At 41.5% G+C, this 275,410-nt stretch overlaps 3 protein-coding genes across 8 annotated transcripts; 1 reads left to right on the forward strand and 2 right to left on the reverse strand.

Moving 5' to 3' along the window:
- Nucleotides 1-6,854: 6,854 nt before the first annotated feature.
- ABL2 (ABL proto-oncogene 2, non-receptor tyrosine kinase) lies at nucleotides 6,855-112,933 on the forward strand. 4 transcript variants are annotated; one of them, XM_082857134.1, is made up of 13 exons: nucleotides 6,855-7,202; nucleotides 88,338-88,400; nucleotides 89,636-89,806; nucleotides 93,262-93,557; nucleotides 96,605-96,877; nucleotides 97,962-98,046; nucleotides 99,124-99,301; nucleotides 99,918-100,102; nucleotides 101,089-101,241; nucleotides 102,125-102,214; nucleotides 104,926-105,099; nucleotides 105,643-105,876; nucleotides 106,186-112,933. In XM_082857134.1, the coding sequence occupies exons 1-13, from the start codon at nucleotides 7,046-7,048 to the stop codon at nucleotides 107,340-107,342; spliced, it is 3,216 nt and encodes a 1,071-aa protein (XP_082713260.1). In that variant the 5' UTR covers nucleotides 6,855-7,045; the 3' UTR covers nucleotides 107,343-112,933. The 4 variants fall into 4 exon arrangements, with proteins under 4 accessions (XP_082713260.1, XP_082713258.1, XP_082713261.1 ...); XM_082857132.1 differs by having other exon boundaries at nucleotides 105,643-112,933; XM_082857135.1 differs by lacking the exon at nucleotides 88,338-88,400.
- A 4,700-nt stretch (nucleotides 112,934-117,633) lies between these two features.
- Nucleotides 117,634-156,191, reverse strand: TOR3A (torsin family 3 member A). The gene is made up of 6 exons (XM_082832699.1): nucleotides 155,900-156,191; nucleotides 154,654-154,767; nucleotides 153,818-154,083; nucleotides 152,037-152,215; nucleotides 119,624-119,748; nucleotides 117,634-119,035 (listed from the first exon to the last, which is right to left on the reverse strand). The coding sequence occupies exons 1-6, from the start codon at nucleotides 156,165-156,167 to the stop codon at nucleotides 118,785-118,787; spliced, it is 1,203 nt and encodes a 400-aa protein (XP_082688825.1). The 5' UTR covers nucleotides 156,168-156,191; the 3' UTR covers nucleotides 117,634-118,784.
- A 3,914-nt stretch (nucleotides 156,192-160,105) lies between these two features.
- Nucleotides 160,106-201,716, reverse strand: FAM20B (FAM20B glycosaminoglycan xylosylkinase). Of its 3 annotated transcripts, none has more exons than XR_014326017.1 (8): nucleotides 188,311-189,686; nucleotides 183,021-183,107; nucleotides 179,360-179,469; nucleotides 169,453-169,624; nucleotides 169,044-169,235; nucleotides 166,804-166,863; nucleotides 163,811-164,291; nucleotides 160,106-160,566 (listed from the first exon to the last, which is right to left on the reverse strand). XR_014326017.1 is itself a non-coding variant. In XM_082834045.1 (8 exons), the coding sequence occupies exons 2-8, from the start codon at nucleotides 188,685-188,687 to the stop codon at nucleotides 164,060-164,062; spliced, it is 1,230 nt and encodes a 409-aa protein (XP_082690171.1). In that variant the 5' UTR covers nucleotides 188,688-188,819; nucleotides 201,622-201,716; the 3' UTR covers nucleotides 162,221-164,059. The 3 variants fall into 3 exon arrangements, 2 of the variants coding, with proteins under 2 accessions (XP_082690171.1, XP_082690172.1); XM_082834045.1 differs by lacking the exon at nucleotides 160,106-160,566 and adding an exon at nucleotides 201,622-201,716 and having other exon boundaries at nucleotides 162,221-164,291; nucleotides 188,311-188,819; XM_082834046.1 differs by lacking the exon at nucleotides 160,106-160,566 and adding an exon at nucleotides 198,473-198,733 and having other exon boundaries at nucleotides 162,221-164,291; nucleotides 188,311-188,819.
- Nucleotides 201,717-275,410: the final 73,694 nt, after the last annotated feature.

Here is a 275,410-nt window from a genome sequence, read left to right on the forward strand (position 1 = left end):
CCTGGTACTAATTTATTAATTTAAAATGAATAGATATTATTGCTACTAGTAACATTTATATAGCACTTTGCCAATTGTTTGAAATAGTCTCTTAATAATTTATAAAGTTTTTTAATCCAAGAAGTATTGAATCATAGACCCTTGGGGCTAAAAGGAACAAGAGGTCATTTAATCCATCTCCTTATCTTCAAAGAGAATGACTTATTCTATGCCAGCCAGATAAAAATCCTCCTTCTCACTGTCATTCAAAAAAACTTTAAAAATATCGATCTGTAAATGGAACTGTATTTGGCACTCTATAGGCCTTTAAAGATTTAATACAACAACAGTTCAAAGACAAACCATATATAAAACCCAAAGTACTGCATGTGCAAACAGCTTAAAAAGAATGGCTAAAAAGGATATGGTATGTACAGGCAATACTCGGACATACTATGGCTTCATTTCCATACCATTGCAATAAAGCAAATATTACAATAAAGTGAGCCAAACAAATTTTTTGGTTTCCCAGTCTATGTGAAAAGTTATGTTTATACTCTACTGGAGTCTATTAACTGTGCAATAGCATTGTGTCTAAAAAAACGCCACAATGTACAGACTTCAATTAAAAAATACTTTATTACTAAAAATGCTAATCATCATCTAAGCTTTCAGCGAGTCAGAGAAGTAACATCAAAGATCACTAACCACAATGGCTCAGTGGTTAAGAATCCACCTGCAGGGGACACAGGTTCAAGCCCTGGTCAGGAAAGATCCCACATGCCGCGGAGCAACTAGGCCCGAGCGCCACAACTACTGAGCCCACGTGCCACAACTCATGAAGACTGTGCATCTAGAGCCTGTGCTCTGCAACAAGAGAAGCCACAACAGAGAAGCCCGTGCACTGCAATGATGAGTAGCCCCTGCTCGCCGCAACTAGAGAAAGACTGCATGCAGCAGCGAAGACCCAAAGCAGCCAAAAATAATAAAATAGATAAAATAAATAAATTTATTAAAAAAAAGATCACTAACTGGAGATCACCATAACAAATATAATAATAATGAAAATAATAGTGAAAAAGATTGAAATGTTGCCAGAATTACCAAAATGTGCTACAGAGACACAAAGTAAGCAAACACTGTTGGAAAAATGGTGCCAACTGACTTGTGTGATGTAGGGTTGCCACAAACCTTCAATTTGTTAAAAAATGCAAAATCTGTGAAGCTCAATAAAGCAAAGTGCAATAAAATGCGATTTGCCTGTATATACAACAGAATTTTATTCATGAGAAAGAAGGGAATCTTGCCATTTGTAACAACATTTGTGTTAAGTGAAATAAATCAGACAGAGAAAGAAGACTACTTGTAGGATTTCGTTTATATGTGGAATCTTAAAAAGCTGAACTCATAAAAACGTAGACTAGAAAGATGGTTAGTAGGGGCTGAGGGGGAGGAGGGGGAAGAGGATTGGTATTGGTCAAATGATACAAACTTCCAGTTACAAGATGAATAAATTCTGGGGCTCTAATGTACAGCATAGTGATTATAGTTAATAATACTGTATTACATACTTGAAAGCTGCTAAGAGAGTAGATCTTAAACGTTCTTACCATAAAAAGAAATGGTAATTATGCGCCTGCTAGAGGTATTCGCTAACTCTATGGCAGTAATAATTTTGCAGTATATAAGTGTATCAAATCAAGGCACTGTACACCTTAAACAATGTTATATGTCAGTTAAATCTCAATAAAACTAAAAAAAGGGTTGGTTGGCCTGGGGTGACCCAGCACTGGAGCCTACAGGCCCTTTGGTGGGGTTGATGGCAGACTCTGGGAGGGCTCACGCCAGGGAGTGCCTCCCAGGGTTTCTGCAGCCAGTGTCCTTGTCCCCGCGGTGAGCCACGGCCACCCCGCTTCTGCGGGAGACCCTCCAACACTAGCAGAATAGCACACATGATTGCAAAATGTGGTAAGCTTCATGACATTGGTCTTGGCAACGATTTCATGGGTATGACACCAAAAGCACAGGCAACAAGAACAAAAATAAACAAGTGCAACTACATCAAACTAAAAAGCTTCCGCACAGCAAAGGAAACAATCATCACAGTGAAAAGGGAATGAGTGTCGCTATACTGGGACCCACATTTCAAGATTTGGCAACAAATGTGAATCGCAATATCAGCAGTCTTTCTCTGATTTTTGTGGGCCGTGACTCTGGATATTTGGGTGGCTCTGTGATTGGTGGAGTTCTTTTTGACAATATGAATCATTTTCTTCTTTTGGGGGTGTCAATGTTCGCTACCACAATTGGTCTTTATCTTGTTCCATTTTGTAAGACTGCGGTGTTACTGATGTCCATCTTTGGTGTTTCAATTGGCATTCTGGATACAGGTAATCCTATTGCTGGGAATAAACCTAACAAGGAGAAGACAAGCATACAAAGCCCAGGGACATTACTGGATATGTGCTGGCCCATAAAATGGTATAAGTTTTGTGAAAACTGTGAAACCACAAAGCAGTCTCAATAACTGATGATTAGTTTAAAAGTTTCTCTGTTTTATATAAATATATAAAATAGAAAGGATAATAAGAACAAAATAAAGATTAACAGGTATAAAGTTCAATGCATTCCTCCCTCAGTAAAAAATTTCTGGGGCTTCCCTGGTGGCGTAGTGGTTAAGAGTCTGCCTGCCGATGATGCAGGGGATGCGGGTTTGTGCCCCGGTCCGGGAGAATCCCACATGCCGCGGAGCGGCTGGGCCTGTGAGCCATGGCTGCTGAGCCTGCGCGTCCGGACCCTGTGCTCCGCAACGGGAGAGGCCACAGCAGTGAGAGGCCCGCGTACTGCAAAAAATTCTGTACTTGTACCATAGAATAAAACGTTGAGTTAAAATAAATAAATAAATAAATAAAGCTAAAAAAAGAAGAAAAATGCTACATATGAAATTACATTTTTCTTCCAATTTATCTACACAAATATTTTGAGCCCATGTAGATAATATAGACAGAGATTAACATAACTATACAAACATATGCATTATATAGGTAAAAGAAAAGATTTTGAGAAACATGACAGCTCCCAAATATTTGAAGGGCTGTTGTGTAGAAGAAAAGTGAAATTTATTCTGTGTAGCTACTGGGTGGAACTAGGACCAGGGGTGAAACAGATGGAAGTTTCAGGGTGGCATGTGTCAGTTTACCTTTAAGAAGAACTTTCTGACAATTAGAACTCTTCAAAATAAATGGGCTCCCTCACTGGAGTTATTGTACAGGGAATTCCAGAAGATTATCCTAGATGACCTCTAAGGTTCTTTCTAACCCTATGACATTGAGCCGTATGTCAAAATTAAACACATTTGGGGGATGTAGAGGGAGGTAATTGACTTTTATAGGCAAATAATTGTTAACCAGCTGTGGTTATTTTAGGTAGGGGCCAAGTAGAGTACAGGGAAACTATTATGTCTCTATGGATAAGTCTGAGATTTTCCTAAGAGGGAGGCAGGATCTGAGTAGAACCCTGAATACTGTAAAGGGAGTCATTTGGGCACCATATTGGGGAGAATCTGAGTATTGCAAAAGTCAGAGTTAAAAGGAAGACATCCTAGAAATAGGCCTATTGGATAAAACATATATGCCTGCTATAGAAGGGGTGGGTATTTGAGGAACAGGAGCTGATGAACATTAGGCAATTATAATCCAGTGTATCCTGGAAAATAATTTTGAAACATCAGGTGAAAAATTTAGACATTGTACATGATGAAGGGGAGGGGAAGCACAATCAAAGCAATGAGAGGAAGAAGTATTTTTCTTTTAGTGAATTGCTTGGTGAGGAACCTAGAAAGAAAAGGGTAGCCGCAGGAGAATCCAGCAGAGAGACGATCTGAGTCTAAATGAACACTGTATCCATATAGACAGAGAGAAAGAAATATTGACTAATATGGGAGAAAGTGTAAGGATGTGGCAATAGCCTGGAAATCCAGATGGGTAAAGACAGGGACCAGTGAAGCATTGCTTACCAGTTCCCTGCTTCTGGAAATAGTGGTATTACTCCGATTATAGGGAAGGTAAAGATGATGAGCATCTATGTCTTCATTGTGCCTTGTTGGTGTTGATGATGGGTTTGATTTTTGGGGCCGTCCCCTGGCCACTGCTCGGGTGAGGCTGTCCCTGTGCAACTGTGCACCATCCCTGCTCCTGTTTTTCATCTGGTTTCTGCACCTGCCTGGAGTTCACAGCTGCCCTCATTTCAGCTTGAGCTAATACTACTTGCGATTGTTTTAAATGTTTTAATCGTTTTAAATGTTTAATTGTAATTCTCAGGTGAGTCACTTGGGCTTGGTTACATTGAGATGAAATAGTGTCCTGCACCTAAGTAAGTAGGTTTCTCCCTGGTCTTTCAACACGCCCCCCCCCCCCCCCCAATTCTGAAAATTCCCATTTCACTTTGAAAAACATCTCCACTTACAAGATATTTGCTTCAGTCTAGGCAGGATCTTAAGACTCTCTGGTAGAGGAATATTCATATGCTAAACAAAGGTAATATTTCACATGCAATAGTTCACATATGCAGGTAACTGGTGATGACCAGGTAGGAATGACTAATAAAGTGATATATGATTCCACCTGTTTTTATTGGTTGATTGGTGTTTTTGTTTTTAGTTAAATAAAGGTGGCAGGTGGTGGATAGGGGCTCACATGAATAAATACTGTAGACTTCGTTCTATTATCTAAGCATATACCACTTGAAAAAAATTAGGCCTGGAAAAGTTGATGGATTTCTGAAAACATTACATTTTTTGTATTAATAGTAAGTGCTTGTATGACGCTTTTTATATGCCAAATACTGGTTTTTTTTTTTTTTTTTTTTGCGGTACGCAAGCATGTGGGATCTTCCTGGACCGGGGCACGAACCCGTGTCCCCCGCATCGGCAGGCGGACTCTCAATCAGGGAAGCACCCAAATACTGTTTTAAGTGCTTTATGTATATTAACCAATTTAATTCTCGCAACAGCCCTGTGAGGTAGGTACTGTTGCTATCATCATCACTTCACAGATGAAGAACTGATGCACAAAGAGGTTAAATATTTGTCTAAGAGCAAACGAATATTGAGCCCAGTTTTGACCTCAAGCACTTAAGTGCCTCCCTTAACCACCGCACTATACTACACTTACCCATTACATACTATGAAAGAAAGAGAAGCCAGACCATTATCCCCCAAATTAAATTCTCTCAGATAATAAAAACCAAACAACAAACCAAATCATGGCTCTATGACCACCTTTATCCCTTGTCAATGATTTTTTTTTTCAGTAGTTGCAACACTTCAGGAATTAAAAGGAAAAGACAAAGTATTTAAACACAGGAAAACTTTGACCAAATGGAAAATTCATATTGTATCCAGTGCTAAAGCATAGTGTTTCTGTTCCCATCTGGTGGGCAATTTCAGTTATTTCTGGTCATACCCTAGATGGCAACGGAATAATTTCAGAGGACTTTTATAGCAGTGAGTATTAATGGTTCATCTAAGGTCAGCCCGGTTCTATGAAAGACATGTAAAGGAGAGCTGTATCCACCTTTTTCCCTGAAATTTATCTTCCCAATGGTTGTTTCGTTGCTTCTTTGCAATGGCTCCCACATCCTCTGCTTTAAAGCAAATTTTCAGTGTGGTACCTCCAATAGTTGATGCTTTTTATAAAGGAAATAGGGAAGCTAAATGAATAGCTAAAGAATAATTATCAAGTTCTTTGAGAATGTAAAAAACTGGATCAATATTAACATGCAAGAATGCTCAGTAGGGGGGAGATGATAAGTGAATATTTATACATGTATATGTATGTGTGCGCGCATTAAAAACATTTCTGCCTGAGTCACTGTCTTTAGACAACATAAGTTAAAGATAAGTTCTCATTCAGAAACAGGGTCAAAGGTAGTTTTATTTTTCTCCTTTGTCATCAAAGGAGACCTGACCACGTGCACTATATATAAAGCATGCCGGTAGGAAGATTAGCTTTACTGTCAAGCAATGTAAGGGTAACAGAAACACACGTGGTTACACGGTAAAGGAGTTCAAGAGGAATTCATGGTAATACGATAGGAGGAACCGGGTCATAACTGCTTCTCCAATGAGACTGTAGAGTGCAGACAACCGAGGCGAGTGCAACTTAACATTATGAAATAGTTTCAAAAAATTACAATGAAATAATGTACCTTTTTATTATCTTCATGTAAATTTTATATCATTTACTTTTGACTGTAGGTCGGCTTGGTGACGAGGGTATTTAAAGGAATTCTCCCGGGCATTTTAGGGAGCCTCACCTGGATGGCAAGCACCAAACGCCTTGTGCTTTTCTGTCCCAACTGTGCCTGCTAAAGAGGGAGCTGTGCACCTGGGACGCTCAGCGCGACTGATTGATTTGACAGGTGGAGGTGGGACAGGGAAGGCTCTAGACCGACCAACCCTAAAAAAGGCGGTAGCATGTAGAAACGAACGTGGGAGGAGGTGGCTAAGGCGGATTCGGATGTGGGAGGCCGAGGTGCCGCGAATGAACCGAAGGGCCGAAAGACCTGAAGCAGCGGTAGGCGTGCCAGTGAGGTAGGTACGGGGGCTGCGGGGGACGGGGGCCAACCCACCCTCCGAGGAGGAGGGAGCGCGCGGACGAGCCGGAGCCGGGGCCGGGGCCGGGGCGGGGCGGGGCGGGGCGGGGCGGGGCGGGGCCGCCGGGAAGCCTTCCCTCCGAGTAGCGGAGGTGACTGGTCGGGTGGGGGGCGGGAGACGCTCTGTCCCACGCTCTCCTAGTGCTCGGTGGTTTAAAGATGGCGGCGGCGGCATCGTTGAGGGCGCGGAGCCGCGGAATGGGGAGGGAAAAGGAGAATCTGTGAGGCGTCGAGAGGCAGCGCGGCGGCTGCTGTGAGGAGTCGGGTGGGGAGACGCCGGTGGCCGGACCGCTCAGGGCCGGGGCCTCGACTGGGAAGGAGAGGCCGGAGCAAGCGCCTGGAGCCCGAGGCCGGAGCCGAGGAGGAATGTGACCACGGGTCGGCGGGGGCGCGGGAGTACGCAAGTGCAGGGATGGGGCAGCAGGTGGGCCGCGTCGGGGAGGCTCCGGGGCTTCAGCAGTCGCAACCCCGCGGGATCCGGGGCAGCAGCGCAGCCAGGCCCTCCAGCCGCAGGCGGGACCTGGCGGGGCGCACCGCAGAGGCCGGCTTCAATATCTTCACCCAGCACGGTGAGTGTGTCCGGGAGCCGGCGTGAGGGCGTGGGGAAGGCCGGAGGTGGGGTTGAGGCGGGGTGGGAGGCAGACGGGCAGCTCTAGGGGGTCGAGGGGTGCCCAAGAGTGGGGGCGGAATCTGCTGCCATCTGGGCCAGTCACGGGAGGCGAGTCACACCCCTCCCCCCCTCCCGTCTCCAGCCTGGCTGGCAGCTCCCGGGGGCGGAGGAAAGAGAAGTGGTCTTAGGGACCTTGGATGGACTGTCTTCTGCACTGGGACGCGACTGTGGGGCTCGGGGAAGACGGTGGATAGTGTCCTCAGGGGAGAGAAGGATGAAGGGAGGTGTGAGCTCAGTCCAGGTGTTAGTAGAAATCGGTCGTTAGCGAAGGGAGCTGGAGTTGTGCCTCGAGGGATTGGGAAATAGGAACTGAATCTCAGCAGGTAGTGGCCTTTGAAGTATATACGTATAAATCAGGCAATGAGCAGTGTCAGGATAGTGAACAGTGTCCTGAAATACCCTTCTACGGGAAAGATAAGTGTAGTATCTTAGCACTTTGAATTTCTTTTTTTTTTTTTTTTCCAAACTGGAAATGAAGGGCTTTGCCAAACCATCCTCTGTTCTGCTCTTTTGAGTAAGACACATTTCTGAGATGGCTGGCAGGGGTTAGAGGTTGGTGGGCATCGTTAGGACTTTGGATACAAACAAGTTTTTCTTCCTACCAGGTGTGCATATATATATATATATATATATATATACACACACACACACATACATATTTATATCCTCTATATGGTCTGGAACCTATTACTTTGTCCTCATTATCAAGGTATTTTTAAAACAGTTGTCTCCAGACTTGTGATCACGTACTCCAAGAATTTATGTATCTTTATTACTGTACTAATGGGTAACTTAGAAATGTACACAGAAACAGAATTTAAGAAAGGATGAGATGAAAAAATAAATATAACAAGAGTTCTAATAAATTTTTTCCAGCAGCCCAGTGAATCCTTTTGCACTTCCTCTGAGCTGCACCCACACCACTTTTGAGGCCACTTGTCTAGAGGAAGGAAGAATGGAGAAGGGGGAAAAAAACCAAAATTAACCTTCATGGAGTTGAGATACCCTAAGACCTGAGAGAGGCTGAAGAGATAGATGTGACTTCTGTATAAAGGACTGGCTAGTTGAGGTTGGATGAGAGGTAGCAAACTGGACTTTCACTGAAGAGGCATATGGAAAATAATAAAAGATAAAAGAGGGTATTCTATACTGTGTAGTGTAGGGAAGATGAGGAAGGAAAAGAATTGTGAACTATTCCTCAGAAATGGAGTTTTGGAGGAAGTTAAGACAAATGATAGTATACAGAGAAAGAGATGAACCTTAGAAGCTGTGGCTGCTAGGTGAGTTGTATCAGAGTTCTGGGTTTGGACTTTGTGAACAACCTGAGTTTCCTAATGGAAGAGGTATAGGTGATTTGGGCCATTCAGGAGTTACGTGTCTACTCTAAAAGATGTGAGTGAGCTTCTCTTCCAGGTATATAAACATTTTATGAAGGTGCCATATAAGTTAGTCTGTATCGAAATCACTTCCAGAAACATAGCAAAGAATGGGTAAATAGTTTTCAGGGAAGAAATGATCCAAGTAGCTTTGCTTTGTGGGACGTGTTAGTTATGTATTAAACTTGGCCCAGTAATGGTGATCCTCTTCCTCTAGCATCTATTCAGGATGTAAGATTTTCTGAGAAGGAGGAGGTCATGAAGAATGGAATAGGAGGAGATTTTGAAGGATGAATAGGATTTGGATCTATGGAGCAAGAAAAAGAGGGCAGGCTGTGCAGGAGAAACAAGTGTGAACAATTGAAATGAATGTAATTTGTTGATGGACTAGTGAGGAGACACATCTGTCATGAGTTAAGCAAATCCTCTAGGAGTGAATCCTAGAGCAGAAATTGCAAGAATCAAGTTCTGGTCTTGGCTCCACCTGGCTGGGTGATTTAGTCACTTAACATCTTTGGGTTTCTTTATCTGTTAAATGTTGGATTGGATGATCTCTAAGGTACCATCTGACTCTTAAGATGTTATGATTCTACTGATAATTGAGAAGCAGTGGGAAGAAAACTTTGAATACGTTGGGTTATGGGCTGGGTTATTGAAAATGTGGCAGAGGAGTATATATCCATTTACCTGATTGGTTAGTTTATAGGCTATGTAAAGAAAGCCAAGTGTGAGGTGCTGAAAGCCTTGGCCTTGAGTGGAGGCAATGGAAACAGGTGGGGTGAGTTTGAGGGATATTTCATGCATTCAACAAAGAAAAGTTTTTTGAGCACCTATTATGTACTGGGCCCTGGGGATGTTGCTGTGAGTATAACAAGGTCCCTGTCCTTGTGGAACTTAATGATTTTATGATTTGGTTTAGAGGATGAAAGAAGAAAGGACGACTTTGGAATACTTAGGCATTCTGCCTGGATTTGAAACCTGGCTTGACTGCTTATTATCTTTGTGACCCTGGACAAGTTATTTAACCTTTTTGTGCCTTGGATTCTTTATTTGTAAAATGGGGATAATAAGAATACCCGGTAATAATAGTACCTAGATTAATGAGTTAATATGTACAAGGCACTTAGGATAGTGCCTGGCATGTAGTAAGGGCTAAATATGTGTTGGCCCCGGCCATTACTACTACAACAACTACTACAATTAAAAATAGGGATGAGTCAAAGATAATAGGTTTTGAAATTGGCTGTATTGACAAGTTTGGAAGTTAGAAGCTGATTGAAAGGATGGGAATAGGGTAAGTTTGTTGCCAAAGACTAGTATGTAAAGAATAGAATTGGCAAATAATATAGGAAACAAAGGTTAAGTGATTACTGTTTTTAGACAGATGGGTGTTTATAAACTTTTATAGCTCAGAGTTTCTCAACCTTGGCAGTTATTGCCATTTTGGGGTGGGTCGTTCTTTGTCGTGGGGGTCTGTCCTATACTTTGTAAGATGTTTAGCAGCATCCTTGGCCTCTGCTCACTAGATGCCAGTAGCACCCCTTTCTGGCAAACTACCTCACCGCCCCCCCCCCCCAGTTGTAACAACCATAAATGTTTTCAGACGTTGCTAGATTGCCCCTAGATGAGAACCACTGCTTAGAAACACATGATAAATTCTGGTTTGAATGAATAAATTCAATTAGATTCAAAAGCTTCTCAGTGGACCTGTTGTTTGACATTTACACAAAAAACCTGGCAACTAGTGTACAAGTCACTGTCTTGAGTTTCAGTATTGAGGTATTAGCACATAATTTCATATACGAAAGTTAGGTTTGACTGTTGAGTTTACATGTAGGTTTAAATATAGATTAAATATTGTATGTAGTCAGTAAAAATGTATGTACGTTACAGAAATGGGTTTATCCGAGTCCATGATTTTTCTTCTGTAGATAAAAGAAATGGTGTTTTCTCATTGAAAATGAGAATGATATTTTTTTATTAATATGTAAGTTGTTATAATAATTTGCTTTGCCAAAAATGCCTTTTGTGAATGTAATTTAGAAGGAATAAAAATAATTGGGCTGTTTTTTTGGTATGAAAGAGGTGAGTGCTGTGTGATTTTTCTGAAATCTGCTATTGAACCTTTTTGGTGAGCTGATGTTTTGTGACTAGTAATCTAGGGTTGAATACCTCCTTGTCTTTTTAATATCTGACATACATTACAACAGTTGAGTGATTTCACTTCAACTTTACTTCTTTCTCTCACTCATTTGCTGTAAATGCTATTAAAAATTAACCTTAAATTGTGAATTTTTGAGTAATAAAACTTTTCCCTTAAACTCATCAGTTTAAGTGGCCTGATTTCTTTATTTAGGATTTGTAGTTCATGTTTTAGTCTTTGCAGAATGAAAGATGTCGGCACCACAGGTTGAAAATGATACTGTAGAAAAGAACAGGAAGGCCGTTGCAAGGGAATTTTAATTATGGTGACCTAGTATAGTGGCTACTGATTCTTATGAGAACCAGACTTTTAAAAAGAAATCAGCTATTAGGTTTTTGCTAACCTCCAAATCTGTGTAAGTTACAGGTATCTGGGTGTGTCTGTATTTTTAGAAAAGTGACAAAATAATTTGTGGTACAGATTCTTTTATCACAGCCCAATTGACAGTAAGGTCTCAGGTAAATTTTGAAGTCTGAAGTTTCTCCTTAAGGGTCTTCAACTTGCTTTAAAAAGAAAAACCAGCATCTTTTCCCCTTGCAATTACTATACTATATCATTTTTTTTCTCTTTACTCTCTCTGTCAAAATCAGTAATGATGACATTTGTGTAGTTTTTTTTTGAGTTTATGAACACCTTTTATGTCCTTTATCTTATTTGATCTTTACAATTACAGTTGGCCCTTGAACAACATGGGTTTGAACTTTCAGGGTCCACTTACAGGCAGATTTTTTTCAATAAATATGTACTATAGTTTTATCGCAGTTGGTTGAATCCAGGGATGCCAAACCTGGATATGGAGGACCACCTGTAAAGTTATAAGAGGATTTTTGACTTCGTGGAGCATTGGTGCCCCAACCTCCTAGTTGTTCAAGGGTCAGCTGTACTCTGAAATAGGTGGGGACAGATACTAATCTTCCCATCTTATAGATGAAGAGTTAAGAGAATTAAGTGACTTCCCAAGGGCATACAGCTGTTAAGTTATGGGCCTGAAAACTCAAGCCTTTGTCTCCAAATCTTGCCATAGTGTAGAGATTTAGAGAACATGGGTTTTATTTTATTTTATTTTTTAAAATGCATTAAAAATATTTTTATTTGGTTGCATTGGGTCTTAGTTGCGGCAGGCAGGCTCCTTAGTTGTGGCATGTGAACTCTCAGTTGTGGCATGCATGTGGGATCTAGTTCCCTGATCAAGGAGCGAACCCAGGGCCCCTGCACTGGGAGCGTGGAGTCTTAACCACTGTGCCACCAGGGAAGTCCCAAGAAGATGGGTTTTAAAATTAGATACAATTGGGTTCAGATCCTGCCTTGTGTCTGACATTAGTAAGTGGTTTACAACTCCAACCTCAGCAGGTTGTTGAATTAAATGATAAAATTTTGTAAGGCTCTAAGTGCTCAGTAAATGTAGTTTTGTTGTTGTCATTGTTATTTACCTCAAGATGGTTGTCAAGATTACATGAGTCTAATGTGAAAATGTTTTGTAAACTAACTCAAACGCTGCTATTGTCATCACGATAGCATGCTAAAGTGTAGAATTGTCTTAGTATTTATATATATATATTAAATTAATTAATTTATTTTTGGCTGCGTTGGGTCTTCCTTTCTGTGCATGGGCTTTCTCTAGTTGCGGTGAGCGGGGGCTACTCTTCATTGCGGTGTGCAGGCTTTTCACTGCGGTGGCTTCTCTTGTTGTGGAGCACAGGCTCTAGGCGCGTGGGCTTCAGTAGTTGTGGCACACGGGTTCAGTAGTTGTGGCTCGTGGGCTCTCGAGCACAGGCTCAGTAGTTGTGGCACACGGGCTTAGTTGCTCCGCGGCATGTGGGATCTTCCTGGATCAGGGATCACACCCGTGTTCACTGCATCGGCAGGCAGATTCTTAACCCCTGCGCCACCCGGGAAGTCCAGCATTTATATTTTAAGTCTCTGTTTTGTCTAAGTCTCTATTTTTCTCTCAAGTGACTCTTGATTATTAAAGGACTTTCAGAAAGCAGCAAAAAGGTAGGGAAATTTTGGGGATCTGAAATCACCTTAGACCTGCCTTCCTTGAGGGTAAATGTTATCTTCTTAGGATTATTTGTCTTATGGGTCTTTCTTACTCTTTTCATACTGTTGTTTTTCTTCCTTCACAGAAGTTGAACTAGAAACACAGGCCAAGGCATATGTAAAGTTTAGGTTGAGACCTCATTCTAAGCTGGCACGTTTGTTTGCTAGTTAATATTTAATGATTTTTTATATTGTAATCTCCTTCATCTGACATCCTTTAAGAACTTTTTGTGCCTCCTTGTATTATTTTTACCTCTGGTTATAAAGTTTCTTGTTAAAAGCATTTTTTTTTTTTCCGCAGTACGCGGGCCTCTCACTGTTGCGGCCTCTCCCGTTGCGAAGCACAGGCTCAGCGGCCATGGCTCACGGGCCCAGCCGCTCTGCGGCATGTGGGATCTTCCCGGACTGGGGCACGAATCCGTGTCCCCTGCATCGGCAGGCGGACTCAACCACTGTGCCACCAGGGAAGCTAAAAGCATGTTTTAGTAGAACTTTTATATTCTTAATTTTGTGAGTCAATTTGGGCTTTTTCTCATATACTATGTGTATAAGATTTCAAAATACGTAATGTTAACCTCATCAATCTTAACAGATTTCTTCTGGAATAGATAAATTTGGAGTGTCACTGTTGATACTTCACCAGATCATATAGAACGATTCTCAAATTTTAGTGTGGAGACCCAGATTGTTGGGTCCCATCCCCAGAGTTTATTATTTAGGTCTGAGGTGGGATCTGAGAATTTGCATTTTTGATAAGTTTTCAGGTGTTGCTGAAGGCTGCTGGTTGGGGCCACACTTTGAGAACTGTTGGTAATGTGAGATTAAGAAGAGTGGTGGATCGAAAGTAATTCAAAGATTGTCAGTTGTCAGAAAACATAATGTATTAACTCTTCTACTTAAAACTGGTTCAGAAGTCCATTTGTTGCAAGTCTAGTGTCCACATGCAGGTGTACACTGTCTTATGCCACTTTTTTTGCGGCAGGAAGAGATGCTTTGGCCTCAACTTTTTTTCTTAAATCTCTAAAAGTTCATATGTAGAAGGTCTGTTGAGAGGTGCACTTTTGAAAGAATCTTGTGTCAGGAAAAGGGAGTTAAGACACACAGAGTTCTGCTGACAGACTTAGAGTGGGCCTTAGTCCCTGGAAGAAGCTGTGAAGAAATAATTGCCACTTATTGAGTGCTGTGTGCCAGGCATGTTCTGAGTACTTAATTGCAGGGTTTTTTTCACTTAAACCCCATGAAACCTTGCTTGCTCAAATTGAAAAAGATAAGAGACCAAAGAAATTGGGATACCTATTTGTGATTCTGTAGTTATGTGTGATGATGCCTAGTTTCCTTTTGGAGCTTGTGTATATGTACATATGTATATGTATGTGTGTGTATATAGGAAGATTTTTAGTCTTTTTTTTTTTACCCTATCTCTCTTGAGACCAATGATGAGGGTTTCAGAATGGTAGACCAGGGTTAGATCTATATACTTACTCTGTGGCTATGGATTGAGACTTAGATGTTATGGCCTAACAAATGGAGCAGTAGGCGCTCACAGTGCAATTTGAAATCTCATGGTAATGTTGAACTATTGGCTTAACCTCTAGACTTAGTATTACTAATGTTTCTTATTTAAAGACTTTATATCCCCCACTCCCTCTTGATAGATTACAACTCTCCTTTTCTCCTTGTATTGGAATCTATGTAGCCACTTAAAGTGATCTATTTAGTTTATTAATATGCAACTTATAAAGACATTTCTTTTTCCTTTTTAGGTAGTATGATAGAATTAAAAAAAAACTAGTTTAACACTCGAGTATTTTCTATGTTTCTTTATTCAGTTATTTTACAGTAATTGCCTGTGTTAATATCTCAGAATTTTTAGGTATAATTTAGAATTGCTGTCCAAAAGAATGATGTTGCTTAAGTAGATATTGATGAACACTCTCATGAAAGAGTTAATAAACTAGTCTTGTGTGTCGGTGAGTGGGGAAGTGTGGTATTTTGTATAATAACTGTTGGTTACTAATCTCTGCCTTTTTGGGTTGAGGGCATAATTTCAGTATGTAAATTTGTGATCATTGTACTAATTAGAATGATTTCTCAGTTCTTTTCTTTTTTTTAAATAAATAAATTTATTATTATTATTTTTTATTTATTTATTTTTGGCTGCATTGCGTCTTCGTTGCTGTGCACGGGCTTTCTCTCATTGCAGCGAGCGGGGGTTACTCTTCGTTGCTGTGCGCGGGCTTCTCATTGCGGTGGCTTCTGTTGTTGTGGAGCACGGGTTGTAGCGCACGAGCTTCGGTAGTTGTGGCTCGCGGGCTGTAGGGCACAGCCTCAGTGGTTGTGGTGCACGGGCTTAGTTGCTCCGCGGCCTGTGGGATCTTCCCGGACCAGGGATCAAACCGTGTCCCCTGCACTGGCAGGCGGATTCTTAACCACTGTGCCACCAGGGAAGTCCCAGGTCAATTATTTTCAATTGAACTCTCACTCAAATAAATGCACAGATAAATGCACGTTAACTATAATACTGTGACAAATTTTATTTTGGTCGCTTAAAAAAATGAGACCTATATTGAGCTTCTTCTCTGTCTTTGCTTTGTTCTGTAAATGTGCTGAGTCTATGGTGGTGGTACTGCGGGCTCCTCTGTAGTGAACTCTGCCAGTATTGGCTTTTGATCCAGCAGAACACAAAGCTCAGCAGGCCCAGGCAATTTATATTCCCTGGTTTGCTTTTCCAAGGAGAGGGAGGATTTAGAAAACCTTTCACTTGATGAGGTCAAGGTCAAAGAAAATTTTCTGTGGCTTAATATAATATACAATATGTACATATACAGTTTTGTTAACATGTTCCTTTCTATGTGCTATTTCCAGCAAGTTAAAATAACAATACTGAGTTAGTACTAAAGATTGCCACTTAGCATTTTGTGGTTCCAGATAATTATTAAGAAAACTTGGTAATTTTCTTAGGGAAACTTAAAAATTTTCCTAAGACTAGCAGTACTAACAGGCATAATTCATATCACCGATCTTTTTCTTATAGGAAAGAAGCGTTGACACTTGAAGGTTTTTGTTATAGTAACTTTCTTTTATTAATGTTGAAATTTGCAGTTTTTAATTGTGTGAAAATATATAAAGGTATCTCAATGTAAAAAAAAAATAAATCAGTACCGAAGCATGTAGATTAGACATGAAAGTCCTCTTTGATGTTCCGACCCATGATCCATATTCTCTTGTTAGAGGAAACTACTGTTCATGGTTTGATATGTTATTTTCCCAGAACTTTTTATGTATTTATATTTATGTGAGTGCACATATTAATACTTCTCTTGCCATTTCATAAATGCAAGTAAATGCATTATACAGTATGAATTTTTTTCTCTCAGATTTGTTTTTTGCATTTAATATGTCTGGAAGACCTTTCTATGCCAGGATGTGTACATTTCTCATTCTTTTCAATAGCTTTATAGTGTTCTGTGCTTTTGATATATATTTTAACCATTTTGTTTAGATGTTAACCATTTTCTTATTGACGAATATTTGTTTACAAGATTGTTAAAGATCTCCTGTTTTCCTCATATTTTTCTTATTAGCAGCTTGAACCTTTCTGAAATTTATATATACATATTTGAGATTGGAACCAACTTAATGTTTTTCCATTGTACTAATAATTGAATAGTTCATCAATTTCCACTGCTTTGAAGAGCTGTATTTCTTATATATTTAATTCTCAAATGTCCACATATCTTTTTAAAACTCTTTCCATTGTTCCATTCATCTTTATTTCTTCCTGCACATTGTTAACATTTTAGTTATGGTAACTATATTATAAGCTTAAAGTATATATGTTTACCTGGGTAGCTCCCTGTTATTGTGTTACTTTTCAGAGTTTATTTAGATGTTATTGCATATCATATCTTCCAAAGATTCTTAGGACCAGATTGTTAAGATTCAGAAATCTTGATGGGATTTTGATAGTGATTGTACTGAATTATAGGTTAATTTGAGGGTGAATTGACATTGCTGCATTATTGTGTCCTTACATCTAAGAATATGGTGTCCCTTTGCCAGTCTAGGTCATCTTTGTGTCCTTAAGTAAAAGATTTTCCATTGATTTCCCATTGTTTTTGGACATTTCTTGTTAAGCTTATTGGTGGGCTTCTTAAAATTTTTGTTGTGATCATAAGTGTAATTCTTCTGCATTACATTTCCTAATTGCTAGTATATGAGTAGTGATTTTTGTTTGTCAGTCTTGGGTCTGGTCGCCTTACTGTATTCGTATTGCATCTAATCATTTTCCCTTTAATTCTCTTTCTAGGAAGGCAACCAGATTTTCTGTAGTAGTAACTTTCTACCAACACTTTTATTTTCTTAAAACTTATATTCCTAGAGGCCTTTTTTTAAAAATAAGGAAGAGTTTTAAGCTGTTATTACTATTCATTCTTTATCACACTTCTGTACTGTAAGGCGTTTGGTTGGAGGAGGCATGGTGGAAGTAGGAGTGGGTTGCAGGGAGAGAGACCATCTATCCTTTTTCTTAATGAATTCTGGTTACTATTATTGGTGGTAACAATACATGTTTCATCCATTTATTTTCTACAAAATAGCTAAGGTATATATAGTACATATATCTAAAGTATATATATGATAAATGTATATATACACATAAATATCATATATATATTATTAAGTGTACCTTCAGAGAAATTGCCTGGTGTGTGTGTGTGTGTGTGTGTGTGTGTGTATATATATATATTTTTTTTTTTCTGTACGTGGGTCTCTCACTGTTGTGGCCTCTCCTGTTGTGGAGCACAGGCTCCGGACGCGCAGGCTCAGCGGCCATGGCTCAGCGGCCATGGCTCACGGGCCCAGCCACTCTGCGGCATGTGGGATCCTCCCATACCCGGGCACGAACTCACATCCCCTGCATCGGCAGGCGGACTCTCAACCACTGCGCCACCAGGGAAGCCCTGCCTGGTATATTTTAATACAGCAACTAGAGAAATTGTTTCTCTACATTTTGCATTAAGAAGTGTCATTATTGGTGACTAGCGTCTAGACTAAAGCATACAATTTATGTTTTTGCACCGAGGGGAATATTAAGTTTGGTAAATACATTCCTAATGTTGACAATTCATAGTCACAGTGCTACATCAGTAGTTGAGACCTCTGAACATTGATTTTTGGTAAATGTAAACCTTTTAGCTATGAAAAAGATGTATTCTGTGGATACCATAGAGGAGTTCCGGATTCTCTCCAGTTAGCATCTGGACTTGTGTTTAGCTTCTGAATCAATATATATATTTTTAACTATGCCAATAATCCATTAGCTAACTCGAAGACCAGATTCGGTGTGGAATGATTAATTCTGTGAAACTGAGAATTAACTTTAAGGAGGTATGAAGAAAGAATATTTTCTTTTATAAAAATGTATATTTATCAGAAGTTAAGTTTCTGATCCCAGTAAACTCTTGTCTATTCTTCAGAAATAGAAATAAAATGTGAAGAAAGCATTTTTTTAAAAAAGTATTTCAAACATACAGAAAAGTAGAGCACATAACAGAATGTCCAAGTACCCGCCACTCAGATTTAACAAATGTTAATGTTATGTCACATTTTTTTTTTTAATAAATTTATTTATTTATTTATTTTTGGCTGTGTTGGGTCTTCGTTTCTGTGTGAGGGCTTTCTCCAGTTGCGGAGAGCGGGGGCCATTCTTCATCGCCATGCACAGGCCTCTTACTGTCGTGGCCTCTCTTGTTGCAGACCACAGACTCCAGACACGCAGGCTCAGTAGTTGTGGCTCACGGGCCTAGTTGCTCCGCGGCATGTGGGATCTTCCCAGACCAGGCTCGAACCCGTGTCCCCTGCATTAGCAGGCGGATTCTCAACCACTGTGCCACCAGGGAAGCCCGTGTGTCACATTTTTTAAAAAAGAAAAGATTATAGAGACAGTTGAATACCCTTTGCAGACCTTCTCAAACCCATTCTTCTCCCTTCCTATCCTGAGTTTTATACTACCCTGATGGTGTTTATCCTTCCCTTCTACATAGTTGCATTTTATATTCCACTTGTAATTATCTGTAGAGGGTGTGTGTGGGGCAGGCGCCAGTTTGTAGCTTTGTATGTTTGAAAGATTTACATAAATTCTATGCCAGATGTATCATCTTGCAACTTTCTGTTTCTATCCTGTGTGTTTCTGAGATATATCCATTTGAAATATTATAGCAGTATTCCACTGTGTAACTATACCACAGTTTATTCAGAATTTTTCATATTGATGGTGGGTTGTTTCCAGTTTTGCATAAAATAGGTGCTTGGAGTTGCTATTTGCTCTGACCAGAAAACTCTTTATAGTTATTTTTATCAGAGATATATGTGGAGAGTTTATAAATAGTCAAAGAATATGACAAGATTTGAAATGGAAAAAAAAGAAAGCAGGGCTTCCCTGGTGGCGCAGTGGTTGAGAGTCCTCCTGCCGATGCAGGGGACACGGGTTCGTGGCCCGGTCTGGGAAGATCCCACATGCCGCGGAGCGGCTGGGCCCGTGAGCCATGGCCGCTGAGCCTGCACGTCCGGAGCCTGTGCTCTGCACCGGGAGAGGCCACAACAGTGAGAGGCCTGCGTACAGCAAAAAAAAAAAAAAAAAAAGGAAAGCAGCCCCGTCCCTCTTCCTAGGTTGACACTGTCCAGTATAGTAGCTAAAATGTCCTTTGTCCTCATTGAGAAGAGCTGTATTAAAATACACACTACATTTCAAAAACTCAGTATGAAAAAAGAGTGTAAAATATCACATTAATGTTTTATGTTGATTACATGTTGACACGATAATGTTTTAGATATGTCAGATTAAATAGATTTTTAAAAAAATAAATGTATTTATTTCTGGCTGCGTTGGGTCTTTGCTGCGCACGGGCTTTATCTAGTTGCGGCGAGCAGGGGCTACTCTTTGTTGCTGTGCACGGGCTTCTCATTGCGGTGGCTTCTCTTGTTGCGGAGTACGGGCTCTAGACGTGCGGGCTTCAGTAGTTGTGGCTCCCGGGCTCTAGAGTGCACGCTCAGTAGTTGTGGCGCACGGGGTTAGTTGCCCCATGGCATGTGGGATCTTCCCGGACCAGGGATCGAACCCATGTCCCTTGTACTGGCAGGCAATTCTTAACCACTGCACCACGAGGAACTCCCTAGAATAGATTGTTAAAATTAATTTTATGGATTAAAAAATTTAACCTAGCATCCAGAATATGTAAAATGACATATTTTTGCTCACATTTGTGGCTTGCATTTCTGTTGGACAGTTCTGCTTTAAATGGTAAGCTCTATGAGAGCAGGAACTTGATCTTGTTCACCACCGGAGTTCCTGTACCTTTAACAGTGACAGGCACAAAGTTGACCCTCAATAAATTTAAATGAATTGATACATTCAACAAGAGAAGTTATTTTTTGCATTGTTCACTTAGGAATATTATACCTGGCATGTTACAGTGCAGAGTTTATTCCATAGAGGTGCTTTGAGTTTTCTTTGCAGTTACTGATTGGAAAAAAGTTACTTTAAATTTGGCTTTATTATCCAGTGTGTGTTTTTCCTTTTACTACCGTATTTTTAACTTAATTGCACTTTTAAGTCTTAGGATTTCATAATGTTTTCATTCTGTCTTTATCATTATATTTTTCATTTTCTATTTTATTCTGTTATTAATCCTGCTGTTTGGGAAAATTCTAATGGATTTGTAAGTTCTTTGATCTAATTATTTCAAGTTATTTGTTCCTTGAAATTACTAGCTGTCTTCAAAGAGAAAAGTCATCTTGGCCATGGGCTGTATCAGGATGGCTTTAGCTCTGGCAAATTTTCTACCACGCTGTTACTTTTTCAAGTCTGAGGTCATGCTTATCCTTTTATGTTTATCTGTTTATTCTTTTTTCTTGGCAACATATAAAATCTTTTTATTTTAAAAATTCTTCCTCTTTTTTTTCTTCCAGTTTATTGGGATATAATTAACATATAACCTTATCTAAGTTTAAGGTATACAGCTGTTGATTTGATACATTTATGAATTGCAGTGTGATTACCATCATAGCAATTAACTGACACTTGCATCAAATCACATAATTACCATTTCTTTTTTGTGGTAAAAACATGTAATATCTACTCTTTCAGCTACTTTCAAATATATAGTATTGGTATTATTAGGTATAATCACCATGCACTATATTAGATCTTCAAAACTTGTTAATCTTATAACTGGAAGTTTGTACCCTTTGACCAGTGTCTCCCCATTTCCCCCGCTTCTTAGGCCCTGTTAACCACCACTCTCCTCTCTTGCTTCTCTGAGTTTAGCTTTTTTAAATTCCACATATAAGTGATATACAGTATTTGCCTTTTTTCTGTCAGACTTACTTCACTTAGCATAATGCTCTCAAGGTCCATCCAAGTTGTTGCAAATGGCAGGATTTCTTCTTTCTCATGGCTGAATAATATTCCATTTTGTGTGTGTGTTTGTGTGTGTGTATCTCCCATCTTCTTTATCCATTCATCTCTTGATGGACACTTAGGTTGTGTCCTATCTTGGCTGTTGTGAATAATGCTTAGTGAACATGGGAATGCAGATATTCCTTCAAGATGCTGTTTTCATTTCCTTTGAGTATAAACCCAGAAGTCGGATCACTGTTCATATGGTAGTTCTATTTTTAGGGTTTTTTAAATTATTATTATTATTTTTTTGTGGTACGCGGGCCTCTCACTGCTGTGGCCTCTCCTGTTGCGGAGCACAGGCTCTGGACGCACAGGCTTAGTGGCCATGGCTCACGGGCCCAGCCGCTCCGCGGCATGTGGGATCTTCCCGGACCAGGGCATGAACCCGTGTCCCCTGCATCGGCAGGCGGACTCTCAACCACTGCGCCACCAGGGAAGCCCTATTTTTAGTTTTTTGAAGAACGTCCATACTGTTTTCTGTGGTGGCTGCACCAATTTACATTCCCACCTACAGTCAGAAGGGCTCCCTTTTCTCCACACCCTTGCCTGCCAACCCTATCTTTTTTTTTTTTTAAATGATAGTCATTATAACCAGCATGGGGTGATACCTCTTTGTAGTTTTGATTTTATTTCCCTTGTGGTTAGTGATGTTGAGCACCTTTTCATGTACCTGTTGGTCATTTGTATGTCTTCTTTGGAAAAATGTCTATTCAGATTCTCTGCCCATTTTAAACTTAGTTTTCTTTGTGTCTTTCTTTAATTTTTGGCCACACCGCGCGGCTTGCGGGATCTTAGTTCCCTGACCAGGGATTGAACTGGCACCCTCAGCGGTGAAAGCATGAAGTTCTAACCAGTGGACTGCCAGGGAATTCCCTGCCCATGTGTTATTTATTTATTTATTTTTTTGCGGTACGCGGGTCTCTCATTGTTGTGCCCTCTCCCGTTGCGGAGCACAGGCTCCGGACGCACAGGCTCAGCGGCCATGGCTCACGGGCCCAGCCGCTCCGCGGCATGTGGGATCTTCCCGGACCGGGCCACGAACCCGTGTCCCCTGCATCGGCAGGAGGACTCTCAACCACTGTGCCACCAGGGAAGCCCCCTGCCCATGTTTTAACTGAATTGTTTTTGTGTTATTGAGTTGTATAAAATTCTTCCTCTTAAAGCTTAAGAGCTTGGTAGGTAGATGTTTGAGGAGTCTGTCTTAAATGATTATTTCTCAGTCTTTATATCATATACCAACTGTCTTTGGTTGTCCTTCTAGTTCAGGAAATTTTGACTCTTTCCCTGGTTTCCACATTATTTACCTTTTCTATTTCCTCTGTTGTCCTTATATTTATAGATTAGTTCTCATTGATCTTTTTTCTGTACCTCACCATTGGTTTCTTACTATTATAAAGTTTCATCAAATTTATTTTTGATTTACTTGTGTTAAACTATTACTCTGCTGTAGTCGATTCTTCTATCTTAGCAGTTTTCTGTGGGTAATGTGTGTGAGTAGGACTCTTAGTTACAAGTAGGAGAGACCGACTCCATATTATGTAATACCTAGAAATTTATATGGAGATAGTGGAGGCTCAAGAACAGGAATGCAGCCAGGCTGGCCCAGAAACAGGACGTGGAAGGCTGCTAAAAACTCAGGAAATATTTATTTTCTGTCTCTTGTTTTGACTTCTGTTTGCTCACTTTATTCTCTCTTAGACATTCAATTCATACCATACTTGCCTTCTTTTTTTTTTTGGTAGTCTCTTCTCTGACCAAAAGGATGGTCTATATTAAACTTGAATTTCTTAGTCTCGGTTCCAGATTCCCAGGAGAGTAGCTGTGATTGGTGGTCAGATCACCTCCATAATATTGACATTTTGGGTTGAATGGTTCTTTGTGTGGGTTATCCTGTACATTGTAGGGTGTTTAGCAGGATTGTTGGCCCCTGTCAACTAAATGCCAGTAGCGCTCACCTTCTAAGTGTAACAACCAAAAAATGTCTCTAGATATTGCCAAAATCCCCTTGGAGATAAAATCACCCCTGGTTGAGGACCACTGATCTAGAATGTATTTAGCTGCTCTGGGCCTACCACTGTGTGAGACTGATGTTTCAGGAGAGTCTTTGCGAGCTAGGCAGGTACTCAAAATGCTGTAATTATTTTCTGTTTTTTGTAGCAACTATAAATTAGCACTGTTTTTCATTATTTTTAGGTATTCCTTTTAAAAATAATTTTTTCTTATTTAAAGTATTTGACATTAACATGTTTCTTATTAAAATATTCAACTAGAGGGACTTCCCTGGTGGCACAGTGGTTAAGAATCTGCCTGCCAGTGCAGGGGACATGGGTTTGATGCCTGGTCCGGGACGATCCCACATGCCGCGGAGCAACTAAGCCCATGCGCCACAACTACTGAGCCTGCGCTCTAGAGCCCGAGAGCCACAGCTACTGAGCCCATGCTCCACAACTACTGAAGCCCGTGCACCTAGAGCCCATGCTCTGCAGCAAGAGAAGCCACTGCAATGAGAAGCCCGTGCACCACAATGAATATTAGCCCCCGCTCGACGCAACTAGAGAAAGCCCGCGCGCAGCAATGAAGACCCAATGCAGCCAAAAATAAATAAATAAATAAATAAAACCTTCAACTGGAGTTGTAGTGCTTACCATTTTTGGCCATTTCCCTGAATCTCTAAATTTTTCAATCTGCTACAGGTTTATATTTTTTTTCCTTGAGGGTGAGTGTATGTATATATGACGGTGTTGGTTGTTTTAAGATAAAATTTATGACTTTGGTAGCCAGCCAGACAGAGGTATAAAAATTTAGAACTGGAGTAGACCTTAGAAATTATGTATTCTGGGACTTCACTGGTGGGCCACTGGTTAAGACTTCACCTTCCAATGCAGGGGGTGCTGGTTGCATCCCTGGTCGGGGAGCTGAGATCCCACATGCCTCGTGGCCAAAAAACCAAAACATGAAACAGAACCAATATTATAACAAATTCAATAAAGATTTTAAAAATGGTCCACATCAAAAAAGAAATTATGTATTCTGATACACTTTTTTTCTTTTTTTTTTGGCTGTGCTGCGCAGCTTGCCGGATCTTAGTTCCCTGACCAGGGACTGAACCCCAAGTGCTTGGCAGTGAAAGCGCAGAGTCCTAAGCACTGGACTGCCAGGGAATTCCCAGTATTCTGGTACCCTTGATTTACAGATGAATAAACTAATGCTTAGGCAGATGAAACAAGTTGATCATGGACCCATAGCTTAGTAGTAGAGCACAGAAAGATTAGAGTCTAACTTTTATTATTTTTCTAGGTTTAGTTTCTAGTTACCTTTGGCGCCCATTTTTTGTTTTTGGTAGTATTACTTATGTAGTAATACTTATTCAGCATTTATATGTTAGTCTACTTCAGGTGTTATCTCATTTAGTCCTTGGCAAATAAATGATGAAAACGGTCTCACAATAAGACATGTCTAACTCTAAACGTTTTGCTCTTAACCATTGTGCTTTAGCAGTATAATAGCATTGGGAAAGGATTGGTTGCTGTGTCCTGGACACTTTATTCTACCCTATCACTTAATCCTCAACACAACCCCAGAAGCTATATATATTTCCTGGTTTTACAGATGAAGATGTTTAGCTAAGAGAGAGTAAGTCTCCTACCTTAAGGCCACATAACTAGTAGGAAGCAGAGCTTGACTCAAGTTTTGTGGTTTTCCCAAGTTTGTGCTGCACCTAGGGGGAGATGTTCTGCACTGATGCTCCACTGTCTTCCCAAAGCTTTCATGGTAATAAAATAGAAGGAAAAATACAATATAACATATACAATTCACTTTATTAAGGATTAATAAATATTACCATTTTATTTTGAGACTAGCCTTCATGTACTTGTTTTGTGCCTTCTTAGATATTTTTTATTTTATTTATTCTTTTTGCCACGCCGTGTGGCATGTGGGATCTTAGTTCCCTGACCAGGGATCAAACCCCCACCCCCTGCATTGGGAGTATGGGGGTCTTAGTCACTGGACCACCAGGGAAATCTCCTTAGATATTTTTTAGAATTGAATTTAAAAGAAATACTAATAAAAGATAGCTAGATAATTACTATTAACAGGAAAATATTTCCTTAAAAAACTATATTTAAGAGATTACTGATCTACCAGGAATGACTTTGTGTTTGTTACCTAATCTTGATGTAAACAGATTTTTCACACTTGCAGTTCTTGAAGCTTTTGGGTTTTCTAGTTGAGTGCTTTCAATTATAACATCAGTCAGTGCCATTTATAAGCATGCTGTTAATAGCTATGGACTCTGGTGTTAGACTATGTGGGTTTAGATCCTGGATTAAATTTATGATTTAGCATAGCAATATCTTGACATAGGTAGAAAATAAATAACTTGCATGGGAATACATAATTTCGAAGGTCTCTTAGGGTTCTGAATTTTTTATATGTGTCTGTTTCCTCATCTGTAAAATAGTCATGCTAATAGTACCTGCCTCATACAGCTGTGAGAATTAAATAAATATTACATGTAAAATTCCCAGAGTGTGCGTGCTGAATGGTAAGTACTCAAAAAGTGATAGCTATTAATGTTTTTTTAAAGTTGCCTTTCTAACATGTTTATTGGTTAATGTACTTAACAATTACGGTAGCATTAAGGCTGAGATGATCTTGAGACCTTAATACAAGATAGTATGTTGTATTTAAGCTTCTGTCCCTTGGTTTAATTCCCAGATTTCAGTGCTTCTGGATATATAGTTAAGTATAATGTATAGTTTTATTTTGGTACAGTTAACAGCATTCTGATTGGATATTTCTAGCACTTCACTTAGGTAGATCACAGTCTTTCTCTATCACAAAGGGTACTTTTCTCTCTCACAAAGGTATCATCCTGAAATACCTTTCCACTCATATGAATAGAAAAATTAGTTGTAGGGGCCTTAAGAAAAAGGTGGGGAGGGGAATGGTGAACCAGTGGAGCTAACTCCAGTGGAAGCGTGTGTTGTATGTGTGTACACTGGAGATCATGACACTCCATCGGTAGGAGTTGTGGTATGTCTGGGCCTCATGGAAACTGGAGCTAGTAAGCCATTAGAAATTAAGACTGCATACTCCATCTTTCTCTTTTAGGGGCTGCAAGGTTTTGGCATCGTTTTTGCTCTCTATATCTGTTCAGTTTTCCTTTCTTCCAGCTGGCTTTCTCCGTTTCAGCTTGTAGTACATGGAGTGTAATGGCTGCTCAGCTTCTTTATCATGATAACTCTCAATGTATTCTTTTGGCATTTATTCCTGCTGCTAAATGGCTCAGTCTTTTTCTCTTGTAAAATTTAAATCATTTATTTATTTATTGAATGCTCAGTACCTTTGCATAGTTCAAAAATCAAATGGTATAGGGACTTCCCTGGTGGCACAGTGGTTAAGAATCCACCTTGCCGATGCAGGGGACACAGGTTTGATCCCTGGTCCAGGAAGATCCTACATGCTGTGGAGCAGCAAAGCCCGTGCACCACAACTGCTGAGCCTGTGCTCTAGAGCCTGCAAGCCACAACTACTGAGCCTGCGTGCCACAACTACTGAAGCCTGCACACCTAGAGCCCGTGCTCTGCAACAAGAGAAGCCACCGCAACGAGAAGTCCACGCACCACAACAAAGAGTAGCCCCCAATCGCCACAACTAGAGAAAGCCTGCGTGCACAACGAAGACCCAGTGCAGCCAAAAATAAATAAGTTAATTAAAAAAGAAAAATTTCTTAAAAAAAAAAAAAAATCATATGGTACAGAAGTGTTTCTGCCATCCCCTTTCCCTGGCCACTCAAATTTTGGCAATCCAAATCACCACTTTCTTATGTATACTTCCAGATAGGGGTGTGTGTGTATATATACACACACATATATACATATATATATACACATAACATACATATATGCATGTGTATATGCATGTGTATCCCCCCAGGCTTTTTTTAAATTTTTTTTGAGAACAATGGAAGCATATATACTGTTTTGCACCTCACTTTTTAAATTTTCACTTAATTTATCTTGGAGATTCTTTCATGTTAATAAGTAAAGAACTTGCTTTTCTTTTTGTTAATGCATGACATTTCATTGTATGGATGAATTCTATAATTTGGTTGTTTCAAACAGTGCTGTAGTGAAAAATCTTATGTATCATTTGAAACATGTGCTAGGTATAGCTGTAGAATAAATGCCTTGAATTGGAATTGCTGACAGAAAGGATATAGGGATTTCAAAATAGCCACTTATTGAATAAACTATGTTTATTCACCTTTTTGTATAGTAAAATCCTGTGTGCATTTGATTCTGTTTCTGGATTTTCTGTTCTTTCTGTTGATTTGCCTAATTATGTGCCAGTATCACACTGTTTTAGTGTATTTTTATATTGTGTGGTATAAATAAGAATATATAGACTTTTGTGCTAAAGAATGGTGGTTAAGAATATATAGACTTTTGTGCTAAACTGCCTTGCTTTAAATCTTTACTTCCTTAGCTGTGTGATCTTGGGCAAGTTACTTAACATCCCTATAATTCAGTGTCCTTATTTGTAAAATAGAGATGATAATACCTAATAAGGTTGTTATTAGGAGTAAATGAGTAAATTTATATAAAGTGCTTAGAAATAGTGTTTGACATGTAATTAGTGCTTTATAGGTATAAGCTCTTTGTTGTTGCTGCCATCCAGTAGGACTAGTTCATCTCTCTTTATTTTCAGAATATTCCTGGCTATGCCTGCTTGCTTATTTTTTTATATTAACTTTAGATTCAGTTGGTTTGTCTAGTTAGATTAGGTTATAGGTTGGTAACAACAGCTCCCCACTCCAATCTTAGTGCATTAACACATCAAAAGTTTGTCACTCACACTACCTGTTCAGTGTAGATCAGTGTGTGTTGGAGGAGGGGGTCTTGGCAGAGGTGGGAGAGGGATTCTGCCTATCTTTTCTCACCCAGAAACCCAGGCTGTTAGTCTTACACCGTCATTCTATGCTGGCGGTTGCGTTGTGGAGGGAAAGAGAGAATGGTGAATCAAGTACTAGTGGAAACTTTAAAAACCAGAAGAGATGCTTGGCATCACCTCATGTCAAGGGGATGGGGAAGGTGCCGTTTTGTTATGAGCCTGGGAGGGCAGCTAGAAATATTTGATGGAGAGCAGTAATGACTACCTTAAGTTTGTTCTGCTGGTTGCTAAATATTGGGTCATTCTTTGTGTTGTATGCAACACACTAACCCCCTGCCTTAGAGAGAAGACCCAAATTTCTATCTAGTAACTATGTTGAGCTCAAACTCTAGAACCTCTGAGTCTGTCAGATTCAGAGGAGGTTCCGTTAGACCCAGAGAGCTGTGAATGAAACAGATGTTATCAGCTGGACTATTAGAAGAGCATCCTATTAGTCTCAGCCTCCTTGGTGGTGTGGGAGGAGAGATACGAAAGGAACTTCCACTTTCAACTCTACATATGTCTATATTATTTGAAAAACAATTTTTTTGTTTTACAGTTAGCAGGTGTCGTGTAAAGAGAAATATCTTAAGACAACCTACCACAAAAGAATCCTCTTATCTCCTATTTACACTAAATTAAATAATGTATAATAAGTGGCACAGTCAGAGCTGGACTGTAATGTAAGACTTACTTCAGCCCACTGTGCTTCCCATTATACCAAGCTGCCTCTCTTAATGCATGAGCTTCTGTGTTATAGCTTTCTTTTTTTAAAGACTATTTTAATGTTTTATTTATTTATTTTCTTATATTTTTTGGCTGCATCGGGTCTTAGTTGCAGCATGCGGGATCTTCGTTGAGGCGTGCAGGATCTTCCGTTGCGTGCAGGTTTCTCTCTAGTTGTGGCCTGCGGGTTTTCTCTCTTTAGTTGTGGTGCGTGGGCTCCAGGGCGTGTGGGCTCTGTAGTTTTGCGGCATGTGGGCTCTCTCGTTGAGGCGCGGGAGCTCAGTAGTTGTGGCGCGGCATGTGGGATTTTAGTTCCCCGACTAGGGATCGAACCCGTGTCCTCTGCATTGGAAGGCAGATTCTCAACCACTGCACCACCAGAGAAGTCCCTAGCTTTCTAACAATAATATAAATGTAGTTTTTTTGTTATTTGCAATGAATATAGAAAGAGAAAAAGCAGTTTACTTTGAGGAGGTTAATTTTGGGGAAAATAATGGAAGTGAAGAATGATCTAAGGTCTAAGGAGGACCTCAATGAGAGGACAGTCTGTACTAATAGGGAGGGTGATGGTGCATGTTAACTGACTTCTAACTTGAAGATCTTTCCTGGAGTATTTTGTTTTATTTATTTTTGATCACTGAGTTTTGAGGGGACAGCTTACAAAGCTAACAGAGGAATGGCCGGCCAAGTGTGAAATGTTTGTTTTTTGTATTATTTGTACAAGTATAAAATGTTTATTACACAGATCTTGCTTCATCTTTAGAAAAAGGGGGAAAAAGCCATATATTTACTACTCGTTTCTTTCATTTCTTTAAGGGGAAAGGAAAAGAATTAATTTTTTCTTAATACAAAAGTGGTATATTTCATTATAAAAAAAAAGAACATAAGCAAAAAGTAAAACAAACCCCAAACCCATCTTCCTGTTTGGGGACAACAATCATTAAAGTTCTCGTGTGTAATCTTTTAAACCCTCTTTTCATAGTTTGTGTTGTTAATCAAAAAGTATATAAAACATACATGCAATTTTTGTTAACTGTCTTTTTTTCACTTCATGTATTTTGAAACTTTGTAAATCTTAAAGGAGAAAGGGGTTTTTTCTTTTTGGTCCTCTTAGAACTTCTTTTGCATTTATTCTTCCTCACATTATTTAACACCCATACTTTTGTCTTACACTTTTGTTATTCCTGTTTCCTTAGGTAAGTTCTTCATTGAAGGCTTCTGTATTCTTCATTCTTCTGAGCTCATTATTAAGTTTATTTAAGGACAGGATACATTAATGGGAGAGATTGTAGGGGAAAAAAGCAGAAGACATTTCAGCAATTATTTCACGGTACACATCAGTCACTAATTCAGTCCAGCATTGTTTAATTTGCTGATATAACCCCAAAACTAAGAAAGTACGACCTTGTATATGTATATTTAAAAACCTTTCTTTTTTTTTTTTTTTTTGCGGTACGCGGGCCTCTCACTGTTGTGGCCTCTCCCGTTGCGGAGCACAGTCTCTGGACACGCAGGCTCAGCGGCCATGGCTCACGGGCCCAGCCGCTCTGCGGCATGTGGGATCTTCCTGGACTGGGGCACGAACCCGTGTCCCCTGCATCGGCAGGCAGACTCTCAACCACTGCGCCACCAGGGAAGCCCAAAACCTTTCCTTTTTTTAAGTTGAAGTAACATATTCCTATGATGTTAATTTTTTAACATGACCCTTTGAACAGAGCATACTTAGTCTGAGGCATTAACTCAGAAATGTGGAGGAGGACAGCAGGGTTGTGTTCTATTCCTTTTAAAATGTCATGAGTTGTTTAACTTCTTTCAAGAAGAAGGAAGTGTGGGTTAACTGTCTAGTTTTTTTTTTTTAAATAAATTTATTTATTTATTTTTGGCTGCATTGGGTCTTCGTTGCTGTGCACAGGCTTTCTCTAGTTGTGGCAAGCAGGGCTTACTCTTCGTTGTGGTGCGTGGGCTTCTCATTGCAGTGGCCTCTCGTGTTGTGGAGCATGGGCTCTAGGTGCGTGGACTTCTGTAGTTGTGGCAGGCGGGCTCAGTAGTTGTGGCTCACAGGCTGTAGAGTGCAGGCTCAGTAGTTGTGGCGCACAGACTTAGTTGCTCTGCGGCATGTGGGATCTTCCTGGACCAGGGTTTGAACTCATGTCCCCTGCATTGGTAGGCGGATTCTTAACCACTGCGCCATCAGGGAAGTCCTACTGTCTAGTTTTTAGGTGGTGATTTATAAAAGGATAGCGCTCCAACAATGTTAACAGCTAATTTGTAAATGTACATATTAACTAGAAATGTGTAGAAATGTAATGGAAGTGAGGTCTCCTTTTTTCCTTTTCCTTAGAGAAGCATTATAGTTATTGAGTCTGTTGCAGTATAAATGATCAATAATATCTATTAAATTGCATCAAATTATTTTATCCCAGTGTGCTAAGATTAATTTTTTACTGTCTTTAAATCTTAAAAGGATTTTTTTCTCACAGGTATTCTCCTTAAGGTTAGATACAGAATTTAATCATAACATTGTGTATCTAGTGTATTTGTGGCTTGTAAAAGAGTTTTAAAAGTTGGGCATAAGCAGCTGATAAGTTATAAAAAAACATATAAATCTCAGGAAAGGAAACTTTAGTTAAAATGACAGGAAATGGAGACACTTTTTTTTTTTTTTAATGTTTGGCTGTGTTGGGTCTTTGCTGCGCGCGGGCTTTCTCTAATTGTGGCAAGCGGGGACTACTCTTCGTTGCGGTGTATGGGTTTCTCATTGTGGTGGCTTCTCTTGTTGCGGAGCACGGGCTCTAGGTGCACGGGCTTCAGTAGTTGTGGCATGCGGGCTCAGTAGTTGTGGTGCACGGGCTTACTTGCTCCGCGGCATGTGGGATCTTCCTGGACCAGGGCTTGAACCCGTGTCCCCTGCATTGGCAGGCGGATTTTTAACCACTGCGCCACCAGTGAAGTCCCTGGAGACACATTTTGGATAGAAAACAGGGATCACCAAAAACAAAACAGCAGCAGTATGTTGTTTCCAAAGAGAACATCTCAGCGGTGCAGAAAAGACCGAACATAAGCAGGCTTGAGACCGATAATCCTTAGAACCCCCTGCTTACAAGGTTGGCCCTTGGCTGGTGTCTAGGAACTTTGATTTTGGGAGGGTTTCCACCATTCCCAGAACTGTGAAGAGTGGCTCACTGTGTCTAAACTGTTAGTACAAACAATGTGGTTTATGCTCAGCACCTACTTTCCTTCTGGGAGTCTGGAATTTTGCTACGTGGTAGGTAGAGGGTGCCTACGTGACCAGCCCCTAAGAAAAATCTTGGGTACCGAACCTCTAAGGAGCTTACCCTGTAAACAGCATTTTACACATGTTGCTAAAACTCATTGCTGGAGGAGTTAAGTGTGTCTTTTGTGACTCGCCTGGGAGAAGTCTCTTGGAAGCTTGTACCTGATTTCCTGCAGACTTTTCCCTTTGCTGATTTTGCTTTGTATCTTTTAGCTTCAGTAAATCATTACTTAAGTACAACTGTGTGCTCAGTCGTCGTAGTGAATCATTGAACCTGGGAGTGATCTTGGGGAAGCCCCCCAACACAACAGTGGATCAGATAAAATTATAACTGGAATCTACCATGCTCATGGAAAAAGCCTCTACATGGAAGTATTCAATAGGTAGATGTCATTTTTTTGGTTTGAGTTATGTCTAAATAGGGTAGTAGATAGAATAAATGAAACTAAAAGTAGTTTTGGGGTCTATAGGAGAGGGAAGAAAGCTCTTAATCTGTGACTGAGAAACTTCTGTTCAAGGTTCTATTTTTGTGAAGGTGGATCTTGGTGTCAGGCTATCTGCTAAGGTTCTGTACTTTATAAAAATGTTATTCTAAAAGGAGAACTTGAGGCAACAAATGTGACTCAAAGCACTATGATGTAGAAAGTATCAGGGGTTTTGGAGCTAGACAGATTTGGGTTAGAATTGTGGTTTATTAACTATGTGAATTGTTTGAACTTATTTCCTCATTATAAAATGAGGATAATACCTGCTGTATGGCTGGCTTGATTATTAAACAAGATAATGTATATAAAGCTTCTCCCACTGTCTTGCACAGAATTGTCTTAAAAATTGTTAGTATACTTTTTCTGCTCTTCAAGATATGGAGAGATTGGAGAAATTGAAAGGGGAAAAAGGAGAGAACGTGAAGCTTGTGTTTCTCTTCTCCTTATTGGTTTGATGTGAGGTTGGGTGTGAAGGTTAGTGAGGAGAGAAGAATCATTAAGTTTTAGAAAATGGAGTTTTAAGTTTATCTCCAAAATCACCCAGGGGAACTTTTCATAGTTTAAGAGCTAAGAATATCATTAAATACAAAGGCAAGAAGGGGCTAGGGAAGGCATAGAAATTGATGAATGTTTTTCTGTACCTTTATGGTGAGGTTGTCATGAATTAGTTGACACCTGTGTGTTACCAGGTTTCAGTAACTGATTAAATACATCCAACCTCTATTCTCCCATGATGAATACTCCCAGGTAATAATGGGACAATTTGGACTAATTTATAGGCATGATTTCCTATTAGAATTTTTAGAATCAGTGTTTAGAAATAGTGGCATCTTAAAACAGAATTTTATAATTCTGATGTTATGTATGTGTTTTTTTTCTTTTTATAACTTTATTTTTTAAATTTATTTATTTTTGGCTGTGTTGGGTCTTCGTTGCTGTGTGCGGGCTTTCTCTGGTTGTGGCGAGCAGGGGCTACTCTTAGTTGTGGTGCGCAGGCTTCTTATTGTGGTGACTTCTCTTGTTGCGGAGCATGGGCTCTAGGCGCCCGGGCTTCAGTAGTTGTGGCACGTGGGCTCAGTAGTTGTGGCTCACGGGCTCTAGAGCGCAGGCTCAGTAGTTGTGGCGCACGGGCTTAGTTGCTCTGCGGCATGTGGGATCTTCCTGGACCAGGGCTCAAACCCTTGTCCCCTGTATTGGCAGGCGGATTCTTAACCACTGCGCCACCAGGGAAGCCCTATAACTTTATTTTGAAAGTTAACATTATAGAACAGTTGCAATAAAAAATTAAGAACTCTTTTACTCTTTGCCTTGTTTTCCTAATTGTTAACATTTTGTTTTGTTTATTATGTTCCCTCCCTCTCTTTCTACCTTTTCCTCCTTTGCCTCCTCTGCTTAACCAGGAGTATGTATCAACATCACCTGTAGAATATTAAAAAGAAAAAAGTGTGTTCCTACTGAACCAAGCAGGTGCATTTACTAGGCTAAATCCCACAGCCTTGAAGTATATCTGCTTTAGTGTTCACTTTTCTCAGTATATTATTTTATTATCCCCTGGGTTCCATTATTGCTATTGAGAAGTTAGCTGTCATTATAATTATTCTTCCTGGAGACAGTCTATCATTTCTTTTTGGTGGTTTTGTAAATCTTTTTGTCTTTAGTATTTAGCATTTTCACTACACAGTAACTACTAGGTATAGATTTCTTATTATTTATCCTGCTGGTAATTCTTTGTGCTTTTTTTTTTTTTTTGGCCTTGCTCCATAGGTTGAAGGATCTTAGTGCCCCAACCAGGGATTGAATCCTTGAGCCCTTGGCAGTCAAAGTGCCGAGTCCCAACCATCGGACAGCCAGGGAATTCCCTCTCTACTCTTTTCTTTTTCAACATTGTTTAGACATATGTTGGACCTTTTGTTCTATTCTCATGTTGCTTAACATGTGTTCTGTATTTTCAGTTGTTGTATCACTGTGCTACATTTTGTGTATTTCTTCAGAGTGCTCTTTACCTGATCTAATCAGCTATTTAATCCATCAAACTTCTAATTTCAGTGATTATATTTTCCATTTCTGCAAGTTCTATTTGATCCTCTTTAAATTGTCTTTCTAAAAACTGTGGTAAAATACACATAATATAAAATTTACAGTTTAAGTGTACAGTTCAGTGGCATGAATTACATTCGCATTGTGTAACCATCGCCACTATCCATCTTCAGAGTTCTTTTCATCCTGCAAAACTGAAACTCTGTACCTGTGAAACAATAACTCCTCATTTACCCTTCCTCCAGTCCCTGGCAACCACCATTCTACATTTTCTCTATGACTTTGGCTACTCTAAGTACTATAAGTGGAATCATACAATATTTGTCCTTTTGTGGTTAGCTTATTTCATTTAACATAATGTCCTTAAGGTTCATCCATGTTGTAGCATGTGTCAGATGATATTTCATTGTATGCATGTTCCACATTTTGTTTATCCGTTCATCTGTTAATGGACCACTTGGGTTGCCTCCACCTTTTGACTACTGTGAGTGATACTGCTATGAACATCGGTGTACAAATATGTCTTCGAGACCCTGCTTTAATTTCTTGGGGGTATATATCCAGAAGTGGAATTGTTGGATTATATGGTAAATCTATATTTGAGGAAGTGCCATACTGTTTTCCGTAGTGGCTGCATCACTTTATGTTCCCCACAGTGCTACACAGGGGTTCCAGTATTACCACATAGTCATCAACATTTATTATTATTATTGTTTTTTTTGGTGGTAACCATCCTAATGGGTATGAGCTGGTATATCATTGTAGTTTCAGTTTGCACTTACCTAGTGATTAGTTGAGCATCTAATTAGTTGAGCAAAGATGTTGAGCATCTTTGCATGTGCTTATTGGCCATTTATATATCTTCTTTGGAGAAATGTCTATTCAAGTCTTTTGCCCAAAAATAAATCAGGTTTATTTTTTTGTTGTTGAGTTGTTGGTCTTTTTTTTTTTTTTTTTTGCGGTACGCGGGCCTCTCACTGTTGTGGCCTCTCCCGTTGCGGAGCACAGGCTCCGGACACGCAGACTCAGCGGCCATGGCTCAAGGGCCTAGCCGCTCCGCGGCATGTGGGATCTTTCCGGACCGGGGCACGAATCCGTGTCCCCTGCATTGGCAGGTGGACTCTCAACCACTGCGCCACCAGGGAAGCCTATTTTTTGATAGTGTCTTTTATTTCTTCATTTACTATCATCATCCTCTTTTTCTTTAAACATATACAGTACTTTATATATATTGCAGAGTAACCAGTTATTCCAGAGTTTAGCAGCTTAAAACTACCAATATTTATGATCTCACATAATTTCTCAGTGTCAGATATCCAGAAGTTTCTTAGCTCGGTGGTTCTGGCTCAGGGTGTCTTGTGAAGTTTCAGTCAAGCTGCCAGCTGGAGCTGCAATCATCTGAAGGCTTGTATGGGGCTGGAGGATCTGTTTCCAAGATGGCTTATGCATGTGGCTGCTGGTGGGAGGCTTCAGTTCCTTGCCCCATGGGCCCCTCTGCATGGCTGTCTGAATGTCCTCATAGTATGGCAGCTGGCTTTCCCCAGAGCAAGTAATCTTCGACCAGAATGTCATAATTCCTTTTATGACCTAGTCCCCAAGTCACACGACTTTACATCCATCTTACTCTATTTGTTAGAAGTGAGTCCCTAATTCTACTCCAAGGGTAGGGAATTAAGCTCTGCCTCTTGAGGAGAGGACTATCAGTTTGACAAGGAATAGATGAGAACAACTCTAGTACTGTGTTAATGCTAGTAATGAAGTAGTTTTTAACAACAAAGTAAAACTCTAGAGAATAATCTTAGATGACAGAAGCAAAGTTTACCTCATACAGGTTTAATGGGGCCAATACTAATAGTATTTACATGTGGCTGGCATTGTTCTAGGTGGTTTACACATGTATTCCTTAATTTTCACAGCAACCTAATAATAGAACTAATGATAGAACTCTCTAAGTAACCTAATAAAATGAGCAGCCATTATTTAAATAAGTCAATAAAAGGTGAGATACATAGTGCTATGAGAAGCAATAATAGTGAAATTTTACCTAGTCAGGGAGGTTAGTGCTGATTTAGTTGAGATCTGAAGGATGGAGAGTTATTAAATATATTAGTAGATAGGAGTGGGGAAGAGTGTTTCAGATAGACGGAACAGAATGTATAAAGACCATGTGGATGGAGAAAGCATGGTAGCATTATTTTCAATGTGTTAAGTATAATTGAAAAGGCTTTGTATACTTGTATTCTTCATTAGATTTTGCTCGATTACTTGGCATAAATATGAAATAGTGTATTAGTTTTATGTATATAGAGTGTCTTAAAAATTTGTTTTTAAGTTATTCTTCTACATATTCTCAGAAATTACGTGGTATGTAAAAACATTATTTTCAAGCCTTTGTCAGTAGTTTCTCAAATTCAATTTTTGTAACCACTAGCTCTTTAAAAGTATTCTGCTTAATATTCATAATTCGATTGTTCACGTTTAGATCAGTGAGGTAATTTGAGTAATTTTCTTTTAATATTCTCCCTTTATCTTTAAATTTTTGTCATTTTGATTATAGTGTGTCTTGATGTGTTCCTCTGCAGGTTAATCCTGTATGGGACTCTCTGTGCTTCCTGGACTTGTGACTGTTTCCTTTCCCAGGTTAGGGATGTTTTCAGCTATTATCTCTTCACGTATTTTCTCAGGCCCTTTCTCTCTCTCTCCTCCTTCTGGGACCCCTATAATGTGAATATTAGTGCACTTGATGTTATCGCAGAGGTCTCTTAAACTGTCCTCATTTCTTTTCATTCTTTTTTTTGTGGTGGTGATTTCAACTACTCTGTCTTCTAGTTCACTGATCCATCTTGGCTGCTCTCCTTTTTATGGTATTTTGAGTTACATTTGTCATATGTTGAAATGCCCCAGGAACACTTTGGCCATATCCTGGGTTACTCCCATGGAACCACTGCAACACCTCCAGACACAAAGCCTGAGGCATCGGGCACCGTGGAGATTGTCACGGGCTTGGCAATCTCCTTCTTCCACCTAATTTTCCTAGTAAACTTCCTTTGCTTTAAATTATATTTTTAGGAAACTGTTAAAGAAGATTGATTTTACATTTCTAAATTCATGCTCAGTTTATATAACAATTCTTGGAAGAGATTATATTTAAAACATTGGAAACAGTATTTTTTCAAGAAACAGATTTGGTTCTGTCTTGCAGGGCCCCTACTGACTTCAAAATTATGAAATTAAAAAAAAAATGTTAACATTGCTTTGACCATGGAAAAAATCTGCTTTTCAGGTAAGAGTTTTAGTGAATTTGTCATGCTCAAATACTTAAAAGTTCAGTTTAATAACCAAAATGTTCCTCACTAGTCCACTAGGGGAGACTCCAGTACTTAGGAAGAAAATACAGTTGCTACTATAGTTTATCTCTTGCTTAATAAAATTATTACTTTTCTGCTTGCTTACATTAAAAAAAAAAGTATACTTTTTAGGACTGGTTTGGGTTATTAATTTGACAATATTCATCTGTGGAAGAATTTACAGCATTTTTTTCAGCTTTATTAAGGTATAATTGACAAATGGTAATTGTGCATATTTAATTAAGGCATCAAGTTGTATGTTTGTTATGTTTTGATATATGTTGATGATACAACAGGAATGATGTTTTGATGTGTATACATTGTGAAATGAACACCACAGTCAAGTGAATTAACATATCCATCACCTCACAAAGTTACCATTTTCTTTTTTTTTAACTGTCTCAGCATTTCAAGTATACAAATACATTATTATTATTTTTTTTAGCTTTGAGGCATTTTATTATAAAAAGCTGGTACTCATATACATAAATGAGTAAGAACTTAAATGCTGCTTCCCGTTTTGTCATTTTGGGCTCAAACCCACCTCTGTAATAGCCACCACTGAAGGAGATTTTGGTAGACTTTGAAAAACTTGTTTTACTTGAGGCTCCATATGCTTCATCCTTGCAAAGCGTAATGGCCTGCAAATCCTGCAGCAGCATATGGTTCCCGCTCGGCTCCTCTGCTTCCACTGGGAGCATGGTTCCTCCCACCCCACCAACTCTATGCCTCTACCACAAAGCGATGCTGCCACCACTAGCATGTGCAAAACATTATTTTTAACTCCAGTCACCATGCTGTACATTAGACCTCCAGAATTTATTCACCTTGCATCACTGAAACTTTGTACCCTTTGACCAACATCTCCCAGATTCAAGAAAGCAATTTAGGCTCTTGTGCTTACTAGGAAAAAGTTATCACACTTAATGTTTCAGAAAATACTTCAGTTAGCCAAAAATATATTCTTTATTTATTTTTCCTAAGCCCTTTTTTGATTTTGTCTATGATATGATTGAATGAATTTTCTATATATTATGGATTTCATTCCTGTATGCCTTGAACATAGATTCTTAAAGTGACTTTGTCAGATTTAACTCATCAATTCATCTGATTTCTGCTATTTGTAAGTACAACAGATGGGTGAAATCATGTGCCATCATGATAGCATGCTTTGAAAAATGTTTCCATTTTTCAGACAGTCTGGGATAAGAGCAAGTATATATATTTGTCCATTGAAAATAAAGGTGGTATAGGAATTACTGAGAGTTTGTTTTAATTTGAGCTTGGGTGATGATTTTATAGGATAGTATGGTGATAACAGTGTTGGGTAGAAGGGCTGTGTTTGACTTTTTCATATTGTGTTTTTTTTTTTTTTAATCTCTATCTCCCTAGCAAAATGGGGAAAGAGCTAGAGAGTGTTGGGATAATCAGGCCTTTTAGTTATGCATCTGGTTAGATTGACTAGCATGACCTAGATACCAGCTATGTATACCTATGGTAGAACGAGAGCCAGGGTATTCCTGTGAACCATTTTTCGTAACTAGTTCTGTAACTGCTGAGTATGGTTAAGTTCCCTGCTATGTACAATGATTAATCAATAAATGAAATGTGACTGGTTCATGTTTTGTTGTATTTTGACTAGAGGAAAGGCAAAATGTCACAGTGTCACTGTTAGACTCTCTTGCTTTTAATACTTTTTTGTTTGTTTGCAATGTGTTTTTTTTTTAAAGTAAACAAAACAAAAGAAAGACCATTGATAGTGTTTTTGCTTAGGTCCAAACTTAATTTTTATATGACAGGTTCCAACTGATTGTCATTTTTTTCTCTGACTTCAATTGAGGGAGTAATTAATTCTTCCATCTTTCATATAACACTATATAAACTGTTTCTTGGTAGTTTTGGGAAAACTCTTGGGTTTTAAAAAAATTTTTATTAAGTAGAGATTACTTAAATGTTGTGGGAATATGTGTATATAGTTAAAATGGTTTCATACAGGAAGATTGTCATATCACGTAACTCCTAATATTTTAATATACAAGAGTTGGAAAAGTATTCAGCATTATCTGAATTTGAAAATTAAGTGCAGTGGTCTCTTATGTTATAGCTGGCAGAAATCAGTGTTTATTCTTTCAAGTATGGTTTTATAATTCTGATCCTTCGTGATATAATACAAGTATAAAGTCCTGGGAAGGTCGTTAGGTCTAGTGTTGATCTGTGAAGGATTTCATTACTATTGTCATGCTGGGTTTTCTCTTCTGAAGATGACCTACTTCACATGGCCTTCATGTCAGTTGAGAGGAGCAATGTTTTCAGGAGAACTGGGAGTAACTTCCTGTCTAACTTGGGGATTAGCTGTGGTTAGCGTAGATAACAGGAAGTGACTGAACAGCTGCTTCCACTTTTCCCTTCCCAACCTTCTCACCAACCCCATTACCAGGGCTAGGACTTTAAATTCTGGCTATACTGAAGCATATCTTAGAATATTCTTTGTAATTGCTGTCTTTGGTGACAAAATTTCTGATAACAATGTCCTTGGCAAACAACCTCATAATTAGTTAGTAAAGGTATTACCACACTTGGCTGTTTTACCCTACCTGAATGAACTAGTGAATGTAGCTAACAACTTGTTAGTGACTCTTACAAGAGTAAGAGAACTAGTTAATATGATTCAACAGTAAGGGAACATTTAAGAAGGGAACGTAAAAGTTCTTGTGCTCTGAGAAATTCCTGAAAAACCTTATTAAACTATCCCAGGACATGAATAATGTCATATTTTTACCAGTAATGTTCCACATCTTGAAAATGCAGAATTGAACTGGGAAGTTTATGTAATTCCAGCATCAATATTACTATCAAATTTTAAAATGTTATTAAAATTAATAGAAAGTTGACACAATATAATTCAAGATTGAAGTTAGCACATTAATATAATAAATGAAAAGTTAACACACTAATATAGTGTTAACACATTAACTAGTTCAAGATTTAAGAGGTACGCATTTAATTATCCCGTATCTCTCTCCCTTTAGCCATCCGATTCTCTTCTCCAGAGGCAATATTTCCAGTTTAAATACACTTTGAACATTTATTATTTAAAGGACTTCTTTGGTATGTGTGAATAATTAAAGTTGATAGCATGGATTTTAGAGTCAGATGTTTAAACTTTTAATTTACAGTTGTTCCTCAGTATCTGCAGGATATTGATTCTAGGGCCCTCTGCGGATGCCAAAATCTGATGATGTTCAAGTCTCCTTTAAAATGGTGTAATATTTGCATATAACCTACACATGTCCTCTGTATACTTTAAATCATCTTGTGATTACTTATAATGCCTAATACAATGTAGATGCTATGTAAATAGTTGTAAATACTGTGTACAGTATTTTCGCCCTAAGAATCTTTGCTGCAAAGAATTATGCTGGAAGCAGTTTCACTGCACAACTACTTGACCATAAGACAATTTTGCCTTAAAAGATAAAATAACAAAAGTAAAAGACTTTAAAAAGGACCTGATGAAACATGAAAAATTGAAAACAAAAATTTAAAAAGATCCTATTGGGGCTTCCCTGGTGGCGCAGTGGTTGAGAGTCCGCCTGCTGATGCAGGGGACATGGGTTCGTGCCCCGGTCTGGAAAGATCCCATATGCCATGGAGCGGCTGGGCCCGTGAGCCGTGGCCGCTGAACCTGCCCGTCTGGAGCCTGTGCTCCGCAACGGGAGAGGCCACGACAGTGAGAGGCCCGCATACCGCAAAAAAAAAAAAAAAAAAAAAAAAAAAAAGATCCTATTGTGAAAAATGAAAGTAAAAAATATACTTGAATATATTTAAAGTGTTTGGAGATTCATGGTTATAGTTGTATTCGGCTGTATTGGGAATAAAGCGATACTTCTTTCTCAAAGTCGAACACTGAGGGTTCAGGATCTAATGCTGGATGTCAGTTCTTTACAGTATAAAAAAAATTGCTGTTAAGTGTCTTCAGCTCTCCCTAGAAGTAAAATGGAAAAGGGATGCTGCTATTTCTTATCAATATATGTAATGTATATAACTGGTAGTACACATCTCGACTACATTTAAGTGTTCCATCACGTGCCCAGTCCTTATATTTCATCATATCATCTAAGCCAGATTCAGTGCTAAATGTCAAAATTCTGTCTACATCATGTTCTTCACTATTGAATAGCAAAAAATGTTCACCATTTTTAAGAAACTTATACTCATCAAGAATCACGTGGCCTTCCCTGGTGGTGCAGTGGTTAAGAATCTGCCTGCCAATGTGGGGGACACGGGTTCGATCCCTGGTCCGGGAAGATCCCACATGCCGCAGAGCAACTAAGCCCATGTGCCACAACTCCTGAGCTCATGTGCCACAACTACTGAAGCCTGAGCGCCTAGAGCCCTTGCTCCACAACAAGAGAGGCCACTGCAATGAGAAGCCTGCTCACCGCAACAAAGAGTAACCCCTGCTTGCTGCAGCTAGAGAAAGCCCGCATGCAGCAATGAAGACCCAATGCAGCCAAAAAAAAAAAAAAATCATGTAACCATTTCTTTTTGGGGGGATAGGAGGAGCTTGAGTCTTCTTTTGCCTCCAGCTTCTTATGTCGAGTGATAAAATTGGTAAAAGATGGCATTAGAGAACAAGCTGTTGTATCTGAATTAGCTAAAGAATCAATAATTAATGCTCTTGAAGGCTTGTGAATTATTAACTGCCTCTTTTGTGTTTGCTATAGCTTGGTAAACTTTTGGTTTTGTTGGGTGGGAAGGATGACTGTGCCCCCCAAAAGATTTGCAAAAACTGATAGGTTATAGGCTTCCCTGGTGACGCAGTGGTTGAGAGTCTGCCTGCCGATGCAGGGGACACGGGTTCGTGCCCTGGTCTGGGAGGATCCCACATGCCGCGGAACGGCTGGGCCCGTGGGCCATGGCCGCTGAGCCTGCACTTCCGGAGCCTGTGCTCCGCAACGGGAGAGGGGAGAGGCCGCAGCAGTGAGAGGCCCGTGTACTGCAAAAACAAAACAGAATAAAGAAAAACTGATAGGTTATCATTTTCTAGTGTAATGAAACCTAAACTGTTGATCAGTTATTTTATCTTTTATGCAAAACGGTCTTATGGCCAATCCGTTGTTTGGCAAAACTGCTTGTGGCTAAGTGTCTCATGGTGAAAATACCTAGATCCTGTAAATACAGTATAAATGCTATGTAGATAGATGCTGGCGTGCTGCTAATTGAAGTTTTGCTTTTTGGAACTGTCTGGGTTTTTTTTTCTTCCCCTGATTATTTTCCATCTGTGGTTGGTTGAATCTGCCAGTGTGGAACCCACGGATATGGTGGGCCAACTACATTTAATAGTTGTGCTTTCTTGGTACTGGGAATATGGCATTGAACAAATGAAACCACCTACCTTCATGGAGATTATTTTGTAGTGGGTAGAGACAGGCTCTTTTTTTTAAATTTACTGTATCTTGTGATGAGTTCTGAGAGTAATATAAAGCTGGGTAAATTAGAGTGATAGGGGAAATGCTGTTTTGGATTGGGTGGTCAGAGAAAGCCTCTGGTAGGGTGACATTTCATTTGAGAATTGAATGATCTGAAGGAGTGAGACTTACGACTTTCAGGAGAAAAAAATATTCCAGGAAGAGGACCATCAAAGGCAAAATTCTGGAGAATATTTGTAAAGCAGAGGTTTTTATCCTTCCAGAATGGCAGAGGAGGCTGGACTGGATAGAGAGGACTGGTTCAGGAGGTGAATGCTAGGAGATAATACATACAGGGAGAAAGAAGGTAAAAGTTGTGTGTAGGATGGGGATCTATTGGTGTAGGGGGGTTATATTTTAAAAGGTTCAGTCTGTCCACTTTGTGGAGAATAAACTCTTGGGGGCCAGAGGTGAAAGCAGAGAAACTAGTTATGAGTCTAAAATAGCCATAGGGTATGCAGCAGTGTACTGGATACAAAGAGCTTTATCAAATTTAGTTTGGTGTCGGGCTTCCCTGGTGGCGCAGTGGTTGAGAGTCCGCCTGCCGATGCGGGAGACACGGGTTCGTGCCCTGGTCCGGGAAGATCCCACGTGCCGCGGAGCCTGCGCGTCCGGAGCCTATGCTCCGCAACAGGAGAGGCCACAACAGTGAGAGGTCCGCGTACCGCAAAAAAAAAAAAAAAAAAAAGTGTCACCAGTCAGCTTGATTGTGTGTGTGTGTTTTTTCTCCATCCATATTGATTTTAGGAGTAGGAGAATAGAGAATTTAATTTAATCAAGCTTGTGATTTTGCAAAGTGAGTGTATCTAAGTGAGAGGGGAGCGAGTGATTATGTTTATGGATCATGGAACTTAAACTGGGTAAAGAGAGAAGAGGGGACTTCAAGGGGTGATGGACAATGAAAAAATAGTTGAGTCGGTAGGTTTGAGGTCCTGATGGGATCAAATTATGATAAGAGTTCATGTACTGGAAGGAATGAGTTAGTAAGATAGAATATATATTCAAAATGGGTTGCGTGAAATTTAGATTATTGAGAAGGGTGCATTGCAGTGTGTGGCTGAGGTAAGGTTAAATTTAGTCCTCTGATCTTCACAGCAACCCTATAATGTAGGTAGTGTAAGCATCATTGTTCATGTTTTATAGATGAACAGACTGTAGCTCAGAGAGGTTGGACAATTTCCCCAAGGTCACAAAGCTAGTAAGATGGCTACCTAGGACTCAAACTCCATTACTCTCTCAGTACTCACTCCTCTACTATACTGTATCAAGTTTCTGAAAGATGGTGACTTGTTATCTTCTCTTTGAACCTAAATGGCAGTCTCAAGTCAAGACTTTGAGAAATACACATGAAAAAAATTGTTTTCCTCTTCAGGAATCTTCAGAGACTAACATAGTGATGAGGGTGATGTTAGAGGGGTTCATTGCTACTGTTATTACCTAACTGATCTTACTTGAACACACACACACACGCCCACACACACACACACACACACACACACATACATTAGATGCTTAAATAAGACAGTTTTTTGTTTAAACTTCCTTTTGTAAGGAGGCTTAGGGTGGGTGGGGGACAGGACAAGTAGGAATGTACTATTGTTTCAGCAGCATGCCTGGACAGACAGCTGTGCTGTTAGAATGTGTCTGCCCAAATTCATGTGCATTCTTTATGGTGGCAGTTTGCACTATGGCAAGTCTCTAGGAAAGGATAGTGGGCTACTGGATGGTGTCCATTTGGGATATGATTCTCCTCTCTCCCCCAGTAAGATAGTAATTATCATACTTTTTCTTTGTGGTTTTAAACATTTTGCTTTGTGATAGGAGGCAGACTTTGAAGAGTTCTTTAATTGTGAAGGAAGAATGAGTGAATTATAATTAAGTATAGTATGAACTAATGTGTTTACATTTTTGTAAAATGTTTGCCAGAGTAGAAAAAATAGGGTGCCTAAATTGCAGTTGTTTTTTCTTCTCTTTTTTTAAAATTGTTTTTAATTGTGGTAAAATACATACAACATAGAATTTACCATCTTATCAGGTAATGTTTTAATATGCTCTAGTTTTATTTTGTTAATATAATATTCTGTTTAAAATTAGTAGTTCCTTGTGGATGGCTGTTATGAATTTTGGTCAGAGGAATTCCTCTACATTACCAGTCTTCTATCTTCTACCTGCTACTGGTATGGAAACTGTACCCCATTAGAGTGGAGTCTGGTGACAGAATAAGAGAAGTAGTAGACTTTAGCTGCTGATGTTCATACAGTATCTTTGAAACATGGGTCATATCAGCTCCTTCCTTCTTTTCCCTTTGAAGCCGTCATGCCAGCTCCTCAGAGAGATTGTATAGGAAAGCCTGAATCACAATGTATTGATCTTGATCAGAGTGTATCTGATCTTGTCATTTTCTTAATAGCTTTCATTGATTTCTTACCATCTTCAGGATGAGGTCTAAACTCCTTAGCAGAGCATCCAAGGCTTTCATAATCTGGTGCCTGCCTAGTCTCAGACATGCTCTCTAGGCTTCAGCCATACTAAATAAAATACATGTTGTTCTCTAAACATGGTCTGTGCCTGGCAAGTAGTAGGTAGTCTAGAAATATTTCTTGAAAGAATGAAAAAAAATACATATATGTATATATATGTATGTATCACAGTTGTACTTTTTTACATGCTACCATGCTGACTTTTATTCCCCAGCTAACTCTTGGCTTTCCTTTAAGACTCAGGCCAAGAATCCTCTTTTAAGAGGCCTTCTCTGCTTTTGGCTATACTAGTTGGCACTCTTGCTCTATGATACCAAAACATTCAGGCCACATCTCTGTATGTAACCATGATAATTACTTTTTTATTTCTCCCACTAGTATGTGAGGTTCTTGAGGGCCAGGGATCATGTCTTATTTACCTCGGTACTCCCTAGCTCTTGGCCTATTCTTCAAAGATACTTTCTATTACAGAAAACTTTTAAGATAGCTGTTCCTCTTGTTTCCTAATATTTACATTATGTAGCATTATATATTGAATATTCCTGGCTTTTAAATTTCACTTCTTCGCCTTCCCAAAGTGAAAATTGCTTCGACACTTGACTTGTGAAATAATCAGTATTCCAGTGAGTATGTTTCATAAATCAAAATCAGTATAATATGATTGCTTATTATGGAATTGGGATGTTAGGTAGGAAGATTAGAATTGTAGACTTCATCTTCATGTGGAGGAATTATCTGAGCTCTTTAAATAATTGAACAAGATTATGTAAGTCTTACCCTTCTAGATCAGTACATCTGAGTTTGCACATTTTAAATTGGTGATTCATTAAATTGTTCCTACTTAAGATGTAACTATTGTTAATGCATTTGTGTTTCCTAATTTCCACTCTCTTTTTGTCAGTCTTGCTTTCCTTCCTATTCTTGACGTCAAAAGTTGTGTCATCTGGGTATTCCTTAGAATTAATGACTTAGTCAGTGGGTGATACATGTTCTTACAAGAAGGCTTTATGATAGATGTTCTTCCTTTTTAGAGTCCAGAATCTTAATCATTTTACTTTAAGTTTTTACTCTCTCTGTTACTAAATCTAGTTGTGAAATTATTAGGTGAAACAATATTCAAGGAGAGTATAAGCATACTAAAAATGTCTTGAATTTTTTGGCATGAATCTAGGTACCATAAATACTTATTATATAAACAGCAACTGTGTGAAAACCTGAATTTATTTAGATTTACTTAAATTTATTTATTTATTTTTGGCTGCATTGGGTCTTCGTTGCTGCACGCAGGTTTTCTCTAGTTGCGGTGAGCGGGGGCTAATCTTCGTTGTGATGCACAGGCTTCTCATTGTGGTGGCTTCTCTTGTTGTGCAGCATGGGCTCGAGGCGCACGGGCTTCAGTAGTTGTGGTTCGCGGGCTCAGTAGTTGTGGCTCGCGGGCTCTAGAGCTCAGGCTCAGTAGTTGTGGTACACAGGCTTAGTTGCTCCATGGCATGTGGGATCTTCCCGGACCAGGGCTCAAACCCGTGTCCCCTACATTGGCAGGCAGATTTTTAACCACTGCGCCACCAAGGAAGTCCCTAGATTTATTTAAAATAATTTTAAAAAATTAAAGTGTGGGATTGAAGACATCTCTGTTGTGTTTTTTCCTGGGGTAGACCAGCTTTTCCGTGCCAGAACTACGTGACTCCAGCTCAGCTTTTATGGGATTTACTCTTAAAATTTTTTTGTAGTGCTATAAAATATATATAGCAAAGTTTGCCGTTATAACCACTTTGAGTGTACAGCTCAGTGGCATTTATTACATTCACAATGTTTTGCAGCTATCACCACTATTCCCAAACCTTTTCTAACAACCCAAGCAGAAAATATCACCAATAAGCAATAACTCCATTCTTCCCTCCTCACAGCCCCTAGTAACCTCTAATCTACATTCTGTCTCCATGAATTTGCCTAGTCTAGATATTTCATGTAAGTTGAATCATACAATATTTGTCTTTTTGATTCTAGTTTATTTCAATTAGCATAATGTTTTCAAAGTTCACTGTGTTGTATCAGAACTTCATTCCTTTTTATGGCTGAATAATCTACTGTATGTATATACTACTTTTGTTTATCCATTCATTTTTTCTTTCTTTTTAAAATATTTATTTATTTATTTTGGCTCTGCTGGGTCTTAGTTGCGGCATGTGGATTCTCAGTTGCGGCATGTGGATTCTTAGTAGAGGCATGCATCCGGGATCTAGTTCCCCGACCAGGGATTGAACCTGGGTCCCCTGCATTGGGAACGAGGAGTCTTACCCACTGGACCACCAGGGAAGTCCCTCCATTCATTTCTTGTTAGGCACTTGGGTTTTTTTCTACCTTTTGACTATTGGGAATAATGCTGCAATGAACATTGGCGTGTTAAGTATCTGTTTGAATCCTTATTTTCAGTTCGTTTGAGTATATACCTGGGAGGGGAATTGCTGGGACATGTGATAATTCATGGGAGGGGAATTGCTGGGACATGTGATAATTCATGGGAGGGGAATTGCTGGGACATGTGATAATTCATGGGAGGGGAATTGCTGGGACATGTGATAATTCAATGTTAAGCTTTTTGAGGAGCAACCAAAATGTTTTCCGTGGAAGCTGACCATTTTACATCCTTACCTGCAATGTACTGGGATTCATTCTTAGGAGATAATTCTACGTATAAGGCCTTTAACTAGTTATATATTACCTTGGATGAGTCTGTTAATTTCTCTTTCTATTTCAGTTACTTCATCCTTAAAAATGGGGCTTGAATTAGATAATCTGTAAAGTTTCTTCTGTCTCTTAAATTCCATGGCTGACATTACGATGAATTTCCATGATGTTTACATTCCCAGTTCTTTTGTCCTTTCCTCCCCTTTTTAAAAAAAAAAGAGCAGTTTGTACAGTGGGAGACAGAACCTCTATATGCCTGGTTGTACAAGTATATTCAAGTCTCCAAATACTTTCTAATTCTTATTTGTTAGATATGTTCATAGTTCAAAGTTAGTTTATTGAAGACTTTTCAAGCACATCTACATTGAAACATCATAAACTTTTATTAAATTGTATTCTGTGGCTATGAAAATCATAACTTGGGCAGAACTTTACTTTTTGCACAATTTATGTCAAAAAAGGTTTTGCTACACACCATTCTACATTAGTGATATATATATTGTATTTACATATTATATGTTGTATATATTGTATATTGAATCACATAGTAAAATACTTATCACTTATAAGAAAGTAGGTTATTTTTAAGAGTGTAGCACCATTTGCATATAGATAATTATCTCTAGATACTTAATGAAAACTTGAAATAAAGGGGAGAAAGCCATCAAGGATAACTGCAAACTTAAAACACACACACACAAAAAAAAAAAAAAAAAAAAAACACACACAAGTATATTTACACATAGCACTTCAATTACATACCAAAATGTATTACACATATAATGAGTAGAGAGACCAGAAGTCTTGGATCTTGTGTTATGGGCATTCTGTTAGAAGGCCATGACACTCCAATAGGCCATAATGTGTAAAGGTAAAGAAGTTTTAGTAAGAATTTTTTCCTTGGCTACTGATGACTGAACAGGGAGAACAGTATGAGTAGCTCTTATTCCCGGACCAAAAACTCACTTTTAAACTGGTTATGTAACTTGTTAATATACAGTTGACCTCAGCTTTGCAGGAAAAGGGCCATCTTTTATTCTTAAGTATTTAAAAAGTTGATTTTAGCACCTATTGTTTTCCAGGTAGCCCCAGAAAACAAGATTTGTGAAAGAGGTAACAGTTTTAGTCTATTCTTGCTGTCCTCAATGAATTACATGAAGTAATTCCCATTCAATTAAATGAATTGGGAATTCCCTGGCAGTTCGGTGGTTAGGACTCCGCGCTTTCATTGCAGTGGGCATGGGTTCAATCCCTGGTCGGGGAACTCAGATCCTGCAAGCTGTGCAGTGTGGCCATAAAAGTAAATAAATAAATAAAATTAAATGAATTAATTGCTATTAAATCCAAGGTTCCTTATTTTCTTATTTGGGTTTCAGTGGCTAAAGAAGGAAGCAGCGATAACAGCTCATTGACCTTCTGATAGTGCCTTTAGACCCAGGGCAAGATACTCCCAAAGACCGACAGTCTTCCTGAGGATGACTGTAGTTGGAAGGGGATGGTATGTCATGACTATTCTTGGAACTTGACTTGGCTGTTTCTATGCTTCTTTGGCGGAAGCCAGAAGGGTTGGGTTGGATCTCAGGGCATCTTTGGAATAATCAAGATGCTTAGTGTAGCAGCCCAGCTTGCAACCAGTTTTTGTTTTATTTTGTTTTACAGTGTTTTTGTTTGTTTGTTTTTTAATCTCTTACAGTGTTTTTAATCCTTGTTCTTCTTGCCAGTAACAGACACCTGTGCCTCACTAGTCCCTCCCTTTCCCCTAGGCTAAGGTGTTAAGTTAAAGTTGATTTTTTTCTATTGATAAACTCCCTCCTAAGTTTGGCTCATCAAAATCTAGAGTTTTACTTTGAAAAAATGATCAACTACTTGTATTTTTTTTACCATAGGAAAATGTAACAACATTAAAAACTAGTTGCTGTTACTGCATAGCACAGGGAGATCAGCTCAGTGCTTTGTGACCACCTAGAGGGGTGGGATAGGGAGGATGGGAGGGAGACGCAAGAGAGAGGAGATATGGGGATATATGTATATGTATAGCTGTTTCACTTTGTTATAAAGCAGAAACTAACACACCATTGTAAAGCAATTATACTCCAATAAAGATGTTAAAAAAAAAAGGCTGACAGCACCAACAGTATATCAACTGAACGTGGAAAAATGGAACTCACAAATGTTGCTGATTGTAGGGCAAATGGTATAACCACTTTGAGAAACTGTTTAGCACTTATGCTTTTACTGTTAAGAATACACCTATCCCATGACCACCATTTCATTTCTAAGTATTTACTGAAAAGAAATGAAAGTGAGAATAAAAAAGCAAAAAAAAATGGATGTTCATAGCAGTTTTATTCTTTTTTTTTTTTTTTTTCCTGGTATGCGGGCCTCTCACACTGTTGTGACCTCTCCCGTTGCGGAGCACAGGCTCCGGACGCGCAGGCTCAGCGGCCGTGGCTCACGGGCCCAGCCGCTCCGTGGCATGTGGGATCCTCCCGGACCGGGGCACGAACCCGTGTCCCCTGCATCGGCAGGCGGACTCTCAACTACTGTGCCACCAGGGAAGCCCCCAGTTTTATTCTTAATAGCGAGATACTGAAAACAGCAAAATTGCCAATCAGGTTAATGTATAAGCAATCTGTGGTATATTCATATAATGGAATATTAGTAACAATAAAAACATTTCTGATATACAAAAAAAACCCCAAAACTAGCTGCTGTTAATAACGGCCTAATAAGGCTTTTGTTTTCTTGAATAGCACTTGACTATCCCAGATATTTGCCTTCATCTCCCAAAGTGAGAGGCTTTTAGAACTTTCAGAACTCTTTTACGCGTATAGTTAAAAAGGAGTGATAATTGATTTCTGTCAATTTCTTACAACCTCTTTTGATTGTGGAGAGAGTGGTAAGAATTTTTCTAACCAGTAGTCTCCTTTATTAATTTGCTTCATATTCCCTTTCATCAGCCTTAATGTCTTACTGGCTAGGGCATGAGCTCACATTCTCATTTATTAGACTTACAAGACAGCATGCCAGACAGTAGTAAAACTTCCTAGGATATTTGTCTGCTGAGAGATTAAAATTAAGAGCTAGATGTTTATTCCTTTTTTAAAAATAAATTTATTTAATTTTGGCTGCATTGGGTCTTTGTTGCTGTGTGCGGGCTTTTCTCTAGTTGCAGCGGGTGGGAGCTACTCTTCATTGCGGTGCGAGGGCTTCTCATTGCAGTGGCTTCTCTTGTTGAGGAGCACGGGCTCTGGGTTCATGGGCTTCAGTAGTTGTGGCACGCGGGCTCAGTACTTGTGGCTCACGGGCTATAGAGCGCAGGCTCAGTAGTTGTGGCGCACAGGCTTAGTCGCTCTGCGGCCTGTGGGATCTTCCCGGGCCAGAGCTAAAACCTGTGTCCCCTGTACTGGCAGGCGGATTCTCAACCACTGCGTCACGAGGGGAGCCCTAGATGATTATTCCTTAAGGGCATCTATTTAAGGAGAGTAGCTTTCCCCTCCCATCCTACTCCTCAGATAGCTAATTTATTTCCTTTAGGTAGCTTCAGACTTGTCTGTTCTAATATTCTAAATGCGCCACCAAATATTTGGTAAACTTTTACTATTGTGAAGTATTCTTGGCTGTGGAAGTCTAGTCTTTACCAGCTCCAAGTGACTGGTGGTGGCTTTTCTTTTTTGAGGCTGGCCAGGGAACAGAAGGCCAATTCAAGTGGTAAAGGGAATAGAGTAAAGGAGCTAGCTCAACCTCCAATATCAGCCTGGTCTTAATATTCTGCCCCTCTTTATTTTCTTTCTGGTTTTGGCATCCCTAATTTCCTATTCCTTCTCTGCCCATGTACATTTTCCACCTTGCCTATTTGTGCCCAAACCCAAAAACAAACAAAAACCCCAAGAACCCCCTATCTTATATATTTTCTCCTGTTTTTGAAATAAAAAGTGCTCTGAGAAATTTCACAGGGAGTAGCAAAAGGTAAAGGCACTAAGAGGAGGTCAGGGGATAATCTCTCTTTTATCTTTCTCTACCTTCTCTTTTTTCGCTTAGAATCAATAGAAAAGTTGAGGGATATTAAAAAAAAGTTGTAGAAGGTTTTAAGACTATACTGTGGACTGAATAAAGTGTAATCATATATATTTCAAAATATTTCAAACTAATTCTCAGGTGTATGTACTGGTAGAGGGGATTTCAGCAAAGAATATCAAAGAAGAATGAACTATAGTACTGGAACGGCTTTGGGTGTCTGCAAGTAGTAGGGATGGGGTAAGCTTCTTATTCCTTGATCCGAGGTGAGGAGGTAGGAGTAGGGGAGTAATATGTTCCCAGGGCATGCAGAGGAGGGGGGGAAGGTCAGAGACAAAGGAAGAGAACATGTTATGAGTGAAGAGATGCTCCACAGCTGCTTTTAAGGCATATACATACATAGGTCAGAATACAAAAAAGTGGAATTTTTTTCTTCTTTACCTGAAATTTGATATGAATACACACATGCACACACACAAATAGTTAATAAGGGGAAACCGTAATAAAAATGGTGGTTTACCAATATATTTGAAGCTTTTTTTTTCCCCTTGCAAGCATGAAGTGTCATGCTTCAGGGTTTTTTTGAGTGTTATTGTAATTTATTCTTTTAAAAAACATTTGTTTTGCTTCTGTATAGTCATATATCCACTTAGGTTCAAAAGTCATTCTCTTCTGAATTAGTATCCAGATAAGACCTATTTATCACAATGACATTTTAAATAGCTGATATAACATTTGATATCATATCTAATGGAATTGATATGTATCTTTTTTTTGATATGTATCTTAAATCTTCATCTTTAGGTTCTCTCCCTTCACTCTTTTTTTTTTTTTTTTTAATTTGGCTGCGTTGGGTCTTCGCTGCTGTGCGTGGGCTTTCTCTAGTTGCGGCGAGCGGGAAGCGGGAGCTACTCTTCGTTGCGGTGTGCGGGTTTCTCATCGCGGTGGCTTCTTTTGTTGTGGAGCACAGGCTCTAGGCGCATGGGCTTCAGTATTTGTGGCTCGCGGGCTCTAGAGCGCAGGCTCAGAAGTTGTGGCGCACGGGCTTAGTTGCTCTGCGGCACGTGGAATCTTCCCAGATCAGGGCTCGAGAGAACCCACGTCCCCTGCATTGGCAGGTGGATTCTTAACCACTGAGCCACTAGGGGAGTCCCTCCCTTCACTCTTAATATTGTTTTGTGCAAAGGAAAAGGTTATTATTTCTAAAAAGGCAGTGAAGGCCTTTGTAGCTTTAAAATTTGTTACCGTGTTACTCTAATTATATCAGCTATTTCCTAGAAAATGCTTCAGAATATATCTTGATGGTTTTGGAAGAATGTATGGAAGTTTTTTTTTTAACTAAAACTTTTCTTTATACTTTAGGATTTTTTAAAAAGTTTATTTATTTATTTATTTGGTTGTGCTGGGTCTTAGCTGCAGCAGGCCGGCTCCTTAGTTGGGGCTTGCGGGCTCCTTTAGTTGTGGCTTGCGGGATCCTTTAGCTGCGGCTTGTGGGCTCCTTTAGTTGCGGCTCGTGGGCTCCTTAGTTGTGGCACGTGAACTCTTTGTGGCATGCATGTGGGATCTAGTTCCCTAACCAGGGATCGAACCCAGGCCCCCTGCATTGGGAGTGTGGAATGTTAACCACTGCACACCAGGGATACATCTTGAAGTCCCTAATTTATGATGTTTAATACAAGTTTCTAAATGTCCAAATAAGGTTTGTTATATATGTATTTTACAGTGCAGAGTTCCCCATAATATTCTGGGTAGACATTTGTCTGACCATTTTAATTTAGTATTTTCAGAAGACATTTGCTTGCTTTTTGGCCAGGGTTAAAACAGAGCTAGTCCATGTGTATTTTTTAATAGGGATAGAAGAATAGGCTTTATAACATGATTTTAGGAACACCAGCATTATCTCTGTGTCTGCTAGTTAATGGCTAAAATTCTTTTTTGGGGGCAATTTCTTTCATTTTTCACTGTGTAACCTATTAAGATGTGGATATCATTATAGTTAGGGAGGTGGTGGGATTCAGTGCCATTATATGTGCATTAACATCTTAGTAGGGACTTCCATGGCGGTCCAGTGGTTAAGAAGCTGTGCTTCCAATGTAGGGGGCACAGGTTCGAACCCTGGTCTGGGAACTAAAATGCCACATGGCCAAAAACAACAACAACGACAACAACAACAGAAATCTTAGTAGAAGTTACTTATTATATTATCCTTAAATTCTAAGGCTCTAAAGCACAGTTTTTCTGGAGACCTTGCCTGGAGGAGTAACACCTTAGCTCTTGTGTAGTGAAAATAAATGGAGTCCATTCTCCTCCCCCTAATACCACTCTCCAATCAAAGATAAAATTACTTCAGTCCTTCAGATAGAAAGAGATTGACCTGGGACAGTGTGTATGTGCATTCATGTATGTGTGCATATAGAGGGTAGTAGGAGTATCGTGAGGGGTGAAAGTCCTTGGGAAGTAAGGAGACAAATTCATAAGAGAGGTCAGGAACGGAGTGCCTGTCCATCAAGACCTACTTTATGATCTTCCTTAGAACAAGACCTGATTAAGGAGTTACTTTTTCTTGAAGTGCAGCATATACCAACTTTTAATTCTAGTGTTTGCTATTTGAAAATGCTGATAACCTCTTATTATTTTTAGGATGATTTAATTTGCTTTTTACTTTGCCATGAATTATTTTAAGCTCTTGCTTTGTGATCAGTTTTAGTGAGGAGAAAGGTAGTTATAGGTGGTCTCTATTGGGATTTCCCCCACTGTGGGAGTGTCTCATAGCATCAGTAAGGAACATTTGTGACCAGTAGTTAGGTTTGATGATTTTATTGTTCTTTTTCTGGGTACATGAAAACTCATTCTGTGAAGTCTGACAGAGTTCCTTACAGAATTTTATGTCCATTTCCTTGTATTTAGGTGTAGCATTATTAAGTACATGTTGTACTTTTATTTCATAGCAGTGTAAAATGAACCTATTCTAACCAAATCTCTAACTTAGATGTTAAGCTCTGAGAGCAGTCTCTATATCTTTCATCTTTGTATCCCCCTTAGTATCTTGCTAACGGTAAAACCCTGCTGTAAGTGGGTTCACAACGTGGTGTGTTATGAAGAGGTTAGTAGAATTATCAACGAGCTTCTGCACAAATGGCCCATCACCAGTCATGTTATATCACAATTATAGTCCCTTGAACAGAGTAGTAGTTCAAAATTTTTGAGTGAATGAGGATTTCTGTGTGTATTAATTAATGCTAACACAGATTACTGAAGCTTACACTTTCCATTTATTTCTTTTATTCTCAGATACAACTGTGTTGGGGATTTGTATTGTGTATTTTTTTTTAGAGAGAGGTATTATTTCATGTTTGGTCTTAATGACTAAAATAACCTACCCTGTTAGCAGGTTTTTCTAGAGTTGGATAGAATGAAAACATTGTTCTTAATTCAGCAAGAGCTACTTTAGGTTATTTCCTGTATTTGACTCTCGCTGCTTATAGTTTATATAATTGTTTAAAGTCCCTTGGTTTTGACTTTCAATGCTTCTCCTGGTATGCTTGGTGTTTTGAGAGACTGGTTAGATTCCTTTTGTGTGCAAAAGGGTTTATTCTTGTTTGTATTATACTTTGATGATTTTCATCTGGAATTGCTCTTTAGAAGTGATATTTATCTAAATCTCAACTTTCTGAAAAATTAAGGCAAGCAGAAAATGGGAGGAAATTCTAACTCAGAGGTCTTTTAATACTTAACCAGTATAACCAAGCAAACCTGTTTTAAAGATAAGAATAGTTTCCAGATTAAGTTCATCTATATCATCCTCTGTGAGTATTGTGGAGAAACTTAAGTTTTGACTGTAATGAACTCTGAGTCAGTAAGTATATTAACCAACTCAGTTTTGACTGACTTGAATATATTATTTGGCCCCCAGAGTAAATTTTACCATTACTTATTGGATATTTTTGGCATTATTAATATTACTAAATGAACTAGAATTTGGCTGAAAATTTGAAGCCTCAGTAACTGGACAAGTAAGTCATGCTAGTTAGTGTCATACAGCAGTGGTTTTCATACTTTTTTGTTCACATATTTCCTAAAAGGACTTCTGGAAGATCTAGGTTAGAAGAGGATGTAACTGTAAAGGTGTAGCATGAGGGAGATGTACGTATCTATTTTGTATCTTGTACAAACAGGTGGTGATTACATGAATCTATACATGTATTAAATTCACAGGACTGTATACACCAAAAGAAAGAAAATAGATGTGTACTCTCTTGCACATGTTTTTGGTGACATCTAAAAACTTTTTATCATAAGTTTAAATAATTGCAAATTATGTAATTTTTTTAAAAAATATTTTTATTTATGTATTTATTTGGCTGCGCCGGGTCTTAGCTGTGGCATGCGAACTCTTAGTTGCAGCATGTGGGATCTAGTTCCCTGACCAGGGATCGAACCCAGAGCCCCCTGCATTGGGAGCGTGGAGTCTTAGCCACTGGACCACCAGGGAAGTCCCAAATTATGTAATTTTTGGTGTGTTATAAATAATGATATTTTAAAATAAAGCTCTTATATCATTTTAAAAGAAAAAGTATCCAGGAATCTAAATAACGCAGTGATTTATCACTTATCATTACCATTTAACAGCTGAAAGTTGTAAATTATTCTTGTTTTCTTCGGATTTGTATTTCTGCCCTACTTCCCTCATAGAATTTTATCCTAATGCTGCATTATAGTGACTCCCCAAATACCATATCATAGTTCTCTGCACCTAAGATACGTAGATAAATTGAAATTGTATATTTTTTAGTTTCTCTGTGTTTAAAAATTTTATGATTGATTTAGGATTTAAACCTGTTAGTACATAATCAAAACAATATGAATATATTTTTGATAATTAAAAGTAAGATTTTATCGGAAATGAATTATATCAGCTATTGCTGCAAAAATGCTATGTAGTAAATAATCTGAAATTTGCAGTGGTTTAAAACAATGTTTTTTGCCTCTCATGAGTCTCTGGGTCAGCTGGGTTTTGGTTAATCTCAGCTGAGTTTGACTGGGTTCAGCTGGATTTGACTCCAAGCTCATAGGTCTGCTCTGCATGTCTCATAATCTTCCTGTGGAGAAAGTGGAAACACAAGAAGGGTGAGAAACAAACACACATGAAAGATCTTAAGGCTCTAATTCAAAATTTGGGGACTTTCCTGGTGGTCCAGTGGGTAGTACTCTGCGTTCCCAATGAAGGGGGCCTGGGTTCGATCCCTGGTCGGGGAACTAGATCCTGCATGCATGCCACAACTAAGAGTTCACATGGCTCAACTAAGAAGTCTGCCTGCCACAAGATCCCGTGTGCCACAACAAAGATCCCGTGTGCCACAACTAAGACCCGGCGCAACCAAAATAAATAAATAAATATTAAAAAACAAAACCAAACCAAAATTGGGCAGAGAAAGTCATATGACCACGCCCAACATCATTGAGGCCAGGAAACATACTTTCTCTATTCTAGTGGTAGGTAACTGCAGCGTCTTTTGGCCAAGGATTTGGATGTATAATTCTATAACAGGGAGGAACTGAAAAACTGGGAACAAGAGTCCAACCTATTTTGTGCATCTTTTAATGAGTTGCTTTCTCTCATGTCCATGGATATTATTTACTAGAATGAGATACCTAAATTGAGATCTGAAGCAGTAGGAGTTAGCCAGGAAAAATCTGGGTAGGGGCAGTGGGGCACAAAGTATTTGGGGGTGAGGGAAAAATATTTGCCAAAAAAAAAAGAGGGTTTGGGGAATTATTGAGTATGTGCAAAGCATAAGATGAGAGGCCAGGTGTTTACCAAAAGGAGAATGGGTAGGAGAGTAAGGCCAAGGTCCCTGCAAAAGAACGTTTTATGCCATGTGAGGGAGATTAGACTTTAACTTGAATGCAGTGGGGAAATCATTGGAAGGTTTTAAACAGAGTAGTGATGTAATCAGATTTTCCTGTGAGCTAGAAGAAAAAAATCATCTTTGGCTGTTTATGCATATTAGATTGATGTTAGATAAGACCAGAGGCTGAGAGACCAGTGAGGAGACCACTGCAAAAACCCAGGTGAAGAATGAAGGTGGCCTAAACTAAGGTTGTGGAATTAGGGCCAGAAAGAGGTATTGTTGAGCTACAGAGAACTAATTTGATCTTTTCTTAGCCAGCGAGTACATTGGTCACATTCTCCCATTTATATGTAATTTGAATGTTAGAACAAGGGCAGTTTTTCAATTAACATATGTCCTCAATCTTTAATTTTATTAAATGGTGTGAATGTTAGCAATATCTGTTAAAAATGATTTTACTATTTATTTACTATTTGTAAATAGTAAAGTTTAATACAAATGTCAATTATTAATATTATGCAGGATGTTCTTCATTTGAATTCCTTGGGAAAATAGTTAAGTGAATATGTTGTTCTGTTGAGGCAAAGAGAAATGCTATTTAACTATTAGCTCAGTGACGTAGTGTGTATTGTGTGTATTTTCTATTTCCTTGGTTTAACTATTTGTCCCTTCCTCCATAATCCAGAATATTCAAAATACGTATTTGAAAGAAAAACTCTTGAAATTGTTACTGCTATTAATGGCTTCTAATTGCCAACAAGGTAAATCTGAAATTCTTGGTGTGGCATTCAAGGTTCTCCAAGATTTGGTCCTTGCTTACCTCTCCTACTTTAATTTTCTTAGCACTTCATTTCATGCACATACGTGCCTCCGCACAAAGAACAAACAGAAATCCTGGGGCCATACTAAGTTTTTTTCCGTTTCCATCATGTGCTATGCAGTTTGCTGTCATTGATCTCACTTTACTTCAGATGGTTGATATAAAAATAACTTGTATGTCTTTAAATTGGAGGTGATGGATGAGGGCCAGATTTCATCTTTCCAGTTTACAGATATATCCCAAGTGCTTGTTATAGTGTTTGGTACAAAGTGGATGTTTGATAAATATTTGAATAAGTAATAAATTGATGAATTAATACTGAGAGTTAGGCATTTTAGAATTTCCTATGGATTGAGTTATATTGTTTCTTTATGTGGGCACAGACACATCATATACATTCCATGCAGAAATGTGTGTGTGAATGTGTATGTGAGTATATGTAAGCAGTTGTTGCATGCTTCCCTAGTCTCAGTGAAACAGCTGACTGCTTGGATTACAGAGGATTGTATTGTAGATCTTTAGGAATGATCTAGGTTTATTTGTGAGTCCATCCCTAGGAATGTCAGCTCTGAGCTTGCATTGAGGTCATAGTACCAGGTGCTAGTTACATTGCCTTTGAGAATTCCATGAGGGAAAGAGGATTGGCACATTCCTTTCATCCCTTAGATATTTCATTATCTTTTGCCTAAACAACATAGGCAATGATGTGTTTCTGCTAAGATGCAAAGATCTTGGAGTGCTGAATTCCACACATTTTATGTGTTTAGGAAGGCTATTACTTTCCTCTAAACTTTTGTCACAATTCTGAACAGAAGGGTATTTATATCTAAAATAAGTGTGGAAATTTTAGATTGTCAGGTGAAGCTGTAAATTCTCATCTGTAGGTATTACTAAAATTTAGTGTTCTGTGATATGATATTTACGGCATGACTTTTTATTATTTTCATGTAACTGATGTGAAAATGTGCTTCAGCCCCATTTTTTGCCTTTTTTCTCTTTATTTTTAAAATTATCATACAGTAAAATTGATTTTTGTTTGTTTTACAGTTCTTTGGACTTTAACCCCTGCAGATCTGTGTAATCCCATAATCAGAGCAGTTACATCATTCCAAAAAACTTTCATGTGCAATCCCTTTGTAGTCACATCTTTCTTCTACCCCTAACCCCTGGCAACCACTGGTCTGTTCTCTGTCACTACACAATTGACCCTTGAATAACGTGGGGGTTAGGGGTGTCAGCCCTGTGAGCAGTAGAAAATCTGGATATAACTTCACAGTTGGCCCTGGTGTCTACGGTTCCACATTCATGGATTCAACCAACCACAGTTTGTTGTAGCACTGTAGTATGTATTTAGGGAAAACTTATGTATAAGTGAACTTGCACAGTTCAAACCCATGTTGTTCAAGGGTCAACTGTAGTTGTGTCTCTTTAAGAATGGCATATAAGTAGAAGCATGCAATATGCCTGTGAGACTGGCTTCTATTGTAAATTTAGCAAAATGCCTTTGAGATTCAAGTTGTTGTGTATATCAATAGGTCATTCCTTTTTAATTGCTGAGTAGTATTCCATTGTATGGATGTACCACAATTTATTTGTAAATCTGTTGAAGGACATTTAGGTTATTTCCTGTTTGGGGCAGTTATGACTAGAGCTGCCATAAATGTTTCTGTATGGGTTTTTGTGAATACAAGTTTTCATTTCACTAGGATAAATACCTGTGAGTGGAATTGCTGAGTCATATTGTAAGTGTTTGTTTTACTTTATAAGAAACAGCCAGGCTGTTTTCGAGAGTGGTTGTATCACTTTGCATTCTCCCTAGCAGAGAGTTCCACTTGGTCAGCATCCTCAGCACTTGGTATTGTCAGTGTTTTTCATATTAGCCATTCTAATAGGCATGAAGTGGTATCATTGTGGTTTTAATTTGCATTTTCTTAGTGGCTGCTGATGTTCAACATCTTTTCATGTGCTTATTCACCATTTATATAACCTCTTTGGTGAAGTGTCTGTTCAAGTCATTTGCCTGTTTTTTTTAATGGGTTGTTTTCTTAGTGTCTTAACCCATTTTTGTTTGGCCTTTGTATATCCTAAGTAATGTTTCTTGTTCTTATCACTTTTCTTATTAAAAGACAGTGTCACAGGACTTCAGAGAAAGACTAGCAGCCAGGTTTTAGAAGTGGGTTACTCTAGCGACTTCCCTTGTGGTCCAGTGGTTAAGAATCCACCTTCCAATGCAGGGGACGTGGGTTCGAGCCCTGGTCAGGGAACTAAGATCCCACATGCAGCGGGGCAGCTAAGCCCATGCGCCATAACTAGAGAGCCCACGTGCCACAACTGCTGAGCCCACACACTCTGGAGCCCATGTGCCACAACTAGAGAATTGCCTGTGTGCTGCAACGAAGAGCCCGCTTGCCACAACAAAAGATCCCGTGTGCCGCAACAAAGATCCTGCATGCTGAAACTAAGACCGGATGCAGCCAAATAAATAAATAAATAAATAAATTTTAAAAAAAGTGGGTTACTCTGTAAGTCATCCTGTGATTTTGGCTACATTATTTACCTGATAAGATTATTATAAAAATTAGATAATTTTAATTCATGTGTATGAAGTGCTTGACATAAAGGTGTGTTCAAACCTTTCTCATCCCTCTCAGTTCATATTTCAGAGTGCCTTCCCTGGAATACTAGTTGTTTGTTTGTTTGTTTGTTTTTTAATATCTTTATTGGAGTATAATTGCTTTACAATGTTGTGTTACTTTCTGCTGTACAACAGAATACTAGTTTTTTGAGATGCTTAAAAATAGCAGACTGAGGGCTTCCCTGGTGGCGCAGTGGTTGAGAGTCCGCCTGCTGATGCAGGGGACACGGGTTTGTGCCCCGGTCTGGGAGGATCCCATGTGCCATGGAGCGGCTAGGCCCGTGAGCCATGGCTGCTGAGCCTGCACATCCAGAGCCTGTGCTCCACAACGGGAGAGGCCACAACAGTGAGAGGCCCGCGTACCACAAAAAAAAAAAAAAAATTGCAGACTGAGAAAAGAAATCTGAGATATGCTACGTGCTGTAGCTGCCTTTTGTATGGCTGCTATAAACATGAGTATATTAATGACTCTAATAAGTTAGATATTTCTTTGTGGTAAGACTTGTTTTATTCAGTATTGTGTGACATCTACTCAATCTACTTTCATGGAACATACTTTGGGAAATACTGACTTATTAGTATGTTACCCCAAATAGTGTGGCACATGATAAACACTCATTATTTGTTAAATATATAGATACATGATTTCATTTAGTTTTAAGTCTTGAAACAAGCATTTAAAAAATCATATGCTTTTAAAAAGAAATCTCTTTTTATGACTCATTTGTTCCATTTCTAAGGCAGTTCTAGTCAGTAGTTTGAACATTTGATTCCTATACCAGTACCATCAATTTCACCTCTGGGTGATAGTAGAAATGCAGATTCTCAGGTCCCACCCTAGGCCAACTGAATCAGAAACTCAAGAGTGTTTTCTCAGAGGAAAACCTGTGTTTTCCAACAGGTTCTTCAGGTAATTCTTGTGTGCACTAAGGCTGAAGAACCCACTCTGGGGAATCACTCAGTTTGGGGTTTTGTTAGCAGAGGAGCAACAACTGAGAAGAGAAGATTCAGATCATCTAGGTCTGACTAGGATTAACCAGAATATCTTTTTGTACTATCTACTGATGTTGAAAAACTTTATAAAACACATTAGAAAACTCATACAACAGATTGACTCGTTTTATTGCCTTAGACAGTAGTTTTCCAATTATGGGTTGTGAAATCAGTCCAGTGGGGAGCCACCCTAGCAGTTGAGATGGTAGAGAGGAAAAGAAAAGGGAACATAAGAATGCGTCACATGTAGTAAAAATGTTTTATGACCGTTTCATTTGTACATGTTTGTAAGCAAGGTCACACTATCACATATTTTCCTTGGATTACGGGTTGGGAGCATATAAGGTAGAGCAGAAGTGCTGTAGAGGGAGGAGCACTAGATTCAAAGTCTGAAAATGGGCTTGAGTACCACTCAGGATTTTTGTCAAAGCCCTATATATTGTAGGATTGTTGTAAAGATTAACAGTGGGGCAATTTGCCATCCAAGGGACATTTGGCAACCTTTTGAGGCATTTTTGGTTTTCACAGCTGGGGATGGGGTGCTATTGGCATTTAGTGGGTAGAAGCTAGGGATGCTGCTAAACATCCTACAATGCACAGGACACCTCCCCAAAACAACGAATTATCTGGCCCAAATGTCAGAAGTGTCATGGCTGAGAAACTCTCAATTAGATGATTCCATTAAAAAAATTGTGAATTGTCATAAAAGGTACGTACTATTTTATTAAAAATTTAAGTATTTTAGGAACACTTACGTTTCAGTATTATCTTTCAAAGGTGAATTTTTATTATAAAGTATAACATGTAAGGAAGATGAAGGAAATTGGAGCAAATCTGTATGATCTTGGATAAGTTATTTACCTGACAGGATTATTATTAGAATTAGATAGTTAGATGTGCACTAATTAGATACATACTAATATGATAATTATATATATATTTATACATGTTCCAAAAGGTTGGTATTCAATTTAAATAGTGTTTTTTAAGTTGAATTTTGTTTTATTTTTTTTGTGTCTAGAAAGACAGTAAACAAAGCAATATTTCATTTTTAAACCATATGACCTCTTTATTTTATTTTAAAAAATACATTTATTTATTTATTTTGGCTGTTCCGGGTCTTAGTTGCAGCACGTGGGATCTTTAGTTGCTGTATGTGGACTTCTTAGTTGTGGCATGTGGGCTTTTAATTGCAGCATGCATGCAGGATCTAGTTGCCTGACTAGGGATCGAACCCTGGCCCCCTGCATTGGGAATGTGGAGTCTTACCCACTGGACCACCAGGGATATCCCTTAAACAGTGTTTTTTTAAAAATTTTTTTAAACTTCTTTATTAGAGTATAATTGCTTTACAGTGGTGTGTTAGTTTCTGCTTTATAACAAGTGAATCAGCTATACATATACATATATCCCCACATCTCCTCCCTCTTGAGTCTCCCTCCCACCCTCCCTATCTCACCCCTCTAGGTGGTCACAAAGCACCGAGTTGATCTCCCTGTGCTATGCGGCTGCTTCCCACTAGCTATCTATTTTGGTAGTATATATAAGTCCATGCCACTCTCTCATTTCGGCCCAGTTTACCCTTCCCCCTCCCTGTGTCCTCAAATCCATTCTCTACATCTGCATCTTTATTCCTGTCCTGCTTCTAGGTTCTTCAGAACCTTTTTTTTTCTTTAGATTCCATATATATGTGTTAGCATACGGTATTTGTTTTTCTCTTTCTGACTTACTTCACTCTGTATGATAGTCTCTAGGTCCATCCACCTCACTACAAATAAGTCAATTTCATTTCTTTTTATGGCTGAGTAATATTCCACTGTATATATGTGCTACATCTTCTTTATCCATTCATCTGTCAGTGGACACTTAGGTTGCTTCCATGTCCTAGCTATTGTAAATAGAGCTGCAGTGAACATTGTGGTACATGACTCTTTTTGAATTATGGCTTTCTCAGGGTATATGCCCAGTAGTGGGATTGCTGGGTTGAATGGTAGTTCTATTTTTAGTTTTTTAAGGAACCTCCATACTGTTCTACATAGTGGCTGTATTAATTTACATTCCCACCAACAGTGCAAGAGGGTTCCCTTTTCTCCACACCCTCTCCAGCATTTATTGTTTATAGATTTTTTGATGATGACCATTCTGACTGGTGTGAGGTGATACCTCATTGTAGTTGTGATTTGCATTTCTCTAATGATTAATGATGTTGAGCATTCTTGCATGTGTTTGTTGGCAATCTGTATATCTTCTTAGGAGAAATGTCTGTTTAGGTCTTCTGCCCATTTTTGGATTGGGTTGTTTGTTTTTTGGATACTGAGCTGAATGAGCTGCTTGTAAATTTTGGAGATTGGTCCTTTGTCAGTTGCTTCATTTGCGAATATTTTCTCCCATTCTGAGGGTTGTCTTTTCATCTTGTTTATGGTTTCCTTTGCTGTGCAAAAGCTTTTAAGTTTCATTAGGTCCCATTTGTTTATTTTTGTTTTTATTTCCATTTCTCCAGGAGGTGGGTCAAAAAGGATCTTGCTGTGATTTATGTCATAGAGTGTTCTGCCTATGTTTTTCTCTAAGAGTTTTAATAGTGTCCAGTCTTACATTTAGGTCTTTAATCCATTTGGAGTTTATTTATTTTTTAATTAATTTTTTTTTTTTTTGCAGTACGCAGGCCTCTCACTGTTGTGGCCTCTCCCGTTGGGGAGCACAGGCTCCAGACGCACAGGCTCAGCGGCCATGGCTCACGGGCCTAGCCGCTCTGGGGCATGTGGGATCTTCCCGGACCGCGGCATGAACCTGTGTTCCGTGCATCGGCAGGCGGACACTCAACCACTGCGCCACCAGGGAAGCCCTGGAGTTTATTTTTATGTATGGTGTTAGGGAGTGTTCTAATTTCATTCTTTTATCTGTAGCTGTCCAGTTTTCCCAGCACCATTGAAGAGGCTGTCTTTTCTCCAGTGTATATTCTTGCCTCCTTTATCAAAAATAAGGTGACCATAGGTGCGTGGGTTTCTCTCTGGGCTTTCCATCCTGTACTGTTGATCTATATTTCTGTTTTTGTGCCAGTACCATACTGTCTTGATTACTGTAGCTTTGTAGTGTAGTCCGAAGTCAGGGAGCCTGATTCCTCCAGCTCTGTTAAACAGTGTTTTGATAGGTAGGAGTGGTGCAGAAAATAGAGTAGTTGTATAAAAAAATGATTCTGTATCAATACAAGCAGCTTCAGAGAAGCTTATATTTAAACACATTACATCAATCCAGTTCAGGTTATTTGAGAGATTAATATAATTCTATGTTAGCCAAGTATAAGAAAGTGTAGCTACCTATGGCTTTTAATCAGAATTCCAGGAAGGCTGCAAGGTAATGATATTCAGCAAAACAACCCAAAATGGCAAATTTTGAAGGGATAGGCAGAGGTTCCACCATATTCTCTAGCCTCTTTCTTTTTTATTGAAGTATAGTTGATTTACAATGTTGTGTTAATTTCTGGTGTACGTCAAAGTGATTCTGTTTTTTGTATATATATGTACAGACACATGTGTGTGTATATATATATATATATTCGTATATATTCTTTTCAGATTCTTTTCCATTATAGGTTATTACAAGATACTGAATATAGTTTCGTATGCTATACAGTAGAACTTTGTTGTTTATCTGTTTTATATTATAGTATTGTGTATCTGTTAATCCCATGCTCATAATGTATCTTCCCCTGCTTTCCCTGTTGGTAACTATAACTTAGTTTTCTAAATCTTTTTCTATTTTGTAAATAAGTTCATGTGTATCATTTTTTTAGATTCCACATGTGATATCATACGGTATTTGTTTTTCTCTGTCTGATTTCACTTAGTATGATAATCTCTAGGTCCATCCATATTGCTGCAAATGGCATTATTTCACTGTTTTTTATGGCTAATATTCCATTGTGTGTATATATATATATATATATATATATATATATATATATATACACACACACCATGTCTTCTTTATCCATTCATCTGTTGATGGACAGTTAGGTTGCTTCCATGTCTTTGCGGTTGTAAATATTGCTGCTGTGAACATTGGGGTGCCTGCATCTTTTGGAATTAGAGTTTTCTTCAGATATATGCCCAGGAGTGGCATTGCTAGGTCATATGTTAGCTCAATTTTTAGTTTTTTAAGGAACTTCCGTACTGTTCTCCATAGTGGCTACACCACTTTACATTCCCACCACCATTGTAGGGGGATTCCTTTTTCTCCACACCCTCTCCAGCATTTATTATTTGTAGACTTTTAATGATGGCCATTCTGATTGGTGTGAGTTGATACCTCATTGTAGTTTTCATTTGCATTTCTCTAGTAATTAGCAATGTTGAGCATCTTTTTATGTGCCTGTTGGCCATCAGGTATGTCTTCTTTGGAGAAATATCTATTTAGATCTTTTGCCCATCTTTTGATTGTTTTTTTTTAATATTTATTTATTCTTTTAACTTATTTGGCTGCATTGGGTCTTAGTTGTGGCATGTGGGATCCCTCGTTGTGCCAGGCGGGCTCTTTGTTGAGGCGCATGGGCTTCTCCTTAGTTGTGACGCATGGGCCCCAGAGTGCACAGGCTCAGTAGTTGTGGCACACGGGCTCTCTTGTTGTGGCACGCTGACTCTAGAGCACTCAAGCTCAGTAGTTGTGGTGTGCAGGCTTAGTTGCCCGGCGGCATTGGTATCTTAGTTACCTGACCAGGGATTGAACCCGTGTCCCCTGCATTGGAAGGTAGATTCTTAACCACTGGACCACCGGGGAAGTACCGGGTTGTTTGTTTATTGATACTGAGCTATATAAGCTGTTTATATATTTTGGAAATTAATCCCTTGTCGGTTGCATTGTTTGCAAATATTTTCTCCCAGTGCATACGTTGTCTTTTTGTTTTGTTTATGGTTTCCTTTTGCTGTGCAAAAGCTTGTAAGTTTGATTAGGTCCCATTGGTTTATTTTTGCTTTTACTTCTTTTGCCTTGGGAGACTGACCTATGAAACATTACTACGATTTATGTCAGATAATGTTTACCTATGTTCTAGGAGTTTTATGGTGTCATGTCTTATATTTAAGTCTTCAAGCCATTTTGAGTTTATTTTTGTGTGTGGTGTGAGCAAGAGTTCTAGCTTCACTGATTTACATGCGCCTGTTCAGTTTTCCTAACACCACTTGCTGAAGAGAACATCTTCTCTCCATTGTATATTCTTGCCTCCTTTGTCAAAGATTAATTGACCATAGGTGTGTGGGTTTATTTCTGGGCTCTCTATTCTGTTCCGTTGATCCATGTGTCTGTTTTTGTGCCAGTATCATGCTGTTTTGATTACTGTAGCTTTGTAGTATTGTCTGAAGTCTGGGAGGGTTATGCCTTCAGGTTTGTTCTTTTTCCTCAGGATTGCTTTGGCAATTCTGGGTCTTTTGTGGTTCCATGTAAATTTTAGTATTATTTGTCCTAGTTCTGTGAAAAATGTCATGGGCAACTTGATAGGGATCGCATTAAATCTATAGATTGCTTTGGATAGTATGGCCATTTTAACAATATTAATTCTTCCAATCTAAGAGCATGGGATATCTTTCCATTTCTTTGAATCATCTTCATTTTCCTTTATCAGTGTTTTATATTTCTCAACATGTAAGTCTTTCACCACCTTGGTCGGGTTTATTCCTGGGTATTTATTTTTTTTGATGTGATTTTAAAAGGAATTGTGTTTTTACTTTTTCTTTCTGATATTGCACTGTCAGTGTAAGGAAATGCAACTGATTTCCATATGTTAATCTTGTACCCTGCTACCTTGCTGAATTCGTTTATCAGTTCTAGTAGTTTTTAAAAATTTTTTAATTTATTTTTAATTTTTTTTAGTTCTAGTAGTTTTTGTGTGGAGTCTTTAGGGTTTTCTATAGATAGTATCATGTCATCTGCATATAGTGACAGTTCTACCTCTTTCCTTCCAATCTGGATACTTTTTATTTCTTGTCTGATTGCTGTGGCTAGGACTACCAATACTACATTGAATAGAAGTGGTGAGAGTGGGCATCCTTGCCTTCTTCCAGATGTTAGCAGGAAGTCTAGCCTTTTTCTTAAATAGATTAATCTCTTAAATTCATAGGCAGAAAATCAAGAAATCACCTGAACCAGAAATCCCATCATAAACAGCTGTTGCTGATAATTTATGAAACAGTTTGTCAGTACATTTGAGGCAGTGTCTTGTCTAGGACTACTTACCACTCCTTCACCAGCAAGATGTGATAATCTTCATGTGCTCTGTGACTATTACACTGTCTGTTACCTTAGTTGTGAGAAGAAAAGTGTTAGCATAGATCCCCTCTGTGAACTGGAAAATTAATTGATCTTGGACATCATGTTCTAAGGATTCCAGATTAAAGAGATTATCTGTTCTTAGAGTATGCATCTTACCCACATTAAAGTTGGATGAAACCAGCTTTCATCTGATCATCCAGTACAGTCTGATAGAAAAGGCAGAAACTTCATTGCTAAGGTCTGAAGATAGGGCTTGGTGTACATTCCTTCTAATTAGCCTTTTCATCTTCACCAACCAAATAACTAACTTTTTATACAGCTCTTATTTTGTATCAGACACTGTTTTAACATCTTTACATACAATAACATTTAATTCTTATGCCTCTTCTATAACAGTAGGTACTATCATACTGTCCATTTTTGGTTGTGGAAACTGAGGCACAGAAATGTTAACTTGATGAAGGTCACACAGTTACTAAGTGTAGAACTAGGATTCAGACACAGGGAATCTGGCTTCAGAGTCTATGCTCTTAACTACTATGCTCTACTGCCTATTTATACTCATAACAGCTGTCTTGAAGGGCAGTTTTAATTAAATCAAATTTCATGTGCCTAACACTTCACATGTGTAAGGTATTCATTAAATCAGTCATATTATATATTCTTGTTAAACACAACTAGAAAGAATTCTGCAAAGCATGCCTTCAAAACACCTCTTTTTATTTTTTTTAATAGCAGTTGTCTTTTTTTTTTGGCTGCTCTGGGTCTTCGGTGTGTTGCTTGCAGCGCATGGGCTCTTTGTTGCGGTGCACAGGCTTCTCTGGTTGTGGTGCATGGGCTTCTCTAGTTGTGGCGCGTGGGCTTAGTTGCCCCGTGGCACGTGGGATCTTAGTTCCCCGACCAGGGATCAAACCTGTGTCCCCTGCCTTGAAAGGCGGATTCTTAACCACTGGACCACCAGGGAAGTCCCTAAAACATCTCTTTTTAAAAGCTAGAAATTATATATCTAAATAGGAATGCTTTAGAAAAATTTCCCCACATAATAAGGAGTTATTTTGAGATGATCATGTGTTTTTTTTCCTTTAGTCTATTAACTTGGTGTATTGCATTGATTGAATTTTTAAATATTTATTTATTTATTTATATTTGGCTGCGTAGGGTCTTTGTTGCTGTGTGCGGGCCGTCTCTAATTGCGCGAGTGGGGGCTACTCTTCATTGCAGTGTGCGGGCTTCTCATTGCGGTGGCTTCTCTTGTTGTGGAGCGTGGGCTCTAGGCACGCGTGCTTCAGTAGTTGTGGCTCGTGGGCTCTAGAGTGCAGGCTCAGTAGCTGTGGCACACGGGCTTAGTTGCTCCATGGCATGTGGGATCTTCCTGGACCAGGGCTCCCTGCATTGGCAGGTGGATTCTTAAACACTGTGCCACTAGGGAAGTCCCGCATTGTTTGATTTTTGTATGTCGAATCAACCTTACATTCCTGGGATAATTCCCACTTGGTATGGTGTATAGTCCTTTTAATATGCTCCTGCATTTGGTTGGCTAGTAATTTATTGGGGATTTCTGCATCTGTATTTATAAGATGTATTGATCTGTAGTATTCTTGTGGTATCTTTTTCTGGCTTTATCTTTTCTTTTCTCCTCCTTCATCATGGAAAAGACCTTGTTTTACTCAGCCATTTCCACCTTAGGTCAGAGGTCAGTTTTACTGCATAAGTACAGAAAGCCAAACAATCAGGTGATTGTGGAGGTCCATAAAACATTCTGGTTTAGGCAGTTCAGGGCACATGATCCTTGGCATAGGAGGATATTTAATAAAATGCATATGACTTTGTAATACTATCATGGTTCTGTTGTGCCATGCTGTAAATAGGGTGGCTTTATTTGTTTTCAGAGTTATTTATTTATTTTTATTGTCTTATTTATTTATTTATGTTTTCAGAGTTATTAATTGCCCACAATTTCAAGGCTTATAAATGTTAGAGGCAGAATTTCAAATCTTACTCCAAAATTGTCTCTGGTTATAGTCATAAATTAAAATAAAAAATACATATAGTTTGCATTATGTGGTCTGTTTATCTGAGAAAAGGGATAATATTATATTTTTATCATTGTTAAGATGAGGATTAGTGGTAATAGATATAAGTGCTTGGTAATAGATGTAAGTGCTTGGCTTGATACAAGTACTCAGCAACTGTTAGATGTTAATTTTCTCCCATTCTCTGTCTTCTAAATTGCTCCTAAATGATATGGTGCTCAAAAGTCCAGAATTTAAGTTTTGCTCCTGTGGGGTTAATATAACATTGCTTTTTTTCAGCCTCTTAACTTATTCTTCCCTGTCCCTTATTTCTTTTCCTCACAGTCTGGCTTAGCATTTAGGAAGAGTTTTGATATCTGATTTACATTCTTCCTCAGTCTGTCCTGTAAATGTTACTAGTGAGCACAGTATTCTGCCCTTCCATCATCAAGATATAATCAGTGGAAATGTAGCAAAACTGAAAGGGGAAATTGAAATTTGTAACACTTTAAATGCACAAAGCCACTGCTCTCTTGATCTGGGCCTCTCAGATATCCTGGTGAAGAAATTCTACTAGCTCCTGCTCTTAAGGATTCCGTATTTTTATCTTTTGGATACCTCTAAAGTATTCTTTTTTCCTCCTTTCCTCCCTCCTCCCTTTTCCTCCCCTTTCTTCCCTTTTCACCTACAACTCCCACCTGGATATTTGAACTAGTGATCTGGAAAGACATTATTGACAGTGGTGGTGGTGTTAAAGCAGAGTTTTTTTTGCTGCCCTGTATGATTTTACCCCACATCATAAATTAAGCCAGTGATAACAGTGAACTTTGAGTCATAGTACACAGTTACATAATACATAGTATTTATGTAGTACTTATAGTACTGTGTATTCTCAGACAGATCATTTAGTAAAATAACTCTGAGAGCTTTATTAACTAAGATGTATCTTTAAAATTTTTCAGTAATTTCGTAATTTCACTGGTAGTCTTGTTTTAAGCTGGAGAGAAGTACAGAGTTTAGCAATGAAATTATACGGATTGAATCCTGAGCATGTTTTTATAGATTATTTGAACAAATATATATATATATATTATTTTGAGCCCTAGACCAAAAGAATTTTGTAATTTGAAGTATGTTTTCTTTCCTTCTTACCTCTAACACTCGTGCTGTAGGGAAGGTTCTATTGCTTTGGACAGCCATTGCTGCTGAAATAAGGGTAATGAATCAGGTCTTTGTTTCTTTTAGTTAAGTCCATTGGAAATATCTGAATTCAGCCAGCAGGAAATAGCTTGCAGCCAGGACCCAAGTATAGAGAGTGTAGTATATACACATACACATGCCTCTTCATAGACATTGGAAAACTAGCTCCACCAGTCGGAAACAGGAAAGACCAGCTTTTTTGACTTTTAGCATCACATGAAAGGATTATGTTACTAAGTTATCTGCAAGGCAGTGACAGGTGTCCTAGAGGGTAAGGTTAGAGGACCTTCAGAACTATAAGAAATATTTCCTAATGAATGCCCACATATACAGTATTTTTTTGTTTGAGATGTTTGTGAGATGAGCCGTACATTAAGGGAAGCCTTTTGTTCAGCTCATTGTTTCATATTTGAGGACAAATCAAAAGTAAAGACACAGTGTTTTGTTTTAGTCTAAATAAGATTCTTCAAAGAAGAGATGAAAGTTGTCAGTTAAAGAAAGGTTATATTTTTGGATGCATTCTGAGTTCGGGCATGACCTACACAAATTTTTAAAAGTCCTCTGAGTCATTGTGCCTTAACTCTGGAAAAATTTGTAATTACTCTGCTGCTGGGAGTAAATTCCAGCAGTTTCCAGTTTCCTTTGATGGAATCCATTGGTTGGTGAGCACATGTATATCATTCTGATTAGTCTCTTAGGTTTGACTCTTAAATGTCATCCTATGTATGGACAGATGAATCAAGTTCATTCCACTTGGGGAGTCTGGCTGTCTTAAAATTCTTCTCTAGAAGGTAAGAAGAAAACATTTCCCAGTAGTTGTTTTTGTACCGCTCTCTATTGAGGCAGCCTTGAATAGCGAAAGGAGCATGGGCTTTGGAGTTATACATGACCTATGGTTTTGAATCCTGGCTTCACCAACTAGCTCTGGAGCTTGAATAAAATACTTAGCATTTCTGAGCATTTGTACATTGGTGATAATAAAGCCTGTCCTTCAGGGCTCTAGTTAATAATATTATAATTTGTAATATATCAATTAAAGTGTGTAAAGTGCCTGGTTTATATATGCTCCATAAGTGGTAGCTATTATTATAATCAAAGTGTAGAGAGAGCTAAAATCGCTTTGAGTCATTTTTAATTTGCATGGAAAACTCATGCTGGCAGAGTTTTGTGAACACTAATTAAAAAATACTGAGTGCCTACTATGTGCAAGGTACAGTGATTAGTATAGAGGAAAATTAGTGATCACGTTGTTGAAGGCAAACAGCTATCTGTTTAAATAATCTTATCTGCAAATGGCTGGGTGACTCTTTCCCAAATGCAAATATTTTAATACTATCTTACGACAACTATACCTTCAAAAAGAGGGCAAATGATAGTGTGAGAAATCATGAGAAGGGGGTGCTATTAGAGGATGATACTAAATAATTCTCTTAGAGACAGCACAATCCCTAAGTTCCCCTTACATCACTCCTTTAAACAGGATTCTCTTTCAAGAATGACATCTGCACATGGAACTAATAAGCAAGGCAGGATACACTTTGTTATTAGAAGGAGTTTTTGCTTCAAGCCTATTGAAGAAATACAGTTAGCTAGGACCAAGTTATAGATCTTACCTCTTTTGTTTCATGAAAAGACCATACCTTCTAAAAAGAAGCAGGAGAAAAACACAGTAGACAGAGAAAATGTGGCCCAGTCAACATCTCTGAATATAATAAATTATAGCAAGTTCTCCATTTCCTTGAGGGTGGAGTTGAAAGTCAAGATTCTAATTCAGTTTTGTGAGGAGAATAAAGATATGCGAATGGTGAGGAGACATCAACTTCTCTTTTCATGGAGACCAATACATAATTAAGTATGGCATTTGAAAATAATCAAAATTATAAGCTCATTACAATAAATTTCTGAAATATTCAGACTTTGAAAACTTTGCTATTTGATTTTGGGAACATGTGAGGACTATTTTTACTTTTGGGCAGTTGATATTTTGGCCACAAAAAGGGTAAAATACTTTAGGAATAGATTATAACATGTTTCATTTTAAATTTTGTTCATCCTTGAAAATTAAAATTGTTTATGCTTTATAAAGATATAAAAACTACTTACCTATTGATAAAGTTGCTTTGAATTTCTTTCTAAAAAGCATATTGCTTTTATAAATTTTGGATCTTAGGAATCTGAATATGTAGAACAAAAATCTAAATGAAATAAATAAAATTTGCACATGTCCCAAACAAATCTATGAACTAAATTCTTTCTATTGCCAAGTTCCAAATCTTAAGTTATAGGAATTGGTAGATTATATATTAATTTTAATCTCAAGGCTAAAAATTGATGTAAGAGTATGTGTTAGATAACATATTTAAGAACAAGATAAGAAAGAGACTGGTTATAAATGTATGAAAAATATTATCAGTAGTTATTTCTGAGTGATGGGATCCTGATTGCTTTTAATTGTCTTCCTTCCTGTGTGTTTTGGATTCTAGAAAATGAGCAAGTATTGCTTCTATAATTAGGAAAAAATGATATGTTAACAGATACTAAATACATATTTTAGGAAAATTAATGAATAAGGCATATAATTTGCAAATATTTTCTCCCATTTATAGCTTATCTTTTCATGCTCCTAACAGTATCTTTCAGAGAACAAAAGTCTGGTTTTGCTTGTTTTTTTTTCACCTTTTATGCCTTATTAAAAACTTTATTGGGACTTCCCTGGTGGTGCAGTGGTTAAGAATCCGCCTGTCAATGCAGGGGACATGGGTTTGATACCTGGTCTGAGAAGATCCCACATGCTGTGGAGCAACTAAGCCCGTGTGCCACAACTACTGAGCCTGTGCTCTAGAGCCCGTGAGCCACAACTACTGAAGCCTGCTCACCTAGAGCCAGAGCTCCGCAACAAGAGAGGTCACCGCAGTGAGAAGCCTGCACGCCGCAATGAAGAGTAGCCCCCGCTCTCTGCAACTAGAGAAAGCCAATGGGCAGCAGCAAAGACCCAATGCAGCCAAAAATAAATAAATTTATTTTTAAAAAAAGAACAACTTTATTGACTTCTTTCTTTTTCTTTCCTTTGTGTAAATGAGAGTTTATTGACGAAGACAAAGTCAAGCTTCCCCAACTGCCACCCTACCCAAGAACAGATCCCAACAATAAAAGAACAGTAAGCATTCTTAGGGCAATACTTGCGCCCCCCTCCCCAACTCCAGAGTTCCAAGGTTCACAACACAGGCACACGAAACTCAGGCAAGGACAGACACTTAGGGAATCTCTGACCAGCAAGAGTTCTGGGTGTGTGTGGGCTTCCCTTTCCCTTTGTAAGACACCAGCTGATGTTATAAAGACATATTGAGGCAGAGGAAAGGGGAATGCAGGGCAGTCTCCACTCTGTTCCCCAGTTCGTTCCCCAGTTCGGCCAAGCTTGAAATGAGCCCAAAGGGAAGCTGTGAAGGAGGCAACAGACTGTGTCTCTTTAGGAGAGAGGTCCTTTTCCATGGAGCAGAATCCCTCCCTAACTGCTCAGGGGCAAACTGGAATGCAGCCTCTTCAAGGAGTGAAGAGTTCACAATTGGCTCAAAAACTTTATTGACTTATGATTTACATTCTATAAAACTTATATTTTAAAAGATGTACAATTCAGTGATTTTTAAAAAATGTACGTAGTTATGCAGCCGTCACTACAATATAGTTGTTAGAACATTTCCATCACCCATAACGTCCCTTGTACTAGTTTGTAGTCAGTCAGCATTCCTAACCCAGTCCCAGGTAACCACTAATCTCCTTTTCTCTACATATGCTCTTTTTGGAGATTTCATATGAATGGAGTCATGCAATATGTACACTTTTAATCTGGCTTCTTTCATATAGCATGTTTTTAATGTTCTATGGAGATATAGATCCACATATCATAAAATTCACCGATTTAAAGTGTATAATTCAGTGGTTTTTAGTATATCCACAGAGTTCATCAACCATCAGTACAATCTAAGAACATTTTTATAAGGCCCCCAAAGAAACCTTGTAGCCATTAGCAGTCATTCCATATTCCTCCCCACACCCCCAGTCCTAGGTTACCACTAATCTACTTTCTGTCTCTATGGATTTACCAATTCTAGACATCTGAATGGAATCACAGAATATATGTTCATTTTGACTGGCTTCTCTCACTTGGCTTAATGTTTTCAAGGTTCATCTATGTTATAGCATGTATCAGTACTTCATTCCTCTTTATTGCTGAGTAACTTTATCCATTCATTAATTGATGGACATTTTGTTGTTTCCACTTTTGGGTGTTATGAATAATGCTGTGAATGTTCATGTACAGGTTTTTGTGTGGACATACGTTTTCATCCTTTTATTTTTAACCTACTTATGTGATTATATTTGGTTTTTGTTTTGTTTTGCGGTACACGGGCCTCTCACTGCTGTGGCCGTCTCCTGTTGCGGAGCACAGGCTCCGGATGTGCAGACTCAGTGGCCATGGCTCACGGGCCCAGCCACTCCGTGGCACGTGGGATCCTCCCAGACCGGGGCACGAACCCGTGTCCCCTGCATCAGCAGGCAGACCCCCAACCACTGTACCACCAGGGAAGCCCCTGTGATTATATTTGAAATGTGTTTCTATTAGATAGCCTATAGTTGGATCATATATCTGCCATATGTCTGTGTTTAGGCTATTGTCCTTTAATGTAATTATAAATATGTGGATTTAGGTCTACCATTTTATTTTTTTTTTATTTTTTTAACATCTTTATTTATTTATTTTTCCTTTGATTTCCATTTGCATGGAATAACTTTTTCCATCCCCTCACTTTCAGTCTGTATGTATCCCTAGGTCTGAAGTGGGTCTCTTGTAGACAGTATATATATATATATATATATATATATATATATGTCTTTTTTTTTCATTTTAACATCTTTATTGGGGTATAATTGCTTTACAATGGTGTATTAGTTTCTGCTCTATAACAAAGTGAATCAGTTATACATATACATATGTTCCCATATCTCTTCCCTCTTGCGTCTCCCTCCCTCCCACCCTCCCTATCCCACCCCTCCAGGCGGTCACAAAGCACTGAACTGATATCCCTGTGCTATGCGGCTGCTTCCCACTAGCTATCTACCTTACGTTTGTTAGTGTGTATATGTCCATGCCTCTCTCTCGCTTTGTCACAGCTCACCCTTCCCCCTCCCCATATCCTCAAGTCCGTTCTCCAGTAGGTCTGTGTCTTTATTCCTGTCTTACCCCTAGGTTCTTCATCACATTTTTTTCCCTTAAATTCCATATATATGTCTTAGCATACGGTATTTGTCTTTCTCTTCCTGACTTACTTCACTCTGTATGACAGACTCTAGGTCTATCCACCTCATTACAAATAGCTCAATTTCGTTTCTTTTTATGGCTGAGTAATATTCCATTGTATATATGTGCCACATCTTCTTTATCCATTCATCCGATGATGGACACTTAGGTTGTTTCCATCTCTGGGCTCTTGTAAATAGAGCTGCAATGAACATTTTGGTACATAACTCTTTTTGAATTTTGGTTTTCTCAGGGTATATGCCCAGTAGTGGAATTGCTGGGTCATATGGTAGTTCTATTTGTAGTTTTTTAAGGAACCTCCATACTGTTCTCCATAGTGGCTGTACCAATTCACATTCCCACCAGCAGTGTAAGAGTGTTCCCTTTTCTCCACACCCTCTCCAGCATTTATTGTTTCTAGATTTTTTGATGATGGCCATTCTGACTGGTGTGAGATGATATCTCATTGTAGTTTTGATTTCCATTTCTCTAATGATTAATGATGTTGCGCATTCTTTCATGTGTTTGTTGGCAGTCTGTATATCTTCTTTGGAGAAATGTCTATTTAGGTCTTCTGCCCATTTTTGGATTGGGTTGTTTGTTTTTTTGTTATTGAGCTGCATGAGCTGCTTGTAAATTTTGGAAATTAATCCTTTGTCAGTTGCTTCATTTGCAAATATTTTCTTCCATTCTGAGGGTTGTCTTTTGGTCTTGTTTATGGTTTCCTTTGCTGTACAAAAGCTTTGAAGTTTCATTAGGTCCCATTTGTTTATTTTTGTTTTTATTTCCATTTCTCTAGGAGGTGGGTCAAAAAGGAGCTTGCTGTGATTTATGTCATAGAGTGTTCTGCCTATGTTTTCCTCTAAGGGTTTGATAGTTTCTGGCCTTACATTTAGGTCTTTAATCCATTTTGAGCTTATTTTTGTGTAAGGTGTTAGGGAGTGATCTAATCTCATACTTTTACATGTACCTGTCCAGTTTTCCCAGCACCACTTATTGAAGAGGCTGTCCTTTCTCTACTGTACATTTCTGCCTCCTTTATCAAAGATAAGGTGACCATATGTGCGTGGGTTGATCTCTGGGCTTTCTATCCTGTTCCATTGATCTATCTTTCTGTTTTTGTGCCAGTGCCATACTGTCTTGATTACTGTAGCTTTGTAGTATAGTCTGAAGTCAGGAAGCCTGATTCCTCCAGCTCCGTTTTTCGTTCTCAAGATTGCTTTGGCTATTCGGGGTCTTTTGTGTTTCCATACAAATTGTGAAATTTTTTGTTCTAGTTCTGTGAAAAATGCCAGTGGTAGTTTGATAGGGATTGCATTGAATCCGTAGATTGCTTTGGGTAGTAGAGTCATTTTCACAATGTTGATTCTTCCAATCCAAGAACATGGTATATCTCTCCATCTATTTGTATCATCTTTAATTTCTTTCATCAGTGTCTTATAATTTTCTGCATACAGGTCTTTTGTCTCCTTAGGTAGGTTTATTTGTAGATATTTTATTCTTTTTGTTGCAGTGGTAAATGGGAGTGTTTTCTTGATTTCACTTTCAGATTTTTCATCATTAGTGTATAGGAATGCCAGAGATTTCTGTGCATTAATTTTGTATCCTGCTACTTTACCAAATTCATTGATTAGCTCTAGTAGTTTTCTGGTAGCATCTTTAGGACTCTCTATGTATATAGTATCATGTCATCTGCAAACAGTGACAGTTTTACTTCTTCTTTTCTGATTTGGATTCCTTTTATTTCCTTTTCTTCTCTGATTGCTGTGGCTAAAACTTCCAAAACTATGTTGAATAAGAGTGGTGAGAGTGGGCAACCTTGTCTCGTTCCTGATCTTAGTGGAAATGCTTTCAGTTTTTCACCATTGAGGACGATGTTGGCTGTGGGTTTGTCATATATGGCCTTTATTATGTTGAGGACATGCTGCTATATTTAAAATGGATAACCAACAAGGCCCTACTTACTGTATAGCACAGGGAACTCTGCTCAGTGTTACGTAGCAGCCTGGATTGGAGGGGAGTCTGGGGGAAAATGGATACATGTATATGTATGGCTGAGTTGTTCTGCTGTGCACCTGCAACTATCACAACATTGTTAATCGACTATACTCCAGTATAAAATAAAAAGTCTAACAAAACAGTTTTACTTAAGAATTTCCTTGATTAAGCAGTAAAAATGATTAATTTTATAAAAATCTTGATTCTCGGGTACATGTCTTTTTAGTATTCTGTGTGACAAAATGGAAAGTATGCATAAAGTACTTCTGCTGCTTGCCAAAATATTGTGGCTGTTTTTAGAGAGAGCCATGTGCAATTTTTGTGTGTTTTAAGCTGAACTGGCTGTTTTTTTCATGGAACACTATTTGCACTTGAAAGATTGAACGAGAAACTATTCAGATTTGGGATTTGGTAGACATTTTCTCAAAAATGAATGTAGTGAGTTTGCTCTTTCAAAGAAGACAGGTATTAATTGTTGGAAATGGTAGAATTTGAGCTTTTAAGCAAAAATTAGAATTCAATAAAATTAGTAACCATCATTCTGATCATGACAACTTCTTAAAACTTTTGTGATGAGGTTGATGGTGATAGTAATGAATAGGATGTTTCAATGTTATATAACGAAGTATGTCAACATTTAGTGAAGCATGATTTCCAGATGATCAATGCCTGATGTTAAAAAATGCAAAGTACAGAATAGACCCATTCCAAGTACAAGATAAACCAACAATGTTTTTTTTTTTTTTTTTGTGGTACATGGGCCTCTCACTGTTGTGGCCTCTCCCGCTGCGGAGCACAGGCTCCGGATGCGCAGGCCCAGCGGCCATGGCTCACGGGCCCAGCCGCTCCGTGGCACGTGGGATCCTCCCAGACCGGGGCATGAACCCATGTCCCCTGCAACGGCAGGCAGACTCTCAACCACTGCGCCACCAGGGAAGCCCTCCAACAAATTTTAATTTGACAGATTGTGAAAATTTTGTCTGTGTGGTTTCAGATTTCAATTTACAGTTAACCCTTGTTGAGTTTTGGTGTGGTATCAAAGAAGAATATCCATAATAATCTGAAAGAATGTTAAAATATACCTTCCTCTTATACCTCCATATCTGTGTGCAATAAGATTTTCATATATTTAAACAAAAATAACATCACAGCAGATCAAATGCAGAATGAAGATTCTACTATCTTGTTTTAAGCTAGATATTAAGAGATTTGCAAAAAATGACAATGTTACTCTTAATTATCTTTTCAAGGGTAGTTATTTTTAATAAAATATGTTAACATGAGTTTATTGTTATTTTAAAATTAATATTATAGTTTCTCAGTTTTAATTTCAAATATGATAAATAATGATAGTTGTAACCCACATAACAGAGGTTTTTGGAGACGTCAGTAGTTCTTTTTAAGTAAAAATTTTTAATTATAAAATATACATAACATAAAACTTACCTTTTAAACTATTTTAAGGTGTACAGTTTAGTAGCCTTAAGTACAGTCACCCATTTCCAGAACTAGAACAACTTCTAGGTATTTCACATAAGTGGAATCATACAATATTTGTCCTTCTGTGCCTGACTTATTTCACTTAGCATAATGTTTTCAAGGCCCATCTATGTTGTAGCATATATTAAAATTTTATTCGTTTTTATGGTTGAATAATATTCTGTTGTATGTATCACATTTTGTTTATTTGTTCATTCTCTCTGTACTCCTGGTAACAATATAGGAGCCTTAAAAATGTAACTATTAATTATTGGTAATTTAAATAGCAGATTTACTGATTAAATAGTAAATCATATGGTATAGAATATAGATATGTATAAAATATGAATTATGGAGCTCCTTTGCCTTTTATTTTGTGTAATTTAGGGAAGGAGAAATTCAACCCAGTATTTGAAATTCTGAGTCATTAATTTGAGGTAACCCATTAGTCATTTAACTCTTGCTTTCCCCATGATGTTAACAGTACTGGCTTCATAAAAGTTAATTTCTTTGAGTGCATAAGGTTTTTTTAACACTGTTAATAATTACCTACATCAAAGTCATTCTTTCTTTAAGTTTACATTATAATTTTGTAACATCTTTATTGAAGGCTATTTCAGTTTTGCTATCTATAATTTTACCATTACCTTTATTGACCTGGAACCAAGCACAGTGGCTGGTACATAGTAGGTACTTAACAAATATTTCTTGAATCAATGAGTATTCTTAGGTGTATAGTAACACATTCTTGTATTATTTTTGTAGTTTATACCACTAAAGTCATCCAGTATTTGTAGATTTTACTAATTTCCTATAAGGTTCTTAAGTCTTATTTAACTTTGTTCCTATGTATTAACAAAGATTAGGCTTTCACTTTTAAAAGTTTTAATACTCAAAAGTTTTCAGCACTATCATGCCATGTTTTTAACCTTTATTAAGCTATAATAGAGCCAAAATTTTACTGAAGGCCATCATTTCCTGGCTTCTGTGCTTATGAATCAGACTGTAACTATTTCTTTGACTTTGGGTTTGTGGTTTCATGAACTAATTTAAGTGATGCAAAAGATGAGTCTTGTTAGGGGTTTCCTCTCTTAAAAGTGTAAACACTTATTGTAAATGCGTTTTCTTCAAGGAAACTTTTCTCTACAGTCTCACTTCATTATCACTTAGGAATGAAATCCCATCTATATGTACTAATCCCTACGTGTTTTATTATTTGTTACTCGTGTGTCGGTTTTTACTTATTTTTTCAAAATGTTCCAGAGGTTTTGAAGTATCTCCATTCTGACTCAGTGTTTTGCTAATTACTAGACATTTTCCTTTATGTAACTCTTCACCCACTTTGGACTTGTAAACGCTTACCCTTCCATTGGTTCCTTCTGGCTACTGAGAACATGAATGAGTGTCACATGCTTATGGTATTGCTTGTCAGAGAGTGGAATTCCAAGACTTCCTCTGTACATAGATCAGTTAAACTTTTGTGCTTCTGGGCTGAGGAATGGTCTTTGGGACAGCTCTGCTTCAACCTAATTGTTATGGCAGAGATCAGGACACATCGCTTTGCTGCCTGTGCAGTGAGGCCTCAGAAACTGCTCTACCCAACTTGACAGGTATGATATAAGAGTGATAGTTTGGGGAGGGTACATAATCACAGTAGACAAGCATGAATGGAGATTTCAAAAAATTAATATTATCTACTATTATCATCTTTATTCTTGGCCAGTGAAGCTTCATGTGTTTTTTTTTCCTGGTATTTCATAGTAGGGCCTTAGTAAGTACCTACTGAATGAAAGAAATGAATGACATATGATATTTTGTAGTATTAAGATACATATGGCTTGATATTGAGAGCAATTGATTTATCTAACCACCTTACACAGTTTTTAAAAGAGGTGTTAAAAAGTATTAGTTTCTTAGGGACTTCTCAGGTGGTTCAGGGGTTAGGACTCTGCGCTTTCACTGCCATGGGCCTGGGTTTGACCCCTGGTTGGGGAACTGAAATCCTGCAAGCTGTGCGGTGCAACCAAAAAGAAAAAAAAAAAAAGTATTAGCTTCTTAGAGAATATGCAGTCAGACAAAGTAGAATTCTAGCAAGATAAGTGTTCGTAAAAATGCTTGGAAATGCCTAAGCTGAAATTTTTGAATATTAATTTCTCCAATTACTACCTGACAAATTTCTACCTAGAAATTTCTTAAACTTAGAAATTTCTGCTAAAAGTTATTGAATGACTAATTGGTAAAAAGTGTTTTTAATAAAATTAAACATTAATTTTAATTAAACATTAGACATTATTTAAACAGTAATTAAACATTAAACGTTAAATTTAGGAATTATCTCTGAATTTGAGTTTTATTCTGGATTTTAACTTGTTTAATCCTGATAATTTACTTTGTACAAGCTGCTACTTCTATGTTTTACCTTATTTTTATTGTTTTCCTACAAGTGTATTAGTAGAAAAAAGTAATAAAATTACCTTTTCTTAATAGTCACAATGTATTTCTGCTACCTGGGTCCTATATTCCATAAGTAAAAATTAGAGTCTTCTGTTGTGTCATCTTAAGTCCATGATATATACCTCAACAATAGTGAGTAATGAAAGATAACTCACTAAGTTACCTCATGTATAGTAGTCACTTGACATTGTTCAAAAATAAAACATTCCCAGCCTACACACTTGTATTCTGAATCATCCAGATTTGACTGTCTTAAGCCCATGAGGAAAGTAGCATAGACTAGACCTACTGGATAACACGGTGGCATTTACTTCCTATAGGTCCTCCCCCCTCTTTTTGTCTTCATTCCTTAGCTTGCTCTCCCCCATTTAGTTCTTTAACTCTTTATGATTTAAAACATGTTCATTCCTGGCCTCAGGAAAATGTTAGGATGTTTCTTGTCTTTGGAAAATTTCCCCTTTTGTTTGGTGCTAGTGGGTAGGATGGTGTTTAAGTGGATATCCTGTGCAGGCGGATTGTACAGGAAATAGAGCCTTAGTACTGTGAGAACAAAAGAGTGGGAAGAAAGAAGAAACGAAGGAAATAAGATCTTTTTTTTTTTTTTGCGGTACGCGGGCCTCTCATTGTTGTGGCCTCTCCCGTTGCGGAGCACAGGCTCCGGACGCGCAGGCCCAGCGGCCATGGCTCATGGGCCCAGCCGCTCTGCGGCATGTGGGATCTTCCCGGACCAGGCACGAACCTGCATCCCCTGCATCGGCAGGTGGACTCTCAACCACTGTGCCACCAGGGAAGCCCGGAAATAAGATCTTTTGACTTGACCAAAAAGACTGTAAAACCAGAGATGGGAAGAAGGGGATTGGGGGATAAAAAGGATTGTTTTCCAAGTTGTGGTTCTTTTAGTACTTTGGTCTCAGAATTGACTGTTTTCCTGTATTTATTATTTTTTATATATTACAGAAATGTACGGTATTTTTTAGCCTGTATATATGTTTTAAGTTTTCATAAAATTGTGCCACAGGTCTCATTCTCTTTTCTCCTTTTGTCAAATAACATGGTTTTAAGAAGCTGACTTGCCTTTAAAAATCCTCCTTTGAGCTTGATGGAGTTCCTCTCCAGTACAGATGAATCACATGTCATAGACATATTCTTGCACTTTGACAGTCTGTCATTCTACTATCATCAGAGCAGAATTCCTGCTCATCCAATTTAAAGGCTTTCTCTTCTCTGAAACCTTTTCTGACTGCAGAGTTTTTTTTCTTATTCTGTCCTCTCATAGCATCCTCTGTGAGTATAGCAGTATGCATGGTTCATTTATTCAACAAATTGTTTTCAAGAGCCTCTTATATGCATTCACTGTTTGGGGTGCTTGGAATTTATTAGTGAACAAAGCAGGCAAGAATATCTGTCCTCCTGAAACTAATATTCTAGTGGGGTGAGGTAATAGTTGATGTGAATGTGATGATAAATAAATTACATATTTTGTGGTAATAAGAGTGATGGAGGGACTTCCCTGGTGGCACAGTGGTTAAGAATCCACCTGCCAATGCAGGGAACATGGGTTCGAGCTCTGGTCCAGGAAGATCCCACATGCTGCGGAGCAACTAAGCCCATGTGCCACAACTACTGAGCCCACTCGCCGCAACTAGAGAAAACCCGCGCACAGCAACGAAGACCCAACACAGCCAAAAAAAAAATAATAAACTTATATTAAAAAAAAGTGATGGAGAGAAATACATTAGGAAAGGAGGCGTGGGGGATGTGGAAGTGTTGTCAGGAGTAGATGCATTTTAAAATAGGATGGTCAGAGAATGCCATACCAAGAGGGTAACATTTGAGTGAAGTGTCATGTGGATGTCTTGGGGAAGAATGTTTTAGGTGGATGGAAAAGCCAGTACAAAGGCCCTGAGGTAGGAGTGTGCCTGTCTTGTTCAAGCAACAGCAGGGATGCCAGTAGTCAGAATGAGGTAAAATGGGAGAGGAATAGTAAGAAGATGAATTGGGCAAGGTAAGTTGCAAAGGGCCTTGCAGGCCCCTTGTAAGGACTTTAGCTTTTATTCCAAGATAAGGAGCCATCAAAGAGTTTTGAGCAGAGGAGTAAAGCAATCTGACTTATGCTTTAAAAGCTGGTTGGTGTGTTAATAGTCAGTAGAGAGCTAGGATAAGAAGCATGGAGATCAGTTAAAAGTCTAGTGAAATAATCTAGCTGAGAGATGATGCTGGTGACAGGGCAGTAGTAGTGGAGGGGGTGAGAAATGGATAAATTCCAGATATATTCTTGGAGGCAGTGCCAATAGGATTTCCTGATGGATTGGATGTCATCGTATTGGAGAGCAAAAAAGGAGTCATGAATGATTCCAAGGTTTTTTGTTTTTCTTTCCCCACCTTTATTGATATAATTGACATGTAACATTGTGTAAGTTTAAGGTATAATAATACATAAGTGTTGATTTGGTACACTTTGGTAATGCAAGATGATTACCATCATAGCATTAGCTAATACCTGCATCATGTCACATAATTACCATTTCTTTTTTTTGTGGTAAGAACAATTTCAGTCTAGTCTCTTAGCAATTTTAAAATTTATAATACAGTATTATTAGCTATAATTACTGTGTTATACACTAGATCCCCAGAGCTTATTTATCTTACAGTTTGTACTCAAACTTCCAAGGTTTTTGGCCTGAGGAACTGAAAAGATGGACTTGCCATTAACTGAGGTGGAAAATTCTGTGAGAGCAGCACATTTGGGGGAAAGAATGGATGCTAGTTTTTTATAGTAAGTCCAAATAATGTTATTTGTGATTTTTAATCTTTATATTCTGAGGCCCAGCATGGTGCGTACTTTATAGTAGATGTTCACTAAAATCATTAGTTTTGTAAATCTTAGATTTTAAATATACTGGTTTTCACAAAGTAAGGTATAAATATACAGTATTTGTTGTTTGGGGCCTGATAGGATTTAAGAGTTGGCTTCAGTGTCTACTTGATTACTGTTTCTGACTTGGTAGTACAGAAGTTCTTGTTGCCCTTGATTTTTGTTCCTCTTATAATGTCAAACAAGGGGCACTTTCTTTTATCTAAAAAGAAGGAAATATACTTGAACTGTTTGACAATCATTAAACCAAATAATAATCATAAAACATTGTAATGTGTTACCACTATCACTGGCAAGAAACATTTATCATTGTGGATGGAACATGTGATATTCAGTATAGAACCTAAAAAATATTAGAGTATTCTCTGTACTTCTTTTTGGCAATTGTTTTCATTTTAATAAAGTAGCCCAATGGAAATTCCATTAGAGTAGATAATATTTCATTAGAATGGAGAAAAACATAGTACCTGAGACCAGTTTGAAGCATGTTTTATATGATATAGTATTTTGTTTGTTTGGTAATCCTAATTTGTTATCTTAGTATATATAATACAGCTGTTCCTATTCACTATAATTCTGCATTTAAACAAGAAGCAAGGTAATCTATTTCAAATTAACTTTTCAGGACATATGGACATATCTTCAGGTTTGTTGTAACATTCTTAATGTAAAGCAATTTAATTAACTGTGAAATTTTTAAAATATACTCTTTTTAAGAGGAGGAAGGAATGTGAAGAAGTGAAATAAACTGTTAGAAGAACATCCAACCTATAAGAGGAATTTCTGCCTATATGATACAGATGGTTATGAAGTCATTTTAAAAACATTGGTTAATGCTATTTTAAGTTTAAAAGGCATCTCACTGTTTCCTGTCACTTATATTTTTGTGTAATTTGGTTATTCATTCAGTCAACAGTTACTGAACACATATTATGTGACTCTTGCTAGAAAAGAGATACAGTTCTTATGCCAGGGAGCACATTGTGAAGTTGGGGAGACGAACATAAATTGAGGATAAAGATAGGAGGTGTTACTGCAGCAAGTGTAAGGCTTTTGTGAGCACAGGGAGGAGGAGCATGTGAGGCTTCCAAGCGGAGATTATATTGGAGTTGAGTGTCATATCAATAAAATGAATAGGACTTCCCTGGTGGCTCAGTGGTTGAGAGTCCGCCTGCCAATGCAGGGGACACGGGTTCGTGCCCCAGTCCGGGAAGATCCCACATGCTGCGGAGCGGCTGGGCCCGTGAGCCATGGCCGCTGAGCCTGCGCGTCCAGAGCCTGTGCTCTGCAACGGGAGAGGCCGCAGCAGTGAGAGGCCCGCGTACGGCAAAAAAAAAAAAAAAAAAAAGAAGTCAGCCAGTCAAAAAAAAAAAGGGTGGAATTAGTTCACATTCTAGGTAGATAGGACTATGTGAACAAAGGCAAAAAGGTAGGAAGCATCGTGGTGTATGTTCAGATGTAAAATTTGAGATGTGGAATGGGGGAGAGGTGAAGCTGGAGGAATAGGTAGAGATCTGATAATAAGAGACCTTGTAGGCCATGTTAAAGAGATTTTAGCTTGATGGTGAACTATTAAAGAATTTTAAGAGTGACATGGTCAAATTTTTGTTTTAAATAGATCACTTTGCCAGCTGTGTGGAGGATGAATTTGAGGGAGACAAGACTGGAGGCAGTAGTCCAGGTGAGAGATGATGGGAATCTGAACTAAGACATTGGCAGTACAGAAGGAGAGGAGGGAATGGATTGGAAAAGAAATAAAATCACAGATTCAAGGGTTTTTCTTCTTCATGTATGATAAAACCAAGTTTAAATTAAAAATGAGTGGAAGGAGAGGGAGAGAGAGACATACTAGAAAAGTGTTGTTTTTATGACAGAGGCAGTTGGATAGTGGCAGATTGCCACAAAAACCAGTTTTTAGTGATTAAGAACATTGCTACTGAAAGATGAGTGTATTTTTTGTATAATCATCCTGAACTGTGAGAAGCAGGTGATCTTTAACTAAGATGGTATAGGGATCACCTGTTTGTGTAGTATAACTAAATCTAAGAACCACAATGCCTTGAGGAAGAAACCAGGTGTTACAAGGCTTCAACCAGTACACATGATAGAAACTCAATAAATCATGTCCACTGCTGGCAGTATTTTCTAGAGCCCTAAGTTAGTTATTTTATAAAAATGTACCACTTAGGAAAAGAAAATAGGGTAAAAAATTTTTTTCATTAAAACAGTTAACAGTTGAAAGCTGTTACATTATAGACAGTGCATGGTAACACAAAGGTATTTTGGGATGCCAAAAATATTTTGTATTAAACCAAAATATTTTTCTGTTATTTAATAGATAATTTTAGGATTTTTTTCTAAAAGCACTATTTCTGTAATTTTCTATATGTAAATGGAAGGTCTGGATTAATACAATCTGTACATATTTCTTAAAATCTCTGTTATCTTTTCCACAATTTGTTTTATATGGAGAGAGTAAGGGGAGAAAGGTACTTTGGGAGGACTTATAAAACATAACTATTCCTTCTTAAAACCACTGTCACCTAGACAAAATATCTTGTGTGTTTTATAAAATGAACTGCCATTTCTTTTTGAGATTTCTTTTTTTATTTTGAGGAAACTGTGCCTTTCCTATTCATTTATTTCTGATTTTGGTTAATGCAGATAACAGCTAAATGCTCGTTTTGTGTTCTTTTCTCTATCTTGTTGTATTTTCAACAAGTAGACTTCTCTCCTGCTTAGGAGATGGTGCTATTTTGCTCTTTCTTTATGACTCCACAACTATGTGAACAGTTTTGTTCCACCCTAGAGCCATCAGTATAATGCCAGCAGCTAAAATATTGTGTATGTACTGAATTCAAATGAATTTCCATCTCCTGGACTTCCTGTGAACTCCTTTCTCTTTATGTCTTTCAGAAGCCTTGCACCGCCCCTATGGTTGCGATGTTGAACCCCAGGCCCTGAATGAAGCCATCAGGTGGAGCTCCAAGGAGAACTTGCTTGGAGCCACTGAGAGTGACCCTAATCTCTTTGTTGCACTTTATGATTTCGTAGCAAGTGGTGATAACACACTGAGTATCACTAAAGGTGAGCGTCTATGTAACATCCTCTCACTTTTCAGTTTTTATTAGTGGTTAAGAAATAAAGGGGTGTATTCTAGATTCTGCCTCTGACTAAAAATTAGCTAGGCAATTTGGGCCCAGATACCTTTGGTTCATTCTTTTTTTTTAAACCTGTGTAGGGGATAATGCCACTTTATTTACTTTATAGGATTTTTATTAAGGCTAAAATGAGAGGAAGTACTTTAGAAAAAACACCACACGATATATACATAGACTTTACTCATTCTCAGAATTCTGTACTATACGTAATATGCCAGCATTCACCTGCCACAAAGGTAAGGTTTACCGTACACCTCTTCTCACTGGACTGTGGCTAAGATGACATGTTGCCAGACCCCAGTGCTACTCTAAGTGTTGTTCGTGGACTGACTGCCTACTTGAGAACCATTCGTTACCAGTCTGCACTGAGATTAAGAACTTTCACTCAAAATGTAAAACAACTACATTGCTAAGTACACTATTTATTATTTAGTTCAGCTGACATTTTCCTTTTTTGGAACAAGACTTTCAGCAGGAAGAAAGTAATCCAGTGATTCACATTCTGGCACAAGCATCTTGTTGTGGACCTGCTTTGAGTAGCACTGGCCTAGACAACTTACCTCTCATTTGTGTTTATATGGGTTAGTGAAAGGACTAGTAGGAAGGGTTTCTATAGTAGTAACACTCTCAACAGAGTAGTAGTTTATTTTCAGTAGTAAATTCTTATCAAAGGGAACATCGAGAACATGTCCAGGTAAAACCAACCATTATTGGTGTTTTGAACAAGGACAGAAAAAGTGAAACTTTCTTGAGAAGGAAATAGTATAGGACATTCTCATTGTGTACGTGAGTTGGATTGCTAATCTGCTTAATCTTTTCTTGTCTTTTCATTTATGAAAGCTTCCTACTGGGAAAAAATAAGATTCAGGATAATTTTTAGCTAAATGAAAATGTAACTTCAGTGATTATTTGTCGAACATATTCTTTTTATTTGTAAGGGTTCAGAATGAGGTATTAAATGGGAGTGCATATACCAAATTAAGAAGACAGGTCTTCACTCAAGGAATGTTACCGTTAAAATAAAATTTTTATATACATCAATTTTTAAAATCCAGCCATATTCTTCAAAAGCAGAAATCCTTAAATCTGAGTTTCTCAAACTGGGGTATAGGTATCTCCCAGAGGTACATGTGCAAGGAGGTTTCAAAAGTACAGGAAAAGTAAAGCGCATTATTATCTCCTAACATCAATTTACTTAAAGATTTTGGGTAGTTTTGGGGGCAGCAGGTTGGTGATGGTATTTGTACATGTGTGGGGGGCTGTGTTTTATGATGGGAGGAAAATTTTACACAGAGGTTTAGGATAAAACAAAGGACTTCAAAAGCATTTTATACTGCGTGGTAGGTAGTTCTTTGGGCTACAACACACTCTTTTACCTTAAGATGCTTCAGTGGAGAAGTTGGTGAAGTGAAGACTCAGAACATTCTTTCCTAAATATAATTTTCATGTCAGTTATTTTCCAAGATAGCTTAGTCACCAAGGAAACATTGATAAAGAAAGCCTGTTGATTCATCAGTTACCAGTAATGGCAACTACTAGTGTGCAGCCCAAGAAGTGTGATTCCCGTTATCTTATGACCAACAGTGATTTCTTTTAAAACCTACGAAATGCCAGGTTTTTATCCAGGTTCTTATTAATATAAAACAATGTCATGCTAAAGCTAATTTATGATTTTAAAAGATAAGAAAAATATTTTAAAAATAAAATAGCAACACTTGTTTTAGTTCCTCTTCAAAGATGATATTTTGCTTGAATTAAAAAACAAAGTTCTCCCAGGATTCCTCTGGCAATAGGGCCAATGTTTATATCCATTGTCAATTTCCATGGTATTCAAAACTTCCAGAGTGGAAAATTCTCCTCCTAACTGCTAAAAAGAGAAAAACAAACAACCAAAAACCTAGGGAGTTTGACTGTATCCTGATTATGATGACATGTCATTATCATTTCTTTGTAAGGAAGCAACAGTAATGTACTTGGTAAAGAACTTAGTCTGTAATTCTCATTCTCTTAGAGTAGTGGAGAAAAACTACAGACTGACAAGTCTTATTTAGCTTTTCTGGCAGCAGTAAGATTTTTTTTCCTCTGCAGATATGGTTGGGGAATATTTATCAGTACACATGCATTTCCACCACCACATGCCCGTACACTACTATATACCTATATGTATATATATTTTTTGTATGTGTGTGTGTGCATGTGCACATGCATATACTCATGTTTTTTCTCATTGAAATGTCTCACATCCCAGGGTCTTGGGTGAGGTGGTAGGGGCTAATAGAAAGTTATCCTATGACAAACATTTCTGTAGACTGCTGAAAAAAGTTAGATGGCTGCCAGAATAGTAATTTTGAGTTGTTCCTCAACAGCCTTTGCCTGATAATTACTGAGCCATATGCTTTTGATTGCTCTGGAACTCTATAGGAAAGCTTGCATCTCTCAGATACGGGAGCCTAAGGCCTTATAAGGATTCTTTAAGTTATTTATCACTAATGATACCTCTTTCACCTTCCCTGTTTTGCCTGTGCTGCAAGTACAGGGGCAGGGTGTATGTTTGGGGAGTCTAAAGTTGATGTTCACAGCTTTATTAGATCAAGGACATTGAAGTTGATAGCAAAGATAACTCCGAGTAACTTGTGTCTTGGGTTCCAACTTCAGACTCAGCTTCCCTTTGCTGCACACTAATTTGAGAGGAGCAGATAGGGGTGATTAATTCATCATAGGGAATGGGAGGGAAATTGGGAAATTCTGTTTTAAAACTTGAGTCCTGGAAAAGATTGTGCTTCGGGAGTCCTCACTGCCCACCTCCACCTCCAAGTACTTTTCTTTCTGAAAATGTTGCTGAAAGCTCTGTGGTCGGTTCCTTTTTGTTCTTTGTTTTTTTTACATTGATGGTTTTTGTAGCCTTTGTGCCAACTGAAATTTAGAAGTAACTTTGTATTTTACATGTCTTATCCCTAATCCTTGATTGTGGTTAACACTGAACCATATATAAGATACATTCCCTGACAGACTGTTTTGAGGAAAAAATTAATTTCATTTTTTTGAAGAGTGAGACTGTGTCATTTTCCAGACATTTGAATAACCCTTTTATCTTTGTATGCTACCTTAGTTGCATACATGGAGTTTCTGGTTAAAAACCTTTAAAACTCTGTAGGTAATGTCAGAAAACCATCTCTTAACTATGCTGCTTTTGTTTAAGCTACGAGCTAAAGATATCAATCAGGCTATGGTGACAGCCAAGTTTTCATTATTTTTAAAAATTTTGTTGGCTTAAAAGTTCTTGATTCATTTTTCAGTGAGTTTTAAGTTTGACAGTAGACTGCTTCCATTTGAGGTAGTCTTAACATCTTTTCTTTCATTCTGTGATGACCTCCTGGCTAGGTGAAAAGCTACGAGTCCTTGGTTACAACCAGAATGGTGAGTGGAGTGAAGTTCGCTCTAAGAATGGCCAAGGCTGGGTGCCAAGCAACTACATCACCCCAGTGAACAGCCTGGAGAAACACTCCTGGTACCATGGACCTGTGTCTCGCAGTGCAGCAGAGTATCTACTCAGCAGTCTAATCAATGGCAGCTTCCTGGTGCGAGAAAGTGAGAGCAGCCCTGGGCAGCTGTCAATCTCGCTCAGGTATGAGGGGCGTGTGTATCACTACAGGATCAATACCACCACAGATGGCAAGGTAAGACTGGCTGGCAGCCACCTCTAGGTGTGGACTGGCTGCTCTTTAGAAACAGTATTCAGAACGACTAAAGAATATAGGTTTTATGTCTGATATGAAATAAACTAATCACTGACGTGAGTTTGAGCTATTTGGCATGTGAGAGAGAGCTTACTCTTTTCAAAAGAATATGGTAATGGAAATTAAAAACAGTATTATGTTAATAGTTTAATGATGAGCTAGATTTGAAGGTGAAGAATGAAGAAAACAGCTGTATAAGTTAACTGTTCTCATCATCATCAGTGTATAAGTATGCATATATGCATCCAGTACATTATGTAGAATTTATAAATTAAACCTTGTATCTATGAAAATTATAATGATCTCTACCAGAACGTTTACCGAGTAAGAATTTAGGCTTCTGAGACTGATGTTGATCATTAATGTATGTTAATATAAATATTTCAGTCAGTCATTTAGCAGTTTATATGTTAGAAAGACCAACCATATAGAAATGGCCATATTAGAATGGAACTGTTTTACTTTATAAATGGTAAAGTATAGGCTTATGTCAGTTCTTCTGTTGAACAGTAAATTTAGATTGAATTGTTTCTTCCACTCTTTCTCTCTTTGTGATATGCATAGTAGGGGAAAAGCACACAGGCTTTAAAGCAAGCAGATCTGGTTTGCTGGGTAACTCCATCATTTATTAACGTTGTGACCTTACTTAAGCCTCAGTTTCCCATCCCATATTATTGGATTCTTGTGAGGATTCAGTAAGATAATTTCCATAAAACATAATGGCTGGTAAAAAGTAGGAGATAGTAAGTTATTAATTTTCTTTCTCTTTTGCATCACCTTACAGACGTATTTTTTCTTGATGAAACCAAATAGAATCAGATAAGTGATGATATAAGAGAGACTCAACAGATCTACTTCTGGTTGTATACCCAATAGAAATGAGTGCATATGTGTACAGAAGACATGTACAAGAATGTTCACAGCAGCATTATTTATAGTAGTCAGAAACTAGAAACACCCAACTGTCTAACCACAGTAGAATGAATTAATACATTGTGGTATATTCATAAAATGGAATCTCGTACAACAACAAAATTAACATAGTACTGCTACACACTCAGGAAAAACTGTGACCCACCAGCTGCCTACTTTTGTAAATAAAATTTTATTGGAATACAGATACACCCATTTGTTTATGTATTGTCTATGGCTGCTTTCTCAATATTACGGCAGATTTGAGTAATGACAGAGACGCTATGGCCACAAGCCTAAAATATTTACTATCTGGTCCTCTAGAAAAGTTTGCTGACCCCTGTCATAGATGAATCTCATACACATAAAGCTGAGCGGAAGGGGTTAGTGATTGCCAAGGGATGGGGATGAGGGGTGTGGGAATGACTGCTACTGGGTATGGGGTTCTTTTGTAGGGTGATGAAAATGTCCAGGAATTGGATAGTGGTAGTGGTTGGACAACCAGTGAATATATTGAAAAACGCTGTATTGTACACTTGAAATCATGAATTTTATGGTGTTATATATGAATTATATCACAAAAAAAAAGTTGAGTGAAAGAAAGCAGGCACAAAACAGTACTTATTGTGTGATTCCACTTGTATAGGTATAGTTCACAAGCAGGCAAAGCTAATCTAAGGTGTTAGAAGTCAGCAGAGTGGTTACATTTGCAGGGGTAAATAGCTGGGAGGGCACGAGGGAGGCTTCTGGGTGCTGGTAATATTATAATGCTCCATGTGGGAGATGTTTACATGGGTGAGTTCACTTTATAGAAATCATCAATTCTCCATTTATTAATTGTATACTCTTCTGTATACACTAGAAATTTCTTTTTTTAAAAATAAGCAAGCTCCCTTGGGAGATAAGGCCCAAAGAGTGCTATCTTACTTTATACTTCTTACTGCTTATCACAAATTAACTACTATTTTGTTAACAACTCTGAAATAAAATTGTGGCTTTTTGTAAAACGGCCTAGACACTCAAAAGCACATCTTAATGAAATAAAAATTATAAGATATTTGAATACCCTCTCCCTACCAAAAAAACTGAAATCAGTGTTTTTCAAATTATGTTCTGTGCAAGATTCTGAGGTGGTATTTCATAAATTTTTACAGGAAGCCAGTCCCCTCTTACCTACTTTAATCGGCGTTTCTCTTCCTTTATCTTATATGTTTGGGTTCCGTAGTCTTTTTGCATAAAAATATTTGAAGACCAGTGATCTTGATGATCCAGAGAGAGATTTTGGAAGCTTTTCCCCCTCAAGACTAGAGCTACTTTAGGAACCATAGGAAGAGTGGTTTAAATGAGATTAAACTGAAGTTCTGTTTCTCCCTGCCATCATGGTTTAATTCTTCCATTTACCTCAATAAGATAATTCCTTATTTTCATATTTTATTAATCAGTATTTTTAAAACTGAAGTATAATTGGTATATAATGTTGTGTTAATTTCTGCTGTACAGCAAAGTGATTCAGTTATATATATATCGACATTCTTTTTTTATATTCTTTTCCATTATGTTTTATCATAAGATATTGAATATAGTTCCCTGTGATATACAATAGGACCTTGTTGTTTATTCATTCTATATATAAATCTTACATCTGCTAACCTCAACCTCCCACTCCATCCCTCCCCCAGTCCCCTCCACTTGGCAACCACCAGTCTGTTCTCTATGTCTGTGATTCTGTTGCTATTTCAGAAATAAGTTCATTTATGTCATATTTTAGATTCCACATATAAGTGATATCATACGGTATTTGTCTTTCTCTTTCTGACTTACTTCACTTAGTATGATAATCTCTAGTCGCATCCATGTTGCTAGAAATGGCATTATTGTGTTCTTTTCTATGGCCAAATAGTATTCCATTGTATATAGGTACCACATTTTCTTTATGCATTCATCTGTCAATGGACATTTAGGTTGTTTCCATGTCTTGGCTATTGTGAATAGTGCTGCTTATTTTCATATCTTAAGACCAGTGAAATAATGACCTCTTTTAGGTTGGTTTAGCTTTTCTCCACTCTCCTCACCAGGTTTATGTAACTGCTGAGAGCCGCTTTAGCACCTTGGCCGAGCTTGTTCACCATCACTCCACAGTGGCTGATGGACTGGTAACAACACTACACTACCCAGCACCCAAGTGTAATAAGCCTACAGTCTACGGTGTGTCCCCTATCCATGACAAATGGGAAATGGAACGAACAGATATTACCATGAAGCACAAACTTGGGGGTGGTCAGTATGGAGAGGTTTACGTTGGCGTCTGGAAGAAATATAGCCTTACGGTTGCTGTGAAAACATTGAAGGTGGGTTGCTGAGAATTACAGTTTTCAGGCATCTTTTTCTTTTGTGCTGAATCACTTGGAAATATCAGCTTGCCCTTCTTTAGCTTTGGAATGCTTTCCACCCACTGGTGCCAAGCACATCAGCAAATTGTGATGATTAACCCTGGTGCTGTTGCTGACAATGCAGGGGCAGATTATTCACTGAAATGCAGTGAAATCCACATGTGGGGAAGGTTTGTCTCTGGAGGCTGTTGATGTAGATCTTGGTGGGAGGTTAGAAGCACATTATTACTTATAAAAGCAAAGCAAGCTGCTTTCCTTCCTCAGGACAACCCCTGCTGGACAGAATTCTTCATGCATTGTTGGAGAATCATGGGCACTGTCTTTTCTTGTTCTGTCCTTTATCTCCCTGCTGCTTGTTCCTCCCATCTCCATGAGATTAGATCACTTTTTCTTGTTCTTCATATTCACAGAAATCTTTTTCCTGCTGCCACCCTCTTTCTCCTTTAAGCATCCTGGTATCGAATTACAAGTTTTGTCACTCATTCCATTCTCTGAAGATTTCTCATATGCCTCAGTAGCTCTGGCATGTCACTCGAAAGGACTGCTCTTCACCTATGAGTAGTAGTCAGTTCTTTTGCAAGCACTTATTAAGTGCTTGTTCTGAGTGTGAAACAGTATGTACAGCCTTGCAGATATGCTTTGCTCCTTAAGGAATTTGTCAGGAAGATAAATGTGTAAACAGCTAACTGTTGTCTCCTCTTTCAGAGGCTTGGGGTATCTAGGGAAGTAAACTAGCAGAGAACTGAGTTATCTATCCAAGTCTTTTGTGTTTCACTTATGATAGGACATGATTGCTGAATTTTACTCACCCTACTAAATTTTACTCCAGTTTCAAATACTGCATAAATTCAAGGAGACATTTTCTTAATTGGACTTGTATAGAGCATATTATTTTGTGATAAAATTTCTTGAAGTAAGTGCTAAAATATTCAAAAGATACCACCTTTTAAAGCTGAAGTTTTAGGATTGTGAGTTGACTCAAATGATTAAGATGGGGCTTGTCCCTTTCCTCTTTTTCTTTCTTATCTTCCCCCCTTTCCAGGAAGATACTATGGAGGTGGAGGAATTCCTAAAAGAAGCTGCAGTGATGAAGGAAATCAAGCATCCTAATCTGGTACAACTACTAGGTGAGGACGCTTGCCTGAACCATAGGTTTCTTCAAAGATACTTGTCCCCCAATACCCTGTTATCTCCAAATCCTTCTTTTGAATCACCATGGTGGAAGCTCCTAGTACAAATCTATTTCAATAAATGGTTGTTGTTTTAATCAGCAGTCTCTGTGTTTAAAAATTACCCAACAAACAGTGACCTGGATTGATTGCAATGTATAAAATTGCCCAGCTTATGGTAATTGCCCCAGACTAAAGTTCAGAATCATTCAAAATGATACTAAACCAAAAACTGTCCCAAAGGTTTTTGCAAAATAAACAGGCATTAAGCAAAGGTTTTTGCAAAATAAACAGGCATTAAGCAAAGGTCTATGATTAAAGTCCTTCCTTTATCATAGTCATAAAGAGGCATTAAGCAAAGGACTAAGATGAAAAATTGTGACCGCCCATCAGTTTACCTTTACAAGCAGAAAGTGCTGTGCTGTGATAGATTGGCTTCTCGCCTATTCAGATCACAGAGAAACCTTTGACTGAAACCATTGCCTTTTAAAAATAGGGCCACTTTCTTCGGGTGTTCATTGCACCAAACTATCCCAAAGGAAGTAGTTTCTTTTGGTTTTTTGCAAGGAGTCCTCCATGTATTAGTGAAATCCTTAACTATGGAAACAGTTATAATCTTTTTAAAAAGCATTATTACAGTCTGGGCTCACACAGCCTTCAACATATGCACAATTGCTATTACTTTTAGATAAACATTGTTTGCATGCAGTTGAGGATGGGAATTGTGGGCATGTACAGAACTCTAGAAGTATCAGTAGTCCTGACCCCTTATGGAATTAATACAAGTAACTGCTTTTGCTCAAACAGGCATATACTCAAAATGCATGTGAATTTCCAGAGTGTGATATCAATGGAAGCAGAGACTTCCAATCAGCCAGCTTCTTAACTTCGCTGCTTTATTTTTAGAGAATGACATGGCAAGAAAGGAAAAGATTATGGCTGAACTAGACTTTAAAAATTGTCCATTTTTCTTGCCAAAGTGGTTTGGAGTGTTTGAATATATACTAATAAAGCAAGCTCTATTTGAACTATCAGGTGTATGTACTTTGGAGCCACCATTTTACATTGTGACTGAATACATGCCTTATGGGAACTTGCTTGATTATCTCCGAGAATGCAACCGAGAAGAGGTGACTGCAGTTGTACTGCTTTACATGGCCACTCAGATCTCTTCTGCAATGGAGTATTTAGAGAAGAAGAATTTCATCCATAGGTGTGTAAAACCTGATTATCGCCTATGATTAACCATGAAGCTGCCTTGCCTGACATGCAAATAAAGGAAAGAATATGAGAACCTTCCCAGAAATTTTCAGATAACTCAGGAAAGTAATTTTCTCTTTCACAGGGACCATTGTAATGTCATTTCCTATAAACCTACTGTGTATTCTGATTAAAGTATTAATGCGGGGCCTTTGCTGTTCTCAGAACAGAAAGCTGTTTATTTTGCCCAAGGCTATATCCAAGATCTTTTTGCTCCATCTAGCGGCTTAAGTTTAAAAATAGCTTTCTGTCTTAGTAACGAACTTGAAACCTTGTAGAAGAGCATCTGTTACTCACCTCTGAAACCTATCCCACTGTACTTACAAATAGGAACCCGTTTTCTGAAGCCTGCTTTATTGTGGCATCACATAACTGCCTCTTGATGAGTACTCTACAAGTGATGTATAATTAGTGGCTTTCTACCATGTCAGCAATTTTCATAAAACACTGTATCTGTCAACAGTTACTTATCAACTCTGCTTGTAGCACAAAGAACCGATAACAGAGCATTCATGACCATTTTCCAGAACCATCTGATTGGAATCACATTTGGCTTCTCTTTCCCACAGAGATCTTGCAGCTCGTAACTGCCTGGTGGGAGAAAACCATGTGGTAAAAGTGGCTGACTTTGGCTTGAGTAGATTGATGACTGGAGACACCTATACTGCTCATGCTGGAGCCAAATTTCCTATTAAATGGACAGCACCAGAGAGTCTTGCCTACAATACCTTCTCAATTAAATCTGACGTCTGGGGTAAGGTTGGAAGGGACGTTTTTCTGTGTTTTGTCATTTTCTTTATAAGTAAATGCTTAATTCTTTAGAGGTTCTCTTTTATATGATCAGTATCCTTTGCCTTTACACCCGTCCTTCTTCAGTCATTCAGCAAGCATTTATTAAATATGTACTATCTGCGAGGCACTTACCGTAGAAAGAAGTTGTAAAGAAAAAAGTTTAAAAAGTCCCTGGCTTCAGAGCACTCACAGTCTAGGTATTATATTGCACTGAAGTTCTAATGATCCTCTCTGTGAAGCTCCCTGTTTTCCACATTAGGCTTTATTGCTTGTTTCTAGAGCACTGTGACACAGAGTAGCAACCTCTTTTCAAGGAAGGCATGAAGTTTCATCTAGAATTTGTCCTTGTAACTGATCTTGTTTCTACTGCCCTGAAAAGAAATATGATTTAGTAGAGACTCGGGGGAAAGAACAAGTCTAGAAGTTTGGATTGTGGGCCAGTGGAAATAGTTGAGGATTCTAGGTCATATTTTACCAGAAATCTCAAACTCAGGAATAACCTGTGAGAAAATCAAGCAAATTCTTTTTTCACATGTGAATTTTATCTGATTTTAAATGAGTCCATTTTTATATTATTCCTCTAGTATTAGCTGACTTAAAAATTGTGAAATTCATTAAATAGATCATAAATTGCTCTAAGAATAGTTTGCTTATGCCCCAGACTTCTTATATGGTCATGGTTTATTTTCCCTCATTGAAGTAAAGGAAATCCAAATAAAAATTGGGAAATTTAAAGAAAACTGTCTTTAAAGTGAAGTGTTCCTTCAGTGAAGTGTTCCTGTGGAAGATATCTTCGAAGAACAAGTCATGTTGTAAGAATTATAAGAGTATACTAATGTTGTAATAGTGTGAATGTTACCCACAGTTTGAAAGAGAAGTTACCTAATGGTATAAAATAAATAATAAATCAGAAGAAATATAAAGCTCTTTTTTTCATCCCTTTTGCAGCTTTTGGGGTGCTCCTGTGGGAAATTGCTACATATGGAATGTCACCATATCCAGGTATTGACCTGTCTCAGGTCTATGATCTGCTGGAAAAAGGATATCGAATGGAACAGCCTGAAGGATGTCCCCCTAAGGTGTATGAACTTATGAGAGCATGTGAGTATTTTTGCATATTTTAATTTTGAAGGTTTAAGTGAGCAATTCAGGATGATTAACAAAATTGAAAACATTTTTTCCTCTCAGTGTTGTAAGATTGTGTCCAGCCTCATGACATAGAGTTAGTCAGTGATCAGCCTGTTGGGATATCGTATGCTCTACCAGTGAGTCTTATTGGAATCCGAAGAGTCATTCTCTGTGGCCCAAATATTCACCCAATTTTCCACAAACATTTGCATATATAATAGGATAATAAGAAATTGGGTTTGGAGATTAGGTAGGGGAGGGCTGCTTTCAGCTACATAAAATGATTGTTAAAGACTATGGAGAATGCATGAAATTGACTTCTGTGATGAATAAAAGCATCTGACTTCTTAAAGATGAGAAAGTAGGAAGGTGAGTAGTGAATTAAACTGCAGTGTGTTTGAATATGTCTTGTTATTTTCCCATTGAGCATTGTTGTTGCCTACTGCCCTGTCTTTGTCAACTGTGAATTCCAAGCTCCGCCTTTGATATACTGTTATGTTTCTGAATGTGTACAACTGATTATTTATAAGAGTGAGTTTAAAGACAGGTTTTACTACTTTTCATTTTTCCAGTGGAAGAAAACTTGTCATTTTCTAAACCATCTCCCCACCCTTCTGCATCCGTATAGTAGAGGGAATAGGAGCTGAGGCTACATAGAAGGATTGGCCCTAGGAAGTGGGTTCATCACACCTCTGAGTCTGGAACTAAGAAACAGCTGCCTCACTATCATTGTGAACTTGCTGTAACTCTGCTTTAACAAGCATGTGTCCTAATGCATGGAACTCACCATCAGGGTGCCCCTGAATATTTAATTCCTGCAAGAAGCTTTTAATACTGTTCTTCTTTTGTTACATAGGCTGGAAGTGGAGCCCTGCCGACAGGCCCTCTTTTGCTGAAACACATCAAGCTTTTGAAACCATGTTCCATGACTCCAGCATTTCTGAAGGTGAGAATCTGGTGATTTACTGTCAGTGGTGGCTAGTTCTGAGTGCTGGGGATGATAAAAACATTTCAAAAATTATAGATTCTTATAATTTGGGACTCCATTTCAAGATACTGAATTCTTGGCCTTTATTATTCTTGTTTTGCTTTTTTTTTTTCTATTTTAAGATGTATATTTGTGTCTCTAGCTCATATTAATTAGAAATTAATTCAGTCTTTTCAGGAAGAGTATAAGTTCAAGTTCAGCGGTTAAGCATTAACACAATGCAAGAAAGAGAAGAGGAAAAAATGAGAATGAAAAATATTTCAACTCTCTAAACCACACCTATAAAGACAGAACCAAGTCATAAAAGCAATATCCAGAAATTCCATTTCTGGAAATAGATCTTAAGGAAATAAGAGTATGAACAAAGATTTAGCTGTAAGGATGTTACATCAGAGTCTAGTTTATAATATTGAAAAATTAAGAACAATCTAAATAGTGTGCCAATTATTATATCCATGTAATTGAGTAGTTAAAATGATATTCTTAAATATATTGACACAGAAAGTTTAGAATGAGAATGTTAAGCTATGAATAGTGAGAATCTTTTTCTTACCTAAAAAACAAACAAGTATATGGACACATACAGGAAGTTTTCTACTTCTGTGTATAATGTCTCTTTAAAATTATCTGCAAAAGTGAAACAATAAACTTGTTATAAACAGAGGGAGACTATTCCTAGAGAGCTAAAAACAAACAATTCTTAGTTATACTTGCCTGTTAGACATTTTGATGTAGTTCCAGAATTGTATACATACTTTTCAAATTTTTCTTTTCCTTCATAATTGAACAGAGAACTTACTGTTTAAGTTCAAGTTAAAAATGTTAGAAGAGGAAATCAGCTAAGCTGATTTTTGTCTGCTTCCTTAGTGATTTATCATGTCTAGGTAAGAAGAAAGGAGGAAGTACACCACCAAAGTTTAATGAAAAGTATTTTCATCCTCGTCCTTTAATGTATGGAACTTCCGCAGCTTGGGGAGGGCACAGCTTGCCCTTTGGGCCAGATTGAGCAGCTGCCTATCACAGCAGTCTTCTTTCCTCTGTTGCTTTATATCCTATGCAGTCAAAGTGGTAGAAGTCGTAAATATTGGTCAAAGAATTGGGTGCTTCTGTGTAAACGTTTAACTTCTGTTGAATCCTTAGCTAAATATTTCTGCTTCTCTTGAAAATGTTATATTCTTTTAGAAAAGCAACCGTATCAGTTTTCAAAGCTAATTTCAATTAAAAATTGCTAAGCAAAAAATTTAACATTATTTAACACACATTTTATTAAGTATTTAATCTGTGGTAAGCACTATACTAGGTCTGAGAACATAGAGATAAGACACAGTTCTTACCTTAAAAGGATGTATATTAGTTGTAAGTGAAAGAAACTTAGCTCAAACTTTTCTTAAGCAACAAGAGGAGGATTTATTGCCTCATAACCAAACCATGGAAAAGCAGGGATGGCGCTAACCTCAGGGTCACTTGAAGCCATGGACTCAAATAGCTTCAGGTCTCCTTCCCTCTTCTCTTTCCTTCCCACACCTTCACCCACCCAATATCTCTTTACGTTTGTTTCTACGTTAATCTCATCCTCCAGGTGGCATAGAACACAGTTGTCAGCATCCTCATGTCTGTCTCGCAGCTGCTCTGTAAGAAAGGAATCTCATTGGCATGGCTTGGGTTATGTGCCATGTACCCACGCTTGTGGGGGGTCAGTTTTGAAAAATAATTACCAAAAAAATTGTAAATTAATTACAAAAATTCACAATTTAATTGATCCATACTTCATTTTTGTTCAGGAATGAATAGCAATGTCTGCCTTATTAGTAAAAGCTGCAAAACCCATGACTGCTTTTAATCAGCTGAGGCTTACTAATGGGGTGAACACATTTTCAGGAGCCTCATTTGCTTCACTGGCATGAAATGGAATGGATTGTATCTACCTTCCTTTTTATGCAAGGCGCAACCTGAAAATAAAAATATGTGCAAACATCCGTTTGCTTTGTTCAACCTCTGAACAAGCGCTTAGTAAACAAGGATATCCAGATGACCAATGAGCACACAAAATCACCCATCATCAGAGAAGTACAAAATAAAACAGTGAGATGGCCATTACACATCTATCCCAGAATGGCTAAAATTAAAATCAAACAAAAAAAACTAACATCAAACTTTGGTAAGCATGCACGGTAACCAGAACCTTCATACAAGTTAGTGGGGATGTAGATTGGTCCAGCCAGTTTGGGGAGGTTTGGCAAGACCCAACAAAGCTGAATTTATGTGCTCCCTGTGACCTACCTGCTCCTATACCCAGCAGACGTGCATAACACTGAAGCCAAAGACACATAGTACAATAGGATGTCCCTAGCACTATATTCATAATAGCCAAAAACTAGAAACAAATATTCATGAAGAAGAGAATGGATGAATTTTGGTGTATTCATGCATTTGAACAATACACAGCAACAAGAAAAACCCTTGCCACATGCAGTAACAGGGATGAGTCTACAGATAGAATGCTGAGCAAAAGAAGCCAGACACAAAAAGTGCATAGTGTGTGATTCCACTTACATATTTTATACTCCATTCTTCAGTTCTTCTCAGTTGTATGCCTTTCGGAAAAGAGAAACTCCCATTTTTTGGTCATGAAATTGTTCTTTTTATCATTCCCCTTGCCTTCCTCACAGAGGTAGCCGAGGAGCTTGGGAGAGCTGCCTCCTCCTCATCTGTTGTTCCATATCTGCCCCGATTACCTATACTTCCTTCTAAGACCCGGACGCTGAAGAAACAGGGGGAGAACAAGGAGAATATTGAAGGGCCACAAGATGCCACAGAAAATTCTGCTTCCAGTTCAGCACCAGGTATGAATGAGTCCGTAGGCAGGTAGAGTCAAACTGCCTTTTTTAAAGAGCCTTGGGGTATGATGCCTTTATTTCCACTTTCCTGCCCATTTTCCCTGAGGAAAGTGTGGCTGGCTTCTGTTTTATTTACCACTCTAGTCCTCGGCTCTGCATTGCCAGTGTTAGTAGTCCTGATCTGTCCGTCCAGCATACAACTCTGCCTCCTACTCCATCTCCTAAACTCCTGATTCCCAAATAGTTACTGTCTTTACAGTTCCGGCAAAAATTTCTTCATTGAGTCTGATAGATGAAGCCAGGTTGTACTGTAGTTTCTAGAGAAAAGTTGAATGCCGAGGTAAAAACCAGCGGATTATTTCTTTCCGTTTATATCCCATATTGCATTTGGAACAATAGCGTGAAATGATAATGTATTTATTAGTTTCCTCTGAGTCCTCCTAACACTTGACATTTAATAGATGCCAACAGCACTCTTACAGTTCAGCCTTAGTAACTCAATGAGTCACTTCTTATTTTTCACATTACTGATTGGCCGTTTTTTATCAGGCTTCATTAGAAGTGCACAGGCCCCCAGTGGGTCCCCAGCACTGCCTCGAAAGCAAAGAGACAAGTCCCCCAGCAGCCTCTTGGAAGATGCCAAAGAGACATGCTTCACCAGAGATAGGAAGGGAGGCTTCTTCAGTTCCTTCATGAAAAAGAGAAATGCTCCCACACCCCCCAAACGCAGCAGCTCCTTCCGAGAAATGGAGAATCAGCCCCACAAGAAATATGAACTCACGGGTAACTTCTCATCTGTTGCTTCTCTACAGCATGCTGATGGGTTCTCTTTTACTGCTGCCCAGCAAGAGGCGAATCTGGTGCCACCCAAGTGCTATGGGGGTAGCTTTGCACAGAGGAACCTCTGTAATGACGACAGTGGCGGGGGTGGGGGCAGTGGCGCTACTGGGGGTGGGTGGTCTGGCATCACAGGCTTCTTCACACCACGCTTAATCAAAAAGACACTGGGCTTACGAGCAGGTAAACCCACAGCCAGTGATGACACTTCCAAGCCTTTTCCAAGGTCAAACTCTACATCTTCCATGTCCTCAGGGCTTCCAGAGCAGGATAGGATGGCAATGACCCTTCCCAGGAACTGCCAGAGGTCCAAACTCCAGCTGGAAAGGACAGTGTCCACCTCTTCTCAGCCAGAAGAGAATGTGGATAGGGCCAGTGACATGCTTCCCAAAAAATCAGAGGAAGGTGCCGCTCCAACCAGGGAGAGACCAAAAGCCAAACTTTTGCCCAGAGGAGCCACCGCTCTTCCTCTCAGAACCCCCTCTGGGGATCCAGCCATTACAGAGAAGGACTCTCCGGGGCTGGGGGTGGCTGGAGTGGCAGCTGCCCCCAAGAGCAGAGAGAGGAATGGTGGGGCACGACTTGGCATGGCTGGAGTCCCAGAGGATGGCGAGCAGACAGGCTGGGCTGCCCCGGCCAAGGCTGCGGCGGTCCTCCCGACCACTCACAACCACAAAGTGCCAGTCCTTATCTCACCCACTCTGAAGCACACTCCAGCTGACGTGCAGCTCATCGGCACAGACTCTCAGGGGAATAAGTTCAAGCTCTTGTCTGAGCATCAGGTCACTTCCTCTGGAGACAAGGACCGACCCCGCCGGGTAAAACCAAAGTGTGCCCCACCCCCGCCGCCAGGGGTGAGACTACTGCAGCATCCGGCCGTGTGCTCAGACTCCACGGAAGAGCCCACGTCAGAAACACAGGAGGGAGGGAAGAAGGCGGCTCCAGGGGCAGTGCCCATCAGTGGGAAAGCTGGGAGGCCTGTAATGCCTCCACCTCAAGTGCCTCTGCCCACATCTTCCATCTCGCCAGCGAAAATGGCCAATGGCACAGCAGGTACTAAAGTGGCTCTGAGAAAAACCAGACAGGTGGCTGAGAAAATCTCAGCTGACAAAATCAGTAAGGAGGCCCTGCTGGAATGTGCTGACCTACTGTCCAGTGCAATCACGGAACCTGTGCCCAACAGCCAGCTGGTGGACACTGGACACCAGCTGCTCGACTACTGCTCAGGCTATGTGGACTGCATCCCCCAAACTCGCAACAAATTTGCCTTCCGCGAGGCTGTGAGCAAACTGGAACTCAGCCTGCAGGAGCTGCAGGTGTCTTCTGCAGCTGCTGGTGTGCCCGGGGCAAACCCTGTCCTTAACAACTTACTGTCATGTGTACAGGAAATCAGTGATGTGGTGCAGAGGTAGCCACCGTTAGCCGGGTGGGAAGATGCACACATTTCTGAGGGGAGAGGAAAAGGGACTTGTTTTCCTGTGTTCTCGTTTCAAAAAGTGGAAGACTGATACTTGAGTGTGTTTCTGTGAAGTACCTCAGATCTCTGAGTTCTCACGTTTACAGGTTCATCTCAAAAATAACAAAAAGCAAAACCCATAGGAGAGGGAAAATAGATGGGGGCAGGGCAGTTGTGGACCGGATTGGAAGCTGCACTGGGACATCAGGGAACATGCATATGTCGTGCCATGAAGAACCAAATCCAGCCCGTTCTTACCTGGAGTGATGTGAGCTGGTTAGGGCTGCTCCAGCAGGGCCGCAGGGACTGTGCCCAGACAGTGCGTTGGCTGTGGCACTCATTCTGCACCACACAGAAGGGAATTGACTTGGGGCCCCAGTAGGTACTAATGGTGATTATGCTCCAACTCATCTAAATTATTGGGTGGGACAGAAGAAAGCTGGGAATGTGCCAAGAGAAGTTTTGTTCAAGGCTGTTGGAAGCTACTGTTAGCCTCGCTTCCACAGGTCACTGCTGCAGTAAGAACTGCAGATCAGATGGCTAGATGCAAAACTGGGAAATGTGGTTCTGTCAGTATGCTTCTGTCCTGTTTTCCATAGGTGTATTAATTGGTACAGGAGGTAAAGAATGCTAGGAAGTATATTTAGGGAGATTGAAGCCTTCTCCTAAAATCTTACATTACTTAGCAGAAGCCACTTCTCCCAGGCTAGTATATTGTTTCCAAATGGATCAGGATTGGCTTTCTGCTTGTTGGTGCCTATCTTGTAAACCATAGGCATAGGAGTCTCTCTGGTAATTCTTTTCTCCCCCTTGCTGGGCAGGCTGTCTTCCTTTATTCCTGGCAGCATTCAGGGCATTAACCAACACTGAACATTATTGAAAACAATGGTCATGTACGGTCTCACAGGGGAATCCTTTTCTGTTACAGTGCCCCTGCATACTGACATACCGGCAAAGGACTTGAGCAGCTATATGTTTCTTTATCAACTAAAATGCCAGGGAAAGGGTGTCTTCTTGAAATCCAGTGGTCAGCCTAGAGGTCTGTGACTGAGTGGAGAAGCTGGCTTGGTCCTAATGGCTTTTTCCCCTCCCTCCCTTATCACCTTAGACCCAATCTAGGTGGAGAATAGGGAGAAGCATTCTCTCACTCTACAGTTTCAAATGAATCACCCTAAATTATTCTCACATGCTTTTCTCCTCTCACATACTCCCCCTGCCAATTGTTGTGCTTGTTTGTAAAGATCATATTGGGAATATTCTTCGATATTTATTTTATCATTTCACCTCTATTTTAAGAATGCATAGTTGAAGGAGCAAGTTATTTTCGGGGGACACCAATTAGATCCCAGAAACCTAATGATTCCTTTTCCTTCCCTATTCAGTTGTTGTTATGGAAGTTAATTAGGATCGCTTCTTAATTTAGAACCAAGTCTAATTGGTTAGATATTATTAATACTTTCGACATCAGGTCTAATTCCAGTGACCACTTCATTCTCTTCTTAAAACTTTATGCCCTCTCCATTCCTGCCTCCAAGGAGAACGCAATATAAAAAAAATACATTATTTTTTACTCCCAAAGGAATATTAACTTAGGAAGATAGGAATTCAACATTGATGAACAGTGAGTTTTCTTCCTGGCTCTGTCATCGATCCACTGTCAGGCCATAGCCCCATCTCTTAATCTATTAAATGGAGGTAATGATACATGTTATCAAGGGTGTTTTGCAAATAAGTGTATAGTTATCCCTTTGAGAGCCTCTCTGGAAAGCTCTTCAGTGCAGTATTGTTATATATGAATACAAGTTTTTCATTCTCTTCTTTGCTCAGCAGCAGCAGCAGATAATGAAATTTAAAACTGCTGAGATTATACTAATTGGGCTAGAATACTAAGGGGGGAAAAGCGTTTTGGATGGAGTTTGGCATCTTTGACCAAGGAGGAAATTTAGTTTTCATTAGAAAGAAAGGAACTGATTCTTACTGTGGGTGTTCCAGAGGAGTCCCAGGCCAAGAGAAGGATAAGAAGGGAGGAGACAATACCGGGCATTCCTTTCAGGGGTTGGGTGATCCCTGTCTGTCTGTTACCTACTGGTGGAGCACAGGCAACTAGTGATCTGGCTAATCTCCTTATAATGGTTGGAAGAGTTCCCTTTAACTTGGATTTAAAAACCAACAGTCCTCCTACCTTCTTCTTCGCCACTCTCCTTCATCATATATTTCCATAAACTTGAAATCGTTTTAGCAATTAGCCTTTTAAGGGTGGGGCAGGGAAAGCTAAAACTTTGGAATATTGTTATGCTGCTTTTTAAGTTTATCCCTGTCATTGTGGATGCAACTTAAGGGATTCTAATAGTTTTTCAGGGGATTTTTTTTTTTTTTTTTAAAGCAAGGGATCTTCCCTTGAGTGCTCTGAAAATAAGCCTTGGAGGAACACTACTGAGTGTATTTAAGCTCCCTGGTTTTCTCATCGAAGAACAGTCTTTGAGGGTGGGGGCTGGGTCTTTCTCAGGTGCCGCACCTGGCTCTGCCTCGTCCGCAGTAGGTGCTCAGTAAGTTCATGAACAGAATGGATTTTTTTCTCATCACTGTCAAGAGTAGCATTGACTGTTGTAGCACACCCAGCCACGTGATGCTTTAACTGTGTAACTTCAGGAGTTGAGGGCTCAGGGTTCAGGTTAAAGAGGCACTGTCAACTTACTATAAAAGTGTAACGTAGGTTTTTTTCCATTATCTACTTGAAAAGGACCAGATTTTTTAAATAACCATAGGTAAATTTAAAAGTTTGAATTCAAAGCAGAGAAAACTGCTTTTAGAAACTAAAAATGTAGTTTAATTCTTATCTAGTTTGAAAACAAAGCAGATAGCAAAAGCCCTTCTACAAGGTGTTGAAAACTTTCTAAAGTGGTTATACGTATTGTATACCTTTGGGGTTACCACACCTTCAGTCTTTTCAGGCACAGATAATATGATTTCAGTTTAGATTTACTACCTTAAAATGCAGTGTTTAGAATACATCTTGATTGTGCTTTACGTGAAGTATTTTCTTAAAAGGCTTTGTGTAAAAATGTGTATATTTTCCTACAGATCTCCATCATGATTTTCAGAGATATAGCCTTAAAAAAAAATTGGCCCTGAGAAATTTATTCAGTGTTTCTCCAGATGACATTGAGGTTCTTATAGTGGAGACCCTTTCTCAGCTGAATTATGGGGTTTAAGTTAGAATTTTCTTACAATTCAGTTGCAAGTTAGCTAGTAAAATAGTGCCCAGTTAATAAAATGCTGACTTTCCTAAGGCACCACCCATATTTATTTAACAAAATCATGGAGATTTTGAGCTTCAAGGATACAGTTTAGATAATGGTTAAGAGTTTAGACTCTAAAGCCAGTCTAGAAGGCAAGTCACTTAACCTTCCTGGGCCTTAGTTTCCTCATTGGAAAACAGGGATAATAATAGTAACTACCTCAGGGTTGTTGTAAGGATTAAATGAGATAATGTGTGTAGGATAGTTAGCTTGAGTGCCTGGCATGTAATGAGTACTCCATAAATGTTAACTACTACTACTATTATTATTAACGCTTATTCCAGTGAGCCTTAGCCAAGGATGTGCAACAAAATTTCCTGGGGTTTAAAAAAAGAAAAACAACAAAAAACCTGATGCGTCGGCCTCACCCCAGATCAAGAATTCCCCGTGGGGTTGGGTCTCAGCCAGTGTGTTTTCCAAGAATCTCTCCAGGTGTTTCAGACACCCAGCACTGTGTGAACACTAGCAATACCCCAACTCTTTTTTTTTTTTACGGCTTAAGAAATTGGAAGAGAGGATGGTTAAGTTACTTGCCCATATTCTCAGAGCAGTTAATTAGTGGCAGAGCCAAGGCTAGAGTTGGGTCTTATTCACTTTCTCATTGTGGGGACTTTCCACCATTCCTGTTGCCTTGTGAGACACTGCAAAAAAAAAAAAAAAAAAAAAAAAGGCTCAGACAATCAGTCTGCACAGTGCTGCACACTTTCTAAAGCACAAGTTCTTGGCATTCCCTGACCTTAAGGGACTTGAATGTTGAGTAATGGCAACACTAGCAAAGCAGGCATTCAGTAGAACTCAGTAATTTAAAAAATTATATGGGGTCATTCTTTTGGACAGACCTCAGCGACACAGCAATCTGCACTTTGTAATAAAGAAATAACAACTTAAGTTTTAAAAAACCTAGTCCTACATTCCTTTTTCTTAAAAAAAAAGCAAACTTTATTGTTCCATATCATTTTGATAGCTATGAGGTAATGTATATGAAAGCACTTTGAGAAAAGTATCAAGTGTAATATAACTATAAAGTTGTATTATTAATGTCTATTGAGAAGTTAAAACAGTTAATTAGATGTTGATTGACTTACAAGCTTTTGCCTGTGGGGGACCTGAAAATGCAGCTATATGAACAATCAGCTCTGTAATTTATCACATTTTTAAATATGAAACTGCTAAATGAATATGTGCAGGTATAGTAAGTGTTTTGCTAAAATTGTAGCTCAGTGCTGAATAACTTCAGAAAACTAGGGACCAACTTTCTGGTTTAATCTTTAAAAAATAGTAACATGCACTCACTCCAGAACAAAGAAGCTCTTCTAGGGACCTTGATTCAAGAAGAGTGAGGCCCTCTCATCCTTGAACGTTTGTCCAGCACATGCTCAGCCATTTAGTACCCTAAATGTGGGAGCAGACTCGTTACCTGTTCATGTTGACAGTGTCTTTCTTAACCTATGTCCTGCATAGTTTTGTTGGGTTTTTTGGGGGTGGGGTGGGGTGGGGGCAGAGATGGGATGGCTGTAGAACCAGTGCACTTTGGGAATTACTTTTCTGGGATTTCCTACCAGATGTAGATGAGCTTGATGTTCATCATCCCTGTTGAGTTTTTTTTTTTTCCCCCTAAGAGGAGTAGCTGAACATAGCTCACCTATTAAATTATTTAGAAAAAGAGTAAATTGCTTTGGTGGCCACATCTGAGTTTGTAGCTCTACTGCATTCTGACCTCTCCCACTCCCTTCCATTTTTGCTACCGATGTCATCGTTACTATCAGGCTATGCTCCCACAGGAGTCCATGTTGAGCTGACAGGGTTGTCTACATTTTTATTCTTGATGATTTTGGGGTTTCATCATCTTGCTTACATTAACTTGTTGTACCTGGATTTGGGGGCCATCTCTGTGCTCCAAGCATCTGTTATGACCAGTCATCTTTAGGTAAGTTTCTCTGGATATAAGTTTCTTCGTATGTATTGATGGACTTCAGCTATCTATATCTCTGTCTTAGCTTCTGTCAAGCCAGTAGCTCAGTTCTTTTGTAAATTCCTGCTTCAGTCTGGGATATGTGGGAGCAGGGGAGAAATAGGGAAAGGCAGCCCTAAGGTTGCCTGTACCTTCCACGTGACAACACAGGGAAATTGCTGTAGGCCTCACTGGTCAGAGAGGAGAGGCCTTGGGCTGGTTCTGAAACTTGTCCCACTCTTGACAGTCAGGATAGAGTTCCAGTTTTCCAGCTATCAGACTTTTAAAAATATAATACAAGGCTAGCTTTTTTTGGCAAGCTAACAGTGCCTGGAGTAACAATTACTGTTACCTGCTTTGTTGCAGCTCTGTTACAGCCAGAACTTCACTGCCATCCTCTGCCCTCCTGTATTACTTGGCGGGGGCGGGGGGTAGATTTCAGGGCTGCGGAATGAGCTGCACCCTGCTCCAGAGCATCTACCCAAGTGACTTGTCTTAGCTCCAGCCTGTCTTTTGTGAAGTTTACTGCAATGTCCCAAAAGATGAGTTTCTGCTCTGGGGCTGCTGGTTTTCATGCCACCCACCTGAGGTGTATATGTTCTGTTGTATCTTGAGATAACAAGTGTGCAAGATGATATTTCCTTCACTTCTGACTCAATATCCTAGATCCAAAGGACAGGAAATTAGGGAAGATTCCACCCTGTGATAATCAGGGTAAGAAGATCTAATGTTTCTCTCCGGGTCAGAAGGCCTGGGCAGGTCATCTTGATTCTGGGCCGACTTGGAGTGGTAGAGATCATTCCTAGAGGATTGTGCCTTCAAAGATGGGTTTCATGTGTTTTGCAGAAGAAAAGATTGTCAGCTAGGTTGATGTTGCACAAATATCAGACTAAAACTGGTGGAAATGAACTTTTTGGTAGCAGTGGCTCAAAGCCCCCGTCAGTGAGATGTTCTCTCCACATGGGGTGCTGATTTGGTAAATTGCTGCACTTTTCTCCATCCCCTTGGTGAGCTGGGGGGAGGACGCTCTAACTGGACCCTTCCCACCCTCCAAGTGCACTATGTACAATTATGAGTTTCAAATTGTTTACCTCTCCTAGAAAAATTATATCCTTTACCCTCTCCATTGCTCTGTGACCTGAACACAGTAGCAAGGCCCTGTTACCTCAGCCTGAGGTCACAGATGGCGTGTGAGCAGATCTTCAAACCTGCAGACCATCTAAGGGAAGGGACATCTCCTTGTAAGTTGAAAGGCCAGGCCCCACACATGTGCACACCGACTGTCCGTTCTTTGAGATTCTTTGTTCATCATTGTACTCGAAGCAGCAAGTTTCCGGATCCTGCATGTCATTCCAAACTGCTGAGCTATGCGCACAGGGCTTGAGGTCTTGGATCATTCTACTTAACTCTAAAACACGGTGGAGGTGGACTGTCAAATGCCAGCAGGCTTTAAGAAAGGAAATACCAAGGGTGTGTATGGTTGGAGCTCGCTTAGATTTGCTTCTGAGCCTCAGGAGCTTTAAATCATGTCATAAACTTTAGTTACAGAATGGGACTTTTGGTTAGTAAAATTTTCACATATAAAGGCAATTAGTCTTCAGCAGTTCTAACAACAATAACACAGATATGCCACATAAATTTATTTTTGATTCGGAAGGTACTGCAGGATCCTGCAGTGCTTTAGGGTCATTGGTGGAGAATCCAAATTCTGTACAATTCTGAAGTACCGTACCGTGTGTTGTAAGTGGCAAGAATGCCAAGAGGCAGATGTTTCCGGTAGATGAGGGCCAGATAACCAGCCTTCCTCCATTTTGACAAACCCAGTTTTCACTGTGACCACTCTTCTTGGGACTTCATCATGAGGGAAATTTGCTGAGGTCTTGAGAAATCACCCTGATTAGGCTGATTGTCCTTCAGAGAAATGAGTATTCAGCAGCTAGAAGGAACAATGAGGTACTCATCTTAACAGTTCTCTAGGGCGTATGTTTGAAAACCCTCATATCTCAGATCTGTGTAGAGGGTACATGCGATTGAGTCCACATTACGTACATACACTGTTGTTGTGCTCACTAAGAAAGGAGGGGAGTGAGAGAGGAGTTAATCAGATCTTTCCCTGTGGTGAATGGAAGCTGTGCCCTGGTTAGTGTGTTTGCCATGAACAGGCCAACTGAGCTGTTAATGCATGCTCAGAACCCCCTGTCTCCTGGGTAGACCCCACGCTTTTCCTTCTTTGCAGTCTGATTCTGTCATGACTATCAGTGGAGAAACCCCGGTTTTGTGCTTGCTTGGCAAAAATAAGTTTGAACATTTCAAGGTGGTTGATGGAAGTTTGTCCTTAAAACGTATGATTCAGATTCTTTAAAACTTGTTTAATATTTATACCAAAGGTCACGCTCTGCAGGTGTATGTGTGGTGGGTGCACAGAGGGGGAAGTCTGGAGGGCCTACCCCTGTGTGCATTGCTAAGGGGACACAGTGAGACAATATGGGATTTAATTGAAAACACATCAATCATGGGTCACACTACCAGTGTTGTCAGGTATTTGTTCTTAATTGTTATTGTAATATATTTTCAGGTGTTTTGTTTTTCTAATTTAATACTTTCACCCTGTTGTCTGACTGTGAACTGCTAACAGTGTTAAACTTGATGTAAATAATGAGGCCCTTGAAAGGGGAATGCTGTCTGCCTGTTGTCTCACAAGGCTTGCCAACTTGTGTTTTATTTTAAATAAAGGTTGCAATATTTTATTGGCAATGTGGGCTTGTGATTGGAGTGTTTCTCCTATAATTTTAACTGATGGGTAATCTAAGCATAATTTCTCTCTCTCTCTACATAAAATAGATATCTGTAAGGTAAAGAAGCTGATTTTAGCAAGCATCCCTCTGGCATATTCTTTAGAATGGTCCTCTATGGGGGTGGCTACTCACCCTTTGATGGATTACAGTTTTGGAAATGGCCAAAGGCATCATCTGGAGCCCAGCTGATACATAAGGTGGGTGATGTGTGTGTGGGTCTGTCCATCCATCCAACATGAGGTGACTGTAAAATGAGGCTTAATTCTCTCAAAGTTCATTCTGAGGACAGTTTCAAATAAGTTGTAAAAATGTTTTGAGCCAAAGCAGCATTAATGGAGTAAGTGTAGAACCTCACAGGGAACATTCTAGTCTTGTTTGACTTGGTCTTCAATTTTAAAAAAAAAGAATGACTCATTGCTTTTAGAAGTAACATTTTAATTCAGGATGAGTAGGATATACTCAAGCGATGCACACATACGGTCCAATCAGAATGGCTGTTGCAGGGGAGCAGAATTTGCCACCCCAAAATATGCCTCTTTGGCATAAGGGTTATTTTAAGCTGGTTATCTTTAAGAAACTGCAGACACAGGCGAAACCTGAGTAACTAAGTTACCCTTTTGTAAGAGATTTACAGTTGTGAGGGAAATCTCCATTTGTAAGGGTGTCTCCCTTGCTCTACCAAGAAGAGGAGGATGAAACTCTAGAAACTTATCAGTGGAGGAGGTGAGGACGTAAATTTGCATAACAACCTCACAATTGTTTACTGTGCTTTTCCTGGTAACCGTCCATAACTGACCTACCAGCCCCAATATCTGCTTTTGTCTTTAGCTGAAAATAGTAGTTAAGGTGATAGTTTCTGCCATTTTGGAGTTAGTTTTCCTGGGTCTCTCTCATGTGTACATTTTACTAAACTTTTGTTTTTCTCCTGTTAATCTTATGTCAATTTAATTATTAGGCCAGCCAAAGATGCTAGAAGGGGAAAAGGAAAAACTGTCCTGCCTGACCCTGTAAGCATCAGTTTATACACCTCCTTAACACGCCACTTTCAGTCCTTTTCTCCCATGCATTTCTGGTTTAGTTTAGGAAGGCTTGTTTCAGACTCATTCAAGGAGAACCTCCCATTGTTTCCACCCACTTTCCAACCTCCCATTGTTCCACACACTTTCCACACCCGACGCTATGGCATTTGCCAAGAAAATCATTTTAGAAACATTGTCATTAATGCATAGGAATTGGAGTTGGACTGCCAGGGTTGAATCCCACTCCTTCATTGACTAGCTCTGTGACTTAACCCAAGTTATTTAACCTCTCAGAGCCCCAATTTTCTCAGTCATTAAATGGTGATTAAATTGGTCCCTAAGTGTTAAGTATTACATGAGGTATCGACTAGGCTATAGAGCGCTTAGCACGTAGTATGACACATGGTATGTTTGCAAATGTTAGTTACCTAAAACAAAACTTGCAGGGTTCCAAGAATTAGAATGGAGGGAAAGGCCCAGCCTGGGCTTTGAGTATGGTGCCAAAACTGACAGCAGTTTTACTAGGTTTTATTATTCTTAAAACACCTAAAGTTCTGTGTGCTGAGTACTTGATAAATATTAATTCATTTAATTCTCACAGCCCTGTGAGGTGGGTACAGTTATGCTCACTTTTACAGAAGTGGAAACCAAAGTTAAACTGAAGCCAGTAGCTTTCTCCGTGGTCTCAACAGCAAGCAGCAAGTGGCGGAGCCGCTGAGCAGAGGAGTCTGGCTCCAGAGGAGTGTTCGGAACCACTGCAGCCTGCTGCTTGTTTTGGTTCCCGAGGTATGAGATTCAGATCCAATGTTTATGACATCAAACATGGCTGGCCAGTGCTAAAAGCATGTCAGCTGCTCTGTGGCTCTGAGACCTAAAGCTATAGAACATATCTTTTAAAGTGTGTATTTACAGAGTTTAGATCTGAGTATGTTACAGGATTGGGTGGCTGCATGCTGTTCCTGAAATGCTCTAGAGTGAGACAAGGAGCCCGCACCTAAAACCGGCCCCCATTTTATTGTGCAGTTAGGCCAGGTTTACGTCTGTCCCATGGGTGGTGTAAAACTAAGTTCCTTTAATTCATGTGAGTATTGATTGGGTATCTAATGTTGCTCAGGCTAGGTACTGCCTAACCTAGAGGTAAATGAATTCAAGTAAATGAATGTAATAAAGTGTTAAACAGGAGAGAAGCAGAAGTGTTCCATTTTACCAGGGCTAAAGGTGAGAGGGTTGGGAGGACTGTAAATAAGAGGGCCACGTGAGGTGATGACACACATAAAAGAGCCGTGTGTAATTCCATAAGTGTGGTAGAAGGGAAGAATCAAGGGAAGGGGAAAAACACATAATGAGCACCTCCTGTGTATAGAGGCACAATGTACACATTTACACATGGCCATTCAATCCTCAACGATGACTGTTTTTCTTTTTAAAGCTGGGAGCACAGGAGTGCTGTTTTCATATATATAAGGGCAGTATGCTGTGGAGGCCTCTTCAGTAAGAGGTTGAAATAGCCTGGCTCAGCTGATGTGGTTCCAAAGCAAACTGAAGTAAACTGGCAGACGAGGCAGTCACCCTGTCAGCTCTGTGAGTGCCAGTGTATGTCCCCCGTCTCCACCAGTACCCATCAGTGTTACCTGGCATGTGGAATTTTGCTGAGTGAGCACGATTACTAGGGCTCAGTAAGAAGGTAAGTAAGCCGAGGGTTTTAGAAAAATACAAAATTTTAATCTTTACATATGATAAAATCATGTCAAGGTCCCTAACTTAAAAAAAATAATTTTAATTGATTTAAATCTGCAGAGCAGAACAAGGCTTAGCCTACACTGACCTGATTTAAAAAAAAAAAAAAAAATCTTCCTCTGTGCACTTTTTCCTTCAGCCTGAGGCTCTTTCCTGATCTCACAGATAGAAGCTGATCAGCTTCCCTCTGGGAATAACAACTTGAAAGCTAACCCACCCAGTTCCTGCCACTGGTAAGCAGAAGTTAATTTTTCCCTTCTCTGTCACTGAGGATACTGCAGCCTCAGGCCCAACCCCCAAGTCCAGGCATCTGCAGGCAGGAGCTGATATGCTAATAAATCCTTGGGATTTATCTCCCACATTACTTTCTCCAACCAGCTGGCCCACATTTTGGAATGTGGCTCTGTAAGGCACCAAGTGATTTTAAGAATTGGCTCTGTCTCTGATTTAAGGCCTCCCTTTTACATACCACTTGTGCTTGTGGCTGCTGGATGCTAGCCTGCCCCTCCAACCCGTTACGTCCTGGACAGTGTGCTGACAGGCCCCAGGATCCTATTAGTGGAAGGAAGGCAGCTTTGGGAAGTTGTCATCTAGCTCTCAAGGCATGAAATAGTTAATTCTCTGGGAAACAGATTTGCATCCCTGAGAAGAGAAGAGTTGTTCCTCCTTGGGGACATACACCATCATCTTGGCGATTTCATCTAGTGCCTCTTCCGTATACAGGAGCTCCTGGCTCAGGAAAGCATCACGTGCACACAGCCTCACGTGACGGTACTCCAGTGGCAGGAAGGGGATGAAGAAGTCAATCAGGTTTTCCTTCACAAGACAGCTGTGTCCAAAGCCACTGTCTAAAATCAAGAGCAAAGTTACATGGAGTCTGACCTGGGGCTGAACCCAACTGGAATTATGAGGTGCCCCCCACCCTTAGGCCTGGGCAAGGTTTGTTCTTATATGCCAACTCCAGGAGGGCTGTCTGAACTTTATGTCAAGAACTATGCAACTGTGTCTTCCTTTAGGGAAACAGGGCCATGATTAACTGGATGTGTGAGAGGGGGAGAGGGGCTATGCCTGCCAGGTTATGGTTTCATTGGATGGCAGAAAGCAGAAGGTGGAGTGACCCTACCTATCCAACTGGAGGCTGAGCCACTGAGGCTCTCACAGTGAGACTTTCTTCCTCAGGGTCTGCATACTCCATAGACCACTGCCTGTATGGCCACGGCCAACTACTCCCTTACAAAGGACTTTCAGAAAAGGACTTCAGCTTTCTTGGCACTTTTCTAGTGCCTATCTGAAGTTGACAACGAGATGATTATGTGACGCATCCTCTGTGATCCTGAATGCCCTATCTCATGAGTACACCTTCTAGTACATACGCATCACCCTCCTCCTCCCCTCTCAACAGAGGCTTATTTTCTGCAAGGCTGGGAGTCACTTACCTGTGGCTTCCACAATCCCAGCCTGGAGTTGGGGCTCCAAGTGCTCCATCCCAATTTCTTCCCGGGACCACCCAGCCTTAAGCAGGTTCAGGACTACCTCATTGATGATATTGCCCGCAAGGTTACTGAAAGAGACAAGCCCGGTTAACAGATTCTGTTGTTGATTTTTTTAAATTGAAGTAGAGTTGATTTACAATATTGGGTTAGTTTCAGATGAACAACAAAGTGATTTAGTTTTATATATATTTTTTCAGATTATTTTCCATTATAGGTGATTACAATATTGTTGGGAAATTTTTCCATTATAGGTGATTATAATATTGTTGGGAATATCGTTCCCTCTGTTATACAGTAAATCCTTGTTGCTTATCTATTTTATATAGTATCTGTAAATCCCATACCCCTAATTTATCACCCCCCCATTCCCCTTTGGTAACCAGAACTTTGTTTTCTACATTTGTGGATCTATTTATGTTTTGTATATAGATTCATTTGTATTATTTTTTAGGTTCCATATATAAGTGATCTCACATAATATTTGTCTTCTTCTGACTTACTTCACTTAGTATGATATTCTCTAGGTCCATCCAGCAAAGGCAATATTTCTTTATTATGGCCGGTTAACATTCCATATTGTGTGTGTGTGTGTGTGTATACCACATCTTCTTAAACAAATCGTCTGTTGATAGGCATTTGGGTTGTTTCCATGTCTTGGCTATTGTAGAGTGCTGCTATGAAAACTGGGATGTTAAAGAACAGCACACTAGTGCTGCTAAAGAACACTGCATGTATCTTTTCAAATTAGAATTTTTATCATTTCTGGATATATGCTTAGGAGTGGGATTGCTGGATCACATGGTAGCTCTATTTTTAGTTTTCTGAGGAACCTCCACAGTTTTCCATAGTGGCTGCACCAATTTACATTCCCACCAACAGTGCAGGAATGTTCCCTTTTCTCTACACCCTCTCCAGCATTTATTATTTGTAGACTTTTAGATGATAGCCATTCTGACCAGTGTGAGGTGATACCTCATTGTGTTTTTTTTTTTAAATTTATTTTTGGCTGCATTGGGTCTTCGTTGCTGCATGCGGGCTTTCTCTAGTTGCGGCGAGCGGGGGCTACTCTTCATTGTGGTGCACGGGCTTCTTATTGCAGTGGCTTCTCTTGTTGTGGAGCATGGGCTCTAGGCCTGTGGGCTGATCAGTAGTTGTGGCTCGCAGGCTCTAGAGTGCAGACTCCGTAGTTGTGGCGCATGGGCTTAGTCACTCCGCGGCATGTGGGATCTTCCCGGACTAGGGATCGAACCTGTGTCCCCTGCATTGGCAGGTGGGTTCTTAACCACTGAGCCACCTCATTGCTTGGAATTGTGAGGGGACAAGGGAAGTCGCCTCATTTTGGTTATGATTTACATTTCTCTAATAATTAGCAATGTTGAGCATCTTTGGATGTGCCTGTTGGCCATCTGTATGTCTTTGGAGAAATGTCTATTTAGGTCTTCTGACCATTTTTTGATTTTTTTTTTTTTTGATATTGAGTTGTATGAGCTGTCTGTATCTTTCGGAAATTAAGCCCTTGTTGGTTGCATTACAAATATATTCTCCCATTCCGTAGCAGGTTGTCTTTTCGTTTTGTTGATGGGTTCCTTTGCTGTGCAAAAGCTTTTAAGTTTGATTAGGTCCTATTTGTTTATTTTTGCTTTTATTTCTTTTGCCTTGGGAGACTGATCCAAGAAAATATTGCCACAACTTATGTCAGAAAATGTTTTGCCTATGTTCTCTTCAAGGAGTTTTATGGTGTCATGTCTTAGATTTCATTATTTTTTATTTGGCTTCCAAATGGATAAGCTGACCACTGAGCTAGATTTTACCTGAGGCCATGAGCCCCCAGCTAGAGAGGCTGGGGGTTCCCTGCTCAAGTTCGGCTGCTCAGCCAGACTTCCCCTGGCATCTATAGCTGGGGAAGCTGCTTATGACGACACTCTTCTACTTCCTGAAGCTGTGGCCCGACTCCTCCTCCTGCAGGAAGGCCTGCCAGGCAGGTCATCTGTATACACGCAAGACCACAGTTGCATCAGCTGAGGCAAGACCTGCCCACTGCCAAGGGATTGCCCAATCCTGCATTCCTCACAGGAGGCAAAGGTGGGTTTACCTTTCCATGGGCTGCAGGACAGGCATCCAGGGTGAAAGGGAGAGGAAGAGGATTCACTTGCTCAGCCCCAGGGGCACAGACTCCAGTGCCTTCCCCATTTCTGCCCAGAAAGCCACCTGACACTAAGTTTCTTGAGAGCATAAGCTTAGCCTGTTTGTGGTAACCCAGTGCCTAGCACCTATCAGGCGCTCAATAGTTATTAAATGTTTACTGAATAAATGGACATCTCTGCATGTTTATCTACACTATCTCCACCTCCCTTCTGAATTTCTTCCTCCACGTTACAGGCTTTATCTCACCCACCAATACATAACCTGGGCCCCTTTTCTATTCCAACCCCACCCCTAGTCTTCAGCTCCTCAGGCACCAACAATTACACCTTTAAACAGATGTTGCCTTCCCGGAACACTTCAATTCCCTTGCACAGCCTCCCAGGTTGCCTGCTGACTGGGAGGTCTGAAGGGATCAAGGGACAGAAGGCACCTCTAGAAACGAACTCTCTCTCCCCTGGCTCCGGGACAGGACGACATGAAATCTCACCACAGAGGAAGGAGGCTCAAAGACCTCTCCAGAACTGTGATCACAAAACCCAGCCTTAACTGCTAAGTCTTCCCTGAAGAACAGATACAAACTTGACTCAATCATAATCTCTCTGAACCTTAGTTTCCTAATTTGTAAGATGAGAGCCTTGAAGCAGACAATTTAAGAAGCCCTCCTTAGGTCACCTTGGATTCAGTGGTCAGTCAAAAAATAGACACTTCTGTGAGCACCTGCTGTGTGCTGGGGTACAAGGCCTTTGATTCCATGAGTAACTGACATTTGTATAGTTCTCTGCATTTTTCAAAGCCCTTTCTATCCATTCTTTTTCTGACAGCAGCCCAAAGAGAACAGGCATTAATTACCCTCTTCACTTTATAGCTTCAACGGCAGAGGCCAGTAGCTCTGATCCCCAGAGTTCCACTGTGCCTGTCCTGCCCCGTGACTCCATTCCCAGAGCCTTCTGTACTTGGTAGAAATGGGCAAAAGTAGTCAATGTTAGTAGTTAGTTAGTCAATGTTACTACTAACCAAGTAGGTAGTTAGTACTTGGCCAGAGGCCCCAAATTCCTCAGGCCCAGATGAAGGACTGGCTGAGTGCTGGGGCAACTCTAGCCATAGCCCCGCTCCCCACTACACCCCCTGCTTCAGTTGCCACCTCCTCCTTTCTGCCATCCGACACCACCACTTTGCAGGGGGGCCAGCAGAGCCGCTAGGACTTCAATTCAAATAGCAGGTTTAGGATTTTTTTCAGGATTAAACCACTGGATTTGTTTACACCATCAATTTGAATCAGCTGTGCTTTTCTTTTAAATATAAGAGTCCTCACCACACAGGTAAGGTTATTGTAGAAATCAAGTCCAGAGACACCATCTTCCCCCACCTATCACTAGACTAGCTGAAAACTTTGGGGTTTAGAGATGCTGCTTTCTGGCTGCCCGAGGCAGGGGTGCAAGGTGCTACACCGCACTGACAGCCTGGCTGGCCCACGGGCTCCAGACAGTCCACCCAGGCCTGTTGGGGACCACTGGCTCTCACAGGCCGGGCCCACACCGGGGCCACTGGAACTGGAAGCCATGTCCTTGCCTCTCAGTCACCAGTGTGCATCTTCCTCCCTAGGGGCTCAAAGGCTCCTTGAGGGCCAGTGCAGCCTCTGCATCCCCTGCCACAGTAGGCCCAAAGGGCAGCTTGTCCACAGTGGCTCTCTTCCTGGCCCTGCCTCCACTCTGCCAGTGTCTGCTCATCAGGACCCCGTGGCCTCAGACAGTGCACAGATGCCGGGTCACTAGGGGGAAAGGGCAGGTGGTGGGACAGGGGCACTGCCAGCAGGTCAATGACCAAAATACTACAAACGCAAATATTTGCCTAGAGATAGCAGGGTCACCTGGGTCGCATTAGGAAATCCTGGCAACAGCAAGGGTGAGGTTTTCCAAGCTGAGAACTGGTAGGGAAGTCAGTGTGGCACCTCGAGCCAAGCTGGGGAAAGGTCGGCCACAGCCACAAGGCAGAAGCAGGCTTGGCCTGGTAGGAGGAAGGAGGGAGGAAGGAGCCAGGCAGTGGAGGGGGGAAGAAGCCACGCACGAAGTCAAAGGATCTCTGCAATAGAAAGGGCGTCCTGAGGTAGCTGGGCACTAGGCTTCCTTCTGTTCTGAGAAAAGGACTCTGCCTGCAGGAATGGTTCCAGGGGTCCCCTGCCAGGGCTTGGGTGGAGAAGCCTTGGTGAACCAAGGTGATTCCTTATTTTGCCTCCTCTGCATTTTGGAGCCCCTACCTAATTCACTGCAACAGGAAGAGATCTGCACTTCTGGGCTACCTCAGAAGGTGATAAGTAGTATCACAGAATTTACTGTCCTTGCCTCCTAATTCTGATCACTCAAGTCATATCAGAAAATCTTTCTCTGCTTTTCTCTGAAAATCACCTTTGGGGGCTCCCAAAGGCCCTCCAAAATGCAAAGGCCCTCCAAAATGCATCCTCCAAAAATGCATTGTAGCATCCCGTCAGCCTTATTTACAGACCAGGAAGGACTTGCCACTAACACACCAAAATCCCAACCCAGCAACAGTTTAAACTGGTTCCACCTTGTCTTGTGGGTCCACAGTGAACCAAGATCTGCCCTCCACAGCTCACTCCTTCACACATTCCAAGCCTGGATGAAAAACCAGACCCCTTACTTCTCCTCACAGGGTGTACCCTAAAGCTGGGGGAAATCCCCTAGCAAGCATGTACTGGCCTGCGGGAGGCGGGTGACAGTGGGGAGGAGTGGTTTGGCTTCCACTGAGTGCAAGAAGCTGCTTGTGAACATTCAAGTTGGGCCAACAGGGACCCAAACTTGACTGCTAACAGACCTTAGGCAGGACTTTCTGTTGGAGTTGCCATAAAAAGATAGGATTGGACAGCTTGATTTCAAAATTAACTTTTTGCAAGCCATTTCTAGAGCCTGTGGCACACAGTAAGAGGGAACTCCTAGTGTGTACATTTCCAACTATATTACAAACTTTAGCAATCAAAGCAGTATGGTACTGGCATACAAACAGACACACAGATAAATGTAAAAGAATAGACTCTGGAAATAAATCCATACATATATGGTTAATTAATTTACGACAGAGCTATAAGTATGCAATGGGGAAAGGACAGTCTCTTCAATAAATGGTACCGGGAAGCTACATGCAAAAGAATGAACTTAACCGCAAAAAAATGCTGGAACTGACCAAACAAGATATCCTACAACCAAAGACAAAGAAGCAGCCACAATAAGACAGTAGGAGGGGCATAACTGATAAAATCAAATCCCATACCTGCTGGGTAGGCAACCCACAAACTAGAAAATAATTGTATCACAGAAGTTCTCCCACAGGAGTGAAAGTTCTGAGCCTCACGTCAGGCTCCCCAACCTGGGGGTCTGGCAACAGGAGGAGGAGCCCCAAGAGAATCTGGCTTTGAAGGCCAGTGGGGTGTGAGCACAGGAATTTCACAGGACTAGGGGAAACAGAAACTCCACTCTTGGAGGGTGCACACAACGTCTCATGTGCATCAGGACCCAGGGGAAAAAAGCAGTGACCTCCTAAGAGCCTAGACAAGACCTACTTGCTGGTATTGGAGGCTCTCCTGTGGAGGCAGGGGGCAGCTGTGGCTCATTGTGGAGACAAAGACAATGGTGGCAGTAGTTCTGGGGAGTGCTCATTGGCGTGAGCCCTGCTGGAGGCTGCTATTTTCTCACCAAGACCTGGTCCCACAACAGCCTTCAGGCTCCAGTGCTGGGACCTCAGGCCGAACAGGGCAGAAACACAGCCACACCCATCAACAGACAGGGTGCTTAAAGTCTTCCTGAGCATACAGCTACCTGCTAAACATACCCCTTGACATGGCCCTGCCCACCAGAGGGACAAGACCCAGCTCAACTGCAATCACAAAAAGTTATACAAAATGAAAAGGCAGAGGAATGTGTCCCAGATGAAGAAACAAGATAAAACCCCAGAAGAACAACTGAATGAAGTGGATAGGCAATCTACCTGAAAAAGAATTCAGAGTAATGACAGTAAAGATGATCCAAGATCTCGGAAAAAGAATGGAAGCACAGATCTAGAAGATAACAAGAAATGTTTGTAACAAAGACCTAGAAGAACTAAAGAATAAGCAGACAGGGCTTCCCTGGTGGCGCAGTGGTTGAGAGTCTGCCTGCCAATGCAGGGGACACGGGTTCGAGCCCTGGTCTGGGAAGATCCCACATACTGCGGAGCAACTAGGCCCGTGAGCCACAACTACTGAGCCTGCGCGTCTGGAGCCTGTGCTCCACAACAAGAGAGGCCGTGATAGTGAGAGGCCCACGCACCACAATGAAGAGTGGCCCTGCTTGCCGCAGCTAGAGAAAGCCCTCACAGAGAAACGACCCAACACAGCCAAAAATAAATAAATTAGTAAATTAAATGTTAAAAGGTGAGGAAGGCAATCCTCATAAAAGTAAAAAAAAAAAAAAAGACAGATGAATACATAACTGAAATAAAAAATACACTACAAGGAATCAATAGCAGAATAACTAAGGCAGAAGAACGGATAAGTGAGCTGGAAGACAGAATGGTGGGAATCACTGCCATGGAACAGAATAAGGAAAAAAGAATGAAAAGAAAAGAGGACAGTCTAGGATACCTCTGGGACAACATTAAATGCAACAACATTCACGTTATAGGAGTCCCAGAAGGAGAGAGAGAGAGGACCTGAGAAAATATCTGAAGAGATAATAGCTGAAAAATTCCCTAACATGGGAAAGAAACAGTCACCCAAGTCCAGGAAGCACAGAGTCCCAGGCAGGATAAATACAAGGAGGAACATGCCAAGACACACAGTAATTAAACTGACAAAAATTAAAGACAAAGAAAAAATACTAAAAGCAACAAGAGAAAAACAACAAATGACACACGAGGGAATTCCCATAAGGTTATCAGCTGATTTCTCAGCTATTCTTCTGCAGGCCAGAAGGGAGTGGCATGATGTATTTAAAGTGAAGAAAGGGAAGAACCTACAACCAAGAATACTCTACCCAGCAAGGCTCTCATTCAGATTCAATAGAGAAATCAAAAGTTTTACAAACGTGCAAAAGCTAAGAGAATTCAGCACCACCAGACCAGCTTTGCAGCTTCTCTAGGCAGAAAAGAAAAGGCCACAACTAGAAACAAGAAAATTATGAATGGAAAAGCTGACTGGAAAAGGTGAACATACAGTAAAGGTAGGAAATCACCCACACACAAATATGATATCGAAACCAGCAATCATGAGAAAAGGTGAGTACAAATGCAGGATATTGGAAATGCATTTGAAATTAAAAGACCAGCAACTTAAAACAATCTTGTTTATATATAGACTGTTATATCAAAACCTCATGGTAACTGCAAACTGAAAATCTACAATAGATACACAAAAGAAAAAGGAATCCAAAAACAACACTAATGTTAGTCATCAAATCACAAGAGAAAAAGAGGAAAGGAAAGAAAAAAGACCTACAAAACGAATCCAGAACAATTAACAAAATGGCAATAAGAACATACATATCAATAATTACCATAGGACTTCCCTGGTGGCGAAGTGGTTAAGAATCCGCCTGCCAATGCAGGGGACACGAGTTCGAACCCTGGTCCAGGAAGATCCCACATGCCATGGAGCAGCTAAGCCTGTGTGCCACAACTACTGAGCCTGTGCTCTAGAGCCTGCGAGCCACAACTACAGAGTCTACGTGCTACAACTACTGAAGCCCGTGTGCCTAGAGCCTGTGCTCCACAAGAGAAGCCACCGCAATGAGAAGCCCGCGTACCGCAATGAAGAGTAGCCCCCACTCGCCACAGCTAGAGAAAGCCTGAGCACAGCAACAAAGACCCAACATAGCCAAAACTAAAAAATAAATAAATTTATTAAAAGGATTACCTTAAATGTAAATGGATTAAATGCTCCAACCGAAGTACACAGACTGGCTGAATGGATACAAAAACAAGACCTGTATATATGCTGTGTGTAAGAGACCCACTTCAGACCTAGAGACACATGCAGACTGAAAGTGAGGGGATGGAATAAGGTATTTCATGTAAATGTAAATCAAAAGAAAGCTGGAGGAGCAATACTCATATCAGACAAAATAGACTTTAAAATAAAGACTGTTATAAGAGACAAAGAAAGAAACTACATAATGATCAAGGGATCAATCCAAGAAGATAAAACAATTATAAATATATATGCAACTATATATTTGAGCACCTAGATACACAAAAGGAGCACCTCAATATATAAGGCAAATACTAAGAGCCATGAGAGGAGAAACTGACAGTAACACAGAAGAGTGGGGGACTTTAACACCCCATTTTCATCAATGGACAGATCATCCAGACAAAATCAATAAAGAAACATAGGCCTTAAATGATACATTAGACCAGGTGGACTTACTTGATATTTATAGAGCAATCCATCCAAAAACAGAAGAATACACATTTTTCTCAAGTGCACATGGAACATTCTCCAGGATTGATCACATGCTGGGCCACAAAGCAACCCTCGGTAAATTTAAGAAAACTGAAATAATATCAAGCATCTTTTCCAACCACAACACTGAGGTTAGAACTCTACAGGAAGAAAATGGTAAAAACACAAACACGTGGAGGCTAAACAGTATGCTATTAAACGACCAGTGGATCACTGAAGAAATCAAAGGGGAAATAAAAAAATACCTAGAGAAAAATGAAAATGAAAGCACGATGATCCAAAACCTAGGGGAGGCAGAAAAAGCAGTTCTAAGAGGGAAGTTTATAGCAGTACAATCTTACCTCAGGAAACAAGAAAAATCTCAAACAACCTAACTTTATACCTAAAGCACTAGAGAAAGAAGAACAAAACCCAAAGTTAGTGGAATGAAATAAATCATAAAGATCAGAGCAGAAGTAAATGAAAGACAAAGAAAACAATAGAAAAGATCAATGAAACTAAAAGCTGGTTCTTAGAAAAGATAAACAAAATTGATAAACCTTTAGCTAGACTCATCAAGAAAAAAAGGGAGAGGGCTCAAATCAATGAAATTAGAAATGAAAAAGAGAAGTTGCAACAGACAACAGAGAAATACAAAGGATCATAAGAGACTACTACGAATAACTATATGCCAATAAAATGTAAAACTTAGAAGAAATAGGCAAATTCTTAGAAAGGTACAATCTCCCAAGACTGACCCAGGAAGAAATAGAAGATATGAACACATGAATCACAAGTACTGAAATTGAAACTGTGATTAAAAAACTCCCAACAAGCAAAAGTCCAGAACCAGATGGCTTCACAGACGAATTCTATCAAACATTTAGAGAAGAGTTAACACCTATCTTTCTGAAACTATTCCAAAACAATTGCAGAGGAACGAACACTCCTAAATTCATTGTGAGGCCCCACCACTCTGATAGGAAAACCAGACAAAGATACCACAAAAAAAGAAAGTTACAGGCCAATATCACTGTTAAACATAGACACAAAAATCCTCAACAAAATACTAGCAAACCGAACCCAACAATACATTAAGAGGATCATATACCATGATCAAGTGGGATTTTACCCCAGGGATGCAAGGATTTTTCAACATCTGCAAATCAAAAATTTCTTCAACAAATTGAATTATAAAAACCATATGATCATCTTGAAGATGGCAGAGTAGGACGTGTGCTCACTCCCTCTTGGAAGAACACCAGAATCACAATTAAATGCTGAACAATCATTGACAGGAAGACACTGGAACTCACCAAAAAAGATATCCCATAAGCAAAGACAAAGGAGAAGCCACAATGAGAAGGTAGGAGGGGCGCAATCACGATAAAATCAACTCCCTTAACTGCTGGGTGGGTGACTCACAAATGGGACATCAATTATACCACAGAAGTCCACCCACTGGAGTGAAGGTTCTGAGCCCCACGTCAACCTGGGGGTCCGGCAACAGGAGGAGGAATTCCCAGAGAATCAGACTTTCAAGACTAGCGAGGTTTGATTGCAGGACTTTGAAAGGACTGGGGGAAACAGAGACTCCATTCTTGGAGGGCACACACAAAGCAGTGTGCACATCAGGACCCAAGGGAAGGAGCAGTGACTCCATAGGAAACTGAACCAGACCTACCTGCATGTTGGAGGGTCTCCTGCAGAGGCAGGGGCCGGCTGTGGCTCACTGCAGGGACAAGGACACTGGCAGCAGAAGTTCTGGGAAGTACTCCTTGGAGTCCACCAAAGAGTCCACCATTAGCCCCACCAAAGAGGCCGTAGGCTCCAGTGCTGGGTTGCCTTGGCCCAAACAACCAACAGGGAGGGAACTCAGCCCCACCCATCAGCACACAAGCGGATTAAAATTTTACTGAGCTCTGCCCACCAGAGTAACATCCAGCTCTACCCATCACCAGTCCCTCCCATTAGGAAGCTTGTACAAGCCTCTTAGATAGCCTCATCTACCAGAGAGCTGACAGCAGAAGCAAGAAGAACTACAATCCTGCAGCCTGTAGAACGAAAACCACATTCACAGAAAGACAGACAAAATGAAAAGGCAGAGGACTATGTACCAGATGAAAGAACAAGATAAAACCCCAGAAAAACAACTAAACCAAGTGGACATAGGCAACCTTCCAGAAAAAGAATTCAGAATAATGATAGTGAAAATGATCCAGGATCTCGGAAAAAGAATGGAGACAAAGATCAAGAAGATGCAAGAAATGTTTAACAAAGACCTAGAAGAATTAAAGAACAAATAAACAGAGAAGAACAATACAATAACTGAAATGGAAAATACACTAGAAGGAATCAATAGCAGAATAGAAGAATGGATAAGGGACCTGGAAGACAGAATAGTGGAATTCACTGCTGTGGAACAGAATAAAGAAAAAGAATGAAAAGAAATGACAACCTAAGAGACCTCTGGGACAACATTAAATGCAACAACGTTCGCATTATAGGGGTCCCAGAGGAGAAAAGAGAAAGGACCGGAAAAAATATTTGAAGAGATTATAGTCGAAAACTTACCTAACATGGGAGAGGAAACAGTAAACCAAGTCCAGGAACACAGAGAGTCCCAGGCAGGATAAACCCAAGGAGAAACATGCTGAGACACATAGTAATCAAATTGACAAAAATTAAAGACAAAGAAAAATTATTAAAAGCAACAAGGGAAAAATGACAAATAATGTACAAAGGAACTCCCATAAGGTTAACAGCTGACTTCTTATCAGAAACTCAACAAGCCAGAAGGGAGTGGCATGATATATTTAAAGTGATGAACGGGAAGAACCTACAACCAAGATTACTCTACCCGGCAAGGATCTCAATCAGGTTCGATGGAGAAATCAGAAGTTTTACAGACAAGCAAAAGCTAAGAGAATTCAGCACCTCCAAACCAGCTCTACAACAAATGCTAGAGGAACTTCTCAAAGTGGGAAACACAAGAGAAGAAAAAGACCTACAAAAACAAACCAGAGCAATTAAGAAAATGGTAAGAGGAACATACATATCGATAATTACCTTAAATGTGAATGGATTACATACTCCAACCAAAAGACACAGGCTTGCCAAATGGATACAAAAACAAGACCCATATATGCTGTCTACAAGAGACCCACTTCAGACCTCGGGACACATACAGACTGAAAGTGAGGGGATGGAAAAAGATATTCCATGCAAATGGAAATCAAAAGAAAGCTGGAGTAGCAATACTCATATCAGATAAAATGACTTTAAAATAAAGAATGTTACAAGAGACAAGGAAGGACACTACATAATGATCAAGGGATCAATCCAAGAAGATAGAACAATTATAAATATATATGAACCCAACAGAGGAGCACCTCAATAAATAAGGCAATGGCTAAGAACTATAACAGAGGAAATCGAGAGTAACACAATAATAATGGGGGACTTTATTGCCTCACACCAATGGACAGATCATCCAGACAGAAAATTAATAAGGAAACACAAGCTTTAAATGAGACAACAGACCAGATAGATTTAATTGATGTTTATAGGACATTCCATCAGAAAACAGCAGATTACACTTTCTTCTCAAGTGCACATGGAACATTCTCCAGGATAGATCACGTCTTGGGGCACAAATCAAGCCTCAGTAAATTTAAGAAAATTGAAATCATACCAAGTGTCTTTTCTGATCACAACGCTATGAGATTAGAAATAAATTACAGGGAAAAAAACGTAAAAAACAAACACATGGAGGCTAAACAATACATTACTAAATAACCAAGAGATCACTGAACAAATCAAAGAGGAAATCAAAAAATTCCTAGAGACAAATGACAATGAAAACACAATGATCCACAACCTATGGATGCAGCAAAAGCAGTTCTAAGAGGGAAGTTTATAGCAATACAAGCCTACCTCAAGAAACAAGAAAAATCTCAAATAAACAATCTAACCTTACACCTAAAGGAACTAGATAAAGAAGAACAAACAAAACCCAAAGTCAGTAGAAGGAAAGAAATCATAAATATCAGAGCAGAAATAAATGAAATAGAAACAATAAATGAAATAGCAAAGATCAATAAAACTAAAAGCTGGTTCTTTGAGAAGATAAACAAAATTGATAAACCTTTAACCAGACTCCAAGAAAAACAGGGAGAGGACTCAAATCAATAAAATTAGAAATGAAAAAGGAGAAGTTACAACAGACACCACAGAAATACAAAGCATCCTAAGAGACTACTACAAGCAACTCTATGCCAATAAAATAGATAACCTGGAAGAAATGGACAAATTCCTGAAAGGTATAACCTTCCAAGACTGAACCAGGAAGAAACAGAAAATATGAACAGACCAATCACATGTAATGAAATTGAAACTGTGATTAAAAATCTTCCACCAGGGGCTTCCCTGGTGGTGCAGTGGTTGAGTATCTGCCTGCTAATGCAGGGGACACGGGTTCGAGCCCTGGTCTGGGAAGATCCCACATGCCGCGGAGCAACTAGGCCCGTGAGCCACAACTACTGAGCCTGCACGTCTGGAGCCTGTGCTCCGCAATAAGAGAGGCCGCGATAGTGAGAGGCCTGCGCACCGTGATGAAGAATGGCCCCCGCTTGCCACAACTAAAGAAAGCCCTCACACAGAAACGAAGACCCAACACAGCAAAAATAAATAAATTAATTAATAAACTCCTAAAAAAAAAAATTTTCCAACAAACAAAAGTCCAGGACCAGATGGCTTCACAGGTGAATTCTATCAACCATTTAGAAAAGACCTAACAACCCATCCTTCTCAAACTCCTCCAAAAAATTGCAGAGGAAGGGACACTCCCAAACTCATTCTACGAGGCCACCATCATCCTGATACCAAAACCAGACAAAGATACTACAAAAAAGAAAATTACAGACCAATATCACTGATGAATATAGTTGCAAAAATCCTCAACAAAATACTAGCAAACAGAATCCAACAACACATTAAAAGGATCATACACCATGATAAGTGGGATTTATCCCAGGGATGCAAGGATTCTTCAATACACACAAATCAATCAATGTGATACACCATATTAACCAACTGAAGAATAAAAGCCATATGATCATCTCAAGAGAGCAGAAAAAGCTTTTGACAAAATTCAACATCCATTTATGATAAAAACTCTCCAGAAAGGGGGCATAGAGGGAACCTGCCTCAACATAATAAAGGCCATATACAACAAACCCACGGCAAACATCATTCTTAGGTGAAAAACTGAAAGCATTTCCTCTAAGATCAGGAACAAGACAAGGATGTCAACTCTTGCCACTATTATTCAACATAGTTTTGGAAGTCCTAGCTACAGCAATCAGAGAAGAAAAATAAAAGGAATCGAAATTGAAAAGAAGCAAAACTGTCACTGTTTGCAGATGACACGGTACTATACATAGAGAATCCTAAAGATGCCACCAGAGAACTACTGGAGCTAATCAATGAATTTGGTAAAGTTGCAGGATACAATATTAATGCACAGAAATAGCTTGCACACCTATACACTAACAACGAAAGATCAGAAAGAGAAATTAAGGAAACAATCCCATTCAACACTGCAATAAAAAGAATAAAATACCTAGGAATAAACCAACCTAGGGAGGTAAAAGACCTGTACTCAGAAAACTGTAAGACACTGATGAAAGAAATCAAAGATGACACAAACAGATGGAAAAATATATCATGTTCTTGGATTGGAAGACTCAATATTGTGAAAATGACTATCCTACCCAAAACAATGTACAGATTCAGTGCAATCCCTATCAAATTACCAGTGGCATTTCTTACGGAACTAGAACAAAACGTCTTTAAATTTGCATGGAGACACAAAAGACCCCGAATAGCCAAAGCAATCTTGAGGGGAAAAAATGGAGCTGGAGGAATCAGACTTTGACTTCAGACTATACGACGAAGCTACAGTAATCAAGACAATATGGTATTGGCACAAAGACAGAAATACAGATCAGTGGAACAGGATAGAAAGCCGAGAGATAAACCCACACACTTATGGTCAACTAATCTATGACAAAGGAGGCAAGGATATACAATGGAGAAAACACAGTCTCTTCAACAAATGGTGCTGGGAAAACTGGACAGCTATATGTAAAAGAATGAAATTAGAACACTCCCTAACACCATACACAAAAATAAACTCAAAATGGATTAAAGACCTAAATGTAAGATTGGACTCCATAAAACTCTCAGAGGAAAACATAGGAATAACACTCTTTGACGTAACTCACAGCAAGATCTTTTTTGACCCATCTCCTAGAGTAATGGAAATAAGAACAAAAATAAACAAATGGGACCTAATGAAACTTAAAAGCTTTTGCACAGCAAAGGAAACTATAAACAAGACGAAAAGGCAACCCTCAGAATGGGAGAAAATATTTGCAAATGAAATCAATGGACAAATGATTAATCTCCAAAATATATGAACAGCTCATGCAGCTCAATATTAAAAAAACAAAAAACCCAAAAATGGGCAGAAGACCTAAATAGACATATTTTCAAAGAAGACAGATGGCCAAGAGGCACATGAAAAGCTGCTCAACAGCACTAATTATTAGAGAAATGCAAATCAAAACTACAATGAGGTATCACCTCACACTAGTTAGAACAGGCATCATCAGAAATCTACAAACAACAAATGCTGGATAGGGTGTGGAGAAAAGGGAACCCTCTTGCACTGTTGGTGGGAATGTAAATTGATACAGCCACGGTGGAGAACAGTATGGAGGTTCCTTAAAAAACTAAAAATAGAATTACCATATGACCCAGCAATCCCACTACTGGGCATATACCCAGAGAAAACCATAATTCAAAAAGCCACATGCACCCTGATGTTCACTGCACCACTATTTACAATAGCCAGGTCATGGAATCAAGCTAAATGCCCATGGGCAGATGAATGGATAAAGAAGATGTGGTACATATATACAATGGAATATTACTCAGCCATAAAAAGGAACGGAACTGGGTCATTTATAGAGATGTGGATGGACCTAGAGACTGTCACACAGAGTGAAGTAAGTCAGAAAGAGAAAAACAAATATTGTATATTAACGCATATATATGGAATCTAGAGAAATGGTACAGATGAACCTGTTTGCAAGGCAGAAACAGAGACATAGAAGTAGAGAACAAACGTACAGACACCAAGGGGGGAAAGCAGTGGCGGGGTGGGGTGGGGTGGTATGAATTGGGAGATTGAGATTGACATATATACACTAATATGTATAAAATAGATAACACGGGGTCTACTCTTCGTTGCAGTGTGCGGTCTTCTCATTGCAGTGGCTTGTCTTGTTGTGGAGCATGGGCTCTAGGTGCTTCAGTAGCTATGGCACATGGGCTCAGTCATTGTGGCTCGCGGGCTCTAGAGCGCAGGCTCAGTAGTTGTGGCGCACGGGCTTAGTTGCTCCGTGGCATGTGGGATCTTCCCAGACCAGGGCTCGACCCCATGTCCCCTGCATTGTCAGGCGAATTCTTAACCACTGCACCACCAGGGAAGCCCCCTCATTTTTGCCACTTTTATTCAACATAGGTTTTGGAAGTTCTAACCATGGCAATCAGAGAAGAAAAAGATATAAAAAGAAAAGGAATTCAAATTGGAAAAGAAGTAAAACCATCACTGTTTGCAGATTACATGATACGATACACAGAAAATCCTAAAGATGCTACCAGAAAACTACTAGAGCTCATCTGAATTTGGTAAAGTGACAGGATACAAAATTAATACACAGAAGTCTGTTGCATTTCTATACACTAACAACAAAAGATCAGAAAGGGAAATTAAAGAAACAATCCCATTTACCACTGCATCAAAAAGAATAAAATACCTAGGAATAAACCTACTTAAGGAGCCAAAAGACCTGTACTCCAAAAACTGTAAGACACTGATAAAGAAATCAAAGATGACACAAACAGATGTAAAGATATACCGTGTTCTTATATTAGAAGGATCAATATTGTCAAAATGACTATACTACCCATGGCAATCTACAGATTCAATGCAACCCCTATTGCATTATTGTACCAATGGCATTTTTTCACAGAAATAGAACAAAAAATGTTATAATTTGTATGGAGACACAGAAGACACAGCCAAAGCAATCTTAAGAAAGAATAACAGAACTGGAGGAATCAGGCTCCCTGCCTTCAGACTATACTACAAAGCTACAGTCATCAAAACAGTACGGTACTGGCACAAAAACAAATATAGATCAATGTAACAGGATAGAAAGCCCAGAGATAAACCCATGCACCTAAATGTCCATTAACAGAGGAATGGATAAAGAAGATGTGGTACATATATATAAAGAATGAAATATATATAAATAAAATATATATAAAGAATGAAATAATGGATGGACCTGGAGATTATCATACTATGTGAAGTCAGACAGAGAAAGACAAATATCATATGATATCACTTATATGTGGAATCAAAAAAAATGATGCAAATGAACTTATTACAAAACAGAAACAGATTCATAGACTTAGAAAATAAACTTATGGTTACCAAAGGAGAAAGGTGGGGGGGGGAGGGATAAACTGGGAGTTTGGGATTGATATATACACACTACTATATTTAAAATAGATAACCAACAAGGACCTATCATATAGCACAAGGTACTATGCTCAATATTGTGTAATAATCTAAAGGGAAAAGAATTTGAAAAAGAACAGATACATGTATATATATAATGAATCACTTTGCTGTACACCTGAAACTAACACAAAATAATCAACTATACTCCAAGGAGCCTTAAAGCTCCTTCACTCTATCTACACTAAACATTACACAAGAAAAACTATGATTACTCTTCCCTTCATGACCACTAGCCATAATATGATTTATTTCCACCTTAGCAGAAACTAACCGAGCCCCTTTCGACCTTACAGAAGGAGAATCAGAACTCGTATCTGGCTTTAATGTACAATATGCAGCAGGGCCTTTCGCCCTATTCTTCCTAGCAGAATATGCTAACATTATCATAATAAATATACTCACAACTATCTTATTTCTAGGAGCATTCCACGACCCCTACACACCAGAACTATGCACAACAAACCTAATCATCAAATCACTACTATTAACAATATCCTTCCTATGAATCCGAGCATCCTACCCCCGATTCCGATATGACCAACTAATATACCTCCTCTGAAAAAATTTCCTCCCACTGACACTAGCTCTCTGCATATGACACATCTCACTGCCCATTATAACAGCAGGCATCCCACCCCAAACATAAAATAAGAAATATGTCTGACAAAAGAATTACTTTGATAGAGTAAATAATAGAGGTTTGAGTCCTCTTATTTCTAGAATAATAGGAATCGAACCTACCCTTAAGAATTCAAAATTCTCCGTGCTACCACACTACACCATAATCTATATAGTAAGGTCAGCTAAGCTACCGGGCCCATACCCCGGAAATGTTGGTTCATATCCTTCCCATACTAATTAACCCATTCGTCTCTATCACCCTACTAACAACCCTCGTCCTAAGCACAACAATTGTAACCATTAGCTCCCATTGACTGTTCGCCTGAATTGGACTAGAAATAAATATGATAGCCATCATTCCTATCATAATAAAAAAACCTAATCCTCGAGCCACAGAAACCTCAGCCAAATACTTTCTAACACAAGCCACAGCGTCCTCATTACTTATACTAGCAATTATTATTAACCTAATACACTCCAGCCAATGAACCATCATAAAATTATTCGACCCAACAGCATCCATTCTAATAACAATAGTTTTCGCCATTAAACTAGGATTATCCCCTTTTCACTTTTGAGTACCAGAAGTTACACAAGGTGTTCCCCCCCTAAGCACAGGACTAATCCTACTTACGTGACAAAAACTCGCACCCATCTCAATCCTTTATCAAATTTCACCATCAGTCAATCTACACCTAATAATTACTATATCCTTTCTATCAATTCTAATCGGAGGCTGAGGTGGACTAAACCAAACACAACTCCGAAAAATCATAGCCTACTCATCAATTGCTCACATAGGATGAATAACCGCTATTTTATTATACAACCCGGCCCTCACATTACTAAATCTATTAATTTACATTGTAATAGCCTTCACCATATTTATACTACTCATTCAAAACTCCACTACCACCACACTACTACTATCCCAAACATGAAATACAATACCTGTTATAACAACCTTTACTATGCTTACCCTACTCTCCATAGGAGGACTTCCTCCACTCACAGGCTTTATACCCAAATGAATGATTATTCAAGAACTAACAGGGCTTCCTTGGTGGTGCAGTGGTTGAGAGTCCGCCTGCGGATGCAGGGGACGCGGGTTCGTGCCCCGGTCCGGGAAGATCCCACATGCCGCGGAGCAGCTGGGCCCGTGAGCCATGGCCGCTGAGCCTGCGCGTCCGGAGCCTGTGCTCCGCAATGGGAGAGGCCACAACAGTGAGAAGCCCACGTACCGCAAAAAAAAAAAAAAAAAAGAACTAACAAAAAACGACACCCTCATCCTACCCACCCTCATAGCCATCACAGCTCTACTCAACCTACATTTCTATATACGCCTTACCTACTCCACAGCATTAACCCTGTTCCCCTCTACCAACAACATAAAAATAAAATGACAATTCCACTCCACAAAACAAATAACCCTTTTACCAACAGCAATCGTACTATCCACAATACTCCTACCTCTTACACCAGCACTCTTTATCCTACTATAGGGGTTTAGGTTAAATAAGACCAAGAGCCTTCAAAGCCCTAAGCAAGTATAATTTTACTTAACCCCTGCCCAATAAGGATTGCAAGACCATATCTCACATCAATTGAATGCAAATCAAACACTTTAATTAAGCTAAATCCTCACTAGATTGGAGGGATACATCTCCCACGAACTTTTAGTTAACAGTTAAATACCCTAATAAACTGGCTTCAATCTACTCCCGCCGCGAGAAAAAAAAGGCGGGAGAAGTCCCGGCAGGATTGAAGCTGCTTCTTTGAATTTGCAATTCAAAATGATTATTCACCACAGGACTTGGCAAAAAGAGGACTTTACCCCTGTCTTTAGATTTAGTAGTCTAATGCCTACTCGGCCATTAGATTTAGTAGTCTAATGCCTACTCGGCCATTTTACCTATGTTCATAAACCGATGACTATTCTCTACCAATCACAAAGACATTGGTACTCTGTATTTACTATTTGGCGCCTGGGCAGGAATAGTGGGTACTGGTCTAAGCTTGTTGATTCGTGCTGAATTAGGTCAACCTGGCACACTTATCGGAGACGACCAACTTTATAATGTTCTAGTAACAGCTCACGCCTTCGTAATAATTTTCTTTATGGTTATACCTATCATAATTGGGGGATTTGGAAACTAACTAGTTCCCTTGATAATTGGAGCCCCTGACATAGCATTCCCTCGTCTAAACAACATAAGCTTCTGACTACTTCCCCCTTCCTTTCTACTACTGATAGCATCTTCAATAATTGAAGCCGGCGCAGGAACAGGCTGAACTGTATATCCTCCTCTAGCCGGAAATCTAGCACACGCAGGAGCCTCAGTAGACCTTACTATTTTCTCTCTACATTTAGCCGGTGTATCTTCAATCCTTGGGGCTATTAACTTCATTACAACTATTATTAATATAAAACCACCCGCTATAACCCAATACCAAACACCTCTCTTCGTCTGATCAGTCTTGGTCACAGCAGTCTTACTCTTACTATCACTACCCGTCTTAGCAGCCGGAATTACTATACTATTAACCAATCGAAACCTAAACACAACCTTTTTCGACCCAGCAGGAGGAGGGGACCCAATCCTGTATCAACACCTATTCTGATTTTTTGGCCATCCCGAAGTATATATTCTAATTCTGCCCGGCTTCGGAATAATTTCACATATCGTTACCTATTATTCGGGGAAAAAAGAACCTTTCGGGTATATGGGAATAGTATGAGCTATAGTTTCTATTGGTTTCCTGGGTTTTATTGTATGAGCTCATCATATATTTACAGTTGGAATAGACGTAGATACACGAGCATACTTTACATCAGCCACTATAATTATTGCAATTCCTACAGGAGTAAAAGTCTTCAGCTGACTGGCAACACTTCACGGAGGAAGTATTAAATGATCTCCCGCCCTAATATGAGCTTTAGGCTTTATTTTCTTATTCACAGTAGGAGGTTTAACCGGTATTATCCTGGCTAACTCATCCCTAGACATCATTCTCCACGACACCTATTATGTGGTTGCCCATTTTCACTACGTGCTTTCAATAGGAGCTCTCTTTGCCATTATAGGAGGTTTCGTCCACTGATTTCCACTATTTTCAGGCTATACACTTAACCCAACATGAACAAAAATCCAATTCATAAGTATATTCGTAGGTGTAAATATGACATTCTTCCCACAACACTTCCTAGGCCTATCTGGAATACCTCGCCGATACTCCGACTATCCAGATGCCTACACAACATGAAATACCATCTCATCAATAGGCTCCTTTATCTCATTGACAGCAGTCATACTGATAATCTTCATTATCTGAGAAGCATTCGCATCTAAACGGGAAGTATTAGCAGTAGACCTCACCTCCACAAACCTTGAATGACTAAACGGATGTCCTCCACCATACCACACATTTGAGGAACCGGTATATGTCAACCTAAAATATTCAAGAAAGGAAGGAATCGAACCCCCTCTAATCGGTTTCAAGCCAACATCATAACCATTATGTCTTTCTTTATGAGCGAGATATTAGTAAAGTCTTACATAACTTTGTCAAAGTTAAATCACAAGTGAAAATCCTGTATATCTCCATGGCATACCCCTTCCAACTAGGCTTACAAGACGCAGCATCACCTGTTATAGAAGAACTCCTACAGTTTCATGACCACGCATTAATGATTGTTTTCCTAATTAGCTCCCTAGTCCTCTATATTATTACACTGATACTTACAACCAAATTAACACACACTAGTACAATAGACGCTCAAGAAGTAGAAACTATTTGAACTGTCCTCCCAGCCGTTATCTTAATTATAATCGTCCTACCTTCTCTACGAATTCTCTACATAATAGAAGAAATTAACAATCCCTCCCTTACCGTAAAAACAATAGGACATCAATGATATTGCAGCTATGAATATACCGACTACGAAGACCTAAATTTTGACTCATACATGATTCCAACCTCGGACCTAAAACCAGGAGAACTACGATTGCTAGAAGTAGATAATCGAATGGTCCTACCCATACAAATAACAATCCGAATACTAGTTTCCTCAGAAGATGTACTACACTCATGAGCTGTTCCTTCCCTAGGTCTAAAAACAGATGCAATTCCTGGACGCCTAAACCAAACAACCCTAATATCAACACAACCTGGCCTGTTCTATGGACAATGTTCAGAAATCTGTGGCTCAAATCACAGCTTTATGCCAATCGTTCTCGAATTAGTACCCTTAGAGAACCTTGAAAAATGATCTGTATCCATATTATAATTTCATTAAGAAGCTAAACTAGCGTTAACCTTTTAAGTTAAAGATTGAGAGTTATAAACTCCCCTTAATGATATGCCACAACTAGACACATCAACATGACTCCTTACCATTCTCTCTATGATCTTTACCCTCTTCACATTACTTCAACTAAAAATCTCAAAGCATTTTTATTCTCTTTCCCCCAAACCAATGTGCACTAAATTACAAAAACAACAAACCCCTTGAAATCACACATGAACGAAAATCTATTTGCCCCTTTCATAATCCCGATTATACTAGGTATTCCTATCACTACTCTAATTATTATATTTCCCACCATACTATTCCCAACACCAAATCGATTAATCAATAACCGTATAATCGCTATCCAACAATGACTAACCAAACTCACATCAAAGCAACTGATAGTTACACATAGCCTCAAAGGACAAACCTGATCTCTAATACTTATCTCACTTTTTCTATTCATCGCTTCCACAAATCTTCTTGGAATATTACCCCACTCATTTACACCTACCACTCAACTCTCTATAAATTTAGGCATAGCTATTCCATTATGAGCTGGCACTGTCATTATCGGTTTCCGTAACAAGACAAAAATATCCCTAGCCCACCTTTTACCACTAGGCACACCCACCTTCCTAATCCCTATATTAGTGATAATCGAAACTATTAGCCTATTTATTCAACCTTTAGCTCTAGCAGTACGGCTAACAGCTAACATTACAGCAGGTCACCTATTACTACACCTAATCGGAAGTGCAACTCTTGCATTAATAAATATTAGTCTATTCACAGCCCTCATCACATTTACCATCCTCACTCTATTAGTCATCCTCGAATTCACCGTAGCCCTAATCCAAGCCTACGTATTCACCTTACTAGTGAGCCTATACTTGCAGGACAATACATAATGACCCACCAAACCCACTCATATCATATAGTAAACCCCAGTCCTTGACCACTTACAGGAGCGCTCTCAGCATTTCTTATAACATCAGGCCTAATCATATGATTCCACTTCAACTCAATAATCTTACTGACTTTAAGCTTTTTGACAAATACCCTAACAATATACCAATGATGACGAGATATTGTCCGAGAAAGCACCTTCCAAGGCCACCACACACCAACCGTTCAAAAGGGGCTTCGATATGGTATAATCTTATTTATCTTATCAGAAGTCCTATTCTTTACAGGCTTCTTCTGAGCCTTTTACCATTCAAGCCTCGCCCCTACTCCTGAATTAGGAGGCTCCTGACCACCAACGGGTATCCACCCTCTAAATCCACTAGAAGTCCCACTCCTCAATACCTCCGTACTATTAGCTTCCGGTGTATCTATCACTTGAGCCCATCATAGTCTCATAGAAGGCGACCGCAAACATACACTCCAAGCTCTTCTCATCACAATCATACTTGGCCTCTATTTCACCCTACTTAAAGCATCAGAATACTATGAAGCCCCATTTACAATCTCAGACGGAGTCTATAGCTCTACCTTCTTCGTAGCCACAGGCTTCCACGGACTACACGTCATCATCGGATCCACTTTCCTTATCGTCTGCTTTATACGCCAAATAATATTCCACTTTACATCAAATCACCACTTTGGCTTCGAAGCCGCTGCTTGATACTGACATTTCGTAGACGTTGTATGATTATTCCTCTAAGTATCAATCTATTGATGAGGTTCATAGTCCTTTTAGTATTAACAAGTACAACTGACTTCCAATCATTTAGTTTCGGTACACCCCAAAAAAGAACAATAAACCTTCTATTAACGTTACTGACAAATACAACCCTAGCCTTACTACTCATACTTACCGCTTTTTGACTCCCCCAACTAAACGCTATGCAGAAAAAACCAGCCCTTACGAATGTGGCTTTGACCCAATAGGATCTGCTCGTCTACCCTTTTCCATAAAATTTTTCCTAGTAGCAATTACTTTCCTCCTCTTTGACCTAGAAATTGCTCTCCTACTCCCCTTACCTTGAGCAATCCAAACAAATAACCTAACAACAATACTCCTCATGGCCCTATTCCTAATCTCCCTACTGGCAGCTAGCCTAGCCTATGAATGAACCCAAAAAGGCCTAGAATGAGATAAATATGATACTTAGTTTAAAATAAAACAAGTGGTTTCGACCCACTAGACTGTGATATAAACTCACAAGTACCAAATGTCTCTAGTCCACATTAACATTTTAATTGCCTTTACAGTATCCCTCACAGGTTTATTAATATACCGATCCCACCTAGTATCTGCATTACTATGCTTAGAAGGCATAGTACTATCATTATTCATTCTAGCAGCCCTTACAATCCTAAACACACACTTCACTCTGGCCAACATGATACCAATCATCCTCTTAGTATTTGCAGCCTGCGAAGCAGCTATTGGACTAGCCTTATTAGTCATAGTTTCCAACACGTATGGTACCGACTACGTACAAAACCTTAACCTCCTTCAATGCTAAAATTCATTATTCCTACTATTATACCTTTAACTTGACTATCAAAAAGTAACTTTATCTGAATTAACACTACAACCCACAGTTTACTCATCAGCTTTACAAGCTTACTTCTACTTAACCAATTTAACGATAACAGCCTCAACTACCCTTTAACATTTTTCTCTGACTCCCTTTCCGCACCACTCTTAATATTAACAATATGACTTCTCCCCTTGATGTTAATAGCAAGCCAATCTCACCTCCTAAAAGAACCACTTGCCCGAAAAAAACTCTACATTACAATACTAATTATACTACAAATCCTCTTAATTATAACCTTTACTGCTATAGAACTAATTATGTTTTATATTACATTTGAAGCCACATTAATTCCTACTCTCATTATCATTACCCGTTGAGGCAACCAAACAGAACGACTTAACGCAGGGCTCTACTTCTTATTTTATACACTCATAGGATCTCTCCGCTTACTAGTAGCACTAACGTATCTACAAAATACAGTAGGCTCCCTAAATTTCCTATTATTACAATACTGAGCCCAACCATTATCAACTTCCTGATCTAACACTTTCATATGATTAGCTTGCATAATAGCCTTCCTAGTAAAAATACCCCTTTACGGACTACATCTTTGATTACCCAAAGCACATGGAGAAGCCCCCATTGCAGGTTCAATAGTCCTTGCAGCTGTACTACTAAAGCTCGGAGGCTATGGAATACTACGAGTCACATCAATTCTTAATCCCCTAATAGAACACATAGCCTACCCTTTCCTTGTACTATCCCTATGAGGAATAATCATAACCAGTTCTATCTGTTTACGCCAAACAGATCTAAAATCACTAATCGCATACTCCTCAGTCAGCCACATAGCACTCGTCATTGCAGCTCCTTATCCAAACCCCTTGAAGTTACATAGGAGCTACCGCCTTAATAATTGCCCATGGCCTTACATCCTCCATATTATTCTGTTTAGCAAATTCAAACTACGAACGTATTCATAGCCGAACCATAATCCTAGCACGAGGCCTACAAATTTTTTTCCCACTAATAGCTACCTGATGACTATTAGCATGCCTAACAAACCTCGCCCTACCCCCTACCATCAACCTGATCGGAGAACTGCTCGTAATTATATCAACTTTCTCCTGATCAAACCTCACTATCATCCTTATAGGAACAAATATTGTAATTACAGCCCTCTACTCCCTATACATACTAATCATAACACAACGCGGCAAACACACACACCATATTAACAACCTTACCCCTACTTTTACACAGGAACATACCTTAATAGCCCTACACATTATCCCCCTCCTACTCCTGTCACTAAACCCTAAAATCATTTTAGGGCCTCTCTATTGTAAGTGTAGTTTAAAAAAACCGTTAGTTTGTGAAACTAAAAACAGAAGACAAAAACTTCTTACTTACCGAAAAAGTATTGCAAGAACTGCTAATTCATGCCCTCCACACTTAACAATGTGGCTTTTTCAAGCTTTTAAAGGATAGTAGTTATCCATTGGTCTTAGGAACCAAAAAATTGGTGCAACTCCAAATAAAAGTAATAAACTTATTTACTTCTTCCGCCCTACTCACACTACTCATACTGATCGCCCCTGTTATAGCATCTAGTACAAACCTCTATAAAAACAAGTACCAACATTATGTAAAAAATATAACCCTCTTTGCTTTCATCACCAGCCTGATCCCAATAATAATATTTATCCACACAAATCAAGAAATACTCATCTCAAACTGACACTGAATTACTATCCATACCCTTAAACTAACGCTCAGCTTTAAAATAGACTACTTTTCACTTATATTTATGCCCGTAGCACTATTCATTACATGGTCTATCATAGAATTTTCAATATGATACATGCACTCCGACCCTCACGTCAACCAATTCTTCAAATATCTACTTATCTTCCTCATTACCATACTTATCCTCGTCACAGCTAACAACCTCTTCCAATTATTTATCGGATGAGAGGGAGTAGGAATTATATCTTTCCTATTAATTGGCTGATGATTCGGACGAACAGACGCTAATACAGTCGCTCTTCAAGCAATCCTATATAACCGTATCGGAGACATCGGATTCCTTCTATCCATAGCCTGATTCCTACATAATACAAACGCATGAGACTTACAACAAATCTTCGCACTTAACCAAAGTCCCCCAATCCTCCCTCTCATAGGACTCACACTAGCCGCAGCTGGAAAATCAGCCCAATTTGGTCTACACCCGACTACCCTCAGCAATAGAAGGTCCCACTCCAGTTTCAGCCCTACTCCATTCAAGCACAATAGTCGTAGCGGGAGTTTTCCTATTATCCGCTTCTACCCTCTAACAGAAAATAACAAATTTATTCAAACAATAATACTTTCTCTAGGTGCCCTCCCCACCCTATTCACAGCTATCTGTGCCTTAACCCAAAATGATATCCAAAAAATCATTGCTTTTTCCACCTCCAGCCAACTTGGCCTAATAATAGTGACATTGGGCCTCAACCAACCGCACCTAGCATTCCTGCACATTTGTACACATGCTTTCTTCAAAGCCATGTTATTCCTATGTTCCGGCTCCATCATTCACAATCTAAACAATGAACAGGACATTCGAAAGATAGGAGGACTATACAAAATCCTTCCCTTCACTACAACTGCCCTAATCATCGGCTGCTTCGCACTAACAGGAATACCATTTCTCACCGGATTCTACTCTAAAGACCTCATCATTGAAGCCGCCACTTCGTCTTATACCAACGCCTGAGCCCTACTACTAACACTAATCGCCACCTCCCTAACAGCTATCTACAGCACTCGCATCATTTTCTTTACTTTACTAGAACAACCTCGCTTCCCTCCTCTCATAAACATTAATGAAACTAACCCCATACTAATTAACCCAATTAAATGCCTATTAATCGGAAGCATCTTCGCCGGATTTATCCTCTCCAACAGTATACCCCCAATAACTACCCCTCTAATAACTATACCTTTATACCTAAAACTAACAGCCCTTATAGTAACAACCCTAGGCTTTATTCTCGCATTCGAAATTAACACCTACTCAAAAAACCTAAAGTATCCCTATCCATCAGACTCTACTAAATTCTCTACCCTGCTAGGTTATTTCCCTACAATTATACATCGCTTACCCCCTCACCTAGTCCTAACAATAAGCCAGAAATTTGCAACCTCCTTGCTAGACCTAGCCTGAACAGAAAACATTCTACCAAAAACTATAGCTCTCATTCAACTAAAGGCCTCCACACTAACTTCAAACCAAAAAGGCCTTATCAAACTCTACTTCCTATCTTTCCTCATCACTATAACCCTTAGCATGCTACTATTTAATTACCCCGAGTAATCTCCATAATAACCACCACACCAATAAACAAAGACCATCCAGTAACAACAACCAACCAAGTGCCGTAACTATACAATGCAGCAATCCCTATAGCTTCCTCACTAAAAATTCCAGAATCCCCTGTATCATAAATGACTCAATCCCCTAACCCATTAAACTCAAACACAACATTCACTTTTCCACCCTCTAAAACATACAACACCACTAAAAATTCTACCACCAAACCTAAAAGAAATCCCCCTAGTACAACTTTATTAGAAACCCAAACCTCAGGATACTGCTCAGTAGCCATAGCCGTTGTATAACCAAACACAACTAACATTCCTCCCAAATAAATCAAAAATACTATTAGACCTAAAAACGAACCCCCAAAACTAAAAACAATTCCACATCCCATAGCACCACCCACAATCAACCCTAAACCACCATAAACAGGCGAAGGCTTTGAAGAAACCCCCACAAGACTAATTACAAAAATAGTGCTCATAATAAAAACAACATACATTGCCATTATTCTCACATGGACTCCAACCACGACCAATGACATGAAGAATCATCGTTGTAATTCAACTACAAGAACCTTAATGACCAACATCCGAAAAACACACCCACTAATAAAAATTCTCAATGACGCATTCATTGATCTTCCCACTCCATCTAACATCTCCTCATGATGAAACTTTGGCTCCCTACTAGGCCTCTGCCTAATCATACAAATCCTAACAGGTTTATTCCTAGCAATACACTACACGCCAGACACCTCAACTGCCTTTTCATCAGTCGCACACATCTGTCGAGACGTTAACTACGGTTGACTCATTCGATATTTACATGCAAATGGAGCCTCTATATTCTTCATCTGCCTTTACGCCCACATCGGACGCAGCCTATACTATGGCTCTCATATATTCCAAGAAACATGAAACATTGGCGTACTCCTACTATTATTAGTTATAGCCACTGCATTCGTAGGCTATGTCCTACCCTGAGGACAAATATCATTCTGAGGCGCAACCGTCATCACTAATCTCTTATCAGCAATCCCTTATATTGGCACTACCTTGGTAGAATGAATCTGAGGCAGGTTTTCCGTAGATAAAGCAACACTAACACGTTTCTTCGCTTTCCACTTTATCCTCCCATTCATCATCACAGCATTAGTAGCTGTTCACCTGCTATTCCTACACGAATCCCATCCAACATAGATATAATCCCATTCCACCCTTACTACACAATCAAATACATCCCAGGCGCTTTACTATTAATCCTAACCCTGCTAGCACTAACTCTATTCACACCTGACCTATTAGGAGACCCCGATAACTATACCCCAGCAAATCCACTAAGCACCCCTGCACACATCAAACCAGAATGATACTTCCTATTTGCATACGCAATCTTACGATCAATTCCCAATAAACTAGGAGGAGTACTAGCACTACTACTTTCCATCCTCATCCTAATCTTTATTCCAATACTTCAAACATCCAAACAACGAAGTATAATATTCCGACCCTTTAGCCAACTCTTATTTTGAACTCTAATCGCAGACCTCCTAACCTTAACATGAATCGGAGGCCAACCTGTAGAACACCCATACATCATCGTAGGCCAATTAGCATCTATCCTATACTTTCTCCTAATCTTAGTGCTAATACCAACAATCAGCCTTATTGAAAATAAACTCTTAAAATGAAGAGTCTTTGTAGTATAACAAAATACCCCGGTCTTGTAAACCGGAAAAGGAGAACCCCATTCCTCCCTAAGACTCAAGGAAGAGACATTAAACCTCACCACCAACACCCAAAGCTGGAATTCTACATAAACTATTCCTTGAAAAAGCTTATTGTAGAGTTACCATAACACTACAGTACTATGTCAGTATTAAAAGTAATCTGTTTCAAAAACATTTTATTGTACATATCACATACACATATACACATGCATATTAATATTTTAGTCTCTCCTTGTAAATATTCATATGTACATGCTATGTATTATTGTGCATTCATTTATTTTCCATACGGTAAGTTAAAGCTCATATTAAATTTCATTAATTTTACATATTACATAATATGCATACTCGTACATATTATATGTCCCCTAACAATTTTATTTCCATTATATCCTATGGCCGCTCCATTAGATCACGAGCTTAATCAGCATGCCGCGTGAAACCAGCAACCCGCTCGGCAGGGATCCCTCTTCTCGCACGGGGCCCATAAACCGTGGGGGTAGCTAACGGTGATCTTTATAAGACATCTGGTTCTTACTTCAGGACCATTTTAACTTAAAATCGCCCACTTGTTCCTCTTAAATAAGACATCTCGATGGACTAATGACTAATCAGCCCATGCTCACACATAACTGAGATTTCATACATTTGGTATTTTTTATTTTTGGGGGGGGCCTTTAAAAACTTAAAAAAGTTTTAAAAAATGGATTAAAGACTTGAACTTAAGACCTGAAACTATGAAACTCCTAGAGGAAAACATAGGTGGTAAGTTACTTCACATTGGTCTTGCAAATATTTTTTGGATTTGACACCAAAAGCTAAGGCAACAAAATCAAAAATAAACAAGTGGGACTACATCAAACCAAAAAGCTCCTGCACAGCAAAGGAAACCATCAACAATACAAAAAGGCAGGGACTTCGCTGAGGTCCAGTGGTTAAGACTCTGCGCTCTCAATGTAGGGGGCCCAGGTTCGATCCCTGGTCAGGGAACTTGATCCCACATGCTGCAACTAATAGCCTGCATGCCACAACTAAAAGGGCCCGCATGCCACACCTAAAGATCCCGCACGCAGCAACAAAGATCCTGTGTGGCACAACTAAGACCCAGTGTGGCCAAATAAATAAATAAATAATAAAACAGCAACCTACTAAATGGGAGAAAATATTTGCAAATCATATATCTGATAACGGGTTAGTATCCAAAACATATAAAGAACTCATACAACTCAATAGCAAAAAAATAGTCCAATTAAAAAATGGGCAGATCTGAATTGACATTTTTCCAAAGAAGACATACAAGTAGCCAACAGGTAGACAAAAGGTGCTCAACATCACTAATCATGGGGGATATTATGGAAATCATAACAGGTATGAGATACCACCTCATACCTTTTAGAATGGCTATCATTAAATAGACAAGAAATAACCAGTGTTGGTAAGGCTGTGGAGAAAAGGGAACCCTTGTGTATTGTTGGTGGGAATATAAATTGGTGCAACCACTATGGAAAACAGTATGGAGGTTCCTCAAAAAATTAAAAATACAACTACCATATGATCCAGCAATTCCACTTCTGGGCATTTATCCAAAGATAATGAAAACACTAACTTGAAAAGATATCTGCACTCCTATGTTCACTGTAACATTATTCACAATAGCCAAGATAAGAAATAACCTGTGTCCATCAACAGATGAATGGATATAGAAAAAAATGTGTGTGTGTGTGTATACATACACACACACACACACACACACACACATATATATAATGGAATATTATTCAGCCATAAAAAAGAAGGAAACCTTGCTATTTGCAACAACATGGATGGACCTTGAAGGCATTATGCTGAGTGAAATAGGTCAGACAGAGAAAGATGAATGAGACAAATACTGTACAAACTTCAAGTAATAAATAAGTCATGGGGATGTAATGTACAGCATGGTGGCTTTAGTAAATAATACTGTAGTGCATATTTGGAAGTTGTTAAGAGAGTACATATTAGAAGTTCTCATCACAAGAACAAAAACGTTTTGTAACTAGTATGGTGACAGATGTTAACTAGACTTATTGTGATCACCTCACAATATAAACAAGTAGCTAATCACACTGTCCACCTGAAACTAATATGTCAATTATACCTCAATTAAAAAAGAACACTTAATGTCCTTCTAAGAGGGAACTCCCAGTGTCCCTCTCTCAGGAGGCTATGTACTAACTGGGGAGTCTGAGGGGAGCCTCCCCATCTTAAGAGAACCATGGAGGAGGTCAGATGAGGGACAGCTTGTCCTCCCCAGGCTGGTCCTGGGAGCTAGTTAGCTGGCCTGTGCTGGGGGAGGGGACGTCAGAGTCCTTCAGAAGTGCTTGGCAGAATCAAGGCAGGAGCAGGGAGACCTAAGGCTCTCCGTCCCTGCTGCCACCCAGTCAGCTGGGCTTCTGTTTTCTCTCCCGGAGTTTGTGTTGGTCTCCCTTGTGGAAAAGGGTGGGCAGCCTAGAAAAGCGTGGAAGCCCTCCACCGCCGGCTTACAGGCCAAGTAACAGCTCCCAGGCCTGGCACACACAGCGCCTGGACAGGGTTCTTCCTCCCCTCACGCAGTCCTCCTGACTGTCGTTCCCCAGACCTTACCTGAGAAAAAGAAAGATGGTTCTCGGGGACTTGGCCCTCGGGTTCTCGGGGGCCTGGCGTTCCAGGTGTGGCCTGAGGGCCTCTAGCAGTCCTGGGTGCAGCTTCTCAGCCTCATCTAAAATGAACAGGGTCTGGTGGCAGTGCTCCTGCGTCTTCCTGATCTGGCCTGCCAGCTGCTCCTGCACAGAATACAGGGAGCTGCTGAGGTGCAGTGGGAGGCACCTTCTACCCCCGCGGGCCCTGGTGAGGCACTGGTTTCCCCAGAGCGCCTGCAATGGATCACCTGGAGCTGGCTTCCACCGCAGAACCACCAATCCAAACCTCTGGGGGTGGAGCTAGGGCATCTGCCTCTAATGAGCTTCCCAGGTGATTCTCCTGAGCCCTGAGGTTTGCAAGCCAACTAGGTGGAGCCAGCCTGGGGAAAGGGAGAGGGCCTTTGGGAAGTGGCCCCAGCCACGCTCCCTCCCCTTCAGGATGAGGTTCCGTCCCAGAACTAACCCTAACTCACCCTCCCCAGGGATAGGATTCAGGCTCTCACAGGGGGGTGACAGGCAGAGATAGGCTTGAATGCCCACAGGTGCCGTCTTGAACTCCCACAAGCAGAGCACCCGCTGGCACCAGGCTGGGCTCTCAGGGAAGAACCCAGGGGAGGACCTGTTTGGGACCCAGCCAACTCAAAACTGGGGTTCCCCACCCCAGGCAGGATTGTAAGCCCTCTAGTGAAAAGATGCTGCTCTACAGGGTTCAGGAGAACAGGGCCAGCTCCTGCCCCAGGGTGGGGTGTTTTAGCAGAGCCCACACTCACCATCCACCTCTAGCCTTCCTGGATTCTGACTTCAGCCCCATCTCCCCATAGTGTGTGTGAGAGGATGGGCAGGGACGAGAGTGATTTTCACAGCGAGGAAGCTGAGATTCACAGCTGTTTTACTGCAAAGCCAGCCAGTTCTTTCTGGGAAGGCCCGGCTGACCAGCTGCCTGCCCTTAGAACACATTAGCCTACCCCTGCCCTCCTGGGCTGCACTGAAAGATTGCCAGGCAATCTGTCCTCAAAGGCTTACATAATCTTCCCAGGTTAACACACTACAAATATTGGAACTAAAAGCCAAACGTAGACACAACCACCTCTGTCATGCTGCAGTGGGGTCTGGTGATCGTCTGGCTAACATGTCTGAATGAAACCCAAAATAGCAGAGCAGCAGAGACACTTTCTGCTCTCCACTTGTTGACATATAATGAGTAGTTTGGGGAAGACATGGAAAAATCACTTTCGATAAGCCTGTTTAAAAAAACAGTGGGATATGCAACTTTCTGTCCAATATAATTACAGTGACATAAAAGAGCACAGGGGAATGGCCTGAAGGAAGTACACCAAAATGCTAACTGTGGCGGTGTCTGTGTGGGGAGATCATGATAAAGTTTTTGCTTTCTCTGTTCCACACTTCCTGAGGCCTTTCCACTACTCCTGTGACAGAAAAATCAACACACGAAGTCTCTGGTTAAGCTCAGTGTCTGGCCTCTCCTGTATGACTGGGAGGGCGACAGCTCGGGACGAATAGCGTTTGGGACATCACTCTTTCTTCCACATGTTCAGGGCCTCATCTGTGTGGAGTGGATGCCTCTGTGGGTTACAGGTTCCCTTGCAACTGCGCCCCCGTCCTCCAACCGCCACACCCAGGGCTGGCTTCAGCCCCCCTCCCAGCACGGGGGCCTGCGCCTCAGCTGCCGGAGCCTTAGCCGGGCTCGGCCCCACTGGCCCAGCTCCCCGGCACGGCCGGCCTCACCTGGTACAGGTCCACATACTTGTGGTGAGGAAAGTGCAACGTGGCGATGAACACCTTGACACAGTCGCTCCTCAGCCCGTCCCGGTACAGGTTCTCTGCCAGCATCCGTGCCACGAAGTTCTTGCCTGTGCCAGACCAGCCGTGGAACGACAGAGCCAGGGCCTTGTCTGGCTGCGGCAGCTCCAAGTAGCCCCTGGCTGCTGTCAGGACCAGCTCCCGGGCCAGGTGCTGGCCGTGCAGGCGCACGCGCAGATCCGCCTCTAGGCCTAGGGCCAGGAAAGAGCCATGCTGAGAGGTGCCCACAGGTGCATCCCCACCAGGCTCGGCAACAGCTGAGAGACTGAGCGTCTATGAGGTGGGAGCCATCCTGTTTGGTGGCCTCAGGACAAGAAGCCACTGGGCAGACCTTGCAGCGGAAGAGATTCAGGGCTATTTTCTGAAGAGTTTGAGAAATCAACGTTGACTTCACCCTTTCTGAAGGTCCTGAAGACACCCCAGAAAGGTTGGCAGAATCCCATCCGGATGAGGAAGTTGCTCCCACCCAGAAGTTTCAGGACCCCCTAAATATTTTATGGAGACACCCTCATTTTATTCATTCTAATTCAATTCAGCAAACACCTAGTGGAGGCAGCTAGTGTGTGCAAAGCCCTCCTCCAAGGCTTTCCTTCCTCTCAGCCATGAGGTTGCAGGGTTTCGATCAGGAGCCGTGGTGGAGACAGGGAGGGTGTGCTGCCAGCTGTGGGCAGGCAGAGGTTGGGTCCCTTCATCCTAGCATTTTCCTGAATTGCCTCCCCTCCCCACAGATTCCTGGGCCTGAGGGTCATGTAAGGTCCAACCTGTGAAGTTATTGATGATCCTGCAGTCCCCACTGTCACAACAGTCCCGGAAGCTGCAGTACCAGGTGGTCAGGATATCCAGGTACTGCTGGCCCAACAGGGGAAGGCTCCAGCCTGGAAAAGGAGGAGCTGTGAGACAGGGACGGAGCCCAGGGCCCAGGGAGAGCTAAGCACTGCCTCCCTTCTCCCGTCCTCTCTCCAGAGCCACTCCCTGCTGCTCTGCCCTGGGCCTTCCTTGTGCCGCACTAGGGAATGGGCACAAATGGGCACCTCCGGCTATGAGGAAGTAGATGGCCTTGCTATATATAGATGCAGCTCCGGCTGCAGCAAAAGCTCAGTTTACTCAACAAATAAGCCTTAAGCATTTGTGCCAGACGTGTAAGAAACCCAAGCTCTGCCTGCAAGGAGTTTGGAGCCTAGGAGGGAGACACATAGTAACTGGTGATTATCATTCTTCCTACTTGCTTTGGATTGCAGAATCATCTGATCACGGCCAACCCCAAGTGTCTCGATTCTTTTATCAAATGTCAATTTGAATATGCCCAGCATTAGCAAAAACGAAACAAAAACCATTCACTGGAATTTAGAACTCTCGATTTAAATGGAAGATGTTTCTAGCACCACTGCAGCATTACCGTTACAGTACTATTACAGGACCTAGAAGTAACGACATCGACTGCAAGGAGCTTCAGAGATCACTGGGTCCACGACCGTGACGTGACAACCCTGCCTCACAATTTGTCAGTGACAGAGAATAAATCAGAACTCAGGTCCGGTGGACTCATAGCCCAGCCTCCGCCGCCATAAGCAGCAAAGGGGAAGAAGGTACTTGGGGGTGTATCCAACCGGGGACTTTCCTTAAAGCCATCAAGAAGGTGGGCAAGGGCAGCTCCTTGGAATGATGCCAGGGCAGGTTCGGAGACAGCAAGGAAGTGTGATCCGTCTGGAGGAGTCAAGAACGGGTGACGTGGGGGAGCGCAGCCAGGCCCACTCGTATGCACTAGGGCGCTGCGCCAGGGCTGGGAACGAGGGCAGTGACGGGCCTTCCTGGTTCCGCAGAGGCTCCCTGCCCTCAGGGCCCAAACGCTGGGCGGAATAGCAAAGCCGGCGGCTAAGGCGCCCGCCTCGTGACCCCGGTCACAATGGCCCAGGGCAGGCGCGAGGCTCTGACCTCCGTGCCCGGATTCCACCGTGCCTCGCGCACCCAGTCCGCGCTCTCCCGCCCTCCTGAGCCGGCGGGTCTTACCCAGGGGCCGCGCCGGCTCCTCCTCATCCTGCCTGCATCCCTCGGGCCACACGCGGCAGCTGAAGAGAGCCCAGTAGCGTCTGCAGAGGGCGCCGGCCGCCCTCAGCCGCTCCCGCAGGCCCTGGAAGGCCGGCCAGCACCCGGCCGAGCCCGCCTCCTCGGCTCCCTCCCTCGGCCTCGCGCGGCCGCCGTCTCCCCACGTGCCCGGGGGCGGCAGCAGCAGCAGCAGAAGCAGGAGCCAGAGCGGACTCCGCGGGCCGCGAAGCATGGCCGGGTCGGCAGCCGGTCCCTCCGCCGCCTGTCCTCCACGGCCCTTTCCAGCCCCCGGTGGGCGGGCGGCGCCGGCACTTCCGAGGCCCGGATTGGCCGGGGATTGGCGTTGCCACGGAAACCGCAGGCGGGCAGAGCTCGCCTCCCATGTGACCCAGGGCGAGCCAGACGCCGGCCGGGAACCGAAACCCGGATGGTGGCCCGGAGGGCATCCCGAGGCCGCTTGCAGGCGCCGCCCACCCACCGGGGACTCGCTGCCAGGCAGCAAGCAGTCTCTTCTGGGTGATTGTGGTTGCAAAGAAGTTGAAGTCAGGCCTTAAGATGGCCACTGTCAGTAATCACCCAGATACTTCCGGGCAGCTCTGGTGGCCCATCTGAGGCCTACTTAACACGGGCACCCCCTTGTGCCCTGTCCCGTGTCTGCAGATCAACTTCTCGCCAACCTGTTAGACGAAGTCGGGCAACCATCTCACCCAGGAGTTTGAGTTGGCCAGGGCAGTCAGCCGGGGCCTGGCTCCTCTACAAAGGGAAATGAAACAGAGTGGCAAATAATCAGCAGGTTTCCACAGCTGGAGTCCACCAAAAGCAAGAGGAAGCTGGTGGGCTCCAGTCTGGAGATATTGGGGCTTTGGAAGCTCCCAGAGCCATGGGAAAATCACGAGGTCTCATATCAATGTTATCATAGCCCATTAAAAACAAGTTAGGCCGAGTACTGGGTGCACTTCCTTGGCTTTAAGTTTGCAACTTTCAAACGCTTGTGGCTGTGAGCAGCTTCTCAGACACCACTGGCAAAAGACCTTGGAGCCTCTTTCCTGGGACTCTGTTCTCATAACCTGAGCAGGTAACAAGGTCGCTACATTTTGGAAGAGCTTAATGCATTTTTCAAAATCACCTGAGTTACTGAAGCCACTGGCCTAAGAGCCGTCTTGTCCTAGAAAGAAACTGCTGTCTCGAAATCATGGGACTTGACTAATTTCATAGGCTCAGTGGCTTTGAGGCTGGCCTCTCCATACAATAAGGCGAATCCTAGCACCAGATCTGTCACATCCAAACTGATTCATATGTTCATCCCAGTCTCTTAGATAACACTCAACGCCAGGTCTCTTCCTTCCTCAAGAGCTCACCAAATGTGCTCCTGCCTTTAATTCAAACAGCAATAGAGAAAGAAAAAGACTTACAAAAACAAATCCAAAACAATTAACAAAATGGCAATAAGAATATACATACTGATAATTTACAAAAGAGGAAAGAAAAAAAAAGACAAGACAAACAGCTGCATATATCAGATAAGCACCTGTGTGAGGATACCAAGAAAGTGAAATTGAAAAGCTACATTATGTATGCATATTGTATGTTTTAGTCATTCAGAGTGACATCAGAACTGAACTCAAACCTTCCACAGAGCAGTTGCTAGTACACCAGCGCTGAGTTATCTGCAGTCAGGCTCGTGAAACCCTTGGAAGGACAGTTAACAAGGAACACACCATTATGCTTATTTGGAAATTGAAAACATTAACTCATTCAATAAATGTTGTTTGAGCATGAATGGCAATCTAGTATAGTGATTAACTGAATGGCCCCTTTTCTGATATGTCACTTTGGGTGTTACTTAACTGTGCTATGCCTCAGTTTCCCCACCTCTAAGAGGGGATAATAAAATGGTCACTTCATAGGCATGCTGTGAGGGCTAATGAGCTTATTCAGTTCTACATTAACCTTTATTATTGTAAATGCCCCCGCCTAGGAGGAGACTGGTCTACACAGGAGGCTTTGGAAGACTTTATTTACACTTGTGAGCTTCACAGGTGAATTTATGGTGATAAAATTACTAGTATTTACCCTGGCTTCTTTTTTAAAAAAACCCATGTTTTAAGACTATGGAAATAATTCTCTGCTGGTAACTTTCATGTAGGTCTGATAATTTTTGAGATTGGATTTTTATTTGGATTTCACATTTCATGGTAAATAAAGCAGGTAGCTTGGAAGTTCTTGGACAATTTGATTTCAAGACATCTTTTTCCGGAAAGAGTAAACTTTTTTTTTTTTACCAGATCAGTCCCACATAGAAACAATGAATCCAAACACCAGTTTTAAGCTAAGCCTCTATTTCAAGTAAATTGCTAATATTTCATTCTCAGTGCTTGGAAGCTACTGGTTGTAACTCTAGGAGCAAGATCTCATAGATGATGGGGACATCTAGAGGCTTTTGTGAAAACTACGGGTAGCTTGATTCCTTAGTGCTACTCATGAATGGCCCAAGGACCAGTGGCACTGGCATTGCCCTGGAGCTTGTTAGAAATGCAAACTCAGGCCCCAAACCTACTCAATCAAAATATGCATTTTAGCACAGTCTTTCAAAGAGAAAATGGGCACACAGCACCTTTATTGAGGTCATCTGAATGGGACCTAGCTTTGCAATTAGACAACTTCCCTACCCCGCTGAAGGCCGTCAGAACACCATCCGCCTTGAAAACAACCTTTGGGTAAAAATCAAGTCTTGATCGCCAAATAAATTTGGCATGTAACAAGCAAACTCTGAAAAGATACAATGAATGTTTCACAGCTAATCTATAAGGCAATGGCTCCTTTAACACCTATGAAGAGCAACTGAAGCATCACAGTGGACTGAGACTTCCTCTCAAGAGGCAGGGCACACCTGATGAAAACCAAAGGAAACCCCTGAAGGGTTATTTCTGGTGACCCACGTACTGAAAACAGAGTACAGGCACAGGAAGCTCTGTGTCTTCCACACACACGGCTTTGCATTTCTGGAGTCGGGTTCTACACACACCACATGTCAAGCCTGGATTGATCTCCCCTTCTTCCCCAAGGTAGGTCTGCCTACCTCTCACTCTCAACCTCCTGTGATTCTTTCCTGCTCCTTATTTCCACTCTAATTCACACGATTCCTGAGGCATTTGGTACTTCACAAGTAGTCTCTTCTGCTAGGACTATGGGCTCCTTGAAGGAAGGGACAGTCATTATCATCTTGATGGCCTCCAGCACAAGGCCCAAGTGTCTACTGAAGACCAGTACTTTACACACTGTGACTTCATTCTCTAATTCCCTCGGATTTATAAAGTGGCTTATCTTACAGAATTCACCCATGCTAAACCAGTGGTTATGACCATTCTTGTCTATTTTACAAAATGAGGGCTGCTAAAAATCAGTTTTTATAGGCAAATACAGTGGGTAAAATGAGCCCATAACAGAACCTCTCCCTCCTTACTCCCAGCTGCCTTTTCAGGCTTTAATACTGGTCTTTCTGGTATGCTTGAGAAGAAAATGAAATCTCACCTGGAAAATGATCGTATGAGGTGAGTCAGCGAGGAACCTGTTAACTAGGCTTTAGCCTCCCTTTGGTATTCAAGTGCAAGTGACAAAAACTGGCACAAACAAAAATGCTACAAATCAAGTAAAAATCTTGAGAACTCTGCTCAGTTGTTTGGTTGAGGTTTATGATGCTGCATTTCCATTTCAAAATTTAAAAGTCTGGGTGTCCTAAGAATTATAATCAGGGCAGCTGGTCTCTTCTTCCAGGCCTCTATGATACTGTGCTGACAAGTTCTTTGGGATTCATAATTCTTTATCTCTAAAGAAGCTGAAAGAAAGAAGTTAACTATTAAACAAAAAGCACCTAAGAATTATCCTACTGAAATTCTCGGTTCAGTCACAACCTGATATGGGCCTTCTGAAGACTAGTGAGAAGTGTAAAGGTCTCATCCGTAGATTCTGTGAAACAATCCCTGTGGAAGTTTATGTGGATGAAGAAGATGTAATCTTCGGTCCCCTAACAAAACAGGAGATCGCAATTGAAAACAATGGAAGTATCCTGAACCGGGGTGGGGAGGTGGGGAAAGAATGAGGAAAAGATGGTACATCAGTACTTATTAAAATCTTTATTCATTTTCTTTCTTTCAGAATTGAAACCCACAGAACACATTAGAAATTTAGGTGCATATCTGTCTTGTTTGGTATCTTACCAAGCACAACCTCTATTTGTGCAGCAGCTCTGAGAGGAAATCCTTGGCAGATCAAAACAGAGGGTAGTGGTTCCTACACCTCTCTTTGAAGCAAATAAATTAACTTCCCAGTAAGTTATTCCCAGTTCCCCCACAGACATTTTGTATTTGTGAGTAACACCTTAGTTCCTTAAAACCCTGTGGCAGTAGAGTATCCAGCCCTCACCTTTTCAACCCAGACTTGAGGCGTCGAAGGGGGAAAGCTGGCCTTCCCCTGTACAACAGTCTCATGAGGCTGGTCTATGTGCCTCGGGCGTCGGCCCTGGCTAGCACAGGAGGTGTTTGCTGAACGGATATCTTTATGTCACTTAGATTCACTCTCAGAGACTAAGAGAACCTTTTCCTAGCTTCAGGTTCTTCAGCAACAGTGTTTCCCTGTGTCAAAATAAATACATTTTTTCTTGTTAGAATACATATATGACTATATATATACATATACCTTGACTCATGTTTCCTGAAGCCCAAGCTCACAAGACGACTCACATAAGACAGCTCACTGATAGATGCTGTTTACCATCATTTGAGGTGTGGTCAGGTAATGGTCAAACAAGAATACGGAAGCTGTGGAGAAGGGAGAGTGAAGGAACATGGTGGATGGGAGGGGAAGGCCAAAAGCCTTTTTTTTTTTTTTTAAAGAAAGGAAAAGATGGATTTCTTTGGAAGAACATGTTGCCTTCAGGTGACGTGGAATTTCTGCCATGTATAGGATTCATCTTTCCCAAAATAATAGGATGTACCTGAATTCTCCCATTTCCTTATTAGATTTCATTTGACATATTAATCCTGAGTGCAAATAGGGAGAAATGCCTTATTAATAAATTATTGAGCAATACTCTGAGTAAATCAGATCCTATTAATGTTTTGCACAGAAAATTATTTACCCCCAAAACCCAAAATACAGCTTCATATTAAATGACAATTCTTGAATGAAACCTCTATACCCATATTCGCCCAAACTATGGAATAAATATATTGGGTTGGCCAAAAAGTTCATTCAGGTTTTTTGTAAGATGGTGTGGAAAACCAGAATGAACTTTTTGGGCAACCCAATATTTAATAAGTGGAAGAAGGGGGGTAGGAAATGGTACTCAGTTCTGATTTTCTTAGTTTTATAATATTAAAATGTACCCACATCTACCTTTAGATGTTAGCTAGGCACGCCCAGGTTAGGACTGATCAAAAACTCTTCCAATGACCCCTGTTTGATTATAATAGTCCTCGATTCTAAAAGATAAACCATCAAGAGGACAGTGTTACAAAACTTAAAAAAAAAGATATCTACCTCTTTTTTGAAACAGAATTTAGTGTTTATGAATTTTAGGGCTATAAGCTTATGGTTGGTTTTTTCCAAGATTCTAAACGTACTTTTGCAGCTTAATCCGATCCTGACTTAGAACATAAATTTATATTCTAAGCATCAGTTCACACCACTCTATTAGCATAATTCTAACTTTAACCACTATATATTTGAACACCTTTTAAGATCATGAATTTTAAAATAGGGAAAGAGAATGAGATTATACATTTTCTGCAATGTTTGGGAAAAAGAATGAGGCATTTTTCAAAGTAGCTTTTCCTCCTACTTTTTTCCTTAGCAGAATCTTCTGCCTTCAACATCATGAATAAAGTTCCCAGTTTGGGAACAGCTCTTACTCATTTCACTGGGGCATACTGAAGGTATCACATGTTTGCAAGAAATTTAGTTCAGCTAACATTTACCAAGGAGAGCAGCGTTGACTTCCTTCCCACTGTCCCTCCAGCTGGCTCCCTGATGCTCTGAGGTAAGCACCATCCAAGGTATTCTCAAGCTCAAATGTGAACTTCCCTGGATGCACATAGTAAATGAGTTTAAAATTGGAATTAATGCTTCCTTTTGTTAACACTAGCTCAGTGTTTTGTGCTACTACCTGTCTTCTTAAATTCAATACCTTTTTAAAAATAACTCAGCCCATTCTGTGTACATCGCCAAATGTACATACTAAGTACAAAAGCGTCCTAATTTCATGTTACTTTAAGTGTTGTCTTTTTTTTTTTTTTTTTTGCGGTACGTGGGCCTCTCACTGTTGTGGCCTCTTCCGTTGCGGAGCACAGGCTCTGGACGCGCAGGCTCAGCGGCCATGGCTCACGGGCCCAGCCGCTCCGCGGCATGTGGGATCTTCCCGGACCGGGGCACGAACCCGTATCCCCTGCATCGGCAGGCGGACTCTCAACCACTGCGCCACCAGGGAAGCCCGGTCATGTTACTTTAAAGTAGTTTTGGGGTACTCAGTTATCTTTCAATTTGAGAAAATTGGGGCATAAATTCTAAACTATTTTTGAAAGGGTGGCTACCTAAAACTGGTCTCCAATAGCTAGCAGTAAATTTGTTTAACCACACTGTTTAAATATTAGTGTCTGCTTCACAGAAGTCAAAACCGCAACAGTCCCCAGACAAAATGCAGGAGAGAAGCACCCACCTCTGAGGGCACCTGAGTGGAGACACCAGGCCTAGTTTCCTCTGCCCTATATTTTAATGCAAGTGCTTATATGTCAAATCGCTTTGGCAGAACACAGAACTAAGCCTGTTTTAGCAACTTGAAATTTGAAAGTGCTAATAGGAGACGGAAGGACAATACTACATCGTGGGTTCAGAACTCCAAACAAGATTAAATGATGAAATCAGGGTTTGACATAAATCAAAATCTTAAGGCTCTTCCTGGTAACCACCTTATTTTAAGGCTCAGAAGGCTTAAAATCTTTGTTTCCAGCCTTCCACAGGGCCCAAATCACAAGATAGGTCCAGCCACCAGCAGGATCTAAACTATATTATCCGTAGGAGCGAGCTGGCTTTCCTCACAAGAAAGGCACAAGTAGGATCGCCAATCTCTTGGGAACAGCAGCTTTAATGAGCAAATGCCTTGAAGACAGAAGTGGAAATTCATTTTAGAAATCAGGATGGCAGAGAAGACAGGCAACCTAACTCTTATTCAAGCTGTTATTTCAGTTTGCTTTGATAATTTGCAAAGGGTTTGCCTGCTCTGGGCAAAAGGAAAAAAAAGACTCCATAACAGAATTGTGCTTGGGTTGTAATGGTAGGTTCTCCAGGGACACTTTTGGATTAATTTGGACACAATTATGAGAATGCAAATCTTACTTAGGTACAAGTCATGCTTGCTTTTATATACGTTAAGAACTTAAATACAGGGGAACCTGTTTTTCACTAATTCAATCACCGCCTTGATTCTGGTTCCACCAAGTAGGTCTCTCTCTCTTCTTCCCTCCTTTAAGAATCATCAAAAGCACCACTTACTCAGTTAAAAGCCCAAACATCTTTCTTGCTTTTGTCTTTCCTCTAATTCTATCTTAAAAACATAGTCCCTCCAACAGAGCATGCTACTTTGGCTCAACAGAATGCTGGGTTACTTGCTGCCACTCCTTAGGAAGCAGTAAAATTTCCAATTTGACTAGTCCTGGTAAGAAAGGACTCAAGAGATTACAAAGTGTTTTCGGAAAATCCACAAGTGTGGAGAAAGGATTATAAGGATGGACTCAAAACACATACTCCAGAACCAACCCCAACATTAATCTATTCAAATGTCACACCTCTAATTTGTCCTTTGGCATGAGAATTAATACTGACCAACCGTGACGCCCACTGCTAGAATGGGCATACGCCGAGGAAGTCAGAAGGTGGTTCAGCAGGTACAGCTCCGTGGTCTGAAACTTGTAGTCTTTGCTTCAACTTCTACTACAGCAAACACCAAGGCCACCCTGTCCCCTATCACCAGAATGTGCTGCTGGCCATTTCCAATCCACCTCATACCATTCGGAATTGATTGTGCTGTTTCTCTATCTTTGTAAAAAGAAGTTTCACTTATTTTGTGGAGAATTACAAGTGGGAGAGAGGCATCCTGTCTTCCACCAGCACTGCGTCCATCCCAAACTGGTCAGTGCACTGCTTCACGGTGGCCAGGACACTCAGGAGCCGCTGGTCCACAGCGTCTAGGTGAGGATCAGAGAGCACTGGGGAGATGGGGTCATGGGCCATGGCAGATCTTAAGGCAGACTTCAGCACACCATTCTTCAGGGAGTTCAGTCTGTTCCAGGTAGAAACCCGAATGCTGGAAGAAAAAAAGTTTTAGGACAGGTTACATAAAACCTCTCACTATCAAATGGAGATTAAAGCCCGCATAGCAGACGAAAGTAAAGAAATAATTATGTAAAATATCTCAACTAGAAAAATAATTTCTGTTTTAGAAGTAGCTCTACATTATGAGTAACATTACCACATTTTGATATTTCTTTCTCAGTAATTAATGAGAAATATATACAATATTTACACATGTTCACTGCAGTGCTATTTGTAACAGGAAAAATGTGAAACAATCTGAATGTCCAACAACTGAGAAATAGTTAAATAAATTATGGCTTATCCATTCAAGGGAATACCATGCAGCCATTAAAAGCAGTTATGAAAATTCAGTGGCATGGGGAAATGCCCATGATATAATATTGAGTCAGGGAAAATAGTTGGAGGGAAAACACTCTTTTACTCCAAACCTATGGGGAAAGAAAATGTGTGTATAAGCATACATACAAACATACACACACGATCACAATGAAATCACTAGAGTGTTAACAGGAGTTATCCTTACCTCTTAATAAGTAATTTAATTTCCTTCTTTTTATGTTTCTTAATTAAAAATTCTAGCAATATTATAAATAGAAAAAGTTTAAGGATACCTATTTTTCTCAATTATTTTACCAACTAAAGAGGATCTCTTGTTATCTTAGAAAAAAAGTATTTACCTCCCTGTGGGTAATGTGGGAATTACTAGGTATGCATTAAAGTCTGACTCTGCATGAGGCAGGCAACTTGTTCTGCAACCATTTAAAAAGTAAGAAAGCAAGGATCTTCGGATAAAGCATGGCAGGGATGGACAAGCACAGAGTCAGCGTGGTTTTACTCTTCTGAAGAATACTACAAGTGCCTAGAGCATTAGAGTTCCCCCGTGTGATGAAGGTATCACTCGATTGCCTCTCAGCTCCAAGTTCACTCTTCATATATGCCCTGCTATAATGGACAGAGGTCCTTTAAGCATCTCTCCTCTTAGGCTTTCTCGGTAGAGGACACTGGAAGGAGACTGCAGAAGGAAGAGGTTCTCCAGACGCTTCTGGCTGCTGTACAGTGAGTGGGTCAGTAGTGTGCGGGGAAGGTCAGCAAATGAAACTCTGCCTTGGCCACATTTCCAGAACAGGTAGGCCCACCATGATGTTGCGGCCTTGGCCTGGCTTGGTGATAACTTTCCTAAGGCCCTCTCGACATGGAAACCAGAGCCCCCAAAGCCACGCACCCATGCTGGTGTCCCAATTCCCTGTGCAGGCCCACAAATAAGCCTTGCCTGTAGCCTGGAGGGTTTCTACTGAGTCGTTGCTCTCTCGGTATGTCATGCTACCACCTGCTGATTGCCTGTACCCTGGCTGCATTCTGGAGGGCTGCTTCCTGCACTCCCAGCACCTGCAAACTAGCACAGTTCTCTGCTATTCAGTGGGCTGAACTATACCTTCTCCACTGAGGTCAAAACCCCAGGCTTGGGGAGGGGGATCCCCTTCCAAGTCTGTTCTTCCTTGGGTACTCTCCCTCAGCTCTAGTTTTCTTTTATAGTCACTCTTGTATGAAAGAGTTTAATAATTCTTATACTAAACTTTCCTGTTTAACCCACCATGTCTTTTCTATCTCCTGACTGGACCAGACTGATAGCACTATTAAAACAAAAACATCTTCCTTCACAGATACAGGTTTTGATTGGATGTATCACTGCTTCCCAATATTAATGAAGATAATTAAGGGTTGCCTAGGTAAACACTTTCTGCAGAATATTGTTGTTATGAAAAAAAGAAAGAAAAGAAAAGTAAAACAGACCAGTCGCCAGAAGAGGCAGTCTCACATGATCAGTGTGTCTCTGGGAGCCGAGCAGTAGGAAGCGGCTCTCCTGGACCTGCACTTCTGTGTAGCCAAGCAAGGTGGGTCCCAGCTGATTCTTAGTGTTCATGCTTTTAAATCATACTGGCAACGAAGATCTGAAAAGGAGCTCCCGAGAGCCCAGTCTTTATCTCATTTTCTTGATTTACTTTTTAATTTATTTGTTATCTAATACAGACTTTTAAAAAATCAAGTACTAAATACCTACGGAGAAAGCTACTTTTGGTTTACAAAATTTCAAACTGAGATAAGCAAACCACAGGTGGGTTGTGGTGTTGAGTGAGAGGACTTGAAACCACAAGGTAAACATAGTACAGCAACTAGGGGCATGGGTTGCACTAGGTTTTGGGTGGGGGGGAGTGAGGACTATATTCTGATATTAAAACAAACATGGATATACATTATTGGATAAACTGAAAATTTCTACTCATACAAAACTCAAAATGCATTCTGAGCTTTGGGCTACACTGCTGTGGAAACCTTTCCCTGATGCCCTACAGCTCAGGATCTCCAGGAGGTTTGGGGTTAGAAAAGCATGAAAAGTGCTGCTCAGGTATTAGGAAGTTTTAAAGCCAAGCAAACTGATGTACTGTTACCTGAGCCTGGAAAGGAAGGCAATGCAGGCAAATGTACTTGACTGCATAACTTACATGCAACACTGATAGAGAGGGGCAAGAATGCTTCTCTCATCCAGCGAGGGGTTCCCAAAGCTGAAAATTAAATGAAAAGTTAGTGAATTAGGTGGAAGCACCCATCCCCTTCTTAGCATCAAAGCAAGAACAAATTCCATATGAAACCTGAATGTGATCCTGGATAATTTCATGCTCCCACAGCTCAAATCACTTAAATTAAAAATAAACAGGGCATGACCAATTAGACACAGGATTCCTAACAGCTTGTACTGCAGCATCAAACAACAAATATACTCCTTTACAAGGATCCTCTCTCCTGCCAGGATATTGCAAGGTGTTGAAGCATAACCCTCCTAACACGGTATGGAGTCCACAGACCAAGGGAGAACCTGAAGACCCCCAAACCCGAGAAGGTTTTAAGGGTATGTAGAGCAATAAAGGCTATTGATAATTAGGTTCTCGCAAACAAGCAGAAGGTCATTACCTGTAAAAAGAAGTTATACTTGTTCTACTTTAATATTACCAATCAGAAAAAGACTTAGATTATTGTATTCCTTACAAGAAAGTATATGGTCAGATTCAAACTGTAAAAACTGCTCACAGAGGCTGGGAAAACAGTGATTCAAAGCAGATGTAAAAATGCTCTTAGTAATTCCGAGTTAGAAAAGGAGAACAGATTCTGGAAAAACTGTCAACCTTCCACTCTTTTCCTGGAAGCTCACCTTAATAGCTGGAGGGTCTGGTAGCCCTCAGCACAGGGCAGGCCCACAAATAATAAAAGGCAAAGGCAATTATTTCAATGTGTATTTCCACAGCACATGATCAGTTTTACAAGTAAGGATAAAGATATTCAGGAACTGAAAATATAGTATAAATGAAAATGAAGTACATAGCACTGGTCACTACCTGCTTTGCTGGGAATGGGAGAGGCAATGTTTGCTGGCCTCTCACTCTCTGTAGCTGTCACCCCCTTTCATGGAGTATGAGGCACCTGGTGCTCAGTATGAGGTGGTGGCCTCCTTAGCAAATGCTGCCTAAGCATTCTTCGCTGAGTGTCCATGTCTCAGCTTATTCTCAGCAACCAACGTTAATAGTGACTCATCTTCTTTATCCATTCGAAAGAACATGTGGTACATATATACAATGGAATATTACTCAGCCATAAAAAGTAATGTGGATGGATCTAGAGACTGTCATACAGAGTGAAGTAAATCAGGAAGAAAAAAACAAATATCGTACATTAACGCATATGTGTGGAACCTAGAATAACAGTACAGATGAACAGGTTTGCAGGGCAGAAATAGAGACACAGATGTAGAGAACAAACATATGGACACCAAGTGGGGAAAGCAGCGGGGGGCGGTGGTGGTGGGATAAATTGGGAGATTGGGATTGACATATATACACCGATATGTATAAAATAGATAATTAGTAAGAACCTGCTGTATAAAAAAATAAATAAAATAAAATTCAAAAATACAAAAAAACAACCAAAAAAACCCCCCAAAAAACCCAATAGTGACTCAGAGCCTGAACAATTCCAGCTCCAAGGAAGTATTCTATTTAGCAAACATTTATTATGTGTAACTAAAAGTGTGGCACTTAACTGGGTACCATGAAGAATGCAGAGTGCAAACTGAAAATACAATGTGCTCTTCAAATAGCTCAGGCCTAAATTAGGACATTCCATTTATTCAAAATTAATAAAATTGTTTTATTCAAGATAAAAGTAACTTGTCTTTATATATAATTACTAAGCAACTAACTGCTCTCCTACTCATAATAGAAAAAATCTGGGCCTAGACTGCCATAAAAATAGCAAAAACATCCTATCAAATAAACTAATTTTTTAAACTGTATGAATCTTTGGATAGAATAATTTAACAACAGCTAAATTTCATGTTCTGTTAACAATGTATTTCTCAAGATTCTGAACAACCTAGTCAAGAAAGAATGATGTAAGTAGCAATAAATAGAAGACCTTGGTTTCCAGTTGTCTGTGAAGAGAATCATACTCTTTGACTCTTTGGAAAAAGTGAGTTTTCCACTTTTTTAAAGTCCTCAGATCCCTGAAGGTGAAAGGAGTACAAACTCTGAACAAGCTGGAAGGATGGGTGCCAATGGCAAAGACTCCGAGTGGAAACAAGAAGGATGCCTTCTGTTGAGCCTGTTCTGGAGGTTTTCCAGGATACCCCAGAAAGGATTCTTCTTGTATACACAGGACCCCTAACTGACAAGGAGAGTCCTGCTGGTCCTACCTTTTGGCATTATCGAGAAGGATGAGCATACTAGCGCCTTCATCGTCTTGAAAACTCTCGTAGTGATGGCGGTCAGCATTGCCAATCAGGTAATCAAAGACAGCTGTATCAATGATGTCCAAGAGGCGAGGGCCAGAGTCATAAGGGGACGTTTTCTTCACAGCGTCACAGTAGCTCTCATCATACTCCCACCTGGAGGGAAGCAGCATCACCAGGGTTGTTCACTGAGTGCCAGCACCACACGTAACATTGTTTAAAACACAGAGAAGAGAGAGTCCCTGACTAGCAGGTTTTCCCCTGAACCCCCCATAGTCCTTTTTAGTCTTGGACAGAACCCTGGCTCCTACACAGGGTTGGCACCTGTCCAGGCACAGGAGAGAATGAAGTAGTGGCTCAAAGGAGCATTTACCTGGCTAATTTGCCCTCTCGGTAAGTCCTGCCCCATGGGTGTCGGTGTTTCTGTAGAGGCCACACATCTGGAAGCCAAAGCGTGACAGACCCCTCCATCGTGTCTCCATCAGCACAGGCTGGCTCTGTTTCTCGGCAATAATAACACTTCCCATAGAAACAAGTATTATTTCCTAAAGGAGAGAATGGAACCATATACACTTACAGAAAAAGGATAACTCCAAATTCTCCCCAAACAATGAAGAGAGCAGCTCTATGTGAAAACAAAGATCCTGAGCTTATTTTTAAATCTTTATTTATTTTCTGTATAGGAAATAAAAGCACATGGTGTAAAAAAAATTCAAAAGGTACAAAAGGATATATACGAAAAAGTTAAGTCTCCCTTTCCCTCTCTGTCCCTTCTACCCAATCTCTCCCAGAAGTCAACTACTGTCACAAGTATCTTTCTGAACTCACTTTAAGTAATGTCCTCTTCTCCTTCAGCAGGACTGACATTTTGGCCAGAATGCCCAGGGGAGGGAGAGAGGGCATGTACGAGGCCAAGCCATGGACCAGGACTTTGGTTACATGCGGAGTGGGGAGTAGGGTCTAGAGCAAATGAGTAAACAGACTGAGGATAATGGGAACCAGGTTTCTCATAGATGGAGAAGGGAGTTTAACATATAAAAAGAGAGAAGGCCAGAGTAAATCCTGCAGTGTTGAATTAGAACTGGAGATATTGATTTGAATTGATGGTTTTAAAACACAGAGATATAAAAGAAAGTACAAATGTTTGTGTGTGTATATGTATGCATATATATACATACGCATGTATATATATATACATATTTTGCCCCTTTAGAAAACCTGGAAACAATAACACTCAGGTAGTAATGAACACACTCACATATCAGTTTCTAAATATCATTTTAATACTATATTAAAAGGAACCAGCGCTCCCTGGAGAAACAGATGACCCCTAGGGCAGGGGCAGGGAAAGTACAAGATGAGCCTTGGTCATACTGCTATGCCAGCTGTAAGGAGGCACTCAGAATGATGAGGACATTCCAAATAACACAGGAGACAGTTTGTAGGGGTTCCCACTGGCCAAATCTGGGATAGTTTGAGCATCAAAATAAATAATAATAGTAACAAATTGTAACTGAGTAAATTAAGAGTCTACGTGTTCATAGTGATATAAATAAATAAGTAAACAAAAGTGGGGCAGGGCGACGGGAGCTCTGCTCATCAAAAGAATGGCAACCAGTAAGTCTAGAAGAAATGACAGAATTAGCAAATCACCATTTGGCAACTATCACATTAGTAACTGATTCGGGTAAGAATTATCAATGAATTCTAAAACTGGTGGGCAAAAGTTTCATGAGGATAGAATATTTATATAGTTTTGAGTTTCTCCCTACAAAGTACTCAATAATTATTTATTAGTAAGTATAAAATACTGGAGAAACCTTGCAGACACTCACCATCTTAATCATGCAACTGAATGCAATATCCTAGATTGAATCCTGGATGTACATAGGCCATTACATGGACAAGTGGCAAAATCTGAATAGGATCTATGAATTAGATAGCAATATTGGATCAATGTTCATCTCTTCATTTTGATGGTTGAATGTTGTTGTGTAGGAGAGTGTGCAGGTAGTTGGGATATACTCACTGAAGTCTTAAGGGAGCATATAATGCTGTAATGGATATTCATGTCTGCAACCTGTTCTCAAATGATTCAGAAGTATTAACAATTGAGGAATCTGGGGGATTCTGGATCATTTCTGCAACTTTTATGTAAATCTAAAATTATTTCAAAATAAAAAGTTAAGGAAAGTAATGCTTTCTTTGCTCTCTACCTCTACAAAATAATAGCCATCAAATGAGCTAATTCCCTACACCCAGAAAACCTCACATGCTCCTTTAATGATTGTTTATGTTCTCATGTATATGTGTCCTTGAAGAGACAAACAGCACTCAAACTTTTTAGTATTTCCAACCTCTGGCATAGTACACACTAAATAGAGACTAATCCACTATATACCCACCCACAAAGCTGATTCTATCACTCTCCATTACTTTACAAACTTTTCTAGGTAAAGAAGATTTGAACACTAATTGAAAGAGATACCACATTTATTTTTTAATTATAAAAATATAAACTTGTAAGTTTAACTTGATCCATCAGAAATACCAACAGATCTTTTAGAGGGTAACTAGGTATGACAATTTTAAAGGTCATAAGAAAAAATAACTAAGAACTGCTAGAAAATTGTTAAAATAACTGCAAAGAGAGGGGACTAGACCTACCAGATATCAAAACATAGTATAATGCCTCAATAATAAAACATTATAGGGGACTTCCCTGGTGGTCCAGTAGGTAAGACTCCACACTCCCAATGCAGGAGCCGCAGGTTCAATCCCTGGTCAGGGAAATAGATCCCACATGCATGCCGCAGCTAAGAGTCCGCATGCCGCAACTGAGAGTCTGCATGCCACCAGAAAGATCCCGAGTGCCACAATGAAGACCCAGAGCAGCCAAAATAAATAAATAAAATAAATATTAAACAACAACAACAACATTATAGACCAGCTCATAAACAGATATAATGTCCAATGGAGCAGAACAGAAAGTCCAGAAACTAAAGCTAAATGAAGAAACTAAATAAAGAAAATCTACTACAGGGAAAAACAAGAGACTCTTTAACAAATGCTATTGGGACAACTGATAGCCATCTGGGATAAAACAACAACAACAGTGGAGCCATACTTCATTACATATACCAGAAGAAATTCCAACAATATCAAAACCTTAAATGCAAAAACTAAAACTATAAAGGTACTAAAAGAAAAAAAAAAAGCAGAATTCCTCCATAATGTTGGAGTGAGCAAGGCTAACTATGATTCAAAATCAGAAAATCTATCAAAAAAGATGGACTGATTACATTAAAAACAAAAAGTTTCTGTAAGGCAAACACCCCCCCCCAAAAAATAACAAAACAAAAAACTATAAGCAAAGTCAAAAGAAATTAAAGAATTGGGGAAAATATTTATATCTCATATCACAAAGGGCTATTATCCTTCTTATGTATGAGCTCCTGTAAATTGATAGGGCCAATGACAAAGCTAAAAATGAGCAAAGGGGACTACCTGGGTGGTGCAGTGGTTAAGAATCCGCCTGCCAGTGCAGGGGACACGGGTTCGAGCCCTGGTCCGGGAAGATTCCACATCCCGTGCAGCAACTAAGCCCATGCGCCACAACTACTGAGCCGGCGCTCTAGAGCCCATGCTCCATAACAAGAGAAGCCGCCGCAATGAGAAGCCTGCGCACCGCAACAAAGAGTGGTCCCCGCTCGCTGCAGCTAGAGAAAGCCCGCTTGCAGCAACAAAGACCCAACGCAGCCAAAAATAAATAAATAAATACATAAATTTATTTTTAAAAATGAGCAAAGGATATGCAAAGACAAAATACAAATGGCTCTTAAACAAATAAAAAGATGCTACATGTGAAACAAACAAAACCCAAAGTTTGATAATACGTTGTTGTTGAGGCTAGCAGGGAAGAGGCATTCCCATACATCACTGCTGAGAATGTAAACTGATTAAACACCTATGTAAAAATGTATGTGCCCTTTGACCCAGCACTTGCACTTCTGGATATATTTGATCATGTATGAAATAAAATATGTACAGGGTAATTTTGGGCAACAGTGGTTGTAAAAACAAAATACTGGAACTTTTATGTCCAACAAGGGCCTGGTTAAATGAATTATGGTAGATCCATACAATGGAGCATGATGTCCTTTCGATATTTTTTAAAAATTGTGAGCTGTGGGAATGTATTACTGGTTCAAAAAAAAGAAAAACAAAACAAAACATTGCTTGGTGTAGGAAACCTGTTGCCTATGTGACAAAATCCAAACTTCTGAGTTTGGTAAGACCCTTTATAACCGAATGGAGTCAGGTGTACTGGCTAAAAGTGCAATCTAAGGTCAGGTTTGTGGGATCAAAATATAAACTCTAAATAGTCATTAGACTGCAAGACATTGGGCATGTAATTTCGCCTATCTAAGCTCCCTCTGTAAAACGGAGATAATGTAACAGTTCTTCCCTCCTTGGGTTGTGAAGAGTGAAAGAGACAATCCCCAGTAATGCTCAGCACAGTGCCTGACACATTGTCAGAGACCAATCAATGCCAGCTATTTATTATGAATAATCTGGTTCCAATCTACCTTTCCAGACCTCAATATTCCAGTTTTATAGCCATGAACCTGAGGCTCCGAATCTTTCACTATTTCCTGAATGCGCCAAACTTTTAAAACTGGTTTTCTGATGACCTCGATCTCCATGCTCTCCTTGGATGAACTACCACCTATGATAATAAAATCTACAGCTCCAGCCCACACTTCTCGCCTAAGCTACAGATTTTAGCTCCTAAATAACTAGTCGACATTTACTCCTGGTTGTTCCTGTCAAGGTGAGATTCTGCACCCAATTTCACTGTGTGTGGGTTTCCCCCCACCACCAAGCAATTCTTGGACACCAGCTGGGTGTCCTACAATTTAACTTAATTCTGACACTATCTACCCGGAGATAGCATCAGACTCCACAGGTTAAGGGCTCAGTCCCATAGGACTGCCCTCCACTTCAGATGGCAATTGCAAGTCCAGGTTGTCACCTGTGCTTCTGACCAGCTGGCTATAAATTAGAGGTCCCTATGAGCCCCTGTTTGGGTTCGATTAATTTGCTAGGGTAAAGAATATAAAACAGGGAGAGGACAGTCTCTTCAATAAATGGTGTTGGGAAAACTGGGCAGTCACATGCAAAGGAACGAAACTGGACAACTATTTCATAACATATGCAAAAATTAACTCAAAATGGATTAAAGACTTGAACTTAAGACCTGACACCATAAAACTCCTAGAAAAAAACATATGCGGTGAGTTCCTCGACATTGGTCTTGGCAATTATATTTTGGATTTGACACCAAAAGCAAAGGCAACAAAAGCAAAAATAAACAAGTGGGACTACATCAAACCAAAAAGCTTCTGCAAAGCAAAGGAAACCATCAACAAAACAAGAAGACAACCTACTGAATGGGAGAAAATATTTGCAAATCATATATCTGATAAGTGGTTCATATCCAAAATATATAAAGAACTCATACAACTCAATAGCAAAAAAAATAATCCAATTAAAAAATAAGCAGAAGATCTGAATAGACATTTTTCCAAATAAGACATACAAGTGGCCAACAGATACATGAAAAGGTGCTCAACATCACTAATCACAAGGGAAATGCAAATCAAACCACAATGAGACATCACCTCATACCTGTTAGAATGGCTATCATCAAAGAGACAAGAAATAACCAGTGTTGGTACGGCTGTGGAGAAAAGGGAACCCTTGTGCATCACTGGTAGGAACGTAAATTGGTGCAGGCACTGTGGAAAACAGTATGGAGGTTCCTCAAAAAATTAAAAATAGAACTGCCATATGATCCAGCAATTTTACTTCTAGGTATTTAACTGAAGAGAGGACAAAAACACTAATTCAAAAAGATATCTGCACCCCCATATTCACTGCAGTACTATTTACAATATCCAAGGTATGGAAACAACCTAAGTACTCATCAACGTACGAATGAATAAAGAAAAAAAAATGTGGTATAGATACAATGGAATATTACTCAGCCATAAAAAAGAATAAAACCTTGTCATTTGCAATAACACTGATGGCCCTTGAGGGCATTACACTAAGTGAAATAAGTCAGAGAAAGATAAATACTGTATGATCTCACTTACAGAATCTAAAACAAAATGAAACAAAACAAACCCAAGCTCACAGATACTGAGAACAGATGGGTGGTTGTCAGAGGCTGGGGGGTCGGGGGGTGGGAGACATGGGTGAAGGGAATCAAAAGGTACAGACATCCAGTTATAAAATAAGTCATCAGGATGGTGACTATGGTAAATAATACTGTACTGCATATTTGAAAGCTGCTAAGTGAACAGATCTCAAAAGTTCTCTTCACAAGAAAAAAAAAATTCTGTACCTGTATATGGTGATGTTTGTTAACTAGACTTATTGTGGTGATCATTTCACAATATGTACAAATACTGAATCATTATGCTGTACATCTGAAACTAACATAATGTTCTACAATTATACCTCAAAAAAAAAATTTGCTAGGGCGGCTCACAGGTCTTAGGAAACCAGTTTACTCCCTAGATTACTGGTTTATTACAAAGGATATCAATCAAGAGCCGATGAAGAGATACATAGGTCGAGGTCCTGAACAAAGACGCTTCTGTCTTTGTGGAGTTTGGGGCCTGGCATGGTGGCACATGGAAACTTTTGGTTCACCAACCTGTAGAGTTCCCCGAACCCCGTACTGTTGGAATTTTTATAGAGGCTTCCTTACGTAGGCAAGATCAATTAGTAATTCCAGCCATGATCAGTTATTTCCAGCTCCTCTCCACTCTCTGGAGAAAGGGCAAGGGTGCGGGGCTGAAAATTCCAAGCTTCTAATTATGGCTTGGTCTTTCTGGTGAAGAGCCTCCATCCAGGAGGCATCCAGGAACCAACTCAGAATCACCTCAGTAGAATAAGATATGCTCCTAGTGTTCCTACCACTTAGGAATTTACAAGGGTTTTAGGAGCTGTGTGTCAGGAACTGGGGACAGAAACCAATGTATCTATTTCTTATTATTTTACACAAGGAAACAAAATATCCAAAATTAAATTCATTATCTTCCTCTGCTCCATCTCCCTAAGTCTGCTCCTTTCTATATATTCCTAAGATAGCTAACAGCTTCATTATACACTTAGTCATCCAATCCAGAAATTTAGGAGTCATTTTTAACTTTTTCCTCTCTCTCAATTGTCTCACTCAGCCCAAATGCTCACCAAATTCCTTCCATTCCAGTTCTTGAGTATCCCCTAGATGTCCAGGTTTTAGTTTGGACTCACTGCATGTGCATTTACTACAACAGCCCCCAAGGGCTCTCATCTCAGCTTGCCCTTCCCAACTCATCCTCCACAATGCTGCTACAATTAGTTTTCTAAAACTCAAATCTGATCTTTCCACATTCAAAGTCTTTTCCATGGCCTCCCAGTGCCTAAGGAGAAAATCTTTACTTCAGCTCAACTACACAGTCTCCTGAGCTTGCCATGCTCTTCTCTCATTTCTTGTCGCTGTTGTCTCTGCTCTGTCCTCCACCTAGAACAGGGTTAACTCAGGGAGCCTGTGAACTGGATGGAAACAAAATTACATTTTTATTTTCACTAACTTCTACCTGAAACTTAGCATTTCCTTCAGTTACGATGGTAGGCAGCAAACCATAGTATTAGCGTTACCTGTGACTTTCTCAACAGAAGAAATCAATAAATTTTTCATATCATATTAGCATTGCTGCAGATACTTCAAAGTATCATTTATATTTATGGTCCAAAATTAAGGTAGTTACTAGATCACTCTAAATCTTGTTATTTAATGTGTAAATAACGAAGCACATGTTACTCTATCACAAATTAGCTTTCTGTAATTTTAGGTTAAAAAATATATACTTCAATATTATTAGTTTTGTTTATAAGTCTACATATTTTAATTTACGTATTTAAAAACACTATTTTGAGAAAGGATCCAGAAACTTCTCTAGACTGCCAAAGGAGTCACTTGCACAAAAAAAGGTTAAGAGTCCTTTTCCAAACCTAGGGTGTTCTTTCCCACTGTATCTTCCTGCAGGATTGCTATTCTCCCTTTAAGACTTCGTTGAAACTATCACCCCAGCCCTAACTTCTAGACCCCCTCCTCTTCCCCTCCACATTCCCACAGGCCCTCTGTATATGTGTGGCTCCCCCATTAGATAAAGCTCCTTGAAGGCAGGAAGGTGTCATTCATTTTTGTATATTCAACACCTAGTTCAGAGCCTGCCACACAGAGTGAAACAAAATTTTGTTCAATAAATAAATGAATGAATATAGAAGAATATACGCAGATCAAATATTTTAGTCTCAAAATCTGGGTTTGAATCCTGGCTAACAATTAGTAGCTTTGTGAATTTGGGAACATCATTTAACTCTTTTAAACCTCTTTCTCAGGTCTGAAATGTGGATAAATCTTCCCTACTTATTGCACTCTTGTCAAGAGGATTAAATAAGGTAACTGTGTGAAAGTGCTTTGTCAAGTTGCAAGGGCTATACAAAATTTAGCTATCATTATACCAAGTTATCTAGTAATACATTTTAAAAATTGTGCTAAGGTCAGTCCATCATTTAAAACCCATCTCCAGCCAATCCCTCTACCTGCCTGCTATGGACTGAATGTTCATGACCCCCCTAGAATTCACACGGTGAAGCCCCAATATGGTGGTATTTGGAGGTGGGATTTTAGGGAGGAGTCCTCATGATGGGATTAGTGCCTTTATAAGAGACATGATAGAGATGATTCCTCTTTCATTCTTTCTCTGCAATGTGAGGATGGATACAGGAAGAAGACTGCTGCCTGTGAATCACAAAGAGGGCTTTCACCAGAACCCAACCATGGTGGCACCCTGATCTTGGATTTCTAGTAACCAGAACTGTGAAAAATAAATCCCTATTGTTTAAGCCACACAGTCCATGATATCTTGTTATAGCAGCCAAACTAAGACACTGCCCTATGCTGTAGAGTGTATCTAGAAGCTTTTCTCTAAATGTACCAGTGCTTTGTACTTTCAGGTCTTCGTGCCCTCATTTCCATTATACTTCCTGTTATTGTGCCCAATGCCCTTCCCTCTTTGCAGCCTGGGTAGCGTCTATGGATTCTTCAATACTCAGCCCAAGTGTTAATAACCTCCTTACAAACCTTTTTCTGGCCTCTCCCTTCCCCTGCACCTTGCACAATATAGGAGAGTTAACCTTCTCTGAGTCTCTAGACAGCAGGCCTATTCTTCCCATCCATCAGGAATGCATGTTTGCCTAAGCATAAAATTGGACAAGCAGAAGTGATTAGAAAATATATGAAACAAATCAGTGACAGTGTATGCTTTTGGTTATTTGCAAGAACAGCAGAGCCCTAGCCTGATAAGTTTAAATTTTGAATGATGAATCTGTCAAAAGTGCTTTAAATATTCAGTTTCACCTCATTATAAATGTAAATCCATTCACTCTAGCAAAGCAAGTTGAAGTTCATCTTGCAATGTCTATTTCAACAGTCATATCAACGCAGAGTACTGTGTCATTGAAAATGGCACCCTGAGGAGGTTCAGACAAGAGACCACAGCACCTCTGAATTCCTCCCATTCTCATTATGTCTGCAAGGAGAACAGGAGTGAGAATTCCAGCCCAGACCCCCTACCTCAGAGTGTGACAACGGAGAACAGAGGCCAGAGGGATGGCAGTCAATTCCACACACAAAGAGTTACATAGGCTAACCTTTGCAGAGTGGGAGGAGGCAGTGGTGATCTTCCAGGCCCAAGGGCAACCCTACAAGGGAATTTCTGACCCTCTTATAGAGTTGCCTTAAGGTTTGCTCAATTCTCAGGAGATAGGAAACAGTTCCCAAGAAAGTACAGGAGTATGAAAAAAACCACCAAGGCAATGATACACAGACAGTAACTGATTCAGACCAAATTTTGAGTTTGAGATTTAGTTTAAGATCAAGCAGAAGGAAATAAAGTTATCCCCTAATTACACTGTCGTAAATGATCTCACTTCCTACTTCAGAGACACACAAAGCGTGCATTAGGGAAAACTTTCAATTTCCTGCCATCCACCTTTAGATCTATTTCCCCCAGTACTGTGAGAACAAGTTGCCTGATTTGCTTTTGTAGTCCCTTGAGTTCTTCAGTTCCTAAAAGTCATGAGCCAGCTTGCTCAATGATGCCCCATTTAATTTATTAACTATTCCCTTACCTAAACGTCCTCTATAACCTCCTTACCTACAGTTAGGAAGGTGCTCAAGAGCTGCTCCGTGGCAACAGGCTTGATCTCTGTCCGCAGATTAACAAATCTGCCAACCACCAAGGGGGCTCGGCGGAAACCCAGAATCCTGGTTTGGAAGGTTGAACAGAAGAGAAAAATCTTTGGGGATATATTTTAAACAGTAGTCTTTTTTTTTTTTTTGGCTGCATTGTGCAGCTTGCGGGATATTAGTTCCCCAACCAGGGATCGAACCGGGCCCCTGGCAGTGAGAGCGCAGAGTCCTAACCACTAACCACAGGACTGCCGGGGAATTCCCTAAACAGTAGTCTTAAAAATCATGGTTAATCGTGTTAGGTGTGTAAAGGTATTGCTGATTGCTGGTAAGTATTTTTTAGAGGTACATATATTTGTGAATTTAATATCAAGATGTAAATAATTTATGTAAGACAAATCTAGCAAAATGTGAGCAATTGTTAAACCTAGGGAGTAGGTACATGGGTTCACTATACTATTCTTTCTACGTCTGTTAGAAATTTTTCATAATAAAATTTTAAAATTTAACAAAGCATTAAAAAAAATTGGGCCGAAACCCATACAGGGCTTCAAACCTTTACATAAAACATTGACAGAAAACTACACAGATTAATCTAAAAGGATAAACTCACAGGACAACTTAAATATAGATACATTTGAAGATGCTTCTAACGGTCTAAAAGTGCAACCTTATCGTTGAGCACCATCATTTTTTTTAAAAAAGAAATTTTCTGGCTAAAAAATACACACTCGCTGAAGAAAAGTTGGAGGGGCAGGATTTGGAACACACAGAAAATTTATGGGAGAAAATTAAAATCATCCATAATTCCACAACTGAGAAGTAACTACTGCCATTTCGGCATAAGACCAGTTTTTCCTTCACACGTATATATAAACACATACTCACTCTTGTGTGTATATACACAATTGAGATTATGCTATATGCACTTCTGTCTCCTGCTTTGCACTCATCATTGTATCATGAGCCTTTTCTCATGTTATTAGAAAAGCCTTTAAAAATGTCTGTGCACATGGGGCATATGTATATGTATAACTGATTCACTTTGTTATAAAGCAGAAGCTAACACACCATTGTAAAGCAATTATACTCCAATAAGGATGTTAAAAAAAAATTGGCTGTGCAATAAATAATCCATTGTTCAGGGCTGCTGACTGACTCTGTCCTAAACTCATTTTTAGAAAAGCCACAAAAGCAAGGAGATCAATAGATGTCAAAATAACATAAAAAATGAGAGAACTTCCTGAGGCCAGAGGAGGTGGTTAAATCCTAATGTAATGGAGAAATAGCAACCCAGAGCAGAAAAGTATAAGGTGGGAAAGAAAGTGGGGAAGTATTTTTTCTCCCCATTGACTGTTGTCAGACCTTCAAAGAACAGCAGCCACTTAGTGCTGGGAAGCCGTGTCCAGTAGCACCTGAGCTTGGATGGGGCAGTTAACAAAAGGGGTAGGGGGACTGGCCACAGAATATCTTTCAGACTTTGAGGGAGGGAAGGGCTTTAAAATACAAGACCCCCAAAGCGCAGGTGATAAATTGAAACGTTATAGGGACTTCCCTGGCAGTCCAGTGGTTAATACTCGGTGCTTCCACTGCAAGGGGCACAGGCCAGATCCCTGGTCAGGGAACTAGGATCCCGCATGCTGTGTGGCGAGGCCACAAAAATAAATAAATAAATAGAAACATGATTATATTTAATTAACATCAAAAGTAATTTCCATACAAAGACCACTTCACTCTAAGCTAACAAACAGGTGTTGTGCTGTGAAAAGGAGGTACTAATCTCTACCCATAATTGGGGGAATATAAAATAACAATGAGATACCACTTTACATATATTAGATTAACTAAAATTAGTATGTTGGATAATATAAAATATTGGTATGGATATGGGAAAAAGATCTTCATGAACTGCTGGTGTCCATCAACAGAGAAACAGGAAGGGGTTTAGAGATGAAGAAAATAAGGAAACAAATGAGGTCTTGGAAAGACTGATTCTAATGTGCAATTAAGTGATGAGTAGGATTTATCCAACTCTTTCCCACTAGGCCTTAGAAGAGGCAGTGAAAATTCATGGTTGTGAACAAACATTTATTTAATTCTTCCCTTTCATTAGATGTTTAGATTGCTTCCATATTTTCACTACTGAAAATGCTACTAGCTAAGATCTTGGTGTATGTATCTTTGAATTTCTGATTCTCCAGGGTACTTCCTAGAAATATCTGGGATGCTTGCATAAAAAGGTATTTACTCATTCAAAGGGTATGAACATTAAGGTTTTTGATACATAATACAGGAGTTCTTAAAAGAATGACTGAACCAATTAACAATGACACAAGCAGTATACGAATGTCAATGTATTCCTGCCAATAAAGTATTATCTTTTTTCTAATCTTTGCCATTTTCAGTAGGAGAAAATAGTATCCCATTGTTTCAACTGGATTTTTTTTTTTTTTTTTTTTTTTTGGCCTCGCTGCACGGCTTGTGGGATCTTAGTTCCCTGACCAGGGATTGAACCCTGGCCCACAGCAGTGAAAGTGCAGAGTCCTAACCACTGGACCACAAGGGAATTCCCTGGATTTTATTTTATTACTGGTGAAGATGAACTCCCTCTGTCATATTTATTAGCAATCAATAATTTCTATTCAACCGTGTTCTTAGACCATTTTCTACTAGCGTTTTAGAGAATGTATAAGATTTTCTAAACATTTATATATTAAGGCTATTAATGCTTAGATTATATTAGATTCAAGTATTTTCCTCCTAAGTTTGTTTGCTTTTAAATTTTGTTTGATGTTCCTTGACATATGAGTTAATTTTTTTTAATTTAGTTGAATCTATTGAGTTTTTCTTTGTGATTTTTAAATTATTGCTTTTATGCTTAGTAAATCCTTCCTAATCCAGAAAAAAGACAAAAATTCACCTTTATTTTCTTCTGGTTTCCTTATAGATTCATTTAAAAAATATTGTCAATAATTTCTTTTAAAGTCTACCAATATGCCCTGATTAAAGAGCTGATCAGAGGAGCAATCTGGGATACTAGACAATTCAGTTACAAGGATCCTGACTAGTAACTTGCTAAAAAAGTATTAATTTTCCTAGTTAACTTATACATTTAGAATTCACATCTATTTTCCTCTTAGAATTATCCTGGTTATTGAAGCTGTGCATATTTTGTATGAAGGACAATAAAATTCACATATATGTCATGCTATATGTTTCTAGCATATGAGGATAAGTGAGTATTATTTAAAACAAAACAAAAATCAGGACTGCCAGGCCCAATTAATGACCAGTTCAATTTAGGGACTTGAATTCAAACTCTGGTTTTCTTCCTGCCATTTTATTTACCAAGAACATCTTCACTCATGCTAATGAGAGACGGCATAACAGAATGAAATGACCTAAAAAAGCCTGGAGTTAAGACATTTACTTTGGTATTCCTAGTACTACCCGAATAATGAGGAACTCATACAAATGTAATGGAATTAATCAGTTACCTAAAGTAGGTAACAAGTTAAAGTTATTAGATTTCGTTATTACATTCCTTTGAAAGGCGTCCACAAGTCCTCTCCAAGATATTTCTAAAAGGAAACAAAACGAATGTAACCCACTGTGATTACACATACCTGTCCAAATGAAAGGCTGCTACCTCTGCATTGTGTCTATCATAACCAGCATAAGGTTCCCCTTCTACCACATAGTCTCGGTTATACCTGCAGAGTGAATGGGAAGCACAGATGTAGACATGAATTACATCAGTACCAGAGGCGACAGCACAAGAGGCAGAATAGAAATTTGCAAGCCTGATTTTGCTCTAGAAAACTTCTCTGTCAATCCTGAGAACAGTCATGGATCAGCATAGATCACTGGTTGATGTGGTGAAGATGAAGTGGAGAAGAAAACTAGAATTATACATCTACCTCTGCTATCATTCTATGAATAAAACACAGATGTTATTTTTACCCCTCTAAAAGACTTTCAATGTAGCTTAAGTAAAACTATAAGGTACTTTTCTGGAAGGTGAGGACCATCTTTGTATCTTCAGCACAGTGTTAAGCCTATAGTTCATGCTTAATAAATGTCTACTGAAATGTTTATTAGACTAAGCTGAAGTAAAAGGAAAATACGGCAAGGCTTACCAGAATGGTTATGGCAAGGCTTATTAGAGAAGTTTAAATTTCATGGGGAAAAAAATGGTCCGGATATGCCTCTGTTTTTGTTAACAAGGAGGCAAAGGTACATCTGCCTTCCCTGTTAATGGGAAGAACTAGACGCAATTCACCTATGACCTCTACTGTTCACTTGCATTTCCTCAATCAAAAGGAGACCTATCAGGCTTTACAGGACAGAAATAAGTTGAGAATGACGTGAAGAGGAGGCACTCCACTAAGGACACTTGGATCTCCAATGCTGAAAAGGCCATGGGGAATCTGGAAACGGTACTGTACAAGGCAGTGACCTTCAACATAAATGACCACAGAGTACAAAGTAAAACCATGTCCACCAAACACATTTTCAAATCAAAGTGATGAAACATTTATGTTAGAAGACAGACACGCAAAAACACCTGGTTGGACACCAGTTTCTTCCTAGCATGGTCAATATACTCATACGTATTTTTTTGTTTCTAGTGTCAAAGCATCATTTAGGCTGCCAAGGATTACACCTGTTACCTCCAAATTAAAAGTCTCAGTTTTTAAACAGGATTGCAGCAAAAGCTGACACTATTCAAGCACTTCTCTCTCCACTACAGCTGCAGGCTGTCCATAAAGCTGGGCGACAGTCCTTGAATACCTTATTTCTCAGGACTCCAGAGGAGCCACAGGAAGATTTGTGGTGCTGTGCTGTCCACTCCTTTCAGTGAAACATTAGAGAACTTTCCAGTACATAGAAAGGCTGCTTGGAGTGAAATGTAAAACCCTAGAAAAATCCAGGAACTTTGGGAGTAGGCTGGAGAAACAGGGAGGGAAGGAAAAGGGAAAGGAAGAAAAATCAAAATGAAAGAACTGCATTGGAGTCCGAAGGTCTGAATCCTTAGTTCATGCTTTGGTTATGAGAAAGAAGGAAAGTCAGAACCCTGGAGTTCATTTTCCCCCGCTGTAAAATGAGTAGTTGGACTAGTTGATCTCCAAGGTCCCTTTCAGCACTTCCTAAGATCAGTCACTGACTTCTACCCACCCCCAGGCCCTTGCCGTCTTGTTCCTTTCCCACCATAACTGCAGTTTTTGCCTGTGAAAATCAATTTACTTCCAGAAAGGATACAGCTATGGGGTTGGCCAAAAGGTTCGTTCAGTTAGTGAACACGTTGTTCAATAAAGATCTTCGTGAAAGTGAAAAATGTCTTTTTTTACTTAAAGCCCCATTAACGTTTTGGCCAACCAAATATACTGAAAAAAATCACTTTTATAATAATGTAGTAAGGAAAAATGTGCAAATAAAGGCATCACTGTATTCCTATATATTTCATGTACTATACAAATCTTCCATCTCTGGCAGGAGGACATGGACAACCAGGCTCCAGAAATGCTGAACCACAAGTGGCTGTTAAAGAAAGGTGCATGTCTCGACTTAGCAGAAAGGTCTTAGATCCTCCTCTCAACAAAGCAATCCATCTTAAGTCACTGACAGAGCAGCAAAATTCATACAGTAACTGCCAATAAATCACTCCTATCCTTCTGGTGAAGGACATCAGAATGTGACCAAGAACATTAATTTGCACTTACACTAGAACTAAATAGCCTCAGAGGCCCGCAGGGTCAGAATAGCAATTTGCTGGGTGTTTGGGGGCTGGAGTCAATTTCTACAAGCACTTAAATGTGCACCCACTTTCCCCACCCCGGGAGAGTGCCAGGTGTAATCAGCCCAGGTCAGTGTGTGCAGTGACTAGAGCGCTATCACCTACTGCAGGTGCCCGACAGCTTGCGGGAGGTGGGGCAGGAGCAACTCTGGAGCTGGGCATAGACAAGGGCTCTTCAGAAGGTGATGGGGGAGGAAGGGGCCGCACTGACAAGAATAAAGAGCTGCGTGTAGAGAGGAGGACCAGGCTGTGAGGGGCTGGCCACTAGGCTGTGCAGGCTGGGTTTTGTCTGGTGAGCAATGGGAATCCCTGGACGTTTTAAAGTTGGGGAGCACAGTGATTATATGGGTATTTGGGAGAAGAATGAAAGTGGATTTCAGGATGGTCTGGAAGAGGAAAGTAATGGGAAGGCTTCAGTGGTAGTAAGAGATATGAGATAAAGCAACAGTGACTAAGGTTAGCTTATGCATTTATCTGCTGCCACGTCCACTAGTCACCAGTCTGGCCTCTTCCTCTCTCCAGTTATGCTTTGTCTGAATACCCCAGTCCTATCTGCAAAGCACCTGGACTAATACTAATGTTGCACACCATCAGTAATATCTGCCTTCTAACACTTCCTGCTGTCCCATCTCACCTTCAATTCTTAGTGTACAAATAGTGGGTGTGGAGAGGGTATCCTTTTATTTAAACACAAAATGCCTGCAACTCATCTCTTCTTACATGAATTTAATTTCTGTTTTTAGTCTGTCTTCTTTCCATCACTCTGCTTATGCTGTGATCTCTCAGGCTACAGATCAAGAGGTCAAAGATCATATTTCAAAAGGAAAGTAGCAAATTTTTGATGATGGGTGATCCATGTCATCTCTCTTACAGGAAGGCAAACAAATTTAAGAGAATCACACGTGTGTGGCAGAACACAAGCTGCTCACACTCTGACATCTCCATTAGTTACTGCAGGGTGATCTTGTCAAGTTATTCTTTCTCAAGTTATTCTTTCTAAGTCTCAGTTTCTTACTCTGGAAATAAGAACTGTAACTGCCCACAGTTGTGACAAAGGTTAAAAGCATTAACAGATACAAAAGTACTTAGTGTAATGCCTGGCAAATGGTGTGCATGCAACAGAAATTAGATCCAAGTCCCACATAACTATGCTTTTCCCTCATTACCTGCCAATCAGACTTTCTATTCTCCAAAAGTCTACTGCATTTTAAAACTTTCCTAATTTCCACATCTTCCACACACCATACTGCCCAGTTCCAGGCAAATGCAGATCCCTTCCATTTCTGGAATTCCAATAATATTAGCTCTCTGCTTGCCTATTATCTACTGATATTTGAGCCATGAAGGGAGCTAAGCCAACTACTCTGGTCACAGTTGGTTTTTGCACCCCTTCACCCCATATTTCTTCTCCCACTCCAGCAAGAGACCCAAAGTTATGTGTTACAATTTTCTCAAAAGCTCTACTGAGGAATGAAAAAAATGTTTAGTACACAGAAAATTTTCGACATTACAAATTTTGAGAAAATCCACTAGTAACTAATACCTGTCAAAAGAATATAAATCACCATCATGTTAACCTATTTCAAATTCATATACAAACAGAAAACTTTAAAAAAACTAATTATACTATAGAATGGCCACACGAATTATCTCTGTAGATCCTTAAAAAAGTCCAAAGGGATCACTGTCTAACAACATATGATCTAGCCCTCTCTAGTTCAAATTTGGACTGAGGCAACTAAAATGGCCCAGTTCTCTGCTTAAAACAGGTAAAAGAAACAACAATGAGATATCACTACACACATATTAGAATGACCAAAATCCAAAACACTGACAACACCAAATGCTGTTGAGGATGTGGAATAACAAGAACTCTCATTCGCTGCTGATGGGAATGTAAAACGGTACAGCTGCTTTGGAAGACAGACTGGCAGTTTCCTACAAAATGAAACATACTCTTACCATATGATCCAGCAATTGTGCTCCTTGGTATTTACCCAAATGAACTAAGAACTTACATCTACACAAATCCTGCACATGAATGTTTATAGCAGCTTTATTCATAACTGCCAAAACTTGAGTAGGTGAATGGATAAACAAACTGTGGTACAGCTATACAATGGAATATTATTTAGGAAAAAAGAAAAAGAAAAAAAAAGCTATCAAGCCACAAAAAGACATGGAGGAACCTTAAGACACAGAGAGAAGCCAACCTGAAAAGCTTACAAAAGGTATGATTCCAACTATATGGCATTCTGGAAAAGGCAAAACCATGGAGACAGTAAAAAGATTAGGGGTTGCCAGGGGTTCAGGGGGAGGAAGGGAAGGATGAATAGATAGAACACAGGGGACGCTAAGGACAGGGAAGCTATTCTGTATGATACTGTAATGGTGAATACTTATTATAAGTTTATTGAAACTATCACAGAATGTACAGCACAAAGAGTGAACTTAATGTAAATTATGGACTTTAGTTAATAAATTAATATTGGCTCATCAACTGTAACAAATGTACTAATTTGATGGAAGATGTTAATAATTGGAGAGACTGGGGAAGAGAGGAGAGGGGATATATAGGAACTTTCTGTACTCTCCCCTTGATTTTTCTGTAAACCTAAAATTGCTTAAAAAATAAAATAAAGCCTATTAATTAAAACAAAACCAAAGCTCAAGTGAAAGAATCACAGCTTTAGTGCTAAAAAGGACTTAAGTCACCCATCCAAAACCTACTCCAACTCTGGGGAACTCCTACTCCACAGCATCCCTGACATGTGGTTGCCCAGTCTTTAACTGTACACTTATGGTGACAAGTTGCTTATTTCCTAACCAATTCATTTTGTATCTCTAACATCTGGCACATAGTAGATACTTGACAAATTTCAGAATCAAGGATAGCTCTAACTGTAAAATGTGCAGTCTAATATTGAACCAAAACATATTCCTATAAATTTCCCTTACTCAAAGAATCATGGAACATTAAGAGCTAGAAGAGACTTCAGAGATCTTCTAGTCTCTCCTTCCCATTTTACTGAAGAGAATACCAAGAGAGGGAGATGAGCACTCATATAAATCCCAAGTTACAACTAAACAGCACAGATAACTTCAAGATGAAGACTTACCGCTTAGGTTTGAAGACAACTTTCTGTCCTCCTTCAAGTATCAGTAAGGCTTTCAGTTGTGTCCCTTTATAACCTACATCAGCTTTAATGATTTTCTTGGTGGCCATGGCATGCATGATTGCCCCCAGCTCTGGTGTCTCTTCAGGGTACACTTCCCGGGGAACCACCCACTGGGCTGCAATCTCCCAGGGAGACTGCAAGGTGTGGTCCAGCTTGGACACCAGCTCTACCCGCAAGCCAGCCATCATTCGGTGAAAGGCCCTCTGGTCCTCCCGGTTGGCAGCTGATGTATCTAAGTTGTCAATCAGGAAAACTTTGGTGAAGATAAAGATGACAAGGAGAATTGCTAACAGCACGACTCGCTGCTTTAGCTTCATGGTGACCTCTTTTCCTTCTCCCCTGACTACTCTCTCTCACTTATCAAGGAGAGCAGGTGGTGATTGTCAGCAAGGAGATTCCATGATTATACACACTGGTCCATTTCTTCACTGAGGTGCCTCCCACAATTCCTGCAAGCCCAAGTATAAAGCACAATTCAATCAGAATTCTGTCCTTCCATCCCTGAATCTTTTGCAAGCCTCAAATATATTACTCACCATTTTAGCCTTGCTAATCCTATGCCCGAGAAGACCCAATAATTTAAAATGAACTGGTCCAAGGAAGGACCTAATAGTTAAGAACCGGGTACATTGAAAATTTAAAAGCAAATACTACCGTTTTAATAGGGTGCAGAGCCATCTAGGAGCCATTTGGATGGCTACCAATTCCTAGAAACCAAAACAATAGGAAAAAGCACAAAAAAGTAAAACATTGAGATATGCATAACTCCTTAACTTTCATTTTTACCTTTCAAAATCCATAAAGGACTTTTGAATATCCAAAACCACCAGTATTTGGTAACTTTTCAGTTATCTCCTCTAAATATAAGTTTTATGACACGTTATAACACAGGAACTCCTAAAAATGCCAAAGAGGGTACAGAGGAGAGTAATAACTCCCTCTCCAAATTCAAATACCTAGCAATCCTGGACATGTCATATCTGCTATTCATGTATTTAAATACAACAAACACCCAGATATATATCTCTACTTAATCAGTCTTCTACTAATTATTTTTCAAAATTAAAAACCCTGTAAAATATGGATAATCAAATCTGGATAAATTAAGTAAAGGAAAAACATATCACTATACCATCTGGCTATTAGTAGAACATGTCCAGAAAACTAATGAAACCTGGTACTAGAGCAACACCATGAAATCTGGACTGGTCAGGCACATAACAAAGATACTGATGCTACAGACATAAAGAAGTGCTGCTTCCAGTGTGGGGCACAACACCCTCTGGTCAATTCTGAAGCTAAAAGATTCCAAATACAAGATTTTTGCAAGGGTGTCAAGAACATACAATTCAGCCTCATTTGCATGCTGACAGGTTGCTTTCCACTCCACAGGGCCATTTAAAAACATGCACAAGCTCACTTTGCTACATGCCTACAGGCAGCACGCACTGGGCTAAGACAAAGATGACAAGAAGATAACAGGGTGTTGCTTCACTCTCCAATTCATTTAACAACTCAAACTATTAACTGAAGAAATAAAACCAATACAAAAGATAGGACAAACGATTCAGGCTGAGACACTCCCACCCAAACTGGAGACTGCTCCCCTAATAACAGCTGGAAACACATCCAAAAACAGTCTACTAGAGCAACAGTGTGTTCTAAGGGCAGCACCTTGCTCAGAGCTTGCTGACATGCAGTTTATTCGTGGTGATTAACCTCTCTTCCCATTCATTTTCATAAAGATGGGAAAGCCAGAGTCACATTCAAATTCTAATTATCTCCAGCCACCTGATTTGTTGCATCATCATCTCCCAGGGAGTACATAACGCTATTAGCTGAAACACAGACAACTCAAGTACATCCAAAATGTAATTGTGATGGTATCAAGTTTGGTGTGAAACTCAGTAAAACAATTCCCTGTGATTACTGATAACAGCAATGCTAGTAGAGCAGATTTCAGAGATTTTTGCTAGTTCCAACATGACCTAAACCACACAACTTCTTCAATTATTTGTTCAGCAGTACACATCTCTGGCTGCAGTGGTAAAAGGTAGCATGGAAATCTCCCTGGGTCAGCAATCATTTCCTCAGCACCTCCAGCTGCAACTACCTCCTGCTGAGGTACAATTCTGGCACAAAGGGGTCAGATGAACAGCCTTTCACCTCCTATAAAACCCTCCTCAGGACTAAAGTCTGGTTAACCCGGGAACTTCTAATGATGCTGCTCATTTCATTTAGAATGAAGAAATTCCTCCCTTATGCTATATAAACAAATTATATCTAAACATTTAGCACAAAGGTTAGGGAGAGTGAGGGCTTTTTGTTTTTTCTTTAAATCACCAATGCAATAGGAAGTTCTAGTAGCTCCAAAATTCAAACAAAACAAAGTGAGTCTGTATGCTTTTCAATTTTGAAACCTCATTAGCTTCTGATGGGCCTCAAAAGAGCACATTCATCAGTTCAGGGCTGCAGATAATTCATCCACTCAACTAGGAAAGAAATTTCTATTAAGTGAACTGAAGAGTTCAACTGTTACCTCACTTCACTATTTACTTCTGCAGATTAGTAGTGAGGGCAGGTTTAACGAAGGGGCTGAACAAGTTTTCTTGTTTGTGATTAGTCACCACATCCTGGTAGAACAAGAAAGATTGCAATTTGACACTGTTCTCTACAACTGCCCGTCATGCCCACAGCCATCGACTTCATTTAGTGCTCAGCACCTTCTACTGGATCCCTGAAAGAACTGCCTCTGGGCCTCCAGGTTCTCCAATCCAGACTAGATAATGCAGCAAAATCATATTTCTAATCACACACCATTTTTGAGTTCTATAAATCCCTTAGCAAGGCATTAAAGCCCAACCCTAAATGATTTCGGCCAATCTACATTGCTAGGCATCACTCTCATTCTCTTCACTCATCACTTGTCAGCTTCCACCACAAACATGGTCCCCTAAGTCACTCCTCACTGGAACTCTCTCAAAATTCCTCTAGCTCTTATCTTTTCTTCCCATCTTCTGTTTAAAGCCTAATTAAGCTTTCAAAGGCCATCTCCAAAGCCATTTCTGGTCTCTCCTCACACTATAGTAACTAACCTCTCTCATCTTTAGACCAGTACTTAACTACATTCTGCCTTATCCAGTGTCTTCTTGTATGTCGTTCTCAATCCCCCTCTCAGAATCCTGGCTCCTTAGTGGTCTTAACTACCTTTGCACTCCCTGCAGTACGTAGCATAGTAAGGGTACATGCATTATTCACCTAAACTGAACAAACTACTGCAAATGAGGCTATGCAAGTATCATAGGACTCTGCTGTTAATTTCCTCAGTATTCGGTATCAAATGTGTGTGTATTAACTGGCACCTTAATGTTGGCTGTCCTTAATTAGCTCTCCTGTTTTTGGGAATCTACTTCTCTACCAACACTCTACTCAATTTAGTTGGTGGTTTCAGAGTACAGTCTCTTTTTCTAAGTACTGACAGTTCAGAAAGAGGTTTTCCTTTAGCTGGAAAGCTGCTACTCCTTCAGCCTACAGGGCAAGCACAATGATCTTCAAGAAATCGACAATGTAGAGGTTTTAGCGGAATTTTTACAAAAAGTCTATGAGTTTGCAAGACTCCTATTCCAGAAAAATGTATTAGATGCACCATACAGAATAATTCCATCCTCTAATAATGGCAGACTCTTTTACTCTTTACAATTGATCCCCTTCTCTCCTGTATGCTTGAGAGGGGAGGGTACCCAAGACAGTTTCCATGCTGTATTATCTTCTTTTCTTACTTGAGATAACAGCATACTATGTACGCTCTGCAAACTGGGTTTCTAAGAGGATCCCCCCTTTCAGATACTAAGAAAATGAAAGCAAGATCACTGGGTATATCCCAAGTTATTCATGAAAACTTCTCTTGCATTCCCAGGAGCCTGCCTGCTATATTTCATGCCCTCACCTCCTGTATAAATGCCTCCAACAGTGTAACATTGTCCAGTTATATTATGGTCATTTATTTTAATGTTTCGGTTATGTGAAACAGAGCCTACCTCAAAGAACAGTCTCAAGGTAACAACATAACTCAAAAAATGTTAAATATAAAAAGGCAAGTGTGTAAGTCTTCACACTAAAAGCTGGTATAAATTCCAAGACTGGAGTTCTGGAAGGTAGAAGCTTATTAAGGAATTTTCGTACTGAACCCTGGTTTCACTCTCAGCTCCATCAGTGAAATGAGGCTTGATATGGAAGCTAACATTTCATTCCTGTCTCTCTCTCTCTCTCTTTCTCTCCCTCTCTCTCACACACACACACTATCCTACACATTTGATAAGCATTTCATAAGGATAAACTTATGACTAAAAATTGTTTTGGGAGAAATAGGTTCACATAGAAAAAGGAGAAGTCTTAGATAAAGACTAGAATCCTCTGTTCAAGAATCTGGCTGATGTCTGGAGGAACACATACAGAAATACACATCAGTGCAGAGATCTGTTAGTCATCAGCTGATAAAATTCAATATATGTGGCTGCTGAGGAACATGCAAAGACCGCACCCCAACACTTACTATAATACCAAGGGCTCCCACAAGCCACCAGTGAGGTTCCAAGTCTTATCAGTAGCAGTGCCACGTTGAATCGCCCTCTGATCAAGTGACAACCTCACGCTACTTCTCCAAAGGTCACGGAGAAGAAATCCCAACTTCTGCTCATAGCAACTAAAGTGAAGCCTTCAGTAATACTCTTTTTTTGTGCTTCCAATTCAGCGGTCAAATCAAGTTCTTACCACATGAAGGGAATGTAACGTGCTTTGTGAGTGTCAAATACCGGAAGAAAACATTCTGTATGAACATTTCATGCAGAGGGCTATTAACAAAGGAGATAGTGAAGGGGGTAGGATTTATTATATAACTAGTAAAATATCTTATCATGTTTACTCACACAATCTCCTCACCCTTGATCCTGAGTAGAAATTACAAGGACACTTTTACAAACTTCTTCTTTGGTCACTGTTGGTCTCAGCAAACCTCTGAAGGTTTGGTTAGTATAAAAGGTAAGACCTGAATTTAATTAAGAGTTTTTGGTTGACTGTCTACAAAGACAGACACCAACAATTCCTCCCATCAGGAGGTGGAATCTATTTTTCCTTCCCCTGAATCTGGGCTAGCTTTGTAACTTGCTTTGATCAACAGAATGCTGTGGAAGTGGCTGTGTGCTAGGTGTCTTAAAAGACCTAGCAGCTTCCATTTGGGGCCAAGCTACTAACTATGTAAAGCAGCTCAGGCTAGACTACTGAATGATGGGAGACCTGGCCAGCCCCTAGCTATTCTGGCCACTCCAGCTAAGTGCCAGACACAGAAGTGAAGCCATTAAGGGCATTCCAGTTCCAACTGAGGCCCCAGCTAAATACAGCCACCCATCTGACTCCAGCCTATATCATTTGGGCAGAAGAACCAGTCAGCTGGGCACAGGTGATCTATACAGTCATGAGAAACAACAAATCATTTAGTCTTAAGCCACTACATTTGGGGGTAATTTGTAAAAACCCAGCATTCTCACATCTATTCTGTCCATATCAACTATTTGGGAGACATTAAATTAACCATTAATACAAATAAAGATTGGATTAATAAATAATTAAGGTCTCTTAAAGGTAACACAAGAAAAAAACAGAATCTCAAATGGATCATTTACTAAAGTCCCTTTACATACTTTAGAGCAATCAAGGCTAACCTTACACACTCACAGACTCACACAACTATACACACCCAGTTTATAAAGCCTAACCTTTAAACTTCAGCCAAAATTACAACCCTTTAGTACAACAACAAAAATTAAAAACACACATACTTTCACCTTGGGGTAAGTCTGATATACTGCCCTTTTGTTAATTGGTGGTGACATTAGAGCACTGTGCTACATTCTTACTAGATGCCCCCTAGAAATAAATGCAGTCTCTCCTGATGGTTAGTGACAATTATTGTAAGTAAAATAAAGAGCATTCAGAAATCTCTCCACTTATCATTGTGTGTTTCTAGCTAGGAAGTCAAAACCTCTAATACCAAATGGCATCCAGTTTTTATTACATGAATAAATCCCTATTATCCTCAGAAAACCAGCCTACTCCTGCACTGCCACCACTGCCCACAACAGCGTAATACTGTTCTTTTTCACGTTCAATTGGGAGTCTTCAACTAAGACAAAATCTAACAACAAGTAATATCATTAATCAGTATCTACATAGTTTTCCCTTCCCTGCTAATTCTCCACTTAAGAAACAGCTTAATTCACCTTCTTTCTAAATATAAACTCTTCTGTAGCAGAGGGGTTAAGAATATGTGCTCTGGATTCAGAATGCCTGGGTCTGAATGCCTGCTAACCTCTCTGGGCCTCAGTTTCCTCATATGGAAAATGAAATAAGAACACTATTACCTGACTCACAGAATTGTTAAAAATGAATGTCATTACCACGCGTACTGTGCTAAAATTAGTGCTTGGACAACATATAGTAATTCTTGTTGGTCATTATTACCGTATCAAAAACCCAAAGATGACTTCCTGAGGAGAAAGAATGACAAAGAAAATAACCCTCATTGGTTATGTTGTCTTCTGGGTTACACAGTCAGGGGCTGGATACCTATGTTGCATTACCAAGAGTTCTAGTAATCTTATATTCCTGAACTAAATCCTTTCCTAAATTTGAGGAGTAGCTAAGGCTGGAAGCAAGTAGGTTTCTTCAGAGTGGGTACCAAGTGAAAAAGAAGACTGGGAGGTTATGTCACTAATTTGACCAACCTGTTTCTCTTCTCTACAAAGTTCAATTCTACCACATTCAATGTAAGTGAAACAGATGGGGAGCATGAACTTTTTCTATTTCACAAAAACAGCTGAATAGAATGCCCTTCACAATATTCTTCAGTTTGGAAAATTAAATCTGTGTTTTAAAGATGACAGCTTTGCAGGTCCTAAAGCTTTTAAGATAAGCTCTGAAGTAACCTAAGTTACAGGTACAGAAAATCAAATCTCCATATAGTCTGAATTGGTTCAAGTGTTATATATTTCTCACAGTTTTCACTTCCACTTAAATATTTATTCACATATGTAAACTTTTTTTTTCGGGAAATCCTCTAACAGTTCCCTGTGAAGGAAGGAACGAAAATGATCACCAGGCATTAATGAAGCATAAAGTAGCCTTTCTTCCTGGTGTGAGAGTAAAACTGAAACAGGCTATGGAGTATTTGTTCCCTCTTTGAAAAAAATTCAATTCCTGCAACCTGTCCCATTTAAACCTTGATTTAGGGCAACCCTCTAATGCTCTTCCTTGAAAAATGAAAAGAAAAAACCTTCAGCTCATACTGCTAGTGAGATTTGTTCTAAAAAACCAACACATGCAGTGTTCACTGATCTAGAAACTCTAAGGAAATGCCTAAGAATTTGCATTCTGTTTCAAATGGGCCAGGTATAATGAACTTTCCTAAGTTCCAGGTATTTCACTGCTCAATTATCGGTATCTAACAACCATTTAAGGCTATATAGAATATAATTACTATATAGCATAGAAATATGGAATTTCAAATCATATAACATTTACTTCAGATTTTCATGTTTTCCATCTTTATTGTTCAGTTCACTACAGTTCTTGAAAAGGTATGTAAGCTTTATTCAACAGTGACACCTCACACTTTTAACTTTATGTTCTAGGGTCTGTCAAGCTGACAGGCCACAGATCACTTTAGAAATAGGAACCCCAAGCAGGTCTGTGCTGAGTTATGGCTGAGTGGCTCCAGGCACGATCCCTTGTTATATATGAATATAAATGCACACACACACATACATACACACATATATTTTTTGGCATGCCTGTCTCCTCTACCCTATTGTAAGTTCCTCAAGGACAGGGGATATATTTTACTCTCTTTGTAGTTCCAAGTAACCTAGCACAGTGCAGGGCACATGAGAGGTACTGGATAAAATGCTTATTGAATAAAAGGAGTGAAGAGCACGGGAGAGGGACCTTTACGGTTATAAGAATTTCTTCAACTCTTTGGTTTAAAGATGGCCTCTTTTTTTTTTTTAACAGACATAAGGAAACTAAGTCACATAATGAATTCAGATATACAGTACAGTAAGAATGTTGAAATGTCAAATATGTATACCAACTTTATATACTCAATTTTAAATTGCTGCCTTCTGTATACCCTGCTTCCATCTTTCAAGGCAACTGCTATTGCCAAGCTGGTGTCTGGTGTTGGTTGGGACTGGGAGTAAAGATGATCTGGAAATGCTAAGAGGAAGATTGGAGATGGTCCAACATTGCCCAAGAATGATACAAGACAGGGCTGGAACCAAATTTTCAAGTGTTATTGGCAATGCTTTCTGAAACGAGAACCAAACACTGGTATTTCCGTATCATTTTCTTTTTTCTACAGAAGGAACTACAGGGACATAAATGCACCTATACAGAGGGCAAATTCACTATCTAAACCAAGGATAAGAAACAGGAAATGAACAAAAGGTCTTTGGGCAGCCAAAATAACGGTCACAAAGTTCATCCACTAATACAGAAGAGGCAGGCAGACCCTCACTAAGCCTATTTAGCTGTTTTGCATTCAGTTTCAGGAAGCAGTGTTATCTGGGTTGCTACTCCACAGAAGATCAGAAGCTGCAAAAATTTTAAAAAGGGCAGCAGGGATGCTAACAACAGCAAAAGTACAGCTTCTTCACCTCTGAAAGAGACAGATTGCCTACTGAAAGCAAATTCAAGAATTCAAAAAGCAGAGGGGACTAACAACTTACATATTTCAATCACCTCAAAGCCCTACAGGATTACTGTCTGTAACCATAACCTCAAGTCTATAAAGGTTACACTATATTACTTAAAAAGACAACAAAACATATAATACATTGTAAAAAATTCTTCACAAAAATATAGCTAAAATAAGAATTTTTGCACCCAATATCTTATTCCCACACTGCTATATAAAGCAGAAAGTTAGCATTTAAGAGCATGGAATGATCAACTTCACTGTCTCATCCTGTACTTGGTTGTGTTTCACATTCATAATTTCATATTCCTTGACCTCCTTTTAAAATGTACCCAAATTAACACCTTCCCCTCCATTGGGTAGTTACCTTACCAGAAAGTAGTCTGCTAAACACACACCAAAGCTCAATACCTTTCTGCATCAGCCTTCATTTCTTATCTCACACTGGGATAATAGATGCAACCCCCCAAACTCACCAGGTCCAGAGCTAGGCCTTCCCTCTTCTGATTTTGGATATGAATGACAAAAGTCACAAGTGAGAGCTTTGCATTACATTCTCTCCTAAATGGCTCTAGCAGTCATGTTGACATTATAAGTTGGTCAAAAGCTAGTTTCAGTTGCAAAGTAAGGTCTTCTGTTCTGTACCCCAGGTCTGTGCCAATGAATTCATTACTCCCTGAGTGTTACAGAGGCAGCTCAAGGAAGGAAAAGAGGGAGAGATTTACAGGTGTGGGAGAGATTTACAGGTGTGGAATGAGGAGCATTTCGGGGAGGGATAACTCCCCTCTCCCACCCCCAATATGAAGGACCAGAAGACGGACACAGTCGGGTCAATGATACTGGCATGGCCAATACCAAGAGCTCTAGTTCTTCTATTAGTGCAAAAATATTGTCTACCAATCCAACTGCTCGGTGAGCCTAGCCAGAGAAAGGTGCAGGAGCAGGTCTGTGAAGCTGCACCCAGGCTGCAGGTGGCTAGAACACCACCCAATCACAAAATTAGATCTCAAGGCAGCTCCAGCAAGTAACATCCTTTACAGATACCCATCTCAACAGAACTATTTTCAACAGGAATCAGAAACACAATTTCTTGGCTTTTTTTTTCTTGTAAAGAGGAACTAAACAATTTATCATCTGCCTAGAATATTTCCTCCTCCCGCATACTGTTTTCCATTTATTCATTCAACCACCAAACATTTACTGCACACCTACTATGCACTATGCACTGTTAGGTGCAAAAAGAAAACTACATCAATCATCATCACTACTACACCAAACTGTAGTGCCTCATTGTAACTGTGCTTCTCACCCCACCACTACCTGGCCCTTAGTCCCAGAGTGGCCTGACATCACCTTCAGAAGACAGTCTCCTTTTTACTGTTTCCAACTATGGCCACAGAATACAAAGAACAGCCTCCTGTTTCTATTATGAGATTGTAGCAGTCACTGAGAGACAACCACTGTGGTTGCTATTTTAAAAAGTTGTCAATTCAAGAGCTGAAGTATCTGGCTTCACGGTTTATACCATTAAAATGATGGTCATACAAAGTGTAGGAAGCTGAAGTCTGCCCTGCAAATAGAAGAAACAGAAAATTTCATTTAGAAATTCAAAATTCAGAAAAGACAAAAAGCAGAGGCTTTACACCAGTCAGAATGGCCATCATCAAAAAATCTAGAAACAATAAATGCTGGAGAGGGTGTGGAGAAAAGGGAACACTCTTGCACTGCTGGTGGGAATGTGAATTGGTACAGCCACTATGGAGAACAGTATGGAGGTTCCTTAAAAACCTAAAAATAGAATTACCATATGACCCAGCAATCCCACTACTGGGCATATACCCTGAGAAAATCATAATTCAAAACGAGTCATGCCAAAATGTTCATTGCAGCTCTATTTACAATAGCCTGGAGATGGAAACAACCTAAGTGTTCATCATTGGATGAATGGATAAAGAAGATGTGGCACATATATACAATGGAATATTACTCAGCCATAAAAAGAAACGAAATTGAGCTATTTGTAATGAGGTGGATGGACCTAGAGTCTGTCATACAGAGTGAAGTCAGTCAGAAAGAGAAAGACAAATACCATGTGCTAACACATATATATGGAATTTAAGAAATAAAATGTCATGAAGAACCTAGGGGTAAAACAGGAATAAAGACACAGACCAACTAGAGAATGGACTTGAGGATATGGGAAGGGAGAAGGGTAAGCTGTGACAAAGCAAGAGAGTGGCATGGACATATATACACTACCAAACGTAAAATAGATAGCTAGTAGGAAGCAGCCGTATAGCACAGGGAGATCAGCTCGGTGCTTTGTGACCACCTAGAGGGGTGGGATAGGGAGGGTGGGAGGGAGGGAGACGCAAGAGGGAACATATGTATAACTGATTCACTTTGTTATAAAGCAGAAACTAACACACCATTGTAAAGCAATTATACGCCAATAAAGATGCAAAAAAATAAAAATATATCTTAAATATTTAAAAAAAAGCAGAGGCTTTAACGCTGTGTGAAAGAACTGGAGTCTACAAATGGAAGTCAACAGAATGGACTAAAAGTCAAGGAATTATCAACTCAACATAAAGAAATTCTATGACATAAAGGATTAGATGATAGAAACAGGGATCTGTTTGTTCCCTATTCAAAGAACCCAGGGTGTGTGCTTTCCAATTTTCATTCTTTAACTAAATCATGGCTACTAGCTCCAGAGAAACAAAGAGAACAAATCAATCTCACATTTTTACCAGTCACACTGAAGAAAAGCTATGAGCTCCAAGATTTCCTGATCATCTTTTAGCACCATTCATTTCTATCACTGCACTTTAATGTAAGTGAGGCTGACTCTGAATTGCTTGCTTATGCCTCTTAATTCTCTTTTGACAAGCACTTTCAAAGGTGGAAGGCCCTCCTGTTGATTGATTCCACTGAACAGTTCTAGGGGCCAAAGTCCAACATCTCCACAAACTTCAAGTTATTAGTTTAACGCAAAACAATTTTAAATCTACCTTAGACTGGCTCTAAGTCTAGGCAAATAACTTAGCATCTTTAACATCTGTATCTCAGTTTCTCAAGGACATGTCTTGATGATAAATAACAATGTATGTGGAAGAGCTCTAAGGCTTAGCTCAAAGGTCCTGCATAAATTTCAGGACTGCAATACATAGAGCACACTGAGGTCTCTAACCCAATTTAAAATAATCAACCCCATGGGACTTCCCTGGTGGTCCAGTGGTTAAGACTGCGCTTCCAACGCAGGGCACCTGGGTTCGACCCCCGGTCAGAGAACTAGATCAAGTAAAAAGATCTCGCATGCCGCAACTAAGACCCGGCACAGCCAGATAAATAAATAATAAAAAATAATCAACCGCAATGAAATTTATGCATTAATTTACAACACAAGGAGGATAGGAATAGTTAGTAAACAGTAATCATAGTTATCGTTTTACATAAAGTCCTGCAATTTAAAAGCTAAAAGACCCACATTCCTGTTCCTTCTTTTCAAGGTGAGAAATCAAACCTCTGAAGGGAAACTAGCTGGGTGGGGATGATACTGATACTTGGTCCTAAACTCAAGTCACTGTACCCAGCATCCCTCGTTTTCCCAAATTATAAACTCCTCACCCTTCCAACTGACGATATGGCCATTTAAAGGACTAATAATTCCCTAACAACCAATCACGTCCTGTCCCCTCCACTTTCACTCCAACATCCTTCTACCCCTTCTCTTCCTACCAAGAGACTTGCAGGTAACAGAAGCTTGATTAGAATGAAACTCTTATCAGATCCCACAATCAAGGACGCAACTTGACAACTGCTCACGCTCATCATTAATGGCAACGTTTCGGTTCGCTTTTAATTGCGGGACCACAGCACCCGGAAATGAAATCTCAAGCGCAACCCACTTGGGACAACCGTATCATTTCCTTAAGTTCTGCCCGACTGCGAGCGCGGGGTGCACGACCCCGAGGAGACCGCGGACCCCTAGGCACGGTTACCCTGCCTCCTGCCTCGGGCCTGGAAGTCACTCGCACTTCTCGGCCACGAAGTGGGCCCGCGGGCGCGCGATACAGCTGCCCCCCCGGGCCGCCGCAACGGGCACTCGGCGGGACACGAGGGCGGCACCAGGGCCAGTCGCCTCTGGGGACCGCGTCCGGGCGCGAGGGTGGGTCACTGGACTGATCCCGGGCGGCTCAAGGCGCCCCCAGGTAAGGCCCGCGCCTCAGGCGGGCAGAGGAGGCGACGGGGCTCGGCCGCGTCCCTCCAGCCACGACGGCCGGTAGGAGCCCTCTCGGGGTCAGCGAGGCGGGGCGCGCGGCCCGGGCCGGTCTCTGAGGCAGCCACCGTTCGTTGACCGCTCTGGGCACTGGTGCCCGGCCCCTCAGGGAGGCGCCCCGCCCCCAGACGGCCCCAGCCCGGCGCGCGCCACGCACCGCGCCCCGCCCGCGGGTGGGCCTGCACTTTCCCGCCCGCCCTCCCGCCACCAAGCCGCTCACCTGCGGCGCCCTAGGCTCGCTCCATGGCCGCCCGCGCGGTGCGGTGCGGCGCGGCCCCGGCCGCCCCCGCCACCTCCGGGAAGGGGCAGCCCCACGCGGCGCTCACCGCCCCCAGCCGCCGCTACTGCGGCTCCCGCCCACACCCAGCCCGGCCATTCCCTGGCCACCTCACCCCGCGGTCCCACACCCACCCCCCCGCCTCCGCGGCTCGCGACTGTTGGTACCTTCCTAGCGTAACGCCTTCCCCGCGGCCAATCCAAGAGCTTCTTCCGCGAGGCCCCACCCCCGCCCTCCGGTGGGCGGGCCTACCGGACCTGATCCGGACCGCCCGCCTTAACCTTTTGCGTCCCGGGCCGGCCCGCTTAACTCTCTTGACGCAGGCTCACGCCTCTTCTGCTTCTCCCTGCCGCCCCGCCCCGCTTACGTAAATGGACCTCTAACTTCTCTCTAGCCTTAGCTTTTTCTTTCCTGGTTTTCGTGAGCAGCTAGGCAGCCAGTCAGCGGGACTGGAAGTAGGGGTCCCTTAGGTCAAGTTCTGTTTGTGAGAAGCAATTTCCGTCCTCCTTTTGCCCTTTTCATTTGCCTCGGCTTCTGCTTCTGCCTATATAAGTGTAACCCCTTGCCCAAAAGAGGCCAGCCTTACCATAGTGAGCGCTCTTACTTCGGACCAGACCAAAGCTCCCTGCTACATTTTGTAGCATTTAATAAAAGTGTGACTAATTTATTGTAATAGTTTCTTAACGTCTGTCTTTTGCAATGGACTGTAAGGCGCATCAGGACAGGGCAGTCGTGTCTGGGTCTCCAATGCCTGACACTCAGTAGACTCCCTATAAATTGTTTTGTTTTGTTTTGGCCTTGCCGCGGGGCTTGTGCAATCTTAGTTCCCTGAGGAGGAATCCAACCATGCCCACGCACCAAGTCTTAACCACTGGACCCCCAGGGAGTTCCCTCCTTATAAATAGTTTGAATTAAAGATTCTTCCTTCTCTTAAACTGTCTCCTTTCCACTGACTCCCTACGGTGCATCCTCTGTATAACGCATCCATTCACTTATTCATCATATACTAAACTTGGACTTCGTGTGCCTGTCCCTGAAATATTATAATGCACACTGATCCATGCGATGTGTGACGGGAGAGACCTGGCTGACACTTTTTTCAGGCTCCATAGTTCATTTAAGCAAAGGAAAGAACTCCTTAACTGGCTGTATGATATCAGGTGTGCCACTTAATCTTTCAGAGTATGTTTCCTTACCTGGCAAATGGGAGTTTATCATAGTACATACCTCACAGGGTTGTTGTGAGGACTAAATTAGGAAATGTGTGGGGAGAGTACTTGCAGATTATTGTATAATGTTAGTTATTATTCATTTGTGTATTTGTTGAGCACTTAGTATCAGAAGATCCTAGAGAAATAATTGGTCTTGATATCTGCTCCAGACAATCTAGTTAGGGAGGCAGCCCCTTTGCAGAAAACATTACGTCATTGCAAGAAGGAGTACACAGTCAAATGCAGGAGGAGTTGTATCAGCCTTTCACTGGATGTATTTGAAAATGCTTGGCGGTCGTTTTCTGACCATGGAACACATAATTCTTGGGGCAATGAGCTGGATAGTAATGAGAGTCCACTTTATTTCTCTACACAGTAACATTGGTCTGCCTGCAGTCGGCTAATCCTCCTAAACCTTGTTCATTACATCCGGAGATCATAAAGCAAAAGGGCAAATCAAGATTTCCTCTAAGACGCTTTACCCCCAAAGGACTCTTTCTTACCTGTAACTCTGATAAAGACAGCAAGGATGGACTGCCCAACTGGTACTCCTCAGGAGGCCAGTCAGTACAGCCTCAGTTTCCTGGTGATCCCTTTGTCTTTAGGGACATTCAGAGAGAGGGGTTCATGACCTCTCTAGGCAACCCACTCCAGTGCTTAATTTCACATCCATCAAATCCTTCCATCCACCCCACATGCTGCAGGACAGACACACCTTCTCTTCTTCTGTCCTCAGAGAAGGAGAATCATGGATTTGGGGCCTCTGTGTCAGAGGCTTTCAGAGAGCAAAACTGTTTGGTCCCCCAGTTTTCTCTCCACTAGGCCCCATTATCCAGGCTCTTTGTGCATGTATGCACAGCACTAGCACCGAGCCTGCCACCCCAGGATGTGTTTCTGCCCCTCCCTCCTGTAATGGGCCTTATTTCCCAACCAATCAACAGTCAATATATTCTAGGTATTATGGGGGATGCAGTCATTTAAGAAAGGGACTCTGCCTTCAAAGAGTTTACATGACTAGCACACAGGAAGCAGCTGCAAGGAATACGGAGTACTTAAAATTATGCAGCAGAGACTCTGTGATCACTGAAGGAACTGAGGTCCAGGAAGATAGTGTGGGCTGGTATTGTCAGCCCACACTAACAATAAGGGAGGGAGGATTGAGGTGAGCAAAATATGGGTGGGAGCAGAGAGGGACAGTAAGAACCAAAGTTAGGCAGTGCTATGTGAATTTAAAGCCAGACTTCCTCAGCAAATGATGGGAGAATTGTTCCTTCCTTCCCTCCTTCCTCCCATCCTCCCTCCCTCCCTCCCTTTCTCCCTTCCACCTTCCTTCCTTCAATGAATGTCTATCAAGGGCTGGACACTGAGCTAGATCCAGGGCATGCAAAGACAAAGAAGGCCTGGTCCTCCCCCTTGAGGATTTTACAGTCTAATATTGAGAAACAGAACGGAAGGTCAGGCAGAGCCTCCGTTATTTAGGTCGGAGCACTTTGCCAAGGCTTCTGTGATGCTTCTTTTCACAACACATGTGATATCTTGTGGTACTAGGTATCTTTGTCTAATCTCCCCCTTTGCCTTTCTCTTCCCTGTCCTTGCAAGGCTTTTGAAAACACAGACTGACTTTACTTCACCTTTATTTCCACCTGTGGACTGCCTCATGCAGGGTAGTGTCTCTGCACTGATGTGTTGAAGTGCATTGAGTTGAAATCAGAGCAGGGATCTGGCTGTCCTCCTCCAGCCAAGGGCAGCTCACTTCCTGCGGGACTCCCACCTCACCCCACCCCGACCTTCATCTGTGAAAATGTTACATATCTCTCTAAAGTCATTTGCTCAGGAAGGCTCTCCTGACTTTTCTAATTGTACGTGTTTTCCTGGGCTTCTGAGACTCAGTACTTTGTACCTCTCTCGCAGTATGGTTTGTATTGATGTCTTTGGGGATATGTCTGACCTCTTCCCCTGAACAGTAAACCCTTTGAAGCTGAGGACAGTGTTTTATTCACATCTGTATCTCCCATAGCACTAACCCTGTACATGGCGCTTGGTAGATCCTCAACAGTTGAAAGAGCTTTAGGAGAGCAGGTCCTGCAGACCTGGGGAATCGGGATCACTGGAGGTTTCTTTCCTGGCCCCTTCATCACTGTAAGCATTTTCCTTCAACTCTTTCAGAATTTCTAAGTCTCTGACAATCTGTCAAGCCCTAGGTATAAGGGGAACATAAGAGTCCAGCAATCCCAAGGTATGAGGGGAGTACTGTCTCAAGGTGCCTGCATACACGAACACAGCACACACACTCCTTCTTTTCAGAGAATACACCCACAGTGATGGATCCTAATGAAACGAATTAAGTCAATTCTGCATCAAGAAAATGGAAGGGAGCTGTAGGAGAGCTCACACTGGTCCAAGGTGCTCCAGCCTGGGTGGAGGTGGCGGGAGGATTAGTAAGTGAAGGAGCACACGTGTCCTTCTGTTCCTTGCTAGGAGGTGTGCTGTGTCTCGTTGCCTCCGGGGCAGGTTTGTTCCCTGCATGGGGCTCTCTATGGATGCTGCTTCTGCACTTCCTGGGCAACTCCTTTCTCTCATTTTGCCACCGGCTCTGCAGAGCTACTCCTAGCCCACCCCTTGCTTACAGCATCGGGACTGCCCACTTAACCCTTCCTGTGGCACCTCTGTCAGTGCCTTCTGAGGGAACCTCTCAAGTCCCAGGGAAAGCATCTCTCTCTCTCTCTCTCTCTCTCTCTCACACACACACACACACACACACACACACACACACACACACACACACACACACACACACACACACACACCTTCTTTGCCAGGAAATTCAGAATTTATATTCTGTTTTCAGTTCTTTTTTTCAACCCTAGTATTATGGTTTTTTTTTTTTAAAGAGCAGCTTTATTGAGCTATAGCTTACATACCATAAAATTCACCTGTTCAAAGTGTACAATTGAATGGTTTTTATTATATTTAGAGTTGAGCAACCATCACGTAATCTAATTTTAGAACATTGTCATCACCCCAAAAGTAATATATGCTATTTTCTCTTTTATTCTACATATATATTTATTTAGTTTAGGTTTTTTTTCATCTGCTCATTAAAAGAAAAAAAAAGACATTAAGGGGAAAGTGAAACTCCTAGAATTACTAAGAACGCAAAGGAGTTATAACTCACAAAGAGTGTTTCACTAAACTGCCATGCATGGCTGAAATGATTTAATTAGCCCGGCCAAAATGCACACTTTGTTGTGGTGTATGCTCTTGAGTGCATGTCCAGGGCCACATCTTTGAACGTTTTCCAGTTTGTTGTGTCTTTCTCTAATGCCACTGGGCTCTTCTGTGGGTTTGGCAGAGGCAATATTGCAAAATCCAGATTGCTAATTCTCACAAGGCAGTCATTTCGTAATGCGCTTAGGATGGTACCACATGCACATGTGTATTTAATACACTTTTTTCTTTTGCTGTGATGGAAATTCTTTAATTTTTATTAACTCAATTTAACGCATGAAGTAATTGCATTAATCGCTGCATGAGGTAATTGCAGCCACATGGAAGCTCTGGGCTCCTAAAACTCAGCTCCCATCGCCCACAGGTAATATGCTAAGGAGTTAAGCTGAAGACTCTTTTTGAGCCTCTCTCATGACTGACCCAGTGATGTGCTAAAGCTGCAGTCCTTAATCTGGCTGCACAGGAACTTTAAAAATATCCCTGTGCCTGCCCCCATCCTCAAACATTTGAATTTAATTGTCTTAGGGGGAGGTCCTAGCAAGGGTGGTTTTAAAAAGCTCCCAGCTTATTCTAATTTGCAACCCAGGCTGAGAACCACTGTTCTACTAGTGACTAAGTCAGGATCATGTTAATCAGTTGAACCATGTGAAATTACCATCTTTGGGGAGCAAAGCCAGTTCAATATAGGCAATTTCATACAATTCAGTCTAATACATGGGCAATTGGTTTTTATTTTTGAGGGGGAGGTAAGATTGTCCTTCCAAAGGCATTCTACAGGAAACCCCTGTCCGATGACAGGGAAGCCAATGACCTATTCTGTCAAGATGCTGCCCCTTGATGGACAAGACCCCCTGCATCTCCCCTTCCAGTGGAGCTTAGTTCAGAAGCCTGAAGCTGCCAGGCATGAAGGGAAATGAGCTAAGCAGGCCAAGGGTGAGACAACCAGAGGTTTCCAGGGAACATGACAGAGAACCTTGGTCCCTCCTTCAAAGGCATTTACATCTAAGAATATAAATATTTTAAATACAGGGCAGGCCAAATAAAACACATGGTTGAGGGAAATCTGGTGCTCAGGCCTGTAGTTTGTGACCTTGTCCTGAAAGGTAGATGTTCATAGAAGAGGGAGGTGGCCCAGAACAGGAGAGGACAGGATACTCAACACAGCAGGCCTAGGAGCCCAGGGAGAAAGCAGCCAACAGCTCACTGCCATGCCTGGTGTGCTCCGGGGGACCCTGTGCGAGAAACAGGGAGGCAAGACACGTTGGCACGGGGCCCTTTGGGGAAGGGAGTGCAGGGGATCCATGAGGGGAGTGTGTAAGCGTTTCGAGAGAGGTTAGCACATCCCTGGCAGAAATGGTACTACCAGGATAGCATTTCCTCCAAGACAATGCACAAGAAAAGGGGGAAGAGAAAAACAGTTTAAGACAATGCCCAGACACCCCCTGACCTGTTTCTGCTCTGGCATTCTGGTTTTCATTCACTGTGGCGAGCACTCACCCAAATCCAAAACACTGGGTGTCCTAGACGCATCGTCCTCATCCACCTCCAATCAGTACCAACTTCCACCAACCCTGGCTCCTAAAGACTCCTTGAATCCAGTTCCTTCCCTCCAGCCTTACCACTACTGCTCCTGTTCAGGTTCAGGCTCCGTTTTCTCCCCCTGGATTATGGCAGTGATTCTTTTTCCAGCCTCTCCGTCTCCAATCTTTCCACCTTGACTCCTTGCAATCTGTTCCAGAATATCCACATAGACAATTCCATCTGGAAAGATCTTTCCAAAAGGAAATCTGAACCACATTATATGCCTGCTTATAACCTTTCAGTGACCCAAAGAATAAAGCCGAAGGTTCTCAGCAGAGCATATAAAACCCCCAGGGTTGGGACCCACTTGCCCCATGGCCTTCTCAGCCTTCTTTGCCACGCACTTTACATTCTGGAAATACTGAACTGTGTAAAGCTCTCCTGCATACCCCATGCTAGTTCATGCCTGTGTGCTTTTGCTCAAGTTGTTCTCTGTTTGTAATTCCCTTCCCACGTTCCTGCAGCCTTACTCATCCTTTAAAATGTCATCTTTATGGAAAAGCTAAGTACCCCATCTCTCAGCTCCCCTAAGCCTCTGCACATCCCTCTATCTTACAGTGATTTAAGATCTTTCTTCTGTTTAAAATATAGGCATTTACTATATGTTTCCCTCTAAACTTCAGATACGTCCTATAAATTTTGGTATCTTGCATTTTGTTTTCATTTTCTAATTTCCCTTGTGATTACTTCTTTGATCCATTGGTTTTTTAGGAGTATGTTGTTTAATTTCCACATGTTTGTGAATTTCCCAAATTTCCTTCTGTTATTGATTTCTAATTTCATTCCATCATGGTTATAAAACATACTTTGTATGACTTTAGTCTTTTTAAATCTGTTGAGGCCTGTATTATAGCCTAACACATGAACTCTCCTGGAATGTTTCTACTACACTCAAGAAGAATGCACATCCTGTTTTTGTTGGGCGGCTTGTTCTGTAGATCTCTAGGTGTAGTTGGTTTATAGTGTTGTTCAAGTCTCCTATTTTCTTGTTGATTGATATTCTGTATAGTTGTTCTTTCCATTACTGAGAGTGGGTATGTATTAAAGTCACCAACTATTATTGTTGAATTGTCTATTTTCCCTTCAATTCTGTCAGTTTTTGCTTCATGTATCTTGCGGCACCATTATTAGGTGTGTATGTGTTTATAATAGTTATGTCTTCTGGACGGATTCTGACCCTTTATCGTTATAAAATGTCCTTCTTTGGGACTTCCCTGGCCGTCCGGTGGTTAAGACTCCGCATTTCCATTGCAGGGAGCATGGGTTCGTTCCCTGGTCGGGAAACTAAGATTCCACATGCTGCACGGTGCAGCCAAAGTTTTTTTTAAGAATAAACTGTCCTTCTTTGTCTTTAGCAACATTTTTTTAAAAGTCTACTTTGTCTGATATTAGTGTAACCACCCAAACTATTTTTGGTTACTCTTTGCATGGAATATCATTCTCCACTCTTTTTCTTTCAATCTAAAGTATATCTCTTGTACATATCATACAGTTGGATTGTGTTTTTTAATCCATTCTGGCAGTATCTGCCTTTTTTTGGGGGCGGGGTATGCGGGCCTCTCACTGTTGTTCCCTCTCCCGTTGCGGAGCACAGGCTCCGGACGCGCAGGCTCAGCGGCCATGGCTCACAGGCCCAGCCGCTCCGGCATGTGGGATCCTCCCGGATCGGGGCATGAACCCGCGTCCCCTGCGTCGGCAGGCGGACTCCCAACGACTGCGCCACCAGGGAAGCCCATTTTTCTCCTATTTTTAAACTTCTGAAGTATAACATATATGTAGAAGATTATAAGCATACAGCTCCATGAAATTTCACACATTGAGCACACCTGTGTAACCAGCATCTTCTAATCACTACCTTCCCCCAAGGGTAGACACTATCCTGGCATCTAACATCATAGACAAGTTTGTCTGCTTTTGTACCTCATATAGATGGAAACTGATTGGATCCTGACAAGTCCTTTTCTGAATGCACAGTATTCTTCTGCATCTGGTGTCTTTCACTTAACATTACATCTGTGAGATTCATCCACGTTGTATGTAGTTACAGATCATTCATTCTCATTGCTGAATAGAATTCCACTGGGAGAATATGTTACAATTTATTTATCCAGTTTTATTCTTGATTGACATGGGGATAGTTTCCAGATTTTGGCTGTTACAAATATTGCTGCTATGAGCATTCTTCTGCCATGAAGAGTGTTTTGGTCACCTATGAGTGGAGCTGCTCGGTAATCGGGTATGTTTATATTCAGACTGAGTAGATAGTGCCAGTTTTCCAAAGGGATGGTACCAATTTACACTCACAGCAGCAGCGCATGAATGGCAGTAGCTGCACATTCATGCCACTTGGATCCTTTCTGAGCCACTGAATTGACCTGACCTGGAATGGTCTACTTCCAACTGTGTGAGTGTTCAAGCAATGGCTAGCCAGACTCTCTGTTACCTGCAGCCCAGAGCTTTCCAACTAAGGCACACTACTAGTGTAGATCCTGTGCTTTGCTCTGAAGACATCTTTCCTTAAAGACAAACCACTTTCTGACCTGGTGGGTCACCCACTGCCATGGCTGAGGCCTTAGTGTTTCTTTAGGGAGTGGCACCACCCACCCAGACCCTCCTCATTTCTTTCCCAGGCTATTGCAATTCTCTGCTAATGGATTTTCTCATCAATCTCCTCACTCCAGTATATCCTCATATATTGTCACATATACCTCACAGTTGAACTCCTGAGGTCTCGTGGATAATCTAAAAAGAACTGAGGGCTTCCCTGGTGGCGCAGTGGTTAAGAATCCACCTGCCAATGCAGGGGACATGGGTTTGAGCCCTGGTCCGGGAAGATCCCACATGCCACGAAGCAACTAAGCCTGTGTGCCACAACTACTGAGCCTGTGCTCTAGAGCCCGAGAGCCACAACTACTGAAGCCTGTGCACCTAGAGCCCGTGCTCCGCAACAAGAGAAGCCACCGCAATGAGAAGGCTGCACACCGCAGTGAAGAGTAGCTCCTGTTCGCCGCAACTAGAGAAAGCCCGTGCACAGCAACAAAGACCCAACACAGCCAAAAATAAAGTAAATAAATTTTTTTTAAAAGCTTTAAAAAGAACTGAAATTGTTTTCTTTGATAATCCATTTAGCTACCCAAGAATACACTGAAAGTGTTCTTTGCTAACAGCCAACTAATCGCCCAGCAGAGTAACTACCATTAACAGAGAACTCATTTTATTTGCCAAGCCCTGTGCTAAGAGCATCACATATTTTATCTTATTTTATTCTCACAGTAAACTTAAAAAAGATCTTTGTGCCAGTTATCAATTTATGGCCTCTCAGCTCCAATCTACCCTTCATTGCCTGCTCTGTGAAAATCACATTGGACCTTTTAAATACTTTTCCTTTGCTGGGTGGCACCATGTTAAGCCCTGTCAGTAGCAGGTGCCGGAGAGACACTGCAAGAAGGAAGGGGCTTTCCATCTCCATTCTACTGTGCCCATCTCGGATGGCCAGGCTCCTGTAGTGCACAACGGCCAGGGGCTTCCCTAATTCCCCTTCTGGCGTCTCTAGTGAGACACCTCTCCATAAATGGCTTTTTCCAGAACCCTAGAGGGTGGGTTTTAAGCAAGTTTAGAGATTTCCAGCAAGTCCCTCTGTCGCAGCTCCACGGAGACTTCTCTGCTACTCAGTGAGCTGGATCTTAGTCCTAGGAAGGGAGGGGCTTCCTTGGTGCTTTATCTCAGCTGGAGGGGCTGGTGGCTGCCCCTTGTGTCTGCTTTTTTCGAACGCTATAGTTTTCTTCACTTTTTACCAGCCAATCCCTCCTTACTCCGATCCACTCTTATAGTTAATAACTCTTTCAAATTACTGTATAATTTCTATTTCCTGCTTGGATCCTGAAGGATTAGTCCTTGTCTGATTACCTTTTTTTTTTTTTTTGAGTTAATGATTGTTTTTCCTTTTTATTTGTTTAGTTGTCCTTGTTATTATTATTATTTCAATCCCCAAATCTCTGCCAGTTGCCTATATCTCCTCTCTGTAAAGTCAAACATATTAGTTATTCCAACAATTTCACCTTCCTTAAGAAATCTTTCCTTGGAGCCTTCTGATTCACTCCTACACAGACTTTTTGCCCTTTTTACTTGGTCTCCCTTCAACGTCAGGTTGGGAATCTCCTTGGACTCTCCGGTGTGGATCACTCATCCATGTGCTTCCAAATTTTGTCACTTTCTTTTTTCCTCCCTGTGTTTGCAAGTGTATGCCTTTAAAAATACCCTTTGAGGCCATAGTTACAGGCCCAGGTTTATGTTCCTTTAGTCTGGCTTTAACGCAAATTTTCACTGTTTGCTATCCGTTTTAGAGAATCTGTGTTTATTAATATCACTGCTAAGTTTCTAACAAAGAGCTTATTTCATTTAGGAAAAAAAATCATTTTATTGTTGCTTTAGCAGGGTTTGGGGAGGAGCCAAAAAAATACACGTGTGTTTATTCTGTTATCTTTACCCAGAATTCCCTGTAGATATTCCTTTGAAATCTACTTTTTATTTTTAACTTACCGGTATATCATTAACAACTTCCCACACTATTACATATTCTTTTATTACATTTTCTTAGATTACTAAAACATTTAAAAATATCTTTGGTAACCTCTGCTGAAGATACGCTATAGTTTATTTAGCAGTTTTCCCTTTGTTGGACATTTAGGTTGATTGCATTTGTTTGCCCCTGAGAAATTTTTATAAGGGTTGTGGGGTAGACCAGCACAACAGAGACGGGGGTGCTCACCCAGGACCCTGGCAGACATGACACAGAGACCGCTTGTCATGTTCACAGCCCAGTTATACTCCCAGGGGCTCTGGAGAATCCATAAATGACTAGAATTATCTTCTTTGATGACCCATCCAGCTGCCAAGGGCAGAACATCCTGACCTCCCTCTTCGCTAGCTGCCTGCTAATCAACAGCTCCTCCAAGAAAAGGCAAAGTTCATTATTTCCAACTTGTCTTCAGTTTTTCCTTCTCCCTTTTCTCCTCTATTTTGCATTTAACTCTTAATTTTGCCTTCAATGTATGAAATAGATCTGCTATTGGCTTCCCTTGAACACAAGTACGTAGTGTGCTCTTAATTAATTTTCTGTCTTTGAGTTAATATTTGACACTCTAACTTACCATGTTTCTGTGCTCATTCTCCTGGATAAATCAGTGTGTTCATCCAGGACCATCTTCCATGGATAAATGAGGCCCCGTCTAACTTCTGGGTGGGTCTAGATTCTGTGGCACCATCTTGGCTCATCTGACTTCAGCACATAAGTGGGAGAGAACAATTTTAGCATCTCTGGTTATAAAATGCACCAAATAATGGCATAATTACACAGAAATAAATACAGGATGCTCGATGAAAAGCTAAGTTGTGGAGAAATTTACGGGGAAACTGAAAATAATTTTGACCCTTCAAGTCTTTACCCTCCTCTATACATAAACACAGACTGGCAATTCACAGGTAAAGGCAAGGTTTTCAACATCCAGCAGTTTGGAGCAATGAAAAAAAAAAAGGTCAGAAGTAAAACACTTTACACAGTGCCTCTCCTTGTGCTTTTTAAAACGCGAAAGAGGCTCAAGCAACAACATTCTCCTTCTGAGTTGAAACCCACAGGGGCTGAGGCAGCCCTGGGACAGTGCTCCTTTCATGAACTATGAGTGAAGACTGGGCTTATTCATAGAACTCGTTGGGCAGTTAGACCACACCCTTCCTAGGCTGCTGCTTTTGACCCAGTCTGTGGTGTAGGCTGGGCCTTGATGGCATCACTGACCTCCAGAGGGCAAAGCGGGACCCTTCTGAAGTGGCCTTTTTGGGGAAGCATGCTGAAGGGGGAGCTTTAAGGTCAGGTAGGATCTGTTGCTCTTGGTAGTCAGGCTTTCAACCCGCATTTCCTGAGCTGCTGCCACGTGCAAGGCCCGGGAACAATACAGAGCGCCAGTCTGGTGGGGAGACAGACACGTCCAGCTAGAATCACAAGACGGTCTTTTCACACTCCTTGCTCAAATAACAAACCCCTAACCACCAGCTGTGTGTGCCAGCTCCACAATTTCAATAGAGAAGAAGTTTAGGGGAGCCTGTCTGGTTGGAAGGGCATAGCCAGGGAACTGGACGGAACAGTTTCTTCTTAAATTGTATACTGCACACCAATACATATGGCAAAGTTTTCCAAAGATGCTTTTATTTGTGTATATAAGATTGAGAAAATGTCAGTTTTCCATATTTCACCACATTTTAAAATGTTTTCCTTACTTTGTTATTATGCAAGGAGGTAGGGGAGCCATGGGTAGAGAGGGTAGGAGGGCAGCTAAAGCCCCCAAGCCTGCCTTGTGCTGCCTGTAGCCAGGCCCTGCATTAGGCACAAAGGACGTTATCCAGCACTGTCCCCACCGCAGAGGTTACTGTGTCCAGGAGACTCTATGCAAATAAAAAAGGCCATAGAGGGTAATAAATGCTGCAGATCATTCTTCCACTGTTTATTGAGTACCTACTACAAGCCGGCCACAGGATTGGGCCCTGAGGATACGAAAGTCCTTGTTCCCTGATCTCACGGGGCAGGGAGACCCTAGGAGTGGGGTTGTCTGATTTAATACAGGACAGCCAGTTAAATTGGAATTTCAGAGAAACAAAGCACAATTTTTTTTTTTTTTTTTTGTGGTACGCGGGCCTCTCACTGCTGTGGCCTCTCCCGTTGCGGAGCACAGGCTCCGGACACACAGCCCCAGTGGCCATGGCTCATGGGCCCAGCCTCTCCGCGGCATGTGGGATCTTCCCGGACTGGGGCACGAACCCGTGTCTCCTGCAGCGGCAGGTGGACTCTCAACCACTGCACCACCAGGGAAGCCCCAAAGCACAATTTTTTAGTACAAGTTATGTTCCATGCAATGTTCTGATTTGCTAAGTCAGACAGCAAATAGGAGAGCTCATAAAGAACACAAAGTGCTCAGGAACGCAGAGGGAGAAGAACCTCCTTCAAGTCCCTGCCTATGTGGCATCTCCTCAGGGAGGCCACCGCAACCGGCCCTGCACCTTCATGGCTCTAAAATTACAGTACGTGTGGGTGTGTTTATCATCAGTCTCACCCGGGAGAATGGGAGCTCCCCCAGGGCAGCGTCCTTATCCATCCTACTCACCGTTCTGATTTCCAGCAAGCAGGTGTTCAGGAAATACTTGTTGAATCGATGAATGTCCCTGGGGAGATGGAAGGAGGGCATGGTGCTCAGGGGAGGTGGGATTGGAGTAGGGTCTTCGCTAAATAGAGGGGTAGGAAGGACCTTCCAGGTAGGGGGACCAGTGTGAGCAGGAATGTGCAGGGGCCAAAGAGTGGGTGGCTGTGTTTTACGGGTGTGTAGGGGATGCGTCTGGGAAGGAGGTGGGAATGAGAAAAGTAGCAGGGGTCTGGCCGGGGCAGGATCTCGTGTGCCTACCCCACTGAGGGGGAACCATGGGAGGTTTTAAGGTTTAAGGGAGAATCGGAGAAGTGTGCGGTCAGAGCAGAGAAGGTGGCCTGGAGGCTATCTCAGCCTCACGAAGGTCTGAGTGAGAGGGTCTGAACTGAGGCCAGGATAGTGCTGGTGGAGAAGAGGGGACCATTGGTGGGTATTTAGGGGAAGAATCAGCAGGACTTGAGTATGCAAAGTGCTAGAAGACAAGGTAACGGATTCTGCCTTGGTTGGGGGGAGAGAGGGTGACGTTTCATCAGATTCCTGAACACTCCGGGGGGGCAGGGGCAAGGTCTTGGGTTGGGAGGAAGGAATTCTAAGCAGAGCCAATCATCACAAGTACATGTGCCAAGGAGCGATGGGACCCGACCTTGTGGGGAACGGTGGGCACTCTATAAATAACCAAGAACAACTGACCTGCAATTCTCTCCACGTGGATAAATAACAGCTCACACCCTGGCCCCACCAGCTGGGAGGAGCCCTGGGTTATGGCAACGACGAGTCTAGTACGTGATAAGTTTTCCCCCAAAGGGCCATGACCTCAGAGAACAAATTCTCCCTTGGAGAGTCATGTGGGTAGCTCAGCTGTTTCTGAGTGGTGAGGTCTAAGGATTAAAAAGCAAACACGCGGAGATGGACGGTGAGCTAATGGCGTTTCACAGGACAGCGATGATTCTAAAGCCATGTGAGCGGTTGGATAGGAAATTAAGATCATGAATATCTGCTCTGAGCCAGGCCCAGTCCTAGTCCTGAGGTCTCTGCCATCTGCCCTTCCTGCTTGGGCTTAGAGTGAAGGTCAGGGTCGGTGAAGAGAGGATAGGGTTTTATTGTGGATCTTTGTTTTTATGTATAATTTTATCTTATTATTTTTATTATTTATTTATTATTTATTTATATTTTGGCCATGCCTCGTGGCTTGTGGCATCTCAGTTCCCCGACCAGGGATTGAACCCAGGCCATGGCAGTGAAAGCCCAGAATTCTAACTACTAGGCCACCAGGAAACTCCCTTGTTGTTTTTTGCTTTTACTAAATTGTTTTTTATTTGCATACAGTGACAGTCACTTTTTTTTGGTGTATAATGTATGCATTTTTACATGCCTATAGATTCTTGTGACCTCAGGATATAGAACAATTCCAACACCCCAAAGGTTTCTCTAGTGATGCCCCTTTTGTATTCAGACATTTTCTCCCATCTCTAGACTCTGGCAACTACTACTCTGTTCTCTGTTCCTATATTTTTGTCTTGTCCAGAATGTCATAGAAATGGAATCATGTAGTAGGTACCTTCTGGAGATTGGGTTTTTACTCAGCACAATGCCTCTGAGATCCAACCACGCTGATGCAAATGTCATAGTCTATTCCTTTTCACTGCCCAGTAGTTTTCCGTGTATACATGTAACAGTTTATCCACTCGCTGTTGAAAGACATCAGGTTATTTCCAGTTTGGGGCCATCATCAATGATGCTGGTATAAACATTCATATACAGGTTTTTGTGTGAAATACATTTTCATTTCTTTAGGATAAATGCCGAAAAGTGGATTGTTGGCTCCCATGGAGATGAAGGTTTAACTTTTTTTTTTTTGTGGTACGCGGGCCTCTCACTGCCGCGGCCTCTCCCGTTGCGGAGCACAGGCTCCGGACGCGCAGGCTCAGCGGCCATGGCTCACGGGCCCAGCCGCTCTGCGGCATGTGGGATCTTCCCGGACCGGGGCACGAACCCGCGTCCCCTGCATCGGCAGGTGGACTATCAACCACTGTGCCACCAGGGAAGCCCAAAGGTTTAACTTTTTAAGAAATTGCCTGTTTTCCAGAATGACTGTACCATTTTGCCTACGAGAGGGCCAAGTTTTGTTGTTGATTTTTCATTTGTCTCTTCCTTTTTTTTGTTTCTTCTTTCTTTCTTTTAAATTTTTATCGAAGTAGAGCTTACATGCCATCTTTTTTTTTTTTTTTTTTGGCCATGCCATGGAGCTTGCGGGATCTTAGTTCCCTGACCAGGGATCAAACCCCGGCCCCCTGCAATGGAAGCATGGATTCCTAACCATTGGACCCCCAGGGAATTCCCTACATGCCATCTTAAGTGCAACATGTGTAAAAGTAGATGAACTTTTATCTATATACACACCCATGTAACTACCACCCAGATCAAGATATAGAACCTTCCCAGCACCTCTTCCCATTAAATACCCCACAATCCAGCAGGGGAATTGCTATCCTGACTTCTACCACCGTAGATTAGTGTTGCCTGTTTCAGAGCTGCATTTATATGGAGTCATACTGTATGTAATCTTGTGTCTGCCTTCTCTTCACTCAACATCACGTGAAGTCCATCCAGGTTGATGTGCACGGCAGAGTGTCTGTCTTTTTTGTATTGCTGAGTAGTGTTGCAGTGTATGACAATGCCTCAATATTCACTCTCCTCTGATGAACATTTGGGTTGGATCCAGTTTTGTGGCTGTTAGGAATAAAGCTGCTCTGAATATTATTGGGTGTTTCTGTATGTTTTGGGTAGCCACAAGCACTCATCTCTGTTGGGTGCACACCCAGGAATAGAATTACTGGGTATGTTTAGCACTAGTAGAAACTGCCCAAGAGTTTTCCAAGAGGGGGACCAATTTACAGTCCCACCAGCAAGGTAGACGTTTGCCCTGCAACCGGACACTTGGTGTCGTCAGGTCTTTTCATTGTAGCCATTCCAAGTGGAAGTATAGTCGTATCTCATTGTGCTTTTAATTCTCATTTCCCTGATAACTAATGATATTGAGCATCTTTTCACATGTTTCTTGGCCATTTGTATATCCTCTTTTGTGAGGAGCCTGTCTAAATCTTTTGTCCATTTTTAAGGTTGGGTTATCTTGTTGACCTGTCTTTGCAGGAGAATGGAGGCCCTGTGAAGTATCTGAACTTAGCCAGTGATCACCTCAGAGAGAAAACTGACATTGGCCTGGGGGCAAAGGATGTTTTTTGTGGTGTGAGTGGGAAGAAGGGAGAGGGGAGCTGTCTCCTCTGAAATCTTGCACAGCCTGGGGGGGTTCTATGTAGTTGGCTCACCCGGCCTCAAAGATCTGGAAAGCCCCTTTCCCACTCCTGGTCTTTCTCACAAGCCCCTTTGGTAAATATTGGGAGATTGGGGTCTGGGGAGGGACCAGCCTCTCCTCCCAGATCACAGTGCTGACTACTCTGCACAACAAGCCGGGCCTTTGATTGACTGAGGACCATTCTGGAGGGCAGAGTGAGACAGGGTGCTGTCTAGTGCTCCTCTATGCAGTGAGACACCCTGAGAGAGGTGTCACCCTGGGCCCCTGGCAGTGTGTCCAATGGGGCTTACGGGACAGCCGGAAGGCTTCACCTACCACACCCCTGGGCCTGTGACTGTATCTGACTGTGTAAGTTATACCTACATCACTTGTCTTTTGGGGAATATAGTCTAATCACTGAAACAGTTTTTTTTTTTTATTGAAGTGAAATGTGTTTACAGAAAAGTTTAAAAATCAGAAGCTAACAGATAAATTATCACAGAATGAACACACCCATGTAACAACCACCTAGGTCAAGAAATAGAACATTTCCAGCATCCCAGGAGCCCCACCTACCTTCTCCCAATTGCTGTCTTGTTTGTCTTTCTCGAAGGTAACCACTATCCTGGCTTTTAACAGCAGAGATAAGTTTTGCCTGTGTCTGAATGGATGCTGTTTCTGGATGGTGAGAGGGGTGTCAGAGCAAACCTCTCTTAGGGATACCCCTCTCTGTGCATACTGTTTCAGAAAGTGCTGGGCGTGCTCATTTGTTTAGCAATATTATAGCATTCCTTCACTGAGTTATAAACCACATGTGGTCAGGAATTTTTCCTACCTTGTTTACTGCTATATTCCCAATGACTAGAACAGTGCTTGATACATACGGGGAGCTCCATAAATATTTGCTGAATGAATGAGCATTGTTGAGAGAGCATCAGTGTGTCACTGCTCACACATATGAAGTCCATAGACCTGGATGTGGAGAGGAAGGAACATGGCTGGGGGCTAGAGAAGCAGCAAAGTCCAGAGAAGAAAGGGAACAAGCAGAACCAGAGACTTGGGAGGGAGCGGGAATGGAGAACGGTGCAGCTGGCCAGGCAGACTCATGCCCATGTCTGATAGGTCACAGACAGTTGAGGTCTCCACGGTGAAGTTTACACTAATGCCCTCTCCTCCTCCTAGCCCCAGGGTCTCCCCTCACTTTGAAAAAAGCCTAATCCCAACATCGGAAGCCCCTCTCCTCTCTGCTTATTTTGCTAAAGTCTGCTCTGCCCACCTAAAATCAGGCCCTAACCAGACAGAGTCTAGATGAGACTAAACTTCCTCTTAATGGAAAGACAGGGGGGTCTTTTTCTCTAAGGTCTGGATCTAGCAGGCCAAAGGAAAACACAAAATCCCTTCAGCAATGAGGACATCATAGAGGCCACCAGATGTTAGCTAAGGTTGACTTCCCACAGAAAACAATCAAGTGGAAATTTACCTCATTACCGAAGCTTCAATTTCCCTGAAGTTTGGGAGGAGAAGGGAGTTATAAAATGCTGTATAAACACAGTAACCAAGATAATAATAACATAGAGTGTGAGTGAGCTAGATTAATCATTCCAGCTTGGGGGCAGAGCAAAACTCAACACCATTCCAAGCACATTCATTTCATTCATTGATTTTTCAAACATTGGCTCAGCACCTGCTTTGAGTTAGACATTATTCTAGGGCTGGTTGTACAGAAATGAACAAGATGTTTGGTCTGTCCCCAGATTTTATGGTTTAGTGGAAGTCAGCCAACTTCTGTACCTGAGATCATATGTGCGTAAGTTTTGCCACTCTGGGTCAAAGACGTGCCGTCAGAGAACTCCGTCGTCTTTCTTGCTGTTAACCTCAGAAGTTTTGAACTTGCAGTGATGCATCCCAGTTCCCCTACGCTCTGTCTCTCCTAACTCTCGGACCCACCTGCCTTTTGTGATCCTGCCTGTTAGGGTAATGAGTCCTGGAATCCCGTTCCCTGTTGGGGGAACTGGGTGACCTCCTCTTTTGGTTTCATAAGCCTATCTCTCACACTTTAAGGGGGATCCTCTAGTGAACAGTTTCCATGTGTGAACTCACCATGTTTCCTTCAGGCTTGCTCTCCCCACTGTATTTCTCATGCCTTTGAAGGGCATCACCGTTCACTCCATTCTCCAAGTCAGAAAACCGAGACGATGCTCTCTTCTCCCGTCCCCCATTGCTCATGGCCACCGTGCGACATCAGAGTGTTAAAGCAGCACTGGGTCCGAGCAGATGGGGGTAGGAAATGGAGTGGGGAAGTGGTTCATTGGCTGTGTTGATGCCTAGGGTCCTACAAAGACTGCTCTGTAACCTCTGGCCCTAACTTAGTCCTTTAGTTCAACTAGGATGGGACCCAGAGATCTCATCATCCCACCTCTGCCTCATTCTCTCCTCCTCCTTTTTAGGTTCTCCTGCCCAAAACAAAACACTCTGTCTCTTTCATTTGGCCAACAAACACAAGCTTCTGTTAAAAACAAGACAACAGACCCAAAATGGAGTTGCTTATGCTAAGCCCATGTCACCAACCTGAGACTTAATTGTGTTTTTGGCTCTCCCGGAAATGGAATCTTAAACCAGCAGGAATTGCCTAATCAGCATTAGTTAGGTAATCTGCCTGATAGGCCCTGCCATCCACTAAAGGAAAGTAACTTTGCAATAACAAACCCACTGTTTTCTGCCTAGTATAACTTCCTTGTTCCTACTCTCTTTTCCCTATAAAACTCTTTTATTTGGTAAACTCCTTGGAGTTCCTTTCTATCTGCTAGATTGGATGCTATCTGATTCATAAATCATTGAATAAAGCCAATAAGATCTTTAATATTTACTCAGTTGAATTTTGTTTTTTGAGAACTTCTATTCATATAAGCTCATGCAAGCAGCTACTTTGGAGACGAGGTGTCTCTAACATGGCAGACAAACCTTATGTTCAGACACTGATCTGATATTTGGTAACTGAATGAATGAATCTATACTATTTATGTTCCAACAGCTTTGAATCACATACGTTGTCACTCTTCTCCCTTATACACTGACGAGGCCCAGGGTCTGAATTTTCTTTCTTCTTCCCCATTTAAACTGATTCTCCCAAGACACAGTGGCCTTTAGAGGATTCCAGGAGCAGACACAGCACAGCTCTACATAAGGCAGAACAATATGCCTTGTTTTGTTTCAACATATATTTTCAACAATTTGCTTCTCTTCTGTCAACTAACACAATCTGGCAGGATTTTCATTCAATCATTCAATAATAATACATTGAGAATTTACTCTGTGCCAATGAGTGTGCTAGAGGCCAGGGTACAAAAGTGAACCAAACACAGTACAATCTCAGCCCTTAAAAAAATTCACAACTCACAGTGCAGTAGAGTCAGTGCTAGAGTGGGGTTGGGGACAGGCAAGAGGCACATGGGAGAGGATCCTAACCCAGGCTTTGATTTTTTAACCTTTTTCTTTTGGAAACTTCCAAACATATACAAATGTTGTGAGCACAATGAACTCTCATGTAGCAGCCATCATCCAGCTTCAACAGTTATCCATATCCTGCCATTCTTATTTCATCTGTCTCCTGATCCCACATTTTTTCTTGAGTATTTTAAAAACCAGCCCCAGATATTATATCATTTCTCCCATTTTGATTTTCTGTTTGTAGCTCTAACCGATGAGGCATGCCCTAACCAGTCTCAAAGGGGACAGGAAGGTTCCCTGGAGGCAGTGGCATCTAATCTGAGGTCTGGAGGAGTAGGATTGGCAGCCACGTGGGTAAAAGTGACAGGGCAGGAGGAGGAGGGCAGGAAGGGGCAAACGTTTCAGACTGAAGGAAGAGTTTGTGCAGAGGTCAAAGGTGAGGGGAATGTGACGTGTTTAGCACTTTGTCACTCACCTGTGGTCTATGGACCAGCAGAATTGGCATTATCTGGGAGCTTGTTAGAACTCTAGAATCTAGAGCCCCACCCCAGGTCTAGGGAATCAGAATCTGAGTTTTTATCAAAGTCCCCAGGAAATTCATTTGCACATCAAGTCTGAGAGGTAGTGGGTTAAGGGACTGTCTAAGGATCAGTGCAGCTAGAAATTAGAACGGCATTGAGGTTGGAGCAAAAGGGGCAAGGTCGGCAAGGCCCCTAAAGTCAAGGCAAGGTCTTGGCGTTTGCCCTGACACCAGAGGAGAGCTGCCGACAGGGTTGAGCAGGGAGTGATGTGGTCAGATTTGCCTTTTAGGCGGCAACTCTGCTGCAATGGGGAGAGTGGATTAAGGTGGAGGAGGTGGGAGCCCCGGAAACGCGTCAGGCTTTTGTTCCCTTCGAAGCTACAGGGTGCAGGGGCTGGACAGGGACTCTGGAGCCCAACAGCCTCGCCTGTGTTGTATTTTCATTGTGTTATTCAAACCCCAACCTGGCTTCTGACAAACGGAATAGCTGTGGCTTGAGACAAAGCTACTTGACTTGTCTGAGCCTCTCTTTCCTCACCTGTCCCAAGCATGGCACTTTCTTTTTACGGGACTTTGATCGCAGCATCAAAGAAGAGTGAATGCTTAGAAATAGAGCCTGATTTTGACACGGTTGGAATTCAAATAGCCACAGAAATGCTACAACTGCCTGGCTCTACACCCACCCCGCCTCTAGCCCAGACTGCAGCATTTGGGCCCCTTCCCTTCCAGAAAGCCCTGTGGTCGGGGCAAGACCACAGAATTGGGGCTGGAGACTCAGCTTCTAGAGCAGTCAGTTCAGAGCTCCACCTATCCTGGAACCTTTGCTTCTTGAGAGGCAGCGCCCCTGGCCAGCCCTCCGTGCCTGTTCTCACACCTGCCTGCCTGCCTGGGCTCAGGCCAATTCTCTCACCTGGAGTGCAGGTGCGCGGGCATCTGCTTATTCCTCACTATCAAGTAAGCCACTATGTTTGGGACACTGTGCTCTGTGCTTTGGGGACCTGAGGATAAGTGAGGAACAGAACTCTCCTCCCCTCAGCCTGTCAGAACCCTTCCTGTTCTTTGAGCCCAGGTCCACCCCCTCAGTGGCACCTCTCCTGCCCATGTTGAGCTCAAATGGCCAGTGAAACTGCAGCCCAGAAACAGCATGGAGGTGAGTTCCTGATAGGGACATGTCACCAGAGAACAGTTAGCAGGCCCTGAGGGGCCCGGATCACCCCCGCCCAAAGGTCATGTGCTGTGAGTAGGGACCAAGCTTAGCTGATCAGGGAGGGCCTGAAGGGGTCATTTGCCTGAGGTCAAAGGGCCAAGGGACCACACCAGTGGGTGCCTGACTCCCTTTCCTTTCTCTCCTGGTGCTGCACCTCCACCAGTGGCCACACGGGGTCAGTGTCCTTTCATGCTTGGGTTGGCACAGTTGGCTGGGAACTGCCCTGGACCCCACAGCTCTCCGTAGCATCTCTCGGCAGAGAGTTCTGGCTAACTGTGCAAAAAACTTCCCTAAGGCTTGGAGCAATGTGGTCAGAGGCACCCAGTAGTCTGGGTGAGGAAGAAGAGCAGCAGGTTATTTGCACAGTCACGTTGTTTCACTGAGAGGAGCCACAGGACCCTGCCCAGATGCCCTGCACAGGCTGGCTCCATGCTCTCTGACTGTATAAAAACAGTAGGCACTCGAGACTTCCCTGGTGGTGCAGTGGGTAAGACTCCGCGCTCGCAATGCAGGGGGCCCGGGTTCCATCCCGGTCAGGGAACTAGATCCCACATGCATGCCGCAACTAAGCGTTCGTATGTCACAACTAAGGAGCTGGCGAGCCGCAACTAAGGAGCCCACATGCTGCAACTAAGGAGCCCACCAGCCGCAACTAAGACGCGGAGCAACCAAATAAATAAATAAATAAATAAACAAAACAGTAGGCACTCACTTGGGCCGATGTGGGGTGAGCAGGAAATTGTGCAATAACAGGCGAAAAGCCTGAATTACGCAAGTTTAGGAAGATGGAGTGTCATGCCCCTCAGGAACATCTGGGGATTCCAATCAACTGCAGCCCACCTCTGCTGGTCCTGTTTTTAACAGCTACAGGACACCTAGTCTCAGGTAGTTCTGGTTGTTCGGGTCTCAGGCCAGGCCATGAGGCCCGGGGGGCTCACTTGTAGAGTGTGGTGTGTGCTGTGTGTGCTGACACAATGTCCAACCACCCTGCCGACAGGGCTTTCTGAAGGAAAGTCCCCAGAGGCCTAATCCAGCAGAGGCATGTCTCACTGGCTGGCAGACCCTCCCACTCCCCAGAGGGGTGAGGTGTTCCTCGGCTTCAAGTTGTTGATGGCTCCCACGGCCTGAGAGATGAGGCCAGGATGGAGACTTTGGAGGTGGAGTGCGCTGCAGACCCCAGGGGACTCTGAGGACCGAGACTGGCCCCAAACCTGGGCCCACGCCCAGATCTAGGCTTTGTGGGTCTGAAGCTTTTACCATTTGGGTATCTCTTTAAGAAAAATAATATAAAATTACAAATACAAAATTATATTTGTAAATACAATTTTATGAGTATTTACTTAGAATGAGATTTTTACTTAGAATGAGAAATAAATATTTACTTAGAAATAAATATTTCCTTAGAATGGGACAATAGGTGACGCCAAATTACAAATTTTAAAAAACTGACAAATAGCACAAATATCACAAAACCTAGAAAAATAACCTTTTTGTTAACCGACCACTACACCTCTACAGTATCTTTCCAGGTGTTTTTGGCTGCATACTCTTTGATAACCACTTCATTTGCCAGCAATTTTATAATATTTTCTATAGGAAGAATAGGAAGATAATTCAATCTTTACTATGGCTGATAAAAATTTTATGTAATATTGCTACGGGTTTATGCTTACAAACTCAGGAATACATACATTCTATTTTGTCAATCCCAGCAAAGACAGAAAACATGTGGTGTGCTTATAATTGTAATATGCTGCATTATTAAGTGTATTCTTGACAAGAGAGAACCTCCCGGCAGAGGAAAACTTTGACTGGACATTGCTGAGAACCAAACTCGGTCTTTTACATTTATGATGACTGGAGGAATTTTCCACACTCTAGCTTCTGATTCTGTACATTTTGAACCTTGTTTCTCTCACATTTCCCACCTACTTCCGGTACTAGGTGCTGCAGGTCACATTCATATTGCAACATGGCCTTTGGTCACGAGTCGTGAGTGGACAGGAGGAACATTGCTAGGAGCCATTCCTACACTGGGGAAAGGGTGCTAGACATTATTTAACTATACTAGGAAGTCACTGCAAATCACATATATAAATGCACTCTGGGCTCAATTTCCCCTGACCCAGATACTGAAAATGCCCATAGCCATTCCAAACACAGTCCACCATGAAAGGAAGTGTGACCAAGAGATGTCAAATTGGGAAAAGACTATAGCCTTTTTTTTTTTTTTTTTAGGTGATGGATATTTTAATTAAGTCAAAGGGGGAATCTTTTCCCAATGTATACATATATCAATCATCTAAGATGATGGTCTTAATTGATAATGGTTAATATATCTCATTCTTCCAAATTTTACAAATTTTAAGCAACTGCTAAGGGCCTCTCCCAGGTCCTTGCCAGTGAGGGGTCCTGAAGCTCATGCTTCATTAGGTTCATGCTAAATCCACCCTTGCCTAGAACCCATCACTCTCTCCCCACTTCTTCCCTCTTCCAGGAATTGGCTTGCCTTCTTTGCTCTCCACCACCCAACTTGTGTTCCTTCTGGTGGAGGAATTTCTTCCCCTCCCAGATGGAAGCCAGAGCAGATCTGGGTCCCCAGCCTCTCTAGGACCTTGCTCTTCCTTCCAGTAAATATACGGCCCTTCTAAGCTTTCCACTGATTTGACAAGTAGAGACAACAGACATAAGAAATAAAACAAATCCTTCTAACTTGCCTTCATCTTCTTTCCACTTGGGTGTCCCAGAGAGACAAAGGCACACCTTTGATGGTATTGATGGTGCACCTTTAGCTGTGACCAGAGGGCTGAAGTGAGTAATCATATTTCTGAGGAAAACATATCTGGGATCTCCACAGGCTTTTCTCCCTGGAGTGATGGTTGAAGCTCTAGGTTGACAAGATGAGATAGAGGCTGGGGTAACTGGTGGCTGATGTTGGGGTCATTGCCATTTCCCCCCCAAGGCCCCACAAGACCCTACCCTGAGTTGTCCTTGGATGAGACCAAATCTCCTGATGGCAAAGGCTGTGTCTTACTTATCTACATGTCCCCTGCGCCTAGCATGCTTCTTGGTATGTAGTTGGTGCTCAATGAATTTGAAGAGCAGAATGGCGTTGGGGGATCTGACTGCTCCCAGGAGGACCCTGAGGGCATAATAAAGGCTGTTTTGTGCCTGAGTGGCCATGGGTGTAATGAGGGTCAGGGAACAGCCCATAAAACGCAGCAACCAGGTAACCGGGGCCAAACCAGCTGCCTTCCTTCCCTTTGCCCACCTTCTCATCTACAACACTATTTTGTTTAACAAGGTTCTTCCTTCAGAAATCAGGCAAAGACCAACTGCAGCCTAGCGTTTATATGCAGGCATTTCTTGGAAAATTAGTATGCTTTAACAAATCCTGAATCCTGAGAAAAATCAATCTGGGAAACAGGGAAAAGTATTATAATTCTCCTGTGAGAATCAAAGCTTAACAGTCAACACAGAGACATGACTGGTTTGAAGGATTCCACGGACATCTAGTGAAATCAGAATCAGAAAGTGCTGATAACTCCGAGTTGAGGGTTAAGGTCGACATTTTTGGGAACAGTGATGGGAGCAGAGATGTGGTCACCATATAATCGGTCTTGCTTAAAGCTGTTATGATATTATGAGTGTGTGTTTGTGGCCCTGTTTGCTGCTTGAGTTACTACTGCAAACAACATAAATATTAATAGGGTTATATACTTTGTATACTTTATTCAAATCCTATGAGTGGTGTTCCAAGAAATAACAAGCTCTGAAAGCAAAAATAAGTTCCTAAATTGGCAATTCTAACACAATTCTGTATAGCACTGTTTACTTTGTTAGAAGATCTGAATGTTACATTATCCAAATATAACACAACCCAACAACACACATTGTCTTCCCATGTTTGCATGTTCACTATAGGCCGTGATTCTTTGTGAATACCACTGAAGTTAATATTTCTTATATATTAAACAAAAATTTTTAGATATACATAATAATGAGTAAAGAGCATCAAGAATGTTGAAAGTGTTTTAAGAATAACTTATGGCTTTGGAAAATTTCCAAGAATTCCCAGAAATTTAACTTCTTGTTCCTGAATCCTAAAGTTAAATACCTGTCAAGAATTTGGAAACACTATTCCAGCCTCCGTGAGGATCCAATTTTGAGTTAGGGGACTGAATGAATCAAGTTTTATGGATTAGGACACTGGCTGGGGAGCTGTTAGGGTCACCTCATTGTCTCCTGATAAACATCCAGGTGGAAATCTCAGCCCAGGGCACATAATTCGTGTTTGGGTCAGTGGGTTGCACTGAAGTAAGGAATTAAGAATCACAAGGGATATGGGGGCTTGTCCAATGACCTTGCCCTGGGAGAGCACTCATGACAGACAAGCCTACACCCACTGTTTCCTTACCCATGACCCCCCAGGCTCCCCACAGCCTCCAGCCCTGCAGAAGGGAGCACTCACCTTCTCCCAAGGGAAGTAATTTTCTTTTGTGCTGCCCAGGTCAGGGATTTGGAAGGCAGTACGATCGCCCCTCGTCCCTCAGTATCCATCAGGGATTGGTTCCAAGACCCCCAGGATCTCAAAATCCCCCAATCAAGTCCCTTATATAAAGTGGTGCTGTATTTGCGTATAACCTCCTCCTATATACTTTAAATCATCTCTAGATTACTTAGCATACCTAATGCAGTGTAAATGCTAAGTAAATTCGTTGTAAATACAATGTAAATGCTATGGAGATAGTTGCCAGCACACTGCAAATTCAAGCTTTGCTTTTTGGAACTTCCTGGAAATTTTTTAAAAATATTTTTATCTGCGGTTGGTTGAATCCACAGATGTGGAACATGTGGGTACAGAGGGCCCACTGTATATGATTCTTTAACTTGAATTCTCATGAGGAAAGAGCTCTGGGTCTGATTCGATAACCCAGATTTGAGTCCCATATCTGTCAAGTACAAGCCTTATCACGCTGGCCTCTGTCTGTTTACATGAGTGTTCCACCAGGCTCTGAGGCTGGGGTACTGAAAAAATACTGGTTAAATAAATGAATAGATAAGCAAATAAATGAGTAGTTGGGAAGGCATTTGTGAAGGAGCTGGAGCCTGATAGGCACAATATCTGGTCATCACAAAAGAAAAATGAGAACTTTGGGTTAAACAAGATGGATTGAAAACATATGTATATCTCTCCTCCCTCCCCAAACTCCATTTAAGAAGAAGTTTTATTAAAAAACACTGGGACTTCCCTGGAGGTCCAGTGGTTAAGACTCTGCGCTTCCACTGCAGGGGGCACGGGTTCAATCCCTGGTCAGGGAACTAAGATCCCACATGGGACACGGCATAGCCAAAAAAAAAAAAAAAAAAAAATACAAAAGGTGTAAACTCCCAGAGACAAAGATAAGAGATGTCAACAACTGTTTAAAAGACAGAATAAGTGGAACTGGCCTGTCCGGGCCAAGGAGGCTGCAGTAGGTGCCAGCTTCCTCAGAAGCTGGGGGGCGAAATGGGGCAGAGCACGCAGGGAGAGTTGGAACCCACCTCTCCTGTCCTCACCCTTGTGGGAGATGGGACGTTTATTCACTGCAGAAATAGATCAGACAGACCACCTTCCAGGTCACAAGGCCCAGCGGACTGGGAGGCACCCACTGAAGTCAAGGCAATGGAGTACAAGGCCTCACACTATCCTCTGAAGCCCCAGGGGCCCTTTTCCACCCTGATCTGAGCAGCCCAGCAACTGCAGGTGCTTCCAGGTTGGCAGCTGGAGGGTTCTTCTCTGGAAAAACTGACCAGCTTGACAGAAAAGACCTACAGCTTCTGAAATTTGGATCCTCCCAACAAAATAAGCAGGTCTCAGCCTGGTCACTCTGTAGAGAGCTCCAGCAGGCCCTATGCCTGGTCCAGCACTCAGAGAGGCCCACTCAATCACTCCCAGACAGCCCAGGGTCACCAGAGTGGGAGAAAATCATTAGTAAACCAACAAACACAAACTTGGCCTTGCATTCAAGTTTTAGGGGAAATGCTCAGAAAACACTATCCAGGCATAGCTTGGCGATATTGCAGGTTCGTTTCCAGACCACCACGATAAAGCAAATAAAGCAAGTCACATGAATTTTGTTGTTACCCAGTGCATGTATTAGTTATGTTTACACTACACTGTAATCTATTAAGTGTGCAATTGCATTATGTCTAAAAAAATAATGTACACCCCTTAATTAAAAAATACTTTATCACTGAAAAATGCTGACCATCACCTGACAATGCAGAGTTGCCACAAACCTTCAATTTGTAAAGACCTCAATATTTGCAAAGTGCCATAAAGCAAGGTATGCCTGTGAATATTTAAAACAACTACCACTCTACTGCAGAAGTAAGAGAACAAGTAGAATTATCCTGATCTGCTAGGAGTTTACATTGAGTTTTGAAAACCATGCTTTTTATGAAAAAAGGCTTATGTGAACTTCAAACCATTAATATTATTCACATAGTTGTAAATTTATGATTAACATAATTATCTAAATAAGGTTTCACAAATCTGATGACTAATTCAAGAATAGGAGGTGTTTTCTATGTGTTTCTTATATTAAAAACAAGTTTTAATGCAAATAAAGTTTCTTTTTTTTTTTTTTTTGCGGTACTTGGGCCTCTCACTGTTGTGGCCCCTCCCGTTGCGGAGCACAGGCTCCAGACGCGCAGGCTCAGCGGCCATGGCTCACGGGCCCAGCCGCTCCGCGGCATGTGGGATCTTCCCGGACCGGGGCACGAACCCGTGTCCCCTGCATCGGCAGGCGGACTCTCAACCACTGTGCCACCAGGGAAGCCCAAGTTTCTTATTTTTTATTCCTTAGGTGTCAGGAGTTTTAAAGAACAGAAAATACAGTGTACAGTAAAATGCAATCTGATTTGGGATTTTAAATTTTACCCTAGTGAGTTTACCTGGCAAAGCATTTTATTGAAAAAAACCCTAATTTCTTTTCCTTAAGAGGGGAGCTTATATATATTTTTTATTATATTTTATTTCTAAAGGGAGGCTTATTTATGTTTTGCTTTTTTTGGCTTATGTAATTTTTATCCATACCAGACAACCCCCAATGTTAAAGATGGAGACAAAACAAGCAAAAATAAATAAACAGAAATCAAAAAGAAATTCAGGAAACAAAGATAATGTAATGTACAAAAGAAAACTTAAGCAATTATAATGATCCTCAGAAAGATCAGGAGCCGTAAAAAAGAGGGCAACATATACACCCAGAGAACAAAAAATAGTTCTTGGAAATATGATAGTCAAAATAAATTCAGGGGCTTCCCTGGTGGCGCAGTGGTTGAGGGTCCGCCTGCCGATGCAGGGGACACGGGTTCGTGCCCCGGTCTGGGAAGATCCCACATGCCGCGGAGCGGCTGGGCCCGTGAGCCGTGTCCGCTGGGCCTGTGCATCCGGAGCCTGTGCTTCGCAACGGGAGAGGCCACAGCAGTGAGAGGCCTGCGTACGCAAAAAATAAATAAATAAATTAAATAAAATAAATTCAGTAGGAGGGGTGGAATGTAAATTTGTGGAAATCTCTCAGAAAGTAGAACAAAAAGAGAGATGGAAAATAAGGTGGTCAAATATCATATACTAGAGAAGTTTCAGTGGAAGAGACCAGGGGAAATTGAGGAAGACACTATCAATAAACTAATACAAGAAATATTTTCAGCAGCTTGAGGCCATAAATCACCAGTCTGAAAGGTCCCACAGGGCACCAGCAAGAAGAATGAAAATAGAGCCAACCCAAGGTACTTAATCTTGAATTGTCAGAACATCCAGAATAAAGAGATGATCCTATCGGATTGTGGAGTCAAGGAATAAAGTCACAGGCAAACATCAATAGTGAGAAAGGGATGAGGTTTCTCACCAGCAGCGCTGGGAACCAGAAGACAAGGAAATGATCCCTTCAAAATAATGAGAGAAAAGCCTTCCAGTTTCAGCTTCTATTTCCAGCCAAGCTCTTACTCTTGGGAGGACAGACTAAAGGCATTTCAAACCTGTAGGGTTTAAAACAATGTACCTCCCATGCACATGTGTCTCAGGAAGCTACTGGAGCAGGAGTTCCAGCAAAATGAGGGAGTAAACCGAGAAAGAGAACTCCAAAGGGAGATGAGGGGAATCTCCAGGATAAGGTTGAAGACAAGTCCTGGATGGCAGCCCTGAACTCCCTCAGGTCCAGGTCAGGGCCAAGGCTGGGAGTTGGGGGACGGGGTATATCAGAGGAAAAACAGACGTGGCCCATTACCTGGGTGTCAGATCACATAGAGAGAGAGGGGTTTATGGAGAAAAATTAATGATAGGTACATAGAGAAGAAAGCAAACAAAAAAGGCAGTTCTGAATGCACGGGTGGGGTAGAGGTGAAGAAGCTGCACCGGAAAGAGAGTGTAATCTGGAGCCAGGAACCTCAGCTGGGAACAGTATTTACTTAGTAATAATACAAATACTGAATATTGATTTTTAAATACTGCCGTACAACTTACCGTGAGGTGGGAGAGTAGAAGTGTGTGTGTGTGTGTGTGTGTGTGTGTGTGTGTGTGTGTGTTTGGGTGGGGGTGGGGGTGGGTGGGGCGTGTAAGAGAGATAAATTCTTATCTTTTGTGGTAGAAGTCAATAAAGGATGTCTAGAATGAAAAATAAAGAAACAGCCTTTTAAAGATGGAGATAAATTTTTAAAAATAGCTACAGGAAATAAAGGTGGCTTCCCCTGGGGTTGGGGCTCAAAGGGGGATAGGAGTGGTGGAGGACCCTTGTTTTTTATTACAAGCCTTGAAATACCATTTAGCTGTGAAAACCATGTATCTGTATTAGTGTGCTAAAAACAAAAACTGATGGCAATTCCCCAAACTTCTGCCCTCCCCCCTCTTTATACTACAACCCAACCAGGCCCTCTGCACTCAGAAACCAGGTCTCCATGCATCTAAGAAAGGGCTTCTCAAGTCCCCTGAAGCCCACCAGTCACCAAAAGCAGAAGCAGCCTCTGTGTCCCTTCGTGAGAGAGAGAGAAACTCAGCCAACAGCGCAGCAGCCGGTGGAGAGGGTTTATTCCCTCACCTTCCCTCTACGCTGCTGGGCTCCTGCCCAGACTTGATTCTTTACTAAATCAAACCCTAAATCTCCTGCCTCACCCTCACACCAGATCCAGCCAAACTAACTTTGCAGGAGGATTTATTAAACTGGAGGCACTTACAAAGGGGGAAAACACACACGCACACACACACACACACACACACACACACACACACACACACACACACACACACACACACACACCCCTCAAACCACAAGGCACCTTCGGTTGCTATTGTCCTCTGGAGAGAGCAGGATGGATGGGCTGCCCTGGGAGATCCCGCAGATCGGAAACTCATTACAGATGTGAGACTCAGAGTAACAGGGACACTTGGAGACCTGAATGTTTCAGGAGTTTGGGGGTATTCACGTGTTGCCTGGAAACCAGAGACCAAATAGGAAACAGGAAGCCCCAGGAGAGAGAGGCTTAAATATTTCAGCATCATTTCCAGAGTTGAAGGCTGCCTGCCAGGGCCTGAGGGCAGCTGTGGTCCTTATTATTCCTCAGTCTCAGATCGTCAGAACTCCTCGCACCTCATGACCCACCCGGCCCAATCTCACTTTGCACCTCTTAGAGGTAGAGGTTAGATTCTTAAAGGGCCCACGTTGGAGTCCATGTGTACACACACACGCACACACACACACGGCTGCAAAGCCATTTTCTGGCACTGGCACTGGTTTTTATGAAGCTGGAAGTTTAACAGAAATGATGGCTCACACCTCCAGGCTTCCTGCAGCTGCAGTGGTATCTTGTTCAGGGGGCTCTGACTTACTGCTTCCATTTGTGTGACCCCGGGTGAGGCTGTGTCTGTCTGAGTCCATCCCAGAATCTGTAGCGGGAGCGGAGTGTGGCCAAACTTGGAGACTTCTTGGGACACAAGGGAGCCCAGAGCATGAAACTCAAGTAGCCCCCATCTGAACACACCAACTGTGTCTTTCTCTGCTGCAGACACAGATCGGGCCAAAGGCGTTCCCTTCAATGTGCCCTGCCCCTTACGCTCTGTGTCCTTCTCTGTCACTGCAAACCCATGTGGAATCCCCTCCCCACTTCCCACCTGAAGACCTCCTTGGGGGCTCTGGCGTTTTGTACTCACCCCTCCTCCACACCCTGCAGCTCTGACTGCAATTCTCATTTGGCTCTAGCATCTGCACACTTGGATGTCTGGGGCATGTGTGTGGTGTGAATTTCAGGGTCAGGCAGGTCTCGTTTTCCATCACCAGTTGGATCTGGGGCAACCTAACCTCTCTTAGTCTCAGTTTCTTCATCTATAAAAACATGCACAATCCTTTCCTTTCAGTTGTGAGGATTGGGGATTATGAAATATCTGGGTCCTAAATAGACCTTTCTCCAAAGATATACAAATGGTCAACAAGCACATGAAAAGTTGCTCAACATCATTAGTCATTAGGGAAATGAAAATTAAAGCCACAATGAGATAACACTCCACACCTACTAGAATGGCTGTAACAATAAAAAGGAAAATGAAAAATAACAAGTGTTGACGAGGATGTGGAACAATCGGAACACTCGTACTTTGTTGGTGGGAATATAAAATAGAGCAGCTGCTGTGGAAGACAGTTTAGTGGATCATCAGAAAGCTAAAAATAGACTTACCATATGACCCAGGAATCCCACTGTTAGATATATACCCCCAAAGAATCAAAAACAGATACTCAAATAAAAACTTGTGCATGAATGTTCATAGCAGCATTATTCACAATAGCCAAAAGGGAGAAACCACCCAAATATCCTTCAACTGATGAATGGATAAACAAAATGTGGTCTATCTACCCAATGGAATATTATTCGGCTATAAGAAGGAATGAAGTTCTGATACATGCTACAACATAATAAACCTATGCTAAATGAAAGAAGCCAAAAACAAAAGGTCACTTATGTGGTTCCATCTGCATGAAATATCCAGATTAGGTAAATCCACAGAAACAGATTTTTCGGGGGGCTGGTAAATATTTTATTCAGTGGGGCCCCTGTTACTATTTCTGGTGCAGATCTGACTCTTCTGTAAGGGAATTTCCAATGTGAATGTGAGAAGACAAACCCACAAAGAAGCCCTGGTAAATACGGTAAATAGGATAAATAGCAGGACGTGTGCACAAGGTTTCAAGGGAAATTGGATGACAGAGTGGTTCATTCCACTTTGAAGATTGGGCACCTTGGCTAGTCTTTGAAATCACCAGGTAAACGTGAGCAGAAGCCCCCTCCAAGCAAAGGACATGGCATGGGTAGAAACAGCAGACTAGCACTTGCCAGGGGCTGGGGAGAATAACGGCTTAATGTGTACAGGGTTTCCTTTTGAGGTGATGAAGATGAGCTAGATAGAGGTGGTAGTTGCACAATACTGTGAATGTAGTAAATGCCACTGTATTGTACACTTTAAAATAATTAATTTTATGTTATGTGAATTTTACCCCAATTAAAAAAAAATCTCTACTACAGGCCCATGTTTGATGATGGATGAAGATCTTTGGTTTTCAAACATGGCTGCACATAGGAGTCACCAGTCAATACTGATGCCTGGGTCCCACATCCAGTTTTCTAACATAATTGGCATGAGGAGAGGCGTGAACACAGAGCTTTATGAAACCTGCCCAAGGGATCCCAACACCCAGGACCTTCCCTTCTATTTCCACTGGGCTGGCACCTCTTCCTCCCAGCTTGCAGGCTTGCAGAAGGCTCCAGGGCAGCTAGACAAATTGTCCTTTGCTGACCTTGGCTGTGCTACATCATAATTGCGTAACAGGGTCTGACCTGGTACTTGAGCATGTGAATGTGGGAAGCAGTGAAATGTTAGATTTATATGTGAACGTGTAAAGAAATGTACAAGGCCTCTGGGGTGTGAGATCTGTGTCTATGACGGTAAGCGAGGGTGGCCAGCCACGGCCTTAAACCCTTCTACCTTGAAGGAGGAGTTCCAGTATTTCCTATGCAAGTCACCTGTGGAGCCAACCCCAAAATGGTACAGTAAGCCACGGGAGGAGCGTGTCTGATTCTTCTGGAAAAAGGTGTTGGGGAAATTTTCAACATGATTTTCCAACTTAACTCTGACCAAGCACAAAAAATTGGAAAGTACAGATGGTAGATCTTATGGGGAGGTCACTGTGCCATCTTAGAGCCAATGGTAACTAGACAGCCAGGGAAGCACCAGGACTGCAAACACAGTGCCTTGGTTATCCACTGCTGCATGACAAACTAACCCAACACCTCACAGCCACTGAGATGTCTACTCTTAAACAAAAACCTGAAGAACAGAAAACAGGAAGTGTTGGTGAGTATGTGGAGAGATTGGAACACTTGTGCACTGTTGGTGGAAATGTAAAATGGTGCAGCTGCTATGGAAAATAGTACGGCAGTTCCTCCAAAAATTAAAGACAGAATTACCATATGATCCAGCAATTCCGCTTCTGGGTTTATACCCCCCAAAATTGAAAACTTGAAGAGATATTTGTACCCACATGTTCCTAGCAGTATTTTTCACAATATCCTAAAGGTGGAAGCATTCCAAGTGTCCATCAATGGATGAATGGATAAACAAAATGTGATATACACGTACACACAATAGAATATTATTTAGCTTTAAAAAGGAAGGAAATTCCGGGACTTCCCCGGTGGCACAGTGGTTAAGAATCCGCCTGCCACTGCAGAGGACATGGGTTCGATCCCTGGTCCGGGAAGATCCCACATGCCGCAAAGCGACTAAGCCAGTGAGTCACAACTACTGAGCCTGTGCTCTACAGCCCACAAGCCACAACTACTGAGCACACGTGTGGCAACTACTGAAGCCCGCGTGCCTAGAGCCCGTGCTCCGCAATAAGAGAAGCCACCGCAATGAGAAGCCCACGCACTGCAACGAAGAGTAGCCCCCGCTCACTGCAACTAGAGAAAGACCCAACACAGCCAAAAATAAAATAAATATTTAAAAGAAAAAAAAAAAGGAAGGAAATTCTGACACATGCTATACCATGAAGACACTTAAAGACATTATGCTAGGTGAAATAAACCAGTCACAAAAGGACAAATATGATACAATTCTACTTGAATGAGCTACTTAGAGTAGTATTGGGTTGGCCAAAAAAGTTCCTTCAGTTTTAAAGTAAAAATAAAAGACACATTTTTCATTTCACCAAGAACTTTATTGAACAACATATTCACCCTTTTGTTCCACTGCCTTCTGCCATTTTTCAGGCAACTTCATAATTCTATCTTCCCTAAACTTTTCATCTTTTTGAGCAAAGAACTGTTCCAGGTGCCTTTTACAGTCTTCCAGGGAATTGAAATTTTTTCCATTAAGAGAATTTTTAAACACCGAAGTAAATGGAAATCCAAAGGTGCAACGCCTGATGAATATGGCGGATGAATCAGAACTTCCCAGCCAAGCTGTAACAGTTTTGCCTGGTCATCAAAAAACATGCAGTCTTGCGTTATCCTGATGGGAGATGATGCATTTTCTGTTGACTAATTCCAGATGCTTTTTGTTGAGTGCTGCTTTCAGTTGGTCTAACTGGGAGCAGTACTTGTTGGAATTAATCACTTGGTTTTCTGGAAGGAGCTCATAATAGAGGACTCACTTCCAGTCCCACCATATACACATATACACAACGTCACCTTCTTTGGATGAAGATCGGCCTTTGGAGTGGTTAGTGGTGGTTCATTTCGCTTGCACTGCGATCTCCTCCATTCCATATCATTGTACAGTATCCACTTTTCATCACCCGTCACAATTTGTTTTAAAAACGGAATTTTTTTTTACGTTTCAGTAGAGAATCACATGCGGAAATATGGTCAAGAAGGTTTTTTCGCTTAACTTATGTGGAACCCAAACATCAAAGTGATTAACATAACCAAGCTGGGGCAAGTAATTTTCAATGCTTGATTTGGATATTTTGAGTATGTCAGCTGTGTCCCATGGAGTATAACATTGATTGTTCTCAATTAATGTCTCAATTTGATCGCTATCAACTTCAACTGCTCTACCCCACCGTGGAGCATCGTCCAGCGAGAAATCTCCATCGTGAAACTTCACAAACCACTTTTGACACGTTCGATCAGTCACAGCACCTTCTCCATACACTGCACAAATATTTTCTTGCATTTCAGTTTAGTTTTTACCTTTCTTGAAATAATAAAGCATAACATGCTGAAAATGTTGTTTTTCTTCCGTCTTCAATATTAAAATGGCTACACAAAAATTCACCTATTTTGATGTTTTATTTACTTATTTAATTTTATTTTTTTGGTTGTGTTGGGTCTTCGTTTCTGTGCAAGGGCTCTCTCTAGTTGCGGCAAGCGGGGGCCACTCTTCATCGCGGTGCGCGGGCCCCTCACTGTTGCGGCTTCTCCTGTTGTGGGGCACAGGCTCCAGACGTGCAGGCTCAGCAGCTGTGGCTCGCGGGCCCAGCCGCTCCGCGGCATGTGGGATCCCCCCAGACCAGGGCTTGAACCCGTGTCCCCTGCATTGGCAGGCAGACTCTCAACCACTGCACCACCAGAGAAGCCCATAAGTTTTTTTTTAAATGCACGCTGATGTGACAGCTGTCACATACAATCTAACAAAATTGTTTCGATTGAAGTTAAAGACAACTAAGCGCTACTAGAGCCATCTTACAGAAAAACTGAATGAACAGTTTGGCCAACCCAATAAAATTCATAGAGACAGAAAGTAGAATGGTGGTTGCCAAGGGCTGGGGCAACAGAGTTACTGTTTCATGGGTACAGAGTTTTAGTTTGAGAAGATGAAAATTATTCTGTGGATGGATGGTGGTGATGGTAGCACAACAATGTGAATGTACTTAATGCCACTGAACCTTATACTTAAAAAGGATTAAAATAATAAATTTTATGTATTTTTACTCCAATTTTACAAAAAGTTTATATACTACCCCCCCACCAAAAAAAAAAAAAAAAAACAACCCAACCAAGACCCATTATATTATCTCTCATGATGCGGTGCATTCTCTGGGCCTGCCTGAGAGGTACTCTTTCTCCATGTGATGTCCGCTGGGGCTGCAGTCATCTGGGGCTTGGCTGGGACCCACTCACGTGGTTGGCACTCTGGGGGGAACACCTGGAAGGTGGGCTCAGCTGGGACACTGGGGTGACTGGGCCTCTCTCTCCTTGCAGACTCAGGGCCTCATCCTCCCCAAGCGGCCTCTCCAAATGGTCACTCCAGCAGGGTAGCCAGACTTCTTACATGGCAGTCTGGGGCTCCCAAAGGTGCAAAGCCAGGAGATGCCAGACTTTCTTATGGCTCAGGCCCTGACCTGACACAGCACGAGAGCCACCACATCCCACTGGTTAAAGAGACCCATAGGCCCAGCCTGGATTCAAGGGAGGGTCATATACTAGGTGGTGAATACTGGGAGGTGGTGGGTCCTTGGGGACCATTTTTACAGACTCACTGCCAGGCTCAGCATTTCTAGAACTGGAATTTATCACCTCCTCCATTCTCCCCTACCCACATCTCTGTCTGGCCAATCTGCCCCTCTTCTTGGGTTCCTCATCTCGAGGAGGGGCACAACCACCCAGTCCCCTAACACTGAGCCCAGACTCTCCCCTGAAGTTCCCCTCTCTTCTCTGCCCCTCCCCCAACAAACTCAGTCACCAGAAAGGCCTGCTTGTCTGTATCCTAAACACCTCCACTCTCCCCCAACCCCCCGTCATGGTCTTCCTCTAGGACACTGCCATCCCATGCATGGGCTACTGAAAGCACCCCTCTACCTGACTCGCCTCCTGGACTGGCCCCCTCCATCCCTCCCCAACACTCCCCCAGAGAGAGCAAGCTACAAAGTCAGTGGGTCCTGTCTTCTTGAAGTCTTCCCCACCTTCCTGAGTGTTCCCAGGGCACAGACCTAGCTCCTGTGCAGGGCACACCGATCACCTTCCCCGGCCACTCAATCTAAAGTGGCTCCCGGGTGCTCTGCCCGATGGGGCTGGCTTTTATGTTCGTGACAGAACTTCTCCTTACCCACTATCCTTCTATTTATTTGTCCCTCTCCTCCTTGATGCCTCTTCTCCTTGCTTCTGCTTCCTGTTGTGTATTTTCCGTACGTGTAGTCATTTACATGTCTTCTCTTTTCTTAGGTTGAACTGTATGGAATTATTAATGATCTCGACTTTTTTAGATCTTCAAAAAAATTCCAGGTTCATATGGTCCAGGCCGATGGATTATGAGCTACGTGTGAGTGAGTGACTTCGTATCTTGGTATCTTAACGAGTCATTCCCATGTATCAGGCCTCCCCATGTATTAGGGAAGGATTTCAGAAAGTCCAGAGGAAAGGCAGGCATGACCCCAGAGACACGAAAAAGCAATACAATGTGAGAGGGACAGGAGGTCCTAGAAAAGAAAGTTCTGAGAGTTTAACCAGGAATAACCTCAGTGAAGAGAGGCATGTCTAAATAAATGGAACAGGGTTCTCTTTAAAAAGCTCTTTATCTGAAAGAACACACATCAGTCCTGGATGGGGGACAGAGAAGCAAGGACAAACTGAAGGGAAGAGCAAGAATACTTTCAGAATAGTGTCAGGAAAGGTAAAGCTGAGCTTTGAAAAAAAACAGTTGTTCTCGTTTGGTTGTTTTTGTTTATTGTTTGTGTATTTGTCTCCTATGGCTGCTGTAACAAATTACCACAATTTTAGTGGCTTAAAATAATACAAATTCATAATCTTACAATTCTGGAGATCAGAAGTCTAACACGAGTCTCAATCAAGGTGTTGGCACTCTGTATTCCTTCTGGAGGCACTAGGGGAGAATCTGTTTTCTTGCCTTTCCAACCTTCTAGAGGTTGCCCACATTCCTTGTCTAGTGGCCCCTTACTCCATCTTCAAAACCAGTAACATCGGGCCATGCCTGTCTCATGCTGCCATCTCTTCTATCTCCCTTTATTGCCTCCCTCTTCTACTTTTAACGACACTTGTGACTTCCTTGGCCCACTAGGATAGTCCAAGATAATCTCCATATTTTACAGGCAGCTAATTAATAACCTTAATTCTATCTGCAACCTTACATTCCTTAATTCCATAGACATCCTCTTTGCTAAGTAACATAACACATTCATAGATTCTCAGGATTAGGAGGTGGGCATCTTTGGGGGACCATTCTGTCTGTCATAGTTATTTTAGTTTTCTTTGGAAGAGTAAGAAAGATTAATTAGAAAGGGGTAGACCCACTGCTTGGTGGTAAATGCTGATGGGTGTCAGAGCCCACTCAGATGCTATCTGCTCCATAAAGGGGAAAACAAACAATTTTAAGAGGAAATTGCAACACAACATGGAGTGAGATAGTGTAGCCCGTGAGAATCTTGGTTCACAAATCCAAATGTGCAAGAAAGGTCACATTTCTCCATTTTCTTCAAATTGGCAAGTTCCTATCCTGCCAGGTTGGCAGGAAACCCAATTTGAATTATTACCCAAGGCTCCTCCTTTCCCTGGAATTCAGAGGCTGCACCTCTGAACAATCAATCATTACCATCACTACAGTTCTACCTGCCAGGCACTGCTCTAAGTATTTACACATGTGAACTCATTTAATCCTCATAACAATCCTGACACAAGTAATACTAACATCTCCATTTTACAGGTGAAGAAACTGAGACCCAGAGAGGTTCAGGAACTTGTCCAAAGTCACACAGCTCTAGGCTCATATGGTTGTGGCTGATATGTTCCTTGTCTGAACTCAGAGTGATCCCTTGAAGGTTTTCTCTGTTTGAATGCCACGTGTGGGTGTGGAAATCGTTGATGAGATGGGGCACCCTGGTACCGGTGCTCTAGCCTCTCCAGGGGTACCAGGCAGCCATCGACCCAGGACTTGCTCCTTCCTGTCTTTTTTTTTGGGGGGAGGTCCATCAAGGCACTTACCCCGCATCCTCCCTATCTTGATTGATGACTATTTTTTTTTGCCTCAGGGAATTCTGTCCCCTAATCTTCCAATTGCCATAAAAATATTTATCATAATCTCTTCAACCAATTCCAGAATAGACAGCCAAGTGAGTCCTTCTATTTTGGGCCTCATTGTATAAAACTCCCATAGAAGGTAACACATAAGGACCCAGCTACCTTCACCAATCTTGGCACCAGGACATTTATTTTTTAAAAATTTTTATTTATTTGGCTGCTCTCTTAGCTGCAGCACGTGGGATCTTTGTTGCCCGGGCAGGATCTTCTTTGCTTCACGCGGGCTCTTAGTTGCGGCATGAGGGATCTAGTTTTGACCAGGGATTGAACCCGGGCCCCCTGCCTTGGGAGCACAAAGTCTTAATCACTGGACCACCAGAGAAGTCCCGGGACCAGGACATTTAAAGGAGAAATCATCCAGTTACACAAGGAAGGGAGTTCCTGGCACCTTTAACCTAGTTCAGATATATCCCAGAGCATGGACAGAACCTGCAAAGAATATCCCCAAATTCTGATTGGTCCTAGTTGAGGAGTCTATGAGAGATAATTAAATGAAGTCATGAGGGTGGGGTCCTAATGGTGGGATCAACGCCCTTATAAGAAGACGAAGAGACACCAGAGCACCCTCTTTCTCTCTCTCTTCACCGCATGAGAACACAGTGAGAAGGTGGCTATCTGTAAGCCAGGATGAGGTGTCTCACCAGAATCCGACTCTGCTGGCACAGTGATCTTGGACTTTCAGTCTACAGAACTGTGAGAAAATAAAATCTCCATTGTTTCAGCCATCCAGACTGTGATATTTTGTTATGGCCGCCCAAGTTGACTAATGTAGATGGGCTTGTAGGCTGGTTCCATGAAAGTTCTTGAAAAGGGCTTATTAACGGAATTCTATCAAGGGGGGTGGGCAGGGATCAGGACAGACCTAAACTGACATGTACAGGGTACTTAGGTCCTGTGCCTCTCTTGCTGAGAATAGTGGGTAGGGATACCAGGAGGGAGTGAAGAATTTTTTTTAGGGTGCAGTGCCTAATTTAAATCAAAGCGGGGAGCAATAGCATGAAGCAATACTTCTTTTCAAAATGCTTTAAACTAACAATGTTTCCCACCACCACAGAAGGAACCCTGACCCCACAGCCAGAGCCCATTGGCTCAAGATTATGTTTACAGAGGGCCGGGGTTGCAGAGACCAGTAGGGCTGACCAAATGTCAGCCATTTCAGGGGGGAACAAGCACACTTGCCCAGAAACAGTGAGTCATGTGCATTCTTATCACAGAGGGAGGCTGGAGCTGTCATTTCTCTCCTAACTGGTCTCCCTGCTTCCCCGCAGTCTACTCTCCACATGGCAGTCAATTAGCCTTTTCAATCTTAAGTCAGAATTCTCCAGTGGCTCCTCATCCCATCAGGGTAGAAGCCGAAGTCCTCCCCTCGGAAGTCCTAGGGGGTCTGGCCCCACCTTCCTCCCTCTCAGCTCAGCTCCCGCTGCCCTCCCCTTGCTCACTCCACCCAGGTCCTGCTGGCCTCCTCGCTATTCCTGCAACACACCCGGCTTTGGGCTTTGCACAGGCTGTCCCCTCTACTCACAACACTTTCCTCCAGATGCCCAGATGGCTCCCTCCCTCAACTCCTTCAAGTCTTTGCTCCGGTGTCATCTTCTCAAGGAGGCCTACCCTGACTATCCTATTTAAAATTGCAGCCCTTGATGGCCAAAAAGCCCATGAACAGATGCTCAACATCACTAATTATCAGAGAAATGCAAATCAAAACTACAGTGAGGTATAGCTTCACACTGGTCAGAATGGCCATCATCAAAAAGTCTACAAACAATAAATGCTGGAGAAGGTGTGGAGAAAAGGCAACCCTCTTGCACTGTTGGTGGGAATGTAAATTGGTACAGCCACTATGGAGAACAGTATGGAGGTTCCTTAAAAATCTAAAAAAACTAAAAATAGAATTACCATATGATCCAGCAATCTCACTCCCGGGAGTATACCTGGACAAAACTGTAATTCAAAAAGATACATGCACCCCTATGTACATAGCAGCACTATTCACAATACCCAAGACATGGAAGCAACCTACATGTCCACTGACAGAGGGATGGGTAAAGATGATGGGGTACCTATATACAATGGAATATTACTCAGCCATAAAAAAGAATGAAATAACGGCATTTGCAGCAACATGGATGTACCTAGAGATTATCCTACTAAGTTAAGTCAGACAGAGAAAGAGAAATATCATATGATATCACTCATATGTGGGATCTAATTAAAAAATGTTATAAATGAACTTATTTACAAAACAAAACCAGACTCACAGATTTTGAAAACACACTTACGGTTACCAAAGGGGAAACGTGGAGGGGAGGGATAAATTAGGAGCCTGGATTAACATACACACACTACTATATACAAAAGACATAACCAACAGGACTACTGTATAGCACAGGGAACTCTACCCAGTATTTTGTAATAACTTATATGGGAGAAGAATCTGAAAAAGGACACATGTATATGTATAACTGAATCACTGTGCTGTACACCTGAAACTAACAGAACTTGTAAATCAACCATATTGCAATAAAATTTAAAAAAATAAAATAAAATAAAAATAAAAAACTAAAAAAAAAATGCAGCCCTCAACTTATGATGTTTATTGTCTTTCTCCCTTAGCTAGATGGTCAGCTCTCTGAGGGCAGGGGGTTTGGTCTATTTTGTTCACTATTATATCCCAAGCATCTAGAGTAACAGCTGGCCCATTGGATTCCTTAGTAATCTCTGCTGCCACTTCCTGTTCTGCCTCTTCTGCCACACTCTCCCCACTCCCCTGGAATGGCCATTGGATTTGTTTTGGCTCTTGAAATGTGAGTAAAAGATGACATGTGCTACTTCCAAAAGGGACGTTTCACAGCCAGTGTGTGACTCGCCCCCTGCATCCTGTATGTTTGCCCTCATCCCTTAGGACGGGGTGGAGCAAAGCCCCTGCAGCCTGAGGTGCACAATAGCGTTGGCAAGAAAGACACCTTGTTGTTTTAGTCCCTGAGATGATGGCGATGTTTGTTACTGCAGAATAACCTAGCTGATCTTGACTAATACATTAGGACCTCAATAAATATTTAATGAATAAATAGTCAATGAATCATTTGGCTGTCTTCATAAAGTCCTGAGTTAAAGAACTCCACTCTAGGTGTTGACAGATATACCATATACAATAATAACATTAGTTATTATCAGTATTATTAGGGTTTTTTTGAGTGCCAAACACTTAAAAAGTTTGCAAGGCACAGATCTAAGCATTTTACGTGTACATATTCATTTAATTCTCAGAAATTAAATCTGAGATAAGTGCTATTATTATTCCCGTTTGTCAGATGAAACTGCAGCATGGACAAGTTCAGGCCAGATCCACCGGTCACCTCTTGACTTTTATTAGTCAACATTCTGGAGCTCACAGTGGATGAACCCCAGCTCCAACAGACCTCAGTCAAAGCGTGCCAGCTGGCGGTGGGAATACCTGCAGTCATCATCTCCTTATATCTCTGCAGCCTCTGGGTGTGGAGTGAGGCAGGAATGTGTACTCAGAAACAGGGAAGGGCTGACAGCTTAGTAACCTGCAGAGCTGGGTGATAGATCACTTGGATGACTCCATGTCTGGTTAATATCTCAGGGTGTTGTAAGTGGTTTGGCTGCCAGTAAAATTCCCCAAAATATGATTGGGAAACACCCAATCATCCAGGAAAAAAAAAAAAGAATCCAACCCCCACCATAGCCCTTTAATTTTTAAATTCTTTGTGTATTCTTTGGGAAAATTCAATCCATATGTTTCTCAGTCTTTTATACACTGAAATGTTTCCTAGGGAGTTTTGACTTCCCCAAACCTCAGAACCTTCCCCCACTTTCCTCTCCCTGTCTTCTGCATTATCCCATCTCTCCCAACACTTTAGAAGTGGGAATTCATGTTCCAGCAAAAGCCAAACTTGGGGGAAACACTAAGGCTATGCCCTGAGAAGCATGAATGGCTTTGAGCCACTGAGATGCCTCCAGGGGCCTCCTCCAGGGGCCGTCACCTCCGAGCCTCACGCCGCATCAGACAGACTGCCCTCATCCATTCCCTGCGTGTCCCACTCCCTGAGCATTGCTTTTGGAGCCGTGGAGGCAGCTTTTGGGACCTCGATGTCTCTTTACACACTTGGAATCAGGACAGTACAAAGCCAGATAGTACAAAGCCTTATGTGAAACCAGACAGGGATTCACATTTTGTTGGGAGCCTGGGGTCTTGGCCAGGAGAATCCCAAGATAGCTCTACCCACTCCTGATGGTGGCTTTTCATCGAGGGCCAGCTGGGGACAGGCGAGTGGAAAGGGGAGCGTGTGTAGTGCGGTGGGGCCGAAGTGCGGTCTACGTTGGGGCTTCAAGCCAAGATCCACATGGTAGAAGTGATAATAATTATTAATGCCTGACATTTGTGTAACACTTCATAGTTTTAAAAATGCTGTCAGCAGCTTGATCTAGCCAGTATTTTGGAGCCAAAATGTTTAGATTCCCATTCTTTGTCCTAGCTGTGCAACCCTGGGCAAATCACCTAACCTCTCTGAGCCTCCATTTACTCATTTGTGAAATGGGGAAAATAATGATTCCTGTTTCATAGGCTAGTTGTGAATCTCGTGGGCAAACTCCAGCAAACTCACGTTCAAGTTGTAAAGTGCTAACAGCTGAAGGTGGCTGTTGTGGAGTTGACACCTCATCTCACTTGACATTCAAGGGTTTTTTTTTTTTCACTTTTTAAAAAAATTGAAGTATAGTTAATTTACAATGCTGTGTTAGTTTCAAGTGTACAGTAAAGTGATTCATTCATATATATATATATATTCTTTTTCAGATTCTCCGCCATTAAAGGTGTAGTTTCCTGTGCTATACAGGTCATTGTTATTTACCTATTTTATATATCACAGTGTGTATATGTTAATCTCAAAGATGCTCGTCTTGATGCTCAAGAGCCTGACCGCGCCCAAAGATGACAAACGAATTTTCAACTTTCCATATATTTTTTCTACAAAGGAAAGCAGATGTCACTCTCTGGCTCACCTTCCTGTCTTGAGTTCTCCTGGTTGCCAGCAGTACGTGTGGGTCACAGAATTCTGGGCGCTGGGGGTCTGCTGGGGCCCATTTCTAGCAGGGACCATGGATCGCCCACAAGGGAGAACTCATCCTGATGGAGGAAAGGGTAGAAGTCAGGGCTTGGGGTGGCTGTCTGAAGGGGAGAGGTGGCTTTGAGTACCTCTGGGGAATCCCAGCAGGAAGGTCAATAAACACAAGGGATGGAATAATTTCCCTAAGTTCCTTCTCAGCCCAGGAGGACAGGCCTGCATGAAGCTGAGACCCCCAGGGTGAGGTGCTGCATGGAGAAGCCTCAGTACCATCCGGGGGCCCAGGGGCCCTTCTTGGGCTCCGGGGAGCACTTGGCAGAGGATGCCTTTACAGGGGCTGGAAGAAAGGCGCAGTAAGAGTGGGGTGGGCACCACAGTGCTGCCTTGGTACGGCCAGAGACAGCTCCAGGGACTCCCAGAATTAGGGTACCTTGTAGCAGGCATCCCATGATAGCAGGTGGAGGCCAGGAGGGCAGCCATGTTCGTCCTGTAGTGACTGTGACACTACTTGGCCTGAGGCTCCCGTGCATGGGCAGTGGGGGTCACCAGGTAAAGGCCTGAGCTCCTTAGCATGGTGCATGAGGCTCGACTGGGCCCCTGCCTGTCCCTCCCTTGGACCATCCTTATCTCACCGCTTACAGCCCCCGGACTCTGCCTGAACCTTCTCCTCCCCTACCCTTTCTGCCTGGCAGTCACTTATACCAATTCACTGTTTTTCTCAGGGCCCAGCAGAGTGCTTGATAAATCGTGGAAAACATCTATGAAAAAATGAATAAGTGGAGAGAGTGAGGGACTCACCCGGATTCTCTAGTATTCAAACCAAGACCCAAACCCAAGTCTCCAGCATCAGCTGCGTTTGGTGCTTGTGCCCTTCTCCCGGGTTTCTGCAGTTGCTGCCGGAGGGATGACGGCCACAGACACAAAGCCCTGTGAAGCTTGTGTCCAGCCAGCACACTCACCTTGCCTGGAGCAGGCAGGAAGAAGGCGCCCAACGCCCTCTCTGCAGCCAGGGCTTGTCTGCCTGTCGCAGGGGCCTCAGCTTTGCCACTGAGCTGGGTGTTGCTGGTCACTCCTGGTTCTGGTTCCACTGGGCTCTTGAGGTGCCTCTTCCTGAGCAGGAATGAAAATCTGACGAAGCCAGAGAAAGTATCACCAGCCAGTGTGATGCGAGCCTCCTGTGGAGAGGCCTCCAGGTGAGATGTGTTTTTGCTGCACATTAGGATCACCTGGGGAGCTTCAAAAACCACAATGCCCAGGCTTCACCCCATAGCAGAATTGCTGGAGGTGGGACCCAGGTATCAGTAGTCTTTAAAACACCCCAGAAACATGGATGGACCTAGAGAATATTATGCTTAGTGGAATAAGTCAGACAGAGAAAGACAAATACTATATGATATCTTTATAAGTGGAATCTAAAAAGTAATACAAATGAATGTATATACAAAACAGAAACAGACTCACAGACATAAAAAACAAACTTGTGTTTACCAAAGGGGAGAGGAAAGTGCAGAGGGACAATGGGGTAGATGGGATTAACAGATACAAACTACTATACATAAAATAGATAGGGCTTCCCTGGTGGCGCAGTGGTTGAGAATCCGCCTGCCGATGCAGGGGACACGGGTTCGTGCCCCGGTCCGGGAAGATCCCACATGCCGCAGAGCGGCTGGGCCCGTGAGCCATGGCTGCTGAGTCTGCGCGTCCGGAGCCTGTGCTCCGCAATGGGAGGGGCCACAACAGTGAGAGGCCCGCGTACCGCAAAAAAAAAAAAAAAAAAAAGATAGCAACAAGGATATATTGTACAGTGCAGGGAATTATACTCATTATCTTGTAATAACCTATAATGGAATATAACCTGCAAAAATACTGAATCACTATGCTGTATACCTGAAACTACCATAATACAATAAATCATCTCTACTTCAATAAAAAACAAACAAATAATGCCCCACGGGACTCCAAGGTGTGGCCAAGTTTGAAAAAAAGGTGATCTAGGGAATTTTAAAAAAATCCTCATGTCCCAGCCTCACCCTAAACCAATGAAATGAGACTCTCTGTGAGGGCCTGGGCGTTCTTTTGGTTGGTTTTGATAGGTCTCCAGGTGGTAGTAATGTGCAGGGGGCTGAGAACCTCTGATGAAGTCCAACACCCTCATTTAGCCCACAAAGAATCTGCAGCCCAGAAAGGTCAAGGTACTTGCCTGAGGACATGTAATGTACAGTGGGGGTGGGACCAGGCTATGAACCCAGCTCTAGGGTCCTGAATCCTAATCCACTGCCCTTCCTATCACACAGGGAAGCCAGCACTCATGGAGACTCCCTCTAGACATTCATTTCACAATTTAGGTGTTGGGTTGGCAGTTGGTCAAGACGTTGCAAGATCACCCTTGACTGACCAGAGAACTTGCATGCGGCCACCACTCCCCTCCCTGAACTTTGTCAAACCTGAAGGGCAAAGCCCTTTGGAGAGACATCACCCAACTCAGTGGGAACAGATTTAGAGTTCTTGTGATGCTGAGACTGATACAGATGGTGATGATAAGACATGAACAGGTGTGGGGTAAAAATCTAGAAGAAAGAGCCCTACCCAGAGGGATTATCTGGGCTGCACTCTCCCTGTTCTCTTCTGGAAACTGCCTGGGGTTTCTATGCCTCTTGCCCTGATTCAGTTCTCTTTCTGTCCTTCCCATTATGTGGTTCTGTGGGAGCATCATGGGTTTGAAGACAGACTGCCCCGGTTGGAAACCAATATTTATTGAGTGCCTTCCATGTGTAGGCACTGTACTTTCATGTCTTTGTCTTCTCTTAATACTCAGAAGAATTAATACTCCCGTAGGGATCATTAATGCCCATTTTACAGACAAGAAAACTAAGGCTTGGGGAGGTTAGTAGCTTGCTCCAGATCACCTGGGTAGTAAGTGATGGAGCTGGGATCTAAACTCAGGGTGCAAAGTCTGTGCTTTCTCTCCTGGAGCACACTGCCTCCCAGTATGGGCCTCATCCAGTTCACTTCAGTCAGGTCTGAGCTCTTCATCTGTCAAAATCGTCCTCATCTTTTGGGACCTCAGGGACTCACTTCCTGCCCTTGTAACACATGCCATAGCCTGGACTGTGCCTGGTCTGTCTGCCACTTCATGGTGCCATCTCTCATTTTCCTCTTGATCCCTGGGTACTCGGCCCATGGGAGGAGCCCAGAAATGTGTAGTGGTCTCTATGGCCAGCAGAGCACGGAATTCTCCAGCCCTGTGAGGAGACATACCAGGTGCTGGGGAAGCAGAGACCTTGTTCCACTCTGCCCCACCCAAGACCTCACCTCCTGGAATCTCTTCAGTTCAAGAGGTCTCCTTCCCAACAGACTTCTTTCAGATCCAAATATGTAACTAGGGGAAGGTAAACCACAAGCCATGATCAGCTTGTCATGAATTTACTTGGGATAAGTAAGTCCACTAACCCGGCGCTTCAATTTTTTTTTTTTTTTTGTGGTACGCGGGCCTCTCACTGTTGTGGCCTCTCCCGTTGCGGAGCACAGGCTCCAGACGCGCAGGCTCAGCGGCCATGGCTCATGGGCCTAGCCGCTCCGCAGCATGTGGGATCTTCCCGGACCGGGGTACGAACCCGTGTTCCCTCTATCGGCAGGCGGACTCTCAACCACTGCGCCACCAGGGAAGCCCTGGCGCTTCAATTTTATATGACATTTTTATATTGACACAACTTTTCAGTAACGTTGAAGGAATTTAGAGATAACAGTCCAATGTATAATCTTACCTACTCTTCTTACACAATTGTTTTCATTTGTGTCTCTTTTTCAACCTTTAGCCAGAGAAATACACAGTTTTAGAATTAGTTCTAATCACGGTTTATAAACAATTTTGTGTTCTGCTTATTTTACTTGGAAGTAACCTACAAGCATCTTTCTATACTCTCATCTTCACGTTGATCCATTCTAATATCTGTAGAGTCTTCTATCACATCTTTAAGCCATGGTTAAATTATTCCCCAATAGTTGAAGATGGAAGTTAATTTTTATAAATAATTGTATGATGGAGATCTTTGCCCATACATTTCTTTTGGAGGGACAGAGAGGCTAGGACTGTTGTGTGTGGAGGTAGGGAGCCAGTGAAGAGACAGAACTCACTCGGGTGGATTTGTGTTGGTGAAAGGCGAGAAATGAGGCTGGAAACAGGGCCGCTGGACTAGCTGTTAGCCTGGGGAGTGATTCTTCTCCAGGTCTGACTTTCTCTGGCTCAGAGTGGAGAACAGTGATGAGGATGAAGGGGCTGATTACATTTGGCAATTTCTTATAATCAGGAAAGGGGGAAAAAAATAAGCTAACGCTTGATTAGGTAAACAACCGAGATCCAAGTTGCTGTGTCCAGACCCTGAGTGAGAGCAGGCTGCCTAGCGTCTGTCTCAATTCTAACAACGCTCTCAGATGAACACAGTCCTGCAGGGTCAGGAAAGAAGCTGCACTGTCTTGTCTCAGCCAAGGGGGCAGGTGATGCTCAGGCCAGACGCTCCCCACAGCACCACTAGGAATGGCTGCTTGGGAGATGAGAGAAGGTCTTTCTTGGCAAACCCGCTGCTGTTCCTCACTTCTGTGGTTCCTCCAGAGGTTCCAGAACATACCAGGAAAACCTGGGGAGACATCTTCTGGAATGGCCAGGGCTTGCTCCAAAAGCCTCTATTGCCTTGGTTCCAGGTCTGCATCACCTTTTTCTCTAGGGTTAGCAATGGGGAGAGGTGGCTGGCCTCTTCTCTAGGTCCCAGCCTCTTGGGCTGTTTGCTAATTTTTGTTTTGGAACTCTGGTGTTAAGTAAAAACATCAGGGATTCCTGGCAAGGACTCAGACAAAATGAGAATTAGAAAAACAGAAGAGTCTCCAAGTTTTCCCAAGCAAATAGCCCAAGCTGTTGATGGCCCCTTTTGGCAACAGACAGCTTCAAACCACCTGCCTTTAGCTTGAGAGGCTTTCTCTGCTTGTGGTTCATGTTAGAAATTCTGACCCATATGTCCAACTGAAACTGACTGTTAGATGTTTCCATCTGAATGGAAACATATCAAACTCAATAGGTTTGATACAAAGTTGATCATGTGCCCCACCCCATTCCCTTGGAATGTACAATGGAGAAAACAGTTGAAAACCAAATCATTGCAGGCAGCGTCCTTCTGAGGGTGAGGCAGTGGCACAGTTTCTATCAATGGGCAAATAAATCTATGTCCATCTCCCTTCCCCTTGCAGGAAGGGGTGGGGAGAATAGGTGAGAGCTGCAGAGAAAGGCTTAGTGGTCACCGATGACTTATACTGTGAGAAAAGTAGGTGGAAGCTACCAGGTATGTTGTGTTAAGTTGGAAATAGTAGTATAAACATGTTACCTTTCTGTCTCTGTTACCCTCAGGGTGGCACCCTTGCCCCTGTCCCTCACTTCCCCCGATGCTCACATGCACCTCAAGCTCCCAGATTGTGGTCTCTGATATCACTAACAGGAACGAGGATTCCACGGAGGACAGCTGATTCCATGTACTGAGGCTGGAAAAAAGTTAGGATAGGTCTGGAACATCTTGTTGCCAGAAAGCAAGAATGCTTTCAAGGATGTCAGGGGCAGTGTTGCAAGGACAAAGGAGCCAAACCAGGGGGCTTCTGGGCCAAGCTTTGACCATTTGGGCATTAATTAGAACAAGTCAAGCCAGAGAAAGAATGTGGGTTCAAGACAATTCTCAAAAAATTCTGAAGTATGTAGCGCAGTGGTTGGAGAACAAAAGGACAGAGACTACAATGGTGTATGTTAATTTGTATTGACTTTAGTAAGTGGGCACTTCATATAAACAGGTCTTTTGTTTCTTCTATTAATTACATATCTGTTTACCAAGGAGAGATATGTTTTTGTTTCTATCTGTGAAAGCAGGAAAGAATAAATCAGGGAACACTGAGTTAGCCAACTTGTTGAGGAAAAAGTAGGCACTGTCCCAGGATGGGGCTTCTCAGCACTGGGGTCACACAGGACAACTGAGTAAAGGTGGGTCCCTCTGTGTTCCATGGGGTCCTAGAGAGGAGCAGAAACTATGGACTTGGTGCCTCCTCCCTTGCAGTATGAAACTTTGAGATGGTCTCTATAAATTATAATACAACACCAGCAAAGAGATGCACATTTTTATTAATGCTAACAGATCAGCTCAATACATCATGATGACAGGACAATGGGTTAGGCCAACGCTGGCCAAGCAAGATGAGAATTCATCTCATTTCAGAGGGAAAATTCAATGCTGTCAAACTGGGAACCTTCCCTAGAAGTGTGGACTTGAAAAGTCTTACTGAAGAAACAAAGAATAATTATGAAAAGGATCCCCCCTTCCATTTGATTTCTTTTCCTTTGCAACCCAGGCTTACATCCTGACCCAGAATGAATTGTTCGACCACCCAGATTTTGCAACTCCAGCAGTCAAAGTTGGTATTTTTCTTTTTCCTTTTGGTCTGGTAAGATTGTTAAAATCCCTAGGAAGGTAAAAATAGTACTTGGTAAAAATCACGGAAATCCTAGGAAGGTGTCAAAACTGGCACCCCAGAAAGGTGTGGAATTCAGGATAAGAAACAAAGTGAAACCCACAATATTAGCACTTTTAGAATACGTTTTGATGTAAGGGTATCGACCAGCTTTGGAATTGTAATATTTTGTACATTTAATGCATGTAGAGTTTTTAAGAGGATCTGCTATATTAAATTTGTGAATTTAAATTAAATGTTTGGAGGTATTTCTTTAAATTTGCAATCAATGTTAAATGCTTGTGAAAATCCGATGGGCTAAATTAATGAATTTTTGGAAAAAGTATTTTTAGAACAGTTTCAGGTTCACAGCAAAATAGTGGGAAGTAGAGAATTTACTTTTTTTAACTTTTTTACCATTTTTTTTTTACCATTTACTTTTTTACCATTTACCCGCTGTCCCCCAACCAGATGCAGCCTCCCACACTGTCAACATCCCTCACCAGATGGTAGGTACTATAATCAGTGAACCTGCACTGACATATCATCATCACCCAGAGCCCATCGTTTGCTCTAGGGGTCACTCTTGGTGGTGGGCACTCTATGGGTGTGGACAAATGTATAATGCTCTGTGTCCACCATTATAGTGTCACACAGAGTAGCTTCACTGCCCTAAAAAGCCTCTGTGCTCTGCCCATTCATTCCTCCCTCCCTGCCAACCCTTGGCAACCACTGAGCCTTTCACTGTCTTCATAATTTTGCCCTTTCCAGAACATCATGTAGTTGGAATCATACAGTATGTAGACTTTACAGTTTGGCTTCTTTCACTTAGTAACGTGCATTTAAGCTTCCTTCATGTCTTTTCATGGCTTGGTAGCTCATTTTTTTCCTTTAGTGCTCAATAATATTCCATCGTCTGGATGTACCACAGTTTATTTATCCATTCATCTACTGAAGGACATCCTGATTGCTTCCAAGTTTTGGCAATTATGAATAAAGCTGCTATAAATAGTTGTGCGCAGGTTATTGTTTAGACATAAGTTTCAATCCCTTTGGGTAAATACCAAGGAGTACAATTGCTGGATCATGTGGTAAGAGTATGTTTGGTTTTGGAAGTTGCCCTACTGTCTTCCAGAGTGGCTGTACCGCTTTACATACCCACCAGCAATGAATGAGAGTTCCTGTTGCTTCACATCCTCCAAGCATTCGGTGCTGTCATTGCTCTGGATTTTGGCTGTTCTGATAGATGTGGAGTGGTATCTCATTGTTTACCATGAATTTTTTTATTAGCTGTGTTAGTAGTGTGTGAATATTTAAAGGAATGCTGATAGTTTAAGGAATGATGATTGTTATACTTTCATAAGATTAATCAATGGACATTAAACCAGGTGTAAAGAGTAGTCAGTATTCCTCTCCCTGCCCAGAGGCCCTTCAGACTTGAAATTGCCATCAGTGGCCTGAACATGCACTGAACATTGCAGGCCTGGGCGAGGGGTAGCAAAAAAGGGCCAAGTTGCTCTCTGTGATAGATAGAAGGATTTGCGGGGGCGGGTGTCAAGGGCAGAGGGATTCAGTCAAGGTTGGAGAGAGGGGGACAAAGAAATATGGCAGGAGACCAAAGCCCGGGATTGTGGAAACGGCTAAGGAAACATTTAAGAATGGGCAGTTTAATATTAAGTTTGATGTAATTAGCATCACTGTGATGTGGACCTTCTCCATTTCCACAAATTGGCTACGCTGTGTGAGTGAGCTTTTTTTCCTGTGGAACTCCAGGAAAAGTGACTGAGCTCCACGCCTGTGTCCATGGGGTAGAGAGAAGGAAGAGCTATGGGCAGGGAGAGGTGAGGGGGACTGAGTTACTTAATTAATCTGGGGCCGCTCTACCCAAGGACTTTGTAGGGATTCTGTGGCAGGGAATGGGGGAGGGAGGGTAGGGTTTATATGTGATGTGTGATGCACTAGTCCTTTACCAGCTTGCAAACTGTTGAAATTCCAGGAAGTTTCGTGAGTTGGTTGTCAAACCATCGGTAGATCGAAATCTGCCCCGGAGGGAAGTATTTATACCACGGAAACTGGCACAATCATTACACATCAGCAACTTGCCCAGCTCTGTCCACAGCTGCTTGTTAAACATTTACCCATGAGGCCATTTCTGGTCTGGCTCCGGGCCTCTCTCCGGACCCAGCTCACACACCAGGAGGGCCTAAGGGCTCATAATTCCTGTCTCCTGGCTTTCTGCAAATGCTGCTCCCTTTCCCTGGCTCCTTTTCATTTTACAAGATTCAACTCCAATGTCACCTCCTGGGGAAAGACTCCACTTGGGGCTGCTGCCTGCATACACAGTGCCTTGAATGCTTGAGGAAAAGTGTCTTGATCCTGGGGGTCCTCCCCGACATGTCCCTTGAGATGGGCCTGTGGATTCACTCATTTCTGAGTCAGGAGAGCCTGGCATGGGGCTGGCTCCTCTCTGATCTTCTGCAGAATGATCTCCCAGAGCAGGTTTAGTCTTTAAGGACAGTCACGGAGGGACCGTTTCAAAGACGCTGTCTTTGAAATTAGAGAGGAAATTCTCCGGGGTTCCCTGGATGCGGTGAGGTGAAGGGCGGCTAGAGTTGGGCCTGCTGACGCCACAGGGAATGACAGAGAAGACACCCTCCTGAGCGCGGAGGCCTGGAGTTTCCCTCCGCATGGCAGGAGCGCTGGCTTGCGGTCCCCCTCCGTCGGGGTGGAGGAACCAATCTCGCAGCGTGAACTGGTCCCCAAGCCTCTGGGATGGCTCCCAGCTGTCGACACACGGGCCAGGCCTGGCTGCCTGCTACTGGTGTGCTGTTGCTCCCAGCCAGAGCCACTTTCCGACCCCGCAGACTTGTCAGCAGGACTGGAAATGGTGACTTGAATGAAAAATTTAAACCGTGGGGAAACTGTTCAGGGCTGCAGAGAGAAGTGCTGCTCTCAGGGCTTTTACAGGGGTCTCTAGTCCCCAAAGATGATACTGGCTCAGGGTGTTCACAACTCACTCCTGCCCCCAGCTCCATCAATTCCGTTTTGGGGGAAAGGGTGGTAGAAGACGCACAGAAAAATGGGGAGATGCCAGCTGAGCTGGCCTCAGGAACCTGCCTGGAACGGGAAACCGAGCTGCTGGCCCCCTGGAGGACCCTGGGGGGAGATGCGGGTCACTGAAGACAGCAGTGATACGGGGGAAGGACAGGCTGGAGGGCCAGGTGGGGCTGGCAGAAGTATGTTCCCTGACACTGTTTCTTAGTCTCGAAGCAGCACCCTATCACAAACACTATTTGCTTTAGAATCCTGAAGTTCATTTAAAAATTCTTATTGACAAGGGTTATAAAATACACAAGCCAATTTTCCTGGTGGTGATAGGACACTGTCCCCATGCCCAGCAGGAGATGGCTTAGAATGAAGTGGAAGGCCGGGAACCAAGACGGGTAAGTCACCCCACATCCTGGTTGGCCAGAAGTCCTGCCCAGGTGCCTGCCCCAACCCTGTGCTTTCTGGTCAGAATGTGCTCTTCACTGCCTTACCTCTCTGGTTTTAGATTTTCCTGAGTGGCCAAGACTTCTTTTCCTGGAAAGCTGAGTGTCTGTTTCTCCCGCTTCTCTGGTGCCCAAGTAAGCCTGCTGTTCTAATGTCACCGCTGCTTTCCTGGGAACCGCTCCAGGGTGGTTGACTTGGTAGCTTGCAGAAACCCTTTTTGCTCAAAGAAAGCCATCTCTGCGCCAGGTGTGCCTGCCAGGGGAGACCTGGGAATGTGAAATTCCTTAGCAGGTTTGCTCTGAGGGCTGAAAGCAACTGAATGGTTTTAGAGGATCATGTTGAGCTTTTGTTATTCTTGTCATTCTGGCCTGAGATGCTCAAGTATCGTATGTTTCCTTGTGTCTCCTTTCCCCCTTCTCTTGTGACTGAAGTAGGTGCTAAAATAGGTCACAGCCTTGCCTTCTCCACTGAAACAAGCCATGACCCTGAGGATGGAATTCCCATTATGATTTTTGGACATGGTGTCATCCTCAGTGCCTCTTGACATAGATTACAGCCCTGCAAAGAGCTGCTGGGCACTTCCTGAGGGCCAGCGATTGTGCTAAGCAATGCAGGCACCATCTCATGTAATCGTCTCCACAGTCTTATGAGGAAGAGAAGTACTACTATTATCACCATTTTCCAGGTGAGAAAACTGTGATTCAGAAAGTTATGAAGCTGGTCGCATAGCTCACAAGCTGTAGAGCCAGGATTTGAACTCAACTCTTTCAGACTTGGGGGTGTGACACTGCCTTCCAGTGATCTGTCAGTTCTGTCTGATTCTGAAGTTCAGCTCTTTGGACAGTAGACAAACCTTGCAATATCAGTCTCCTTTGGAGAAAGTAGGAAAATGCCATTCCTAGAATATTTCTATCACGTTATTGAAAGATGAAACTATTTCTATCACATTATTGAAAGGTGAAACTATTTCTATCATGTGATTTCTATCACGTTATTGAAAGGTGAAACTTAATGTAAAGTTTACCAGCTACTGCTGAACTTCTTCTGCCTTGTTTACTCTCTACAACCTGTGTTTTCCTGTCTCCACTTACCTGGAAAGTATTATGTTGAACCATCTGAAATCAGTGTTATTGGTAAAACAGTAAAATATCAACAGTTTCACATGATTTAATCCAATAGTAGACACTGCAACTTGAAAAGCCTTCACTATCTTTACTACTCCATCTCCCCCCATCTCCAACCACGTTTCTTGTCCAAATTTTACCCTCACTTCAAAGTTCAGCTTAAAGAATGCCACCTCCTCCAGGAAGTCTTTGCTGAATTCCCATCTGGAAATCATCTTTCCTAACTGCCCACAGCATCTTGTTTGCATCTCTTGTCACCGTTTTCCAGGCATCATGGTTATTTGCCTGTGTGTGTACATGCCTTTTCTCCGGTGAGGAGCCATGTCTAATGTATCCCTATCTGACTGGCTCCTGGCATAATAGCTGGCACACCGTAGGTGCCTGTTAGGAGTTTGTGGAGCTCAGCTATGTGACTTACTTCTCCCGGTAGGGACGGCGTCTGTCCCAGGGCTCCATGCTATAGCTTGTAAGAGAATCTGAGGTAGGGGTAGCACTCCTCTCTGCCCGCCACCCTCCCACCCTGACCCCCACAGCCTCCTCACCTCCACTTCTGCACTCTCCTGGGAAGGTGATGGTAAAGATGCACCTTTGGCCCTGCTGTTCATTCAAAACCTTGGGAGCTTCCCTGGTTGTCACTGGAAGTGTGCCCCCTGTACACCGAGGGCAGGGAGAGACTGAAGAAAGAGGCAGACTGTGGCACATTAAATTGGTAGGCGGCAGGTGTAATAAGCAAGGGGACTGACATATAAGGCTTGTCTTGGTAGCTGCCAGATAAGTGGATCTCTGTGTACCCTCTGCCAGAATCTTAAAAGTTTACATAGAGGGCTTCACTGGGTTCAATCATATATACTGTCCAGATGGTCTCAACAACAGCTTACTATTTCGAGGCTGTGTCCTTGGGCAGCTCCCAGTGCAGGGAAGGTAAGTGGAACGTACATTCCAAGGACCAGGGGAGGGGGTGAAGAGCCTTTGATTGCCACACCCTCCCGATGACCTCCTCCAACACCTGCTTGAGTGAAGAGGAGCCAGGAGCCCTCTCTGCATCAGACTTAATGCAAGGATCAAGTGAGGATGACTCCAAGTGTGCCAGAGACAAGGCCCTCCTCATGTTATCCTCCCAAATCTGGCTTGATGGGCAAAGCCATGAGCCACGGTTTTGGTCACTGTGTATAGGCTAAGGATGGGGTCTGTGGGCCACTGAGTCAGAAGACAGGTGGCTCTGCTCTTTCTCCCACTGATGCCACTGTGGAAAGGATCCCCTGGCAGCCCAGGCCTGGTTAAAGTAGAAGGGATTAGTGAATGTGTATTTCCTCCAGAGAGGTGAAATCCACATATACTGAATCTGCTTTCTCTCCAGAAGATGTTGATTGTGGAAGACTCAAGACCCTTGAGTAGCTCATCTTAAACTCAACAGAGCTACAGGTTCCACTTCATATCTCCTGGTTTCCCCGCCCTTCCTTTCTGAAAGCATGACTGGAAAATGAAGGAGGCAGGGTTTTTAATGACTGACAATCTCCATTTCTTTGTGGGCAACCGCCCAGGGCGGACTCGAGATCCAGGCTAGTGGAGCCAGCGTGCTGAAGAAATGAGGTGGCGAGGGTGAAGAACACAGGCAGAGAGTCTGTCTCCTGGGTCTTCCACGCGCCAGCTGCATGGCCTTGGGCAGCCCTCCCCCCACCCCCCGCCTTAATCACACACCTCACTTTCCTTTGCCTTACCGGCAAAGGAGGAAGAATACACCGCTCCTCTCTCCCAAACTTACCTGGAGGACAAGGTGGTACATTTGAAGACAATTTGGGGGCACAGCATCCAACCCCAAACATATGTAAAAGTACTTTGAAAAACTCAAAGAGCTGTATAAATGTAAGGGATCGATATTATCCATTTATTCCTTACCTCATCATTGAATGCCCGGGGAATGTCAGGTAATGTGAGTGGTGCTGGGGCACAAAGGTGAGAGGTCCTAATCCTCAAGGAAGTCAGAGAGCAGTGTGGGAGACAGACAGACAGATAGCCATTGCTAGACAAAGGCACAGGTGTATGTGAGTGTGAAAGAGACTGGGTGTTGAGGATCTGGTAATGTGAAGACTCCTTGGAGAAGGAAGAATCTTTGAGTGGCAGGAGTTTACTAGGGGAAAATGGTTAGGATGGGAGAGAAGGGTCTTCCAAGCACAGGAGAAGCATAAGCAAAGGCGATATTTGGGGACCTCCAAATATTGTACATGGTCGGGGGGGAAGGGGGCAGGGTGAGGTGCTATGAGAACGGGCAGGTCGGATCATGGAGGGCCTGGTAAGCCATGCAAGGAGCTGCGGCATGCTCTGGAAATAAGAGGTGAGTGCCAGGAGCGGGTGTGGGGCATAGGATAAATGTGGCTGCAGTGTGCCCTGGAGGACCGCCACACAGCAGCCTCCAGGACAGAGAGCCCAGTGAGGAGCCAGCCCATCCCCACGAAAGCAAGATTATGAGGGATTCGCATTCAGGTAGCAGAGGAAGGGGGCCTGTGTGGTCAGAAGCAGAGAAAGTTAAGAAGTATTAAGGATGCTGAATGCAGAGACTTAGGGAAGGAAGGAGGCTGGGATGACACTGGGTGAGGGCAGTGCCATTTTCAGAATTAGGGATGCAGGAGGATATCAGGTTATGGCAGAAGGTGAAGAGTTCTGTTTTGAGTATCTTGAGCTTCTTTCCTTTTAAGTGAGGAATAGCTTTTCCCTCCTTTATACCAATAATTTGTTTCACGGCAATTTGCTTTGTTGCAAACAAAATTCAGGTCATACAGAAAAGTATATAGGTGAATAAAATTTTCTCTCAATTCTGTTACTCAGAGATAGTCAACATATTGGTGAATGTTCTTCCAAATCTTTTTTCTGTGATATATGATTTTTAAAAACAAATTTGGAATAGAGTGTCATACCGTTTTTAAAACTTTTGGTGCTCGGCTATACCCCAGATCAATACAATCAGAATCGCTGTGGGCTGGGGACAAAGGATCAGTGTTTTTTAAGGCTTCCCGATGATTCTAACGGGCAGCCACTGCTGAGAACCAGTGCCTTTAAAGATGAGATTGTACAAGACAGCAGAGCACAGGCAGCCTCCCGTTGATTCCATGCTGCTCCTGAAGGCTCCAGAAAGAAACCCAAAATCTATGTCATAACAAGAGTCAGTGACCATAAGGCATTATAGACTTCTCCCTAATGCAATCAGACCAAGTCATGATTCAAAGAACTGAGAAGTCTGTATGTTTTAGATGCTCTGCTCAAACCCAATGGATGCTTCGCCCTGGCGGGGAGCCACTTCAATGGTCGGATTAACACGTGAACACCTCAAGATGCGGCCCCTAAAGCTGGTCGGTGGTACTGAGGACGTTGTTAATCACAGAACAAGGTTAACTTCAGAAACTAACAAGAAAAGGGATTCTAAACTCTTGGAACAGGTCTTCACCCTCTTAGAGCAAGAAAAGAAGGTGAAGAGGGAAAAGAGTGTCGCCGATTCACATTAGAGCTTCGAGTCCAAGAATTGTAAACACGTATAGGCTGCCAAATCTCACTCTAAATATATTCCAATGATCTCATGTTTTCATATGCAGTGGAATAAAAAGAGGCATTTTTATTCATCTTGGATGACAGCATTTGAGCTTTTACGGGAGCGTCCTAGAGGGCTTTAGTTTAACCAAGAGGGGCAGTCAGTATCCCAGCTATTTAAAGTCACCACAACAGACAATACATTAATTATCCTGAATGACAATGCTCTATCTTCCTGCAACTTGGACCCTCGAATGTATTGCCCATATCAGCAGCAAACTCCCCACCCCAGGGGTGAAAGTCTCCAAAGATCCTCTGAGGAGAGCCAAGAGAGGCTTTGGAAGGAGCAGTGCATACTTTGAGGTGATTAACATTTTGGTTTTGGCCTCTTCATCCGCATGGGCGTCATCTGTTACTTGTTTTCTCTTTGGCCAACGAGATCACACCCAGCGTCCCACAGGAGAAGGCTGGAAATTTTTCTGAAAGCCCTTTTAGGTGAAGCCCAGTGAGAGGGCAAATGAAGCTTGACTCCTTTTATGGCCGTATCTCACAATGAGAGAGAGAGAGAGAGAGAGAATCATCTCTGTTCCCCTGATGTCTGTGGAGCCTGTGTGTTCCTCAGCACTAACTGAACAGAGTCGATCCTAAAACCGGGGACCCTCTCAGTGTCCCCTGGGGTGACAGGACTCTCCAGCACCCCTCAACCCCCTGCCCACCCAGACCCTGCCTTCACCGCCCACTCTGGAGTCTTCACTTCTGTCCCGTTGGAGCATAAATCAAACAGCAGGGTAGCTTGGAAATATGACGAATACCTTGGCTGGCCGCTGCTTGAAAAGACAAGCCGAGAGGAGAGGGAATCTAAAGAAACCAGGCTAACCTGTAAGTGCAGCCAGAATTCAGTGTTCCTGGAGCTGGCCGCAGCTGCTCGGACAGGGTCTGAGCCAGGGTCATCTTCCCTGGGGGCAGCCCCGGCGCTCCACGCTCAGAGGAGGAGAGCGCTTCGGTGTCTGTCAAGAGCATGATTCAGAAATTCTTGGATAGTTCCTGAGCCCTCACTGTGAGCACTGTGATGGGGGGTGGGTGGGCAGTGGGGTTGGGGGAGCTTTGCCTGGGCTGCACGGCCCCAGGTTCAGATGCTGCCGTTTGCACAGGGAGCTCGCCCACAGGCGGCGCGCGATGCTTGTGCGTGTGCGTGTGCCAGCGTGTGTGTGCAGGTCGGGGGCCGGCGAGGCAAGAGAGCCTGTCAAGCCCTTCTGAGGACACAGGTCAAGGGTGCCTCCGGCTCTCAGGTGTGCAGGCTGCTCAGTGCTGGAGTTGTCCGTGTCTCCTTGTTTCTGTTTCCTAGTTTCACTAGTTTAACCACCTCCCCGTGTCTCTGGTCACCTTAGGTCATTTTCAGTGGGTTGGGACCTTATTGGAATGACTAGCAGAGCCTGCGCTGGCCTCCTCATCAGACACTGCCAGTAGGTAAAGCCAGGGTCCTTGGTATCACACCTGCCTTCTGTCTGCCAAGCCAATGGTTGTCTCAGGGCCACCTGCAGGCAGCTCCTGAGTGTCCACAGAGTCACGACTGCACATGATACGGTTCAGGCTTCAGGAGCTTCAGTCCAGAGATTCTTGTTGTTTTGCTTTGTTTTGTTCTTGAAACTTATGAAGAGATTATTCCAATGGCCACAGACAAGAGATTCTAGGCACTTGCACAGAGTGGAGGGTCCACAGGGACCCTTCTGAGAAGAGCTCTGGCAGGGATCTGGTCTCAGCTGTGACAGGCTCTGGGCACACGTGTATCAGAAGGGCTGCCTCCCTCAAACTGTTAATCATGTTAAAATTAATCACTCCTCTCTCCAAACAACCTCAACACCTAAAAGCATTCTTTAATCAATTTTTTTTTTTTGTGGGGGAGAAGCCCTGTGAGACCCTCCCTGAAAGAAGACAGAACATTATTGCCACCTCTCCCCTCTGTCTCCCCCAAAGGCTCCTCCTGACGGCAGTGTCAATCCTCTGAGCTGGCTGGTAGAGCAATTTAGCTTTCCTCGGGGCAGGGGCAGATCACCAAGTCAGGCCTCCATCCAGGGTTTTCCTGTCACCAAAGCCATACTAATGCAAATCCATTTTTCATTAGGAGAAAACAAAACTCCCAAGTGACATCAACTGAAAAATGTTCTTTGAGAGCAAGTTATTCCCATTTAAAGCTAAGCACATGACAGCTGGTGACTTTTAGGGAAACTAAAATTTGCTGGGCTGAATTACTGTCAAACCACTGGAGAATTTGTGTTTTTAATTTTCCTTTTTGGAAAAAGACAGTGCTTTGGACTCCAGAAGAGAAGATGAGGAATGGAAAGGTCTGGTCTTCTCTCTAATTATGGCCTTAAAAGACCCTGGACAATCCTCAGCAAAATGATGGCCCCATATCTAGGTACATTAATTTCCTTCACCCTTTACTTGAAGCTCATTTAAGAAGCTGGTTAGAAAACAAACCTCTCTGTCCTACCATTCATTTGGGCTCTGTACCAAAACAGTTGTATGTGTACCAAAAAATTTCCACCATTTCCCCACTTAATAGAAAATATCTGGTACAAAAGAACCCAGTGGTATTTGCTGTGGACTGAATGTATGTGTTCTCCCCAAATTCATAGTTTGAAACCCTAACTACTAATGTGATGGTAGTTGGAGGAGCAGCTTTGGGGAGATACTTAGGTTTAGATGAGGTCATGAGGGTGGGGCCCCCATGATGGGATTAGTGCCCTTTTAAGAAGGGGAAGAGACAAGAGGTCACCTCTCCACCATGTGAGCGCACAACAAGAAGCCCACTGTCTGCAAGCCAGGAAGAGAGCTCTCACTAGGAACAGAATCTGCTGGCACCTTGATGTTGGACTTCTCAGCCTCAAGAACTGTAAGAAGTAAATGACTCCTGTTTAAGCCAGCCAATCTACGGTATTTTGTTATAGCAGCTCAAACAGATTAGAACAATATTCAAGCAAGCTATTAGGTGCTCTGTTACCGTGAACTCCAGGGGATCAGCTATCTGTACACTTGAGCTGCATCAGACATAAAAGAACCATGTGAGACCAGTCTCTGTGCAGTCAGGTTTGTTTCATGCCAGTATAAAGTCAGTTCCTCTTTCCCTCCAGAATCTTCTAGCATTTTTAGAATCTAAAACACATTTATTGTCTGTATGAGCAATACAGAGAGCACCTCCAGAATTTGGGGACATGGTCAGAAAGTGTCAGGCATTGAAGGAAGATGCTACTAGAACTCTCACAATATAACTGAGATTAACCACCTGCAGATGCAACCGGTCCTAGGGGAGGTTTTGCACATGTACTGCTGAGGATTTCATAGTTTGCTACATCAAGATTAGGTAACTCAAAGTTTATTGGAAGATTAAATTACATAAATGACAAAGTAGGTTGTAATAAGGTCATGTTATTTGAAGAGAATTAAATAGGTAGACATGAATGACCCTGTATTGAGCCTTGGTTAAAGAATAAGAATCACATTGGTGTTTACCCAGGAGTGTCAAGAGAATGGTAGAGAAGACATTCCAGACTCTACCAGAATCTGAGACACACACCCCTCAACACCTTTTCCCTGACTTCTGCTTAACAAGCAATTTTCACAGAGTTTGATGCTCTGTTAGATGCATATACATTAAAGATTGTTAGGTCTTCTTGGAATATTGACACTTTGATCATTACATTGCATCCTTCTTTATCCCTGACCTCTTTCTTGCTTTGAAGTCTGCTCTGATTAAAATAGAGCCACTCCTTCTTTCTTTTGATTAGTGTTAGCATGGTATATTTTTCTCCATCCATTTATTTTTAATCTACATGTGTCTTTTTATTTAAAGTGGGTTTCCTGTAGACAACATACATTTGTTTCTTGTCTTTTTATCTACTGTGACAATCTCTGTCTTTTAATTAGTGCATTTAGACTATTGACATTCAAAGGGATTATTGATATGGTTGGATTAATATCTACCTTATTTGTTACTGTTTTCTCTTTGTTGCCCGTGTTCTTTTCCACTCTTTTTCTCCCTTTTGTGACTTAATTGAGCATTTTATACGATTCCATTTCCTCTCCTTTCTTAGGGTATCAGTTATACTTCTTTTTTTTCTTTTCTTTCTTTTTTTTTTTAGTGGTTGCCCTAGAGTCAGAATACACATTTACAACTAATACAAGTTCACTTTACAATAACACTATACTGGGCTTCCCTGGTGGCGCAGTGGTTGAGGGTCCACCTGCCGACGCGGGGGACGTGGGTTCGTGCCCTGGTCCAGGAGGATCCCACGTGCCGTGGAGCGGCTGGGCCCGTGGGCCATGGCCGCTGGGCCTGCGCGTCCAGAGCCCGTGCTCCGCAGTGGGAGAGGCCACAGCAGTGAGAGGCCCACGTGCCGCAAACAAAACAAAAAAAACACTAAACTATTTCTTGGGTAGTGTGAGTGCCTAATAATAAGGAAATAATCCTAATTCCTTCCTGTCCCTTGTATCACTACTGTCACTCATTTCACGCATTACATAAACATACATAAGCATATATATACACATACATATGTGTGTGCGTATATATACGTAAGATATATATATATGATAGATATATAAGCATACATAATCAAACGCATCATTGCTATTATTATTTTGAACAAACTGTTAGATAATTTAAGAATAAGAAAATAAAAATTTTTATTTTACCTTCACTGTTCTTACTTTGATGCTCTTCCTTTCTTTACGTAGAGTGGAGTTTCTGACCTATGTCAATTTTCTTCTCTTTAAAAGAGAAGAACTTTTAACTTTTTAACTAAGAACTTTTAACTTTTTAAAGCAGGTCTGCTGGCAACAAATTCCCTCAATTTTTATTTGTCTGAGAAAGTCTGTTTCTTTTACTTCTGAAGGATAATTTTACAAAGTGCAGAATTCTAGGTTGGTAGTTTTTTCTCTCAAAACTTTTAATATTTCACTCCACTTTTCTCTTGCTTGCATGGTTTCTGTGGAGAAGTTGGCTTAATTCTTATCTTTGATCCTCTATATGTAACGCATTTTTCTTCTCTGGTTTCTTTCAGGATTTTTTCTTTACCTTTAATTTTCTGTAACTTGAAAACGCTATGTATGCTTAGGTGTAGTTTTTTAGACATTTATCCTGGTTGGTGTTCTCTGAGCTTCCTGGATCTGTGATTTGGTATCTGGAATTTGGGGGAAATTCTCAGTTATTATTGTCTCAAATATATCTTCTGTTTCTTTTTCTCTTTCTTCTCCTTCTGGTATTCAAATTACTCATAGGTTACACTTTTTGCAGTTGTCCCACAGACCTTGGATATTCTGGTCTGGGTTTTTTATTTGTATTTTTATTTATTTTTTCAGTTTTTGTTCTCTTTGCTTTTCAGTTTTGGAGATTTCTATTGAAATAGCCTCAAGCTCAGAGAGTCTCTCCTCAGCTGTGTCCAGTATACTAATAAGCCCATCAAAGGCATTCTTCATTTCCGTTTCAGTGTTTTTCATCTTTAGCATTTCTTTTTGGTTCTCTCTCAGGATTTCCATTTCTCTGCTTACATTGCCCATCTGTTCTTGCATGCTGTCTACTTTATCCATTAGCATCCTTAGCATATTAATCACACATACACACATGATTACATCTCCTAAATCATACATACATACAAGTTTTAAATTCCTTGTCTGATGCTCAATAAATTGACTGCCTTTACAAGCAAAGATATTTGAAAAGATGAGAAGTGCAAATAAAATGTATCTTCCTTGCAATCTAACTGTAAAAGGCATAACTAAAACAAGATAAAATGTTCTGTTGTTTGCTCTTTAGTTTCTGCCTGAATTGACTCGCCATGCCATCCATCCTACTTTCTTTAGTGATGAGCAAGAAATTCCACTTACCATGGCTTTCCATACTCTGTCCTATGGCTTTTATTTTCATTCAACATGTCATTTACTTGTCATGAAATAAGATGCTATTTGGGGCTGATGAGAGATTGCAGTGTTTACATTTATTCCTAATTATATAGGTTAGAGGTAATTATTATAGCAAATCACCATTATGGAACTACAAACCTCTCAAGCATCCTGTAACAACAACAACAACAACAAAATGCTAAACTTGAAAATCATAGTAACAACTGCACCAGCCTTAGCATGAGGCCTGGAGTGACAATCTGTGAGAAGGAACATGTGCAGGAAAGAAGGGGCTTCAGCCAGGCGCACGAGAGGATTTTTGTTATAACTCTGGCTAGATGCATGTGTCTGGGCAAGATCCTTCAACCAAGATTCTATTTTCTCATTTATAACAATGCAATTAATTCCTGCCTCACGAGACTGATGTGAGGACTGCATAACATGACATATGCCAAATGTACAGCGCAGTGTCCTGGAGGTTGAAATAAGTGAAGTCTTGTGTGAGACGGGCCCTTCCAGTATTCTCAGGTCTTGACCTCTATGGATGGGGTCCAAAGCATCCCCGATTCCCATCCAGGAGCTCTGTTAGAGTTTGGCTCAAGGACATTATAGTATAAACACAAAGGGAGAAGACAAGTCTGTATGTAAAACAATAGTATAAAATAAGGAGCTATGACATCACGGTTCACTGTCAGAAAGCTGCCTGTGTTCAAATTAACTTACGGGAAACTCTAAAGAGGGATCACACTTTAAATTTGCCTGACTGCACCTTCAGCTAGTTGCTAGTGTCTAACGCTTCCTAGAGAGAGACAGACAGCACAATAGCCACTTTCCACAGCAGCAGGTCCTCACATAGCGTGCTCATGGCTCAGGAGGCATTGGCTCTAGCTGACCAAGGGAGCAGATTATCACACTGGTGGCTCATCACTGCTGAGTGTTTCCTAGTGCCTGGCCTTGGGCTTTGCATTTTCCATGCATTATCTCATTCAACCTCATAATAACCCTAGGACGGAAGAACCGGTTCATGCTGATTTTATAGATGAGGAGCCAGCCTGGGGAGAGGTTAAGTATGACTGACGGGAAGAGTTGAGTGAAATAGGCAGTTGAACGTGGAGGGTGCTGGGAGGTCCCACTTTTTTCTAGAAAGGGTATTGTACTGCTAGCGAGGGCCAACGTAGCCTGCCACTGAGCAACTATTCATCGTTACCAGTTAGTTGTACTGTTTACCAGAGAGCAGGGGTCCTGGGTGCATGGGACCGAAGAGCAGCCTTCCTTCAACAGGCTTCAGTCTTCTCTCTCCTGTGCTCCTACGTTGGGACAGGCCCTTATTCTCTTTCCCTTCAAGTGTAACTACTCCCGGCCTGTTCTCCCAGCTTCCACCCTCAATTCCTCATGCTGGCAGTTAAAGTCCTGACCAGTGTGGCTCCAACCTACTTTTTCAACTTTATGTCCTGCCGCTCGTCAGTGTGGTCTCTTCGCAGCCTCAACTATATACTTCTGAGACAGGCTGGGACCTGGGAAAAAAAGACCAAAACCCAACTGCCACTTCTGGGGTGCCGGGAGCAAACGCAGGGTGCTGCACGTGCGCACAGCACCACCGAGGGGGTGGGCCGACCACCTAAGCCGCCCTGCAGCCTGAACCACCAATCCGCTCCCACCCTCGCCCCATTTAAGGGACTGGCTCGACGCCCTGCCAGGGAGCAAGCAAGGGAAACTGTGTCCTGTTCTCGCTCCCTGCTGCTGTAGCATGAGTCACAAGAAAGCCTTGCCTGAATTCCTCGTCCGGCCTCTTACCAACTGCTATTGATGAAAGAGGCCAAGAACCTGGGTCGGTAACACTTCCAGTTCTTGCTTTCAATTCTCCTCTGGCCGTAAATCCTACCCACACATAAATCTCACCTCTTCCACCCAGCCTTCCCAACCTCTCTAGGCCCCAGCGCGGTGCTTCTCCCTCTGATTAGGCAGAACTTTTCTGGTCTAGCACGTACACGTGACAGTTAAGCAATTCGGGATTGTTTGTGCTAATTGTTCTGTGCTTTGTATTTGAAGTGAGGTTGTAGAACTCCAGGGACCAGATTCAGCACAGTGCGTGCGAGGCCTATAGGGAGGTTCTGGCCTGGCACAGACATTGAAAAAAAAAAAGATTACATTTGCATGTTGACAGCACATGAATTTCTTCAGCTAGAAACTGTCCTAAGCAAGAATAACTAAAACAGGAAGCTGCTGGTTGTTCTTTCTTTGAGTCACATAATAAATCACAACATTATTTGCTGAGCTTTTGTGCTGCTAGCTCTGGGCACCAAAATCCGCTAGTTACAGCTCTGAAAGCCAAAGTCCACCAGGTTGAGAATCAGACCAATCAGAGTTTGAATCCTGGCTCCATCCCTTGCTGGGTGACGACGTAGGCAAATTCCTCAACCCTTCTGACTTTTCCTGTTGTTATTTGGGAAGAAGTATCCCTTCCTCATAGGGTTGTTATAAGGAATACTGAGATATTGCATATAAAGTGAGTAAGATTACTCACTTATGGGATTATGGGATGAATCAAATTGCTAAGTTTCCATGAAACACATTGGGAACGTGGAGTGGTGTCTGTAGGGACACAGTGAGGAGACATAGGGCAGGACTCGAGTGGGCTGGACAGGAGACCAGCGGCTTAGTCACCTTTGCCTAGATTGGCTTTGGGGTCCAGGTACAGGGACTGGGTGATGGGGAGGGAGCTGCCCCCACCCAGCCATCTGTCTGTTCTGACCTCAACTGCTGGGTGAGAGACCCTGCCGGGCTCACGCAGGTGATCACTCGTCAGGCACTTGGTCACTCCTGAGTGACTCTCCTCAGCCCTCCTGTTCCCCAACCCCGACTGTGAGAGCCCTCAGTCAGAGACAGCCTCCCATTCCCCAGAATCTGGCAGAGAGCAGGCATCCAGCACATACTGGTTTTTACTGGACATTCCCAAGTATATACTTTCCAAGAGTAAAAGAAGAGACTTCTTCCTAGACCAACTTGCTAACTAGCAAATGGGTAATTCAGATGTTGCCAGGAAGTCCCTGGCAGAGGTACCAGAAAGGTACCAGAAGCTGCTTTTCTTAAACTCCTCAGAGGTGCAGTGGGTTACATTTTTTGACAGCAATTACATAGCTCGGGGCAGATGGAAGAACAGTACAAAAGAGAACTTGATTTGAGCAGGACTTTTGCCTTTGTTTTAGCAACTGTTTACCAGATACCATAGTAGCACACCTTGCCCTGGTGTGATGTGTGAGACGCCTCCTTAGCCATACGGGAGAAGGGAAATACTTGCCAGTAAAAGCTTAATTATTTTAAGACACATCAAAACAAAAGCAATGAGGGAAACAATCTGGCTCTAAGAGTTTAGGAGAATTCAGCATCTCTGAAGAAGCTGGTGTTGTTGACAAAGGGAGACTAGGGCCCCGAGGGAGCAGAGGGCCTGCCAACACTGACTGACCCCGTGAGGAGGCAGCTGCTCAGCTGGCCTCCCCGTTGATTCAAGAACCAGCAGGGGCCTGCGTCCCGTTTACCCACGTGGAGGAACAGAACGTTCCCCCTCGAGCAGAACTGCGGCTGACAGGGCTGCGGGCAGAGGCGGCTCAGGGCGCTCCAGCCATGAGCGAGGGCACTGGCTGACCAGGGCTCCGCCGCCTGCCCCTGCGTCCAGTCTCTACACCACCTTTCTGGCCTGTGGAGGCGCACTTCCTCCCCTTTAGTCAAAACAAAACAAACAAAAAGGATCCACATAAGGAACAAATGTTCCCCTCCCTTATTTTGAGACTGTTAATACCTCCTGGCTGTTACTTTTAAAAATTAATGAATTATGGGGGCACAAACAGAAATCTTGCAAGAAATCTATTAAAGTATTCTTTTTGCAGCTCCATCATTCCTTACCAGCACACAGAAGTCTTAAAGGTGGCTTGCCTTTTCCCCATCTTCCTCGTTTTTTCTTTTTTCCATCCCATCTTTTTTTTCCTCTCTTCCCTCCCTTTCTCCTTTCTCTATTTCCCTTGTATCTTCTTTCTTCTTTTTTTTCTTCTCTTAAAAATAAAAGAGATTATTATTATTATATGTAAGAAGTCCGGAAGTTGGACTCTCCCAGGGTTGGGTTAATTCAGCAGCACAAGGAAATCACTGAGGACCTAGGTTCTTTCCATCTTCCTCTCTGCTCTTTGGGACAGCTTTGCTTCCAGGCCAGCTTATTTCTCGGTCATAAAATGGGACCCTCTGTTCCAGTGGAGAAAATCGGTCAAAAGACTAATGGGGAGTGGTTGGGACTATGGCGCACTGGGGCAAATGACCTTGCCAAAGGCTTTCAACAGAACCACTTTCCTGTTGCTTCAAGATATTTCGTTGTTGTTAGAGGGAGGAAAAGAGGATCACGGGGATGTTCTGAAATAACTGCTTCGTGAGTAAATACATTGTTGCAAGCAGTCAAAACATTATTATTGCTCCAGTTTTGCAGAGGTCAACACTGAGCTGCAGGGAGGATGGGAGGTGGGCCAGAGATCAAATGAGGGTGAAGGCTTCCTCAGCCACTCCACAGCTGCTGGGGACCTTGCTGCGGCCCAGCCACAAGCTCGGCCTCCCATCCCAAGCCTCCTCAGAGTTCTGGGGTGCCGTCTCCTCCTTTCGTGGCCTCCCACCACCTGGCGCATATGCTCATTCTACCCTTGGCATGCCATCCATCGCATTCACAGGGTTGGAGCTGCACACGCACAGCTTAGTGTGCTGTGAGGATGGATCCTCCAATCTCCCCTTTCTAATCCGATTTCTCATTCCCAGTGGTTCTCGGACTATGGCCTGCAAGCCAGCAGCATCAACTTCATCTGGGACCTTGTTAGAAATGAACGTTTTCAGGTCCCACTCCAGACCTGCTGAATCAGAAACTCTGTGGGGTGGGACCCAGCAATCTAAGTCTTAACAAGCCCTCCAGGGGATTCTGATGCCTTCTGATGTTTGAAAGCCACTGTCCTAAAGCCTCTGTAATGTTCAGAGACCAACAGTCTAAACATTGGTTTTTAACCCTGGCTGCACATTCATGTCACCTGAGGGGCTTACTGCCTCCCCACCCCCATGCTTACTTATATAATTGGTCTGGCGTGTAGCCCACGCTCTGGGATTTTTAAGTTCCCTGGATGATTCTGAGTTGCAGCCAAGGTTGAGAACCACTGATCTAAACAAATAGGAAGGGAGACAATCATACTGTAAATGATTAAGTTGATATCCAAAAGTGAGACACATTGACAAAAAACGTAGGGGGGGAAAAAGGCTAACATGAGAGGTTAAACTGTGAAATCAGAAGTAGAAAGAAGAGAGATGGTTTGCATTAGACACTGTTACAGATAACCCCGCTCCCACAATTTAAATGAGGCTGAAAAGCTTATTATCTCCTTTGGGAACAAGTATATATTGATAGTTTCTAAGCTGCTGGGGGTATTACATGAAAAGTTCTCTTTACTGCTTCAAAACACACAGCTCTCTATGAGACACTTTCATCATTTGATATGTTCCCTTCACTGTCCTTTTCCCTTCTCTGAGTTCGATAGAGGGAACTTGAGCTTGAGCTGCAAAAGAGTGTCAAGTCACCATTACACATAGGATGAGCCCCTGTGAAAGTTCCTTTAGTGCAGAAGGCCCTCCTGCTGGCAGTAAGCTCAAAGAACAAAGGGCACCCATGGACGATTTTAACCAATAGGAAAACTGAATACAAGCCTCTACTTAAAGAAGAAAAAACATGAAACGAGAAATAAGTCTTCCTTTGAGAGGGGAATTAGGTTTAATTTAGTAAAACTAAGGAATCACATAAAATTTGTCACCCAAGTGCATGAATTATCTTGATTTGGAATGACATAGAACATAATTAGCTATGTCATAGCAAGTTAGGCTAGAATCAAAGGTCTCAATTCAAATTGCATCAGGCCATACTATGGACTTTTTTGTAGGCTGTCTATCCCAAATATCCAGGGAGATATGTGACCACGACCCAAAGTACAGTCATTTAATCTCTTTCAACACAGAAATTCTGATCCTGTATTTGTGTGGTTAAGATTTGTTAAAACATTATTGAGATTGCAAAAGGTCATAAAACATGGCTACTGTAGAACTCAGTGGTCAGTAGAGGTCCACTGGTTGATTGTACTTACTGTTAATTGCTTAAGATGTAAGACACTCACAGTGAATCTCCTGGTTTTCCTTCCACGCCTATTGGAAAAGTTTCCTGTTTTCACGTTAAAATCTCAGAATAGTATCTGGCGATAAAAACAGCAACTTGTCTCTCTTCTGCAATAGCTTAATATAGATGCTAAGAGTTTCCAAACCTAAACTGTATGAACAACTTGGTTTTGACACGCAATAACAAAGCAAACTGAATAATCGTTACTTTTACCTGAGACTGGGCTGTGGGCAAATCAGCCCAAATTGAATTCCAGTTTTAGTGGGTACCAGGCACTGTCCTCATATTCTGATTTAGGCAATTTGGGGTGGTGTTCAGAAGTCATCGTTTTAAACAAGCACCAGGTGGTTGCAATACTGTTCTTAATAATCAACAATAATATATGAGGGCTCTTTTTTCTTTTTTTTTTTTTTTTGCGGTACACAGGCCTCTCACTGTTGTGGCCTCTCCCGTTGTGGAGCACAGGCCCCGGACGCGCAGGTCCAGCGGCCATGGCTCACGGGCCCAGCCGCTCCGCGGCATGTGGGATCTTCCCGGACCGGGGCGCAAACCCGTGTCCCCTGCATCAGCAGGCGGACTCTCAACCACTGCACCACTAGGGAAGCCCATGAGGGCTCTTTTTAGGTGGCTTTTCTTCATGTTTTTCTCTACCTGCCAGTCTGTCTATAATGAATATATCTGGCTTACTTCTTCAGTTGGCTTACTGGTTTACAAGAAGATGCTCCTCGGTTCACTATGACTTCACTATGCAAAGACCTCTCTCTTGTTTTACTTAAAATTTCCCCTTCACCTCTAATCCCACTCCCTGTAACTGACTCCATGAGCAGAAATGGCAGGCTATGGAGCAACAGTGACAACAACTCTCCCTATAACACTGACAGCTCTTCATAAGGCTGGTCCTGCTCTTGGGGCTTTAGAGACATGAGCTAAGGTGAGCCTCACAACTCCATGAGGTGTCCTTTGCATTGTGTACATTTTATAGATGAGGAACTTGAGAAGGAAGGTTAAGTCATCTGCTCAAGATCACGCAACTAGTAAGTGATCCAGTGCTGGAATTCTTAATTCTTATGCTCTGTATACATACACAATTTCCCTAACACTGCCCAGATGCTCTTTGGCATGGCCTCACCAGTTTGATGAATATAATGTGACAGCTCTTCCGTGATTTTACTTTGAATTTCTCTATTAGTGAGGTTGAGCACCTTTCCACATAGGCTTCCTTCTATAAACTGTTTATTCATATCCTTTAGCACACTTCTCTATTGAATAAATTTTCTTATTACAGAGAAAAAAAAATCCGTGTATATTCTTGATATGAATCCTTTGTTTTATAAACTCCAAATATTTTCTCCCAATCTTATCACCTTATTTGCAGCCAATATGGTAATGGGATCATACTTGACAAACCACTGGAACTAGATAAGGGATTTCAATAAAGTTGCCAGATGTTAAGTATTGACATAAAAATCAACAGCATGGGCTTCCCTGGTGGCGCAGTGGTTAGGAATCCGCCTGCCAATGCAGGGGACATGGGTTAGAGCCCTGGTCTGGGAAGATCCCACATGCTGCAGCGCAACTAAGCCCATGCGCCATAACTACTGAGCCTGAGCTCTAGAGCCCGCGAGCCCCAACTACTGAAGTCCACACGCCTAGAGCCCGTGCTCCGCAACATGAGAGGCCACTGCAATGAGAAGTCCGCGCACTACAACAAAGAGTAGCCCCTGCTCGCCTCAACTAGAGAAAAGCCTGCATGCAGCAACAAAGACCCAGTGCAGCCAAAAATAAAATATAAAAAAAAAATCCATAGCATTGGGACTTCCCTGGTGGTGCAGTGGATAAGACTCTGTGCTCCCAATGCGGGGGGGGGGGGGGGGCGCGGGTTCCATCTCTGGCCAGGGAACTAGATCTCACATACATGCCGCAACTAAGAGTTTGCATGCTACAACTAAGGAGCCTGCGTGCCGCAACTAGGGAGCTGGTGAGCTGCAACTAGGGAGCTCACATGCTGCAACTAAGACCCCAAGCAACCAGATAATAAATAAATATTAAAAAAAATCAATAGCATTCATACACACTAGTAATTCAGCAGAAACAAACACTAGTTTACCTAGGAATAAACTAATAAAAGATGTATGAAAACAGTAGGGAGAAAATTGTAAAACATTAACAGACACTAAAAACTCTAAATAAATAGAGAGACATTTCATGTTCATAAATG

This window comes from Leucopleurus acutus, assembly GCF_964270905.1.
Source record: "Leucopleurus acutus genome assembly, chromosome: 2".
Classification (NCBI taxonomy): Eukaryota; Metazoa; Chordata; class Mammalia; order Artiodactyla; family Delphinidae; genus Leucopleurus; species Leucopleurus acutus.

What these genes read in the sequence shown, in the direction of transcription:
- ABL2 (XM_082857132.1), top strand. Translation starts at nt 7,046, where the DNA reads ATGGGGCAGCAGGTGGGCCGCGTCGGGGAGGCTCCGGGGCTTCAGCAG. An exon ending in ATACCACCACAGATGGCAAG is followed by an intron (nt 93,558 to 96,604) that starts GTAAGACTGGCT and finishes TCTCCTCACCAG; the next exon opens with GTTTATGTAACTGCTGAGAG. An exon ending in TGCTTCCAGTTCAGCACCAG is followed by an intron (nt 105,100 to 105,642) that starts GTATGAATGAGT and finishes GTTTTTTATCAG; the next exon opens with GCTTCATTAGAAGTGCACAG.
- TOR3A (XM_082832699.1), bottom strand. Translation starts at nt 156,167, where the DNA reads ATGCTTCGCGGCCCGCGGAGTCCGCTCTGGCTCCTGCTTCTGCTGCTG. An exon ending in GATCATCAATAACTTCACAG is followed by an intron (nt 154,084 to 154,653) that starts GTTGGACCTTAC and finishes TCCTGGCCCTAG; the next exon opens with GCCTAGAGGCGGATCTGCGC. An exon ending in TGGGATTGTGGAAGCCACAG is followed by an intron (nt 119,036 to 119,623) that starts GTAAGTGACTCC and finishes TCTTGATTTTAG; the next exon opens with ACAGTGGCTTTGGACACAGC.
- FAM20B (XM_082834045.1), bottom strand. Translation starts at nt 188,687, where the DNA reads ATGAAGCTAAAGCAGCGAGTCGTGCTGTTAGCAATTCTCCTTGTCATC. An exon ending in GAGCACCTTCCTAACTGTAG is followed by an intron (nt 169,625 to 179,359) that starts GTAAGGAGGTTA and finishes TCTCTCCTTTAG; the next exon opens with GAAATAATACTTGTTTCTAT. An exon ending in CGAGAGGGCAAATTAGCCAG is followed by an intron (nt 169,236 to 169,452) that starts GTAAATGCTCCT and finishes GCTTCCCTCCAG; the next exon opens with GTGGGAGTATGATGAGAGCT.